Source organism: Lithobates pipiens, unplaced genomic scaffold, assembly GCF_037356315.1.
Source record: "Lithobates pipiens isolate NorthernLeopardFrog02 unplaced genomic scaffold, aLitPip1_a1.2 Scaffold_18, whole genome shotgun sequence".
NCBI classification, from domain to species: Eukaryota; Metazoa; Chordata; class Amphibia; order Anura; family Ranidae; genus Lithobates; species Lithobates pipiens.
Window position 1 is genome coordinate 581,448,357 of NW_027507758.1, and position 235,622 is coordinate 581,683,978.

General features: G+C 45.4%; 1 protein-coding gene and 1 non-coding gene across 2 annotated transcripts; both read right to left on the reverse strand.

Annotated features, from left to right (window-relative positions):
* Window positions 1-3,147: 3,147 nt before the first annotated feature.
* On the reverse strand, window positions 3,148-179,118 carry DPYSL5 (dihydropyrimidinase like 5). Its single transcript, XM_077489106.1, has 13 exons — window positions 179,001-179,118; window positions 123,846-124,110; window positions 61,959-62,117; window positions 59,447-59,626; window positions 58,153-58,221; window positions 43,275-43,319; window positions 37,673-37,748; window positions 35,468-35,624; window positions 33,328-33,469; window positions 18,583-18,725; window positions 17,546-17,753; window positions 11,640-11,808; window positions 3,148-4,445 (listed from the first exon to the last, which is right to left on the reverse strand). Exons 2-13 carry the CDS (start codon window positions 124,104-124,106, stop codon window positions 4,360-4,362), a joined length of 1,695 nt encoding a protein of 564 aa, XP_077345232.1. The 5' UTR covers window positions 124,107-124,110; window positions 179,001-179,118; the 3' UTR covers window positions 3,148-4,359.
* Window positions 179,119-203,870: 24,752 nt separating this feature from the next.
* Window positions 203,871-204,342, reverse strand: LOC143990733 (small nucleolar RNA snR86). Its single transcript, XR_013277445.1, has one exon. It is a non-coding gene; the product is annotated as a small nucleolar RNA snR86 (small nucleolar RNA).
* Window positions 204,343-235,622: the final 31,280 nt, after the last annotated feature.

Genomic DNA, 235,622 nt, shown 5'->3' on the forward strand with positions numbered 1-235,622 from the left:
AATCACAAATCTTCAGAATGTGTCCCTATTATACTACTTCAATTGAGTTCTACCCAATAAGGGCCCAGTCATGAACCCTCAGACTGAACCCCCAAATGGTTCCTTCAATGCAGTTTTCCCCAGCAGGGGCCCAGTCATGAACCTTTACGACTGGGTCCCTATTTGAAAGAGCATCAAAGGAATGAAAGGGGTCTAGAGGCGAGCGATGTGCTACATTCTGACTTTGCACTACTTGCAATGAAGTTTGTTGGACGTTAGGGGAAAAAAAACAGAAGTACAGCCTGCTTGTTTGCATCAAACCTTAATGAACTGGGGAAAAAAAATTGTCAGCAAACAGGAAAACTGTGCTAATCTATTTGGCAATCTTCATAAATAGGTCTCTGTGGGGCATATAAACTATTGGCTTTAGTTAATATATTAGGTACACAGGGTGCAAAGGGTGCCATGCTCTAGTGGGGGTTTAGGTCCTAAATCTTTATTTATGTGTGTAGGAAAAAGGCTTGATCATGGCAGATCTTCCATATGAATCAAGGCAAATGTAATGACAATCGTGCTATATAAACAGCAATATTTATTAAGGTCTGGATTGAAAACGGGTGGTAATTTGGTTTGAGCAAATCCCATTTGAGGAAAGTGTAGGAAATCTTCTGATGAGCATACAGGTAAAAGAAGACAATGGTCTGTGATTCAGTTGATTTGCTTTAAAAATATATTTAAAGGGACCCCTTTCCCATAAAACCTGACCATGTAATATGGTTTCCTGATCCATTTCTTCCAGTTCAAATGAGAATTTATTTTATAGCTCATGGATCCTAGTCTAAACATCTGCTAATCCACTTCTCCAGATTTACTTAGAATCACAGCTTTATTGTACCTTACTGAATTAAGTGGGAGTCCTTTCTATAGCATCCAGCATTCAAAACTCTCTACCCGTTGTCTAAAAAATATCCTTTCTTCACATCTTGGTTTTACTTAGCACGATAGAGCTCTTGGATTTACTCAGCAAAATGGAGCTCTTGGTTTTACTTAGCACGATAGAGCCTTTGGCTTTACTGAGCAAAATTAAGTCCTTGGCTTTACGTAACCCCAGTGGAGCTTTAGGCTTTGCCGAATGCGATGGAGCTTTTGGCTAACGCTTGGCTTTACGTAGCTCAATTGAGCTTTTGGCTTACTTAGCATGACAGAGCTCTTGTCTTGCCTTGTGCAGTGGAGCTTTTGGCTTACTTAGCACAATGGTGCTATTGGCATTACCCAAAACGATGAAGCTCTTCATTTTATGTCGTGTGAGATTATGGTTTAATGAAATCTTGGCTTATGTGATGCAAATGATCTCTTGGCTTTACTTAGAATGCTGGAGCTCTTCGCCTAAAAGGACCACTAATGATCCACGCTGGACAGTTTTATTTAAGTTTTCACTTCTTCACTTTCTTGTTTAGAGCGGAAAGTCTATACAAAGGGCAAGCATAACAGCTGCTCAGTATACTTTAGGCTTAATATTGGGGTAACAGCATAAAGCATGGGTTAAAATGACTCCCAAAACCATTCAGTATCCACTAGTTAATGGTCAGAAATGGTAAACCTTCTCATCAGACATGGTCTTCATAGAATGGCCGTAGAGCTGCCTGTATAACTGAAGGTCAGGATCTTGTTTGGACATAAACATCAAAGTCTGTCACAGGTATATCAATTACTTGGTAATCTGATAACACCAAAGTCAAACTGAGTTTTGCCTGAACCTTACCATTTTTAGTATTCCAAAAGTTTTGTCTTGTTTGATTACTTAAATGCGCCTATAGACAGTTTCTATAATTGTTTTGATCCAGTAACCAGTTGCAATGGGATTCTTATTAGAGTTTTATAGCACATCATGTGAATATACACAAATACAAAATGGGCAGGCCTGATGACATCACCAACAGATTGGTGCAGTTTTTAGCAAATCCATAATATGACAGTCGTGTGGATAAAATAACATAATAAGCTAGAGAGGAGATTTTATACCAGGAACTTTGGTCAGTCTCTTTAAATAACATGTAATGAATGCACATGCCATGGCTCCTGTATACACTATATGGCCAATGGTATGTGGACACCCCTTCAAATGATTGAGTTGAGGTGTTTCCAGTGAAGGGTACTGTTAATGCTACAGCATAAAAACACATTTAAGACAATTGTGCTCTTCCAGCCACTATGGGTAAGACCCTTTTCTGTTCCAGCATGTATGCTCCCCTGTGCACAAAGCCAGCTCCATAAAGACATAGTTTGATGAGTTTGGTGTGGCGGAACTCAAGTGGATTGACCTCTACTGAACACAATTGGGATGAATTGGAACGTTGATTGTGAGCCAGATCTTCTCATTTGACATCAGTATCTGACCTCACAAATGCTCTTTCGGCTGTATGACCAAAAATTCCCACAGATACGCTTTAAATCCCATATTAATATTCATGGTTACAGAATAAAATATCCAACAAGAAACATCTGGCCCTATAGTATACACACTGTTCACTATCATCATCATCATGTAGTATAATGTTCCTAGAACATTGGGGATTTGCATCTTTTTACTGAATGCCTCCACAGGGTCCCAAACAAGTTGCTCTCTCAAATAACTTAAAGTGGTTGTAAATCTCAGACATGAAATATGAACAAAGCATATCCCTCTATAACGTGTACGTGTCTCAATCCAGAGCACTAAGTGTCATTTTTGTCTGTTGCCTTTTTCCTTCAGTATCAGTATGAATCACATCTGACAAGTTTTCCTGACACCAAGAGAAAATGGTGACAGGAGAGAGACCTCCAGCAGATTGACAGCCTCATCTCTGTTCTTGTGTGCTGTGTGTGTGTGTGTGTGTGTGTGGGGGGGGGGGGGGTCTCTTCCTTCCAATCAGCTCTCAGAGCTCTCCTCACTTGAGTGTAACTTCAGCTCTCCGCCCCCTGTTTTCTGAAAATCTCAGACAAGCTGTGTAAATTCTGGACTTTGAATGGATGTTGAGAAGAAAAGACAGCAGATAAAAAGGTACAACTTGTGTAGGATTTGTTTCATCTCTGTGTATCACATGAAGCCAGTGATTGGGTATATGTAAGGGTTTACAACCACTTTAGGTCTATGGATGGAATATAAAACAATCCAATTATGACACTGACTCCTGAATGACATTTAATGTGCACACAGTTCTACATTGAAACTCTACAGCAGGTCACCATACAGAGTATTTTTTTATACACAGAAAAAATAGAGGCGTAGTGTGAATTCCCAGCATTCCCCCAGGCTCTGCATACATTATTGCTGTGAGGGGTGACTGGATATAGCCCAGTAGTGAAAGAGCCCTTGAATATTAATGATATATGAGTGACAAAGCAGAAGTCACCGTACTTCACGCCAAGATTACTCAGTCTGATTTAATTTCATCTACCCGACCAAGAAACAGAATGTATCCTGTTGTAAGCTGTGAGATGTCCAGAATTACCACTTGCAGCCACTGTGTGGTGTTAGAGAGTTCTGAATTGACTACATTATTAATTTACAATGTGTGTGTATAGGGCAGCGCTGGCTCTCCATATTTGTTGCAGACAATAAGTTCACACCAACAAGGTGCACACATTTTGAGTCAAACCAGTGATAAGCAATGAGTGGGGGAAAATAAACAGATACTCAAAAAAGACACCCCTCAATGAAGTTACCTCTTCAACTTCTCTACACTGAATATAACAGGCTACATCATGTTTAGGGTCCACTGGACAATTTATACGAGAAAAAAATTTGCTTTGACCTACAAAATAGAAATTTTGGAAGTTTTTGTCCCTTGTGACAATGTAGGATGACTATGCATGGAGGAACTGGGCAGTTATAGGAGATGTGAGCTTGTCTCGCTGTTATTACTGCACTATGAAAGAATAATGGATCTGTTTCAGATAATAGTTCTGCCAGCCATAGCTTGGCATATGGGAAGGCTGCAGGTCACCATTCGTACCTCTACTCCTGCAACATGACACAGATGAAGCACAAAGACAGCAACATTCACACTGTTCGCACCTCGCACACACTCACGGCACAGAACATAACATTGGTTATCACTACAACAGATGGGAAATTAAGACGTCGGTGGTGGAGGAATTCACAAGTAAATTCTGGGTAAATTCAGGTACGTTTCTGGTCGGCCTGATGGTTCATCACCGTCCATCGCTAAGAGGGGGCGCTGTAGTCTGGTGTAGGCAGATGTAGAGTCACAGTGGATTCCTCTCTCTTGACATATTACAGGTGTTTGCGATTTGTGAAGTGGGGAAGGAAGTTGTGTGGATCTCCTGCAGGAGTGGGGTGTAGTGGACCAGGGAATCGGTGGGTGTCGGTCAGTGCTTTTACCAGATCCCACTGGATCTGCCTCCAGGGGGTGCCAGGATCCTGGCTGAGGCTCGTTTTGGGACATGGTCATCAATCTGAGCACCTAAAGAGAGACAGATATATCATGAAAACAACATGACTGGGATCTGTGATCTTATACAGGAGATGAGGTGCATCTAAATCCAAAACTTGTTTTTTGTTTTAGAATGTGGAAGGGTTAGACCCCCTGCCAGGTTTTATTGGGGTCTGTGTACCCACTGATGAGATTCACCCTGTTTTTCTGTCCTAGAGAGTTGTCGCCAATTCAGAAAGTGATGGGAAATCCAAATGTTGAGCTGTCACTGGAACAGGAATAATTTAATTTTTTCTTCATAATTTTTTATTTATTTTTTGTTTCAAAAAGTTTATTGAAGTTTTGTATTTTTCTTCATACTTACCTGTAAAATTAATTTTCTTTGGGTACATCAGCCATATACATTACTACCTGGGTTATGCGCCAACTATAGGTGAATGGACACTGGTAGAATAACCAAAAACAGGAAGTGATCCCCTATATAACCCCCTCACATACAGGAAGTACTCCAGTTTTGTAGCAAGCAATGAACTCCCAAAAAGAGAGGGGAGGGTCCTCTGTGTCCCGTGATGTACTCAAAGAAATGAATTTTACAGGTAAGTATGAAGAAAAAAAATCCTATTTTCTGTCTCTTACATCATGGGACACAGAGCAGCCATATACATTACTACCTGGGATGTCCCAGAGCAATAGCCTTAAGGGGAGGGAGACACACTGTATGAAAACACCATCAGATTTATACAGCAGTCCGCAAGACACTACAGCCAAAAGCCAGGCCAAGTCCTCTGCTGCCTTATCATTCATCTGATAAAATCTTGTGAACGAATGTACCAAAGACCAAGTAGCAGCCTTGCAAATCTGCGCCACTGACGCCTGATGGCAAAAAGCCAAGGAGGTGCCAACACCCCTGGTAGGGTCTGAGTGATTAACTGGCGAATCCAAAGTGAAATCCGTTTGACCCTTCTTGGGACCTTCCGGCAGAACAAAAAATGCATCAGAACTGCTGATGCTTGCAGACCTTTCCAGGTAGACTTTGACCACCCGCACCACATCCAAAAGGTGCAACTGCTTCTCTTCTGGTGAGCCAGGCTGAGAGAAAAAAGGTAGGAACAATGTCCTGATTTAAATGAAATTAAAGAGGAAGTAAACCCTGATGGGTTTACTTCCTCTTTTTTTCCCTGCAAAGGTAAAGCATAATGGACTACTATGCATCGCATAGTAGCTCATTATGTGTCACTTACCTGACACAGGAGCCAGCGAAGTCGCCGCTGTCCCCTGTAGTCCGCCGCATCCATGTTGCTGGTGGCGTCTCGCAGCTCCGACGAATCACAGCGGCGCAGCCGCGATGACGCCACTCCCGCGCATGCGCACGGGAGTCGCGTCTCGCAGCTCCGCCGCTGCCATACGGCGAAGCCGCGATGACGTCACTCCCGCGCATGCGCACGGGAGTCGACAAATTAGGCAAATCCATTCTTGGATTTGCCGCATTTAGTGCGCATGCGCGCCGCTGTCTACGGCGCATGCGCCGTAGACAGCGGTGCCCATTTTCGGGCAAATATCTCCTAAACCATATAGGTTTAGGAGATATTGCTTGGACCTACAGGTAAGCCTTAATCTAGGCTTACCTATAGGTCCAAGTTGTTTGGAAGGGTTTACTTCCTCTTTAAGAAACTACCTAAAAAAAGGACGAAACAGGACGTAGCACCACTTTATAATGTATCGTGGTGCAAAATCAAATATGGCTCCTTATAGGAAAGGGCCGCCAATTTGGAGACCATTCTAGCTGAAGTAATTGCAAAAAAAGCCAACTTCCATGTCAAAAGAACTCATGGAGCTTCGTTGATTGTTTCAAAACGCTGCTCCTGTAGCACCGACAAAACCAATTTTAAATCCCAAGGGCAAAGGGGTGATTTAATGGGATGCAATAAGTGAGTCACTCCCTGAAGAAAAGTCCGGACCAGGGAATGTGAAGCCAAAGGCTTCTGGAAGTACTTTGATAAGGCTGAAACCTGCCCTTTAATTGTTGTCAAGGCTAATCTTTTATCTAACCCTGACTGAAGAAAAGAGAGAATTCTCTCTACCAAACATCTGCGAGGATGCCAACTTCTGGTCTCACACCACGCAATGTAAGCCTTCCAAACCCTGTGATAAACCTTCCTGGTGTTCTGCCTTTCTGGCATTCACCAATGTAGTTACCACTGGTGCTAATCTCACTACCTGGTCCAGACTGGAGCTACCAGAATGACTGATGTCATCTCCTCTCGAATCCTGCCCAAAAGATGTGGCAAAAGAGTAATTGGGGGGAATGTATAAATCTAGAGAATTTAATCCAGGGAACTACCAGAGCATCTATCCCGATCACAATTGGATCTCTTGCTCTGAATACATGCTGAATCTTGCAGTTGGACCTGGCATGCCAGCAGGTCTACATCCAGTGTACCCCACCGCTGGCAAAACTTCTCCTGGAAGTATCTGTTGGCGGCTGAGATAGTCCGTAGTCCAGTTCTCTACCCTCGGAATTAGGACGGCAGACAGCACTGGCACATGCCTTTCTGCCAAGGATAACACATGACTGACCTTCATGTGGGACTCTTGGTGCCACCCTGATGGTTGACATAGGCCACAGTTGTGGCATTGTCGGTTTGCACCCTTACCGGATGACCCTGTAACTTTGACATCCAGTAATTCAGCAGTCCCTGTTCCTTCAGATTCCATTTCCCCATGACTGTGGAACTTTCCATTACTGTGCCCCAGCTGGAAAGACTAGCATTTTTGGTCACATCCTTCCACGACAGTGGAAGAAAAGACCTTCCCTGTACCAGATGCTGGGCTACTAACCACCAGGTGAAACTTCCTTGAGCCTTGGGGGTTATAATCATGCATGAATCCAAAGCCGGCATCTTCCTGCTCCATGCAGACAGAATTTTCTGCTGCAATGCCCTGGAATGGAACTGGGCATATGAAATTGCCTCGAATGAGGAAACCATCCTTCCCAGACTCATACAGAGTAGGACAGACGGGTGTCTCTTTTGGCTTACCTGCCGAACTTAATCCTTTAGGGCCTCGACCCTTCTTGGAGATAAGAACACTCTTGCCTGGACTGTGTCCATAACAAGGCCTAAGTATTCCAGTCTTTGAACTGGTTTTAGGGCCGATTTCTCAGAAATTATGATCCATCCGAGATGTTCCAGGAATTGGACCGTAAAGGTCACGTTTCTTATCAAAACCCACAGCGATTGATCCCCGAGTAGGAGATCGTCTAAGTAGCCTGCAATCAAGATCCCTCAAGAAATTAGAAGACCCAGTACGGGTGCTAGGATCTTTGTGAAGACTGGAGGTGTGGTTGTGAGCCCAAAAAGCAGAGCCACAAACTAAAAATGTTGTTCCTCTATGACAAAGTGCAAAAGTCTTTAATGAGGTTGAAAAATTGGTACGTGCAGGTATGCATCCCTGATATCTATGGATGCCAGAAAATCTCCTTCTTTTGAGAGGTCACGACAGAGCAGACTGATTCCATCCAAAAGGGAGAGACTGTTCAGTGCTCTTAGATCCAGAATTGGTCTTATGTCACCATTTGGCTTTCGAACCAGATTCAAATAAAACCCTGTTCCCCTTTCGGGAACTGGGACCTCCATGTTCACCCCCTGTAGCACTAAATGGTCTAGTGCTTGGAGTAATAATCCCTTTCTTGAAAGGTCAGTGGGAACGCTGGACCTCACAAATCTTTGAGGAGGGTAAGAGCGTAATTCCAGCCTGTACCCCTGAGACACTGTGGACATGACCCACCTGTCCTGAATTAGCATCCCCCACAATCCCGCAAACTGCAGCAACCTTCCCCCTCAACCGCAGGAGTAGGGGCGTCCCTTCACAAGGATGGTTTGGTGCCAGTATTAGCGGACTTTTGGACCCACTGCCTCTTTTCGCCCTGGCCCTGCTTTTTACCTTTGGCAACAGATCCCTGGTGCCGTCGGAACTGCCTAGGGCCTGAAAAACCTGAGTAATTAGTATGTGGCACCTTAAAAAAGGGCCGGGTAGCTACCTTTTTCACAGGAAGGAGGGAACTCTTTCCTCCAGATATCTTTTGGATGTACTTATCAAGATCATCCCCAAACAAACATTCTCCATGAAAAGGAAAACCAGCTAGCATCCTCTTACAAGGGAGCTCTGCTGACCAGCTCTTTAGCCAGAAAAGTCTGCGCACGTGCACAGACAAAAGAGCCATGTGGGAGATCTGCTGTATGGAGTCTTTAAGGGCATCTATAGCAAAGCAAAGAGCCTAAGGCAGATCTGCTCTATCCTGAACAGAATCCTCAGGTCTATTGGGCCGTCTAGCCTGATCCTTCAAGGCTTGACAGACCCCAATTGTTGCTACTGTGGGCTGAATAGCGGAACCTGCCAGGGCGAAAAATGCCTTTAACAAGGCTTCCAGCTTCTTATCTGCAGGATCCTTAAAGCCCTTGTACACACGGTCGGAGATTCCGACGGAATGTGTCCTATCGGACCGTTTTGTCGGATATTCCAACTGTGTGTGGTCTGAATCGGACTGTTTCCGTCGGAATATCCGACGGACCATGTTTTCCAACTTGCCGGTAAAATTTTCCCACAAAATGCTGCTATCGCACATACTCCGATCATGTGTAGCCTACTCCGACGGACAAAGTGCCACGCATGCTCAGATCAAATTCCTAGACCAAAGCTATTGGCTACTAGCCTGAACGTAGTCCCGTCGTAACAAAATAACGTCATCATGTTATGTACAATCGGATTTTCCGACAACTTAGTCCGACGGTGTGTATGCAACATCACTTCCGGACCTCTTCCGGAATTAATCCGTCGGAGCTACTCAGACTGATTTGGTTGTCGGAATCTCCGACCATGTGTACAAGGGCAAAGACCTGGGTATTACCCACTGGACAAGTTAAGGTCTTGCTCAGGGAGGAAACCTGCTGCATCCACAACCGGTATGCTCCACTTCTTACTAAAGCTTTCCTCCAAGGGATATAACAGAGAAAACCTCCTTGGAGGCACACATATCCTGTCTGGGTGCTCCCAGTCGGAATATACCATCTGCTTCAAGACTGGGTGAAAGGAAAATAGCTGTGTACCCTGCTGTGGTTCCAAGGAACCCAGGGAGGAACAAGGTGTTTCAGGGACCTCTACTGGAGGTAACATAAAAGCTGTAAAAGAAAATGGATGGGAACCTTTTGTGCTTGGGAGGCTGATATAATCTGAGCCTCTTCAGGCTCTGATTGACCTGAGGAAGATTCCTCTGTTTGGATATCAATTGCCTGACCGGCCATTACCTCTTCTACCTTGTCAACCCAGTCTTGCTCCAATATGGGAGGAATAGGGGAAGGGGACCTGTCACACTTCCTGCCACTTTATGTCACAGAAGCGATCATTCCAGCAATTTTTCCCTGTAAACCAGCCAAAGCTGATGTCAGGTCTTCTTTAGTAATAAACGATGTAGTAGTACTGGTAGTAGCCACAATGCCGGATAGACACATCGGCTCACATTGCCCTGTGACATCCGGTCTTTAAGGAGAGAACATTGCAGCAGAGTTCCGTTTAGCCTCTACAGGGGCCACTGATGAAACACGTGCCCTTTTGCTGCAGCACTTCCCCCAGAACGCTTCTTTGGAAGACATAGCTTGCTGAAACAATAGTAACTGGCTTTGTGACACAATACACAAGTTCCTCAGTACCATAATTTCCCCTTGGAAGAATCTTATATAATTAACTGTTCTTCCAGCTACTGCAACATAATTAGGCTGTGTCTGTCATCACCCATAGGACATGTCACCCAGGACAGACTGCTCTGTGTCCCCTCCGCCAACCAGCAACATAGTTGCAGGGGAAAATAGATAATAATTGGACCCTGTTTTTTTACAGGTAACTTACCACCTCTAGTGGGCAAAAAAAAGCATTGCAAGTAAAACATTTTTTTAAAGCATCTCACAGCTTGTGCAGCTCTGGGAAGAGAAACACAGAGCAGCAAACCCATGCCCTCTAGTGAGCAAAACAAGCATAGCAAGGTAAACTTTTTTTTTTTAAAACATGTCAGCCTAAACATACATTGTTGCAGGGGAACATATAATAATTGGACCCTGGTTTTTCCCAGGGCCACTTACCATTCCCGCCGCAGGACAATAGCCTAAGCCAGAAGTCCAGCCTTCACCCATCGTGGCGGGTTCTGTCACCACGGACCTTCAAGGACTGGGTACCCTTTTAGTATGAGGGTCCACTACCTTGGACCTGTACAGCACCCTTAGCGCTGCGGTGTACAGGAATCCACTACGTGTGGTCCAGCACCCAAAGGTTGCAATACAGGCAAAACCTCGTTGTTGATCCTTGATCATCTTTACGAGGCTCGGGTACCATTTATCTTGGCATAGTAGCTTTTTTAAATGGATCCGATCTGGAAACGCTGTCTCTTGATTCTTAAGAACCTGTGCGGGATTACAGCATGGAGGCTCACAGAGAGCTCAACAGTGACCATCCACCATTTTAGACACTGGTGAAAAAAACTGGAGTACTTCTTGTATGTGAGGAGTTATATAGGGGATCAGTTCCTGTTTTCGGTTATTCTACCAGTGTCCATTCATCTATAGGTGGTGCATAACCCAGGTAGTAATGTATATGGCTGCTCTGTGTCCCGTGAAGTACAAGAAAGAAAGAGGGAATATTGTCCAATGTGGAAATTTGTTGCAGTGAATACTGATAGATGATTTCCCTCACTTTCGATTGATTTTCTCTTACTCTTACTCTTACTTTTCAGAACAGGATGTGAAGGGAAATCTCTCCAGTGGAACAGACAGAAGTAAAAAATAAATAAAAATACAACAAAGGTTTTAACCATTCCCTACACCATCCAAAATTAGATATTAGGTTTACTTTAAAGCTGAACTCCCCTTCAGGCTGGTTTCACACCAGTGTGAATTGGATGTGTCACCGGCTCTCTATGGAGCTGGTTCACACATCTCCGGAGCAGCTCCGGTGCGAATTTCACAGGAGCCCTGTGCGGTTTTAGGCCTGTTTCAGGTCCCAATTCAGTAAAAAATTCAGGCTGAAATCGTAACTGAAATGGTGAATGGAGATGCAGCGGACCTCTGCTGTGAGCGGCTTCGTTCCTCAATGTGAACCCAGCCTCAAAGTAAAATTTTAGAGATACCTGAATTTAAGCTTTAAAGTAGCTCTCCGCACAACACATCCCTCCCCACTTACCAGACAAGCTGAAGCCGGACTCGTGGAGGTCCCGCATGCCTCCGTGACGGGTGATTGGCCGAGTGGGAGTGTCTGCCAGCGGACTTCCTGTCTCTTTCTTCCCAGCATGCGCCACCACGGCTACATCTCCTTGATACGGGGTGCGGTCTACGCACTTCAGGCTCAGAATCTAAATGAAAGAGGAGAGAATATTTTTTGCAAGTCATGGAACACTGTGTACATTCCTTCTATGGATGACTATACTATATTATGGTTTACCTGTCATGCAGATCTTACAACTCAGAAATATGGGGGTGAGAGAGCTGAGGCCACTGTTGGAAATTTTGGTATCAGGAGAGATGAGGATATGATTCAGTGGTAAGGAAACACAGGACCACAAATTTGTGCACCATTATAAAAAAATGTGTAATCAGTGAGGTGAAACACGATGCCCATTTGCCTATCACAACTGCTAGCAGACAGGTATTTTTAGGGTCCAAAACTTTTATGTTATCTGTTACCTATTCAAACTTAGATTCTTATTGTAAAGATAGGTTTTGAATATATAATCATGCTTCAGAATCTGGAGCTCCAGGAAAACAGCCCTGATGAAGGTAACACTGCACCTGCACTGAAACGCGTAGGCTATTAAAGGGGAGTTCCAGGTTCTTTATGTTTATTAAAAGTCAGCAGCTACAAACAGTGTAGTTGCTGACTTTTAATAAACAGACACTTATCTGTTCCATGGTCTGGCAATGCGGCGGAACGGAGGGCCGCTCCTCTCCCTCTCCTCTCCGCCATTGCCTCCATTGCCACTCTAGGTACCCGGCCGTGATAGCTTTCGGCTTCACGGCCGGGCACGCACGGCGCATGCATGAGTCGCGCTGCACTCCCGGAGTGGACAAGCGATCTCCTGGGACCTGTCACGTGTCCCAGGAGATCGCCTAGAGCAGTGATGGCAAACCTTGGCACTCCAGATGTTTTGGAACTACATTTCCCATGATGCTCAACTACACTGCAGAGTGCATGAGCATCATGGGAAATGTAGTTCCAAAACATCTGGGGTGCCAAGGTTCGCCATCACTGGCCTAGAGGGAGGGGCCGCCTAAGGCGAAAGGAGGATTCGCTTTGGCGGTCCCTGGGCAGAAGGAGGAAGTGGGACAGGAAGTCCCCCTCCTAACAAAGGCCCCATTTACCCCCCCCAAAAAAATGACATGCCAAATGTGGCATGTAAGGGGGCGAGGAGTGCTTAAAGCAGAAGTTCAATTTTTGGGTGGAACTCCGCTTTAACATCTGCAAACAATAAATATATACTGTATATCTGTAATCATGACTGACCTGCCTGAATTTTGAAACTATGAGTTTGCCCCTCTGGCTCAGAGTTGAGAGATCGCCATTTAGAGTTTGCCCCCTCTGACTCGGAGTTGAGAGCTTACTATATAGAGTTTGCCCCCTCCTACTCGGAGTTGAGAGCTTACTATATAGAGTTTGCCCCCTCCGACTCGGATTTCAAAGCTTACTATATAGAGCTTGCTCCCTCCTACTCGGAGTTGAGAGCTTACTATATAGAGTTTGCCCCCTCCTACTCGGAGTTGAGAGCTTACTATATAGAGTTTGCCCCCTCCTACTCGGAGTTGAAAGCTCACTAGCGATATCCCATCCAACTTGGAGTTGAATTCCCTACACGCAAAAGGGATCTCCACATAGCCATAACAAAGGGCAGGAAACTTCCGCCACCTCCATTGCTATGGTAACCTGCAATCAACAAACTGCGCTGCGCAGTGTTATTACTGCGCAGGCGCAAGATTGGGAGGTGCTTGCTGGGTAGCCAGCTGCACCGAATCCCTGGAAGTAAACAGGAGCAGGCTTCAGATGCCCACATCCATTACAGCTGTAACAATAACAGGTATGAATACAGTTACAACAATAGCCAATTATTGCAGTACAAGTAATAATAACCATGGTGGTGCTTTTAAAACAAAATTGCTGTGGAGACTGGAGTTCCGCTTTAAGAGATTTCTTGACCCAACAGGTCTGGCAGTAATCAGGTCAGAGTGTGGAAAGTGAAATTTAACTCAGCTTTACAAAAAAATGTGGTTAATCTCAGTTCAATCATGATTTAGCAAGGGAGGAGGAGGAACCGCATTTTGTATTTACTCGTGTTATCCTTGTGTAATATTAAAATTTGCTTGATGATCTGAATCATTAGAGTGTGACAAATTTTAAAAAGAATATAAAAAATCAGGAAGGGGGCAATACTTTATCTCTTTGGTGTATAACCTTTCCTTTTTTAAAGTGTATCTAAACCCCAAAACAAAAATGTAATATATTGCAGCTTACCAGTCCTTAGATGTAGTGGCTGCATTTGTTTTCTTATTCAGGCTTTTTTTCTCTTTGCACAAGAAAGATATGGATGTTGGAGCTGTATTTTCAGCTCCCAGAAGTGACAAGGACACCCCGTTTTTGGCAGGATCATGGCAGCACATAATAGATTGTGGCTCCTCCTCACTGAATGCTGCCAGGATGTGCCACAAATATCTCTTATCAACTTTATTCTAACATGTAAATCACACAATGTTATCACATGGAGTTTCAGCTTTGATATAGCATGTTGTCCATGTTCCAAGCGGCATTGCAGATTGATGAAGGCGGCTTATAGAGGTGAAGTTTTATCTAAATGATTTTATTGTGTGCTCATTTAACATACAAAAACAGCATTTCATTTAGCTGCATTTCTCTGAGCAAAGATCTCCAGCTAGTGTTAATTCAATGGAATTGCACATAATATACACCAAAAAGACATAGCGTTACGGTGACCCACCTAATATTGAGTAGGTACCCCCTCTGCTAACAAAACAGCCCTTAACCCATCGAGGCCTGGATGCCACTAGACCCCTAAAGGGGTGCTGTGGTATATGGCACCAAGCCATCAGTAGCATATCCTTTAAGTCCTGTAAGATGCGAGACGGGGCCTCCATGGATTGTTTTTCCAGCACAGCCCACATATGATTGAGATCTGGAGAATTTGGAGGCCAAGTCAACACCCAAAGTTGTGTCCCTCAAACCATTTTTGAACCATTTTTGCAGTGTGGTGGGGCACATTATCCTGCTGAAAGGGGCCACTGCCAGCAGAGAATACCATTTCCATGAAGGGGTGTACTTAGTCAGCAACAATGTTTATGTATAGGGAAAGTGTCAAGTAACATCCACATGAATGACTTGAAAGTTGCTCAAATCCTTACGCTTGCCCATTTTTTCTGCTTTTCACACATCAACTTCAGGGACAACATGTTTACTTACTGCCTAATGCAGCCTTCTTAACCTTTTCAACACAGAGGAACCCTGGACATAATGTTCCGGTCTCAGGGAACCCCTTCTAAAAATGACCATATCTACAACTCAAGATACATTAGTGTGATGGTCAGTGGGAAGAATGCTCCTTACACTTGTGGTCATTGGGAAGAATTAACTCCTTATAGATAGCTAACGAGATCAATGGTGTAAGTGGAAACTTGTCTGAGTGATATAAATTGTTAGTTGCTCAAGGAACCCCCCTCAACCTCTGGAGGAACCCTAGGATTCCATAGAACCCTGGTTGAGAAACCCTGGCCTAGTGTATCCCACAGACTTTCAGATGCCATTGTAAAGAGATAATCAATGCCATTACCTTTATCGATCAGTGATCTTAATATTATGGCAAATTGATGTATACAGCACTTATTTGTTACAGATATACACACTACCAATAGGCCTCCTCCACGAAGACACACAGGGGTTGATTTACTAATGGCAAATAGTCTTTGCACTTTGCAAAGTGCAGTTACTTCAAGTAAATGAGCAGAAGCTCTGCTGACTACCATCAAGCAACCATGTGCATAGGGTTGCCACCTGTCCAGGATTCACCCAGACAGTCTGGGTTTTAAATCACATATCCAGGTTTCAGGCAAACTGAAACCCGGCACATTATTCAAACCGGCAGTGGCTCCTCACATAACCAAGATAGTCACACAAATCTGATGCCATCCAGGAGCTGCAGGCAGCTGTCTTGGGGCAAGTTTGGCATCATTGGGTGGCAGGGTGATGATGTTAGAAAGAGCAATTTGGCCACACCCACTGTTCACTATGGCACGCTATGCACACCACATTACTACTCTCCTTGGGGCACCCAAGGTTCCCCAGGCCGCTAAAGTGTTCGGGGTTGGCTTGAAGAAAAGGTGGTAACCCCACATGTGCAAGCAAAAATGCTGTTTTTTTATTTTCTTTGCATGTGATTGGATATTCTTTGCAAAGTGAAGATTTACCTTATTTACTAAGCTCTGGAGCAGCTGCACTTTGCAATGTGCACAGTCTATTTGCCTTTAGTAAATAATCCCCATAGTGAAAAATATGACATGGTAAGTCAGTGATTAGCTACAAAGCTAATGATGGATCCTTTGCCCTCTGCCTGCATTTTTGGGGAAACTTACTAGATTTCAGTTTCTCTTTCAGTAGAAGTTAATTTTGTCTCCTTTGGATCAAAAGTTCTGTGGTTTGTGAAGGGCTGATGCCAGTGGGCAAATACCTTTGTACAGCATGTAGTCTTTGTAAGATGGAATTCACTTTTAACCGCTTCCAGACCCCGACCGTGGCCCTTCAACGAAAAATCATGTACCTCTACGTCGATTACATTTCCAGGTTTGGGGTGAACATGGAACATGCATGCCGCTGGCGACCAGTTCCTGCTGTGATTGGACACACCAGGAGCCAATCAGCGGGTCCCCTGGACCCAATGTTCGCCAGCACCCGGTGATTGTTCCTGAGAGAGGCAGAACACCGGTCTGTCTATGTAAACACGGCAGATTGCCATTCTGTGAGAGGGGAAGATGAAGATCCTGTGTTTCTGCTAAGCAGGAACACAGATCTGTCTTCCCCCAGTGAAGGAACCTTCCCCACAGTTAGAAAGCACATCCAGGGAACACATTTAACCCTTTCATCGCCCTTGAGGTTAACCACTTCCCTACCAGTGTCATTAGTACAGTGGCAACGGATATTTTTTTACCACTGATGACTGTATTAGTGTCTCTGGTCCCCAAAAAGGGTCACTTAGTGTCCGATTTGTCCACCATAATTGTGCAGTCCCGATATAAGTCGCTAAACGCCGCCAATACTAGTGAAGTTTATAACTTTTGCGCAAACCAATCACTATACGCTTATTGGTATTTTTTTACTAAAAATATGTAGCAGAATACATATTGGCCAAAATTGATGAAGAAATTACATTTTTTAAATTTTTTATTGGATATGTTTTATAGCAGAAAGTAATATATATATATATATATATATATTTTTATTTTTTTAAATTGTCTGTCTTTTTTTGTTTACAGCGCAAGAAATAAAAATTGCAGAGGTGATCAAATACCACCAAAAAAAGCTCTATTTGTGGAAAAAAAAAGGACATCAATTGTATATGTGTACAATGTCGCATGACCGCGCAATTGTCAGTCAAAGTAACAGTGCAATATCGCAAAATGGTCATGAAGGGGGGTAAACCTTCTGGAGCTGGAGTGGATAAAGCAGAACTTGGAGCTATATGTTATTCCTCAATCTACATCATCCTACACCACTAAGGCTAAAAAAACAAAACCATTAACAAAACAAAAAAAAGAGGGGGAAACAACCTACCTACAGTACCTTGGCATCTTACTTCTTCACCTAAGAGCCAATGTTCTCAATTGGCCTTTCTGTGGAATCTGGGAAAGCTGGGGATACTAAATCTCTGTGTACTTTGCAGGAACACATTCTCATGGGATTTGGGATGCTCATTGGTTAGGGGGTACTCTACAGCTCCATATCTACTGTGGACTGCAAGGTCTGCTTTAATAACATTATTACCCTGTACCTACATTGGCATATTCCCTGTCTCCCTTCTCCATGATACCACTACTCACCTTTTCTTTCTGGATCATCTTCTTATACAGGTAATCTGGGTAGGTCCTCATCGGGAAGAAGGAGCCAGATCCCTCAGCACACATAAAGACGCCATTCTCGTACACCACGCGGCCATGGCTAATGGTGACCAGTGACACTCCATGGCATCGCATATTCTCGTAGGGGTTGAAATCTCCAGCCTGGACCTGGGTGCTGACAGAGATGGTCCTGCAGAGCAGATACAGACAGACAACCTGCAATAAACAGCCTACAAAACTGAAAGAAGCAATATATGTAAAGTCTTGGGTTGTACCAATACCGTTTTTTTTAATCGGTGAGTAAAAGTACCCATACTTTCAGTCAAGTTCAGTCTGACACTTTGCGGTGCAATTTGAGTCAATATATAAAAAAAAACTGTCGCAAGTCGAACTGCAAAGAATCACTTAGATTAGAACAGAAATGTGGTGCGATTCCTGTCCGAATTGTATGAAATTTCCCCCACTGCTCCTGTGTGTGTGTATAGAAATGTAAAAGAACCATCTAGTGGGCAGTTTATTAAAAGTGTTAGAACTCACAGTACATGTCTGGCCAAATGCGAAATCTGCATAGGTGTCCTGGTCCCGCCAATAATAGCAAATCATGGCCGCTGGAGGTGCTTACAGGGCTAGAGGAGAAGTTCCAGGACCCCGTAGATATACGGTGGAAGTGATGTCAGCTTGGGGGCAGACCACTTATACATCTCCTCCAGCCCTCGGAGCACCTTCACTGTGATTGGCGGGACCGGGACACCTATGCAGATTTTGCCAGATATGTAATGTGAGTGCTAACATTTTTAATAAACTGCCCACTAGATGGCGCTTTTCCCTTTCCATATACACACACACACACACACACGGGAACGGAGGGTAAAATAGCATGTGATTCGGACAGGAATCAAACCTCATTCCTGTTCAAATCGCATGCAATTCTTTGCAGTGCAATTTGCGCCAATTAATTTTATACTGACGCAAAACTGAACCACAAAGTATCTATTTCGGTATTGGGACACAGTACGTACCTGGCGGCTTCTGGATCCCACACCACAATGTCGGCATCGGCTCCGGGGATAATACGCCCTTTACGTGGGTACATGTTGTGAATCTTGGCTGCGTTGGAGCTCGTCACAGCTACAAATCTGTTCTCGTCCATCTTTCCTCCCACCTGCAACACAAACACATTATTCTGTAAAGACAGGGGCAGCATAAAGAGGGAGAGAAATATAAAGCCAATGAAATGAAATAGCTCGAAGGAGGAAATCTGCCTTAAACCTGAAGTGTAATGTATACTTATAATACCTTCTCTTATTCTCTCTGCCCCCATCCCTTACTATGCGATCACCATACAATTAATAATTTTCAATCAAACCATTTTATTTTTGAAGAAATACATTTTTTGGGACCCATTAGTGCCATCACTGGGTCTGCTCGCTGCTCTTTGTTCTGTGTTTGCTGGGAGGGGCTGGCAGGTTCCTTTAAAAGTCACAGCACCTTAGGTCAGATCTTCTTTCAAGAACGTTATATGAAAGAACACATCCCAAGAATCCCTTTAGAAGTGCATGCTCCTCTCGGCTGGCCAATCGGTGCTGCACTGCTGTGCTATCTGCTGGTGAGTTGTTTGAACATGTACATCTAGGGATGCTGGGAATGTGTTCTTTCAAATAATGCATTGGAACAAAATGATTAATAGGAGAGAAAGCTAAAAACTGTAAGAGGTGGGCAATGACCTAATAAGTCTAAAAAGACACGTGGACACTCATTAAAATTGGAAAAAAAGAGTCTTAACCTTACACTACGTAGAGGGTTCTTTACTGTAAGAGTGGCAAGGATGTGGAATTCCACAATATATATAAAACCTGTATAATAATTACCTTCCACAGGCGGTGGTCTCAGCGAGGATCATCGATCGATTCAAAAAACGATTAGATAAGCACCAGAAGGACCGCAACATACAGGGATATACAATGTAATACTGACGTATAATCACACACATAGGCTTTTTTCAACCTCACCTACTATGTAACTATATAACTATGACAGTAAGAATTAAGTGGAGAGGGGACTGATGACCGAAGCAATTCAGACAGGAAATTAAGGCGGGCTCAAGACAGCTGCCGCAGCTTTAAACGGTTTTATTGTTGAGATGCAGGCTTGCAGGAAATTCGGAGTAAACATTTTCAACACAGTTGAGGACTTGCTACCATTGTGGGAAAAATAAGGTAAGACCGGAGTTCCACTTTAGTTGTGATGGAACAGAAAGTTACAGAGATTCCAAATTGCTTCTTACCAAATGTATTTAAAGGAAATCTATACACTCACCGGCCACTTTATTAGGTACAGCTGTTCAATTGTTTGGTAACACAAATTGCTAATCAGCCAATCACATGGCAGAAACTCAATGCATTTAGCCATCTAGATGTGGTGAAGATGGCTTGCTGAAGTTTAAACCAGTAACAAATATGGCCAAAATAGAAGGAGAAATTAACTTTTTCAGAGCAAGCCTGCTGTGCCTGCAAGTACGTTTAGAACTGTGCGAGATCAATGTAAGCACTGTGCATGCGCAATCGGCTCTTGCACTCGTTCACATGAGTTTGTTCACTGTGCGCCCAAAATCTTAGTAAATGTTATGCAACGTAAATGCAATTGCGTGGGTTGAACGGGTGCACCTCTGAACATGACAATTTTTTTTTTAACGTTGGTTAACCTTTATGTATTTTTTACCGATTTTTTTCACACAGGACATGTTAGCAGGTTACGCAGTGGAGGCCCGTCCATAGGGGGCGCATGGGCGCCACCCCCCAAAACCAGTCTAATTAAAAAAAAATAATAATTAAAAAAAATGGTCCCTTTAAGAAAAAAAAAAAGTTCCTGTAAGTGCACTGTGTTCCGGCGGGCGCCGGTCACAGTGCACTATGGAAGCGTCATGCCAATGCAATCCCGTGATTGCAGGCAAATCGCTTAATTTGCGGTGGTTTTTGATGCCCTGTGGCGCTATGCAGTGCGCCTCTACATGCTCATTGGGTATTTCTCCTGCATCTCCTTCTGTCTGGGCGGAGCCATGGACGGGCGGCTTACTTTCATTTTGGCTCTGTGTGGATGGGAAGCCCAGGTAATATTACTAAGCCTGTAATGATCTGTCCACCCCGCACATCTACAGCAGCACCTTGTGCTGTATGTACAGTCTGTGGGGTGGAGGGAGCTGTTCTGTGCTTCACCTCTGCCCTGGATCCAACCTCTGCTCCAGCTTTTCACCCGACAATCTGCTGCAGCCTTCATTACACATCTCCTGTATGTGTATACAACAAGGGCTCCCAGCACTGCGTCCTACACTCATCCTCCACAGGTCAGTATTCTCTCTCTCCCTCTCACCCTCGCTCTCTCTCTATCTATCTATCTGTCTATCTATCTATCTATCTATCTATCTATCTATCTATCTATCTATCTATCTATCTATCTATCTATCTATATGTCTATCTATCTATATGTCTATCTATCTATCTATCTATCTATCTATCTATCTATCTATCTATATGTCTATCTATATGTCTATCTATCTATCTATCTATCTATCTATATGTATATCTATCTATCTATCTATATGTATATCTATCTATCTATCTATATGTATATCTATCTATCTATCTATCTATCTATATGTATATCTGTCTATCTGAATGTCTGTCGGTGTATCTATCTGTCCATCCGTCCGTCTGTCTGTATATCTATCTATGGATATCTATTTATCTGTTTAACTGCATATCTACTTGTCTGTATGTCTATCTTTTGTATATCTGTCTATTTGTCTATCTGTCTGTCCTATCCAATCTATCCCTCTGTCTTTCTGTCTATAGGCCCCATCACGGCAAGTGACCTGGGGGTGGGGGGGGGGGTGGTTGTGTTTTTTTTTGCGCCCCCCTAAAAAAATGGAGCACCAGCCGCCACTGACGTTACGTTACCAACATGTGACATGCACTTTGTTAAAATTATGTAAAAAGACTCTCGCTCCTCTAGCTCCTCTTAAAAGGGCATTTAACCTTTCCCCTCTAATGCATGTTATTTCCATGGGCTAGCTTTTGCTCTTAAAGGGGAACTCCACACTCCATTCCATTCTCCAAAGGCTGGGAGCACCTTCACTAATACAAGCCACGTCCTTTTTCAGAGCATACAACAGCACCAGCTAGGAAAGGGAGGAGAAGAGCGATCACCCCAACCCCTTCCTGAACCCTACAAGGCCACATCCACTCAACACAGGTGGCTGCCTTTGGGGCATGTTGGGCTCAGCCCAATACCAACCACAAAGCACCTTGTACCTACCAGTTTAAAGGGGCTTTCCATATTCCGTAAAGCCCCCTGTCTGCAGCCCCCCACAACCCCAGCTTAGGGTTGTGTGGAAGAGGCCCTTGTCCCCCTGAATATGGGAACAAGGTGGTTGACTTTTGGGGTGCCCGAGCCCCTCCTGCCCCCAAGCACCCACCCATGGGCTGGCTTGCTGTGTGTTTGGCTAGGGGTTTGTTTTCCCTGAAATATTTTTGATATTGTCAATGTGTGTCGTTTGTAGATTGTTAGTGTGCTGCATTATTTTGCAAAATCTTCCTCAAGATGTTGTGACTAATAAATGTTTAAATCCTTAAGAGACTGTCCGTTTGTGGGTCCCCAAAATGATTAGGTATTTGGGGACTTATTAAATGCAAATCCACTCTGCAATACAAGCTACAAATCTGTTCTTGTCCATCTTTCCTCCCACCTGCAACACAAACACATTATTGTGTAAAGACAGGGACAGCATAAAGCGGGAGAGAACCAAAGATGCTTTTTTTTTCCTTGCATGTCCCCCTCAGATCTCCAGCAACTGCACTTGCAAGTGCACTTGTAGTGCAAAGTGGATTTGCCTTTAGTAAATAAACCCCAAAGTCCAAGATACCTAATAATTTGGGGTGTACACTGTGCAAAATGCTAGAGCGCAATTTACCTCTCCAATTCCCCGGTGTTCGTGATACTGTGGATTTTCAAAACATATTGACTCTATTATTGTTGTTTTTTGTGGGGATCGCGAGCCCCCAGGCTATCTCTGGCGATCCTGAAGTTACCTATCACAAAGGGGGGAATGGCCCTTCTGGACTTGCGTTCCTATTTTTTTGCTTCACAATTATCTTTCTTACACTGGTGACTCTTTCCCCAGACTCCCAAAGCCACTACTAAGGTTGCCACCTTACAAGAAACCCTGCAAAACAGGAGGGGGGTCCCAGGAAGAAAAGTGGGATCAGTCATGGCACTACCAGGGAAAATATTTCACCTTTGTTCCCAGAGGAGAAAAGATGAGCCATTACGGCTATCTCCAAATAACCCCTTATGGTGTAACAGATCTTTGGGGGATTGGGCACGTGACCTGGGCTAAGTATGGCATAAAATATCTACACCATATATGTCAGGAAGAGGGTCTCTCCACCTTTTCCCAGCTGAAGGACCAGTTTAGTATACCTGGGACGTGGTTCTTCCGGTATGCGCAGTTGCGGCATGCGTCGATTGCACAGTTCGGAGGTGATAAACCTCAGGTACAAAACACGGGGCTGGAAAGGGTACTGATCGATCCGGATCCAACTAAACAAATTTCTAGATACTATAGGGCAGTTGGGCCGGAAGAAATAGGGTCCAAATCTAAAGCTCAATCAAGGTGGGGGCGGTCATCCCGGTGTTGTCAGAGGAAATATGGCAGGAGGTACTGGATACCTATCTGGGATCTGTTATCTCCTCCACGGATAAAATGATTCAATTTAGATACCTACACCAGGTATATTATACGCCAATGAGACTGTATCGAATGCACAGAAAGGATTCTGCACTCTGTCATAAATGCATGGGTGGGGAGGGCACCTTCCTCCACATGGTGTAGGAATGTACGAAGATTAGACCACTGTGGTCTCAGGTATCTGAATTTATTTCAGATCAATTTGACCTACCTAATATATGCTCTCCCCTGCATTGCCTTCTGGGGGTCTTTGACCAGGAAGAGATGACTGCCCACACAAAATTGTTTCTTAGGATTCTGTACTTTGCAGTAAGGAAATTTATTGCCAGGAGGTGGATTCACGTGGAACAGCTGACACTTGGAATATGACTAAAGATTGTTAATGCGGACGTAATGATGTATAAGATGACCTATGGAGCTAGAGGAGCTCCCAAAAAGTTTAGGAAGGTATGGTTCAGATGGGTGGACTCTAAGGCCTGTTTCACACCTATTCATTTTTAGTGCTTTTTGCATTTTGTAGGTTTGCACTACAGAACGTGTTCCATAGGAACCATGTTAAATGGACTGTATTGAAAATGTAATTTCAGTTAATTAGAATTTCATTGTTAAATAAAAAAAATAAAAATAAAAAAACTACTACGTGGAACTATGAGAGAATAGCAATACTTTGAATGGATATGTACTGGAAAATTGAGGTCTGTACAGGTATTTGTTATGATCCATTATCCATTGTGACTCATTGTAACATCTCTCAAATGTCTTGGATGTTTTAATTCATATGCATAATAAAAATTATAAAAAAAAGAGTGCAATTTACCTAATGGAAACTATTTAGATTGAACTGTGTGTCCCCAAGGAAAGACATTGGTATGGTTTTACCCTCACTTCCTGTTTGGCTATGTGACAGGAAGTGAATAAATTGGAGGAAAAAGTGGCAAAATTTGCGGGATGTCTTCACCCTATCAGGGGTGCAGACATGCCCAAAAACTGACAAGACTTCTAATCCCTCTGCACTCTATCCCCAAGCAAAAATAAGAAAGGATTTCATTTAGTTTAACTTTGCAAAGACACATTCCTAAGTTCAACTGTCATGCATGTCAATGGCCCATTTAAATCTTGTTTAATAGAAAACACCAGTTGCCTTTCACTAGAAACATTTGTTAGTCCAGTCCTGGAAATCTGCATCTGCTTTACTGAATGAATGAATTAAATACTTGTATAGCGCACAATGCGAACTGAATCGCCTCTAGGCGCTTTACTATTAATTAAAAAAAAATGGGTTCCTGCATCTAGATGTGTGACCGTTGTGTATGTGAAATGTGCAACTGCTGTGTGCGCGGAGGTAAGCACCCGTGGCGCATATCTGGTTCCTGGAAGCGGTGGCCAGCACACATGAATGACATCACACCCCTACAGGAAGTTGCATGTCCTGCTGCTAATTTCCTCCCACCACCATGCCCCGCTCACTGTTCTCTGAGGAAGAGATGATCCTTATTTGCAAATTAAGATCATTTTTTTTATTTATTTTTACATGGGGTGGTGTTTGTCTGGGTCATGTTTGTATGTCTAAACGATTTGGCCTCAAAACACACACACATACTTTGTACAGATTCACTTCCAGGCCAATGTATATTGCCTCTAGCTTCAGTGTGTGTGTATATATATAGATATACAGTCAGGTCCATAAATATTGAGACATCAACACAATTCTAATCTTTTTGGCTCTGCACACCACCACAATGGATTTGAGAATTTTCAGCTTTAATTTGAGGGTATTTGCATCCAAATCAGGTGAACGGTGTAGGAATTACAAAAGTTTGTATATGTGCCTCCCACTTTTTAAGGGACCAAAAGTAATGGGACATATTAACAATCATCCATCAAACTTTCACTTTTTAATACTTGGTTGCAAATCCTTTGCAGTCAATTACAGCCTGAAGCCTGCAATGCATAGACATCACCAGATGCTGGGTTTCATCCCTGGTGATGCTCTGCCAGGCCTCTACTGCAACTGTCTTCAGTTCCTGCTTGTTCTTGGGACATTTTCCCTTCAGTTTTGTCTTCAGCAAGTGAAATGCATGTTCAATTGGATTCAGGTCAGGTGATTGACTTGGCCATTGCATAACATTCCACTTCTTTCCCTTAAAAAACTCTTTGGTTGTATTTGCAGTATGCTTTGGGTCACTGTCCATCTGCACTGTGAAGCACTGTCCAATGAGTTCTGAAGCATTTAGCTGAATATGAGCAGATATTGCCCAAAACACTTCAGAATTCATCCTGCTGATTTTGTCAGCAGTCACATCATCAATAAATACAAGAGAACCAGTTCAATTGGCAGCCATACATGCCCACGCCATGACACTACCACCACCATGCTTCACTGATGAGGTGGTATGCTTTGGATTATGAGCAGTTCTTTTCCTTCTCCATACTCTTCTCTTCCCATCACTCTGGTACAAGTTGATCTTGGTCTCATCTGTCCATAGGATGTTGTTCCAGAACTGTGAAGGCTTTTTTAGATGTTGTTTGGCAAACTCTAATCTGGCCTTGCTGTTTTTGAGACTCACCAATGGTTTACATCTTGTGGTGAACCCTCTGTATTCACTCTGGTGAAGTCTTCTCTTGATTGTTGACTTTGACACACATACACCTACCTCCTGGAGAGTGTTCTTGATCTGGCCAACAGTTGTGAAGGGTGTTTTCTTCACCACAGAAAGAATTCTACGGTCATCCACCACAGTTGTTTTCTGTGGTCTTCCGAGTCTTTTGGTGTTGCTGAGCTCACCAGTGCGTTCTTTCTTTTTAAGGATGTTCCAAACAGTTGATTTGGCCACACCTAATGTTTCCTATCTCTCTGATGGGTTTGTTTTGTTTTTTTCAGCCTAATGATGGCTTGCTTCACTGATAGTGACAGCTCTTTGGATCTCATATTGAGAGTTGACAGCAACAGATTCCAAATGCAAATAGCACACTTGAAATGAACTCTGGACCTTTTATCTGCTCCTTGTGAATGGAAAAATGAGGGAATAACACACACCTTGCCATGGAACAGCTGAGCAGCCAATTGTCCCATTTCTTTTGGTCCCTTAAAAAGTGGAAGGCACATATGCAAACTGTTGTAATTCCTACACCGTTCACCTGATTTGGATGTAAATACCCTCAAATTAAAGCTGAAAGTCTGCAGTTAAAGCACATCTTCGTTTCATTTCAAATCCATTGTGGTGGTGTATAGAGCCAAAAAGATTAGAATTGTGTTGATGTCCCAATATTTATGGACTTGACTGTATGTATAGATGTATGGTCTTGTGTCCACCAGCAGAGAGAAGTTGGGTAGAATACTCCCAATTCTGGAGGCATAATAATGGTCTAGCACAGGGTTCTTCAAACTATGGCCCTCCAGTTGTTCAGGAACTACAATTCCCATCATGCCTAGTCATGTCTGTGAATGTCAGAGTTTTACAATGCCTCATGGGATGTGTAGTTCCGCAAAAGCTGGAGAGCCGTAGTTTGAAGATTCCTGATCACTCTAGCATGTCTTGAAAAAAGATGTGTTCTCGTGTACCTTGTATAATGCCCAAGAAATATCGTCTGGAAAATACAAATGGGTCATGGCACATCTACATTCCAAATTTGGCACTTAGGATGGTCATGCACTATGCAACCTGATTGTCAATCTCTGTATAACTCGATATTTAGGCAAAATAGTTAATAGGAAGACAAACTTGAACAATTAATTCAAATTATAGGAAATCAAACAGGCTCTTGCACTAAATATAATGTATTTAAGATCTGAGTGCAATGTATGGTCACCTTTAAAGATCAAGTTCTGAAAATATAAATTTATTGGGTTTATAAACACTTCTCTGTTCTTTGTAATGTATTAAAAGTTTTGGGTAAAAAAAAAAAAAAAAACATTTCAAAGATACATTAGAAGTGACTTCCGGCCAGATGTGAACAAGGCAGCAGCGGCGTCTCACAGCTCCGTTCCTCCTATAGCCACCCGACCGTGTGGAGCGACTCCCGCACCCGCCAGGCACCGTACCGAGTAGGGGATACTGCGTTGCGGCTGAGGATGCCTTCGTCCGCCGCAAGGAAAGCGGCTAAAGCCTGTAATACCCTGCGGAAAGCCACCGCCGCATAGAACATGGAGGCTGGCCCCGCCCCCGCCATCTTGTCTTCCCCGCCGAAGCCACGGAGCTCCGTGCTGCAGCAGGGAGGTATGTCACTGCTACAGGAGGCTGAAGAAATCCTCCCAAGCCAGGCACAGTCCACGGGCATTGAGGTGACTGACATCACTAAACCTATCCTGGAGGCGATTAATGCCAGCAAGGCAGAACTTATGGGGCGGATTGATCATCTGTCCTCTGAATGTACCCTGATCAGGCATGATCTGGACAAGATTAGGGGCCGCCTCAGTACAGTGGAGACGAGGGTGTCAGCAGTGGAGGACGAGTCCCATGGTTATGGAGCCCAGTTGGCAGAGCTCAGGGACCAGGTTAGGTCCCTGCAATATAAGGCTATTGATGCTGAGGACCGCCAGAGGCGCAATAATGTCCGAGTGGTGGGGCTCCCCGAGGGGGCGGAAGGGGATCAGCCAGCTCAATTTGCAGAACAATTTTACAAGCAGCTCCTGTCCTTGCAAGAGGTGTCCCCTGCGTATGTGGTGGAAAGGGCACACCGGGTCCCTACTGGCAGGCGCCCACCTGGAGAGTTCCCTCGCCCCTTCCTGGTTCGTTTTTTGAACTTTCGGGATCGGGACATGATCCTGTCCTGCGCCAGGAGACTGCCGGAATTGCGCCATGAAAACGCAAAAGTTATGCTGTTTCCAGACTTCTCCGCAGCCACGCAACAGAAACAAAGATCCTTTAATGACGTCAGGAGGCGGCTCAGAGAAAAGGAGATCAAGTACAGCATGCTGTACCCGAGCAAGCTCCGTGTTCAATACAAGTGCTCTGTACGTTTTTTTGATCACCCGGAGGAAGCAGTCGACTGGCTGGATAAGGAATTCGGCAGGTAGACCTCAACCTCTGGGTACGGGGGGACGGGGTACCATTTTGGGCTGATGGGGGGGGGGCTTTCCGCATCCGACCTGGGTCTATGGAACTGGACTGGAGCGCCCATGACTTTGCATGTCTCCCGGGGTGTAACTCCTGCAGACTGCCGCTGTTGATTGGATGACGGGGGGTTGGGGATCAGCGTGTTCTCCTGCTGCTTGGCCCACTTGTTTGTTTGGGGGGCCTGTGATGCGGGGGTGGGTATGGAGTGACGTTTCCTGAACATGGATGCCGGGGTGGTGTGTTTTACCATTCTGGAGGTTGCTCTACAGTTGGTGGTCTTTTTGGCTATCACGGCGCCCTGTCACCCACCCTCTACTCTTGTGCGGAAGTCTTACGTGACCCCCTCAGCTGATGCTGCAACGGTTAGTTATCCAATGACTGATTGCTATGTAGGGCCGCTTGCTAGCCTTGGCTGGCGGTGCTGTCGGGCCTAGCTCCTGTTCTGCTGTTCGGAGCTCGAAAAGACACTACGGAACAACTAAGGAACTGCCGGACTTTTGTTCAGTGCGGCGGGAGTGCGCAGTGACAGTTATGGTCACTTTTTTTGGTTCTGGGATTAAGCTTAGTGCTGGACTTGTTGGGGTTTTTTCTGGCATGCAAGCAAGGGAGGGTTTGTTTAGGGTCACAGCTCGATACAGGGGATTAAGTGATGTTACAGTTGTCTTAATGTTGTTGTTGCTAACCTCATGGGAGAGTCAGCTCCCGCCAGTCGGGACATGCTGGCGGGCCGCGGTAGCCACGTTTGACAATGGTGGATGAATTAAAAATTGTGTCTTGGAACGTTCGAGGCCTTAACCACAAACTTAAGCGGGCCTCAGTGTTCCAATTCCTTAAAGTGTATAAGCCGCACCTGGTTCTCCTGCAGGAGACACACTTGGACGGAAGTAGGGTCCTTGCCCTGCGCAGGCCGTGGATACAGAGGTCGTTTCATTCCACCTACTCCACGTTTGCGTGGGGGGTTTCCCTCCTGGTCAGCAAGAGTGTGCCCTGCGTGATTCATCAGGTTGTGTCAGATCCAGCTGGGAGGTATGTGGCGCTTGTCCTAGATGTGTTCCATAAACAACTAGTGGTGGTAAATGTATATGTGCCTCCCCCATTTCACTCAAAGGTGTTATATGAATTACTGACCAAGCTTGCGCCATATGGCCATCTTCCGACTATATGGCTTGGGGATTTCAATGCCGTTCTTGATGCGGCTTTGGACTCCTCCAATCCGGGCAGGGGGGACTCTGCCGGCCTGACTGGCTGGAGCACTGTGGCAGGGTTGACGGAGTTGTAGCGTTGGCGACACCCATCCGACAGATGCTACTCGCACATATCGACCACACACAGGTCTTCAGCCAGGATTGACCTGGCCTTTGGTAACAATGGGTTGTTGTCGTACATATCTGAGGCCTCATATCTGGCGGGAGGGTTGACTGATCACAATCCTCTGGCTGTTACCCTGACTTTTGGGAAGGGGAGGGGTAAGAGTGGTTGGCGGGTCTCTCCAGGGTGGATACAAAATGAAGGGGTTTCTGCTCAGGTGAGCACGGTTATTCAATCATACTGGACATCAAATGATGGCACAGCTGCTCCGGGGATAGTATGGGACGCCTTCAAAGCAGTGGCAAGGGGTGAGTTTGTATCTGCCATTAAAGTTGCGCGGAAGTCGGATAGCGAGGACGTTGCGGAGTTGGCGCTTCGGGAGAGGCGGGAGGCAGAGGCGCATGCGGATTCTCAGTCTGAGGAATCGTATGAGGCCTTGTTGACGGCTAGGAGAGCTGTGTCCTTACATTTTACGGGACAGGCTAGGGTGGAATTGACGAAGACTGCTCAGACGGTGTTCGCGGAAGGGGATAAAAACGGGAAGCTCTTGGCAATGCTGGTGGCGGATCGTCCTCCCCCTACATGTATACCGGCGATCCGGGACGGGACGGGGAACTTGATCAACGACCCTGAACAGATTCTGCGGGAGTTCGTGTCCTATTACTCCGGGCTATATTCCCCCATCCCTCCCTATGATCCTGTGGCCTTGGGAGCTCTGCTGGAGACCCTCCCGATTCCGCAACTGTCCACTGTAGACAAGGAATTTTTGGAAGCTAAGATAACTCTTAAGGAGATTCAAGGGGCAATCTTTACATTTCCCCCCAATAAAGCGCCGGGTCCGGATGGTTTTCCAGCGGAGTTCTACAGGGCCAATGTGGAATTATTAGCTCCCAGACTTAACTCCCTTTTAGACTACTGTCATGACAATGGTGCTCTCCCACAATCCATGATGGAGGCCTACATGGTCCTTCTACTGAAACCGGGCAAGGATCCTACAGAGTGTGCTTCATATAGGCCAATAGCACTTCTAAACATGGATCTCAAAATTCTGACCAAAGTACTGGCCATTAGGCTGGCTACGGTACTGCCCACGATTGTTAATATTGACCAAACGGGCTTTATGCCGGGAAAGTCTACGGACACAAATTTAAGAAGGTTGTTTACGCACTTGCAGATTCCCCCACGGGATACTGGGTCGAGGGTGGTGGTTTCGATTGATTTTGAAAAGGCTTTCGACTCTGTGGACTGGGTATACATGTCCGCGGTGTTGAAGGCCTTGGGTTTCGGCCCTCAATTTAGGAAATGGGTGTCTATGTTGTACCAGAGTCCGAAAGCGGCTGTCAGAGTGGGCTCCTCCCTCTCTTGGTTTTTCGAGGTGGGTAGGGGGACCAGACAAGGTTGTCCCTTATCCCCGTTTTTGTTCGCCCTGGCCCTGGAACCCCTGGCGATAGCCTTGCGCACCTCTCCCGAGGTTGTTCCTATCACTGTGGGCACGGTGAGGGAGACCTTAGCACTTTATGCAGACGATATGCTGCTTTTTCTTAATGACCCGGGAGCGTCGCTGAGGGCGGCATTACAACTTATTGACCGCTTCGCTGGCTTCTCAGGGCTCAGGGTGAACTGGAGTAAATCCTCTATCCTGCCAATAGATCAGGGGGCCCGGGGGAGGGCGGATCCCGCGTTACCGTTGCAATGGGTCGAGTCAATGAAATATTTAGGGGTTCGACTCTCAGCCAATGTCCGGGATTATATGTCTCTGAACTTACTCCCTCTGATCCCATTACTCACGAAAAAGGTTCAGGCCTGGGCTAAATTACCGTTGTCCCTTGCAGGGAGAATTAGTCTACTGAAGATGAAATTTCTTCCAATTATTTTGTACTTCCTTAGACATGCTCCTGTGTGGGTTCCGAAGTCGTATTTCCAAAAGATTAATAGCATTGTCACGTCTTACATTTGGGCCCCCGGGACCCCAAGGGTGGGCATTGGAACGTTGCAGGAACCGACTGACCAGGGGGGACTAGCGTTACCCGATTATCATAAATATTATTTAGCTGGACAGCTGGTGTTTGCACGTAGATGGCTGACAGCCGATGAGGGGGATGCTGCAAACGTGCTGGAGGCTGCTCAGCTGGGCTCCCTGGAGAGTCTCCGGTTCGCCCTGTTTAGGGGTCTCCGGTCTGAATTGCCCCTAACGGACACGATGAAGGCCACCATTAAGGCGTGGGGGGCGGCGGTCAGGTTGGCATGCCCGTCCTTCCGGGGGGGGGGGCCCCATCGACCCCTTTGTGGATGAACCCCACACTACCCCACTTTTATAATTTGCCGGATCCTATGCTTTGGGCGACGAAAGGTATTAAAACGGTACGGGACATAACCACGTTTGGAGAGTTGCTTACGTTCCCTCAATTGCAGGCAAGGCATGACCTCCCTAATAGGTACTTGTTCAGATATTTGCAGATCCGACACGCTTATCAAGTTCAGTTTCGAGTGATGAGAGTGGAGTCGATCCCTTCTTCGCTCGAGACTCTGATACGGAGCGAGAGTCTGATAAAGCCTCTATCGCTCACGTACAAGGCAATGTTTGCATCCACACCTCGGGCGATTGTTAAATGCAGGGATAAATGGGCGAATGGAGGTCCCGGAGGTGAGGGGGGAGGACTGGGACTCTCTGTGGATCCAACCGTTTAGACACTTGGTGTCTGCTCGGGATAGGTTAATCCAGTTCAAGTTCCTGCATAGGTGCTATTTTACTCCGGCCAGACTGCACAAGATTTACCCGACAGTGTCGGCGGAATGCTGGCGCTGCACCCACACACCTGCAGATGCGGGGGGATAGCTAGTTATATGATGTTAGTTAACGGCGGCCGGCCAGATGGATGCCTCCAGTTGAGGTGTTCACTGTTTGTATTGTACTGTTTTATGACAAAATAATAAACAGAATTTTATAAAAAAAAAAGATACATTAGAAGTAATAGGAATGAATGTGACATCAAAAGTGTTAATTAAGTGAGAACACTTACTAATTACCTTACAAGATACATCCAATGAGATGAAATTGAACAATTTTATTGCATGTGCGCTATTATCAATGAGAAAACCCCAGTTACCCTAGCACCAGTTGCAGTTTACATATGCAGGTGTTTATTATCGCTATTTGCGCTTCAATGTGAGCCAGTTCGCACGTTCGATTAATTACTTTTCAGCCGCACCGATTAATGTATGAATTGGTACAGCGCCTTCTTATTAGTAAATCACCCCCATAATTATCTAAATATGGAACAACAAGTGTGAACAGTGTCCTCAATGTCTATGTACTGACAGTACACTATAGCTCCTATATGAGCAGTGGCCCATAACAAACAATAACCAATCAATGTTTAATGAGTACAGCAGTGTGCCTTGTTCACTACCCCCCTCTTTTTTCTACATTGCGTTTAAATAAAGTTTCTTAGTTCAGGATTTAACAGGATCCTCAACCCAAGGTTATGGTTGTTTTTGGATTTTGTGATGTCATACACATGTGGCTAGAAGAGACAACCTTCCATCGGGGCCATTTACAGCCAGATGGGAAGACCAACTGGTAAACAAAAGGCTATTTCAAATATAAAGACACCCTCCCTCTGATGTGACCTGAGTACAGGCTGAGACACACTCACCACGCCTTTCTCCCATATGACGCTCATGCGGTCCTGAACTCCGCCCATCCCGTGTGGAATCTTGGTGAAGTCCTCTTTGCCCATGGCTTTCTGTTTGGTGGTGAATGTTCTGTGGTCTGAGGACACCACGTTCAGCGTGTCACTGGAGGGGGAGACACGAGCCATTAGATATCACAATTGACCATTTATAAAAAGTTTAGCAAAGCAAGGTCAGGCATACAAAATGGGAGCAAGCTGCTTTAAAGTGGTTAACGAATCAGTCCACCCCAATGAGATGTTTTTACTTATAGAGTCTAGAAGACCTTCTAACAATTCCAGGAGGTGAGATCTCCCTCCGCAGACACTGGCTACATTTCTGCCCACCTGGAAGTTTTGCGTGCTTCTGAATACTTTGGGGTTATTCACTCTACATAATATAAATAAGCGAAAAATTCAATAGGAACCAGCAATTGCTCCCCCCCCCCAGCCTCCTCTTTGGGGAGGGTACAAGGGAACATCCTATTCTTACTAATCGCCCCCACCCCACTTCTCCTTCCCATGTCTCTACTTCATTTAGGTATACCTCAGACAAGGAGTCTCCAAACGTTCTAAACAAAAGGCCAGTTTACTGTCCTTTAGACATTTGGGGGGCCAAACTGTGGCCAGTAGGAGTAGTAAATGTGCCAGCATCCGTGGGAGCAGACAATGCCTCAGGCTTGGCAGTCAGTGGGAGTACATACCACTAGTGGTCAGTAGGAGGAGAAATAGTGCCCTATCATTGATGTCAAAGGGGGGAATAGAGTCTCATTGTTGGTGTCAATTCGATGATTTGTGTCACATCATTGGTGTCATTGGGAGGATTAGTATCACAATGCTGGTGTCGGAGGAAGGAATAGAGCCCCATCATTGGTGTCAGTGGGGGAAATAATGCCCCAACATTGGTGACAGTGGGAGGAATAGTTTCCCATCATTGGTGTCATTGGGAGGCATTGCTGTGCAGATCACATGCAATGTCTATGTGATGCGGATTCAGCCATACAATTTGCATGGCTGAATTTGCATCACATTCAGACCAAAATGGTACAGGACCCTTTTTTTTGTCCGCAGTGGAATCAGATTGCATTGGACTTTCACACCCAATGCGATCCGATTGCTGTACCATTTTACAGTTCGCACTGTTATCTGCAAACTGATCTGGGGGTGTCATTAACTTTACATTGACACCCACAGCTGTTCACAGATGTCAGTGTGAACCGTCTGCGGTTTAGGTGCAATGCGGGAAGTGGCACAGGATTTGCAGGGTTTCTCGCATCGCACCAGTGTGAATCCAGCCTAAATCTCTGTTACCGCTTATTATGAAAAATAGTTTTATGTCCATAGTCTGTACAGGTGAACCTCAGTTCAATAAATTAACTGTCATACAAAGAACATTGATCACATGCCAATGTTGTAATTCCCAGTATGTTGGATATCTAGACAAGTAAAGGAAAGAACAGGAGATCCGTTTCAGGGATGTTAATTAAAAAACAGGAATCAATCAATGTGGGAAGGCATTTTGTAGAATGCCAGCATGCATTTTTTTGTCAATTATATGTGTAGAAAAGATTGGTCCACTGATATGAGGTAGGGATGTTTTCCGCAGACTATGCAGGAAAGAAAAATAATGTGGCGCTCAAAAATAGTGATAAAAAAAAATAAAAAATAAAAAAAAAATATATTATATAAATGAATATAACAAGCTATGTTAGGTGTGAACAAAATAACTCAAAGTGAATGTTCCAAAAGTGACTGAATCAAAAAACATTCAAAAGTCCTTGAATAAAGAAGATTGGTAAACGCTATGTGACCACACAATTTCAAGTAGGGTGTAACGTTTTTCTGTGATTAAATTATATATATCTGTTTGCACATAGAATGTGAATTAAGTTTTGCGATGAAAAACACTTTTTCCCCCCACCACTAGATGGCTCCAGTGCAGTGCACTGGAGTTAAGGATACAGGAACTTGATTGTGTTACAACAAATCGGTTACAAAGTCATAATAGACATTAATGTAAAACAGTTGTAACATAAGCTATAAAGAGATATTTTCTGGTTTTATATTTACAACCAAGAGAATATATATAGGGAAGGTAGGTTAGGACCACCGATCCCTCACTTACTTGGCTAGCAGGCTCATGAGGTAGTTGGGGGTGTTAGGATCCAGCCGGAGAGGAGGGACGGTGACATAGGCTGCAGCATGTGACCAATCCTGGTGATAGTAGTGGAGACCATTCAGGGTAGAGTGGGCAGTGGTCGTCTCCCCATAGACAATTTTCCCTGGAGATTACAATTGGTTTCTTAAATATTACCAAGCAAAGTCATTCAGGAAACACACACTATATCCATAATATTAATCACCCACCCGGATCACTGAAATTATATGGGATCCCTAAACGTGACCCAAAATAGTACCTATGATCAGGTGGGATCCTGTAAGAGCCTGGTGATCAGGTGTGATTCTATCTTATCCTGGCAATCAGGTGTGATTCTGTAGGACACTGGTGATCTGATAAACCCTTTGTATGATGCAAGTGATCAGAGGTGATATTATATGACATTGATGATGAGGTCAGGTAAAACCACCTCACAACTTTACGTGTGAATGAGCCCTATGGGTGCTGCTGCTGAATGCACCTAAGGGCTCATTCACAAGTGCAGCAGACACTGCTGCTTCTCTGAAACGATCCAAGTGTGTTTGATAGGTGGTGAGGAGAGGAAATGTTGCCTCCTCATCACCTGATTTAAACTCATGATTACCACCCCAATTGCACGCGATTGTGTCAGGGTAGCATGACAATTAGAGGTTTAAATCAGGTGTGAGGAGGCGACACTGTGCCCTGTGATCCCATGTTGTTCAGGTAGATCTTCAACTCTTTAAGGTTGCCTACTCTTGCTGTATAGCATTGAGGATCTAGTTTGACTCTTTATGGCACTGGTGTTAAGGTTGGATGATTTGGTGTGACCCTTCATAACAGAAATGTCCAGGTATGTGACACTTGTGAACAGTTCTAATCATGATGATCTGATTGTGATCTAGATAAGAGTCCAGCAATTGGTTGGGATCTAAATTTGAGTCTAGTGATTGGATTTGATCTGGATATGTATTTGGTGATTGGATGTGATCAGGTGATTTCTGTGATCTGAATATGAGTCTGGTAAGAGGCTGAGACAAATAATTGGCTGTGTTTTGGTGATTGGGTGTCATCTGAAAATAAGTCTGGTGACTGGGTGTAATCTGGATGGATAGAAGTCTGGTGATCAGATGTGATTTGGATATTAGTGATTGGATTTGATCTGGATGTGTGTCTGGTGATTGGATGTGATCAGGTGATTTCTGTGATCTGAATATGAGTCTGGTAAGAGACTGAGACAAATAATTGGCTGTGTTTTGGTGCTAGGGCGTGATCTGGATATAAGTCTGGTAACTGGGTGTAATCTGTATACAAGTTTGGTGACAGGATGTGATCTGATTGGGTGTGATCTGGATAGAAGTCTGATGATCATGTGATTTGGATACGAGACTGGTGATTGGCTGTGAAATGGATTATATTGTACAGTAAGTCTTGTGATTGTATGTGATCTGGATAGAAGTTGGGTGAGGAGGTGTGATTTGGATCATAGTCTGGTGATTGGTTGTGATATAGACAGAAGTCTGGAGATTGTATGTGATCTGGATAGAGGTCTAGTGATTGGGTGTGATCTGGATATAACCCTGGTTATAGGGAGAATTTGATCGTTTTTAGGAGCACATGGGGATATTTAGGTCTATATGCTAGCACATATTTTGAGCCTAATGCTAGTATGTAGTATATTTTTGTTTTATGTTTTTGAGTAGTTATTTCAAGACTACACCCCCTCCCTTATTTATAGGATGAATACATCTTATCATTAGTAGGATTCCCAATTTTCATATTTTTTTGTATATAACTCTGGTAACTAGGTGTAATCCACATATGAGTTTGGTGATTAGCTTTGATCCGATCATTGGGTGTGATCTGAATCTGGTGATTGTATGTGATATCAATTTAATGTAAGTCTGGTGATTGTATGTGATCTGGATAGAAGTCTGGTGATCAGAGGGGTGATGTGGAGTGATGGGGTGGTTGGGTGTGCTACAGATAGAAGTCTGGTGAGGAGATGTGATTTGGATCATAGTCTGGTGATTGTATGTGATCTGGATAGAATTCTAGTGATTGGATGTGATTAGTAATATTATATTGGATGTGATCTGGATATGTCTAGTGGTAGTCGGGTGAGATCCTAAACAGCCCTGGATCTGGAAACCAGTGATCGGGTAACACGCACACACAGCTGAGGGTGCTCACCTTGCATTTTGGCAGAGGCAATGACATCACCTGCTGACATACTGGAAATGTTCACCAAGTAGACAGGGCAGAAGGTCTGAGAAGCAGAGACAGAGAGGCGGCTACAAGATTAGTACAGCCAGACACACGCTGGTTAGACTGAGAAGGACCACAACACAAGAGGTTATATTAGCCGGTACAGACAAACCACAGGAAAAGTAATGAGTGAATCCACCCAAAAACCAAACTGGCCCATGGCAAATTTTTTCATTCACATGTCTCATCTGCAGACAACCAGACAGGTCAAAAGTCACAACTGGCCTATTCCTGAATTGTGTGATTCCGTGCAGATCAGACAGACCTACAGGTCCTCTTAGTAAGGAATTCTGATGTTTGATCACCACAGGTGAGCAGTTAGCAATATGAAAACAAGAGAAAAGAAGTTCATAACACAAGAAAAGCACCATGCACAACACATCTAGGGCCCGGTACACTAAAAGACTCTGTGCAGCTAACGGTTGTCGCTATTCACCATGCAGTGATGTCAGATGACTATACGGTGAACTGGGTGGTATCAGACTCAGTGGGGAACTGTTGAGCTGGAAATAAGCCAACATTGGGGAAAAGTCCCCTCTGACTGACTCTGTCAAACTAACAAAGACAAGATGTAGCTGGATAGCAGCACTCTGAATTATTCAACTTTATTTAAAAAATATAATTAAAATCATAGCATCTAGGCTGGTAAACAGACTAACTGCACAGCCGCTGACATGTTTCAGTGAGTCTGTTAGTCTGTTTACCAGCCTAGATGCTATGATTTTAATTATATTTTTTAAATAAAGTTGAATAATTCGGAGTGCGGCTATCCAGCTACATCTTTTCTACTCCAGTTACTGTGGCAAACAGAGCCAGCACCCTGTGGGATTGTGGAGACAGCTGTTTTGGGAGAAGTCATTACCTTAAAGCGGTAATTCTTTGTAAACTAACAAAGACATCAACAAAATGCTATCATTTTATTGTTACCAAGTGCATTTGCCCACTAACAAAAAATGATCAGTCTGTAATTTTAATGGTAGGTTTATTTAAACACTGAGAGACAGAATAACAAAAATATCCACAAAAAAGCATTTCCAAAAAGTAATAAATTGATTTGCATTTTAATGAGTGAAATAAGTATTTGACCCCTTTGCAAAACATGACTTAGTACTTGGTGGCAAAACCCTTGTTGGCAGTCACAGAGGTCAGACATATCTTTTAGTTGGCCACCAGGTTTGCACACATCTCAGGAGTGATTTTGTCCCAATCCTCTTTGCAGATCCTCTCCAAGTCATTAGGGTTTTGAGGCTGACGTTTGGTAACTCGTGCCTTCAGCTCCCTCCACATATTTTCTATGGGATTGAGGTCTGGAGACAGGCTAGGCCACTCCTGGACCTTAATGTGCTTCTTCTTAAACCACTCCTTTGGTGCCTTGACCGTGTATTTTGGGTCATTGTCATGCTGGAATACCCATCTACGACCAAATTTCAATGCCCTGGCTGAGGGAGATTTGACGGTACGTGGCTCCGTCCATTGTCCCTTTGATATGGTGAAATTGTCCTGTCCCCTTAGCAGAAAAAAACTCCAAAGCATAATGTTTCCATCTCCATGTTTGATGGTGTTCTTGGGGTCATAGGCAGCATTCCTCCTCCTCCAAACACGATGAGTTGATGCCAAAGAGCTTGATTTTGGTCTCATCTGACCACGAAACTTTCACCCAGTTCTCCTTTGAATCATTCAAATGTTTATTAGCAAACTTCAGATAGGCCTGTACATGTGCTTTCTTGAGCAGGGGGACCTTGCGGGCGCTGCAGGATTTCAGTCCTTCAAAGCGTAGTGTGTGACCAATTGTTTTCTTGGTGACTATGGTCCAAGCTGCCTTGAGATCATTGATAAGATTCTCCTGTGTAGTTCTGGGCTGATTCCTCACCGCTCTCATGATCATTGAAACTCCACGATGCGAGATCTTGCATGGAGCCTCAGACCAAGGGAGATTGACAGTTATTTTGTGTTTCTTCCATTTGCTAATCTCACCGTTGTCACCCTCTCACTAAGCTGCTTAGCGATGGTTTTGTAGCCCATTCCAGCCTTGTGTAGGTCTACAATCTTGTCCCTGACATTCTTGGACAGCTTTTTGGTCTTGGCCATGGTAGAAAGTTTGGAATCTTTGATTGATTGCTTCTGGGGACAGATGTCTTTTATACAGGTAACAAGCTAGGATTCGGAGCACTGTATAAAAGACACCCGGGAGACAGAAATCTTGCTGATTGATAGGGGATCAAATACTTATTTCACTCATTAAAATGCAAATCAATTTATACCTTTTTTGAAATGCGTTTTTCTGGATATTTATGTTGTTATTCTATCTCTCACTGTTAAAATAAACCGACCATTAAAACTATAGACTGATCATATCTTTGTCAGTAAACAAACAAAATCAGGAGGGGATCAAATACTTTTTTCCCTGTATGTACTTAAAGTCTAATGCCGCGTACACTCGGTCGCACTTTCCGACGGCAAATGTGCGATTGGAGCTTGTTGTCCATCGGACAGTTTCCATCGGAATTTCCTACACACAAAAATTTGAGATCTGAATCTCAAATTTTCCAACAAAATCCGTTGCTGGAAATTGCGATCGTGTGTACACAATTCTGATGCACAAAGTTCCACGCATGCTCAGAATCAAGCAGAAGAGCCGCACTGACTATTGAACATCAATTTTCTCGGCTTGTCGTACGTCACCGCGTTCTTGACGCTTGGAATTTTGCAACAACATTGTGCGACTGTGTGTATGCAAGACAAGTTTGAGCCAACATCCGTCGGAAAAAAAACCATGGGATTTTGTTGTCGGAATGTCTGATCGTGTGTACGCGGCATAAGTCAGCAGATGAACATGAACACAGCGCATTCTTCTCTATGGGCTGTCAGATGGAAACGGACCACCTGTCTGTTTCCATCCAACTGTCATCCGATTTGCCAGATGGATGGGGAACCAATCCCATCCATCTGTTTTTAGTGGACAGGATCAGAACACCTGTCTGTTTACATCCGACTGGCATCTGATCTGCCAGATGGACAGGATCTGATCAGAAGTTGGTGGGATGTTTTTAGCGGTCAGGATCAGATGTTGGTGGGTGTCAAAGAACATGTCTGTTGACAACCGCCGGTCCAAAGAGACCAATGGATGGTCCGATCGGGTCCGTCTGTGTAAAAGGGGCCTAACTCCAGGTTTTCTGTCACTTTAAAAAGTTTGTTTGGGCCAAGCTGGCCCAAGCATCAGCTACGTACAATGAGGCACTGTGCTTTGGTAGCATTTCGGGAGAATCCCCGTCTTCTGCTGAACAAAATTGAGTCGGGCTGTGTGCCCCTCAGTCATTAAAAGGAAGCCTTGTATTCTTATAAATGAATACAAGGCTTTCTAATTGGCTGAAGATCATGACATCCCCCACCTCTTCACCTCAGCCAATCAGATGAAACCTTTCATTCTTTGATAAAAACTCAAGACTTCCTCTGAGGAGCAATCAGCCCAACTCTCACTCCAATTCTGTTACAGTAAAAGACGGGAAGTCTCCCAAAACGCTATTGAAACACAGCACTGTATATTGATTGTAGCTGGTGCTACATACAGTTTATATAGCGCTCACAGCCACATTTCCTGATTACCAGATTGGCCAAAACAAACAAATGTGACAGAAAACCGGAAGTTAAGCTGCCCACAATTCCGCAACATCAGTAGGGACCAGCCAAGTTTCAATCCATCTATGACCGTTCTTGCTGGACAAAAGTCAATCTAAAAAAAGGAAAAACTGCCAGTGAATGTTTAAACAACTTTTGCATCCTGGGAGTAATGTTTGCAGTGCAACATGGGAAAACAAAAGGGTGAGTCTGAATGGTTGCAAAGAATGAGAACACTAATATGGCTCATTGTACTAGACAAAGCAGCAATGTACAGGATACAGAGAGAGAGAGAACACATCACATACAGAAATGAAAATGACACACTTATAAATAGCCTGAACACTTACTGGCACTATATAGCAGACATCTTAGATGCCACCTCGTCAGGTCAGTTGTCCTAGTCAGTAGCATAGGTGCCTTAAAGTGGCTGTAAACCCTTACAAACCACTTTTCCCTATAGGTACGCCTATAATAAGGCTTACCTGTAGGTACTGGAAATATTTACCATATACGCTTGTGCCAACATCATCGGCGCATGCACACTGAAGAAAGGACATGATCGTGCCATTTCTAAAGGGCTCGTGCATGCGTGGGAGTGATGTCACACAACTCTGGCCAGTGCATACTATGCATACTAGCCCATTATGCTTTTACTATGCAGGGGAAAAAAGAGGAAGCAAGGGTTTACTTCCTCTTTAAATGCCAATACCAACCTAGTTTCCCTTGTTCAGCGCCTGACCATGCCCCTTAAACCTCACTCTTGGCTAGAGGCTGACCATCACAGTGATGGGCCAAAAGAGGCTTGGATGGAAGGGGCCAGGCTCTTAACCACAGAAACGGGGTCAATATTTGCATATCAGAACACATAATCTGGGGGGGGGGGGGGGGGGGTGAAGTACACAACTGACCAGACACTAGAAACCCGGTAAAGATTGCTATGTGACATCAGCAGAGTTTTAAGCTATCTCACTTTAGGTTCTATGTAAAGGCCTATTTAGAAAGAGTCAGTGAATTCTTCTACAGTCACATATGGTATCTCACAAAAGTGAGTACACCCCTCACATTTTTGTAAATATTTTATTCTATCTTTTCATGTGACAACACCGAAGACGCTTTTCTACAATGTAAAGTAGTGAGTGTACAGCTTGTATAACAGTGTAAATTTGAAGTCACCTCAAAATAACTCAACACACAGCCATTAATGTCTAAGTTGCTGGCAACAAAAGTTAGTACACCCCTAAGTGAAAATGTCCAAATTGGACCCAAAGTGTCAATATTTTGTGTGGCCACTATTATTTTCCGGCACTGCCTTAACCCTTTTGGGCATGGAGTTCACCAGAGCTTCACAGGTTGCCACTGGTGAGATACTGTAACTGCCCTGGGCAAAGTGTACTGACTAATACTGATAAAAACTGTTAAGCAAAAACCCATCGACAGGTTTTTCCAGTTTTATAAGGCTTATAAGTAATTTATACTAATTATTTCAGGGGAAGGATTTTTTTGTAGCAACCAATTTTTAAGAGTTCAATTCCCCATTGAACTTTTTATAAACACAAGTATGATCAGGTGGAATAGAGTTAACAGAGGCAAAATGAAAAGCAGTTATATAGGCAATCTTTATAAATAGTCCCCTCATCAAATCTGGGTCACAGGCAAGCATGTGGGACACAAGCAACAGCATGCAGGACACCGGCCACAGCACATGGGCCACAGGTCATAACAAGTGGATCACAGGCCACGGCATATAGTTTACAGGATGCAGTAAATGGGTCATGGGCCACTAGACATGGGTCACGGGCCCCTACATATGGGTCACGGGCCATTGCAGACGGGTCACACACCACTGCACTCTGGTCACAGGCCACAGCATACAGGTCGCAGATCACAGCACGCAGGTCACAACTCTCACCCTATTAGCAATAGTTATCGCCCTGTGAACGGCCTCCGCTTCCAGCTGTATAGGGGAAAAAAAAAAAGAACACCAGTGTAATATCAAACAACTGTTTCACCCTTCTGTGAGGTCATCAAGCTTTTCATTAATTATTAAATCAACCTGCCCCCTTCAGTGGCAAAGTCCGCTTAATCAAGTTGCCCCCCCCCCCCTTCCTAAATTGCTGCATAAAAGTATATGTGTGGGATTAAATAATATACTTACCATTCCCCGACTTCCTGCCACGGTTCTTAGGTGATGGTGATGTCACCCTGCTTCCGGACAGATCTGGGAGAATGTTGAATATTCCAAATCTCATGAGAAGATGAGCCTGCACTGTGCTACGATGTCTTCCTGTAAGATTGGGCTACTTAACATTCCTCGTGATCTTGCCGGCAGAAGGATGACATGCCCTACAGAAGTCGCGAAAGCATATACATACATAATATGCATCGTTCTGGGGGTTGCACCTTGAATAGGTGGGCCTTGCCACTTTATAGCTAGTAGTAGGTAGTCACGTTGAACTGGCCTTATTCTGTGTTGCTGAAGAAATCCAAGCAGCACAGATGAGCAATTTGGAAACAATCTAGTTGAATGTGACTACCTACTAGTAGATATACCTGAAAACTACAACATAAACACACATGTAATAGCACAAAATAAAACATATTCAAGTGAAGCTCCAAGCAAACTGCTAAATAGCCAGTTATGGAAATATACGCAATGGTGTTCAGCCAGTGTATAGCTCACACACCCCTGACAAAAAGGAAGGTGACACCAGTATTTCCTTAAGTCATCTCTGCAACTTTGTGTGCCACTGGCCTGCTAGTTCAACGATAATCAGCATCATTATACTGTTGTTTCTTTGGCTGATTATAAGATAGGAGACACCAGAAGCAGCGGCATCACCATCCTGGCTGTGCAGTATGGCCGGGGTGTGTTTCAATTGTGTATTTAGATGTTTACAGCCAGTTTGTCTTGAAATTAAAAAGTGAGGAAATTCTGGTCGAGGAGCTGCAAACTCCTACCTTTGTTACATGACTAACTACTGATATAGGTCTGAGCATTACATGTGACTTTGGAGAGGAGGAAGTCATGTGACATACAGAATTATTTTTTAGGAGAGAGAAGTGACAGTGCGTTAACCATTCAATAAGTGACAATACTCTCACTGCTAATTCCACTTTATGGCTTTGATAATACAGGTATTCTGCTTTTCTGTCACTAGAGGGTGATATTGCAGCAGCACCACATCCAGAAAAAAAATTGCGCATTGGCTCCGTGCGCGCCCCCTAGTGGTCTTAAAGCAGCCGATGTACTACGATGCCGATTTGCCCAGGAGAGCCAACCTGCCACAGTATAACAGTGGCGGCTGGTCTTTAACCACTTGAGGACCGCCGTATTGCCATTGTACGTCAGCACAATGGCACAGGCAGGCACAATCACGTACATCTACGTGATTGCCTTCCAGCGGGTGGGGGGTCCGATCGGACCCCCTCCCGCTGTTTACGGCGGTCCGATTCGGTCCAGGAGCGCTCCGTGATGAGGGGATGGCCGTTGGTTTTCGGCCACCCCCTCTGGATCGCTCCTGGCCAATGAGAAGCTTCCTCCCCTGTGTATTGTTTACACAGGAAGGAGGAAGTGATGTCATTCTCCTCGGGGCGGTCTTTTTGACCGGACTACGAGGAGAAGAGTAAAAGTAAGTGTGCACCAACACTACACTGACATGTAGGTACACACAGGCACACAAACCCCCCCCCGATTGCCCCTAGAGTTAACCCTTTCACCCCCTTTTGCCAGTGTCACTAAGCGATCATTTTTCTGATCGCTGCATGTGTCGCTAGTGTCGCTAGGTAGCTAGTTATTTTTTTAGGTTCACCGCCAGGTTTTTATATCGCTAGGTACCCCGATATACTACCCAATAATGTTTTTAACCCCCTGATTGCCGCTAGTTAACCCTTTCACCCCCTTTTGCCAGTGTCACTAAGCGATCGTTTTTCTGATCGCTGCATTAGTGTCGCTACAGTCGCTAGGTAGCTAGTTATTTTTTTAGGTTCACCGCCAGGTTTTTATAGCGCTAGGTACCCCGATATACTACCCAATAATGTTTTTAACCCCCTGATTGCCGCTAGTTAACCCTTTCACCCCCTTTTGCCAGTGTCACTAAGCGATCATTTTTCTGATCGCTGCATGTGTCGCTAGGTAGCTAGTTATTTTTTTAGGTTCACCGCCAGGTTTTTATATCGCTAGGTACCCCGATATACTACCCAATAATGGTTTTAACCCCCTGATTGCCGCTAGTTAACCCTTTCACCCCCTTTTGCCAGTGTCACTAAGCGATCGTTTTTCTGATCGCTGCATTAGTGTCGCTACAGTCGCTAGGTAGCTAGTTATTTTTTTAGGTTCACCGCCAGGTTTTTATAGCGCTAGGTACCCCGATATACTACCCAATAATGGTTTTAACCCCCTGATTTCCGCTAGTTAACCCTTTCACCCCCTTTTGCCAGTGTCACTAAGCGATAATTTTTCTGAACGCTGCATCAGTGTCGCTAGTGTCGCTAGGTAGCTAGTTATTTTTTTAGGTTCACCGCCAGGTTTTTATAGCGCTAGGTACCCCGATATACTACCCAATAATGGTTTTAACCCCCTGATTGCTGCTAGTTAACCCTTTCACCCCCTTTCACCAGCGATCACAGTATAAGTCTCACTGGTGACGCTGGTTAGCCAGTTAGTTATTTAGGTTCCCCGTCAGGTTTTTATATAGCGCCAGGGACCCCCATATACTACCTAATAAAAATTTGAACCCCCTGATTGCCCCTAGTTAACCCTTTCACCACTGATCACCGTATAAGTGTTACGGGTGACTCTGGTTAGTTTGTTTTTTATAGCATTTTATATTCAAATCCGGAAGGCAGTGCTTGGTTTTCGGGGTCCCGTACGTGGCTAGGCTCCCAAAAAGTCCCCCACATGTGGTATCCCCGTACTCGGGAGAAGCAGCAGAATTTATTTTGGGGTGTAATTTGACTTCTGCCCATAGCATGTGTGAGCAATATATCATTTAGTGACAACTTTGTGCAAAAAAAAAAAAGTTTGTAATATTCCCGCAACTTTTGGCAAAATATAAAATATTCCATGGACTCAACATGCCTCTCAGTAAATAGCTTGGGGTGTCTACTTTCCAAAATGGGGTCATTTGGGGGGGTTTTGTGCTATTTTGGCATTTTATGGCCTTCGAAACTGTGATAGGTAGTGAGGAGTTAAATCAAAAATTTGCACCCTTAGAAATCCTGAAGGTGGTGATTGGTTTTCGGGGTGCCGTGCGCGACTAGACTCCCAAAAAGTCCCACACATGTGGTATCCCCGTACTCGGGAGAAGCAGCAGAATGTATTTTGGGGTGTCATTTCACATATGCCCATAGCATGTGTGAGCAATATATCATTTAGTGACAACTTGGTGCAAAAAAAAAAAAGTTTGTAATATTCCCGCAACTTGTGGCAAAATATAAAATATTCCATGGACTCAACATGCCTCTCAGTAAATAGCTTGGGGTGTCTACTTTCCAAAATGGGGTCATTTGGGGGGGGGTTTGTGCTATTTTGGCATTTTATGGCCTTCGAAACTGTGATAGGTAGTGAGGAGTTAAATCAAAAATTTGCACCCTTAGAAATCCTGAAGGTGGTGATTGGTTTTCGGGGTGCCGTGCGCGACTAGACTCCCAAAAAGTTCCACACACGTGGTATCGCCATACTCGGGAGAAGTAGCGGAATATATTTTGGGGTGCAATTCCACATATAACCATGGCATGTGTGAGCAATATATCATTTAGTGACAACTTTTTGTAAAAAAATTTTTTTTTTTTTTTTTTGTCATTGTTCAATCCCTTAGGACAAAAAAAATAAATATTCAATGGGCTCAACATACCCATCAGCAATTTCCTTGGGGTGTCTACTTTCCAAAATGGGGTCATTTGGGGGGGGATTTGTACTGCCCTGCCATTTTAGCACCTCAAGAAATGAGATCGGCAGTCATAAATTAAAAGCTGTGTAAATTCCAGAAAATGTACTCTAGTTTGTAGACGCTATAACTTTTGCGCAAACCAAAAAATATACGCTTATTGACATTTTTTTTACTAAAGACATGTGGCTGAATAAATTTTGCCCTCAATGTATGACTAAAATTTAGTTTATTCGATTTTTCTTATAACAAAAAGAAGAAAATATCTTTTTTTTTCAAAATTTTCGCTCTTTTTCCATTTATATCGCAAAAAAAAAAAAATCGCAGAGGCAATCAAATACCATCAAAAGAAAGCTCTATTTGTGGGAAGAAAAGGACGCAAATTTCGTTTGGGTGCAATATTGCATGACCGCGCAATTACCAGTTAAAGCAGCGCAGTGCGAAATTGCAAAAAGACCTCTGGTCCTTAAGGTGTTTATTGGTCCGGAGCTGAAGTGGTTAAACAAGCTTAAGTTAGTTAGAAGCTGATAGGCTACCATAAGCAACTGCACCAGATCTGAGTGCTCTGGTTGTAGTACCGTATATACTCGAGTATAAGCCGAGATTTTCAGCCTCTTTTTTGAGGCTGAAAGTGCCCCCCTCGGCTTATACTCGAGTCATCGCTGTCTGCCTGCTCGATCAGCGTGTCGAGCAGACAGACAGCGGCCATTCTATTCTAATTCAAAAGCCGCGCCTCCGGCTCCGCCTTCGCCTGTGATAGGCGGAACACTGAATTTCCCAGCAGCCTGTGTTCCGCCTATCACGGACATCCGCTCATCCTCGTACTACGGACGAGGATGAAAGGATGGCCGTGATAGGCGGAACACAGACTGCTGGGAAATTGTGTTCCGCCTATCACAGACAGGGAGGCGCGGCATTTGAACAGGAAAATGGGCGCCGACGAAGAGCGGTGATCCTGGGACGGGACCGGACGGAGGCTCGGCTCGGCTCGGGACGGGACGGGACCGGACGGAGTCTCGGGACGGGACGGGACCGGACCGGACGGAGGCTCGGCTCGGGACAGGACGGGACCGGACGGAGGCTCGGGACCGGACGGAGGCTGGGGACACAGGTAGGCTGGACACACAAGGCCACACACACACACACACACACACACACACACACACACACACACACACACACACACACACACACACACGGATGGACACACACACAGGGATGGACACACACACAGGGATGGATGGATGGATGGATGGACGGACACACACACAGGGATGGATGGATGGATGGATGGATGGACGGACACACACACAGGGATGGATGGATGGATGGACACACACACACACACAGGGATGGATGGATGGATGGACACACACACACACAGGGATGGATGGATGGATGGACACACACACAGGGATGGATGGATGGATGGACACACACACAGGGATGGACAGGCATATCTCACCCTCGGCTTATACACGAGTCAATAGGTTTCCCAGTTTTTTGGGGGTAAATTGGGGGCCTCGGCTTATACTCGGGTCGGCCTATACTCGAGTATATACGGTAAATCAACACCCCAAATAAATTATATTTTTAAAGTCTAATGATCTGAAAACTTCTTTTTAATATCTTCGTATGATTCGCAGCACACCTGAGAGTGGGCGTGACAGCAGAGTGAGCTAATTAAGTGCTATTGCACCACTCAGTTCTATTAACACAACAGTGTCTACTTGGAATGACTATTTGTAGGAATCTGAACTCCTCGGGCATAAGTGTGTGTGCTGTTATTCTGTTGCTTTCTCTCCTTGTTAGAGCGGGCATACCAGTCCCAATACAGGCTAATATGTCCCCTGCCTGAGCTCAGGACTGATAACTGACACCAAGTCTTTGCTGCTGGCCTTTCAGTCTTTGCTGCTGGTCTTTCAGCACTAGAGTCATTGATTCAAATAACAACCAAGACACATATCTGCATGGAATTTTCATATTCTCTGTAGATGTTGGTAGGTTAATCTGCTCCTGCCCGAATTGGCCCTATTTGTGTATGCATGTGAGGTAGGCACTTCAGATTGTAAGCTTCTTTGAGGGCAAGGACTAATGTGAATGTACAATATCTGTAAAACGCTGTGTATGTTGTTGGCACTATACCATGTGATTCAAAAAGGATAGTGCAAAAGTAAATCTGATTTATTCATAAAGGAGTTTTACCTCTGCACTACAAATGTTTGATGTGACCCCTGTTGGTGACATGACAGATGTCAAGACGGTAATCCAGTTCTGTCCAAACTCATGCCAGCATGTCCTCAGATACTGACTTCACTGCTTCTTTGATGCGTCATCTTAGGTTATTCAGGTCCTGTGGCGGGACGGGGAGGGGAGACATACACTAAGTTCTTGGTGTACCCCCATAGAAAGAAGTCTCAGGGTGTTAGGTCTGGCGATCGTCGAGGCCAGAGCAACATTGGTGAATGGTTCTTTCTGTGCGGCCGATCCAACATTCTGGAAGGTTGTCACTTAGGTATCAGCGAACATCCAAGTGGAAATGAGGAGCAGCTCCATCTTGCAGAGAGACTAGGTTGGGCAGATCTTCTTCCATCTGTGCTGTAAGCCATTCTGTAATTACCGTATTTATCGGTGTATAACACACACCCCAAGTTTAGGAGGGAATGTCAAGGAAAAAAACTTTTAGGAAGGAAGTTTAAGGAAAAAAAACCTACATTTAAATGCCCATCAATGCAGCCTTATCGGTGTCCATCTGAAGCCTTGTCAGTGTCATTTGAAGCCTTGTCCATCATTACACCCTTGTCAGTGTCATAAGCAGCTTTGTCATGCAGCCTTGTCCATCATTGCAGCCTTGTCCATCATTGCACCCTTGTCAGTGTCATATGCAGCTTTGTCATGCAGCCTTGTCCATCATTGCACCGTTGTCAGTGTCATATGCAGCTTTGTCATGCAGCCTTGTCCATCATTGCTCCCTTGTCAGTGTCATATGCAGCTTTGTCATGCAGCCTTGTCCATCATTGCACCCTTGTCAGTGTCATATGCAGCTTTGTCATGCAGCCTTGTCCATCAATGCAGCCTTGTCCATCATTGCACCGTTGTCAGTGTCATATGCAGCTTTGTCATGCAGCCTTGTCCATCATTGCTCCCTTGTCAGTGTCATATGCAGCTTTGTCATGCAGCCTTGTCCATCAATGCAGCCTTGTCCATCATTGCTCCCTTGTCAGTGTCATATGCAGCTTTGTCATGCAGCCTTGTCCATCATTGCACCCTTGTCAGTGTCATATGCAGCTTTGTCATGCAGCCTTGTCCATCATTGCACCCTTGTCAGTGTCATATGCAGCTTTGTCATGCAGCCTTGTCCATCGCTGCAGCCTTGTCCATCATTGCAGCCTTGTCCATCATTGCACCCTTGCCAGTGTCATATGCAGCTTTGTCATGCAGCCTTGTCCATCAATGCAGCCTTGTCCATCATTGTACCCTTGTCAGTGTCATATGCAGCTTTGTCATGCAGCCTTGTCCATCATTGCACCCTTGTCAGTGTCATATGCAGCTTTGTCATGCAGCCTTGTCCATCACTGCAGCCTTGTCCATCACTGCAGCCTTGTCTATCATTGCAGCGTTGACCATCAATGCAGCCTTGTCCATCAATGCAGCCTTGTCCATCATTGCAGCCTTGACCATCAATGCAGCCTTGTCCATCAATGCAGCCTTGTCCATCATTGCAGCCTTGTCCATCATTGCAGCCTTGACCATCAATGCAGCCTTTTCCATTGATGCAGCCTTGTCCATCATTGCAGCCTTGTCCATCATTGCAGCCTTGTCCATCATTGCAGCCTTGTCCATCAATGCAGCCTTGTCCATTAATGCAGCCTTGTCCATCATTGCAGCCTTGTCCATCATTGCAGCCTTGACCATTAATGCAGCCTTGTCCATCAATGCAGCCTTGTCCATCATTGCAGCCTTGTCCATCATTGTACCCTTGTCAGTGTCATATGCAGCTTTGTCATGCAGCCTTGTCCATCATTGCACCTTTGTCAGTGTCATATGCAGCTTTGTCATGCAGCCTTGTCCATCACTGCAGCCTTGTCCATCACTGCAGCCTTGTCCATCACTGCAGCCTTGACCATCAATGCAGCCTTGTCCATCAATGCAGCCTTGTCCATCAATGCAGCCTTGTCCATCAATGCAGCCTTGACCATCAATGCAGCCTTGTCCATCAATGCAGCCTTGTCCATCATTGCAGCCTTGTCCATCATTGCAGCCTTGTCCATCATTGCAGCCTTGACCATCAATGCAGCCTTTTCCATTAATGCAGCCTTGTCCATCATTGCAGCCTTGTCCATCATTGCAGCCTTGTCCATCAATGCAGCCTTGTCCATTAATGCAGCCTTGTCCATTAATGCAGCCTTGTCCATCATTGCAGCCTTGTCCATCATTGCAGCCTTGACCATTAATGCAGCCTTTTCCATCAATGCAGCCTTGTCCATCATTGCAGCCTTGTCCCCTTGCCAGTGTAATTTTCAGATTTTATTTTTAAAAATGGCGCCGCTGAGATGTCCTGTGTATCTCGGCGGCGCTCGGTAGTTCTCAGCCGCCTTCGGCGTTCTCGTCGGCTTTCGGCTGCCTTCGGCCCTTCTCGTCAGCTTTCGGCCGCTCTTGGCCGAAAGCCGACGAGAAGGGCTGAAGGCGGCTGAAAGCCGCCGAGAAGGGCCGAAGGCGGCTGAAAGACGCCGAGAAGGGCCGAAGGCGGCTGAAAGACGCCCAGAGGCTCCAAAATGGTGGAGGATCGGCATATAACACGCACCAGTGATTTTCCCCTGATTTTAAGGGGAAAAAGGTGCGTGTTATATGCCGATAAATAAGGTATGTCCAAAAACGTGTAGCAAGAGTGACAACAATGGTAAATGCCAATCATCTGTCGTGTCACCAACGGGGGGGGGCTCACATCAAACATTTGTTGTGCAGAGGAAAAACTTGGATAGTTACAGTGCCTTGAAAAATTATTCATACCCTTTGAAATTTTCCACATTTTGTCATGTTACAACCAAAAAAAATGCATTTTTTGGGAATTTTACAACGCAAAGTGCCATACAATTGTGAAGTGGAAGGAAAATGATGCATGGTTTTCAAAACTTTTTACAAATAAATATCTGAAAAGTGTGGCTTGCATTTGTATTCAGCCCCCTTTACTCTAATACCCCTAACTAAAATCTACTGGAACCAACTGCCTTCAGAAATCACCTAATTAGTAAATAGAGTCCACACTGTGTGTCATTTAATCTAAGCATAAATATAGCTGTTCTGTGAAGCCCTCAGAGGTTTGTTACAGAATCTTAGTGAACAAACAGAATTAAGCATCATGAAGGCCAAGAAACACACTAGCCAGGTCAGGGATAAAGTTGTGGAGAAGTTTAAAGCAGGGTTAGGTTATGAAAAAAATATCCCAAGCTTTGAACAACTCATGGAACGCTGTTCAATCTATCATCCAAAAATGGAAAGAGTATGGCACAACTGAAAACCTACCAATACATGGCCGTCCACCCAGGGGCGTACCTAGAGCATTTGGCACCCAGGGCCCATCCTATATCTGGCACCCCCCCCCCACTGTAAAAACACCCACAAAAAAACACCCTCCTCTGCCAAGATCAGCGTTTTTTAATTCTGCTTTCTTTTTTAAATGGCGCTGTTGGCTACCGAGTAAACCGGAAGTGACACTGTGCTGTCGCTTCCAGTTTTCTACATTGGAGACCTGATCAAAGGCAAATTCGGCTTTGTTCGGGTCTCTGGCCAGCTGGCTGGTGGCTCAGGTCTGCGGGTGGGATGGGAGACCTGGGCGGAGCTGTGGGGGGATGGGGACATCCCCTCCCGCTCCTTGTAATAACAGCCGATGCTGTTTATCCATGGTAGCCAGTGACAATAGACGGGAAAGGACAGAGGTGTCAGTCACTCAGGTGTGAGCAGATGCCACATTTTTGGACAGATTGTGCCGAGGTCAGGAAAGTGGAGAGCTGGACTGGAGCTGCTATGAGGGAGACATCAGAGTGAGAAGGGGAGACAGCTGACAATACAAAGTATGGCCCATACTTTGCATTATCTACTGTCCTCAGGGACAGATCTGATCCAGAGATCCCACTGTATGGATCTCTGGATCGGATCTGTCCCTGAGGACAGCATTGGCATTGATGATTTGATTCAGATTTGGGAACTGACCTGCTGACAAGGTGTGTTGCTTGCTGGACCGTGGATGGGATCTGATGGCCGCAGGGAAGATGGCAAGATGCTGCTGTGACCTGCTGCTTGCTGGACGGATCTGATGGCTGCAAGATGTGGGTGTAAGTCCCCCCTTTATCAGACCAGCTCATCTACTCTATACCTGGTTTGTGAACACAGCAACACCACGCCCCCCCCCTTACCAGGTAAGCTCACAGCTCAGCTACTATAGGTGGGTGGTAGTCACACAGCAATATACAGCACACACATGCATTCTGCAACCTGTATACAGCACACGCCTGCATCCTGCAACCTGTACACAGCACACGCCTGGATTCTGCAACCTGTACATAGCACACGCCTGGATTCTGCAACCTGTACATAGCACACGCCTGGATTCTGCAACCTGTATATAGCACACGCCTGGATTCTGCAACCTGTATACAGCACACGCCTGCATTCTGCAACCTGTATACAGCACACGCCTGCATTCTGCAACCTGTATACAGCACACGCCTGCATTCTGCAACCTGTATACAGCACATGCCTGCATTCTGCAACCTGTATACAGCACACGCCTGCATTCTGCAACCTGTATACAGCACACGCCTGCATTCTGCAACCTGTATACAGCACACGCCTGCATTCTGCAACCTGTACATAGCACACGCCTGCATTCTGCCACCTGTACATAGCACACGCCTGCATTCTGCAACCTGTTCATAGCACACGCCTGCATTCTGCAACCTGTTCATAGCACACGCCTGCATTCTGCAACCTGTACACAGCACACGCCTGCATTCTGCAACCTGTACACAGCACACGCCTGCATTCTGCAACCTGTACACAGCACACGCCTGCATTCTGCAACCTGTACACAGCACACGCCTGCATTCTGCAACCTGTACATAGCACACGCTTGCATTCTGCAACCTGTACATAGCACACGCCTGCATTCTGCAACCTGTATACAGCACACGCCTGGATTCTGCAACCTGTACACAGCACACGCCTGGATTCTGCAACCTGTACATAGCACACGCCTGGATTCTGCAACCTGTACATAGCACACGCCTGCATTCTGCAACCTGTACATAGCACACGCCTGCATTCTGCAACCTGTACATAGCACACACCTGCATTCTGCAACCTGTATACAGCACATGCCTGCATTCTGCAACCTGTATACAGCACATGCCTGCATTCTGCAACCTGTATACAGCACACACCTGGATTCTGCAACCTGTACATAGCACACGCTTGCATTCTGCAACCTGTACATAGCACACGCCTGCATTCTGCAACCTGTACATAGCACACGCCTGCATTCTGCAACCTGTACATAGCACACGCCTGCATTCTGCAACCTGTACATAGCACACGCCTGCATTCTGCTACCTGTATATAGCACAAATCTGGAGTCTACAACCTGTACATAGCACACGCCTGGATTCTGCTACCTGTATATAGCACAAATCTGGAGTCTACAACCTGTACATAGCACACGCCTGGATTCTGCAACCCCCCCCCCATCAGGTCAGCTACACTATACCTACTACACAGCAACCCCCCCCTTCCCCTTCTATGACAGACCAGCACAGTAAGGATGGCAGGACAGACACACTCCTCCAACATCTTCTCACAGCTCACACACACCCTATCACCAGCTCACCTCGGCTCTCAGGTTCAGCTAGGGAGGTTTAGACTCCAGAAGATGGTGTGGACAGAGTGTAACAGCAGCCACCCCCGCGCTGAATGATGACACACTCAGCTCGGCTGCTCAGCAGTGGTGGGTGGAGCTAGCAGGTGAAAACAGAAACTAGACCATACTATTTCGGCCGCAGTGCTGGGGGTGTTCCAGCTCACAAAAAACTCACAAAAAACAGAGCAGCCAGAGCCAGGGATTCCCTTCAGGATACTGTCAGACAGTGTCTGAGTGCAGAGTGAACCCCATAGCAATGCCACCCAGCCACTTACACCCCCATCAATGTGTGGTACCTGGGGCGGAACGCCCCCCCCCGCCCCCTGCTTGGTACGCCCCTGCGTCCACCTAAACTGACAGGCTGGGCAAGGAGAGCAGAGAATAATCAGAGAAGCAGCCAAGAGGCCCATGGTAATTCTGGAGGAGCTGCAGAGATCCACAGCTCAGGTGGGAGAATCTGTTTACAGGACAACTATTGTCGTGCACTCCACAAATCTGGTCTTTCTGGAAGAGAGGCAAGAAGAAAGCCAAAAGAAGTGCCATTTGCAGTTCGCGAGAAGCCATGTGGAGGACACAGCAAACATGTGGAAGAAGATTCGCTGTTTAGATGAGACCAAAATTGAACTCTTTGGTGTAAAAGCAAAACGCTATGTGTGGCAGAAAACTAACACTGTACATCACCCTGAACACACCATCCCCACCGCCACCGCCCCACATAGTGGTGGCAGTATCATGTTGTGTGGATGCTTTTCTTCAGCAGGGACAGGGAAGCTGGTATATTGATGGGAAGGTGGATGGAGCCAAATACAGGGCAATATTAGAATAAAACCTGTTAGAATCTGCAAAAGACTTGAGACTGGGACGGAGGTTTGCCTTCCAGCAGGACAATGATCCTAAACATACAATACTACAATAGAATGGTTTAGATCAAAGCATATTCATGTGTTAGCCCTTGTACACATGGTCGGAGAGTCCGACGGAATGTGTCCTATCGGACCGTTTTGTCGAATATTCCCACTGTGTGTGGTCTGCATTTCTGGAATATCCGATGGACCAACTTTTCCAACTTGCCGGTAAAATTTTCCGACAAAATGCTCCGATCGGACATACTCCGATCATGTGTAGCCTACTCCGACGGACAAAGTGCCACGCATGCTCAGATCAAATTTCTAGACCAAAGCTATTGGCTACTAGCCTGAACGTAGTCCCGTCGTAACGAAATAACGTCATCATGTTATGTACAATCGGATTTTCCGACAACTTTGTCTGACCGTGTGTATGCAACAGTTTCGGACAAAATCAGTCAGACAAAATCCAACGGATTTGGTTGTCAGAATGTCCGACCATGTGTACAAGGGCTTAGAATGGCCCAGTGAAAGTCCAGACCTAAATCCAATTGAGAATCTGTGGCAAGACTTGAAAACTGCTGTTCACACAGATGTTCTCCATCCAATCTGACAGAGCTTGAGCTGTTTTGCAAAGAAAAATGGGCAAAAATGTCACTCTCTAGATGTGCAAAGCTGGTAGAGACATCCCCAAAAAGACTTGCAGCTGTAATTGCAGCGAAAGATGGTTCTACGGAGTATTGACTCAGGGTGCACGCCACACTTTTCACATATTTATTTTGTAAAAAATTTTGAAAATCATTTATCATTATCCTCCACTTCACAATTATGTACCATTTTATGTTGGTCTATCACATAAAATCCCAATAAATTACATTTACGTTTTGGTTGTAACATCACAAAATGTGGAAAATTTCAAGGGGTATGAATACTTTTTCAAGGCAATGTAATACGGCTTTTCATGTTAATAAAATTGTGTTATAGTCATTCTGTTACGAATAAACCAGCTTCACTTTTACACCTTCTTTTTTACATCACACTGTATGAATAAATAAATAAGGTAAAACTGTCAATTAACAAACCAATAGTTTTTAAATTTTCTTTTCCTGACTTGTTGAAATTACAGTTTTAGAAGTGTAACAGGTGAATCAATGCTCCTATGTAACGTCTCATCCTTCTCAGGAGCATGGCACCCAGGCTAGGAAGTCTCTGTAAGTCTTCATACTCAGTCAATATTAAAAGTGAAAGCCTGGCCCCACGAAAATCAGCTAAAACATTATGCTTTATTGATATACGTGAAAAAAACAAATAAAAACCCAATGAGTTTCGGCCGTCAGGCCTTAATCATGGCTGATTATTACCATGATTAAGGCCTGATGGCGGAAACCCGTTTGATTTTTATGGTTGTTTCTCACCAGTATCAATAATTTTTTAGCAAATTTTTGTGTCGCCAGCCTTTCCCTTTTCATATTGACAGTCTTAAAACCATTTGTTTTCAGCGTTGAGATCAGACCTAGCAACCAACACCTAGCCTGACTATTCAGTTCTGATAAGGACAGGGAGGAAATATAAGTTAACAATTGACCATATTTTTGCAAATTTCAATTGCTGACCAGTTCTCTTTAAGGCCCAGGAGCAGCTTACCTGCAGAATGATGGCCACTCATACTCCAATGAGCAGCCAAGTTGTGACCAGGGAACTACAGAGCTGTAGGCAATTGATAGTAGTGCCACTCTCCAGATATATAGTGTGGCAGGGAGTAAAAACCACAAGGATGCTACAAAAGGAATACTTTTCCAGTCTTTTACATATGTGAATTTCAACTATGTATTACCGGGGGGTGGAATATTCCACTTTAAATTAAAGTAAAATGACACCTATGTGAAGCAGATGTTTAATATTATGAACATCAGCAGAGCAAAAGGACAGGGCATATTATACAAGCCCTGAGTACTTCAATAAAGTTGTTTAGGCTTGTATAGCATGCCCAATGTCCACAACTGGTTAAGTATGGTAAGTACAAGACTTCACAATGGTGATCTACTGGTAAGATGTTACCACTAAGTTCTGCTATATACACTGGCTTCAGATGTCATCCTGGCATCAAAGTGGAAGAGACCTGAAAGTGAAGGCATATTTATTTACCTCCTCAGGTCGGCTAATTTCGATGCCCTCTGGGCCACTGATTCCCAGATCCAGAGTCTCCTTGGCACCCTGTAAGAGAAGAGAGGAACTTGTTCAAAAAAGCAAAAGTCTAATAGGTAAATATTAAAACTTTATTTTTTGTCAGATAACATGAAATCTTAAATATACATATTTTGTACTCTCATTTTCAGCCAGCTCTGTTCATACGTTTTCCAGACTCCCCTTGTCTGCTTTACTGAAAAAAAGCCTGTTTTTATTTATCAAGGAGATATGTAGTGTTCAGTCCAAATCTTTTCTGCAGATCAAATCATTACGGAATGGAGGGAAACTTGGAAACACACTGCTCTACATGCTATTAAAGGACACTAAACATTCACCACACATCAAACAGTTACGGATACAGCTCCTTATGGACCTCAAAAATCTTTCATATGCATCATTGTTCCCAGCTGTGACCATTTTGAGGAGTTCCTACCATCCCTGTACCGAGTTATTGGGTCTGCACACCTGCTGTTCCCATTATGAGGTGCTCCCACCACCCCAGCACTGAATACCTGGAACTGCACACTTGCTAAGTTCACTATGAGGAGTTTCCACCATCCCTGTGCTGGGTTAAGCGGTCTGAACCTCTGCTCTGCCCATTATGAGGGGTTCCCACAATCCCTGCTCTGAATTTCTGGCTCTGCACACCTGCTGTGCCTATTAGGAGTGGTCCCCACTGTTCCTGTGCTGTTTCCAGGTCTGCACATCTGCCGTGCCCAATATGAGGGGTTCTCACCATCCCTGTGCTGAGTTCCTGCATCTGCACATCTTCTGTACCCATCATGGGCAGTTGACAACCATCCCTGTGCTTAGTTCCTGAGTCTGCCCATCTTCTGTACCCATTATGAGGAATCCCCACCATCCCTGGGCTGAGTTCTCAGGTCTGCACAACCGCTGTCCCAATTATGAGGGGTTCCCACAATCCCTGTGCTGATTTTCCAGGTCTGCACACGTGCTTTGCCCATTAGGGGGGGGCCTTATGTAGGACTAGAGAAGTACAGCAATGTCTGGGTGGAAATGTCCTGAGAGGGAAGGCTGTGCCCCATGTATACATGCCAGTACTCCATTATAAATAATGACTGGAGGGCGCTTTATCTAGTTAGACAACACAGCCTAGTTGCTAATACTCTAATAATATATTAGATATTATATTATTATTATATCATATATAATATTCTAATAATAATTTGGTTCTCTGACATGATCTGGATGATTGCTAATAACTTCAAATTGCCCAATGACAGATCCTCACCTCAGACACCAGGTCCCCGTTCTCTGCATGGACTCGAGTTACAGCCCCCAGGTCCTTACAGTGTCGGAACACCTGGTAGAGCTCATTGTCCCGAAGCATGTATAAATCCTTGTAAGTCATGAACATCTGGAAGGAGTTGACCCCCTTCTCTCGTACTAAGGTCTCCATCTCTGCCTTTACCTGCAGGAAAGAGACACCCAGAGGGAAAAGGTGACATAAACATGACATGGGTATAAGTGATGGGTATTAAACCAAACTCTACAAAATAATAACCTAACAACAGAAAATGAGATCATCATGGTAGCCTAGGCATTAGAAGGGAAGACTTCCCAGAGACTAACATGGTGGCTGCCATGCCGATCCACTAATTGGTCACTTTAACAAGGAAGTTTCTGCCTGGTCACTCCTGAGTTCTGTTTCCAGGAAAATTAACTTCCATTGTATAAACCTGGAGATGCACATTTTAAAGTTGAACTCTGGGCTAAACAAATATTGTCTAATTATAAGAGGCATGCAAATTCCTCCTTGAATATTTGTGTGCTTTGTGTATTTCTCACAGATCTGTGCCGTAATCCAGTGTGAGACTTTCCCTCTGTGCAGGAGCTTCCTGTAATAAAGACCGCTCACTGCTGTTCCCTCTCCTTGTGCCAAGTGACTGGTCTTGTTTACGCCCCCTCCTTTACCTTTCTTAAGGCAACCTGCTGGGCCCCACCCACAGCTCTGCTCCCTGTATAGGCACAGTAATGATGTAACTGCTACTTTTACATGGTAATATCTGGGTCAATAAAGTAATTTGGTGAACACAAAGCAGATTTATATCCTTTATGACTATTCATGAATATATTTAAATACATGTTTTAGTGCAAGGAGTTCATCTTTAAGTCCTGCCATGGATCATTTGTACACATGACTTAGATGGAAATTCAACAGTATTGTATAAATCTAAGTGAGAAGACATGGGTCTGTAAACACCCCTGTAATAATCATCCAATACATACGTTTGCAGTTTCTGCTTTAAGAGTTTTCAACTACAACAAGGGGTCTGTTTGGAAAATGTGCATAGATTTTCAGTCGGTGAAACTGTTATGTATATTTGTTCTCTGTGAATAGGAGAAAATGTTATGTTCTCAGGCTATTTCCTTTATGGGTCAAATGTTCATCGTTCAGGAAAATACCATATTTTGCAATTTTGCTAACAGCAATGAAAGTGACATTAAAGGGTTACTAAACCTTTTTTTTTTTTTATAACACACATATCATAATTACCTCCTCTGTGGAGTTGGTTTTGCACAGTGGCCCCGATCCTGCTCTTCTGGGGTCCCTCAGCTGCACTCGTGGCTCCTCGAGTGTCCCATCGGAGAAGCATTCTCCTTCGAGACACTCGTGCGGGCGCGCTCCCATGTCCTGCTGCTGCTTCTATTGACAGAGACAGACTCGCCCCCCGCCCCCCACATCATTGGATTTGATTGAAAGCAGCGGGAGCCAATGGCTGCGCTGCTATCAATCTATCCAATCAAGACACGAGACACCGGCTAGAGCTGGTGTGCTCATCCCCGGGGCGAGAAAGAACAGGTTCAGGTAAGTAAAATGGGGGGTCTGGGGGGCTGCTGCATGGCAGAAGGTTTTTCACCTTAAAGCATAAGATGCATTAACGTGAAAAAACACGAGGTGAAAAGGTTAAAGGTTAATTCGAAAAATATAGATAAATAACAAAAATGTTATACTTAGCTGCTCCGTGCAGTGGTTTTGCACAGAGCAGCCCCGATCCTCCTTTTTTGGGTCCCCCGCCAGCTCTCCTGGCTCCTTTTATTTCAGCCAGTGTCCCCAATGGCAAGCCACTTGCTCTGGGGACATTGGTGCGTGTTCGCTCCCGAGCCCCACTCTATACGTTCATAAGACACACAAAGCCATGGATCGGCCTTGCCCCCCCCCCAGTCTCTCCTCATTGACCTACTGGCTGTGGCCAATGGCTCCCACTGCTGTCTCAACCAATGAGGAATGAGAGACCCGGGAGAAGCTCAGCTCTCATGCACATCGCTGGATTGAGAGGAAGCTCAGGTGAGTATTAGGGGGCTGGGAGGGCACATAGAAGATAGAATGCATGAAGGTAAAAAAACCTTAAACCTTTAAAACCACTTGTCTTGAAGTATTTGTTTCCTATGATTATCAGTGCCATGTAGTGGCCCTAATGCAGTATTTTCCCAAATAACTACATTTTCATAAATGCAGAACATTCAACCTGTATAGGAAATAGCCTATTATGCTCCATTCACACAGAACAAAAATACACGCCAGTTTAACCAGACAAATAGCTATGTAATTTTTTTTTAAATATAAATACACCTCCAAGTTTAAGTTGGCAAATACTATATGCCAGCATTCTTTAATATTGAGTGCTTTAAAATTTGCAAGCCTTGGTAATACATAGCACAGCTCATTTTTCTAAAGTTTTGTGATATATTTTCACTCAAACGCCACTGAATGGCTACTTAACTGTGTGTGTGTATCTTACCTTGGGTCCCCACCAGGTGACACCCATGTGCAGAGCGTAGTCACAGCACACTTTGGGGTCGGCAAGGCTCCTGCACTTCTCATACGCATCCAGCAAGGAGATGTCTTTATCTGGCAGAACATGGCCGATGATCATGGTGGTGCCTCCCATCAGTGCTGCCTGTAGGGGTCAGAGGTCAGGAGTGGTTAGTGATCCATGATTGCAACATTATAACATACAGAAAATGGCTATTTGTTTTGCAATCTATCATTTTTCATACAACACTTTAAGAGACCTACAACATGTTAGAGGAGCTCAGGGAGTATCACCAGCTCTATTTTTGGATAGAGTGGGGGGGCCAGTTGGAATTACTGCTTCTTTATTCCAGGACAGAACAAGCCTCAGATGCGCATCTGACTAGTCAGCACAGTCGTGTGGCTGTGCTGACCAATGAGCACATGCCATTGCGAGCATTATGATGGATACCCATTCCGGGGCTGTGTAATACATTGTACAGTCTGCTACACTGGCAGCACAGGCATCATGCCCACTATGTGCAGCATGGACCAGGGGGTGGCCAGTAAATATGGAGTTAGTTCACCACTTAATTTTTTCGTGAAAAGTTGAAGTTATCCTTTAAGGAGAAATCTCCCTGCACAATGCAATAGATCCTAACTGGTCATCCAAACTTTCATCACTCTATACATAACGAAAACAAAATTATGGCTTTGACTGTAGTTGGACATGGATAGTACTCACCTCTCCGACATCCCTGTCTCTCCTACCACCATCTTTTCCACCACTGCAGCCTCTATAAAGCCTGATGCTCTGCCACACTATCAGTGAGCTCAAGAGGAGCATGCTGTACTAACTATCCGATGTTGGTACAGCAATCTTCCTGCTGAGCTATTGTGTACTACACCCCCCAATAGAGCGCACCGGTCAGCACTCGCAGTCATTGGCTGAGAGCGTTGAACGGATACCGATTGGCAGATGTTTTTCTGACATGCCCCTTCAGCTCAACAGAAACTGGCTGACATTTGGCCCATGTGTGCGACAGCCTATCTGAGAGAAGCCAGATGGATGTCTGGCTTCTGTCGAAGGGGCATGCCAGAAAAACATCTGCCGATCAGCATCCGATCAGCGTTCTCAGGCAATGGCTGTGAGCACTGACCGGTGTGCTCTGGTGGGGGGAAGTATACAAGATCTCAGCGGGAAGATCGCTGTACCAACATCAGATAGTACAGCAAGCTCCTCCCGAGCACACCGATAGTGTGACAGTGTACCAATCATTTGGAGAATTTTTTCATTTCCATGGAAAAAATAATGCACCTAGGCCAAATTTTACAACAGTTATGGGTGGAAGAACATACTATCTAAGAATATGGCTTATTTAACTGGTTTTGCATACACACAGTCGGACAAAGTTGTCGGAAAATCCGATTGTTCGGAACGTGATGACGTTAGTTTGTTACGACGGGACTACGTTCAGCCTAGTAGCCAATAGCTTTGCTCTTGTACTTTGATCTGAGCATGCATGGCACTTGTCCGATCGGAATTCTCTACAAACGATCGGAAAAAGTCTGATCGGATTTTGTTGTCGGAAAATTTGAGATCCTGCTTTCAAATTTTTTCCGTCTGAATTTCCGACGGAAAAAGTGAGATAGAGCCCACACACGATCAGATTTTCCAACAATATAATCCGATCGGACCGCTTCCGTCGGGATTTCCGACCGTGTGTACAAGGGCTTAGAAGCCACCACTAGCTACACCATAACCTGGATATATGAGAACCTTCACACACAGTAGATCATTATTAGAATCCACTACTACATGATCTGGATATATGAGAACCTTCATACACAGTACACAAGAATTACTATATAGCTATAGCTATACCGTGACCTGGATAGATGAGAACCTTCACACACATTAGACAAGCATTAGAAGCCACTACTAGCTATATCATGACCTGGATAAATGAGTGCCTTTGCACAGTAGACAAGCTTTAGAAGCCACTACTAGCTATACCATGACCTAGATCAGTAATGGCGAACCTTGGCACCCCAGATGTTTTGGAACTACATTTCCCATGATGCTCATGCACTCTGCAGTGTAGATGAGTATCCTGGGAATCGTAGTTCCAAAACATCTGGAGTGCCAAGGTTCACCATCACTGACCTAGATAAACGAGAGCCTTCACACACAGCAGACAAGCATTAGAATCTATAGCAGCCACAACCCTTTGTAGGGTGGCCTTGACTTATTGGGCTTACTGGTTACCTCCGCTTGGCTTGTTCTTCCACATCTAGTGGTTCCCAGGGTTGATACCCAACAACTTGGATGTTGACACTGTGGCAGCACGCAGGTAAAATCACCTGGTTGTATTCAGGATGGGAAATATGTGTGTCCTAGATTCAGGCTTTATGCAGACTTTTACAATTAGAGGGGAAGAGTTAATGAGCCCAGCTGTAGTAAGTGGGCTCATTAAGGCCTCTACAAAAAACCCCAGCATGCATAGGGAGATGCTCCATCCTGGAACCAGTTTTGTGTTGTATAGACTGGGGAGTGTGTCACCTGTACTGTGCGGTGAGTTAACGCCTGTGTGGCAAAACCTTTACAACAAAGGCAGGGACTGGTACAGCACAAGGCTGTACCCAGTTGTTAGACAGGGAGTCTATGTGTGTAGTTAGAGGTCAAGCTGACCAGGATTTATTTTCTTGTTTTATTTTGTTTGGCTGTTATATGTATCACTGCATGGAGCATAAATAAACCGGATCTTTTTGTTTTTTGAACCTACACTGCTGTCTGCTGTGCCTGACTTTGTGTTGTGAACCCATCCAGGGGGCCACACACACCCGCTGCCGAGCTAACCCCCTCACAGTTGGTGGAGAATTTTGGCACTTTTTTTTTTTGTTAAGGCCAGCATGGAGGAGATACTGAGACAGCTGGCTCTAGCAAATGCAAACCAGCAACAAGCAAATGCAAATCAGCAGCAAACAAATGCAGCTTTACAAAAGAGCCTTGCAGCTCAACAACAGAGCCTTGCAGCCCAGCAGCAGACAAATGCAACTTTGCAGCAGAGTTTGGAAAATCAGCAGAAGGCTCACCAGCAGAGTTTGGAAGCTCAGCAACAAGCCCAGCAGCGATCTGAAGCCCGCTTCATAGACCTGTTGCAGAAGCAAGAGCAGAATTTTCAACAGAAAATAGAGACATTAATACAGCAACGTCCGCAGACCAATGAAGCAAGTGGTTACAATAATACCGCATCCTTTGGTGTGAGCCGTTTACTGACAAAAATGACTGGAGAGGATGATCCGGAGGTGTTTTTGACCACATTTGAAAGGACTGCTGAAAGGGAAAAGTGGCCTAAGGAGCAATGGGCTGGACTGGTGGCCCCTCTGTTAACTGGGGAATCGCAGAAAGCTTATTATGATCCAGACCATGACCAAGCAAAAGACTATGTGGTGCTAAAAGCAGAAATATTGGCACGGCTGGGTGTCACCCTGGCCGTCCGGGCTCAGCGTGTGCATAACTGGATTTTTCAGGTTGGAAAACCTCCCAGGTCTCAAATGTATGATCTCATTCACCTGAGCAGGAAGTGGCTGCAGCCAGAGACTTTGACTGCACCAAACATTGTGGAACGTGTGGTTATGGATCGTTTCCTGAGAGCTCTTCCTACTGCCATCCAAAAATGGGTAAGCCATGGAGACCCAGAAAATGCAGATAAACTTGTGGATCTGGTTGAGAGGTACTTGGCTACAGAGAACCTGACCACCTCTTCCAGGAACTCACGGACTTTTCCCCCTAAGACCAGATCATCCCCAGTGGCGGGTAAGATGACTCCAAGGGGTGAGGGTGGAGAGAGTGAGAGGGTGGGAGTTCTACCTAAGGTCTGGCGGGAGCAGCCCAGGAAGCCCATGCTGCAAGAGGCAGCGAAAAAGATTATTTGCTACCGCTGCCGGCAAGAGGGACATATTGCAGCCAATTGCCCAGTTGTGGATGAGCCTATGCAATGTGACTTTATAAGGGAGAGACGTCAGTCGCTGTTTGCGACAGTTGCATGCACTGCCATTCGGGGACCTGAGAAACATTTATGTAAAATGTGTATTAATGGTAGACATGTTGATGTGTTGCTAGATTCAGGTAGCCTGGTAACATTGATAAAAGCTGAATTAGTTACTACAGAGGTCTCTGGGAAGAACAGGGTGGCTGTTATTTGTGTGCATGGGGACACCCGAGAGTATCCTGTAACTTCAGTGTTTTTTGAGACCCCCAAAGGTAACCTCTCTCATCAGGTGGGGTTAGTGGCTCACTTACCACATGATGCTATTGTGGGAAGGGATTTTCCAAAATTCTGGGAACTCTGGGATTGTCCTGAGGCCCCCATTGGTGCCCCTATAAACCAGGAAGATGACCAGAATTCCTCTGGGAGTGGTGAGGACTCTCCTGAATTTCCCTTGTCGGTATTGGCGGGGGAAACTCGAGAAACTGGGGAGGAGCCAACATCCTCAGATGAAAACATGCCGTCTGTGGAGTTTTCGGATCTTGAGGTTCACAGGGAAAATTTTGCCACAGAACAGTTAAAAGACCCCACCCTAATAAAGGCACGGGAAAATGTGGTGAAAATAGATGGCGAGTTAGTGAACCCAGATAAGACTTGCCCTTATCCTTACTTCACTATGGAAAGGGACCTGCTATATCGAGTGGCTCAAAGGGCAGAAGAAACCATTGAGCAACTTGTAGTGCCCAAACCTTACAGGAAGTTGGTGTTAGAATTGGCTCATGGACACATTCTGGGAGGTCATCTGGGGACAGAGAAAACCAGAGAGAGGGTACTGCAGAGATTCTATTGGCCTGGGGTCATGAAGGAAATAGAAAAGTATTGTTCCTCCTGCCCTGTGTGTCAGAAGTCGGCACCTATGCCACATTTCCGTAACCCACTGGTACCTCTTCCTATCATTGAGGTCCCCTTTGAGAGGATCGCAATGGATTTGGTAGGTCCGATAATGAAGTCTGCTAGGGGGTATCAGTACATTTTGGTTATTTTGGACTATGCCACCCGTTATCCGGAAGCAATTCCTCTTCGAAATACCTCGGCCAAAACCATAGCCAAAGAGCTATCTCTTGTTTTTAGCCGCGTGGGTATTTGTAAGGAACTGCTTACGGACCAAGGTACACCCTTTATGTCCCGGGTTATGAAAGAATTATGCAAGTTGTACAAAGTGAAGCAATTGCGTACATCTGTGTATCACCCCCAAACAGATGGGTTGGTTGAAAGATTCAACAAAACCCTAAAACAAATGTTAAAGAAGGTGGTGGATAGAGATGGAAAGAATTGGGATTGTCTAATACCCTATCTGATGTTTGCCATTAGGGAGGTACCCCAATCCTCTACGGGTTTCTCACCCTTCGAGTTGCTCTATGGGAGACACCCAAGAGGGCTGCTGGATATCGCCAAGGAAACTTGGGAAAATGAGAGTTCTCCTCACAGGAGTGTGATTGAGCATGTCGCCCTGATGCAAGATAGAATTGAACAGGTAATGCCAATTGTAAAGGAACATTTAACCCAAGCGCAGTTAGCACAGCAGAGAGTGTACAACCGTGGGGCCAAGACCCGTACTTTTTCCCCGGGGGATAGGGTCTTGGTGCTAGTCCCTACGGTTGAAAGCAAATTTCTGGCCAAATGGCAAGGTCCATATGAAGTAATTGAAAAAATGAGTGAGGTGAACTACAGGGTTAGACAGCCAGGAAGGCGAAAGCCGGAGCAGATCTATCACGTCAATCTGCTGAAAGCCTGGAGGGATAGGGAATCCCTAGTCGCAGAGACTTTGTCACAAGTACAGCCTGATTGCTTAGTTCCTGAGGTTGGAATAGCAGACACCTTATCGAAACCCCAACAACAGGAGGTTAAAGAGTTTGTACTTCGTAACAAAGAGATTTTCTCTGAGCTTCCGGGACAAACATCTGGCGTAGAGCATGACATTATCACCCCGCCAGGAGAAAGGGTAAAACTAAAACCTTATAGAATACCAGAGGCCCGACGGGAGGCAATACGTGGGGAGGTTCAAAGGATGCTGGAATTGGGTGTGATAGAGGAGTCCCAGAGTGACTGGTCCAGTCCTATCGTACTAGTGCCCAAACCTGATGGGAGCTGGCGGTTTTGTAACGATTTTAGACAATTAAATAAAGTTACAAAATTTGACACCTACCCCATGCCACGTATAGATGAGTTGATTGACCGGCTGGGAACAGCCCGATATATGACAACTCTTGATCTCACCAAAGGGTATTGGCAAATTCCCCTGGCCGAGTCGGCCAAGGAGAAAACTGCGTTTGTAACCCCAGATGGGGCATTCCAATATAAGAGAATGCCGTTTGGGTTACAGAATGCACCGGCAACATTCCAGCGGAAAATGGATAAGATTCTGAGGCCCCATCAGAAATATGCTGCAGCTTACCTGGATGATGTGATTATCCATAGCACAGACTGGGTCTCACATTTGCCAAAAGTACAAGCAGTCCTAGACTCTATCCGGGAAGCTGGGTTTACGGCCAATCCAAAGAAGTGTACCATTGGACAGGAGGAGGCCAAATATCTTGGGTACACTATTGGGAGGGGGGTGATAAAACCCCAAGTCAATAAAGTCGAGGCCATACAGAGTTGGCCACGTCCCAACAGCAAGAAACAGGTACGAGCCTTTCTGGGAATCGCTGGCTATTATCGACGATTCATTCCCCATTTTGATTCTCAGGCTGTGCCCCTCACCAACCTGACAAAAGGGAAAGAGTCGGTTATGGTTAAATGGTCCCCAGAGGCTGAGGAAGCATTTCAGTCCTTAAAAACAGCCTTATGTAGCCAGCCAGTGTTGTACTCACCAGACTTCTCTAAGGACTTCGTGGTACAAACTGATGCATCAGACGTTGGGTTAGGAGCAGTGTTATCCCAGGTCTGGAACGGGGAAGAGCACCCAGTCATTTACCTCAGCAGGAAGTTAAAGTCCCATGAGGTAAATTACTCCACGATTGAGAAGGAATGTTTAGCAGTGAAGTGGGCTCTAGATTCCCTTCGGTACTATCTGCTAGGTAGGCACTTTGACCTGGTGACTGATCACGCTCCTTTAAAGTGGATGGCTCAAAACAAGGAGACCAATAGAAGGGTAAATAGGTGGTTCCTGGCCCTACAAGAATTTAACTTTACAGTTAAGCATCGCCCTGGTGTTAAAATGGGGAATGTGGATGCTTTGTCTCGGATACATGCGTGTCTGGCTGCTTGTGTTACAACCCCGAGGTTGAAACAAGAGGGGGGGGTATGTGGCAGCACGCAGGTAAAATCACCTGGTTGTATTCAGGATGGGAAATATGTGTGTCCTATATTCAGGCTTTATGCAAACTTTTACAATTAGAGGGGAAGAGTTAATGAGCCCAGCTGTAGTAAGTGGGCTCATTAAGGCCTCTACAAAAAACCCCAGCATGCATAGGGAGATGCTCCATCCTGGAACCAGTTTTGTGTTGTATAGACTGGGGAGTGTGTCACCTGTACTGTGCGGTGAGTTAACGCCTGTGTGGCAAAACCTTTACAACAAAGGCAGGGACTGGTACAGCACAAGGCTGTACCCAGTTGTTAGACAGGGAGTCTATGTGTGTAGTTAGAGGTCAAGCTGACCAGGATTTATTTTCTTGTTTTATTTTGTTTGGCTGTTATATGTATCACTGCATGGAGCATAAATAAACCGGATCTTTTTGTTTTTTGAACCTACACCGCTGTCTGCTGTGCCTGACTTTGTGTTGTGAACCCATCCAGGGGGCCACACACACCCGCTGCCGAGCTAACCCCTCACAACACCAATAAAGTCCTTTTGAAAGGTTTTATTTTGCAGGGGTAACATCCAATAACACAGTCTCATATAGGAACAGAGGGCAAGGGTGAAGAGCTCAGGCACCTTGAACTGCAGACATAACAAAGTCTCTTATACCACCCAGAGAGTAGCCACTCGCAGCTGGGTACCTCACGGCTGAACAGATCTCTAGCCAGAGACCACGGCAATCAGCACATTGAACTTGTCAAAATCTCTGAACGTGTACAAATTATAACTGACAGTGGACAGGAACCTTTTTCTTCAGTACCTGGAACGTTCTCTGTCTCCTTGATAGTACTGTAAAAAGTGTGGCTTCGTCAATGTCCTTCCCAACTCAGTAACCAGGCACTTCTCAGGATGCCACTTGCTGGCCCTCCTCCCGAAGAATCCTCCCCCGGTCACTTTTCACGAGCTGTGGTGCCCCTCCAAGGTGAGAGCACACTCGGACACCTTGAATCCTCCCTCAGTTACTGCGCCTTGGACCAGCCAGTTCCGAGACTTGGTAACAGACGGATCCCTACCCCCGACCAAATGGGTCTATTGAGGGTAACCAACAGAAGCATGTTGCGGGATATCGAACACCCCGTGATCGGGACCCCTCGTGGGGCTACCCCGGTCCTGGAACCAGTACAGACCACACAAACTCCTCTCCTCAACACGTGACCTCCACATCTTAAGTACCCCTTCCCAGACTCCTCAGCAGGGCCCGGCACACCCACTGATTGGTTCCGAGAAGGCTCATACCCAAAACGTTCAACCAGACCTGGTTCTGGCTTGTCATGTGCACCTCACTGTACACATGACCAAGCAGAACTTCTAACACAGCCCAGCCAAACTGATGTCAAGGTTAAGCTACATAATTAACCCTCAGAACCCCTATGGTTCTGAGGCAAAAACTACATTTACACATGAATGACATTTTGTCCAAAATTTCATCCACTACAAATCTATACAGTAGAACCCAGAACTGTCCATGACTTTGGTGCTGAAAGTAAAACAGTCTGATTTTTATAGTACAATGTAGTAGTAGTCACATTAGCAGGACTGGTTTTTAAAACTGTATTGAAGACAAGTTCATTACCGAAAAGTTCATCCGAACTGAAGATTGCTTGGAAACGCTGCGAAACATCTTCAAAATTACAGAACAAGTCCAGCTGAATGTCACTAATTAGATATACCATGACTTGGAGAGTGGAGAAAAAAGAAGCTTCAGATTCGTTCACACTTGTTCCAATTTAAAGAACAGGTGTTTGTCTCCAAAACCCTGTTTAACCCACTCACAGGGCAGATGCTCAATAGTGTCTAGGTCAGAAGACATGCGTGGCCAGTTCATCACCTTTACCGTCAGCTTCTTTAGCAAGGCAGTGGTCATCTTGGAGGTGTGTTTGGGTTCGGTATCATGTTGGAATACTGCCCTGTGGCCCAGTCTCCAAAGAGAGGGGATCATGCTCTGCTCTGGGATGACAGCCATACAGACCAATTTGATGCAGTGTGTGGCAAATGGTCTGACAGGCTGACCCCCCACCCCTTCAACCTATGCATTAATGCTGGCGGCACTTATACATCTATTTCTCAAAGACAACCTCTGAATATGACGCTGAGCATGAACACTCAACTTCTTTGGTCGACCATGGCAACAGCTGTTCTAAGTGGAACCTGTCCTGTTAAACCGCTGTATGGTCTTGGCCACCGTGCTGCAGCTCAGTTTCAGGGTCATGGCAATCTTATAGCCTAGGCCATCATTATGTAGAGCAACAATTCTTTTTTTCAGATCCTCAGAGAGTTCTTTGCCATAAGGTGCCATGTTGAACTTCCAGTGACCAGTATGAGAGAGTGAGAGCGATAACACCAAATGTAACACACCTGAGACCTTATAACACCAACAAGTCACATGACACCGGGGAGGGAAAATGGCTAATTGTGCCAAATTTGGACATTTTCACTTAGGGGTGTACTCACTTTTGTTGCCAGAGGTTTAGACATTAATGGCTGTGTGTTGAGTTATCTTGAGGGGACAGCAAATTTACACTGTTATACAAGCTGTACACTCACTACTTTACATTGTAGCAAAGTATCATTTCTTCAGTGTTATCACATGAAAAGATAGAATAAAATATTTACAAAATTGTGAGGGGTGTACTCACTTTTGTGAAATACTGTATAGGTTAAAATACTGCAGGGGATCTGAACAGCTGGGAACTAGTGTGCACAGAGGTGATGTGGTGCAAATTTTGCTTCCACAGTTGCTAATCTTCATTCTGTCCTCTGGAACTATTTGCTGGAATTGCAGGCAATTTCATAGATCGGGCGAATATACTGCCAAAACAGCACTGCATTGTTTGATGGTTTTCATGGGCTAGTTATGGACAATTTATTACCCTATTAGGGTGATTTATTATCCTAATAGTGACAGAAGGTGAAAAGTAACTTTGACACACATAAACATGTAAATAATTTTTGAAAAAAAAAAACATATTTGCACAGAAACTTTGGTAGAGAAGGGGGAAAGTTTTCTTAATCCTTAAAGCCCATCTCCGGGCAAAAAAAGGTTTCCCTTGCAGTAGGGCTGTGCCCGCAGTGCGCGGGTTAAATGCTAATTTTTCTCTAGTGGAGAAGAGAAAAAATAGACATACTTATCTAATCCTCCTAGCACAAAATCGGTCTGGCACCCCCATTTTCCAGGGATATTGAGTTGTGGACTGTTTCTGACGTCATCAAGCCCAGAGCAGGCTCCATGACCAGGAACAGTACACTGCTGGGCCATGGCGGAGCACCATTTTCTGATGGAGCGAAGGATTGCTTGAGTATAGGCTTTCTCCTTACCTCTAGAAAAAATTAGCAGTTGACTCGTGCAGTGCAGGCACAACCCCACTGCATGGAAAAAAACAGTGCCTGGAGTTGGGCTTTAGAACCTCATTTACACTTGCAGCCAGGGTGTAGTAAAAACATATAGTAAAACCTTTCCCTGACTGCCCTACCTTAACTTTACAAGGTAGCCAGAGAGTTTGGTACACTTGCCAGGGCCATGGCAGAATTTATACAACAGGTCACATACGGCGGGCAGTACTGCTGCCAAACACAACCCATTAGAGTGAATAGGACCACACCACCACCACCCTACAATCGTGTGTACTGCATTCAGTTGCCTCACAGTGCTGCAGCCTTTCAAGGATTAAATGCCCTCAGAATAGTGACAGCCAGAAAGCGTAAACGAGACCTAAATGAGTTATGTAACTCTGCGGTAGAGGTGGAAATTCAAATTCACTATTACAATTCTGAGCAAAGACAAAATCAGGATTACACATGTTGGTGCTTCTACAACCATGACCCTGGGAGCCTTACTCCTCAGCTAGAGGAACCTCTACTAGGACTTAAACATCCCACTGACACTTTAAGGCAGTGATTCTCAACCAGGGTTCCTCCAGAGGTTGCCAGGGGTTCCTTCAGCATTGGGCAATTTCTGCCTCTCAGATAAGTTCCCACCAACACCATTGATCTTTTTAGCTCTCTGTAAGGAGGTAATTCTTCCCAATGACCACAAGTGTAAGGACCATTCTTCCCATTGACCATCATACTAATGTATCATGAGTTGTAGATCTCTAAAATTTAGCAGGGGTTCCCCGAAACCAGAGAACTATTTCAAGGGTTCCTCTGTGTTGAAAAGGTTGAGAAAGGCTGCTTTAAGGTGTCTGATGCTATGGCTCTACAGATGGCTACAACAGAATTTTCCATTAAACACAGGACTGGGGAAAGAATGTGATCTCTCAATGATACTGACTGTGGAATCATTGTTGGTATAAATTAAACAGGCTGGTTTGAGTATTTTTTATCTGCTGATCTCCTGGGATTTTCACATACAGTTCTCTAGAGTTTACTGAGAACATTGCACATAGCATAAAACTCTCAGTGACTCACTTCTATAGAGACTATCATTTCTATAGAGACCCTATCACACCTACAGAGTTGGTATCACTTCTATAGAGACTATCATTTCTATAGAGACCCTATCACACCTACAGAGTTGGTATCACTTCTATAGAGACTATCATTTCTATAGAGACCCTATCACACCTACAGAGTTGGTATCACTTCTATAGAGACTATCATTTCTATAGAGACCCTATCACACCTACAGAGTTGGTATCACTTCTATACAGACTCTATCACTTGTACAAAGACCCTATTACTTCAATAGAGGCCCTATCGCTTCTACAGAGACCCTATAAATTCTATGGAGACCCTATCACTTCTATAGAGGCTCTATAACTTCTGGACTTTATCATTTCTATAGAGACCCTATACCTCCTACAGAGAACCTTTCACTTCGATATAGAGTCTATCACCTCTATAGAGACTAAGGGGGTTATTTACAAAAGGCAAATCCACTTTGCACTGGAAGTGCACTTGAAAGCACAGTCGCTCTAAATCTAAGGGGTAGATCTGAAATGAGTGGAAGCTCTGCTGATTTTATCATCCAATCATGGGCAAGCTAAAATGCTGTTTTTTATTTTCCTTGCATGTCCCCCTTGGATCTAAAGCGACTTTACTTCCAAGAGCACTTGCAGTGCAAAGTAGATTTTCCTTTAGTAAATAACCCCCTTTAGAATAAGGAAGTTCATAGCCAGTAGCTTCCCTAGCGTCGATTTTAGTTCGTCGGACTAGCACACAGACGAACGGATTGTCCGCTAAAAGCCGAGTCCGGCGGACAAATTTGAAGCCAGTCTTATTTCTAGGTCCGTCGGACTTTTGGGAAGAAAAAGTCCGCTGGAGCCCACAAACAATCGAATTGTCCAACGGACTCTGGTCCACCGGAAAGTTTGATCGTGTGTACGTGGCATAAAGAAGAGTGGCCAAAATCCCTCCCAAGATGTGTGCAAACCTGGTAACCATCTATAGGAAACGTGTTACCTCTGTGCTTGCCAACAAGGGTTTCTCCACCAAGTACTAAGTCATGTTTTGCTTGGGGATCAAATACTTATTTTACTCCCTGAACTTCAATTTAATTTATAACATTTGTTGTGTGTGTTTTTTCTGGATTTTTGGTTGATATTCTGTCTCTATCATTTAAAATGACACCTATGTTAAAAAAAAATTATAGACCCTTCATTTCTTTGTAAGTGGGCAAACTTACAAAATTTGCAGGGGATCAAATAATTATTTTCCTCACTGTATACTGTACGTAGATATATTTATATATATATATATATATATTGTGGTAGTATATATTTTACAGAGGGCCCAGTCTCTTACCCCTAGCAGTGACAGTGCTGGGCCATTGTTGGCAGAGTCAGTGATGTAGTGTACTGGTACCATTGTGTGAAGAGAAAGGAGTGTTTTGTCATATTCGGATAACAGGCACTTTGTTTGCCTGCACACTATTATTCCTCATTGACTGATTCCTTCGCTGACCCGAGAAATGATTCCTTTGTGACGAGCCCTTCCTCTGGGCAATCCCTGTCATAAACCGTATGTGTTCTCCTTGAGATATGGAGGATGAGGTAACTGGCCCAGCGGGTGCCCCATACAGCAATAACCCTTTTAATTTAATTTACCACAAGCAGGTTTTCCATCTATCTGATAACAGTCACTACAGGGGGGCCCATGATGGAGTCACCTATGACAGGAGGCCACGATTGTCAAACAATAGATCTCACACTTGTCCATTTTGCTGTAGTGAAACATAGTCTGGGCATCTATGCATTAAAAGAGCAAGCTGGAAGGATGGCAAATGCACAAACAGGAAATATACAGTATATACATTGGGGAAAATAATTATTTGATCCCCTGCAGATTTTATAAGTTTGCCCACTTACAAAGAAATGAAGGGTCTATAATTGTTATCATAGGTGTATAATAAATGATAGAGACAGAATATCAACCAAAAATCCATAAAAACACAGGATACAGTTCAGTGAGTAAAATAAGTATTTGATCCTCTACCCACCAACAATAACTTTGGCTCCCATAGACTGGCTACAGTAGGTGCTCATGTGATACACCGATTAATCCTGTCAATTTAAGAAGATGCTCCTAACAACCCATTATGTGTATAAAAGTCACCTGTCTACAGAATCGCTTTCTTCCATTCAAACCTCCCCATCATGGACAAGACCAAAGAGCTGTCAATTTGGTCCTATCCTTTTAAACATGACAAAAATTATAGACCTCTCATTTCTTTGTAATTGGGCAAACTTACAAAATCTACAGGGGATCGAATCAATATTTTTTCCACTGTACAATTATATATATATATATATATATATATATATATATATATATACATATATATATATATATATATATATATATATATACACACACGCACACATTGTGTATATACAGTATACATTATATAATATATATGCATAAATACACATTAAAATGGAACAGAAAATGAAGTTCTGCTAGATCACTTCAGGCTGGTCCCTTTTGCAGGTATAGTTATGTAAAACATTAAAAATGAGTGCCTATACTGTTTAAAATCCAGTGATACGCCGTCTCACCCTGCTCTGGACATGCTCGGTTGCACGCTATTTTTTGGTAAATGTACCAAAAATGTAGAGGCTGTTCTGCAGACAGCCTAAAGATTTACTGCTGCTCTGGGGCTCTGGGCTTCAGCAAAATGGCAGCCCCCAGGAAGAAGAATCAGAAGCCATGCTGGAGGCAATTTACAGCATACACAATTTTGGTAGCATAATTATTCATGTGGAATGTATGTTTTTTTTATCAAGTTGTTATGGGTAAAGTTCCACTTTAAAATGCAAACAGTAATGTAAAGTAAAAGTGCAGCATGCAAGTTGGTAGGAAAAGTCCATTGTGATGTCATGCTAGAATTGCACACTATATGGCCAAATAATTTGAGGATAGCTGACCATCTCATCTATATAAGATTGCTGGACATCTCATTGCATAAAACTGACCATTAAATATGGACTTTGCTCCCCTGTGGCTACAACAACCTAGTTTATTCTGGGAGGGCTTTCCACAAAAGTTTGCAGTGTGTCTGTAAGGATTTGGGCTGATTCAACCTAAAGAACATTGATGAGGTCAGGTATTGATGTTGGATGAGAAGACCTAGATGACACTCGGTGTTCCAAATCATCTCAAAGGTGTTCAGTAAGATTGAGGTCAGGGCTCTGTACAGGCTACTTGAGTTCCTCCACATAAAACTCATATCTTTATGGAGCTGGCTTTGTGCACAGGGGCAGTCATGGAGCAAAAAAGGGCTTTCGCCAAACTGTGGTCACAAGGCTGGAAGTGGACAAGTGTCTAAAACGTCTATTTATGACATAGTAAGTTTACCTTCACTGGAAATACCTGGAGTAAATCATTTACACATACTTTTGGCCACATAACTCAAAATTACTTTCAATATTGGATAGTGTCTGCTGTCTGGGTCCCTAATGAGCAGATTTCCAACCACTTCCTGTTTTCTGTTATCAGGACAGGAAGTTCTGAAAAATCCTTCCAATGGAGACACAAACTGCAATAAAAACCACCTTTTTATCAGAGCATTTAAGGGTTAGAAAGTATGTTATTTTACTGAGTGGTAAGGCCAATGGTTTCGTTTTTGCCGTTAAAAGCGAAACAAGCTGGTAGAACTTTGTGGGCTACCAAAAAGCTGAGGGAGGCCACATTTATCTGACAGTACAGTTGAGCCCTTGAGGTTTTATTTAACAGATTTTTTTTATGAAATCACCTTTACAGTATTTATTATAAATAATAAAAAATAAATGTAAGTGACTTGTACATTTTTGGCCATGTAAATTGAGACTCACGGAATCACTAGATGACATCAAAGCAGTGTAGTCATTTATGGTTTATATGCAAATTTTATATGGCATTAGGGTGACATCATAATGGGATTGCAAGGGTCCATATGTCTGAACAGGGTTTATAAAAGAGCCACAGATGTTACAAGTGTCAATGTGTTTGTGTGTGAGTGTGTGCATATACCCTGTCTTCATCCCACCAAGTAGGGTGTCTTCCATCTTCTTCCCACCCATTAAGATGTTCTGTGTCTTCACAACCAGGAGGATGTCCACCACCTTCATCCCATCTAGGAGGGTGTCCTATTGTCTTCATCCTATCCCACAGCAGGATATTCTCTGTTTTCATTCCACCAGGAAGCTGCCCTTCATCCCACCCAGGAGAATGTCTTTCTTCATCTTCGTCTAACCCAGAAGAATATCTTACGCCTTCATCCCACCAAGGAGCATATCCAAGATCTTCATTCTACCCAGAAGAATATACACTCTACTCATTCCTCCCAGGAAGACGTCCTTTTCTATCATTCCAACTGGGATGTCTTCTGTATTTATTCCACTAAAGAGAATGCATCTGTCTTCCTCCAACCCAGGAGGATGTCCTCTGTCTTTATCCTACCCCTGAGGATGTCCTCTCTCTCTCCATACCCCTGAGACAAATAAATGTGACACCTCAACTACAATGGTAGAACTGTGACACTGCTAAGCTTTACCCCGTCATTCAACAATCCAATACCAGAACCTAAGTGGCCATCTCAGGCTTTCTCACTGGAATGTTGCTTGGAGGTAGGATGTGACTTAGCAACAAAAAGGGGCAAGGGTAGGCTTAATGCCAAAGCCTGTGCTAGTTATTCAGGTGTTGGGATAGAACTGCTGAATAGTAGGGTTGGAGCTTAAAGTAAAACTCCGTAATCTTTTAATTATTTTTTAGATCCCCACTAATCTCTACTTACCTTTTCCATGCTCCAGCACTGTGCCTGACTTCCTCCTTGGTCCATCGCTGGTGGTCCTTTTTGGGCAGCCTGGTACCTGGGTTTTTCTGCTCATTTCATGTGAGTCCATTCTATTGATTAAATGGCTTCCTCTACTCTATCACAAGTGAGGTCACAATGCTCTCTCATACACGGAAGCCTTGATCTATTAAAGCAATTAAGGCCTTCAACTAATCACAGACATGGCGAAAGAGTGTGGAAGGGTAAATATACCTTTGTGGGGGTGTCAGGAAGGATTAAGACATGATGGCTCTTCTCGACGGCGTCCTGTGCATTGGCACAGGCTAATTCATGTTCCTTTACATGCATGTAGGAAATGTGTTACCGACTCGGCCTGTATCTTGCCTACACATCTACACCTGATCCATCTGCTTGTGTATGACCTAGTTTGTCTGACTCTGCCTCCATCGCTGCTGGACTGCCTGCTGTGAGCCTCTGCTGCTTGCTCACCGATTGTCTGCTGTCGCCAATGCCAGCCTGCCCCTGTCTCCGGCTTACTGGCATCCATCCAACACTCCTGCTCAGCTGTGGTCTACTGGCGGTCTTCCCCTGCTTGATCCAGAGAGTCTGTCCAGCCCTGCTGCTAGCAAGACCAATAGCCACTTGTGCTGCTCTGTATTCCTGCACCTCATGTCTGCTCTATCAGGGCCCTGAGTCAGAGGTTTAAGAGAGGCAATCATCATTGTGTCAGGCTCTTCTATCAGGTACGTGACAGGGGAACTATCAGGAGGCACTGGCATTCTGCATTGAATGGGCAAAGTTTCAGTGTCTCTTGAAAGAACTGTCCATCAACTCAAATCCAGATGGGTTGAAACTCTACACCAAAAACTAGCACTAAACCAGTGGTCTCTAAACTGCGGCTTGTGGGGCAGATGAGGCCCTTTGCTTGCTTTTATCTGGCCCTTGGGGCACTTTTTAATCCACTGATACATACAATGGGGCATTCCCCCCACACTGGGACCAGTAGAAGTGCCCAATTCTTCCCCTTTGACCCTAACGATGGGGCACAATTCCTCCCAATGATACCAACAATTAGGCCTAATGGTGCCAATGGTGGGGTGCAAATCCTCCCTCTTGACATCAAAGAAGATGGGGCATAGATTTTTCCCCACTGACTTCTGGACCTTTTCTGCTCCCAATGACCAGAGTCCATCCCCCCAAAGTCTGAAGTCCAATAAACTGGCTCCCTGTTTTGAAAGTTTGGAGACCCCTGCACTAAACCATAAGCAATTTACAACAACTACAACGACACAACAATGATTATACAGCAAGTTGAAAAAATCTCCCCTATAATCCAATAATTTGGTCTTTAGTTTATTAAAAAACAATACATAAGACCATGAGATTTATCAACTGCCATTCAAGTGAGGAAGGAACAATATCTTTCGCTAACCTGACTTCAATCAGCTGGATCTTGGTTGGTGGCTATTTGTGATTAACCACCTCTTTCTGTGTTGCTGTAAATGAAATAATCCCAAATTTATTACATTGTTGTATAAGGGAACCTTTCCGTTTTCTCTATAATTAAATCGCTGTCATCGTGTGCCTGTCTATGGGGAGATAGTGTCTTGTGATATCCATCTATATACAGGAACACAGAGGTGTGGATGCTGCATGAGGATGAAAAGAGACAAGATCAGAATATTTAATCTCCCTAGCTCATGGCTGATGCTGAGCGATTATCTCTGCAGAATAGACCTGAATTTCCATTCCTCCTCCTCAGGACAAAGCCCTGGACTGGCTCCCTGGAGGACCGCTGTTGCCACGGAAACTAGGCAGGCCCGCTCACGTGAGGAGCCCCAGATTTCAGTACAGAGGGGCTGATGGGTCACTGAGAGTTTACTGAGGACACGAGAGGGGAACACACAGAAATGGTAATTCATTGTCTATCAACGTAGACGCAAACCCTCAATGAAGGACATTTTGTTTGCTCTGAGCACGGGGTATCATAAACAATCCTCATTTTTAAAATTAAAATATTGTTTTTCTTGTTCGATCATTTTTATTGCAGGTATATCAAAAAACATGCGGTAATATGATCACACCTAGTCCACCCGCGCCAAATGGCGCCATAGAGAACATAAATGTACATACACAACATAGACGAACAGGAGAAGGCCTCTTTCTTGAACAGGCACATCTAACCTAAACAAAAAATATGTGTATTTTAGGGGGGAAAAAAACATATTTGCCAAATTAGCCAGGACATGTATGTCAATGACCCCTTAAGGTAGACTTGGACACCAATAGACAGATAAAGATGGCTGAAGAACCCATCAAAAGAAAGAGAGCAGAAAGCAAGAAGAGACAGAAAGGTAAAAGTAAAGTGAGGGAGAGAGAAGGGAAGGGACCAGAGGTCGCCTGAGACATCAATTAGAGAGTTCCACGCTGGTCAGGGAAAGATCGGAGAAGCCATACGTCAGCCATGGTTCCCAGATCTTAAGGAACTTAGCATGCGTGTTGTGAAGAATACTAAACATTTGTTCATTAAGCATCATGGCTGTTAAACGGTCCTTCACTCCCTAGAAAGAGGCTGTAGGTTTCTTCCAGGCCTGGGCAATCATCTTTTTGGCTTCTATGAATAAATAAGATGCCAATTTTTGTTGACGAGCAAATAAGCCTGGAATAGGGCAATGCAGCAAAGCAAATTTTGCCTTCTTTTGGATATTTAAATGGAACAGGAAATACAGCGGACCAAACACTCAGGACCAAAAGCCCACCAGTCGAGGACAGGTCCACCAGGTATGCAGAACATTCCCATTATGGCCAAACCCCTGAAAACAGTGATCACTATAAGTCAGATTAGCATGGGCAATACAGGCCGGAAACCCAATACCACCAAAACAACACTTTATACGCTGCCTCTAATGTGACAGTACAAAATGAACATCTCTTTCTCACAATTAAGCACCCTGCTTGATTGTGATACGTCATCGCCGCTGTTTTTGAAGCACAGCTGGAACACACCACAGCGTTTCCATGCACATGGATTTCTAAGCTGCAAGAATTTGCTGTTTTTACCTGTTTTTTTGGAAAAAACTATGATAGAATACAATGATCCCTGCTGGCGGCTATAGCAGCCAGCAGCGATTGAGCAGAAATAAACCCAACAAGCTGGTTGTACCGAAGTTAATCGAAATTTGTCTGGTTCCTGCTGATCTGTCTATGGCCGACTTTAGTAACAACTAATGTAAGATTGAACAGCAGGGTGGTCTTCTTTTTTTTTGGTCATTGTTTTATGGAAGCCCTGAAGTAAGATTATGTTTCAAGTGTGAAAATGAAGGTGGTAACCATGAGACAATGCTCCTTGACCCAATTCTGGTGTAATCTCTGTGTCACTTTACTAGAATAAGTATGCAGATCTGGGTCTCTAAACTCTTCATTATTTATTTTAGTTACTTATATAGTGCCATTAAATTTTTGCAGCGCTTTACATATACATTGTACATTCACATCAGTCCCTGCCCTCAAGGAGCTTACAATCTAAGTTACAATCTAACTTACATTCATACATACACATAATAGGGACAATTTAGACAGGATCCAATTAACCTACCAGCATGTCTGTGGAGTGTGGGAGGAAACCGGAGTACCCAGAGAAAAACCACGCAGGCACAGGGAGAACATGCAAACTCCAGGCAGGTAGTGTCATGGTTGGGATTCAAACCAGCGACGCTTCTTACTGCTAGGCGAAGGTGCTACCCACTACACCAGTGTGCCACCCATCGCTTCTGGTCTATAGGTTTCTCAGTAAATGATCTGATGGCAGAGACAACTAACCCCTTACTAGTTATCAACGGCCGGCCCCATATTCCTTTAAAGAGGTCACTATGGAAAAAAATAAAATAAAAAGTCAGCAGCTACAAATCCTATAGCTGCTGACATTTAATAAAAGGACACTTACCTGTTGAGGAATCCAGCGCTGTCCTCACCAGGGCTAGTTCTTCACTAGCCTTCGGGGTCCCAGTGCCAGCATCATCCAATATATATTCGGTTTTGAGAAATTCACTCCTCATAGGCGGGACAAAAGCTGACCAGCTGTAAGACTATGGTTGTAGGATATGAAAAATCTCTCCAGGTTACACTGATCTGCTAATATTTGAGCCAAGAAATATATATATCAGTTTGATTTATAAATGTAGGAGCATTCTTTCTAAAGCCTGCAAAGAAAAGTATTGTACCTGGCTTTAAAGAAAATGGCTGCTCTCGTCTTCTTAAAATGTTTTTAATATTGGACCCTTTATTATTTGACAGTGTCCTGAACATCAAGGTTTTATTTTTTATTTTTTACATATTTTATATCCTAAATAATTGTAGCAATTAAATATTTAACAGAATGTACAGAACATATAATACTCTGTACCAGAGATGCTTCCACTCTTCCACTCTTTTTTGCACAATACAGAGAAGGTTGTCTATTGATATACATTAAAAATACATTAAAAATACTAACATCATAAAAAGCCATTTACAACTGTACCCCCGACTACATCACCCTTTTCTTCTCAAAATATTACTCAAACCATCATTCCAAGACCCCCTGCTCACATCCATGACTTCTCCAGAGTCTCTCCCATCCTCTGGCACTCCCTACCTCAATCTGTCCTACCTTGTCCCTGTCTCTTCAGAAAGGCATATTGCACCTCCACCTAGGAATAGAACTCATCTTTCACAGTTATTGCCATTTGTATCACTTGTCCTTCCCTACTAGCTCTCCAAATCATTTGGTGGAGGGGGGATTATGGTGTGAGGTTGTTTTTCAGGAGTTGGGCTTGGCTCCTTAGTTCCAGTGAAGAGAAATCTTAAGGTGTTGGCATACCGAGAGATTTTGGGCAATTTCATCCTGCCAATTTTGTGGGAACAGTTTGGGGATGGCCCCTTCCTGTTTCAACATGACATCCATGGAGTCCTAGCCTCACCTCCATAGAACACCTTTGGGATGAATTAGAGTGGAGACTGCAGCCAGGCCTTCTCGTCTATCATCAGTGCATGACCTCACAAATGCGCTTCTGGAAGTATGGTCAAACATTCCCATAGAAACTCCTAAGCCTTCCCAGAAGGGTTGAAACTGTTATAGCTGCAAAGGGTGGGCCAACTCAATTTTGAACCCTACGGACTAAGACTGGGATGCTATTAAAGTTCATGTGCGTGTAAAGGCAGGCATCCCAATACTTTTGGTAATATAGTGTATATTTATTATACATTCACATCAGTCCCTGCCTTCAAGGAGCTCACAACCTAAAGTCCCTAACTCACATTCATACATACACATACTAGGGCCAATTTAGACAGAAGCCAATTAATCACTTCAATACAGGGCACTTAAACACCTTCCTGCCCAGACCAATTTTGAGCTTTCAGCGCTGTCGCACTTTGAATGACAATTGCGCGGTCATGCTACACTGTACCCAAATGAAATTTTTTTCATTTTTTTGCCACAAATAGAGCTTTCTTTTGGTGGTATTTGATCACCTCTGCGGTTTTTATTTTTTGTGCTACAAATAAAAAAATACCGAAAATTTTGAAAAAAAAAATGTTTTTTTTTGTTTCAGTTTCAAAACTTTGTAAATAAGTACGTTTTCTCCTTCACGGATGGGCACTGATGGGGCTACACTGATGGGCACTGATAAGGCGGCACTGATGGGCACCAATGAAGTGGCACTGATGAGGTGGCATTGATGGACACTGATAGGCGGCACTGATAGGCGACACTGATAGGCGACACTGATAGGCGACACTGACAGGCGACACGGATGGGCGACACGGATGGACACTGATAGGTGGCACAAATTGGCACTGATAGCTGGCACGGATTGGCATGGATGGGCGGCACAGATGGGCATGGGTAGGCGGCACAGATGGGCATGGGTAGGCGGCACAGATGGGCATGGGTGGGCACTGATAGGCGGCACAGGTGGGCACTGATAGGCGGCACAGGTGGGCACTCATTAGCGGCACAGGTGGGCACTCATTAGCAGCAAAGGTGGGCACTCATTAGCAACACAGGTGTTATACTGTACTAATGGATGCCAATCAGTGCCAAACAATAATGCATGCCAATCAGTGATGCCCATTGTGGGCACTGATTGCCATCCATTATGGGCACTGATTGGCATCCATTGTGCCTGACTGGCATCCCTGGAGGATTACCTCTGCTGGGCATCCCTGGTGGTCTGGTGGCGTCCCTGGTGGTCCAGTGTGGGCATCCTCGGGGGGGCTGTGCTGATAATCGATCAGCACAGACCCCCCCTGTCAGAGGAGCAGCCGATCGGTTCTCCTCTACTCGCGTCTGACAGACGCGAGTGAGGAAAAGCCGATCACCGGCTCTTCCCATTTACACTGTGATCAGCCGTGATTGGAGACTCTTTACCGAGATCGTAGTTGCCAGGTGTCAGACTGACACCCCGCAACAACGATCGCCGCGATGCGCGCCCCCGGGGGCGCGCAGCGGCTCATAATCCTGATCACATCATATGACGTCCGGTTAGGATTATGAAACCACTTTGCCGCCGTGTATTTGTAATAGGGCGGGCGGCAAGTGGTTAACCTACCAGCATGTCTTTGGAGTGAGGAAGGAAACCCATGCAGGCACAGAGAGAACATGCAAACTCCAGACAGGTAGTACTGTGGTTGGGATTCAAACCAACAACCCCATTCCTTCCAACATTTTGAGATGGGAATGAGGGACACCTACTAGCAAACATATGAGGGCATAGGACACGCCCCATCTTAAGGAAGAACTAACCCCAAAAAAAGGTTAATTAAATCCTCAACGGATTTTTTTTACCACTACTATTCATTTATGTTGGCTGTTAAAATTGACAAATGCAGCAATTTAGAATTTGTAAAGGTTTAGCACTGGGAAACACTCTTTGAAAGATAAAAAGTGCATCTTATATACAACCATATAGGTGAGACCAAAATGAGGGACAAATGAGGCGGAAAAAGGGACAGAGGGACATTGCTCCAAATCAAGGACAGTCCCTCAAAATTAGGGACAGTTGGGAGCTATGAACAACCCTAGTGCTGCTAGATGGAAGTGCCAACCACTTAGCCACTGTGCTTTATCAAACTAAATATTATTCAGTTGGGGATCACATTCTAACACCGATACAAAACATAAATATAAGGATTCCCTTTAAACGCATGTTTTTACTGTGTACACGGGGCCCCAGATTGGTATCGCAAGAAGAGAGAATTCCTCATTTAGGTGAAGTGGTTTCTATATGTTGCTGACCATATGTGCTGTTCTGTAACATCAGAGAACTTGTAAATGTCACCATTTTCAGTATAATATCCCATCAGGTCTCAGCCCGGTGTACCCTGTCTATGATCCCTCCGACTCTCACTGGAGTATTGGTGTGTAGAGGAAAATGAATGGTCCCCGGACAGCTGGACTCCCAGCATGCCACATCTGACCTGCTGATAGTCTAGACTAATCCTCCCATTCTAATTGATTAACTAATGAGAGATTATCACCCCATACGCTGGTCAGAGGAGTGACCGCCTGATAGGATGGCTAATAAGGAATCAGCAATATAACTGCTTTGTGTCTCGCTGCACTACAAACAATTATCTGGATGTCTAATAGCTTAGGAGTTTGTATATTAGACTGTATGGATATTTGAATGTCCATATAATCATACTGTAGCATGCACTGGTTCTTGGGTTGACCATGTGGACTCTTTCACCTCTATTCTCCTCTTTCTCCCTTCTTATGCCCCGTACACACATTCAGAAATTCCGTCAGAAAAAAATGTTTTTTCCTACGGAATTCCGCTCAAGCTTGCCTTGCATACACACGGTCACACAAAAGTTCTCTGAACTTTCGACCGCCAAGAATGCGGTACAACACTACGACAAGCCGAGATAATGAAGTTCAATGCTGCCGAGCATGCATCGAATTGTTTCCAAGCATGCGTGATTTTTTTGCGCATCCAAATTGCATACCGACAAACGCATTTTCGGATAGGAACTTTTTTTCGACCTGAAAAAAACCTGCTCTCAAACTTTTGCTGGCTGGAATTCTGCCAGCAAAAGTCCGATGGAGCATACACATGGTAGCATTTTCCGACCAAAAGCTCTCATCTGTCTTTTGCTGGCCAAATTTCTGATCGTGTGTATGGGGCATAACTCCGTACTTTACCTTATTATTAAAACTCATTATTTTATTATATAAGATCTGCACCTCTTACTTTATCGCAAAATTTTTAAGGGCTCTGATTCAATTACATGATATCATTTTTTCTGTTACATAACCCATACCAAACCCTCAGGTTTAATGAAATCATTAACTGTTTGTAAGATACTACATATATACCTTTCATATACAATTTGTATACGGATAAGCTTCTTTATTTTGTCAATATATTTCCTCTTGTATACTACTGAAATATTTGGTATTGATTATATAATTGATAAAAACTTTTGACAAGGAAGATTACTTAAAACCCCCAAAAGAATGACATATTTTCTGAAGGCAGACACCCTTTTATGTCACACGATATTTAGCGCAAAATTTCAGTCAAAAATACACTAAAGCTAATTTTAGTGCACACAAACACAATACATTATCCAAATTTCTGGCAAAATACAAAAGATGAGGTTGTGCCAAGTAAATAGATACCCAACATGACAAGCCTTAAAACTGCATAGTCCGGTGAAAGGCAACAGATTTCAGTACCCTACATTTTCCATAAGAGACATTTTAAAATTCCCTAAAGGTCATCAGTTTAGAGCAGTGGTCTCCAAACTGCCCTTTGCTTGCCTTTATCTGGCCCTTGAGGCATTATTCCTTCCACTGACACCAACGATGGGGCATAATTCCTTCCACTGACAACAAAAATGGGGCATTATTCCTCTCACTGTAACCAACTATTTCCCACCCTAATACCAAAGATCAGGCGTTGTTTACTTCCACTGGCCACAGTCTGGCCCCCCTAAAGTCTGAAGGACAATTAACCGGCCCTTTAATTAGAACATTTGGAGACCCCTTGTTTAGAGTTAACTGTGACTAATAGCCTGAGAATTATTGCTCTCACTCCGGCATGCGTGGCGATATGTATTGTGTAGCACAATCAACATTTTCTTATGTAGGTACCCTTAATGCATGGGTTTACATTCGTATATGTGTGTATTTGGATCCCTGATTTTTCACCTGTCCTCCACTGAAGCTAAAAGGGTGCAGACCACAGCACAGGAAAGCAATAGTCAATCCCAGAAGTGATGTACACCTAGTTTCTGGGTTCATACTAGGTGAGAAAAATCAGAACATGGGCGTCCGCTGATCCCCCTCCCTGCCATTCTCAGGTCTGCAGATGGGACAGCGGAGCTCGGGAAACTTGAAGGGGGCCTGCACTACTGCATTAGTTAAAAAGGTTGTAAACTCTCCCGCACAACTTTGTCCCATGTGAATCAGCACAAAAAAACCTTAATGAACACTGCATGTAGATATCTCCTTACTTACATAGTATTGTTGTAATCCTTTTATGTTCTTTAGAATGACGTCACTGAGCATGCCCAGATCTCCCCTGATTTACGGCACACTCTGTGTGCTTGTCTATCTATTATCAGGATTCCTACGGCACAACACTGAAATCCTACAAGACTGCATAATCACTCAGAGCTTCCTCTCCCCATATGACCATGTGACATCACATGGAGTGGAAAAAAAAGCATCAGACAGCATTACTGCAGTCTTATCAGCTGAAGCTGATAAGACTGACATAGGCAAACACCAGATAATCGGCAGTAAATACTATGAAATAAAACAAGTCAGCTATGAACAGGAAAGCGGGGTTGCCATAGAAACGTTGGATTGAGAAGGAGGCTTGGTCAACAGTACAGGAAGTGCTCAATGTAAGGGCGGAAATACACTCCACTGCGGACTCAGAAAACAATACTTAAGATGGTGCTGCCTAACCCCTGGAAACAATTTTTTTAAAGTTACTTTAAACAGTGAGGATATGCGATTTGGGCTGGATTACAGTGGCTATAGTTTGATAATTACTTATTATAATGGACTAAATAATAAGAAGAATCATAGTGGCAGAGTTTACTTCCTCTTAAAAAAAAACAAATATTAGATATTTCTGAAAGTAAATCAAATTTAGTTCCAAAATGTTATGTTATACCATATTGCCACAACAGTTTATCAAGCATAAATTTATAGTAAAAAATTCATGTAAATCAGATGATTTTGTATTCCCTAGATGTCATAGAGATTACGGTGATCTAATTTGCCTTTTGTGAGGATGGCCTAAACTGCCCATTTACTGGATAGGGGTCATTAAGACCAGTAAGTTATTCCAGGTTGTGAACCTGAGACAAACTATTGCCCGGGTGCTTTTTCAAGCATGTAAGATAATTTGAATACACTGGAAGTTAGCCGATCCTCACACACTTAACCACTTCAGCCCAGAAGGATTTGCCCCCTTAATGACCAGGCCATTTGTTGCAATACGTCACTGAGTCGCTTTAACTGACCATTGCACGGTCATGCGACACTGTACTCAAACAAAATTGATGTCCTTTTTTTTCCTACAAATAATGCTTTCTTTTGGTGGTATTTGATCACCTTTGTGGTTTTTATTTTTTGCGCTATAAACCAAAAAAGAGCGTAAATTTTGAAAAAAAAAAAAACTCAATATTTTTTACTTTTTGCTATAATAAATATACCCCCCAAAAATATAAAAAGACAAATTTCTTCATCAGTTTAGGCCAATATGTATTCTTAGTAAAAAAAAATTGCAATAAGTGTATATTGATTGGTTTGCGCAAAAGTTAAAGCGTCTACAAAATAGGGAATACATTTATGTTTTTTTTTTTTTTTTACTAACAATGGCGGTGATGTGATTTTTAGCGGGATTCCGAAATTGCGGCGGACAGATTGGACACGTTTGACACATTTTTGGGACCACTGACATTTATGCAGCGATCAGTGCTACAAAAATGCACAGATTACTGTGTAAATGTCACTGCCAGGAAAGGGGTTAACACTAGGGGCGATCAAGGGGTTAAATATGTCCCCTCATGTGTGTTTCTAACTGTGGGGGGATGGGACTGACTGGAGGAGGAGAGAGATTGCTGTTCCTAATCACTAGGAACAGCAGATCTGTCTCTCCTCCCCGTCAGAACGGGGATCTGTTTGTTTACATTGACAGATCCTCATTCTGGCTCTCTTTCCTGCATTCGTGGGTGGCCAGCCGACATCGTGGCCACTGGCAACGTGCATCGGGTCCTCTACCGCGCTGACGTACAGGTACAGCGATTCGTGGGAACGTGCCAACCTACCACTGTATAATGATGGCGACTGGTGGGCAAGTGATTAATGAATGGGTAAAACATATGGGGGGCACGCTTAGTTTAGAGTAGGGCTGCAACGATTAATCGATATTATCGATAAAAAATGTCAACAAAATAAATCCTCTCCTCCTATGTCATCCGTCCTGTGTCCTCGGCGCCGCTCTGTGACCAGGCACGCACTCGCCGATGCACGTCCGCGGCGCGCCTCTCCTCCTCGCTGATGTCACATGATCATTCACACAGATCTCAGCCCCGCCCACTGCTGCCTCGATGGAACATAGAGGCGAGGGCGAGAATCTGTGAGGAGGACACTGAGCCGAGACTGAGCCGAGCTGCACACATAGATAGTGTGAAAAAAGGTATCTATCGGCTAAAAGTACCCAGTAAAACCACACACACACAACATTCAGTGCCCCATCATCATTTGCTTTCCTGGGAGGGAGAGGGGGGAAATAGAGCCACATTGGTGTTTCTGCAGGGGGGGGGGATAATAGTGCCCCATTGGTGTTTCTGGGGGGGGGGGGGGGGATAGTGCCCCATCATTGGTGCCCCCGGGAGGAGTAGCACCCCGTCATAGGTATACCCTATGACGGGGCACTATTCCTCCCGGGGACACCAATGATGGGGCACTATCCCCCCCCAGAAACACCAATGGAGCACTATTATTTCCCCCCTCCGGAAAACCAATGTGGGAGGAATAACACCCCATCATTGGTGTCCGTGGGAGGAATAGTGCCCCATCATTGGTGTCAGTGGGAGGAATAGTGCCCCATCAATCATTGGTGTCAGTGGGAGGAATACCGCCCCATCATTGGTGTCTCCGGGAGGAATAGCGTCCCGTCATTGGTGTCCCCGGGAGGAATAGCGCCCCGTCATTGGTGTCCCCGGGAGGAATAGCGCCCCGTCATTGGTGTCAGTGGGAGGAATAGCGCCCCGTCATTGGTGTCAGTGGGAGGAATAGCACCCCATCATTGGTGTCGGTGGGAGGAATAGCGCCCAGTCATTGGTGTCAGTGGGAGGAATAGTGCCCCATCATTGATGTCAGTGGGAGGAATAGTGCCCCATCATTGGTGTCAGTGGGAGGAATAGCGCCCCGTCATTGGTGTCAGTGGGAGGAATAGCGCCCCATCATTGGTGTCGGTGGGAGGAATAGCGCCCAGTCATTGGTGTCAGTGGGAGGAATAGTGCCCCATCATTGATGTCAGTGGGAGGAATAGTGCCCCATCATTGGTGTCAGTGGGAGGAATAGTGCCCCATCATTGGTGTCAGTGGGAGGAATAGTGCCCCATCATTGGTGTCAGTGGGAGGAATACCGCCCCATCATTGGTGTCAGTGGGAGGAATACCGCCCCATCATTGGTGTCTCCGAGAGGAATAGCGCCCCGTCATTGGTGTCCCCGGGAGGAATAGCGCCCCATCATTGGTGACAGTGGGAGGAATAACACCCCATCATTGGTGACAGTGGGAGGAATAACGCCCCATCATTGGTGTCCGTGAGAGGAATAGCGCCCTGTCATTGGTGTCAGTGGGAGGAATAGTTTAGAGCGTTTTATCTATCAGCATAGAGGGTGTCAGGACAAGTTGGAAAGAATATGGGCTCAATGGTTGTTTACTCCTAGGTTAAGTTAATGTTAGGTCACACAAATACAAGATATTACCTAATTTTCTGCTATAACTTAAAGAAAGAGGTAAATAAGAAATAATACCTTTGCGCTTCCTCTGTGTAGAACAAATCCACAGTGTATGAACTAATGTGTATAATAAGAAATTAAAACCATATATATTTGCTGTACTGTGTTCCCACCACTAATGAAATAATAAATATGAATGAGTGTTGCGCATACCAGAAAAAATAAAAAAATGCAGTAATAAATAACCTCAAATGATCCATGATGAAAATATATCAAATCATCAAATTAAATCAATTCACACTCAGCGCATTAGAATAGTTCAATAAAAGTAAAGTACACGTGTGCTAAAAAAAAAAAAAAAAAAAGTGCATCATAGTCCATATCAAATGATAAATAAGGTGTCTAGTTTTCTTTCTTCAGTACATGCAGCTTCATTGTGACAACATAGACAAATGGTGTACTTCCACCTGATCCTGGCACCTCAGTGCTCCCAGTATTCTAACCTCAATGAGTAATCAAATACACATTTGATTACAGATACAGTGCCTTGAAAAACTATTCATACCCCTTGACATTTTCCACATTTTGTCATATTACAACTAAAAATGTAAATGTATTTTATTGGGATTTTATGTAATAAACCAACACAAAGTGGCACATCATTGTGAAGTGGAAGAAAAATGATAAATTGCTTTCAATTTTTTTTTACAAATAAATACCTGAAAAGTATGGTGTGCGTTTGTATTCAGTCAATACTTTGTAGAACCCCCTTTCGTTGCAATTACAGCTTCAAGTCTTTTTGGGTATGTCTCTACCAGCTTTGCACATCTAGAGAGTGACATTTTTGCCCATTCTTTGCAAAATATCTCAAACTCTATCAGATTGGATGGAGAGCGCCTGTGAACAGCAATTTTCAAGTCTTGCCACAGATTCTCAATTGGATTTAGGTTTGGACTTTGACTGGGCCATTCTAACATATGGCTGTATGTTTAGGGTTGTTGGGCTGCTGAAAGGCGAACCTCTGCCCCAGTCTCAAGTTTTTCCCAGACTCTAAGGCCGCTTACACACGCGCGGACTGTTGGCCCAACCTTGTCCGCTGAACAGTGTTTGGGCGGACAGTCCGCTCGTGTGTGGGCTTTCAGCGGACAGTTTCAGCGGACAGTTGGACGGACAAGGTTTTACGGAAATTCCGAAAAACTGTCCGCTGAAACCTTGTTTCAACGAACAGTCCGCCCGTGTGTAGGCTTGTTCGTCAAACAAAGTTCTGCGCATGCTCAGAAAGGATTTTCAAGCCGAAAGTTATAATGCAGTGTATAGGACGTCGTATTTTGCGTCCCGTCGTACGTGCCGTTCACGTCATCGCGCACGGTTTCAGCAAACTGTTCGTTCGTCGTGTGTGGCCATGTCCGTCCATGCTAAGTTTGAGCGGACTGTTCGCTCAAACTGTTGGACGGACAAAGTTGGGCCAACAGTCCGCGCGTGTGTACGCGGCCTAACAAGTTTTCTTCTAAGATTGCCCTGTATTTGCCTCCATCCATCTTCCCATCAACTCTGACCAGCTTCCCTGTCCCTGCTGAAGAAAAGGATGGTGTGTTCAGGGTGATGTGCAGTGTTAGTTTTTCACCACGCACAGCATTTTTCTTTTAGCCCAAAAAGATCAATTTTAGTCTCATCTGACCAGAGCACCTTCTTCCACATGCTTGCTGTGTCCCCCACATGGCTTCTCACAAATTGCAAACGGGACTTCTTATGGTTTTCTTTCAACAATGGCTTTCTTTTTGCCACTCTTTCATAAAGGGCAGATTTGTGGAGTGCACAACTAATAGTTGTCCTGGGGACAGATTCTCCCACCTGAGCTGTGGATCTCTGCAGCTCCTCCAGAGTTACCATGGGCCTCTTGGCTGCTTCTCTGAATAATGCTCTCCTTGCCTGGACTGTCAGTTTAGGTGGACGGCCATATCTTGGTAGGTTTCCAGTTGTGCCATACTCTTTACATTTTCAGATGATGGATTATTGAACAGAGCTATGTGAGATGTTCAAAGCTTGGGATATTTTTTTATAACCTAACACATGATGCTGTTTGTCCACTAAGGTTCTCTAACAAACCTCTGAGGGCTTCAGAGAACAGCTGTATTTATACTGAGATTAAATTACACACTATTTAGTAATTAGGTGACTTCTGAAGGCAATTGGTTCCACTAAATTTTAGTTAGCAGTATCAGAGTAAAGGGAGCTGAATAAAACTGTATATAGAAATCCTCCTCCATCGATGTTCACCACTTGTAATCCTTTTCAGTTGATTTGGATATCCTCTGGTGTTGGTCCCTTTAAGACTCCCTCACATACTCCCATCCACATGTTAGGGTAAAAACAAAGTGACCTCTCATAGTGTAATATTGTCAGTAAATATCATTTTATTAAAGAAGAAGTAAAATCCTCTTTGTCTCCCTGCAAAGGTAAAGCATAATGGACTACTATGCATCGCATAGTAGTCCATTATGTGTCACTTACCTGACACAGGAGCCAGCGATGTCACCGCTGTCCCCTGTAGTCCGGAGCATCCATCTTCTTCTGGGTATCGCTGCTCCAGCCACTCACAGCGCCGGAGCAGCAATGACGTCACTCCCGTGCATATGCGCATGGGAGCCACCACTAACGGCATATCGCCGTTAGCAGCGGCATGCCGCTAACGCCGATAGTGCGCCTGTGTGTCCCGCTGTCTACGGCGCATGCACCGTAGACAGCGGTGCCTGTCTTTTCGTAAATATCTCCTAAACCTACACGGTATATTTCTTGGAAATACAGGTAAGCCTTAATCTAGGCTTACCTGTAGGTCAAAGTGGTTTGTAAGGGTTTACAACCACTTTAAAGAAGTAACTCTAATGCTGCATACACACGATCGGAATTCTGACCAGAAAAAGACCGATGAGAGCTTTTCATCGGAAAATGCGACCGTGTGTATGCTCCATCGGAATTTAGCTGTCTGAATTTCCGCCAGCCAAAAATTGATAGCATGTTCTCAATTTTCCCGACGGAAAAACTTTCTATCGGTAATTCCGATCGTGTGTATGCAATTCCAACACGCCAAAAATCACGCATGCTAAGATTCAACTACGAGACAGAAGCTATTGGCTACTGGCTATTGAAATTCCTTTTTCTAGTCGTGTCATACGTGTTGTACATCACCACGTTATAAACGATCGGAATTTGGTGTGACCGTGTGTAGCCAAGACAGCTTAAGACGAATTCTGTCGGAATTCCTTCGGGAAAACCATCAGAGCTTTTTCCGACGAGAATTCTGATCGTGTGTACACGGCATTACATCAGTAAAGCAGTAAAAACTCCTTCGGTATCATATATTAGAATAAAAAGATCTCCAACACATCACTTCCGGTCTGGTATGCCCTACGCGCTACATCACACCCATGTGACTTCATCAGGGAATGGGCTCAACATCTTTTGGGGAGCGTTTCAGGCCGGACTCACATTGTGACCCACTGTGGATCACAGGAGCGCTGTGCGTCCCTGTTCCCTGTTTCAGGGACGAATCAGGGCTGATTCTAAGCCTGAATTCGGCCCTGATATGGAGCCAAAGACGCACAGCATTTCTGTGCAGTGCATTCCGCAGCCGAAACGGAGATACGTGAATCGGCTCCATAGGGAGCCAGTCACATTCTCCTGCTATCCGAATTGGATCCGGGGACCCTGCATCTAATTCACATAGGTGTGAACCTGGGTGTAACTTTCACTGTCTACACTTTTTTTAACTTAAAGTGGTTCTAAAGCATTAAGGTGAAAAACCTTCTCTGCTGCAGCTGACCCCCAGACCCCCCCCCCCTTTCCTTACCCGAACCCGATCAGATCCAGCGATGTGAACAAACGCAGTGGCTCCCGCTGCTGTCTCTCACCTAATTGGACAAATTGATAGCAGTGGGAGCGATTGGCTCCCACTGCTGTCAATCAAATATGGTGACATGGAAGCAGGGGGCGCTGTGTCAATTGTCTGTGTCAATGGATGCAGCAGCGGGACTCAGTAGCAAGCACGAATGGGTGCCCCCAGACAAAGCCGGTTTGCCTGGGGGCACCTGATGAAGAGGAGGGGCCTGGAGTGTCATCGGGGGACCCAAAAAGAAGAGGATTGGGGCTGCTCTGTGCAAAACCAATGCACAGAGCAGGTAAGTATAGGCATGTTTGTTATTTTTAGTTAAAAAAACACAGCGAAGCTTTAGTATCACTTTAACCGTATTTTTATCAAACACAGGGCCAATAGTCCCTTACGTGATAGCATTTTGGATAGACAGGTTCTCTTTAATGAGACATCGGGGGTCTATTAGACTCCTGATTGTCTCACCTACCTTCCATTAAAGCTAATGGAGCACAACTCACGACCAATTAACTTCTTCCCTGGAAGCTGAAAGCTTAACCCAGAAGTGATATAAATCGATGATAATGCTTCATGTTCATTCTAGATTGAGGACATCAGTGACACCGGCCATAAGGGTCCTGAGACTGCAGGTGGGGCAGAGGAGCCTGGGAAACATGACGGGAGGAAAGTGGTTCATAGGAAGGTTTGTAGGGGGGGGAGCGTGTAGTACAACACTTCCATCTGACAGTCAACACTCGGCTTGTCAGATTTACATGCACTGTGTATATAACCCTCCCCTCCCCCCAGCTACCAATGCTTGGCATAGGCCGGTGGCAGCGGATGGGTTAAAACCTTTCTACATTGTCCCCCAGTGTGTAGATGTGTAATATGCACAAGATGCTGCATGACCTTTATAAATGGGCCGCAAAGGGTGGTATATGTATGTACAGTTCCAGTGTAAATGCCAATACTGTATTTGCTTTCTCTGCTTAGAAAAAGTCTCTGTTTTTAAACTGAACCAATTTTCCTTTGTTCAACTCCCTGCTTTGTCCATGTATATTTAAAGTGTTAGCCCTTGTACACACGGTCGGACATTGCGACGGAAAATGTCTGATCGGACCGTGTTGTCGGATAATTCGACTGTGTGTGGGCTCCATCGGACTGTTTCCGTCGGAGTATCCGACGGACAAAGTTTTAGAGCTGGGCTATAAAACTTTCCGACAACATGATCCGATCGGACTTTGTCCGATTGTGTGTAGAGAATTCCGATCGGACAAAGTGCCACGCATGCTCAGATAAAATTCCTTGACCAAAGCTATTGGCTACTGGCCTGAACGTAGTCCCGTCGTAACGAAATTACGTCATCACGTTACATACGATCGGATTTTCCCACAACTTTGTCCGATCGTGTGTATGCAACACAAGTTTCGGACAAAATCCGTCGGACAAAATCCGACAGATTTTGTTGTCGGAATGTCCAACTGTGTGTACAAGGGCTAAGTTCACCTTTACAGAAAAATAAAATTAAAAAAAAGTGAACAGCTTACACCCTGCCCACCTCCCCTGATCCCTGCTGTACTTCCCTCCATGGATGATGAGCTGTCAGTGCCCATGCAGCCAGGGATTTGAAATCTCCACTCTGCTCCCCTTTCTCTCTGCAGCACTTCCAGGACAGATCAGAGCGGTGCTCTGTCACAGCGCTTACCAGTCGGCATGGTTCTGATCTTTCCTGGAAGCTCTGCACAGAGAAGAGGGAGAAGAGTAGAGATTTTAAATAGTGAACTATGACTTTAAAGAAACATTCCAAAGTTAACCCCCCACACAAGAATTCTTAGCTTTGTAAAGCTCTGTAGGTGACACAGAATTGGCTTGTAGTAATTTGTCCCATTCGATAACACTGATATGGACTTGATCTGTAATGTTGAAGATGTTTCATAGTTTACAGTGTTGCACGATCGTGCAAATGTCAGTTAAAGCGACACAGTGCCATATCGCAAAAAATGGCCTGGTCAGGAAGTGGGTAAAACCTTCTGGAGCCGAAGTGGTTAAAGGAAAAGGATCCGTTTTATTTTATTTTTTTAGGGTTATAAGCACTTTAATGCATGACCTCAGTCTGTAGTCCAAGACCTAATACTTCCTGTGAAGAAACTACATGTCCCACAGTCCCTGGGTCTCTCAGTCTAGTGTTCTGCAGGTGGGAGCTACACAGTAATTGGATCAGACATAGCGGCAAACAAGGAGAGTATTCACAGACACACACATAGAGCTCACTTGCAGTTTGGAGATGTGTTTCATCATATTAGCACTCCCACATTTGTGATGCAACACAGAGGGGATGGCAAGGCATGCCATGGATGCCGTGTGACCTGAAACAGAAAGTTGCCTTGTCTCTTTGGAAGACAACCTCACTAGGGCAATACATGGACGTAGGGGAGCCAGCTATAATACTACAAACTGCATCCACAACATGTGAGCTCATCAGTACAAGGTAAGGCAAACACACACTACTATCTAACTAAATCAATTAAAATGTTTGAATGTGTACAATGCCTTTATGTTAAAAAAACTACAGTTTTTCCCATTACTTTGGTGATGTTTTCTCTCTCTACAATGAGCTCATTCTGTGGACTCGAGATGGACATCCCAGTTTTACTGCAGTGACTACTGCAGACTATGCCAGAGCAGTGTAAAATCATTGTAAATAGGATGGCAACCCTGTAGCCAAGCCTAAAAGTGGAACTTCCGCTTTAAGAGCTCCTCCCTGTCTCCTGTTTGTGAAACTGTGCTTTTGGGGGGGGGGGGGGGGGGAGCAGGTACCCAAATTTGACAGGAACCTGCTCCCACTTCCATTCTGGACGCTTAGGTGACCGCAAGAAGAAGCTCTCCCTCCCATAACAGGTCCTAGAAGACTTCGGGACCAGTCACTGAGATCAGCGCTGCCCGCGCATGCGTAGTGGGCACCCGGCTTTGAAGCCACAAGCTGTCACAGCCAGGTGCCCATAGTAGAAATGCCAGTGCCATCGAGGGAGGACACAGGAAGATCACAGCGTCGGTGAGTGAACAGCTGGATCATGGGACAGCTGAGTGGCTGCTTATTAAAAGTCAGCAGCTATACTTTTTGTAGCTGCTGACTTTTAATAAACAGGAAATACAGAAAAAAAAGATGACGACACGCAACTTTATTTCCGGATCAATGGAAAAAAAGATCACCAACAACAACTTGAAAACTGCCTCAAATCAATAGAGGACTGGATGACCACTAACTCCCTCCAGCTGAACGAATCAAAGACAGAGCCTCTTATCTTACACCCAAATCATAAGCCCGCAACCAAAACCTCCTGGTCTCCACCAACCGTCTTTGGGCAGACTATCTCCCCAAAGACCAAAGCAAAGAGTCTCTGGGTTATTTTAGACGCACAAATGTCAATGGATGCGCAAATAGGATCTGTAGTCAGTGGATCTCACCATCTGCTGCGCATGCTTCGCAGACTCATCCCTTTTATCCCAAAGAATGACAAAGCAGTGGTAGTTGGAACAATCATTAATTCACGTCTGGACTACGCAAAATCGCTTTACAGGATTATCACAATATCAACTTGCACGATTACAACTGATCCAAAACACGGCGGCAAGGCTGATAACAGGGAAAAAACCCTGGGAATCCATCTCTCCTTCGCTGAGGAGCTTACATTGGCTAACCGTAAAAAATCGGATCACGTTCAAGACCCTTTGCCTCACCCACAAATGCGTGCATAGAGAAGCTCCGCAATACCTAATGGAGAAAATAAATCATTACACACCAAACCGCAGTCTTCGATCAGCCAACAAAAACCTCCTCCTCGTGCCCAAAGCCCGGTATAAATCCAAGGGTGATCGGAGATTCGTTGTCCAAGGGCCTCGGCTATGGAATGCTCTACCAATCAACATCCGCCTGGAAGAAAATCACCTGGCTTTTAGGAAAAAACTCAAGACCTTCCTCTTTTAGCAGATGATCAAAGCTCGCCACAGCGCCTAGAGGCGATTCAGTTCGCATTGTGCGCTATACAAGTATTTCATTCATTCATTCATGACATTTTTTAGTTGTTTTGTCTTTTTGCAACAACATATTTGTTTTAAAGAGGAGTTTCCCTTAAAAAAAAAAATTTGAAAGTCAGCAGCTACAAATACTGCAGCTGCTGACTTTTAATAATCGGACACTTACCTGTCCCAGGGTCCAGTGATGCGGGGAACGAAGCCCCACTCGCCCCCCCCCCTCCTCTTGGTGGCGCCGGCATTGCAACTGTGTGCACCCGGCTGTGGCTTCACAGCCGGGCACCCACTGCGCATGCGCGAGTGGCACCGCGCAGTCATTTGGGACCTGTCACGTGTCCCAGGTGACTGACAGGAGGGAGGGGCGGAGCTGAGCCCTTCCTGTGCCGAGGGGAAGTGATGTCAAGAGCCCAGGCACTGAAGGAGGCAGACTACGAGGGATCCCCTAGCAACAGCCATTTAGAGGTGAGTTATTTTTTATTTTTTCCAAATGTTTTATTTTTTATTTTTTTTAGGAATTTTAAGCATTTTGTTTTGTGTGTGGAACACCACTTTAAGTTCAGATACAGTTTTTTCATCAAAAACCATATCGCTGTTGATAAATGTGTCTGGAATGGGTGCTATAAAAGAGGTTGAAGGGGCAAGGCAGGAGTTAATGAGAGATATCTTGAACAGTGGTCTCCAAACTACAGCCCCCCGGCCGGATGTGGCCCTTTGCTTGCATTTAGAACCCTTTCAATCTGGGGCGGTGCGGCTCTTTACAGGTGCTATTTTTAGCGCTGCAGTGCCTGTAAAGCGCCTCAGTGTGAAAGGTGTCTTATGTGGCCCTTGAGGCACCATCCCATCCACTGACACCAATGATTCCACCAAAGAAGCCAATGATAGGCCAATATTGAACCCCTAAATGGCAACATTTGTGTACCGTTCCCCCCACAGATTCCAACAATGGAGCACCATTCCTCCCACTGACTCCAACAATGGAGCACCATTCCTCCCACTGATTCCAACAATGGAGCACCATTCCTCCCACTGATTCCAAAAATGGAGCACCATTCCTCCCACAGATTCCAACAATGGACCACCATTCCTCCTACTGATTCCAACAATGGAGCACCTATCCTCCCACTGACTCCAACAATGGAGCACCATTCCTCCCACTGATTCCAACAATGGAGCACCATTCCTCCCACTGATTCCAACAATGGACCACCATTCCTCCCACTGATTCCAACAATGGAGCACCATTCCTCCTACTAATTCCAACAATGGAGCACCATTCCTCCCACTAATTCCAACAATGGACCACCATTCCTCCCACTGATTACAACAATGGACCACCATCCCTCCCACTGATTCCAACAATGGACCACCATTCCTCCCACTGATTCCAACAATGGATCACCATTCCTCCCACTAATTCCAACAATGGACCACCATTCCTCCCACTGATTCCAACAATGAACCACCATCCTTCCCACTGATTCCAACAATGAACCACCATCCTTCCCACTGATTCCAACAATGGACCACCATTCCTCCCACTGATTCCAACAATGGGCCACTATTCCTCCCACTGATTCCAACAATGGAGCACCAAGGCATTTTCCAATCTCACTGGCCACAGTCTGGCCCCCTAACGCATGAAGGACAGTTAACTAGCCCTTTGTTAGACTGTTTGGAAACCCCTGGTTTATAAATAGTGCCATGTTTCTGACATGTCAGCTGGGTTAGAGGGCATTAAGTCAGGAAATTACATTTAGACTGTATATAAAACTATGAATAAACAATGAAAACTGAAAAGCGAGCCAAATATATACGTGGACCAAGGCTGCCTGTCTACGGTGTCTAGTTTTCATCTAGACAAATCTGTAGGCACAGCACCAGACCACCAATGCAAGCAATATATCAAAGTTCTGAGAACACTGCTAATTAATTTGCGATGAAAGTGCACCAGGGTGTTCCTGAGTTTGCTCGTGTCTCTCATTAGATTAAGCACATCACAGAGATGTAATTCTTGATGTTATCACACTACTGGCCAATGTGGTTAAAGTTACACTTACGGTCCACCAAAAAATGTAATAACAAGGAGGTTGATTTGGGAGAGGAGAGGGTATGATATGTCTTAAAGCAAAACAAAACCCTCCTATCATTTTCAGCCTGGGAAGCGGCCATCTTAGCCTCTGTTTGATCTTCTGCTGCCATGATGCTGCACATGTGATCAGTTATGACACCACCATTTGATGGTTTGACAGCTTGGTTGTGAGCACAAGCAAATGTGACCCTTTTTATTATATATATATTCTTTAGGATGAATACATGATATATTCGGGATTATATATTTACATACATACATGTAAGGAGTTTTATTTGTAGGTAGCGCCAATTGCCCCGGTTACCATATTGTTCTAAATGTGACTATTACTTTCTAGGCCCGTGTCGGGAATGTAATTGTTTTTTTAAATTGATGGGTTTAGTTTCGCTTTAAGGGTCATTAAAAAGTGGAACTTTACCCATAACAACTTGATAAAAAATAATGTTCTTTAGCAAGGATTCCAGATTAATAATTATGCTACCAAAATTAGTGTGTGCTGTAAATTGCCTCCAGCATTGCTTCTCTTTCTTCTTGCTAGAGGCTTCCATTTTGCTAAAGCCCAGAGCCCCTGAACAGCAGTAAATCATAAAGTGGAATTAAACCCTCAATTTAACGGTTTAAAAAAAACAGATACATTCCTGGAATGCCAGGATTGCTAACTGTCACATTTGCTTATGTCCTCAACCAAACTGTCAAACCATCAAATGGCTGGTGTCATCATAACTGATCATATGTGCAGCACCATGGCAGTTGCAGATCAAACAGAAGCTGCTTACTTGGCTGTAACGGATATCAGGGTTTAATTCCACTTTAGGGCTGTCAGCAGATTAGCCTCTACAAACTCAGCAGTGCCTAAATATTTAGAGCAACTGAGCATGTGCAGGACAGGATATTACTGAGTTTTAAATAATATAGGCACTTATTTTTATCATTTTCCATATCTATACCTGCAAAGGGGCCAGTCTGAAGTGATCAAGCAGGACTTAATTTTCTGACTAAAGGTCCACTTTAATACTGTCTCAATGCATTCCACATGTCCTCACCTGTAAACTTACCAACCACTTTCACACTGGGGCGATGCGGGCGCGGGGGGTAAAATGGCGCTATTTGTAGCGCTGCTTTACTGTCATTTTAGCGGCGGTATTCGCCCGCTAGCAGGGTGGTTTTACCAGCCTGCTAGCGGCCGAGAAAGGGTTAAAATCACTGCAATGCACTGCTGCAGCAGCACTTTACGGGCCGTATAGCCACGCTGCCCCATTCATTTTAATGGGCAGGAACGGTATACACGCCGTATCTTCACCGCTCTAAAGATGGTGCTAGCAGGACTTTTTTTACTGTCCTGCCAGCGCACCGCTCCAGTGTGAAAGCCCTCGGGCTTTCTCACTGGAGTGTGAGGAGTGGCCCTTTCAGGGCGCTTTGCAGGTGCTATTTTTAGCGATGCGGCGCCTGCAAAGCACCCCAGTGTGAAAGGGGTCTTAGTGATCTCGTCTGCAAGGTCACCTATGCATTAACCACATGCAAAATAAGCCTACAGGATGACATTTAGGCAGAGCTGACCATTCAGTGCCTAGGCACTGGTCATATGATAGTCCTCTATAGTGAGCCTAGCCACTGCTTCTTTCCAAAAAGGCATATGGCTACTTGGTTTGTGCGGTGCAGCTTAAGTGTGAATGAAGGGCGGATTTAACTAAAAGTCCTCTTTATTTCATTAATCCTAAGGATTTACCTCCGAGATCAGAGGATCAGAATGACTTAAGAAAGAAAGTAGCAGCACTCCAGAACTATAAACCCAAGTCTGTTTTTTATTTCACCCGGTGTAAACCAGACTCACCTGAACTCGTTTTATTTACAATGAGCTACAACTAATTTTTAGCAATAGGCTTCCAAAATGTCCTCATGTTATCACCATAAATGGTAAGATATAAGTAATGTAAGGGCATCCAGGAAGCCTAATGCTAAAAATGTGTTTTATGCAAATTGCTGTCACACTTAACATATTATCAGGGTTATTCCTAGGATTAGCAATATATTATATTTAGGAGAAATTTTTCAAACATAGCTACTTTTGTGACTGAATCTAGAGATCTGATCCATAGATTCGAAGTAGACAGAAGTCATGAAGTCATGAAGACCAAGTTAGCCCAAATAGTTGGATTTCTGTGCATAGTTCTGCTAACTTGGACTGGAAATTTTCCCTCCCTGGTGTCATGTGACTCGTTAGTGTTACAAGGTCTCGGTTGTGAATGGGGAGCAGGTGTGTTAAATTTGGTGTTATCGCTCTCACTCTCTTATACTGGTTACTGGAAGTTCAAAATGGTACCTCATGGCAGAACTCTGTGGAATCTGAAAAAAAAAATTGTTGCTCTACATAAAGATGGCCTAGGCTATAAGATAACTGGCAAGACCCTGAAACTGAGTTGCAGCACAGTGGCCATGACCATACAGTGGTTTAACAGGACAGGTTCCACTCACAACAGGCCTCGCCATGGTCGACCAAAGAAGTTGAGTGCACATGCTTAGCGTCATATCCAGAGGTTGTCTTGGGGAAATAGACATACGAGTCTTGACAGCATTGCTGAAGAGGTTGAAGGGGTGGTGGGTCAGCCTGTCAGTGCTCAGACCATACGCGGCACACTGCATCAAATTGGTCTGCATGCCTGTCGTCCAAGAAGGAAGCCTCTTCTAAAAATGATGCACAAGAAAGACAAGCAGACTAAGGCCGCGTACACACGGGCGGACTGTTCGCCCAACTTTGTTTGTCAAAGGCCGCGTACACACGCGCGGACTGTTCGCCCAACTTTGTCCGCTGAACAGTGTTTGGGCGGACAGTCCGCTCGTGTGTGGGCTTTCAGCGGACAGTTTCAGCGGACAGTTGGACGGACAAGGTTTTTCGGAAATTCCGAAAAACTGTCCGCTGAAACCTTGTTTGAGCGAACAGTCCGCCCGTGTGTAGGCTTGTTCGTCAAACAAAGTTGCGCGCATGCTCAGAAAGGATTTTCACGCCGAAAGCTATAATGCAGTGTATAGGACGTCGTATTTTTCGTCCCGTCGTACGTGCCGTTCACGTCATCGCGCACGGTTTCAGCAAACTGTTCGTTCGTCGTGTGTGGGCATGTCCGTCCATGCTAATTTTGAGCGGACTGTTTGCCGAAACTGTTGGACGGACAAAGTTGGGCGAACAGTCCGCGCGTGTGTACGCGGCCAAACAGTTTCGGCAAACAGTCCGCTCAAAATTAGCATGGACGGACATGGCCACACACGGCACTTTTTGAGCGGACTGTTTCAGCGAACTGTTTGCCAAACAGTTCGCTCAACTTTTGAAATGAACGGACTCGCCCACGTAAGGCGGAGGCAAATCCGCCCATTTCGAGCGCGTGTACAGGTAGGCGGGGCCCGCGAAGGAGACGTCGCGGGCTCCGCCGCCTGGAATGGACTTAAAGGGGAACCCCAACGCCGAAAAAAATCGGCGTGGGGTCCCCCCAAGGTCCACAACAGACCCTTGTCCGAGCACGCTACCCGGCCGGCCAGGAAAGGGGGGCGAGCGAGCGCGCCCCGCCTCCTGAGCCGTACCAGGCCGCGTGCCCTCAACATGGGGGGGTGCCTTGGGGAAGGGGGGGCCGCGCGGCCCCCCCACCCCAAAGCACCTTGTCCCCATGTTGATGAGGACAAGGGCCTCTTCCCGACAACCCTGGCCGTTGGTTGTCGGGGTCTGCGGGCGGGGGGCTTATCGGAATCCGGGAGCCCCCTTTAAGAAGGGGGCCCCCGGATACCGGCCCCCCACCCTATGTGAATGAGTATGGGGTACAATGTACCCCTACCCATTCACCTGTGAAATAAAGTACAAAAAAAAACACAACACAGAGAAAAAATATTTTATTGCACAGCTCCGGGGGTCTTCCGTCTTCGGGGGTCTTCTCGCCGGACTCCTCCGCTATCTTCGTGTAGCTCTTTTACTAGCGGAGGAGCCCGGCTTTCTTCCTCCCCGCCGCCGGCCTCTTCTCCCGACTTCGGGGGTCTTGTCCCCCTCTTCGGTTCTTCTGCCGGGCCACCGCGCCTTCTTATAGCTCTTTTACAGGCGGTGGCCCGGTCTTCTGTCGCCGCTGCCTTCCGTTCTTCTGTCGCCGCCTTCGGTTCTTCTGCCGGGCCACCGCGCCTTCTTGTAGCTCTTTTACAGGCGGTGGCCCGGTCTTCTGTCGCCGCTGTCGCTGTCGCCGTCGCCGCCTTCCGTTCTTCTTCTTCTTCTTGTTCTTCTTCCCCAGGAGATGTTGACACGTCGCTCTCTCCGGCCGGAATGCCAGAGCCGCGCTGTGCGGTCACTTATATAGTGACAATGGGGCGGTGTCACATGGTATATGTCACATGGGTTGGTCACATGGGTTGATGTCACATGGGGACTATGACATCGTAAGGGGGCGGGGTCACCATGTGACCAACCCGTGTGACATATACCATGTGACACCGCCCCATTGTCACTATATAAGTGACCGCACAGCGCGGCTCTGGCATTCCGGCCGGAGAGAGCGACGTGTCAACATCTCCTGGGGAAGAAGAAGAAGAACAAGAAGAAGAAGAAGAACGGAAGGCGGCGACGGCGACAGCGGCGACAGAAGACCGGGCCACCGCCTGTAAAAGAGCTACAAGAAGGCGCGGTGGCCCGGCAGAAGAACCGAAGGCGGCGACAGAAGAACGGAAGGCAGCGGCGACAGAAGACCGGGCCACCGCCTGTAAAAGAGCTATAAGAAGGCGCGGTGGCCCGGCAGAAGAACCGAAGAGGGGGACAAGACCCCCGAAGTCGGGAGAAGAGGCCGGCGGCGGGGAGGAAGAAAGCCGGGCTCCTCCGCTAGTAAAAGAGCTACACGAAGATAGCGGAGGAGTCCGGCGAGAAGACCCCCGAAGACGGAAGACCCCCGGAGCTGTGCAATAAAATATTTTTTCTCTGTGTTGTGTTTTTTTTTGTACTTTATTTCACAGGTGAATGGGTAGGGGTACATTGTACCCCATACTCATTCACATAGGGTGGGGGGCCGGTATCCGGGGGCCCCCTTCTTAAAGGGGGCTCCCGGATTCCGATAAGCCCCCCGCCCGCAGACCCCGACAACCAACGGCCAGGGTTGTCGGGAAGAGGCCCTTGTCCTCATCAACATGGGGACAAGGTGCTTTGGGGTGGGGGGGCCGCGCGGCCCCCCCTTCCCCAAGGCACCCCCCATGTTGAGGGCACGCGGCCTGGTACGGCTCAGGAGGGGGGGCGCGCTCGCTCGCCCCCCTTTCCTGGCCGGCCGGGTAGCGTGCTCGGACAAGGGTCTGTTGTGGACTTTGGGGGAACCCCCACGCCGTTTTTTTTCGGCGTTGGGGTTCCCCTTTAAGCCCATTCCAGGCGGCGGAGCCTGCGACGTCTCCGTCGCGGGCCCCGCCTACCTTCACACGCGCTCGAAATGAGCAGACCTTCCTCCGAGCGGGAACACTTTGCTCATTTCGAAAGTAGCCTACACACGGGCGGACTGTTCGCTCAAACACAGTTTCAGCGGACAGTTTTTCGGAATTTCCGAAAGACTTTGTCCGTCAAACTGTCCGCTGAAACTGTCCGCTGAAAGCCCACACACGAGCAGACTGTCCGCCCAAACACTGTTCAGCGGACAAGGTTGGGCGAACAGTCCGCCCGTGTGTACGCGGCCTAAGGACATGGATTATTGGAATCATGTTCTTTGGTCTGATGAGACCAAGATAAACGTATTTGGTTCAGATGGTGTCAAGCGTGTGTGGTGGCAACCAGGTCAGGAGTAGAAAGACAAGTGTGGTCTGGGGCTGCATGAGTGTTGCCGGCACTGAGGAGCTACAGTTAATTGAGGAAACTATGAATGTCAACATGTACTATGAGATACTGAAGCAGAGCATGATCCCTTACCTTTTGAGGCTGGGCCGCAGGGCAGTATTTCAACATGATCCTGACCCCAAACACACCTCCAAGACGACCACTGCCTTGCTAAAGAAGCTGAGGGTAAAGGTGGTGGACAGATCAAGCATGTCTCCAGACCTAAACCCTATTGAGCATCTGTGGGGCATCTTGAAATGGAAGGTGGAGGAGCGCAATGTCTCTAACATCCACCAGCTCAGTGATGTCATCATGGAGGAGTAGAAGAGGACTCCAGTGGCAACCTGTGAAGCTCTGGTGAACTCCATGCCCAAGAGCGTTAAGGCAGTGCTGGAAAATAATGGGGGCCACACAAAATATTGACACTTTGGGCCCATTTCGGACAACAAATTTACACCGTTATACAAGCTGTACACTCATTACTTTACATTGTAGCAAAGTGTAATTTCTTCAGTGTTGTCACATGAAAATATATAATAAAATATTCACAAAAAATGTGAGGGGTGTACTCACTTTTGTGCGATACTGTATATCTGTACATGTCAGAACCGTTGCTGCTCAGAATTACTTTGATTCTTTTTAATCCAAGACCAATTTACCATAATTGTCTATTGAGCGGTTCCGCTGTCTCTCGCTGCTATAAACGGGTAGGGGACAAAGCAACAAATGTATTTTATAATCAGCTGTGAAGATGACATCTGTGTTAATTATGGCAAGCACGCCAAATGAGTCTTCTACCCCGACATAAATAACAATTGTGTCAAAACATGATTTTTCAGCATAGGAAGAGTAATGTGTTGCCATAGTAACATTTTGTGTGTTAGAGGCTGCAGGCCTTCTGTGGGAAAAGCAGAGAGTATGGTGTGTTCCACCATTAAGTGGTTAGCAATGATGTCTTAGTAGTACTGAATTTCTGGATTACACTAACACATTACTGTTCCCTTTGTGGTCAGCTTTTCAGCTGTACAGTGCCATCAGACCCCTACCTTTCAATTATTGTTACTGATGTCAGCATCATTAGTTGTTAGGATGCAGGGAGATGGGCAGCACAGTGTAACTGGTTGCTAGGACACGGGCTGGGCTGCACAGTGTTATTGGTTGCTAGGATGCAGGTGACCAGACTTCACAAGGTCATTGATTGCTGGGATGCAGGCAGGTAGGCTTCACAGTGTCGCTACTTGTTAGGATTCAGGCAGCCAGGTCATACAGCATCCCTGGTTGCTAGGATTCAAGCAGCCAAGCCACACGGCATCATTGGTTGGTATGGTGCAGGCAGCCAGGCCACAAAGCATTATTATTTGCTAGGATGCAAGTGGCTGGGCTTCACGGTGTCATTGTTTGCTAAGATACAGGTAGCTGGGCCACACAGCATTGCTGGTTGCTAGGTTACAAGCAGCCAAGCCACACACAGTCTCACTGGTTGGTATGGTGCAGGCATTCATCGACGATGCTTTGGCAAGGGTGACGTCTTCATTGTTCCAGCGTGGTCCCTCATCAAAGAAACACCAAAGAGATATATTTACTACCTTTTTATCCCCACAGGCTTTAAAAGTTGCTCAACCATCTATAAATAAATTGGACCTTGCATTTTTTTTAGTGCAACGTCTACTCTAGAAATCTTTCTTGCACTCCTGTCAGCAGGGCTGGACTGGGACAAAAATTTGGCCCTGGACTTCATCATGACCGGTCCACTTTAATTTTGAGTGTCCCCACCAACAGCCCCCTTCATATCAGAGTCCCCTCCAGAAACCCCCTTCACATCAGAGTCCCCTCCAGAAGCCCCCTTCACATCAGAGTCCCCTCCAGAAGCCCCCTTCACATCAGTCCCCATCAGCAGCCCCCTTCACATCAGAGCCCCCATCAGTAGCCCCTTTCACATCAGTCCCCATCAGAAGCCCCCTTCGCATCAGAGTCCCTTACAGAAGCCCCCTTCACATCAGTCCCCATCAGAAGCCCCTTCACATCAGAGTCCCCATCAGAAGCCCCCTTCACATCAGAGTCCCCATCAGAAGCCCCCTTCACATGAGAGTCCCTATCAGAAGCCCCCTTCACATCAGTCCCCACCAGCAGCCCCCTTCACATCAGAGTCCCCACCAGCAGCCCCCTTCACATCAGAGTCCCCATCAGCAGCCCCCTTCACATCAGAGTCCCCATCAGCAGCCCCCTTCACATCAGATTCCCCACCAGCAGCTCCCTTCACATCAGTCCCCATCAGAAGCCCCCTTCACATCAGAGTCCCCATCAGAAGCCCCCTTCACATCAGAGTCCCTTACAGAAGCCTCCTTCACCTCAGTCCCCATCAGAAGCCCCGTTCACATCAGAGTCCCCATCAGAAGCCCCCTTCACATCAGAGTCCCCATCAGAAGCCCCCTTCACATCAGAGTCCCCACCAGCAGCATCCTTCATATCAGAGTCCCCATCAGAAGCCCCATTCACATCAGAGTCCCCATCAGAAGCCACCTTCACATCAGAGTCCCCATCAGAAGCCACCTTCACATCAGAGTCCCCACCAGCAGCATCCATCACATCTGAGTCCCCATCAGAAGCCCCCTTCACATGAGAGTCCCTTACAGAAGCCCCCTTCACATCAGTCCCCACCAGAAGCCCCCTTCAAATCAGAGTCCCCTACAGAAGCCCCCTTCACATCAGAGTGTCCTCCCTCTACCCCCTCCCACATCTACTCACGGTTTTGAAGGCAGCTTTTCTTCCTCTCTCCAGTCATGTAATAACAAGTGATAAGGGGAGAGAGCAAGGAAAGTCTGCCGCTGTCTATCTCCCCCTGCAGGCTGGAGGGAGAACAATGCCTAATGCTCTCTCCAGCAAGTGACGGAGCTGCTCCTCCTGACAGGAGTGAGCCATTGGCCCACTGGGAATCTCCCGATGGCCAGTCCATGACTGCCAGTCAGTAACTTTTCCCAAGCTCAGAAGAAGTGATTAGTCTTATGCTGGCAGGAAAAAGCTTTTCCCAGCCTCCTTTTGCCTAGTGATACATTGTCACTTTGTCACAAGGTAAGAGGCTGCAGCAGTTGCTGAGGAACCTCAGTCCAAGATGTAGGTGGTGACCCTGACTGATGCTTTAACAAAGATGGCTCTGTCCTTTTAGAGTTTACAAAAGCAGATGAAGAAATTTTTAGGGGGAGTAGTAAGATATCCGCACTGAATAATAATTACCTGGAAGCGTCATGCTGCGTACACATGTTCGTAATTTCGGCCAGCAAAAGACCGATGAGAGCATGTTCTCAATTTTTCCGACTGAAAAACTTTCTATCGGAAATTCCGATTCTGTGTATGCAATTCCGACGTGCAAATCTTCACGCATGCTCAGATTCAATTACAAGATGGAAGCTATAGGCTACTGGGTATTGAACTTCCTTTTTCTAGTCCCATCGTACGTGTTGAACGTCATCGCGTTCTTGATGCTTGGAATTTGTTGTGACCGAGTGTATGCAAGACAGCTTGAGCGAAATCCCGTCGGAATTCCATTGGGAAAACCATCAAAGCCTTTTCCGACCAAAATTCCGATCGTGTGTACGCGGCATGACACTGCTCTTAACATGACAGGTCCACTTTATGTGGATTCAGGTTGCTGTTTCCTGAACAGCTGTACTCATAACACATACAAAAAAAAAAACAACAAAAAACATATAACATATAAATAATTATTATGAAAAATAGATAGGAACTTATAAGTTGAAATGCTTCAGGTCCTCTTGGCATCTAAGCTTCCTGCACATTGCCCAATATCTATGTATTGGTGTGCTGGACGTTGCGTCATCCCAGGCAGTGAGAGCACCCTCCAGGAATACGGGGCACCTAAGCACAGGGGAAATTAATACAGACCAGGCTGCTCCCAACATACATTATCTCATTAGTGGACTTGTTGTCCCTCAGTAAACATGTGCCGTGGCCTGTCAGGATGTGTGTCAGGGAATGCGTGTGTTGTGAATTATTCATAGCGGAGTGTCTGGAGTCACCGTCTGCTGTGTCTGTGTTCAGTCTGAGTCTTCGCTCTGCGTTCCTTTGATCTTCCTCCTGGCTTGTGTTGTCCTCTTTCTTTCTATCCCACCGCCCCACAACGTCACCAGCCGTATCCTTCCCATTTGAAGGTGAGGGGCCTTAAATTTATCTCCAGCCATACTGTAGAAATAGAACCCTAATATGCCAACTTTCAGAGAAAGAAAAGCCCAACAACAAAAATGTCATATATTGCAAATTACCAATCCTTATGCCCCATACACACGAATGAATGAATGAATGAATGAATGAATGAAATACTTGTATAGCGCACAATGCAAACTGAATCGCCTCTAGTACGAGAGGAAATTCTGCCAGCAAAAGTATGATGAAAGCTTTTGGTCCAAAAATGCGACCGTGTGTATGCTCCATTGGACTTTTGCTGGCAGAATTCCAGCCAGCAAAAGATTGGGAGCATGCACTCAATTTTTCGGTCAGAAAAAGTTCCAACCGCAAATTCCGTACGTCTGTACCAATTCCGACGCGCAAAATTCCTACGCATGCTCGGAAACAATTTGACACATGCGCGGAAGCTTTGAACTTCATTTTCTCGGCTCGTCATAGTGTTGTACGTCACCGTGTTCTTGAAGGTTGAAAGTTCACCGAACTTTTGTGTAACCGTTTATATGCAAGGCAAGCTTGAGCGGAATTCCATTGGAAAAACCATCCAAGATTTTTCCGACAGAAAATCCGCTCGTGTGTACGCGGCATCAGATCCGATGCATTAGCTTTCTTTATTTTGGGATTATTTTCCTTTAATTACATCTGCCGATCCTGCCAGTAACACACATCCTCTATAAAAGTGACAACGTCCAATCAGTATACTGTACTGATGGTGAAGCAGGTTGTCACCCTAGGCTGCTCTCTTGATTTGGACTAAAAACAGCTCCCCTCTCTAATCCTCCTCTTCTGCATTACATACAGCTCCCTCCTCTTCATCCTCCTCTTTGGCATTACATAAAAGAGTTGTTCTTTAGTTCAGAAAAGACTGCTGGGGAAAACTAACATTGTTTGTTATATCACTTCGGTGCACAGGAAATTATAAGGACACTGGCATTCTGGATGGACCAACAAGTATTAGATGTACTTGCAAAAACTGCATACTCCTGACACCTGTATTTTGCACATTACACTGCCTTGTAAAAGTATTCATACCCCTTGAAATTTTCCAAATTTTGTGATGTTACAACCAAAAACTTAAATGTATTTTATTGGGATTTTATGTGATAGACCAACACTAAGCCCCTGTACACACGGTGGGAGATTTTGCCAACCAAATCCGTCGGATTTTGCCCGTCGGATTTAGTCCGACGGATTGTGTCCGAAACTGTTGCATACACACGGTCGGGCCAAGTTGGCGAAAAATCAGATCTTTCAGAACGTGATGACGTAATTTAGTTACGATGGGACTACATTCAGGCTAGTAGCCAATAGCTTTGATGTAGGAATTTGATCTGAGCATGCGTGGCACTTGGTCCGATCAAAATGCTATACACATGATCGGATTAGGTCCGACCGGCCCAGTTGGTCGGGAAATATTTCCAACATGTTGGAAAATTGGGTCGGATGGAGATTCGGATGGAATCAGTCCGATGCATACCACACACAGTCGGATTATCTGACGACACGGTCCGATAAGACGCATTCTGACAGATTCTCCGACCGTGTGTACAGGGGCTAAGTGGCACATAAGTGTGAAGTGGAAGGAAAATGATAAATGGTTTTCAATTTTTTTTACAACTAAATATGTGAAAAGTGTGGTGTGCATTTGTATTCAGCCCCCCTGAGGCAATAATTTGTAGAACCGCCTTTCACTGCAATTACAGCTGCAAGTCTTTTTGGAGATATCTCTACCAGCTTTTCACATCTAGAGAGAAATTGTTGCCCATTTTTATTTGCAAAATAGCTCAAGCTCTGTCAGATTGGATGGAGAGCGTCTGTGAACAGCAATTTTCAAGTCTTGCCACAGATTCTCAATTGGATTTAGGCCTGGACTTAGACCTGACTTCTGTACATTACTTACTCCTGACACCTGTACTATGTACATTACATATTCCTGACATCTGTACTATGTACATTACATACTCCTGACACCTGTACATTACATACTCCTGACACCTGTACTATGTACATTACATATTCCTGACATCTGTACTATGTACATTACATATTCCTGACATCTGTACTATGTACATTACATACTCCTGACACCTGTACATTACATACTCCTGACACCTGTACTCTGTACATTACATACTCCTGACACCTGTACTATGTACATTACATATTCCTGACATCTGTACTATGTACATTACATACTCCTGACACCTGTACATTACATACTCCTGACACCTGTACTATGTACATTACATATTCCTGACATCTGTACTATGTACATTACATACTCCTGACACCTGTACATTACATACTCCTGACACCTGTACTCTGTACATTACATACTCCTGACACCTGTACTATGTACATTACATATTCCTGACATCTGTACTATGTACATTACATACTCCTGACACCTGTACATTACATACTCCTGACACCTGTACTCTGTACATTACATACTCCTGACACCTGTACTATGTACATTACATATTCCTGACATCTGTACTATGTACATTACATACTCCTGACACCTGTACATTACATACTCCTGACACCTGTACTCTGTACATTACATACTCCTGACACCTGTACATTACATACTCCTGTCACCTGTACTCCGTACATTACATACTCCTGACATCTGTACTATGTACATTACATACTCCTGACATCTTTAGTATGTACATTACATACTCCTGACACCTGTACTATGTACATTGCATACTCCTGAGTCCTGACACCTGTACTATGTACATTACATATTCCTTTCACCTGTACTCCGTACATTACATACTCCTGACACCTGTACTATGTACATTACATACTCCTGACATCTGTACTATGTACATTACATACTCCTGACACCTGTACTATGTACATTACATACTCCTGACATCTGTATTGTGTACATTACATACTCCTGACACCTGTACTTTGTACGCTCCTGAAACCTGTACTTTGCACATTACATACTTCTGTCACCTGTACTCTGTATGTAGGCTTATGGTTTAAGCCCTTTCCATAAAACTGGCACACCCACAATTCACCTCTGCATTCTTCTCTGAGTGCCCAAGACAGAACCCTATCAAGCAGGCTGTACAGGACCCTAAGATTTTAAATGGTGGCCCTGCCCAGGAGGATGAGAATAGGTCCCGGCTGCCAAATTTTAAAGAGCCATGCACTGTTTGGAAGCACCCTCACTCCAGTACAACCTGGCCACCTCTTTAAGGGCACTGGACCAAGGATTCCAAACTACGACACATTTTTATAACTCATACAATTTTTTGTTTATCATAAACTGAGTTTCTTTATTTAATAGTGTTTTATATATCTTATTTACCTGTCTTCTCCAATACAAGTATACTGACAAGTGAAAGGAAAAGAGTGTCAGCTCCTGTCATACAGCAAAGGCTTCCTACTCAGTGCAGGTAATTAGCACAAGATGGCCCTGACACAGCACACGGAGACTAGCAGAGTGATCCGAGGACAATCAGAATGCTAATCACATGGCTGGGAAACTTCAAAAAAAGCTAATAATAAAGTAAACTGGGGCTTTCAGAATAGAGACGCACCAGCTGCAGACAAAGACACATATACTCTAATATGAAAAGATCAGAAGGAGCCAGATGTCAATCAAAGTTTCTGAATGAGGTGTTTGTCAACAAACAACTGTCATATGTAAGCAGAACTACAATCCCTAATTAACATATTATTACTAGCTAAAGATGATAAGGATATATATATATATATATATATGAGCAAATTAGCTTTTTGGTTAATGTTTCATAGTTTCATAGTTTGAATAGGTTGAATAAAGACACCAGTCCATCCAGTTCAACCTGAGTGTCTACAATTGTCCCTATCCCTGTACATTGTACACTCACATCGGTCCCTACCCTCAAGGAGCCCACAATCCAAGGTCCCCATGCATCTTTAACCACTTTCAGACCGGACCATTTTGCTGGTAAATGACCAGAGGTCTTTTTACAATTTGGCACTGCGCTGCTTTAACTGGTAATTGCGCGGTCATGCAATGTTGTACCCAAACAAAATTTGCGTCCTTTTCTTCCCACAAATAGAGCTTTCTTTTGATGGTATTTGATTGCCTCTGCGATTTTTATTTTTTGCGATATAAATGGAAAAAGACCGCAAATTTTGAAAAAAAATGATATTTTCTACTTTTTGTTATTAGAAAAATCCAATAAACTCAATTTTAGTCATACATTTAGGCCAAAATGTATTCAGCCACATGTCTTTGGTAAAAAAAAGTCAATAACTGTATATTTATTGGTTTGCGCAAAAGTTGTCACATCTACAAACTAAGGTACGTTTTCTGGAATTTACGCAGCTTTTAGTTTACGACTGCCTATCTCAGTTCTTGAGGTGCTAAAATGGCAGGGCAGTACAAAACCCCCCCAAATGACCCCATTTTGGAAAGTAGACCCCCTAAGGAAATTGATAAGTGGCATGTTGAGCCCATCGAATATTTTATTTTTTTGCCTCAAGCGATTGAATAATGACAAAAAAATATATATTTTTTTTTTTTTACACAAAGTTGTCACTAAATGATATATTGCTCACACATGCTATGGGCATATGTGAAATGACACCCCAAAATAAATTCTGCTGCTTCTCCTGAGTACGGGGATACCACATATGTGGGACTTTTTGGGAGCCTAGCCACGTACGGGGCCCCGAAAACCAAGAACCACCTTCAGGTTTTCTAAGGGCGTAAATATTTGACTTCACTCCTCACTACCTATTACAGTTTTGAAGGCCATAAAATGCCAAGATGGCACAAAACCCCCACAAATGACCCCATTTTAGAAAGTAGACACCCCAAGCTATTTGCTGAGCGGCATTTTGAGTCCATGGAATATTTTATATTTTGCCACAAGTTGCGGGAAAATTACAAACTTTTTTTTTTTTTTTTTTTTTTCACAAAGTTGTCACTAAATGATATATTGCTCACGCATGCCATGGGCATATGTGAAATGACACCCCAAAATAAATTCTGCTGCTTCTCCTGAGTACGGGGATACCACATATGTGGGACTTTTTGGGAGCCTAGCCGCGTACGGGGCCCCGAAAACCAAGCACCGCCTTCAGGCTTTCTAAGGGCGTTACAGTTTTGAAGGCCATAAAATGCCAAGATGGCACAAACCCCCCCCAAATGACCCCATTTTGGAAAGTAGACACCCCTAAATTTAGGGGTACACTAGTGAGACTAGGTAATAAATGGCGGGTGCCCTGAAACTATAAAAAAAATAACTAACCAACCAGCGTCACCTGTAACAGTTATATGGTGATCACTGGTGAAAGGGTTAACTAGGGGGCAATCAGGGGGCTTTATGCGGTAGTATATGGGGGTCCCTGGCGCTATAAAAAGCTGCGGCGAACCTAAATACCTACCTGCCTAACTAGCGTCACCTGTGACACTAATACAGTGATCAGAAAAACGATCGCTTATTAGGCTGGGTTCACACTGGAGCGATGTGGGAACGCCACGAATGCGCGGCGGGTTCCCGCATCACATTCCTCCCGGCGGCAGTTCACACTGCCCTATGCGAACTGCTGGGAGTGTCAGTGAAATGTTAATGACACCCCCAGATCAGTTCGCATATCGCAGTGCGATCTGCAAACTCGGATTGCATGGTGTGAACACCCATGCGATCCGATTCTGCTGCGGACCAAAAAAAGGGTCCCGTGCGAGTTTGCGGCGGGTGCGGTGGGTGCGACACGAATTCAGCCATACTATCTGTATGGCTGAACTCGAATCGCACAGAGATCGGATGTGATTTGCACTGCAGTGCGGTGAGAATCACATCCGTTCTCATAAACCGCTGCAATGTGAACCCAGCCTTAGTGACACTGGCGACGGGGGGTGATCACGGGGTTAAACCTTTATTGGGGGGGTTAGGGGGGTACCTTAGAACTAAAGGAGGCTAACCCTAACTGCCCTAACAGTTATTACAGTCACAAATGACACCCGCCGGGTGATCAGGGGGTTAAACCTTTATTAGGTAATAAATGGCGGGTGCCCTGAAACTATAAAAAAATAACTAACCAACCAGCGTCACCTGTAACAGTTATATGGTGATCACTGGTGAAAGGGTTAACTAGGGGGCAATCAGGGGGCTTTATGCGGTAGTATATGGGGGTCCCTGGCGCTATAAAAAGTTGCGGCGAACCTAAATACCTACCTGCCTAACTAGCGTCACCTGTGACACTAATACAGCGATCAGAAAAATGATCGCTTATTAGGCTGGGTTCACACTGGAGCGATGCGGGAACGCCACGAATCCGCGGCGGGTTCCCGCATCGCATGCCTCCCGGCGGCAGTTCACACTGCCCTATGCGAACTGCTGGGAGTGTCAGTGAAATAATGACACCCCCAGATCAGTTCGCATATCGCAGTGCGATCTGCAAACTCGGATCGCATGGTGTGAACACCCATGCGATCCGATTCTGCTGCGGACCAAAAAAAGGGTCCCGTGCGAGTTTGCGGCGGGTGCGGCGGGTGCGACACGAATTCAGCCATACTATCTGTATGGCTGAACTCGAATCGCACAGAGATCGGATGTGATTTGCACTGCAGTGCGGTGCGAATCACATCCGTTCTCAATCCGCTGCAATGTGAACCCAGCCTTAGTGACACTGGCGACGGGGGGTGATCACGGGGTTAAACCTTTATTGGGGGGGTTAGGGGGGTACATTAGAACTAAAGGGGGCTAACCCTAACTGCCCTAACAGTTATTACAGTCACAAATGACACCAATGCAAAAAAAAAAAAAAAAAAAAAAAAAAAGCAATTGGTGTCACTGTGACTGGGGGGGCAGGGGTAATTGGGGGGGTGATCGGGGGGTAAAGGGGGGGTGTGAGTGTGCCTGGCATGTTCTACTGTATGTGTGGTGTGTTGGTGCAACTCACCGAACCTCTCTCCTCGGTGCCGGAACGAAAAATACCGACACGGAGGAGAGAATACATCACTTCCTCTCCTGTGTTTACATTACAGGAGAGGAAGTGATGTCACGGAGGATTTCCATTCGTCGAGAGCGATCACGAGGGGGTGGCCATGAATGAATGGCCGCCCCCTCATCCCGGATCGCTCTCGAAGGAATGCCGACCGCCGCAGGCACCGGGGGGGGGCCCGATCGGGCCCCCCACCCGCGGGCAGGCAGGGACTAATATATACGCCCATATGCCTGCCCGTGCCATTCTGCCGACGTACATCGTCGTGTGGCGGTCGGCAAGTGGTTAATTACCGTATTTATCAGCGTATAACATGCACTTTTTTCCCCTTAAAATCAGGGTGCGTGTTATACGCCGATCCTCCGCGATTTCTGAGCGATTTTTTGGGCTCTGGGCGGCTTTCAGCTGCCTTCGGCCCTTCTCACGGCTTTCGGGCCACCTTCGGCCGTTCTCGCCGGCTTTCGCCCGCCTTCGGGCCTTCTCGGCGGCCGAAAGCCGCCGAGTACAGCCAAAGGCGGCCGAAAGCCGCCCAGTACAGCCGAAGTCGGGCCGAAAGCCGCAGAGAACGGTCGAAGGCAGACGAGAACTACCGGGTGCAGCCGAGATACACAGGACATCTCGGCGGCGCCATTTTTAAAAATAAAAGCTGACAACGATGCACAAGGCTGCAATGATGGACAGGCTGCATGACGGACAGGCTGCATGACAAGACTGCAATGAGGACAGGCTGCATGACAAGGCTGCATGACGGACAGGCTGCATGACAAGGCTGCAAGGGATGGATAGGCTGCATGACAAGGCTGCAATGATGGACAGGCTGCATGACAAGATTGCAATGAGGACAGGCTGCATGACAAGGCTGCAAATGACACTGACAAGGCTTCAGATGGACACTGATAAGGCTGCATTGATGGGCATTGAAATGTAAGTTTTTTTTCCTTAAATTTCCCCCCTAAACTTGGGGTGCGTGTTATACGCCGATAAATACGGTATATAGAATACAACTGTATGCCATACCCCCAAAAAATCTATTTATTGTTCGTAAAATAATACATATAAGTGCAAAACTGCACTTACCAAATCATTTTTTTCCTTTGAAAAAATATCAGCCTGTTCTCCGGCCTTCCTCCAGGAGGGTGTCAATGTTGCAGGACCCGCAAGGAATTCATTGCAGCGCAGTCACCCTCAACAGCTACACAGGGATATGTTATCAGGTATACTGAATAGAGGGGTTATCATTGCTGTCACTGCTGCTAACCCTCCCTGGCAGTCAGCAAGTATGCCTGATTCAAGAGGGCATCCTGAAACTGGACGAAGTGACTCAGGGTGCCATCTTAGATGCTGTCTCTGGTGGAGCAAAGACCTCGGCAGCTACAGAGACAAAGAAGAGGACCTCCCTCCCTATGAGTTGGCAAGTAAAAAAAAAAACCTTACTTATCCAGGGATAGGAGAATTATGTAAAATAGAATGTTGCAAGATAAACAGATAAAAGACCATCCAGTGCCCAGTCCAATGATACAGCCCTCAGACTGGGCAATTTTCATAAACATACACAAGAGGGCACAAACGCCTAACGTATTACCACCAAAACCATTTATTAAAACCACACAACAGTGTTATACTCATAAAGTTTAGCTAAGATCAAGCTTATCAACTGCACAGCTACAGCAGGTGTGATGGGTATTCTATCCGATACCACATGGTGGAAAAGCTTATGAGTTTCGGGGGACAGACCCCCTTCTTCAGAGCTAGCCCAACCAAGCAGTGAACCACCATTTACAGTTGTGCTCAAAAGTTTACATAACCTGGCTGAATTTATGATTTCTTATTTTTCAGAGAATATGAATGATAACATAAAAACATTTCTTTCACTCATGGTTAGTGTTTGGCTGAAGCCATTTATTACCAATCAATTGTGTTTACTCTTTTTAAATCATAATGACAACAGAAACTACCCAAATTACCTTGATCAAAAGTTTACATACCCTGGTAATTTTGGCCTGCTAACATGCACACAAGTTCACACAAAGGGGTTTGAATGGCTACTAAAGATAAACATCCTCACCTGTGATCTGTTTGCTTATAATTAGTGTTTGTGTGTATAAAAGGTCAAAGAGTTTCTGGACTCCTAACAGACCCTTGCATCTTTCATCCATTGCTGCACTGACCTTTCTGGATTCTGAGTCATGGGGAAAGCAAAAGACTTGTCAAAGCATCTGTGGGAAAAGGTAGTTGAACTGTATAAAACAGGAAAGGGATATAAAAAGATATCCGAGGAATTGAGAATGCCAATCATGTTCAAACTCTAATCAAAAAATGGAAAATGAGGGGTTCTATTGAAACCAAACCAAGGTCAGGTAGACCAACTAAAATTTCAGCCACAACTGTTCAGGATGCAAAGAAAAACCCACAAATAACTTCAGGTGAAATACAGGACTCTCTGAAAACATGTGGTTTGGCTGTTTCAAGATGCACAATAAGGAGGCACTTGAAGAAAGATGGGCTGCGTGGTCGAGTCACCAGAAGAAAGCCTACGCAAATGCCAAAAAAATGTATCCCGCTTACAATACACCAAACAGCACAAAAGACAAGCCTCAAACCTTCTGGCACAAAGTAATTTGGAGTGATTGGACCAAAATTGAGCTTTTTGGCCACAACCATAAACACTACATTTGGAGAGGAGTCAACAAGGCCTACGATGAAGGATACACCATTCCTACTGTAAAACACTGAGGTGGATCGCTGATGTTTGGGGGATGTGTGAGCTAAAAAGGCACAGGAAATTTGGTCAAAATTGATGCCAAGATGAATGCAGTATGTTATCAAAAAATACTGGAGGAACATTTGCATTCATCAGCCAGGAAGTTGCGTATTGGACAGTCTTAGACATTCCAACATGACAATGATTCAAAACACAAGGCCAAGTTGACCTGTCATTGAATACAGTAGAATAAAGTGAAGGTTCTGGAGTGGCCATCTCAGTCTCCTGACCTCAATATCATTGAGCCACTCTGGGGAGATCTCAAACATGCAGTTCATGCAAGACAGCCCAACAATTTAAAGGAACTGGAGGCTTTTTGCCAAGAGTAATGGGCAGCTTTACCATCTGAGAAGATAAAGAGCCTCATCCACAAATACCACAAAAGACTTCAAGCTGCCATTGATGTTAAAGGGGGCAATACACGGTATTAAGAACTGGGGTAAACTTTTGATCAGGGTAATTTTGGTAGTTTCTGTTGTCATTATGACTTAAAAAGGGTAAACACAGTTGATTTATACTAAATGGCTTCAGCCCAAACACTAACCATAAGTGAAAGAAACGTTTTTGTGTTATCATTCATATTCCCCAAAAAATGGTCAAGAAATCATAAATGTATGTAAACTTATGAGCACAACTGTATATGTTCGCACATTGAGGATACGCCCCCCTCACTGAGAAAATGGGTGGAGGCACCTTTAACCCCCTCACCGGTTAAACACCAGTCCCCTCAAAAAAAAAAAAAACACCTTTCAAAATCAGAGTAAATATTAGTCTAAGGCCGCGTACACACGGGCGGACTGTCTGCCCAACTTAGTCCGCTGAACAGTGTTTCAGCGGACAATCCGCTTGTGTGTGGGCTTCAGCGGACTTTTTCAGCGGACAGTCTGACGAACAAAGTCTTACGGAATTTCCGTAAGACAGTCCATTCAAACTTGGTTTTGTCCGTCCAAACTTGGTTTCAGCGGACAGTCCGCTCGTGTGTAGGCAAGTTGGACGGACTAAGTATGGCGCATGCTCAGAAAGGGTTTACACGGCCGAAGGTTGCATTGCAGTGTATAGGACGTCGTTTTTCTAGTCCCGTCGTACGTGCTGTACACGTCATCACGCACGCTTTCAGCGGACTGTCTGCTCATCGTGTGTGGTCAAGTCCGTTCATGCAAATTTTGAACGGACTGTCTGTCGGATTGTCTGCCGAACTTAGTTGGGCAGACAATCCGCCCGTGTGTACGCGGCCTTAGGCCGCGTACACACGGGCGGACTGTTCGCCCAACTAAGTTCGTCAGACAATCCGACAAACAGTCCGTTCAAAATTTGCATGAACGGACTTGACCACACACGATGAGCAGACAGTCCGCTGAAAGCGTGCGCAATGACGTGAACGGCACGTACAACGGGACGAGAAATTCGACGTCCAATACACTGCAATGCAACCTTCACCGTGTAAATCCTTTCTGAGCATATGCCAAACTTAGTCTGTCGAACTAGCCTACACACGAGCGGACTGTCCGCTGAAACCAAGTTTGGACGGACTGTCTTACGGAAATTCCGTAAGACTTTGTTCGTCAGACTGTCCGCTGAAACAGTCCACTGAAGCCCACACACGAGCGGATTGTCCGCTGAAACACTGTTCAGCGGACTAAGTTGGGCGAACAGTCCGCCCGTGTGTACGCGGCCTAAGTCTCAATGAGTGCTAAGATATATTATCCGTCAGAGTGTCAATGTGCCGAAAATCCTGGCAACCCACAGAGAATCACCCTCCCATTTGCCTCACATGCAGTCACTAGATATCCTGTCGTACGGTGAGTGATGAGCGGCTGGAACGTACCCCTGGAGCTGTGGAACTTCCAGTTCCGTGGTTCCACCCTTGTGTTCCACATCTTGGAGCACGCGTTCCAGCCACTCATGACTCACCGTGAGACAGGATCTCCAGTGATTCCATGTGAGGCAAATGGCGGGTGAGTCTGGTGCCAGGATTGGGGTGCCAGGATTTTTCTGCACATTGACACATTGTCCCCATTGGAAGATTTCCCCTCTATTCCCTAAATTTGGGATTTTCTTTCATTCACTTTTCACTCTCTGTGATAATAGAAAACAGGACAAATGCTGAGAATGAACCTCCCTAATGGAGGCACGGACAGCAATAAAAACTGACAGGTGTTGTAATTCCTCTCCACTCTATCCAAAACAAAAAAAAAAAAAAAAGGTTTTGCCTTTAGCAATACTTTAAAATGTATGTAAATTCAAAACCTTTTATTCGTTTTTAATAAGGTTGGGTATGGTTAAGACAGGATTCTTTTTATTTTGATGCTGTGTCTCATTGGGGAGATTTTCCTTCACTTCCTGTTCCTGCGACAACAGAAAGTAAGTGTAAATCCCTCTCCTATCCAAGTCAGTTGTGACCTGAACAAGTGTCCCCATTAAAAGATTTTTCCCTCATCTGTTCTGGTGACGACATAGCCAGCGATGAAACCCAGACAGGGGTTGTAACCCTTCCATAATCCAATGCTAAAACAGAGAAGGAAAGTAAGAGACATTAGGTTTGGGATCCATATTATTTTACACATTTTTTGTAAAATGGACCCTATCGCCATCCTGAGATTGCCTGTAAAGAAGAAAGTGATCCCCCAGTGGTCCTTACCTTGGTGCCATTGTAGAAGTCGTCCATGCACGTAGCATTCATGAAAGTCTGGTGGAAGTGGGTGCTGGTATCTATCCCTCCAGGGATCACTAGCTTTCCCGTGGCATCGATGACCTTCGCCCCTCCTGGTATCATCAGCTCCCGGCCCACCTGCTGGATGATGCCGTTCTCTATGTATACATCGGCTTCCTGCGTGCAGTCATCGTTCACCACCTTCCCCCCTTTGATGAGGATACGGGCACTGGCGGTGTTGGCGGTCATGGCTCTGGAAGAGGAGAAGACATTAAATCAGAGGTCATCAGTGAACGCTCTACGGTCTTAAAAGGCAAACACAGTAATGATCTAACAAGACATGGTCAGCCGTGGGCTTGTTGACTGCAGGAGACTTCATTGACCCGAAACAAGCATGGGCAAATCATATGCCGGGACACTTTTTAAGCACAATCTAATTCAGTGATTTACTAGTTGGTGAAGCAAGGCTCAGGATGACAGCCTCATAGAATGCAGAAAGGTGCAGGGACCAGGGCTTTTTTTCTCAGAGAATTGGTGAAGAAACTCCTCTCTTCTGGGTCACCCTTCGTCTCTGCCCCCTGCCCACCTCTGAGCACCCTTCCTTGGTGCCACCCCCTACCCACTTCCCTGTACCACCCATTTTAGAGAGAACAGAACAAAGTATCATTTTGTGCTAGAAAGTAATTTGTAGGTAACTTGACAGACTCCAACCCAGCAACATTAGACCCCAACACAAGAGATGCCCACAACAAATAAACACCCCAGCAACAATACTCCCCCAGCAAAAAGAGATCTCCCAGCAGCCATCATCAATAGACCCTCCAGCAGCAATTGCCCCTCCTCTCCCTCAACAGCAGATTTCTACCAGCAACATAAGACCCCCCACCCTACAAGAAAAATAGATCCTCGCCAGCAACAATAGATCCCCCATCAGGCAGCATCAATAGACCCTCCAGCACACTCCCTGTCCCCATCACCCACCCTGCATCTAAGGCCCCTTTCACACGGGGTGGATCCGATGGATGGACCCCGCTAGCTCAACGGTGGGATCACTCCATTGATCCCCGCTGAGCAGGCAGATGAGAGGTTCATCTCTGCTCACTATGCAGGGACAGACCTGTCAGTTCTCTATGGGAAGATCTGATGAAAACGGACAGCATGTCTGCTTTCATCCGATCTCATCCGCTGGACGGGTGGCGAACATAACGTCTTCCGTCTGTTTTCAGTGGATCTTGTTGGTTCGGATGGCAGGCAGGCGTCAGTGGACACATCTCGGCTGACATACACCTGCCCATACAAGTCAATGGGAGGCCTGCTCAGATCCTCCCAAAAAATGGATAGGGAGATCTTTGTGGGCCGATTGTGTGAAAGGGGCCTAATAGTAAATGAATCCCAAAAGCTGCAGTCTTCTTCCTTCTCCTTCCTTCCAGAGGCAAATAACAGTGCTTTTCTTTTCTGTTCAATCTGAACTTTTATTTAACCACTTCAGCCCCGAAAGGCGTATATTGATTGGTTTGAGCAAAATTTATAGCATTTACAAAATAGGGGATAGATTTATGGCATTTTTATTATTATTCTTTTTTACTAGTAATGGCGGCGATCTGTGATTTCTAGCAGGACTGCGACATTGCGGTGCACAGAATGGACACTTTTTCAGGACCATTGACATTTATACAGCGATCAGTGCTATAAATAGCCACTGATTACTGTGTAAATGTCACTGGCAGGGAAGGGGTAAACACTAGGGGACGATCAAGGGGTTCACTGTGTTTCCTAGGTGTGTTCTAACTGTAGGGGGTGGGGGGGGTGGGCTGTCAGGGACATGACAAAGATCACTATTCCTGGGAACAGTAGATCCCTGAGCAAACAAGCAGGACAAAACTGGATAGCCGCACACTGGAAAAAGACTTGAAATCCCATCTTTAATTGAAACAACGTGGGTCACATCAAAACAAAATCAAAAAATCCACAGCAAAAGAATAACAGGGTACAGGAAAATCTGACGAGTTTCGCACCGTAATCAGTGCTTACTCATAGCTGCATAACAGTAGATCCCTGTCATGTCACCTGTCAGAATGGGGAATCACCTTGTTTACAAAGGCAGTTCCCTGTTCTGCCTCTGTAACAGGCAATCGCGAGTCACTGGCGGACATCGAATCCGCCCGACCCGCGGGCTTGCTTCCGCAGCGTGTACCGCCCATTAATGGGCCTACGAGAGCCGTCATACAGCTACGCCGGATTGCGCAGGAGAGCCGGCCTGCCGCTTTATATATATGGCTGGTCGGCAAGTGGTTGAAGAACAACTTTATTCTCTCAGTCAACATAGATTGTGTTTAATCCTTATGCAGCTAGCATTAATAAATAGATAGGAAGGTATATTATATTTACTTGTTTTATCTTTTTTTTTTTTTACATTTCTTCAGTTACTTCCTGGTTTCTGGCTCTGCCAAAATGATGTTATACATCCCAGGAGTCTTCAGGAGAGGTTTTCTCAGGTAAGCACACCCTCCTGCCTGTGTTTTGTCAGATTAGGCAACCCGTCAGAATGTGTAACGGAAGTGACGTTTTGTCGCCGCCATTTTGCTACACCCTACACCCGGTACTCCTCCACAATAAGGATACAGTGAGAAGAGGGAAAGCCGCCATATTGTTACACCCACCGGAGTTTTGCTGAGGGCTCTAGAGAGGAGTATTAAGGCAGGGTGCTGTGATGATTTCAGGAAGCTATCTACAGATCACTGCCAGCCACTTCGACAAGCCATGATCTGTCTGCAATGCATAGAGAAGCACAATGACCCAGTGAGGATGACACTGGGTCAAAAATAAGGTATCTCATGAAAATGGAAAGGTTTACTTTAAAAATGTTCTTAGCGTGTTGATAAGGGGGAAGAGAGAAACCTGGGAAGGCAAGATATATGGAGACTATTGTAATGCAAAGCATTAATAGCATCACTTCAAACGTATAAAAACACACAACTAATAGTGGAGGGCTTTAGAGAAGAACTGAGACTCCTTAGACATGATACCGTATATACTCGAGTATAAGCCGAGATTTTCAGCCTCTTTTTTGAGGCTGAAAGTGCCCCCCTCGGCTTATACTCGAGTCATCGCCGTCTGCCTGCTCGATCAGCGTGTCGAGCAGACAGACGGCGGCCATTCTAACTTTCAAAAGCTGCGCCTCCGCCTCCGCCTGTGATAGGCGGAACACTCAATTTCCCAGCAGTCAGTGTTCCGCCTATCACGGACATCCGCTCATCCTCGTACTACGGACGAGGATGAGAGGATGTCCGTGATAGGCGGAACACAGACTGCTGGGAAATTGAGTGTTCCGCCTATCACAGGCGGAGGTGGAGGCGCGGCTTTTGAAAGGTAGAATGGCTGGAAGGACGGAGGCTCGGCTCGGCACGGGACGGAGGAGGCACGGGACGGAGGAGGCACGGGACGACGGAGGCACGGGACGACGGAGGCTCGGGACGACGGAGGCACGGGACGACGGAGGCACGGGACGACGGAGGCACGGGACGACGGAGGCTCGGGACGACGGAGGCACGGGACGACGGAGGCACGGGACGGAGGAGGCACGGGACGATGGAGGCACGGGACGGAGGCTCGGGACACAGGTAGGCTGGACACACAAGGCTGCACGGACACACACACAAGGCTGCACGGACACACACACAAGGCTGCACGGACACACACACAGGGATAGATGGACACACACACAGGGATGGATGGATGGACACACACACAGGGATGGACGGGACACAGGGATGTCTCACCCTCGGCTTATACACGAGTCAATAAGTTTTCCAGTTTTTTTGGGGTAAATTGGGGGCCTCGGCTTATATTCGGGTCGGCCTATACTCGAGTATATACGGTATACAGAGAACATGTAAGCTTGCCTCTGTACTAGAGGGAAAAAATTGACTCTGCCCCCGGAAAAAGATGTTAGTTTACTGTTATAAAGGTCCATTGACAATACAGTAAAACCTTGGCTTGAGAGCGTTTTGCAAGACAAGCAATATTTTTTTAATAAATTTTGACTTGATATACAAGCGATGTCTTGATACAAGAGTAGCGTTATGTCACAACTGAGTATAAAAGCGAAGAGAGGCGCCTCTAAGTGTAGCAATATGGTTATAGTTAATGAAGGAACAACATTTAGCAACATATTTCTACACTTATGAACCATACACACGAGCAGAATTACCGTTGGAAAAATCTTGGGTGGTTTTTCCGAAGGAATGCCGCTCAAGCTTGGCTTGCATACACACGGTCACACAAAAGTTTGCTGAACTTTTGACTGTCAAGAACATGCTCTCAATCTTTTGCTGGCGGGAATTCGGCCAGCAAAAGTCCAATGGAGCATACAAGCGGTCGCATTTTCCGACCAAAAGTTCTCATCGGTCTTTTGCTGGCCGAATTTCCGATCATGTGTACGGGGCTTTAGTTACATAGTAGATGAGGTTGAAAAAAGACAAGTCCATCAAGTCCAACCTATGTGTGTGATTATATGTTAGTATTACATTGTATATCCCTGTATGTTGTGGTCGTTCAGGTGCTTATCTAATAGTTTTTTTAAACTATCGATGATCCCCGCTAAGACCACCGCCTGTGGAAGGGAATTCCACATCCTTGCCGCTCTTACAGTAAAGAACCCTATAAGTAGTTTATGGTTAAACCTCTTTTCTTCTAATTTTGAGTGGTCATGAGTCTTGCTAAACTCCCTCCCTTGAAAAGTTTGAGAAGCGCCTCTCTTCTCTTTTATACTCTGTAGCTCCTGCTGGATTTTGCTTCTAATCCCCTTGTGGAAGCTGCCGATCGTGGATGGACATTTATGGTTAAACAACCTGGTCACATTGCTATAATCTTTTTATATGGACTATAAACTGAAGAACCTATGAATAAATGGTTGCTGAACGGATCATCTGAGTTTCCATTATTTCTTATGGGGAAATTTGCTTTGATATACAAGTGCTTTGGATTACAAGGATGTTTCTGGAACTAATTATGCACACAATCCAAGGTTTTACTGTAATGAGAAATCAGATGATACTGGAACCAGACTGTGCCATAAAGTATCAGAATTATTGGTCTTCTGGAGTAATTGATGGGAAATACGCTGAATACATTTATGGAGATTACAGAGACAAACTGGGACTATTATTAACCAATCAGCCGGAGAGCTGTACGGTTCTATTTGATCCGCCGACTGCTGATTAGCGGAATGAAATCATTTATTAGTGGGAATGCTTTAGCAGTCCCACTATTGTTATTCGTTTTTATTTATTTTTAATGTTATCATTCCGTAATTTTTTTGGCTCTGCATAACTTCTGCATACTTTCAGCTATTAAGACCATTCACATTTTAAAATGTTCAACTCTTTCAGATAATGATGGGACTTTTTTTCTACTATTTATACTTTTTAAAATATTAAGCTTTTTAAGACTTTTTTTTAACATTGAAGTCAATGAGAGCATGCTTCAAATCCTTAAAATCTTCTTCCGCTACCAAACGTTTCAGCTCTTTCATACTTTCACCTACAGATGCCAAACAAACTTTAAAATAAAATATGCAGCTATCTGGCTATATCTTTTCAGTTTGATATCTTTTACAGTTTTTGTGAAAAAGCTGTTTAAGTTTAGTGATCATTTCAGAAAATTTAATTAAATTTAGGACATCCAGGCTTTTGTTTTGTTTTTGTCACTGTTGTCTGTTTTGTTTCCATGGTTACCAAAGCTTCTTATACACAGTAATGGGCAGTGGGGGAGAGCACAGACACACCATGTACTGATTTATAATACAGGAATATGATGGACAGTTTTCATGGGGCAATTCTGATGGGGCACTTTTAATGCTATTCAGCATTCCCATGCATTTTCTCCAGGAAATGCATTTTCTAGTTTATTTTTAATTTTATTATGCCGTACGTTTTTTGGCTCTGCATAACTTCTGCATACTTTCAGCTATTAAAACCATTCAACTTTTAAAATGTTCAGCTCTTTCAGCTAATGGTGGGACTTCTTCAACTTTTTTTTCTACTATTTATACTTTTTAAAATATTAAGCTTTGTAAGACTTTTTTTTTAACATTGAAGTGAATGAGAGCATGCTTCAAATCCTTAAAATCTTCTTCCGCTCCCAAAAGTTTCAGCTCCTTCATACTTTCACCTACAGATACCAAACTTTAAAATGTCAACAAAATATTCAGCTATCTGGCTATAACTTCATTTTGAAGGCTTTTATTGCCATGGTTAACAAAGCTTCTTATACACAGTGATGGGCGGTGGGGTAGAGCACAGACACACCATGTACTGATTTATAATAGAGGAATATGATGAGGCTGTTTTGATGGGGCAAATCTGATGGGGCAGTTTTGATGGTGGCAATATGATGGGGCAGTTTTGATGGGGAAATTCTGATGGGACAGATTTGATGGTGGCAATATGATGGGGCAGTTTTGATGGGGCAATTCTGATGGGACAGTTTTGATGGTGGCAATATGATGTGGCAGATTTGATGGGGGCAGTTTTAATGGGGCAATTCTGATGGAGCAATTTTGATGGGGGCAAAATGATGGGTCAGTTTTGATGGTGGCAATATGATGGGGCAGTTTTTATGGGGGCAATATGATGGGGCTCTTTTGATGCTATTCAGCATTCCCACACATTTTCTCCAGGAAATGCATTTTCTAGTATGGAATTGTTGTTTTTTCTGGTGCTGGGTGATTCTGCCCTCCACCGTCTCAATAACTGAGAAACTGAGAATTTGGACAGTCATAAACCAAGAATGTTTTATTCAGTAATCTGGAATACTGTCTGTGTAATTTGTAGATGCCGCACAAACACTTATTACAGATAAAACATCAAATAAACATTTAACAAGCGTTCATAACAGGGCAGGTGGCGATGCCAAGCAGTACAAGGAGATCTGAAAGAACTGAAACAGAAAGCGCTGCCACTCATCAAAAAACTCAATTGAAGAGGACCTGTTGTAACAAATGTGAATGTGGACTAAAGCCAAAAAATCATTTAACACACAGAGGCTTTTAACATCAGCTTTCTGGTACACTTCCAATCCTTTTCTATTTAGAATCTGGAGGAAAATTGTCTCACAGCATAGGTCATCTTTTGTTGGCCTGTCCCCGGGGACCTTAGCATTGCATTGTCTTTCTTGTTTAAATAATATGCATACAAGAGTTCTTTTTTTCCCTGCTAGTATTTTATTTTTACATTTTAGGCAAGCAGGTGAAATATCCAAATTCAATTTATATTTATTTTTTTAATCCGCCTGTAACCTGTCTTTTTGCCTTTTAGTTTTGTGCAGCAAACAGTTACAAAGAGCTGAAAACAGAAAGAATGAATGAATGCAATGCAAGCACCCCCCCCCCCCACACCAGAATACACAGATCAGCGCTGTAGCCATTGGCTGCAAGCACTGATCGAATGCTGGTTTTCCAGTATGGCCCTTCAGCAGAAGCAAGTCGTTACAGAGGTACTGCAGTCTGCTCACATAATCTGTAATAAAAACATCTTTGACATTCTGAAGCTTCCCTCCAAGATTTAATCAATGTAAAGATTAAAAAAATATTGAAGTTCTGCTTTAGGACAAGATTCTGTTGAACAGACAGCGGCACACAAGTACTGAAGGTTCCTGCTGAACCGGCCAAGATTCAAACCATTAATGGGCAGGCTGAATGTTCCAAGTTGATCTTTCGATCAACTTGGGTACAACCAGCCTGCCAGGTTCACTTGTGATTATCGCAAGCGGTTGCTATAGCCACTAGGAATAATCACTGTCTTCTCCCGGTGGGAACGGATTCCCCCACTGGGAGAAGACAATTACTCGGCAGGAGGGATTCCTGTCTGTATTGATAAGGGAATCGTGTGAACTTCTTTCTGGCAACCCGTGGTTGCATGAAATAAATTTGCACCATCTATGGGCTGCCTTAGTTTGCCTTTTCATTTTTTGTAAAAAGGTGAACTTACCCTTTAAAGCATATGTAAATCCAACTACTGAAATCCTTGCATGGCAATTCCTGGGCCTGCTGATAGTGTTCAAGCACCAGGCCCTACATTGTATGAGGAGGGAGCATCAGACCCTACATTGCATGAGGAGGGAGCAACAGGCCCTACACTGTATGAGGAGGGAGCATCAGACCCCACATTGTATGAGGAGGGAGCACCAGGCCCTACACTGTATAAGGAGGGTGCACCAGGTCCTACACTGTATGAGGAGGGAGCACCAGGCCCTACATTGTATGAGGAGGGAGCACCAGGCCCTACATTCTATGAGGTGGGAGCACCAGGCCCTACATTGTATGAGGAGGCAGCACCAGGCCCTACATCGTATGAAGAGAAAGCACCAGGCCCTACATTATATGAGGAGGGAGGTCCTATTGTTCTTCCTAAAACAGGAAGTCTCTACACCCTAACGGGCCCTATTGACACCAATAGCTGCAAGGGCCCATTCACATTTGACAGCACGTCAAGTTGTGTGCCCATTTATTTTCAATATACCTTCATGCAGTTCACAGACCAAATACACACTTGACATTTTTTTCCAGTGCCCTACAAGGCAACAATTTCTCTGTCAGCGTGGGGCGATGAGAGTCGATCACTGGCACTTCCGTGTTTACATGCGTCCCAACTGTGATTGGACACAGCCGAACACATGGTTAAAGAACTGAGTGATCGGCTATTTAAAGAGATCGGGGTCACGCCATGTCCTAGCAACATGGCGTGGCTGTGAGCGCCATGCTGCGCCCATTGTGGGTGCCATCTTATGACATCCATCCAGAACGAGAGCTGCATCGTCCCTCCGTCATTAGACGGTGGGCGGGCGGTAAGTGAATGAGCACAAATTACAGGCAGCCCCTAAGTTACACACATCCAACTTACATATGACCCATACTGACAAACGGAGGCAGACAATCGGAAGTGAGAGGAAATCTACCCCTAAGAAGGGAAATTCACTCCTGTAAGAGTTATTATGGGAAAAAGGTGTCTCCACTGAAACTTTATCACCAATCCTCATTTCCACGGACAACCCAAAATTGTTAAAATCCAATTGTCATAGGGATAGAAAGTGAGGTGAAATCTTCTGAACAGTGGCACAGACGGGAAAACAAAAGTTACAGGGGTGTTAACCCTTCCCTATGCTATCCAAAAAATTAAAAAATATTTTTTTTTCTGGAGTTAAACACTTAAAAAATGTACCTGTTCCAACTTACATAAGAGGGGAGTTCAAGTCAAACCAGGACTTTCTGCTAGCATGGTGGTACTACACAAAGTAGTAAGTGGCCAGTGTGTTCTATTACTGATAGGCGGAGCACATGTTGCAGGCCAATCCAGAGACCGTTAATCAAGATGGCAGACAACAGTGTTAGTGCATGCATGGAACAGTGTGTGGTGATGAAGTTTCTTGTGAAGGAAGGCGTAAAATCCGCTGATATCTATAGAAGACTTCAAGGACAGTATGGTGATGAGATTCTCAGCCGTAGTAAGACATTTGATTGGAGCAAACGTTTCAAAGATGACCGTACGTCCCTCAGTGATGATCCTGGCCATGGTGGTTTCCAGCCCATAGCAGTCATTCCTGTGAACATTTAGCATGTAGAACGCCTGATCCTAGATAATTGTCGCATAACCTGATGTGAAATTGCACTAGAGAAAAATATTTTTGTGGGAACAGTGAACACAATCATTCAAAAACATTCACATTCTAGAAAAGTTAGACACTGGGTACCAAGACAGCTTTCCGCTTTTGACCGGCACAGAAGATTTGAAGAGTTGAAGGAGCATTTTGAGAGGGAAAGCCAGGATTTTTTGTAGATCATTATATGTGATGAAAGTTGGGCACATAATTTCACTCCAGGATCAAAATGAGCATCAAAGCAGTGGAAGCATGCAGACTCACCACCACTCAAAAAATTTGGAACAACTGCGTCTGCAGGTCAAGTGATGGCAAGTGTTTTCTGGGACAAACATGGCGTTATTCATGTGGTTTTTCTACCCTGTGGTGCCACGATCAACAGTGAACATTACCATCATGTTCTGAGTGATGTGTACAAATTCAACTTAAAGCGATTGTATACCCACAGAAAAAAAAAAATGTAAGGCAAAGGCATAATGAGCTAGTGTGCATCACATACTAGCTCATTATGAAATACTTACTTTAGATCAAAGCGTCGGCATCGCATACGGTCACCAACGAAGGAGCTGATATTTTCCCCTCAGCGTGCCTTCTGGGTTCATGGCTCTGGCGCTGTGAGTGGCATGCGCATGGGAGTCCTTTGTTCCAGGAAGGTCCGGACCTTTAAAGCACAGGCGCCGCTGAAGTCAGAAGATATTCATTTTTCCTACAGGTAAGCCTACCTGTAGGTAAAAATTATAAAAAGCGGTATACAACCACTTTAAGAACAAACCTACAGAACCTATCTTGTCTGTTACTTGGGGACTGTCACATTATATCAAATGATAATTTGTAGAATACACCATAATCTTCCTTTGAATCATGACACAGCAGCTCCTCTACACCAAGATGACACAGATAACAAGACCCTCGAGTGGTGGTTATCACCTGGTATTTCCCACATCTCGCCCTCCTCCGACTCCTACTGTCGCTGTGAGGTGTTTAATAATACATGCCGGTGCTCATCCACAATTATGTTTTATTTAGCTCGTTCACCAGAGCGTGAAAGTAGATCAGATCCCCATCCATTCATGGCTGACGGTCATCAGGACTTACAAGTGGGATCTCAGGAGAACATCAGGTGCAAGGCCTAGGTCTGCTACAGTATAATGGGGGCATGAAAGCTTTATTTAAGATTGGAATATACATTTATTATGTTCATTATGTTTATTAATGCCTGACTAAATCTGAATAGAGTACAAGGTGAAAAAGGAGGAGCGGGGCCTTCAAAAGTTCTTGATTCACATTTTGTGATTGTATCCAACTTGCTTTAGGATATTAGTAGATCTTCTTCAACATGGCCCTGATAAAGGGGATTCTAACACACTCAAAATGCATTGGATTAGATTACAACAATCAATCAAAATAACTTTGAATTAAAAATGATTCGCCTACCTTAAACCTTTCGTTCACATAAGACACCAAACTTTCTAAACAACGGGGCAGTTTACTGTCCTTCAGACTTTAGGGGGACCGGTATGTGGCCATTGGGAGTAGAAAATGTACCGACAGCAGTGGGGGTAAACAATGTCCCATCTTAGTTATTACAAAGAAGTTTAGTAGCCATCGTTGGTATCAGTGGGAGGAATAGTACTCCATCTGTAGACCTCCCATGGCTATGCATTCTTGGGGAGGGAGTGAAAAGACTAAAAAGGATTTCTCCAATCTAACTGCTAGTCATAGAATGCCAAATGTGTACATGTGTTTTTGTACAGAGCCCACTGAAGTATTGATTTACCGACTGCTAGATCATGCACAATCAGGACCAGGCAAGGATTTCTGACACCCTAGGCAAAACCTCATTTTGCAGCCCCCATTGGCTCGACCTCCAAATCCACCCCCTTTGTCCTGCCCATGTATACGGCAGGGTGGAGAGTACACAGACATACTTGATTCCTACACTGACCTACCTGACCACTACACTAACCTACATGACCACTACACTGACCTACCTGACCACTACACTAACCTACATGACCAATACACTGACCTATCTGACCAATACACTGAGTTACCTGACCACTGAATTAACCTACCTGACCCCTACACTGACCTACCTGACCCCTACACTGACCTACCTGACCCCTACACTAACTTACCTGACCACTGCACTAACCTACCTGACCAATACACTGACCTGCCTGACCACTACACTGACCTACCTGACCACTGCACTAACCGATCTGACCAATACACTGACCTACCCGAACACTACAGTGACCTACCTGACCAATACACTGACCTATCTGACCAATACACTGACCTGCCTGACCAATACACTGACCTGTCTGACCAATACAATGACCCACCTGACCACTACACTGACCTACCTGACCAATACACTGACCTACCTGACTCCTACTAACTCTGGCTGGAAAGTCCTGTACATACCCAGCCCTTGGTACAGCCCTACACCGCTCACAAAACACCCCCGCCCCCTTCCCCCAGTACAATGTATATCGATGGATCCTCCTCATCTCTCCATGGTCTTCAAGCTCCATTGTCAGGCTCTCCCCAGCACCAGACAAAGTACTATTTTTGGGGTCCTGCCACCCAGCCGTCCCTCGGAATCCTCCGCTGGTTCAGCAACAACCACTGTTTCTCTGCGCTCCGCCATATGCACCATGGTCCACCCTTCCCACTCTGCCATTCTCATACAACAAGCCAGAGGATTCCTTAGGCAGGGGGAGGGGCAACAGGCTGCTGCGAAGGAGGGGACCTCACCGGAGGGGGAGCAAATGGGCACAGCACAGCACACTCAGGTCGGCGCAGAGAGTCCGGTGAGAGGCGCAGGCCCAAGGAGCAGCCCAGCTGCCTTGGGCGGCGGGCCCCACAAATTCATGCAGCCCCGGCCCAGTCCACCCCTGCTGGTGCCCACCTCAACCTATAGGTAGCTCCGGCCCTGATCAGGACTATTAATGTGTGTAGGAACCAAAGTTAACTAAAAAGCCAATGGGACCATCAAGTTAATTCCATGTTAGCCCATGAGTACAAAATGAGCATTGCTGGTGCAGGGACAAAAGGAGGCTCCTTCAAAGTCAATGAACCTGCAGCAGAAGCAGTAACACTGCAGCATCTATTGCTACTCCAATAGACTGCAATGTGCTGAGTGCAGTTGTATGAAGTTATACAGACAATAGAGAAGTGTGGTGGAGCTGTGTAATGCAGTGTGAAGCCCTCAGCTGTGACTCAGGCCATGTGCTATGAATTCTGCTTATCTTTCAGCTGCGTTATCTTATAAGCAGGCTAAAGCGCACTCATCTTCCCGTCACTGAGCTGATCTGACAGTCTTCGAATCACTCCAGAGAGAGAGTTATGTCAACGCAACAGCCTGCAGCATCTCACGGGAACTGCACAAACAGGAACAACTAAAACACTACAGTCTGGTAATCCTGGAGCACCTGGGAAGGATGCAGGTTTAGAGCCAAAGAGTCGTCATTTTATTAAAGCCAAAGAGCTGTCATTTTATTAAAGCCAAATGGCTGTCATTTTATCACAGCCAAAGTGCCATCATTTTATTAAAGCCAAAGGGTCATTATTTTATTAGAACCAGAGTGCCATCATTTTATTACAGCCAAAGTGCTGTCATTTTATTACAGCCAAAGTGTCATCACTTTATTACAGTTATAGTGCTGTCATTTTATTACAGCCAAAATGCCGTCATTTTCCTCGAGCCAAAGTGCCATCATTTTCCTAGAGCCAAAGTGCCATCATTTTCCTAGAGCCAAAGTGCCGTAATTTTCCTAGAGCCAAAGTGCCATCATTTTCCTAGAGCCAAAGTGCCGTAATTTTCCTAGAGCCAAAGTGCTGTCATTTTATTACAGCCAAAGTGTCATCATTTTATTACAGCCAAAGTGTCATCACTTTATTACAGTTAAAGTGCTGTCATTTTATTACAGCCAAAGTGCCGTCATTTTCCTAGAGCCAAAGTGCCGTCATTTTCCTAGAGCCAAAGTGCCATCATTTTCCTAGAGCCAAAGTGCCGTCATTTTATTACAGCCAAAGTGTCATCACTTTATTACAGTCAAAGTGCTGTCATTTTATTAAAACCAAAGTGCCCTTATTTTATTACAGCCAAAGTGTCGTCATTTTATTACAGCCAAAGTGCCATAATTTTATTACAGCCAAAGTGGCATCATCTTTTTTTTTACAGCCAAAGTGCCATTATTTTCTAAAGCCAAAGTGCCATCATTTTCTAGAGCTAAAGTGCTGTATTTTTTTATTACAGCCACACTGCCAGAATTTTATTACAACCAAAGTGCCTTCATTTTTCTAGAGCCAAAGTGCCATCATTTTATTAGAGCCAAAGTGCCATCATTTTATACTAGAGTAAAAGTGCTGTCATTTTTAATAGAGCCCAAGTGCCATCATTTTCCTAGCGCTCCTAGAATCAAAGTGCCATCATTTTCCTAGAGCTAAAGTGCCGTCATTTTCTTGGAGCTTAAGTGCTGTCATTTTTAGTAGAGCCAAATTGCCATTATTTTCCTGGAGCTAAAGTGCCATTATTTTCCTAGAGCCAAATTGCTATTTTCCTTTGGTAAATCAACCCCAAAGTGTCATCATTTTTCTAGAGTCAGAGTGCCATAATTTTTCTACAGCCAAAGTGCTGTCATTCTTCTAGAGCCAAAGGGGTTGATTTACTAAAGGCAAATAGACTGTGCACTTTGCAAAGTGTAGTTGCACTTTGCAAGTGCAGTTGCTCCAGAGCTTAGTAATTGAGGTAATGCTTCAATTTGCAAAGAGTACCCAATCACATGCGAGGAAAATAAAAAAATAAAATTATTTTTGCTTGCACATGATTGGATGTCAGCAGGGCTCACCCTCATTTATTAAGCTGTGGAGCAACTGCTCTTTCAGCGTGCAAATGCACTTTGCAAAGTGCACAGTGTATTCTCCATTTGTCTAGAGTCAGAGGGGGTTATTTACTAAAGGAAAATCCAATTTGCACTGCAAGTGCACTTGGAAGTAAAGTTGCTGTAAATCCAAGGGGGACATGCAAGGAAAATAAAAAACAGCATTTTAGCTTGCACATGATTGGATGATAAAATCAGCAGAGCTTCCTCTCATTTCAGATCTACCCCTTAGCCCTTGTACACACGGTCGGACATTCTGACGGAAAATGTCCGATCGGACCGTGTTGTCGGATAATCCGACTGTGTGTGGGTTCCATCGGACTGTTTCCGTCGGAATATCCGACGGACAAAGTTTTAGAGCTGGGCTATAAAACTTTCTGACAACATGATCCGATCGGACTTTGTCCGATTGTGTGTAGAGAATTCGGACAAAGTGCCACGCATGCTCAGATCAAATTCCTAGACCAAAGCTATTGGCTACTAGCCTGAACGTAGTCCCGTCGTAACGAAATAACGTCGTCACGTTCCGTACGATCGGATTTTCCGACAACTTTGTCCGACCGTGTGTATGCAACACAAGTTTCGGACAAAATCCGACGGATTTTGTTGTTTGAATGTCCGACCGTGTGTACAAGGGCTTAGATTTAGAGCGACTGCACTTCCAAGTGCACTTTCAGTGCAAAGTGGAGTTGCCTTTCGTAAATAACCCCCAGAGCGCCGTCATTTTTCTAGAGTCAGTGCCGTCGTTTTTCTAGAGTCAGAGTGCCATCATTTTTCTACAGCCAAAGTGACGTTATTTTTATTTTTTTAAGCCAAAGTGTCATCATTTTATTAGAGCCAAAATGTCATCATTTTATTAGACCCAAAGTGCCATCATTTTTCTAGAGCCAGAGTGCCGTCATTTTATTAATTATTATTTTATTATTGTCTCCCATGAGACAATGCAAGACCCTGGCAATCTCAGGCATGACTCCTAGAGGCAGAGGCGTGATGGAATTTGTAGTTTCACCACAGCTGGAGTGCCGAGGTTGCCTACCCCTGCCTTAAGAGTTCCCTTCACTGGAACTAAGGGGCCAGGTCCAACCCCTAAAAAACAACTTCACACCATAATCCCCCCTCCACCAAATGATTTGCACCAGTGCACATAGCAAGGTCCATAGAGACATGAGCGATGGGGTCAAGGAATTTGACTGGGCTGCACAACGTTCTGACTTCAACCCGTTAGAACACCTTTGGGATGAATTAGAGAGGAGACTGTGAGCCAGGCCTTCTTTCCAACATCAGTGCCTGACCTCACAAATGCACTTCTGGAAGAATGGTCAAACATTCCCATAGACACACTCCTAAACCTTGTGGACAGCCTTCCCAGAAGAGTTGAAGCTATTATAGCTGCAAAGGGTGGGCCAACTCAATATTGAACCCTACAGACTAAGACTGGGATACCATTAAAGTTCATGTGTGTGTGTAAAGGAAGGTGTATCAATACTTTTGACAATATAGTATACCTTCCTCATTGGGGCATACAATATGCAAGGGAAGAACTCCTATATTAATAGGTAGGAGAGTGCTCTCTAAATGGGTGATGCATCAATGCATCAATGCCCATCCATTCAAGGATGCCCGGGAGCTGTGCCAAATGGGAAGAAACCCTGGCAACAGCCTAGAACTTGTGCATTAGTTATTATAATTTGTTTTAGATATGGTGGATTTGGCACAACTAACATATCGAAGTCCAAAAGACTAATATAACATAAACAAAATCTCAAAGACATTTTCTATTCTTAAAGTGTATGGCTTGGCAAAATAAAAGAAATATTTAGTACATCTTCCCATTTTTTTTTTGCAGTACCGAAGTACGGGTATGGGTATATACAGTAGCTGTTGATCTGCCAGAAATACGCAGAGCACCTCATTTCCTATAGTGTGTTGACATCGCTGCCAGTCCAAACAGCCAGCAGTGTTGTCAGCCCTGCCAAGTTCTCCCCTGATGGACTGTGGTACACTCCCTCACCCATCTCCATAACACAAGAGGGAGCAGTTTTGTGGACCAAGGTTAAGGTTAGAGATCTTTGCGGACCATTAGGGTTCCTCTACACCAGTGGTCCCCAAACTGTGGCCCGGGGCCAGATGTGTTCCCTAGCTTGCATTTATTTAGCCATTGAAGCACTATTTCATCCACTGATACCAGCAATGGGGCACAATTCCTCCCATTGACACCAACAATGGAGCCCAATGACATCAATGATGGGGTTCAATTCCTCCCACTGACACCAATAAAGGGGAGCAAATACTTCCAATGAAACAAACTATGGGGCAATATTTTTTCCCACTGACGTCAGGACCTTTTCTACCTCCAATGGCCACAGTCCAACCCCCCTAAAGTCTTCAGGACAGTAAAGTGGCCCTTTGTTTAGAAAGTTTGGAGACCCCTGCTCTACACCAAGCTTATCAAACCATGTCTGTATGGAGCTGGCTTTGTGTACAGGAGCACAGTCTTGCTGGAACAGAAAAAGGCCTTCACCATACCGTTACCACAAGGTTGAAAAAGCACAATTGTACTCTTTATTCCTAATGAATCCAAAGTGTTCTAGGATTGGATGAGGTGGAGAAGGGGAGGTGGTGACATCACAATCTCCGCCTTGTCCAATCAGAGAACACTGAATGGTGCCTGTGCCAAGCAAGTGGCCTCCTGTGTTCAGTAAGCAGCTGTGTAGCCACTCCAAACAGGACCAAGAAGCTGGTGGCTATCCCTGTTGTAGCAGTACCTACTACAGTGGTTTCTAGCTTTCAGAGATCCAACAGGTTTGGCACATACATAGTTATCACTGGACCAATGCAACTGTGTCTAAATTGCCATACCCGGAATTCAGCTTTAAAGGTATGTTAAATGGCTTGGTAGCAGCCTCTTGCAATACTTGTACAGCAGAGCTTACAGTGAACGAGAAGCAGCAGAAGGAGCCAATCAGTCTGCATGGTGGTGAGGGGGGGATCATGTGTGGAATGGTGCAGTGGTAAAAGCAGAGGAAAGACATAAAGGTGTGCTGATGAAAGCATGAGGAGGAGCCTGCAGGCATGGTGGTAATGGGGAAGCAGGAGCAGTTGGGAGAGTAAAGAGAGAGTATGGAGGTCAGGGAATTAGTAAGAGAAGGGAGTAGAGATGGGAGTCAGGTGATGGTGAGAGCAAGGAGGGGGGTCAGTTGTGTAGGTGCAATGTTAAGAGCAGGGGGTCAGGGGAAATGCAGTGGTGAGAGCAAAAAGTGGGGGGTGGGGGGCTGCCATACTTATATTCTCAGAGGTCATCTTAAAATGCACATCATGTATGTCATGTAGAAGAGGAGTAGGGAGGTACACAGGAAAAAAACGTCACACTGGGGTATTGACTAAGCTTGGACACAATCCTGCACACTCGGCATTACCGTGTAGGTTTAGGAGATATTTCTTGGACCTACAGGTAAGACTTAATCTAGCCTTACCTGTAGGTCAAAGTAGTTTGTAAGGGTTTACAACCACTTTAAGTTTTGCATAAAATATAGCACATAGCCATTCAATCTCTATTGACCAACAATGGCAGTAGAAAAGGTTGAACTGAAGAGCTCAGTGACTTTAAAGTGGAACTTTAGCCAGAAAATGAAGTCCTGCTAGATCACTTCAAGCTGGCCCCTTATGCAGGTATAGCTATGTAAAACATTAAAAATAAGTGTCTACGCTGTTTAAAAAGCCAGTAATACATTGTCTGACCCTGCTCTGCACATGCCCAGTTGCCGAAATTGTAGAGGCCAATCTGCTGACAACCTAAAGATTTACTGCTACTCAGGGGCTCTGGGGTTCAGCAAAATGGCAGCCTCCAGCAAGAAGAAACAGGAACAATGCTGAAGGCAATTTACAACACACATTACTTTTGGTAGCATAATTATTAATGTGGAATGTATGTTTCTTGTTAAAGAACATCATTTTATCAAGTTGTTGTGGGGAAAGTTCCACTTTAAATTTGTCACAATCATAGGATCTCAATGCACATCAGTGCAAGGAATTCTGCTATGCCAGATTTGACCCCATCAACAGTAAGTGCTAATATTGTGTTCGTTGAAAGGTAACAAAATGAGTAAGGGAGATGTAGCAGCTCAGCTATGAGGATCAATCACGATGATTACAGTTATTCGCTCTGGAGAAGAGGTGCTTAAGAGGGGATATGATTACAATATACAGTCTGATGGACGAATCTGGGTTTTGCTGAGATCAGCAGAATGTTACCTTTGGAATTTCATACCTACTGAAATGTTTCATGTAGGAGGGATCAGGGTGGATAAAAATCAATGATTTAAAAACTTAAAAAAATCGGATTTTTTTAAAATTTAAATCAGATTTTTTTGATTTTTATCAAATAAAATGTAATAAAATGCTTTTGGTGTAAAAATCTATCTACAGATAGTTTTCTATTCAAGATACATTAATTTTTTGTTTATTTAGCATGAAATGGAGCTTAGTTAGGTAGCATGAGGCTGTATATTCTGCAATATTCTACAATATTTATTTTTTTGGTAAACTTATTCAATGAACCCAAGCTCTACCAACTGCAATAACATGCACTGCATTGATGCATTCACACAAATTCACAGTAACCATGAGATAAAACCAAAGCTCAGGAATATTCCTTTATCCCATTGTATTGCAGGTCGATGTACACTATAAACTGTGATTGAATCAATTCAGCTTATTAAACCTTAATTTTGTTTGCGAATATTAAAGATTCTAACTGCCAGCAAAAAAAAAAGCCCTTACATTTAAAGAGCACCTGTAATTTCAGATGCATCATGGCAGCGCCTGTTAGCGGCCATCCTCTCACCTGCTGGCGCCACATCCCTCACCTTCTGTCAGTGGCATTAACCACTTACAGACTGCCGCACGTCGATATACGTCCTAACTTTGAAGAGGAATATCATTGTTATGGCATCCTCTTCTTTGGCTGGCTGGCCGCTTTTAGATAAAAGTGGTCTCTGCAGCGGATTCGCCGCAAGATCACTTTTATCGGCGGCGGGAGAGGGGCCCACCCCCACCTGCCACGCCCCAGAGCCCTCCGCCGCTTACCGGAGACATCGGCAGTGGTGGAGGCGATCAGATCTTCTCCCTTGCTGGGTATGGAGACGAGTGAGGGGGAAGATGGCCCCACCCATCTCCATATCAGTACAGGGTGGAAGCGACGTCAAAACATCACTTCCACCCATAGGGACTTTTTTTTTTGAAATGAAAGACATTTTTTTTTTTATTATTGCATTTTAGTGTAGATATGAGAACTGAGGTCTTTTTGAGAGGTCCTGTCATGTTTTTTTTCTATTACAAGGGATGTTTACATTTTTAAAAAGAACAGTGTAAAAATAAAAAATAAAAGGTAGATAAATAAGAAAAAAAATGGGACTAACTTTACTGTTGTCTTATTTTTTAATTTAAAAAAGTGCGCTTTTAAGACCGCTGAGCAAATACGATGTGACAGAAAGTATTGCAACGACCGCCATTTTATTCTCTAGGGTGTTAGAAAAAAATGTATAGTGTTTGGGGGTTCTACATAATTTTCTAGCAAAAAAAAAGTGTTAACTTGCAAACAACAGATCTGAAAAAGAGGCCCGGTCCTAAAGTGGTTAAAGTGAATGGGACTGTCGGTGAATCAACTTAAATTGGTTCCTTTCAACACGGTCCCCAGGTTAGCTCCACAGATGGTGTCCTAATCTGCAGATAAAGGGTTCTCTTCATGCACAGGACATAAAGGGGTCACTGCGACATACCTTATGGCCTGGTCCTTAGGTAGCTCCACAAATGATGCCCTTATCTGCAGATAAAGAGTTCTTTTCATACACAGGACATAAAGGGGACACTGCGACATACCTTATGGCCTGGTCCTTAGGTAGCTCCACAAATGATGCCCTTATCTGCAGATAAAAGGTTCTTTTCATACACAGGACATAAAGGGGACACTGCGACATTACTTCCAGCATGGTCCTAGGCTAGCTCCACAGATGATGCCCTTATCTGCAGATACAGGGTTCCCTTCATACAAAGGACATAAGGATTATGATGTACCTTCCAGCATGGTCCCTAGGCTAGCTCACAATCTAATGACAAAGGATCCCCGGGTGGCTTCTTTCATATAGCAGAGATCAACACCATCCTCTTTCTTCTTCTTCCACCCACCACACTAGAAGGACAAGCTGAGTAGAGAAGATATGCATTGGGGCTGCTAACACTGGCTTGACCAAGTCCGAAGAGCGATCTTAACAGTTCAATTTTATTTTTATCACAAAGATCATCATCTGCTTATTCTTTGAATCCAGCTCGTCTAGACTGGGAAATAATTCACAGCCCATTTTGCCGAGTGAAATGCACACCTAGAGCAGTGACCTAGATACCTTTAGATACAGAGAACACACAAGGGAAGGGAAGAAGAAAAATGCATACACTAAATACATATATCACTTTAACAAGCCGAGAGCTCCCCTCTCACAATGCAAACAGATCCTCCAAGCCTGTCATCAATCATGATGTACTCACTTCGCCAATATGGCTTCAGGCACGTTCCTTAATTGGTATTTTAGGGAGCCAAATTAAGCTTTATACATAAATATATATAACTCATCCTAGAGTGAAAGCCCTGCTTTTCCATATCTAAAGTGTACCTTTAGCTAATTAAAAAAATCACAGGAACGCACTAGTTTATTACACGAGTGTGTGGCATGCTGCTACCTGTGTCATAGCAGTCCTGTATACTAGAAAATACCAAGTGAAACTGGCTTCTGGGTAAATCCTTGCCAAGCAAAGAAGCAGATCTATGGTGGCATGGTCAGTTTTCAGGCCTGATCCTGCTGACTGGAGCTAAAAGGAGCCATGCTGACGCACGGCGTGCCTGTACTCCTGTAATCGACTTTGCCAACCACCCCCCCCCCCCCCACCACTCCTTGACTGACAGCGGTAAAACACATTGACAGGGAACGTATTTCCCCAATGTATCTGACCTCAAAGTATCTGACATGGAAAAGAAGAAAAGTAACAGCGCTCTCTGCTGGGACAACTCAATCCATACACCAGGTCCACTCACAGGTGCCAAGGCTCAATGTGTCCCAACACGCTCCAATGCAACAGTAGTAAGAAGAGGCGGCAACACTGTAATCCTTGAAGTGTCGTTTATTGGTACATCAGAGTGACAGTAAAACAATAAAGCTGACGCGTTTCAGCAAAAGCCTTAGTCGTAGCTGACTTAGCTACGACTAAGGCTTTTGCCGAAACGCGTCAGCTTTATTGTTTTACTGTCACTCTGATGTACCAATAAATGACACTTCAAGCATTACAGTGTTGCCGGCTCTTCTTACTACTGTCTCAAAGTATCTGACCTCATTAGGCAGCCCACCCTATGGCACCCTATGGCAATACAAATACAACCCTGCACAATTGAAAATTATAAATGCTTTAAATACGTTCCTAGAAATTTAGAAAATAATTTGGATCAATATATTATGCTTTTGTTCGTTGACTTGACAAATACTTTGAAGTCCAACAGCTGGCAAATAAGGGCCCTTTCACATTGGTTTTGCATTAAAAAAGCACCTGAAAGGCTCAAGAAGAATGCTTCCTTTTAAAATCAATGAATGTGTTCATAGTGGGGCAATGCGCTTCTGTTGAGGTGAAAAGAATCCTGCTTTCAGCATCGCTGTTGAGCTAAAAAAAACACACAAAAAAACGTACCCTCCCATTAAAAAGTGTCAGAGCTGGGCTTTTAGCAGCTCTCTTCTCAGTGCTCAGGCTGCTCAGCTGTCAGACAATCACCAGCCACTCATTGTTTCCACAATGATTCACCTGGTTACCATTACCTGCCTTATTAGTCCAGCCTACAGCCAGCCCCTTTTGGATATTTAAACTGCCTGGGTCATTCTTTCGTGCCTTCGCCTGGTCAACATATCCAGTGTGTCTCTCTGCTGTGTGCAGGTGTCCTATCATATAGAGTCGCCCATCGGATAGTGTCCGCTGTGTACTGCGCATGCGCATCCTGTAATCTGTGCTCTCTCTGCTTCCATCATCCTCAATCAAACAGAAACTTCTAGAGCAGGTTTAATTAGTGACTATGAGAAACTTCTGGCATTTTTTTTTTTTTTACCTCAGGCTCTGTGCATGAAAAGGAGCTTACCCTGGACTCCACCATCACCAGCAGATGTGTTCCAGGATCACAGATTATAGACAGACCTGTGGAGTGGACTAGTGAGGTAGGGATAAAATAAATAAAGTAAACTACTTAGCAGGAAGGTTTGCTCCCTGTATGCAAGCTCATTTTTTTAGTTTTGCCATGGAGTACCTTTAAAACTGAACTTCAGGAAATATAATCTGAAATAATATTAAAACCCATATACACAAATTGTTTAACTTACTAAAGGATTAGTAAAGTGAACAATTTGTGTTAAACAGCTAGCAAGCCCTAACTAGATATTGGGCGGAAGTCATACGGGGTATCTCCCTAGTTGCTCTACAGCAGGGGTGCCCAACCTTTTTAAGAGCGAGGGCCACTTAAGCAACTTGGTAACCAGTCACGGGCTACAATGAGCGGAGCGGGCGGATGACAGGTCACGGCTACTCTATTGGCCCTCCGATCCGATCCACCCAGATGGAAGGGGGCGAACTCCCTTTCATTTTTTTATCAGATTTTTAGGACCGGATTGGAGGCAGACGGGTAGAGGTGAATTGAGGGTCCGATTGGGTAGGGCCGATCTTACAGGCGATCTTGTGATAAGGGCCTAAACTGCTTTCGCACTGATGATTACCCACACCGCGGGTGCAGGGTAGTGCTGTGGGTTAACTGAACTTTGCCATAGACTCTGCCTGTGGCAAAATCCAGCGCTGTACAGGAAGCATCGGCTTATGGGCTCTGCTCTGCAGCCGTTTTCTTCCTCTACCACCAGCTTCATTCACAACACCGATGCTGTGGTATGACGGGTCGGCAGCCTGCAATCTGGGCTTGCTAACCCGCCATTCCAGAGCAGGAGGTTGCGGGCCACATCAAAGGGCTCCGCGGGCCACATGCGGCCCCCGGGCCACTGGTTGGCCACCCCTGCTCTACAGTATATCCCATCTGATCCAGTGGTGTGATTACTGGGGCATTGGACCCCAAATTATACCGTCCAGGGGTTTATGTTATAGTTTCCAGATCATTGTAGATTTCACAAGACTTTGCTAGTCGCATTGACTACTTCTGGTGGATATTTGGCTATGTGCTTGTGTACCATCTTGATTTGGACATTGTATGTGTATAACTGTTATGCCTTGTACACACAGTCAGACATTTCAACAACAAAATCCATCAGATTTTTTCAGACGGATTTTGTGCCAAACTTGTCTTGTATACACACGGCCGGACAAAGTTGTCGGAAAATCCGATTGTTCCGAATGAGGTGATGTTCGTTGCGCACAACGGGACTGCGTAGAGGCTAGTAGCCAATAGCTTTGGTCTCGTAATTTAATCTGAGCATGCGTGGAACTTTGTCTGTCAGAATTCTCTACAAACGATCGCAAAAAGTCTGATCGGATTTTGTTGTTGGAAAATTTTAAATCCAGCTCTCAAACTTTTTCCGTTGTGATTGTCGACGGAAAAAGTCTGATAGAGCCCACACACGATCGGATTTTCCGACAACAAGATCCGATGGGACCTTTTCCATCGCAAAATCCGACCGTGTGTACAGGGCATTACTTTGTAACTTGCTCTTTTCAATAAAAGGAGTTTGAATTGAAAAAAAAAAAACATGTAGGCATGTTCACACTATTTACCAAAACCCATTGTGGTAAGTAATGAAGTTTTGATTGGCTACAGTTCCCTCAATGTGCATTCTGTTGTGCAGGGAATTACAGGAGCCTGATATCAGGCCACATTTAGGCAGTTAGGCTTGTTTGCTGTAAAAGTAAAACATGTTCATCAATACAGTGATTCAAAGTGGTTCTAAAGGCTAGACATGTTGTACCTTTCCATTCCCTGCAGGTAACAAATGTCCCGCTAGTTGTATTATCCCTTCACCTGAATTTATACTTACCTATCTCGATCCAGCGCTTTGTCCATCTGCAGGTACTGGTCTCTCTCTCTCCTCACAGACTCAGAGACAGCAGAGGGAGCCATTGGCTCCCGCTGCTGTCAATAAAATACTGTGAGCAGGGAGTGGTGGGCGGGGCCGAGCCAACGCTGTGTGTGTCAGTAGACAGACACAGACCACCTCAGGTGTGAGCCTGCAGTTGTGCCACTATAGGAAGCAGGTTCCTGTGGTGGCACACAGAGAAGAGAAGGGCCCAAGAGCGTCGGCGATACCATTACACAGAGCTGGTAAGTAAAACAGGTTTATTATTTTAATTTTTAAAAAAAAATACCCTTTACAACCAATTTAAAATGCATATAAACATAGAAGAGTTATCACCCAATCCACCAAATGATAGTTGGCAGGGGGATCTATGAGTCTAAAGCCTCGTACACATGATCGGATTTTCCGCAGACAAAACCTCAGTCTTTTGCCTGAAGGTGTGTGCCTGGATTTTGTCTTGTGTGCAAACGGCAAGGAATTGTCAGCCAACAAACACGAACGTAGTGACATACTACATGGTTTTTCAGCTCTTTAGCACCACCCTTTGGGCTCCTTCCACTAATTTGGTGTTAGTAGAAGTTTGGTGAGTGTTGATTTGCGCTTTTCATTTCGCGCTTTTCATTTAGCGCTTTTCATTTCATGCTTTTCAGTTAGTTTCTGGACGGCCGTTTGTCAACCAGACATGTTGCAGAATCGGAGGAGATAACATGTTATTTATTATTGGCCTTGGAGTTATTGCTTTGATCAGTCCAGTCCAGGAACAGGAGGAGGAGGATTTTTTGGGCCAAAAATTGGTTGCTTTATTAATCGTGATCAATTATGTCATATGCCTTTGCTACAGGAGCTCCAGGAGAATAATCCAGATGTTTTTCGGAATTATCTCCAGAGAATGGACCCCTGCTTTCACCAACTCTTGACATTGTTGACCCCCTATATTAAGAAGCAGGACACATGCATGAGGCTTTTATTTTATTTTTTGGTTGAATAATAATAATGATTTGATTTGTTATATTTTCTATATTTTTGGATGCATAGAATGCACTTTTTGGTCAAGTTCTTTTGGCAGATAGCATGTCTAATTTTATTTGTTTTCTTTTTTTAATGCACAGTAAATAAATTGTGTAGAATAATACTTGGCTATGTGTTTTACAATAAATGACAGTTTGGGAGTAGGCAGGTACATTTAAAAAAATACAATGTAAAATTAACATGGGACACCAACATAGTTGTATCTTTGATCTTAAAAACTACAGGATAATGGTGTTAAAAAAAAAAAAAAAAAAAGCATAATAATATTATTCTTGATATAACTAGGAAAAAAAAGCCTTTGAAAATTAGTTTGGAATAACTCCATCAGTATCACCAGCAAAGCAGCTTCATCATTATCCCATTAAAGAAGAAGAGAATATGCGCTGCATTTCCAGATTTCATAATTTGTCGCATCACAAATATTAATTCTCCATTGCGAGCGCTAGTTTATAAGACCGACCGCTTCTGCTTCCGAGCATGCGTGTTTGTACTTTGGACTTTTGTCCGACGGACGCTCGGATAATCCAACAACAGACATTTGTCCACGGAAAATTTTAAAGCCTGCTATCCAAAATTTGTCTGCGGAAAATCCGACAATTGTCCGATGGAAAATAAAAACGGTCGGATTTTCTGCCAACAGCCTGTCATCACATAATTTCCGTCGGAAAATCTGATCGTTTGTACGAGGCTTAAGACCTAGAAACATAGACCTGATCATCCAGGCTGGATTCTCCCATATACTTGCTATAAATTCCTAAAACCACTGCTAGGGTTGTCTGAACAGGTCTGACTGTTGGGATAATAAAGGATAAGAGAGTCAAACTGTATACATCACCAACCTCATTTCCAATATCACCAAAATGATCCTCTTTACTCCTCTCAAGGCCTCCTGCTCTTTAGCTCCCTTGTCACCTCCTCCCATGCTCCCCTCCAGTACTTCTCCAGAGCCTCTCCCTTTTCTGGAACTCCCTACCCCAATCTGGCTGACTACCTCCTACTATGTCCACCTTTAGGTGATCCCCGACAACTCATTTCTTTAGGGAGGCCGATCCCACCTAACAACTGAGCTTTTACTTTCTCCATCAGATACATTTTGTATCACTTGCCCCTCGATTTCATATGGTAAGCTCTCACAAGCAGGCCCCTCCTGTATTGAAGATTGAAGTGTATTGTAACTGTACTGTCTCCCTTCTGCTCAAACTGTTGGCGATATAAAGAGCCTGTATAAAAAATAAGAACAATAATAATATTGGACTCTGAATGCTATTTTTACTGCGCTATTAATGCTTTTCATACATATTCATGTCAAACAACAGCTGTAGTGGCTCTGGTACAGACTGGTAATTTAAGCATTTGTGAACTAATTAATACATTAAGCCTTGGTGCTCAAAAATGAATTAATCTCCTCTCCTGTTTAATGCGTTCATTCAGTAAAGACAATTGGGGGGAAACCTGCTGTATTGTTATCCATACATGTTCAGGGAATTGTTCAAATAAGGGCAGACGTCAAATGGTGAAACTCCACTATTTTTCCTTATGCCAACCGATTGCTCCCCATACAGCTGGATATGGTGGGTGGGTGGGGGGGGGGGGGGGGGGGCAGACTGTGGCCAGTGGGAAAATGCCTTGGCATTAAAGAAAGTAAACAGTGCCTCCTCATTGGGTTTAGTGGGAGGAATAGTGTCCCATCAGTGTTGTCTGAGGGAGGAATAGTGCCCCATCATTGGGTTTAATGGGAGGAATAGTGTCCAATCATTGGGTTTAATGGGAGGAATAGTGTCCCATCATTGGGTTTAATGGGAGGAATAGTGTCCCATCATTGGGTTTAATGGGAGGAATAGTGTCCCATCATTGGGTTTAATGGGAGGAATAGTGTCCCATCATTGAGTTTAATGGGAGGAATAGTGTCCCATCAGTGTTGTCTGAGGGAGGAATAGTGCCCCATCATTGGGTTTAATGGGAGGAATAGTGTCCCATCATTGGGTTTAATGGGAGGAATAGTGTCCCATCATTGGGTTTAATGGGAGGAATAGTGTCCCATCATTGGGTTTAATGGGAGGAATAGTGTCCCATCATTGGGTTTAATGGGAGGAATAGTGTCCCATCATTGAGTTTAATGGGAGGAATAGTGCCCCATCATTGGTGTCAGTGGGAGGAATAGTGCCCCATCAGTGTTACCGGTGGGAGGAATAGTGCCCCATCAGTGTTACCGGTGGGAGGAATAGTGCACCATTATTGGTATCAATGGAAGGAATAGTGCCCCACCAATGGTGTCTGTGGGAGGAATAGTACCCCATCATTGGTATCAGTGGAAGGAATAGTGCCTTCTCATTGGGTTTAGTCGGAGGACTAGTGCCCCATCATTGGTATCAGTGAGAGTATCCTCTCCCTGAACTGAGTGGACTGAGAACTGAGCGATCAATGTGTAGACAGGTGCAGCTAGCCACCTTGCCACTAGGTGGCTCTGTACCAGAATAGCGGTACAGCAGACAGTGACACTGGGTGTTAGGCCCCTTTTAGGTAGAGCCCTCCCACAGTGAGTCAGCACCCATATACAGCAGGTAAAATAAGTATTAAACACGTCACCATTTTTCTAAGTAAGTAGATTTCTTAGGCTACTTTTACACCGAGGTGCTTTTCAGGTGTTTTAGCGCTAAAAACAGTGCCTGTAAAGTGCCTGAAAAGCGCCTCTCAAGCCTCCCCAGTGTGAAAGTCCGAGTGCTTTCACACTGGGGTGCTTGCAGGACGGGAAAAAAAGTCCTCAAGCAGCATCTTTGGGGAGGTGCAGGAGCACTCCTAAACCGCCCCTGCCATTGAAAACAATGGGCAGTACTGCCGAAGCGCCTGCAAAGCGATTTGGCAGCGCCGCTTTTCGGGCGCTTTTAACCCTTTTGCTCGGCTGCTAGCGGGGGTTAAATGTACCCCTCTAGTAGGCGAAAAGTGCTGCTATAACAGCTGTATGGCACTAGTTTTAGCGGCCCCAGTGTGAAAGTAGTCTAAAGGTGCTATTGACATGAAATTATTATCACGTGTCGGTAACAACCCAAGCAATCGATACATACAAAGAAACGAAAACAAGTAAGTTCAGAAATTAAGTTATGTGTAATAAAATGGAATGACACAGGAAAAAAGTATTGAACGCATGAAGAAAAGGAGGTGCAAAATGGCATGAAAAGCCAAGACACCAGTTGAAATGTATCAGTAATTAGAAAGCAATCCTGCCCCTTGTCAGTGCAAATTTATATCAGCTGGTTCAGTCTCAACTGATGGCCTATAAAAAGGTGTCTCATTACCAAGGTGTCACACAAGAAACATCTCATCATGGGTAAAAGCAAAGAGCTCTCCCAATACCTTTACAACCTTATAGTTGTAGAACATACTGATTGCATTGGTTACAGAAGTATTTCTAAACTTCTGAATCTTCCAGTGAGCACTGTTGGGGCCATATACAGGAATTTGAAAGCACGTCATTTCATCATAAACCGGCCACGACCAGGTGCTCCTGACAAGATTTCGGACAAAGGAGTGAAAAGAATTATCAGAAGCGTTGTCCAAGAACTAAGGAACACTTGTGGAGAGCTTCAGAAAGACCTGAAATTAGCAGGTACAACTGTTTCAAAGAAAACAATAAATAATGCACTCAACTGCCATGGCCTGTATGCACGCTCACCATGCAAGACTCGATTGCTGAAGAAAAAGCATGTTGAAGCTCATTTAAAGTTTGCTACACAACATTTAGACAAGCCTGTGGAATACTGGGAGAATACAGTCTGGTCATATGAGACCAAAATTGAACTTTTTGGATGCCATAATACAGGCGCTTTACAGGCGCTAATTTTAGCGATAAAGCGCCTGAAAAATACCTCCCGTGTGAAAGGGGTCTTATTTTACCCGCTGTATAACCTAGGTGGGGAGGAACACACACAGACTTAGGGCACCCCACACCTGTGGGCATTTAACCAACATATGCAGGCCCTGAATAGGGCAGGAGCAGGGCCGCTGATAGGCCAGTACGACTGGCCCTGTTGTACTGGGCCCGGCCAGCAGGGGGGCCCAGGAAAGCTGAGCAGATAAATAAGATTAAAAAAAAATCCTCCAGCCATGGCCGATCCGGCTCAACCACCACCCCCTGGTTATTTTTACGTTTTTTTTTGTGTGCAGATAGCTATCTGCAGACTAGGTGGCGGCAGGGGAGGGACTATTTCCTCTATTTCGGGTGCGGAAGAATACCTCTTCTGACCCCGCTCTTCATGCTGGCTGTGGCTCAAGTCCCAGCCAGTGCGTCCTCTATCGTGCCGTCCCCCTTGGCGCCGTGGAGTGATTCCTCCCCCTCCTCTTGCGAGAAGTGCCAGTGAGGCGAGCGGCGGTGGCAGAACACAAAAAATAAGTAGCTGGCATCATTGACATGATCGCATCTGAATGGAATCATTTGTGGACAGTTGGACACTCCAGTCCAGGCAGCAGCAGGATCAGGGAAGAAGTGCCTCATGGAGCCCAGCTAAAAATGACACAGGTGTGTGCTTGCTTGGGGGGGAATTCAAGATCTACTACTGATGCAGCAGCATATATACATTATGGTATTAGCAGCATGGGTGGCATTGTCTGCAGCAGAATATGGCATTGGTGGCACTGTCTGCGGGTAGCACATGCGTTATGGCCCATAAGACATGTACTGCCTGCAGACAGTGCCACCTATGCTGCCAATGCCATATTGTGCTGCAGACAGTGCCACCCATGACGCTAATGTCATAACGCATTTGATGCCTGCAGAGACAGTGCCATCCATGCTGCCAATGGCATTATGCCATTGGCGGCATGGGTGGCACTGTCTGCAGCACAATATGTCATTGGCGGCATGGGTGCACTGTCAGCAAGTAGCACATGCGTTATGCCATTAGTGTCACGGCTGGCACTGTTTGCAGCACGTTACAGCATCGGCGGCACTGTCTGCCGGTAGCACATGCTTTATGGCCCATAACACATGTGCTGCCTGCAGAGACAGTGCCGCCAATGCCGTAATGTGCTACAGACAGTGTCACCCATGCCGCCAATGCCGTAATGTGCTACAGACAGTGCCGCCAATGCCGTAATGTGCTGCAGACAGTGCCAGCCATGCCTATCACTTGTAGACAAACCTGCACTTTGTTTCAAGGCGGGGTCTGGGGAGGGGCGGGCTGAAGGAGGGACCATGGGCGGGGCCAGGGGTGGAGCTGAAGGGGGCCCTGTCAGGTAGGCTGTACGGGGCCCCATGATTTCTATCAGCGGCCCTGGGCAGGAGGCCAGGTGGATTGGACTTGTATATGCAGGAGGAGCTGGCTGTAGTTATTTTGTTCCCTCAAGGAGGTGGGGGTTAGGGCAGATGGCAAAAGGCCTTGTAGTCCAGGTTAGAGATCCCTGTATGAGGCTGCATCCCTGGAGGGTTTCCGGGAGAGGCACATCCAGCTAGAAGGTGTCACAGAGAACACAGTCCTATGAGTACTTATGACCCCAGGCAGAGGAGAGGCTGTAGGGAGAGTGCTGTGAGGTGCATGTGTTTTCGCTTGTGACTACTTTAGACCATTCACTCTATGTGATTGATCATGTATGTCAAGTGAAGTGACTGTCTTGCCATTCCCTGAACAACACCAGTAAAGTGCGGTGAATCTAACTATTGTGTGGGCATTCCTTCTTTGTATTTAATGGTCTATGGCCAGGAATGTTGTGAGGAGGCCTACGGCAAGGAGCATGGCGCAAGGTGGCGAAGTGGTCGGCATCAGCATGTAGGATCCTGTTATAGCAGGGCTGGAAAGGGGGTAGGGCCTTGTGCTTGGGTGCCAAAATTAGCCTACCATGAAGTCCCTCTTACAATTGGTCATGTGATCGCTGAGTTCTTGGACTAAGAACCAGTGGTGGACAGCTGCAGTATCAGACCAACGCTACAGCACGAAAGTGAGTATGTATGTTTGTTTTTTAACCACTTGCCGACTGCGCTATAGCCAAAAGATGGCTACAGTCGTATAATTCCCCACCCATTGACTTGTGTTCTGTGACCTTTGGGCATAGCTGGTCACAGATTGGGGTAAAGGACCAATCACAGAGGCCTTTTATCATGTGATCAGCTGTATCCAATCACGGCTGATCACATGTAAACAGACTTGGCAGTTATCGGCAGTCTTTTCCTCACACGCTGTGTCTGTGTAATGCCGCGTACACACGATCAAACTATCCGGCGGACTCGAGTCCACCGGACAATCCGCCCGTGTGTGGGCTCCGGTGGACTTTTTTACCCAAAAGTCCGGCGGACTTAGAAAGTAGTTTTGACTCAAAAACAATCTGGCCGTGTGTGTGCTAGTCCGCCGTACTTTTGAAATGAATGGACTTTCCCGCACGGAGAAAAGTCCGTTCATTTTGAGCGCGGCTCCAGGTAGCCGGGACTAGCAAAGGAAGTCAATGTCGCCGCCTACGGCGGCGAGATTGACACATCACTGGCCCCATCACCTGGTATGGACTTAAAGGGGAAGCCCTATGCTGAAAAAACGGCGTGGGGGTCCCCCCCTAGGTCCATATCAGACCCTTATCCAAGCACACTACCCGGCTAGTCAGGAAAGGGGGCGAGGACGAGCGAGCGCCCCCTCCCCCCCCTGAGCCGTACCAGGCCGCGTGCCCTTAACATGGGGGGGTGCTTTGGGGAAGGGAGGCCGCGCAGCCCCCCCCCACCCCAAAGCACCTTGTCCCCATGCTGATGAGGACAAGGGCCTCTTCCCGACAACCCTGGCCATTGTTTGTCGGGGTCTGCAGGAGGGGGCTTATCGGAATCCGGGAGCCCCCTTTAATAAGGGGGCCCCCAGATCCCAGCCGCCCACCCTATGTGAATGAGTATGGGGTACAATGTACCCCTACCCATTCACCTGTGAATAAAACACAACACACAAGGGTTTAAAATCATTTATTGCATCGCTCTTCCATCTTGGGGGGGTCTTCTCGCTGGACTCCTCCGCTATCTTCTGCTCTTTTGCTAGCTCTTTTACTAGCGGAGGAGCCCGGCTTCTTCTTTGTCGCCGCTGCCCGGGGGTCTTCTTCCGACTTGGGGGATCTTGTCCTCCTCTTCAGGGGTCTTGTCCCCCTCTTCGGTTCTTCTTGCCGGGCCTCCGCACCTTCATCCAGCTCTTTTACAAGCAGTGGCCCAGTCTTCTATCACTGCCGCCTTCTCTTCTTCTTGTTCTTCTTCCTTGAGATGTTGACTCAACGCGCTCTCTGGCCGCAATGACAGGGACGCGGCATGCGGCGACTTATATAGGGACATCGCGGGGTGATGTCCCCGCCCATTATGATGTCCCAGTCCCAGAGGATGCTGGGACTGTGACATCATAATGGACGGGGACATCACCTGGTGACCCCGCCCATTGTCCCTATATAAGTCTCCGCGCAACATGTCCCTGTCATTACGGCCAGAGACAGCGACAAGTCAACATCTCAAGAAGAGAAGAAAAGGACAGAAGGCGGCGAAGACAGCGGCAACAGAAGACCGGGCCACCGCCAGTAAAAGAGCTGGAAGGAGGAGCGGAGGCCCGGCAAGAAGAACCGAAGAGGTGGACGAGACCCCTGAAGTCGAAAGAAGACCCGGGGCGGTGGCAAAGAAAAAAACCGGGCTCCTCCGCTAGTAAAGGAGCTAGCAGAAGATAGCAAAGGAGTCCGGTGAGAAGACCCCCCAAGATGGAAGAAGACCCCCGGAGCTGTGCAATAAATTATTTTTAACCCTTGTGCGTTGTTTTATTTACATTTTTTTCACAGGTGAATGGGTAGGGGCACATTGTACCCCATACTCATTCACATAGGGTTAGGGGCCGGTATCCGGGGGCCCCTTTATTAAAAGGGGGCTCCCAGATTCCGATAAGCCCCCCGCCCGCAGACCACAACAGCCAACGGCCAGGGTTGTCGGGAAGAGGCCCTTGTCCTCATCAATGGTCAACCCATGTTGACGGCACGCGGCCTGGTACGGCTCGCTCGTCCCCACCCCTTTCCTGACTGGCCGGGTTGCATGCTCGGATAAGGGTCTTATATGGACCTTGGGGGGACCCCCCACCGTTTTTTCGGTGTAGGGCTTCCCCTTTAAGTCCATACCAGGTGACGGGGCGAGCAACGTGTCAATCTCGCCCCCGAAGGCGGCGACATTGACTTCTTTCGCTAGTCCCGGCTACCTGGAGGCGCGTTCAAAATGAACGGATTTTCCTCCGTGTGTGGGCAAGTCCGTTCATTTCAAAAGTACGGCGGATAGTCCGCCGGAAAAGTCCCGTGTGTGGGCAGGTCCGCTCGTTCGGAAATTTGGCGGACTTTCCGACGGTTTGTCCGCCAGACTAAGTCCACCGGATAGTCTGATCGTGTGTATGCGGCATAAGGTATCCAAACAAGAAAACTCACTGCTCCGGGTGAGAATAAATACCTGATGATCTGGACAGGTGCCCGTCTTGGCTCGCCTCCGCATGCAGTCAATAATAGAAGAAATGGCCGCACTCCGTACTCAATCAAAATTCTTATTTTTTTAGAACATCCCAAGTGTTGACAAAAGACAGAAAGCTGGTAGATGCATTTCACACACTCCAAGTGTGCTTAATCATTCCATTAGAAAAGAGTGCTGCTAACTGGCAAATCTCTCTGTTTACACTGATTGTCAGTGCCCTGATTATCAGTGCAGCCTCATCAGTGCCCATGAGTGTAGCCTCATCAGTGCAACCTATCAGTGCCCATCAGTGCAACCTCATCAATGCAACCCATCAGTGCAACCCATCAGTGCAGCCTCATCAGTGCAGCCTCAGTGCCCACCAGAGCAGCCTTATCAGTGCAACCACGCAATTGTCATTCAAAGTGTGACAGCACTGAAAGCTGAAAATTGGCCTGGACTGGAAGGGGGTGAAAGTGACCGGTATTGAAGTGCTTAAATACCCCATACATCTCCCTTAATTCAGCTGTGATGGAGTGACAACGGTACTACTGCACTGCTTTTGATATCAGAGCAGAGTTGTCACTCTCACATAGGCGGTGCCTTCTTGCGCTACAGTGGGCATTGTCACTCATTCACAAGCTTGTCGATCAGCACGTAGCCATACCTAGTCCTGCCCACTGCTTTCTGAACAGACAGTACTGCCTCTGTTGCTTGTGTATCACATTGTAACTGTATTTGGTTCTTGCTTAAACAGAAATACACCTTTGTGACTATATTTCATATAACACCCACATAGGTTGAAACATGGTCACAGTCTGCCTTCCCCTATCCCTTCACTGCCCTCCCCTTATAGAATCTGGGGATTCTTCTTCCTGCAGGCTACTGTCATTTTTTACATTTGGCATGGCTGTGTGTGGTTCCAACTACACACAGCTACATCATTAATTCACGAGAATCTGTGAATGAAAAAACGACAAGTCCCATCTGCCATCGCAGCAGAGGGACTCAGTTCTCAATGCTGTGATGCCAATGCATTTTAGTCTATTGATACTTCCTCTGGCCCTTGAAGGTCTTTTCCTCACTCGGTACAAAATAAATATCTGCAGAAACCTGAGCATGGCACTACGCATTCCACTGATTGCTGCTACAATGCTTCATAGGCTCCAATACAAAACAAAAAAAGAGAATAGATGCCCATTTTGTATGAATTGTTATGTTATCATTTATTCTTTTTTTTTGGGGGTTTTGTTTTTTTGCACAAGGTGTAATTAGCCTTTGAGTGTCATGCAGTCTTTCATGCAGGACTTTCCGGCAGACTAGGTCCGACGGGATCAGTCCGTCAGACAATCCAATCCTGTGTGGGCTATTCCGATAGTTTTTCGAAAAAAAAAAATCAGACGGACTTAGAAATAGAACATGCTTCAAATCTATCCTACTGACTCAATTCCGACGGACTAAAAATCAGGAAAAACGTTTGTCTGTGTGCTAGTCCGACGGACCAAATACAAAGCAAGGGCAGCTATTGGCTACTGGCTATAGAACTTCCTTGTTTAGTCCCGTTTACGTCATCACGTTCAAAACGAATGGACTTTCGAACGGACTTAGTCCGTTCATGTGTGGCCAAGTCCGTTAGTTCGGAATGTCCATCAGAACTCCGCTGAAAGTCCAGCTGGAAGACCGTCGGACCTAGTCTGCCGGAAAGTCCAGTCGTGTGTACGCGGCATTAGTTGTACTTTAAGCTGCTTTAGCCAATAATCTCAACTATGCTGCAAGCTTATCCGCATCTTCAGTATCCCGTGATACTATGTGTGCAGCCCTCAGGTCACTGAGATACCTGAATTGTGTACGATGCGGAAGGCATGCTTAATCCTCAGAATTAGGATAAGCATGCTATATGCATCATATGTCCAGGTTCCCAGAGACAACTATATGTTAAAGTACCTTATGGCACTTTCCATCATCCCCCAATACCAGCTTGTAGGGACAGTGCAAGTGGCAGGTTCCCTCTAATACACATTGTCAATGGTACTGCTGTGCCGGTTACGTGCAGTAATAAGTAAGAAGCGCTCAATTCTGTTATAATAAAGAGTGATGAACCCACACTGAATGCCTCAGCTGTAACCCAATGATCAGAGCTTTCTAGCAGCTTCAGGGCCACTTGTCATGTTCATTACGGGGCCTGTGAGAGCAGCTGGGACCACCGCTCATCCCTCAACAAAGAATGCAAGCACCCCGCCCTTCACCATGCAGAGGCCCCTCTTGTCATTCATCATCACAGGCCCCACACCCTGCACATGGCCAGAAGCAGGTGTCATGCAGAGCAAACCAGGGCTGTGTCTGTACAATGCCGGGGAATACGCCGTGCTGTGTCATCGGCCTCTGTTATCTGTAAATGTTCAGACACAAGCACTGATGCTTGAAGAATATAATACCAGTCACCGGTGTCACCAAAGACATAAGGCTAACAACATCCATCCATCCATACATAACACAAACCCCTGCCATGATAAATACAATATATGGCACTGTAATTATAATAACAGATTAAGTGCATTAGTAAGTACAGTATATAGGGGGAGATTTACAAAACTGGAGCGCTCAGAATCTGATGCTGCTGTGCAGAGTAACCAATCAGCTTCTAACTTCAGCTCATTCAATTAAGCCTTGACAATAAAACCCGGAAGCTGATTGATTACTATGAAGAGCTGCATCAGTTTTAGTAAATCTCCCACATAGTGTATATTACAGTGTATATAACAGGCCTCTGGTATAAATAATAATATACAATAATTCTCTGGTAGTATATATTAATCTCTGGTTTTAGTAATAATATACAATAAGCTTGTTGTGTCAACAATAAGCCTCAATAAGAGTATACAATAAGCCTCTGATAGTAACCGTATACAATAGACCTGGTAACAATAATAATATCCAATAAGCCTTTATCACTAATTGTATACAATAAGCCTCTGGTATCAATAATAGTATACAATAGGTCTTGGGTATCAATAATAGTATACAATAGGTCTCTGGTATCAATCATAGTATACAATAGTTCTCAGGTATCAATAATATTATAAAATGGGTCTCTGGCATCAATAATAGTATACAATAGGTCTCAGGTATCAATAATAGTATACAATAGGTCTCAGGTATCAATAATATTATAAAATGGGTCTCTGGCATCAATAATAGTATACAATAGGTCTCAGGTATCAATAATAGTATATAATAGGTCTCTGGTATCAATAATAGTATACAATAGGTCTCTAGTATCAATAATAGTATACAATAGGTCTCTGGTATCAATAATAGTATACAATAGGTCTCTGGTATCAATAATAGTATACTGTAGGTCTCTGGTATCAATAATAGTATATAATAGGTCTCTGGTATCAATAATAGTATATAATAGGTCTCTGGTATCAATAATAGTATACAATAGGTCTCTGGTATCAATAATAGTATACAATAGGTCTCTGGTATCAATAATAGTATACAATAGGTCTCTGGTATCAATAATAGTATACAATAGGTCTTTGGTATCAATACTAGTATACAATAGGTCTCTGGTATCAATAATAGTATACAATAGGTCTCTGGTATCAATAATAGTATATAATAGGTCTCTGGTATCAATAATAGTATACAATAGGTCTCTGGTATCAATAATAGTATATAATAGGTCTCTGGTATCAATAATAGTATACTATAGGTCTATGGTATCAATAATAGTATATAATAGGTCACTGGTACCAATAATAGTATACAATAGGTCTCAAGTATCAATAATAGTATACAATAGGTCTCTGGTATCAATCATAGTATACAATAGTTCTCAGGTATCAATAATACTATAAAATAGTTCTCAGGTATCAATAATAGTATATAATAGGTCTCGGGTATCAATAATAGTATACTATAGGTCTCTGGTATCAATAATAGTATATAATAGGTCTCTGGTATCAATAATAGTATATAATAGGTCTCGGGTATCAATAATAGTATACAATAGGTCTCTGGTATCAATAATAGTATATAATAGGTCTCTGGTATCAATAATAGTATATAATAGGTCTCGGGTATCAATAATAGTATACAATAGGTCTCTGGTATCAATAATAGTATATAATAGGTCTCGGGTATCAATAATAGTATACAATAGGTCTCTGGTATCAATAATAGTATATAATAGGTCTCTGGTATCAATAATAGTATATTATAGGTCTCTGGTATCAATAATAGTATACAATAGGTCTCTGGTATCAATAATAGTATATTATAGGTCTCTGGTATCAATAATAGTATATTATAGGTCTCTGGTATCAATAATAGTATATTATAGGTCTATTCCTTACTCCTCCACAAGCAGGCGCTCTTCTCCACTTTTCAATGCTCCTGGTATATGGATGGGCCCTTGCTATGCTGGGGTGCTGGACCTGTGTTGTAAAGTGCCTTGAAAAAGTATTCATACCCCTTGACATTTTACAAATTTTGTCACATTACACCAAATGTATTTTATTGGGATTTTATGTTCTAGACCAGTGATGGTGAATCTTGGAACCCCAGATGTTTTGGAACTACATTTCCCGTGATGCTCTGGCACTCTGCAACATTAACATCAAACATCTGGGGTGCCAAGGTTCTCCATCACTGTGATAGACCGACACAAAGTGGCACATAATTTTGAAGTGGAAGGAAAATGATAAATGGTTTTCCAGATAAACATGTGAAAAGTATGACATTCATTTGTATAGCGCCCCCCTGAGTCAATACTTTGTAGAACCACCTTTCTCTGCGATTACAGCTGCAAGTCTTTTTGGGGATGTCTCTACCAGCTTTTCTAGAAAGTGACATTTTGCCCATTCTGCTTTTTAAAATAGCTCAAGTTCTGTCAGATTGTATGAAGAGCATCTGTGAACAGCAATTTTCAAGTCTTGCCACAGATTCTCAACTGGATTTAGGTCTGGACTTTGACAGGGCCATCCTAACACATGAATATGCTTTGATCTAAACCATTCCATTGTAGCTCTGGCTGTATGTTTAGGGTCGTTGTCCTGATGGAAGGTGAACCTCCACCCCAGTCTCAAGTTTTTTGCAGACTCTAATGCCGTGTACACACGATCAGAAATTTGGCCAGGAAAATACCGATGAGAGCTTATCGCTGGAAAATGTGACCGTATGTATGCTCCATCAGAATTTTGCTGGCTGAATTTCCGCCAGCAAAAGTTTGAGAGCATGTTCTCAATTTTTCAAAAAGTTTCGATCAGAAATTCCTAATCGTCTGTAGCAATTCCAACACGCAAAATGCCTACGCATGCTCGGAAACAATTAGACGCATGCTCGGAAGCATTGAACTTCATTTTCTCGGCTCGTTGTAGTGTTGCACATCACCACGTTCTTGACAGTCAAAAGTCCAGCTAACTTTTGTGTGACCATGTATAAGCCAAGTTAGAGCGAGAATTCCGATCGTGTGTACACGGAATAACAGGTTTTCTTCTAAGATTGCTCTGTATTTAGCTCCATCCATCTTCCCATCAACTCTGACCAGCTTCCCTGTCTCTCCTGAAGAAAATGGTGTGTTCACGGTGATGTGCAGTGTTATTCTTCCCCCAAACATAGCACTTTGCTTTTAGACCAAAAAGTTCAATTTTGGTCTCTTATGGCTTTCTTTCAACAATGGCTTTCTTCTTGCCACTCTTCCATAAAGGCCAGATTTGTGAAGTGCACAACTAATAGTTGTCCTGTGGACAGATTCTCCCACCTGAGCTGTGGATCTCTGCAGCTCCTCCAGAGTTACCATGGGCCTCTTGGCTGCTTCTCTGATTAATGTTCTCCTTGCCCGGCCTGTCAGTTTAGGTGGACGGCCATATCTTGGTAGGTTTGCAGTTGTGCCATACTCTTTCCATTTTCAGATGGTGGATTCAACAGTACTCCGTAAGATGTTCAAAGCTTGGAATATTTTTTTATAACCTAACCCTGATTGTTGTGTTCCTTTGCCTTCATGATGCTGTTTGTTCACTAAGGTTCTCTAACAAAATTCTGAGGGCTTCACAGAACAGCTATATTTATACTGAGATTAAAGCAGAGTTCCACCCAAAAGTGGAACTTCCACTTTAAAGACTCCTCATCTGCATACCTGCCATATTTGGCATGTCATTTTTTTGGAGGGGGAGTGTGTACCTAGTTTTGACAGGTACTCAGCTCCCACTATTGCTCTGCCCGCATAGGAGACTCCAGCAGAAGTTCTCCTCTCCCCCTCCCTCCCTGCAATTTTCTGGGACACTTCACAGGTCCCAGAGGATTGCCCAGTCATTGAGCAGACACAGTGTGACTCGGGCATGGGCAAGCTGTCACAGCTGGGTGCCCACACTTGTGATGCCGGTGCTGAAGAGAACCAAGGGTTCGGACGGCCGCATCGCTGGACTGTAGGACAGGTGATTGTGTGTCTTTTTACACTTTTTGTAGCTGCTGACTTTAAGACCCCTTTCACACCACACCGCCCATTGCGTCGGTGGTAAAACGCCGCTATTTTTATAGGTGTTTTACCGCCGGATTTGCGGCGGATTTGCAGCGGATTTGCAGCGCATTTCGGCCCCTAGCGGGGCGCTTTTACCCCCCCCACTAGCGGCCGCAAAAGGGTTAAAACTGCCGGCAATACGCCGCAATAGCGGCGTTTTGCCGGCGGTATTACAGAGCTGTACCCATTGATTTCAATGGGGAGCAGCGGTGGAGGAGCAGTAAACACACCGCTCCTTCACCGCTCCAAAGAAGCTGCTGGCAGGACTTTTTTTCTGACGTCCTGCCAGCGCACCGCTGTAGCGTGAAAGCCCTCGGGGCTTTCACGCTACACACAATGGTGCAGCTTCTTTAGGGCGGATTGCAGGCGCTATTTCTAATGCTATAGCGCCTGCAAAACGCCCTGGTGTGAAAGGGGTGTTAATAAACACAAAACCGAGTGGAACTCCGCTTTAAATTACACACAGGTGGACTCTATTTGCTAATTAGGTGACTTCTGAAGGCAACTGGTTTCACTAGACTTTAGTTAGGGGTATCAGAGTAAAAGGGGCCAAATACAAATGCACACCACACTTGTCATATATTTATTTGTAAAAAAATTGGAAAACCATTTATCATTTTCCTTCCACTTCACAATTATGTGCCACTTTGTGTTGATCTAGCACATAAAATCCCAATAAAATTAATTCATGTTTTTGGTTGTAACATGAGAAAATGTGGAAAATGTCAAGGGGTATGAATACTTTTTCAAGGCACTGTATGGTTATATACATACGTATCCATCAGTCCATTTGCTAAAATTCTGCTCTGTAGCTGGGCTCCTGGCATAAATACTGTTTGATGCCTGTGTCTGACAACTGTAGTTCCTCCTGCTGACCCCTAGTCAGTTCAGGACACAATTAGACATAGGGGTCAGCAGGAGGAACCACAGCGGCCAGTGGTGGGACCCCCTATTTGACCAGCCAGAGAAGTTGAATCAGATTGGTGCCGGAAGCTCAGCTGCAGAGTGTAGTTTTCGCTAATGGGCCAACACGTAGGTACTGTTTGTATAAAGCGGCTTTCTGCTTCATTTTGTTGACCCAGAATCACATGAAATATCAGTTTTGTGTGGACTGACCCTTTAAGCCAGTCCAATGTAGAGATCAGTACTAATACTTCTCATGTCCTTGATCTAAAGGAATTTAAATCCCACCTACCCTCTAAAAACATAATAAAGAGGCAACACAAGTTCAATAATGGAGCCTAAGGTCTATCAAACCTCTACGAATACTGTACAGTGTGCTCCTGGGAGTCGTAATTACAGGAAGGCCAAATTACACAGTGCCAGTTCACAGGATATGGTGCAATCCAATAATCAATTACCTGTTTCATGGCAGAGATTCATTGATGGGTTCTCTAAGCTATATCATCACGAGTTCATTATGAGAAAGACATAAAACCAATGGCACGCTCGCACTGTACACTGGGTCATCGCCAATGGATAAAGCAGCAGTCGATGAGTTAATTTTGTGCCTGGAAATAACTGGAATGACAAGCATGAAACTAGCTCTTCTGGCACCACCGAGCCATGATAGTGCCATCAAAGAACCAAGGCAGCTAAGTACACACTTTGGCCAGATATGCCAGTTTTTCGAACTGTTAAAAATGTTGCCAAGTAGCGCGCACAATTGGATGTTCCCTTTGGGGAGGGTGACAACCGCTGTCAGGTCCTGAAGCCTCAGGACACTCCCCGGAATCCTTTAACTTTGGGATACTAGTGAGCATCAATGTGCTAATAACCCCACCCTGAGCCCCCCGTCTAAAAATATGTGAATTGTTTCCGAACATACCAGATTTGTGTTTGTTAACTTGCCCCAAAACGGTTGTGTTACCCCAAAGACAAGCGATCAATAAATCAGCTTCAAAGTCAAAGTCAGCCATGGTCACACCATGCCCACAAAGTAACATCTTACGCCAACTTTTATTTGAACCTCTTTATGATTTATAATGCTTTTTTTTGTTTTTGTTTTTACAATATTTGCTTTTACAAATAATTTCTTTTTGTTTGTTTTTTTACTTAAAGTGGATGTAAACCCACTTTCATCCTTTCTAAACGACTGCAATATTGGTTATCTAGAAGGATATACATGCCTCCTGCATGTATACTTATCTGTCAAATGTTTTCCAGGACTCAGTGGGTGGAGTCGTGGTGTCAGTAGACTCCCCGCCCACCTCTACACTTCCCTTACCAACATGCATTTTCTCTTGTGTATTTCTTACACTGAACTTCTGCTATGATCACTAACATCCAATCAAAACCCAGAAAAGTCCCCACATGACTTCAGCATGCCAAATCATGCTGAGGTGGGGATCAGCCAATCCCTGCAGAGCTGCTGAAGAAAGGCGTTGGAGGGAATTAAAAAATAATGCATGTCTCTTAGGCTAGTGCACGACATATGTAAATCACCTGTCAATCACAGCAAGGGGGAGGATTTGACAAAGTTGTTCTCTGTTTGTCAAGATTTATCTCACTGAACAATAAAAGAGGATTGCTCAGACCTGGATTAACTCTTTGTGGAAAGACTGGGCTCAAATGATAGGAAATCTTATACTCTACATTATGACATCAAAAAAAAAATAATAATTCGAGTTTACATCCACTTTAATACATGGACTTGCGCACAGCTAGATTAGCTAAGGCACAACAACTACAAGAGCAGTTTCCTTTCACACACTCAGCGGATGATTTACTAAAGGCAAATAGACTGTGCACTTTGCAAGTGAAGTTGCTTCAGAGCTTGGTAAATGAGGGGAAGCTCTGCTGACTTCCATCATCCAATCATGTGCAAGCAAAAATGTTTTTTTGTTTTTTTTCTTTGCATGTGATTGGGTATTTGTTGCAAAGTGAATCTTTACCTCATTTACTAAGCTCTGGAGCAACTGCACTTTGAAAAGCATCGTATGAAGCATGTCTCCCAAAAGAAGCTCCGTAATTTTTTGGGCGACAAGCTTTCCGCAATGCAATTGCAGCCAATCGCAGCAGAACTGCACTGCGATTTTAGGTGCCATTCAAATTAATGCAATCTCAAATGTGCGTTCTGTGATTTGTCATTCACACCTGGGTGTTTTGAAATCGTAGGCAGAATCGCTGCAAATCTGTCCGCAATTCAAAACATAGAGGTGTGAATGCAGCCTAAGATGTGCTGTAGACCAAGCGTAGGCAACTTGAGGCCCTCCAGCTGTTGGGGAACTACACTTCCCATGAGGCATTGCAAGGCTGGCAGTTACAATTACTCCCAGAAGCAGAGGGCCCCAGGTTGCTTACCCCTGCTGTAGACTGATGGAGTGGGTTCTGTGCAATGCCAATTACTGCCCATAGGTATTAAAAATAAAGCAGTTTTGGCTGTAGTACTCACCCCTTTTTTGGAACTGTCTACTGCAGTACTTTGAAATCGTGGGCAGACTCGCAGCAAATCTGCCCGTGATTCAAAACGCAGAGGTGTGAATGCAGCCTTAGGTATGATGCGTCATTACTTTTTAACACACAGTGTCAATCTTTTTAGCCCTGAAGAGCTCTCACGCTAAATTTCAGATGTTTGGGGAACCCTTGTATAACCAATATGTTGGGGGTTAGTGGGAAATTACATTGGCGATCAGAGAAAAATGCCCCCCCCCCCCCTTACATTAGAGGTTAGAATTCACCCTTACAGATCATCAGTCATTGGTGTCATGCTGCTGGCTCTGCCAAGTGGCACTAACATTTGGTGCTTCTACCAAAACCATGAAACATTCAATGCGTTTGGTGCTTCTACCAAAACCATGAAACGATCAATGTGTCTGATGCTTCTATCGAAACAATGAAATGATCAACATGTTTGGTGCTTCTACCAAAACCATGATCAATGCATTTGTAGAAGCAACAAACGCATTGATCTTTTCATGGTTTTGGTAGAAGCACCAAACGCATTGATCGCCTCATGCTTTCGATGAGAGCACCAAACGCATTGATAGTTTCATGGTTTTGGTAGAAGCAACAATGCGTTTGGTGCTTCCATCGAAACCATGAGGCGATCAATGCGCTTGGTGCTTCTACCAAAACCATGAAACAATGCATTTGGCTACCAAAATCATGAAATAATCAAAGCGTTTGATGCTCCTACCAAATGCATGAAACGATCAATACGTTTGGTGCTTCTACCAAAACTATGAAATGATCAATGTGTTTGGTGCTTCCATTGAAAGCATGAAGTGATCAATGCGCTTGTTGCTCCTACCAAAACCATGATGCGATCAATGCGTTTATTGCTCCTACCAAAACCATGAATTTATCAATGCGTTTGGTGCTTCTACCAAAACCATGAAATAATCAATGTGTTTGTTGTTTCTACCAAAACCATGAAATGATCAATGTGTTTGTTGTTTCTACCAAAACCCATGAAATGATCAATGCATTTGGCTCTGATACTGAGCCGATAAAATGATCAATGCGTTTGGTGCTCCTACTGATCCCTTGAAATGATCAATGCATTTGATTCTGATACTGAGCCGATAAAATGATCAATGCGTTTGGTGCTCCTACTGATCCCTTGAAATGATCAATGCGTTTGGTTCTCATTCTGAACCCATGAAATAATGAATGTGCTTTGTGCTCCCATAACTATTCGATTTTTGCTTTTGAAAGCTGGCTGTAAATCTCCATGTGTGTGGTCAGGATAAGGCTGTCCATAACTGAACATCACAATGTACAGTATGAACACAGTCCTCACATTTGGTGAGCTGAAAGGGTTATTACAGGCAAGCACAATGTAGGCTGAGTAAACCAGCCTGACTCTGGCAGCGCATCCAGCAGGATATTGTATTCCCAGCATGCATTGCTCTGAATGCACACAACAATGACCAGAGAATGGGCAGCCCCCCTGTGTAAGATGCTAGTAGTGAGGGGGTTAATGCTCAAATGAAAACGGACACATACAGGAAAAATCAAAGACGGCACTAAGAGCTCTAATGGTGGGCAACACACCAGGCAAAAAATTGCGATATCAGAGCCAAGTATAAAGAAATTGTGAAAAGTACCAAAAAAATAAAAAAATAAAAATAAAGGAAAAGCAGCAAAAATGAATTCAAAAGGTTTAAAAGCAATTCTAGGAAAAAAAAAACACCACTTAGTAACCATACAGAGTAGCAATGGTCAAGGTAGGTCCGGGCATCAGGGGGCGCCATGCAAAGGGGAGGTTGGGGGATTTTTTTCACCTACAGATCCCAAATCCAGCAGTTCCTAAAAACAAAAACACGTATGCTTGCTTCAGACCTTTGTGGCCTGTTACTGTATGGGGTCAATTGCGTTCATTTCGAATGGGCTGCCAACGTATGGCGACGCTCAAAAATGAGTCCCTAGTCTTTTTTTTTTTTTATAACGCAGAGCACCCTAATACACAGCATGAGTGTTCCATATGCACTTGCTGCAGCTGTGCATAACGGCTTGGTTCACACTGCTGTGACTCCAAACTTGTGCGACTTTACATTGCTGCTTGATGAGACTTCAGTGACACCTTCATGCGACTTTTATGTTTTGTGACTTTGGCAAATCATAACAATGCAGACTGTGATACATATTACGGAGCTTACAAAACCCTCTGAAGTCACAGCCAAAGGCGCAAAGATAAGACAAAGAATCAACTTCCTTGCAACTTTTGTGATTTTAATATTGCAGTCTATGACGCGCATGTCGCCAGGAAAATGCAGAAAAGCAGTGATGGAACTATTTGGGATTTTTTTTAGCTGCAATGTTGCAGCAATTAAAAGGAGAAGTCCAGCCAAAGCTTGTTTGGCTGGACTTCTCCTGTGGATCACAGGAGTGCAGTTCATTCTGCATTCCTATGACCCGTTTTTTAGCCTATAACAGGCTGAAGCCCGCTGTCGGCTGACACCACAGTGTCCTGACTGTGGAAAGATTGCGACCATATGGTTGAGATCCATCCAGGAGCCTGGTCTGGCACCTCTCTCAGCATCTCAGTGTGTCACTCCCTCCACAGCCCAGCACTCCAGTGAGTATGGGGGGGGGGGGGGGGCAGAGCAGAGAGTCAGTGACTGACAGTCACGGCTCTCTGTTTAGAGCGGTGGGGACAACTGAGCGATCAGCAGTGTTTGATCGCTCAGTTCTCACCTTTAGAGATGGCAGTGGACAGAAGCTGCATCTAGCTAGGTAAGTATGATTAAAAAAGAACAAAAAAAAACATACTTCTCTTTTAACTCGTCCACATCTGCACTATAGCCGAATGATGGCTACAGCGCGGACCTACTTTGCCAGGTAGGTCCGCCCCTTGTCATATGACGTCCGCCCCTTTGCACGCTCCTGGCGTGCTGCGCTGTGATCACCCAATCAATGAGAATCGGCTGCTCACAGATCTGAGTAAGAGGCCGATGCCAGCCCCTCACCACGTGATCAGCTGTCAGCAGATGACAACTGATCACGTGATGTAAGCAGAAGATCGGTAATGTTTTTTTTTTTTTTTTCTATGCTGACTGCATAAGCAGAAAAAAAAGGTGATCACCGGCTTCTGGGAAAGGGACATTGGTCCCGAAGAGGCACAGCCACATCATCTGTGCCCACCAGTGCCGCCTGCCAGGGCCCACCAGTGCATATCAGTGTCACCAATCAGTGGCACCAATCAATGCCCGCCATGCCACCTATCAATGTCCACCAGTGGTGCCCATCAGTGCCACATCATCAGTGCCACCTAGCAGTGCTGCCTATCAGTGTCACCCATCAGTGCCCATTGCTGCCACCTATTAGTGCCACCTATCTGTTCCACCTATCAATGTCCTTCAGTGCCACTGCCGCCCATCAGTGTCACCTCTCAGTGCCACCCATCAGTGCCACCTCTCAGTGCCCACCAGTGATGCCTATCAGTGTCCAACAGTGCCCCTCAGTGCAGCCTCATCAGCGTCCATCAATGAAGGAGAAAAAGTACCTGTTTGCTAAATTTTATAACAAAATAGGAAACTGATTTGTTTTTTCAAAATTTTCTGTCTCTTTGTTTTTTTAACAAAAAAAAATAAAAAACCCAGCAAGTGATTAAATACCACCAAAAGAAAGCTCTATTTGTAGGGAAAAAATTCTAAAAATGTCATTTGGGTACACATTTGTATGACCGCGCAATTGTCATTCAAAGAGTGACAGTGCTGAAAATTGGACTGGGCAGGAAGGGGGTTAAAGTGCCCAGTAAGCAACTGGTTAAGACAGCACCCATTAAAATGAATGTGTTTTGACTTGCCATGCGACTTTCTGTGTCGCATGTTGCAGCTAGCCGCATGAGAAGCCGCAGCAATGTGAATCAGGGCTAAGAGCATTATAAAGGAACGGTGCTGCAACACACTGTACAAAGTGACATGAGCTGTGCTGACCTGCGGGAAATCACGCCTTTACTGCACATTAGCGTAATGCATTAAACTGAAGCCGGCCTAAAATATGATTTGAATCCAACGCTAGTACCTGCATCGGTCATTGTATCAGTCTCCTGTACAGCAGCACTCAGACCAGGAGAGGGGGGAGCCAGTCAGGGCTCCCTTGGTTTGTGACTGTCACTCAAACACAGGGAACATAATTGCAGGAGGGAAAAGCACAGAGATTAACTCAACCATGAACTTCATTGTCCAAACACAGGCTGGGGGAGGAGACGTGACTCAAGAACATCAGCAGCCATTGTCTCCTATTGTCACCCATCAGATGGGAGAGTACCACCACTGTGATTTCTGGTCAATTCAGCTGTACACATGGAGGATGTCTATAGTTATAAATGTGGGGTATGACAGGAGGGGTACACACAACAAGATCCTGAGATTATTATTTTATGGCAGAGTTTAGGGTCACTATACATACTACAATCTGATTGTGCAATCAACCTTAAATTTACCAAAAACGTGGGGACCTTCCTAATCTATCCAATCACTCTGTATCCAAACAGGCAGGCCCTAAGGCTCGGTTCACACAGGGGCGACCCGTCAGGCGACTTAGCCGCCTGACAAGTCGCGTCCTGCTCTATGCAATGGAACCGTTCTAATCGGAGCGACTCAAGTCGCTCCGACTTAGAAAAAGGTTCCTGTACGACTTTTGGGGCGACTTGCATTGACTTCTATACAGAAGTCATTTCACAAGCCGCCGCTAAAGTCGGATCCCGGTTGCCTGAGGCAGTCACGCTGCAAGTCGTGCTGCCTCAGTGTGAACCCGCTCTTATACTACATAGTTGTTGGTTGATCTAACTGTGGTCACACATTTTGTATTCTATCGATGTGCAATTCAATCAATACAATCAAATCTGCAAACAAACAAACAGCCTTCCCTTCTGATCGATTCATTTACGATCTGATCCATTCATAGTGAGTCAATCAGCCAGGGCGGAAAATTATTGATCGTTTTGCAGGCACTGCCAGCACTGGGATACTTTGTCCGTGAATACGATCCTATTTTGAGTGATCAGATTATGAGATCACATTGTGGAAGCAGAGGTGCGACTGAACGTTACAATCGTAAATACACTATATTGTCAGCAGTATTGGGACGCCTGCCTTTACACGCGCATGAACATTTAATGGCATCTCAGTCTAAGTCCGTAGGGTTCAATATTGAGTTGGCCCACCCTTTGTAGTTATAACAGCCTCAGCTCATCGGGGAAGGCTGTCCACAAGGTTCAGCAGTGTGTCTATGGGAATGTGTGACCATTCTTCCAGAAGGGCATTTGAAAAAAAAATACTGACATAACCCATGCCTTATCAGTGCTGCATAATAGTGCCTCCTCATCAGTGCTGCATCATTAGTGTCCATCAGTGCTGCATATTAGTGCCTCCTAATCAGTGCCCTTCAGTGCCGCCTCATTAATGCCTCATCAGTGCCGCATCATTAGTGCCCATCAGTGCTGCAAATAAGTGCCTCCCCAGCAGTGCCCTTCAGTGCTTCAACAAATCTGGGAAGGCTGTCCACAAGGTTCAGCAGTGTGTCTATGGGATTGTTTGACCATTCTTCCAGAAGGGCATTTAAAAAAAAAAAAACTACTGACATTAGCCCATGCCTCATCAGTGCTGCATATTAGTGCCTCCTCATCAGTGCCCATCAGTGCTGCATATTAATGCCCCCTCATCAGTGCCCTTCTGTGCCGCCTCATTAATGCCTCATCAGTGCTGCATATTAGTGCCTCCTCATCAGTGCACTTCAGTGCCGCTTCATTAGTGCCCATCAGTTCTACAAATAAGTGCCTTCCCAGTAGTGTCCTTCAGTGTTTCAACTCTTCTAGGAAGGCTGTCCACAAGGTTCAGCAGTGTGTCTATGGGAATGTTTGACCATTCTTCCAGAAGTGCATTTGAAAAAATAAAAAATAAATACTGACATTAGCCCATGCCTCATCAGTGCTGCATATTAGTGCCCCTTCATCAGTGGCCATCAGTGCTCCATATTAAAGCCCCCTCATCAGTGCCGCCTCATTAGTGTCCTTCAGTGCTGTATATTAGTGCCTCCTCATCAGTGCCCTTCAAGGCCGCCTCATTAGTGCCCATCAGTGCTGCACGTTAGTGCCTCCTCAGCAGTGCCCTTCAGTGCCGCCTCATTAGTGCTGCATATTAGTGCCTCCTTGGCAGTGCCCTTCAGTGCTTCAACTCTTCTGGGAAGGCTGTCCACAAGGTTCAGGAGTGTGTCTATGGGAATGTTTGACAATTCTTCCAGAAGTGCATTTGTGAGGTCAGGCACTGATGTGGATGAGAAGGCCTGGCTCACACTCTCCACTAATTCATCCCAAAGTTGTTCTATCGGGTTGGGGTCAGGACTCTGTGCAGACCAGTCAAGTTCCTCCACCCCAAGCTCACTCATCCAAGTCTTTATGTAGTTCACTTCCCCCATGTGTGGCATATCAATAAAATCGGTTGTCAACTATAGACTGATTATTCCTATCGGGTGAAATTGATCGGAAAATAAACTGATCATGCATCGAAGCTTGTGTAGCAACCATTAAGAAGATCATACAATCAGATTGAGAAATACAGGACAGAGTGAGAATTATAGTGTGCGCAGGCACCACACACAGGCCGAGGAGCCTGGCACAGCACTTGGAGAAAGCCAACATCCACCCCACTGAAATCACATCACTGAATTACAGTTCTAATCACAGCACTGATCAATGCTTCATTCTCATAGATGGAGCTATTCAATAAAGGGGTTAGGCAGTGCAATACTATATATACAATATACAATAATATATTCCAGAATACAGAAGCCTGGCACTTACAGTCAGCACTGTGATGGGAAGCAGCCAGCATACATCACCCTGACTTTACAGAGATCTGATCCCTCCTTGGATCCCACTGATGGTCATACCTCCCAACTTTTTGAAATGGGAAATGGGAATGGGGGACACCTATCAGCAAAAGTATGCAGGCATAGGACACACCCCTTGCCACGCCCCCTTAAAGGAGAATTGTACAAAAACACAAGATTGATTAAACCCACAAGTGATTTTTACCACCACTATTATTTTATATTTGCTTTTGGAATTTACAGAAATATGCAGCAATTTCAAAATCAGATGAAAGGTTTAGCACCGGGAAACACTTTTTGATAGATAAAAAGTGCATTTTTTTTATACAACTATATAGATCAGACCAAAATGAGGGACAGGTGAGGAGGAATGAGGGACAGAGGGACATTGCTCCAAATCAGGGACAGTCCCTTGAAATCAGGGACAGTTGGGAGGTATGAATGGTGTCACTCCATAGGGATGCGAGTCTGATGTGTATGAATGGGCCAGACTCCAGGTAGCAGCAGAGAGGGTGATGCTGGGAGCACACAGGTAGCATGCATCACTAGGAATACACAATAGAACTACATCTCAATGTATAATCTTATCTCCACTAGGCCCTACATTCCCCTTAATCAAGGGTATTCAACTAAAGAGCAGAGCACCTAATGGGTTCAAGGCACAACACTGCCAGCATGCAGCAGCCTGGCACATTGCATTTAGGACAGTGATGGGAAGCAGCCAGCACACATTGTCATGACTATACATGGGGCTAATGGGTCAGACTACAGGGGGATACTGGGAACACACGGGCAGCACGCATCACCCTCAATACACAATTGGCTAAATCTACATGTACAATTATAATACCAAATAGACAAATAAACCCATAATAGAGAAATGAATACCAGCACTGCATGGGGTTTATTTGTCTATGTCAGTGATGGCGAACCTTGGCACCCTAAATGTTTCATTTCCCATGATGCTCCACTACATTGCAGTGTGCCAGAGCATCATGGGAAATGTAGTTCCAAAACATCTAGGGTGCCAAGGTTCGCCATCACTGGTCTATGTGGTCATATCATTGTACATGTAGATTTAGTTCATTGTGTATTGAGGGTGATGCATGATGCCTGTGTGCATACTGCCATAATGCAGCAGCCTGGCACTTACAGTCAGGATAGTGATGGGAAGCAGTCAGCATACGTCACCCTGACTTTACAGAGATCTGATCCCTCCCTGGATCACACTGACGGTGTCACCTCCTAGTGATGAGTATGAATGGGCCAGACTCCAGGCAGCAGGGATCAGGAGGTTCCTGGGAGCATACATCCAGAATGCATCACCCTCAGTACATGGGAAAGCAAATTTACTGCGCACTGCAAGTACATTCACTCTATGTCTGAGGGGAAGCTCTGCTGATTTCTAGCATCCAATCATGTCTAAGCAAAAATGCTGATTTTTATTTTACTTGCATGTGATTGGATAAGTGAAGTGAAAACTTACCTCATTTACTAAGCTCTGGAGCAAGTGCATTTACAGTGCACAGGGTAGTTTCCTTTAGTAAATCAACCCCAATGCTATCACCACTAGACTTTATTGGGTTGATTTACTAAAGGCAAATAGACTGTACACTTTGCAAAGTTGCGCCAGAGCTTAGTAAATGAGGTAAAGCTTCACCTTGCAAAGAATATCCAATCACGCGCAAGGAAAATTTAAAATGCTGTCCTTTTGCTTGCATATGATTGGATGATGGAAATCAGCAGAACTTTTTCTCATTTACTAAGCTCTGGATTAACTGCTCTTGCAGAGTGCAACTGCGCTTTGCAAAGTGCACAGTCTATTTTCCTTTAGTAAATCAACCCCTATATTCACATAGACAAAGTTATCCAATAGCAGAGCACTGGCAATGCATGGGTTAGGCAGCACTATACTGCCAGCTTGCAGCAGCCTGGCATATACAGTCAGGATAGTGATGGGAAGAAGCCAGCATACATCACCCTGACTTTGCTGAGATCTGATCACTGCCTGTCTGGATCTCACTGATGGTGTCACTCCATAACAGGGGCCCCTAAACATTCTAAACAAAGGGCCAGTTTACTGTCCTTTAGATATATTAGGGGGGCCGCATTGTGTCCAGTGGGAGTAGAAAATGTCCTAGTGTCAGTGGGAGGAGTAGTGCTCCGTCATTGGGGTCAGTGGGAGGAATAATGCCCCGTCATTGGTGTCAGCAGGAGCAATAGTGCCCCTATTGTTGGTGTCAGTGGGAGGAATCGTGCCCCTATTGTTGGTGTCAGTGGGAGGAATAGTGCCCCTATTGTTGGTGTCAGTGGGAGGAATCGTGCCCCTATTGTTGGTGTCAGTAATTATGTCCCTACTGTTAATGTTAGTGGGAGGAATACTGCCCCATCATTGATGTGAGTGGGTGGAAGGGAGCCCATCATTGGTACCAGTGGGAGGAATAGAGTGTCATGGGAAGGAATATTGCCTCATCATTGGTGTCAGTGGGAGGAATAGTGCCCCATCATTAGTGCAAGTGGGAGGAATGGTGCCCCATCATTAGTGTCAGTGGAAGGAATAGTTACCCATCATTGGTGTCAGTAGGAGGACTAGTGCCCCATCATTGGTATCAGTGGCAGAAATAGCGCCCCTATTGTTGGTGTCAGTGGGAGTAATTATGTCCCTACTGTTAATGTTAGTGGGAGGAATAGTGCCCCATCATTGATGTGAGTGGGTGGAAGGGAGCCCATCATTGGTACCAGTGGGAGGAATAGTGCCCCATCATTTGTGTCAGTGGGAAGAATAGTGCCCATCATTGGTGTCAGTGGGAGCAATAGTGCCCAGCATTGGTGTCAGTGGGAGCAATAGTGCCCCCCATCATTGGTATCAGTGGCAGAAATAGTGCCCCTATTGTTGGGTAATTATGTCCGTATTGTTAATGTTAGTGGGAAGAATAGTGCCCCATAATTGATGTGAGTAGTCCATCATTGGTACCAGTGGGAGGAATAGAGTTTCAGGGGAAGGAATAGTGCCCCATCATTGGTGTCAGTGGGAGCAATAGTGCCCATCATTAGTGCAAGTGGGAGGAATAATGCCCCATCATTAGTGTCAGTGGAAGGAATAGTTACCCCATCATTGGTGTCAGTAGGAGGAATACTGCCCATCATTGATGTGAGTGGGTGGAAGGGAGCCCATCATTGGTACCAGTGGGAGGAATAGAGTGTCAGGGGAAAGAATAGTGCCCTATTATTGTTGTCAGAGGGAGGAATAGTGCCCCATCATTGGTATCAGTGGCAGAAATAGTGCCCCTATTGCTGGTGTCAGTGGGAGTAATTATGTCCCTATTGTTAATGTTAGTGGAGGGAATACTGCCCCATCATTGATTTGAGTGGGTGGAAGGGAGCTCATCATTGGTACCAGTGGGAAGAATAGAGCGTGAGGGGAAGGAATAGTGCCCCATCATTGGTGTCAGTGGAAGGAATAGTTACCCATCACTGGTGTCAGTAGGAGGCATACTGTCCTATCGCTGGTGTCGGTGGGTGGAATAGTGCCCCAAGGGCTGGGGGAAAAAAGGCACGCAACGGGCTGAATCTGGCCCCTGGGCCACAGTTTGGAGACCACAGCTCCATAGGGATATGTGGAGCAATGAATGGGGGGATACTGGGAAAACACAGTCAGCATACATCACCCTCAACACACAATGAATAAATCTAAATATATAATGATATCATCACATAGATAAAGTTACCCCATAATAGAGCAATGGGTACCAGCACTGCTTGGGTTAGGCAGCACTATGGTGGCAGCATGCAGCAGGCTGGCATATACAGTCAGCATAGTGATGGGAAGCACCCTGAGATCTGATGACTGCCTGGATGTCCCTGATGGGGTGACTCCATAGGGGTGATGAAAAGACACATCCAGCATGCATGGCCCTCAGTACACAATGATCTCCTCACTACACACTGCATTCACATAGACAAAGTTACCCCATAATAGAGTGTGGGCACTGCATGGGTTAGGGCACTATGGTGGCAGCATGCAGCAGCCTGGCATATGTAGATATGAGGAGTGCAGTGATCAGGGGGTTCCTGGGAGCTCCCATCTCTATGAATACACAGCAATCCTCACACAGCCGGTGATTGGCTCGCTGACATGGACCGATACAGAAGGCAGTTCAGTAGGGACTGCAATGAATGGGGGAGACAGGCGGTACACATAGAAGAACGGGCACCCCACCATCCCGGCTGGCATTGTGTGCGGTGGGTACCACTCACCTGCTGTGTCTGGGCTCGGTGCAGCTCCGCAGCTCTGGCACTGACTGGCTGGGCTGGGCTCTGCGTGCGCCTCTCACAGAACCCTGAAACGGGAGAGACACAGGGGGGCGGGCATTCTCGGCTGACTGACATTTGCTTCTCCCAATAGCCCGACGGGAAGATGACAAGCAAGCTAGAGTGAGCGCAAACCGGAGACGCTGATAGGCCAGGAGAGGCAGTAGTTCTTTGGTTCTATACATCCAATGATATCGTCATCCCCCGGGACTACGTGTCCCGGCATGCACCGCGTCGAACGTCTGGCGAGACTGGGAGGAGTCCGCGCATCCCTGGGATGGGGGGAATCGCCTTACCGGTTGCCATGGAGACCCCTGAGGTACCTGACAATGAGGGAGAGGCCCAGCCATGTGTTACACCCCGGGGAGGGGAGACATGGTTCCTGCTGGGGCCACCACACACCCTGACACCAGCTGTGCCCATATATATGTGCCCACACTGCTACTGTATACCACACATAGTCTACAAGGGCAAGGCCAGAGGATATAATAAGACATTCCTGTGTATACATCTCAGCCTGTGTATGTGGAAATACCACAAGAGCTTACACTCTAATGTCTCTTCACAGACATAGACTAATGTTATATAATACACTTCTATAGCTCTGACATATACCACAGTGCTGTATAGAGAACACTGAGCCAGTCACTTCAGTCTCTGGACCAGAGGAGCTTACACTCTACAGTCTCTTCACAGACATCAATTATTATTATTATTATTATTATTATTATTATTATTAATAACCACTTGCCTACCGGGCACTTAAAAACCCTCCTCCTGCCCAGACCAATTTTTAGCTTTCGGTGCTCTCACTCTTTGAATGACAATTACTCAGTCATGCAACACTGTACCTATATGAAATGTTTGTCCTTTTTTTTCCCACAAATAGAGCTTTCTTTTGGTGGTATTTGATCACCTCTGGGTTTTTTATTTTTTGCGCTATAAATGAAAAAATAAAGGAAAATTTTGAAAAAAAACACATTTTTCTTTGTTTCTGTGATAACATTTTGCAAATTAGTAATTTTTCTTCATAAATTTTGGCCACATTTTATACTGCTACATATCTTTGGTAAAAATAACCCAAATTAGTGGATATTATTTGGTCTTTGTGAAGGTTAGAGAGTCTACAAGCTGTGGTGCGAATCGCACAAAATTGATCACATCTGATGTACTGGTGGCCTATCTCGCTTCTTGTGACCCGAACAAGTCAGGAAAGTACAAATACCCTCCAAATGACCCCTTTTTTGAAAGTAGACATTCCAAGGTATTTAGTAAGAGGCATGGTGAGCTTTTTGATGTTGTCATTTTTTCCCACAATTCTCTGCAAAATGAAGATTTTTTATTTTATTTAAATTTTTTCCACAAAATTGTAATTTTAATAGGTTATTTCTTTCACGTGGCATGTGTATACCACAAATAATGCCCCAAAACAAATTTTGCTACTCCTCCTGAGTATTACAATACCACATGTGTGGGACTTTTTCACAGCCTGGCCACATAGAGAGGCCCAACATGCAGGGAGCGCCATCACTTGTTCTAGGAGCATAAATTACACATCTAACTTGTTGACTACCTATTACACTTTTGAAGGCCCTGGAGCACCAGGGCAATGACACGTGACACCGACGTGGCACTGATGACAGATGGCACTGATACGTGGCACTGATGACAGATGCCACTAATACGTGGCACTGATGACACGTGACACTGACAGATGGCACTAATATGTGGCACTGATGACAGATGGCACTTATACGTGACACTGATGACACGTGGCACTGATGACACATGGCACTAATACGTGGCACTGATGACAGATGGAACTAATACGTGGCACTGATGACACGTGACACTGATGACAGATGGCACTGATACCTGGCATTGATGACACGTGACACTGATAACAGATGGCACGTGACACTGACAGGTGGCACTGATGACAGATGGCACTGATACATGGCACTGATGGCACTAATATGTGGCACTGATGACACGTGACACTGATATGGCACTGATGACAGATGGCACGTGACACTGACAGGTGGCACCGATGACAGATGGCACTGATACGTGGCACTGATGACTGATGGCACTAATATGTGGCACTGATGACATGTAACACTGATATGGCACTGATGACAGATGGCACGATGTGGCACTGATGACACGTGGCACTGATGACAGATGGCCCTATGTGGCACTGATGACACGTGACACTGATGTGGCACTGATGACAGGTGGCACTGATGACAGATGGCACTTATATGTGGCACTGGGGACAGGTGGCACTGATGACAGATGGCACTGATGACTAGTGATGGACGAACTTCCGACGGGACGTTTCGCGAACGCGAAATGCGAACGGACCCAAACGTTCGCGAAACCGACCGTTCGCCGCGGGCCCCATTGACTTCAATGGGAGGCGAACTTTGCAAACCTTCATGTCGAATTTGCGGCCACGTGGTAATTATTAGGGGGTAAAACGTAGTCCCACCATCTGGACAATGACATAATACATGTATGAGGTGAATTTGGGATCGATAACTACAAGCATTTTTATTTTATTTGGGAAATTGTTCTAACAATTCAGGACTATGGAGCTAATGAAGGCAATGGAGGAGAGGGAAGGTCAGGGACCAGGGTAGGCAAAGAAGAGGGTGCAGGAGATGATCACCAGCAGCGTGACATACCGGAATGACACATGCACCGTGATAGAGGCATCTGACAGCAGCACCGTAATACAGAGCACTGACAGCAGCACCGTGACATACAGCGCTGACAGCAGCACCGTGACATACAGCGCTGACAGCAGCACCGTGACATACAGCGCTGACAGCAGCACCGTGACATACAGCGCTGACAGCAGCACCGTGACATACAGCGCTGACAGCAGCACCGTGACATACAGCGCTGACAGCAGCACCGTGACATACAGCGCTGACAGCAGCACCGTGACATACAGCGCTGACAGCAGCACCGTGACATACAGCGCTGACAGCAGCACCGTGACATACAGCGCTGACAGCAGCACCGTGACATACAGCGCTGACAGCAGCACCGTGACATACAGCGCTGACAGCAGCACCGTGACATACAGCGCTGACAGCAGCACCGTGACATACAGCACTGACAGCAGCACCGTGACATACAGCACTGACAGCAGCACCGTAAGCAGCCCCAGGAGGAAGTCAGCACAGCACAGGGATGGTGTGATCCCCTCATAATAAGAACCCCCAGGAGGAAGTCAGCACAGCACAGGGATAGTGTGATCCCTTCATAATAAGAACCCCCAGGAGGAAGTCAGCACAGCACAGGGATATCATAAGCAGCCCCAGTAGAAATATGACACCGCTCAACCTCTTCAAAGAGGAGGGTAGGGGCATATAGTACGGTGTGCTTTTTTGGGTCAAGGAAGTGAGCCAAATGAATTAAGAAGGTCTGTGTGCTTGATTAAAAAAATAGTTTATAGACATATACATGGTCTACTGGTCACATGTGTTGAATTCCTCCGAGATCCATGCCTCATTCATTTTTAGAAATGTGAGGTAGTTAACACTGTGGTGAGCTAGGCGAGTACGCTTATCGGTCACAATCCCCCCTGCTGCGCTGAACGTCCTTTCGGACAGGACACTGGATGAGGGGCAAGCCAACAGTTCGATTGCAAATTGGGCAAGCTCTGGCCAGAGGTCAAGCCTGCCCACCCAGTAGTCTAGGGGTTCATCACTCCTCAGAGCGTCCACATCGGCCGTTAACCCAATGTAGTCGGACACCTGACGGTCTAGGCGTTCCCTGATGCTGGATCCGGATGACACCTGTCGATGGGTCGGCTGAAAGAATGACCTCATATCCGAAGTCACCAACACATCTTCAAACCGGCCTCTTCTTGCAGGCGCTGTTGGATTGGTACCCGCAAATCCTTCTCTGGGAGTGGGAATTGCTCCTCTGCCAGCGCACGCAAAAGCAGAATGCAGCATTTCTCGAAGCAAGGCCTGGAAGTGCTGCATTCTGACAGCCCTCTGCGACGGCGGTAACATTTCCGCCATTTTGTGTTTGTACCGGGGGTCTAAGTACGTTGCCACCCAGTACTGGTCCTTGACCCTCATGCTTTTTATACGGGGGTCCCTATTAAAACACTGGAGCATGAAGGCCCCCATTTGCACTAAAGTGGAAGCGGTGTGGTGGCCTGGCTCCTGCTCATCATCCAGGATAATGTCGTCCTCTTCATTCTCCTCTCCCCATCCTCGCACAACAGGGATCCCAGAAAGGTTTAAAGCATGCTCTTCTTGCTCCTGCTCATCCGCCCCGGCACCATCCTCCTCTGACTCCTCATCAGACTCCTGTTGTTGACTTGTCTCAGATAGAGTAGCCCCCCCTGGGAATTCATCCAGCATTGCGACTTCCTCATCTTCCCGCTCCTGCTCCTCCACAGCCTGATCAATGACACGACGCAATGCACGCTCCAGAAAGAAGGCATAAGGTACCATGTCACTGATGGCGCCATGGCTGCGACTGACCAGTTTGGTGATCTCCTCAAATGGCCGCAGAAGTCTGCATGTGTCGCGCATGAGCAGCCACTGGCGCGGTGAAAAAAAACCCAGCTCCCCAGAACCGTTTCTTTCGCAGAGTTCATACAGGTAGACGTTAACTGCACGTTTCTGCTGGAGCAGCCTATCAAGCATATAGAAGGTTGAGTTCCATCGCGTCGGGCAATCGCAAATAAGACGTCTGACCGGCAGATGGTGTCGCCGCTGAATGTCAGCAAGGCGAGCCATGGCCGTGTAAGATCTTCTGAAATGGGCCGAGATTTTCCTTGCCTGCCGCAAGATGTCCTGGACCCCAGGGTATTTGACAAGGAATCGCTGCACGACCAAGTTTAAGACGTGTGCCATGCACGGCACGTGCGTGATTTTGCCCTGTTTCAATGCGCTAAGCAGATTGGCACCGTTGTCACACACCACTTTACCAACTGTCAAATTGAGCGGTGTTAGCCACTCATCTGCCTGTGAACGCAAAGCTGAAAGGAGTGCCGGGCCAGTGTGGCTCTTTGCTTCCAGGCACAACAGACGCAGCACGGCATGGCAACGTCTCACCTGGCATGTGGAATAGGTTCTGGGGAGCTTGGGCGGTGCAGTGGAAGAGACGCTAGCAGCGGAAAAGGAGGAGGCAGCTGAGGAGGAGAGGGAGGAGGATGGAGTAGGAGGAGGAGAAGAAGAGTCAGGCCTGCATGCAATCCGTGGCGGTAAAACCAAATCTACACGGGTGCCACGGGTTACATGCTTGACGGCCGTCAGAAGGTTCACCCAGTGGGCAGTAAAACTGATATACCTTCCCTGCCCGTGTTTGCTAGACCACGTGTCTGTGGTCAGATGTATCTTGGCACCGACACTGTGTGCCAGAGATACATTCACTTGCCGCTGAACATGGCCATATAGCTCTGGGATGCCCTTCTCTGAGAAATACTTCCTTCCTGGGACCTTCCATTGTGGTGTTCCAATGGCCACAAATTTGCGAAAGGCCTCCGAGTCCACCAGTTTATATGGCAGTAGTTGGCGGGCTATGAGTTCTGACAAGCCAGCCGCCAACCGTTGGGCAAGAGGGTTATCCGGCATCATCATTTTTTTACGCTCAAACATTAGGCCCACGGAAGCCTGCCTTTTTGCAGAAAAATGTGAGCTTGGCGTGATGGAAGGTGGAGTGGAGGACAATTGTGAGGAGAGAGGAGAAGGAGAAGTAGAAGACGAGGCTGGACGGTGAGAGCCTGCAGTGTGGCTTTGTGTGTTCCGTTGCTCCCACTGGGCTCGGTGATGGCTGCTCATGTGCCTTCTTAAGGCGGTCGTCCCTAGGTGAGTATTGGGCTTACCGCGACTAACGCGTTGACTGCAAAGATTGCAGATGGCAACGCTATTGTCAGCAGCGGACACGTTAAAAAAAGCCCACACTGCGGAGCCATGTGCCGGTGTCCTGGGAGCGCCAGATGTGACCGTACATGGTCGATGACTCGCTCCTGATACATTTGCAGTCTGCTTTGTCCCTGCTGTGCAATGTAAGTCATTGCTGCTTCTCCTCCCTATCTGCTGGTCCATATCTCCCTCTGAACTCCCCTCCTCTTCCTCTCTTGTGGGCACCCACGTGACATCACTAGACACGTCATCATCAACGTCACCTTCCCCACCGCTATAAGTAGAGATCTCGGAGTAGGCAGCAACACCGGAGACCAACCTCCTCCTTGGGCTGATCTGGGTACTGGCGTCAGACTGCTGAGTAGCGCTTGTTGCTACCTCCTCTTCCTGATCCAATACCAAGAGTGGCTGCGCATCAGAAATGTCCTCTTGATATGGATCGGAAAATAATTCCAGTGACTCAAGCGGAAGGTATGTGGTGGTGGTGGTGGTGGTCGTGTTGTTGGTGGTAGTGTCTTTGGGGGTGCACATAGCAGAGAGTGAAGAAGAGGGTGCAGATCGAGAGGATGAGGAGGGTGCAGAAGAGTAAGGCTGAGCGAGCCACTCAACCAAGTCTGGTGCATCCTTTAAAGTAATTGAACGCACCTTCTGCAACTTCCCACTTTGGCTCAAGCCTGTTGCTCCTGCCCTACCCCTACCACCCCTGCGGAAGGGCCTGCCTCTTCCTCTGCATGTCATTTTTTAAATGACCCTGTGACAAAACTCTTAGTCCCTATACCGCTGAAGGACTGCTGCAGTATAGGTGAGCGGTCAGCAGTGGTGCACGTCAACCCTATCTATTGTGGACCGATAGCGGTCCTTACAGAACAGCAGACTGTATCGCACTCAAGCCTATGTACCGTAGCACCCTATACCAAGTTACCAGTCCTTATAAGAACTTTTGTGGACCAAGCAGGTTGTGTATTAGTGTTTAGCAGACTGTACGTCAGTCCCTATACCGCTGAAGGACTGCTGCAGTATAGGGCAGCGGTCAGCAGTGGTGCACGTCAACCCTATCTATTGTGGACCGATAGCGGTCCTTACAGAACAGCAGACTGTATCGCACTCAAGCCTATGTACCGTAGCACCCTATACCAAGTTACCAGTCCTTATAAGAACTTTTGTGGACCAAGCAGGTTGTGTATTAGTGTTTAGCAGACTGTACGTCAGTCCCTATACCGCTGAAGGACTGCTGCAGTATAGGGCAGCGGTCAGCAGTGGTGCACGTCAACCCTATCTATTGTGGACCGATAGCGGTCCTTACAGAACAGCAGACTGTATCGCACTCAAGCCTATGTACCGTAGCACCCTATACCAAGTTACCAGTCCTTATAAGAACTTTTGTGGACCAAGCAGGTTGTGTATTAGTGTTTAGCAGACTGTACGTCAGTCCCTATACCGCTGAAGGACTGCTGCAGTATAGGGCAGCGGTCAGCAGTGGTGCACGTCAACCCTATCTATTGTGGACCGATAGCGGTCCTTACAGAACAGCAGACTGTATCGCACTCAAGCCTATGTACCGTAGCACCCTATACCAAGTTACCAGTCCTTATAAGAACTTTTGTGGACCAAGCAGGTTGTGTATTAGTGTTTAGCAGACTGTACGTCAGTCCCTATACCGCTGAAGGACTGCTGCAGTATAGGGCAGCGGTCAGCAGTGGTGCACGTCAACCCTATCTATTGTGGACCGATAGCGGTCCTTACAGAACAGCAGACTGTATCGCACTCAAGCCTATGTACCGTAGCACCCTATACCAAGTTACCAGTCCTTATAAGAACTTTTGTGGAACAAGCAGGTTGTGTGTTAGTGATTAGCAGACTGTACGTCAGTCCCTATACCGCTGAAGGACTGCTGCAGTATAGGTGAGCGGTCAGCAGTGGTGCACGCCAACCCTATCTATTGTGGACCGATAGCGGTCCTTACAGAACAGCAGACTGTACCGCACTCAAGCCTATGTACCGTAGCACCCTATACCAAGTTACCAGTCCTTATAAGAACTTTTGTGGAACAAGCAGGTTGTGTGTTAGTGATTAGCAGACTGTACGTCAGTCCCTATACCGCTGAAGGACTGCTGCAGTATAGGTGAGCGGTCAGCAGTGGTGCACGTCAACCCTATCTATTGTGGACCGATAGCGGTCCTTACAGAACAGCAGACTGTACCGCACTCAAGCCTATGTACCGTAGCACCCTATACCAAGTTACCAGTCCTTATAAGAACTTTTGTGGAACAAGCAGGTTGTGTGTTAGTGATTAGCAGACTGTACGTCAGTCCCTATACCGCTGAAGGACTGCTGCAGTATAGGTGAGCGGTCAGCAGTGGTGCACGTCAACCCTATCTATTGTGGACCGATAGCGGTCCTTACAGAACAGCAGACTGTACCGCACTCAAGCCTATGTACCGTAGCACCCTATACCAAGTTACCAGTCCTTATAAGAACTTTTGTGGACCAAGCAGGTTGTGTATTAGTGTTTAGCAGACTGTACGTCAGTCCCTATACCGCTGAAGGACTGCTGCAGTATAGGGCAGCGGTCAGCAGTGGTGCACGTCAACCCTATCTATTGTGGACCGATAGCGGTCCTTACAGAACAGCAGACTGTACCGCACTCAAGCCTATGTACCGTAGCACCCTATACCAAGTTACCAGTCCTTATAAGAACTTTTGTGGACCAAGCAGGTTGTGTATTAGTGTTTAGCAGACTGTACGTCAGTCCCTATACCGCTGAAGGACTGCTGCAGTATAGGGCAGCGGTCAGCAGTGGTGCACGTCAACCCTATCTATTGTGGACCGATAGCGGTCCTTACAGAACAGCAGACTGTACCGCACTCAAGCCTATGTACCGTAGCACCCTATACCAAGTTACCAGTCCTTATAAGAACTTTTGTGGAACAAGCAGGTTGTGTGTTAGTGATTAGCAGACTGTACGTCAGTCCCTATACCGCTGAAGGACTGCTGCAGTATAGGGCAGCGGTCAGCAGTGGTGCACGTCAACCCTATCTATTGTGGACCGATAGCGGTCCTTACAGAACAGCAGACTGTACCGCACTCAAGCCTATGTACCGTAGCACCCTATACCAAGTTACCAGTCCTTATAAGAACTTTTGTGGAACAAGCAGGTTGTGTATTAGTGTTTAGCAGACTGTACGTCAGTCCCTATACCGCTGAAGGACTGCTGCAGTATAGGGCAGCGGTCAGCAGTGGTGCACGTCAACCCTATCTATTGTGGACCGATAGCGGTCCTTACAGAACAGCAGACTGTACCGCACTCAAGCCTATGTACCGTAGCACCCTATACCAAGTTACCAGTCCTTATAAGAACTTTTGTGGACCAAGCAGGTTGTGTATTAGTGTTTAGCAGACTGTACGTCAGTCCCTATACCGCTGAAGGACTGCTGCAGTATAGGGCAGCGGTCAGCAGTGGTGCACGTCAACCCTATCTATTGTGGACCGATAGCGGTCCTTACAGAACAGCAGACTGTACCGCACTCAAGCCTATGTACCGTAGCACCCTATACCAAGTTACCAGTCCTTATAAGAACTTTTGTGGAACAAGCAGGTTGTGTGTTAGTGATTAGCAGACTGTACGTCAGTCCCTATACCGCTGAAGGACTGCTGCAGTATAGGGCAGCGGTCAGCAGTGGTGCACGTCAACCCTATCTATTGTGGACCGATAGCGGTCCTTACAGAACAGCAGACTGTACCGCACTCAAGCCTATGTACCGTAGCACCCTATACCAAGTTACCAGTCCTTATAAGAACTTTTGTGGAACAAGTGAGTTGTGAATGTTTAGCAGACTGCAGCAGAAGGGCAGCAGTCAAGTATAATATCCTTTCTATATTTGGAAGAAAGAATATTATACATGTACAAGCCTATTACTGTACCACTGATACCAGTCCTGAAAAGAACCTTTGTGGAACTAATAATAACAGCAAGTCTTTAAAATTACCCTCACTGCCTGACAACACTGCTTCCTTCCTGTCCCTATACAAATTGGCAAAAAAAGAGAACGATTAGTGGTTACTGGAACAGCTCTTTTGTGGACCTTGATAGTAACAGCTAATGATGATGATGATGATGATGATGATGAAAGACTAATCTGGCTGTCCCTGTAGCATACACCGTCCTTTCCCTTTCTCTAAACTAACAAAAGACACTCAGGCTGCTGCAAGAATCAGCAGCACAGCAAACCTATCAACACCTAACACCTATACCAGTCCTGAAAAGAACTTTTGTGTACCAAATAGCTAGTGGTTTATCTCTCCCTACTCCACACAGGAACCTGTCCCTATCTTAACAGAAGAAAGAATGTAAAATGGCCACCGGATCGGGTGTATTTATAGGTTAGGGGGAATGTACAAGTGTCCATGTGCTGTCATGTCTCAATTGGCTGTCCTGTATCACATGATAAACGTGTCACCAAAGGTTAAAGTTCTTGTATACATTAAACACGTAAGTCCGCCGCGGCGAACGACGGAAAAAGGCGTTCGAACGTGCGGACCGCGAATGTCGGAAATTCGCCGCGAAACGACCGCCGGGCGAACCGTTCGGCCATCACTACTGATGACAGGTGGCAGTGGGGGCGGATTACACTGACAGGTGGCAGTGGGGGCAGATGGCAGTGGGGGTAGTGGGGAAAGGTGGCAGTGGGGACAGATGGGCACTGTATTTTTATTTTATTTTTATTTTTTTTACACTGACCGCTGCTGGTTCATCTCTCCCTCCTCACACGCTGCCTGTGTGAGGAAGGAAAGCCGGCGATGAGAGATGATCTCATATGTTTACATATGAGGTCATCTCCCATTGGGCACGCCGATCACGCTGTAAGCGGCCGCTGTGATTGGCCGTGAAAGGCGCCCCTTTCCGCAGAGAGCTATCCCGGAAGTGGGTGCAGATACCTGTACTGTACAGGTATCTGCACCCCCCTCCCCCCTGAAAGGTGCCAATTGTGGCGCCGGAGGGGGGGAGGGTTCCGATGAGCGGAGATCCACTTTAGGGTGGACCTCCGCTTTAAACTCTAATGTACCCTCCACACACACACTAACACTATTAATATTGTACATTTATGTAGCTTTGACATATACTGTAGGGTTGTACAGAGAACACTGAGCCAGTCACATCAGTCTCTGTACCAGAGGAGCTTCTCCACCAGTTAGTGCTGTTCTGCAGGGTGCTGTTGGCTCACTGCACTGTTATCTAGAACAGTGATCATCAACCCTGTCCTCAGGGCCCACTAACAGGCCAGGTTTTATGTATTACCTTGGGGAGATGCAGATTAGAATACTGCAATCACTGAACAGACTATGATATCACCTGTGATGTCTTTCAGTTATCTTGCAAACCTGGCCTGTTAGTGGGCCCTAGGGTTGCCACCCTTTCTTCAATTCAAACCCGGACACTTTAGCGGTGCACAGCAATTTTTTTTATAGTATAAACTATATATATATTTTGCTACTAAAAAACATTTCTAATCATTTGAAGTTAATAACAAGAGTTCCCTTTTACATCAGAGTCCACAGAGTTCCTCTTTACATCTGAATTAGCAGAGTTCCCTTTCACTGTAAGGGGGGGGGGGGCTTTTCAGACTCTGATGTAAGGGAGAACTCTGGGGACTCTGACATAAGGGATGCGCTGGGAACCCTGATCTAAGGGGGAACACTGAGAACTCTGATGTACGGAGAGGACTCTGATGTAAGGGGAAAGACTGTGGCCTCTGGTGTAAAGGGAAACTCTGATATAAGGGGTGCTCTGAGAACCCTGATTTGCCTTAGTGTACTTACTCAGAGGCAAGAGAGTGAAGGGGGGAGACTTCAATCACAGATGGATGGATGGTGAGATGGATGGTGAGCTCACTCACCTCTTGAAAGTCAGCACCTCTCATCCAGTTGGATCTGAGGCTGCTGCACTTCAAATTTCTGGCCCAAATTTCCCTTTTCTGAGGCACAGTGCCAGGGATTGGAGTGTGGGCAGACAAAGAGGGGTAGGGGTGGGGGGGAAGAGGTTCAGATCGAGCCCTCTCTCCTCTCCTGTCTGTATGTGTTTGGGGGGGGGGGGTTGTTAATGTTGGCTTTGGGGAGTGTGAAAGAGAGTAACAGACACTCTCAGCTTAGACAACTGCAGCTAGCAAACCTGCTGGGAAGCCATAGGCCAGTCTAAATAATGTGTCCGGGTTGCAGACAGTCTGAAACCCGGACACATGATTCCAAACCCGAACTGTCCGGGTGAATCCTGGACAGGTGGCAACCCTAGTGGGCCCTGAGGACAGGATTGATGATCACTGATCTAGAACACCTAGATGTGTACCGTCTAAGACAGGGGTGCCCAACCTTTTGAAGAGTGAGGGCCACTTTACAGATGACAGGTTTGTGTCTACTCCGAATATGCACAGCGGGCACGGACACAGCCCGCTTTACTCGATGGGCCCTCTTAATCGATCTGCCAAGATGGAAGGGCACGGTTGCCCTTCTGTTTTTTTTTAGGGGATCGGGTTGGAGGTAGGTGGGTGTAAACAGACACAAGTCCCTTTACATCTGCCTCTCCATAGAGGTGAATGGAGGGTCTGATCGTGTGAAAGGGGCCTGAGGCTGCTTTCACACTGATGCACTAAGGTTCACCTACCTTGCAGGTGCAGCGCAGTGCACCTGTAGCTTTCCTGCAGATAAGCTGCACTTTGCCATAAACTTCTATTATATCCTGCAGGTGTGATGCACTTTCTGAAAGTGCACCAAACTCGCAGGTAATAACAGAAGTCTATGACTGTGCTGGTAACAGTGCTGGATCAGTTTGAAAGCAGCCCAGTAACCATTGCAGAACAGATATTCCCATATATACAATGTGATTTTAGTAATGTACCTTCAATAACAGTCTTCCATTTAGGTATTGCCGGCTGTTGCTGTCCCAGGCAGAGTGCATTTGGTATCACTTCGCCTGTGACAGAAGCCGGCGCAATACAGGAAGCATCGACTTATGCAACTCCGCTCTCTCTCCACAGCTGTGCTTCCTCTACTGCCCGGCTTAATTCACATCACTGATGTTCTGGGATGGTGGGTTGGAGTGATCTAGGCTTGCCAACCCGCCATCCCAGAACAGGAGGTCACGGGCCACATCAGAGGGCTCCGCAGGCCACATGTGGCCTCCGGGCCACTGGTTGGGCACCCCTGGTCTAAAAGATGTACATACAGCAAACATAACAAAACACAAAAACCAAACTAAAGCATAGAATATAAAATGACACTGAGACTCTCCGGTGGGTGATGTACCCTAATACCCAACACGTTTCCAGTTTTTTACACCTTCATCAGGGTTACATAGTGGAGTATAGTCAAATATATTTTTTATATTTCCTAAAATCAGAGAGGGCAGCAGATAAACCATGAACAGTGTGTAAACATTACTAAGAGTAACATTCGTCAACAAAATAATTATGTGTCCCACATACCAATTGGAGTGACCCCATATCAAGAGCAAGAAGAATCAACTGTCAGGAAAGGGAGTGGACGCCAGCCCAAAGTACACTGTTAGCTTGAGAGAAAATCAGTTCCCACATCGGTATAATAACAGGTGTGTGACAGCGACTGGATTTCGGCTGTGGACTGATAAAAAAAAAGGGGGGAACAGATGATAGGTACCATATAGATATATAAGACCCCCAAGCAGTAATGAACCGAAACACTATGAGACCCCAGATGAGAAAAATAGGACCAAGGGCAGCATCAAAGCGGGAAGGGAGAAGAGGGTGATTAATAACAGCCCCCTCCCCCACACACACACACACACACACCAAATAAGGGTATAAATGCAACTCAGAGGATTTAAGAACATAGGAACATAAGGAATAGATGTTTAAGTAGAAAAAATATATATTTACCCATAAGTGCTTTAAAGGGCAATAGGGACGGGAGCTAGCCAGAGCCTCAAATAGAGCTCCTAAGTTAGCGGGTAAATATCAATATGCCCTGACTCCATGTGCCGTATAACACAAAGGTAAGGAAATAAATGCCTCATAGTTGCCAACAGGGAGTCAGTAGAATCATAATATGAAGAGGATTAACTTGCCTGAAAAAGCGCTATCCATATGTGGAGCATCTCCCCTGTATCTCTGTGCCTGCATCTGTAAAGCTCCCAGTGTCTATTTATATATGGCGCTGAATGCCAGCGCATGCGCCGTGCAGTACAACCCAGTGCGCGTGCGCATTAGGAGGTCTGTAACAATGGGCGCACATGCAAATGATACCAATAGTGTCAGTGTGAGTGGAACACAGCTGAGAAAAGCAGCAAGCCTGGGGCCTCTCATGCAGGCTTTTCCCACACAAGCATGGACTATATTAGGGAAGATGAAGATGGAGGCCCCCCCCCCCCCGGGGCACTTAGGGCCACTCCATGTGCTCAAGCTACAATGGATCCTGGGCTTGTCCCTATGCAAGAGGAATCCTTACCAGTCCTCCAGGATAGAGTCGTGAACAGACTTTGCCGCATTGCTAAAGAGGAACAGAAACTTTCTGTCATGAACGAGGATCTCAGGGGAAAAAAATCCATGCGTGGAACTTTGTGCGTTGGAATTGTGTACACACGATCGTAATTTACGACAACGGATTTTGTTGTCGGAAAATTTGAGATCCAGATCTCAAAGATTGTGTGATGGAAATTCCAATGAAAAATGTCCGATGGAGCCTACACATGATCAGAATTTCCGACAACAAGCTCCAATCGAACATTTTCCGTCGGAAAATCCGACCGTGTGTACGGGGCATTAACAGTGCAGAGCAGGAATGTCGCATTAACACTGAAACTGCAGAGCAGGAGAGCCACATGAACGCTGAAACAGCTGGTGTTTTTCTAAACAAAAGACTTTACTTGATGATGGGACTGCTGGTATCTGTGGGACTATGGTGAGCGGGACTGTTGTGCTGGAGGGGAGGTGGGAAGATCAAGTGGTGGGTAATTTACCAAACCAGATTTCAGGGGTTCCTATGCAGCCAGTTAATCTGTCCTAGTTAGGAATTATGCTAAGGCTATGTCGGGACAAAGTCCTGCTGCTGTGGGGGAAGGGAGCCAGTTGCACGACTTTCACCTAATGCACCTTCCATTAAACGCAGGAATGTGGTACAGCTCAGGTGGGAAGGAGTAGGTATTCCACCTATCAGGAGGGAAGTTGTGGATAAAATCCTAGCCATGGGATTTAAGGAGGAGGATATTTATGCTCTTATCAGTCCGGCTGGTTCCTTTGAATATGATTTGTTATCTGTGCATCCAAAATCGCTGGATCGGTTTGAGCATGTATTTTGGGGGCCAGCAGGGCTGGAAGGGGCTTGTCCCCAAAGTTGTCTCACGACGGCCCTTGATTAAGAATGTGACTATTCTGACTAGGAATGAGTCTCTACCCCCCGAGGATTTATGGGTCTGGTTGAGTTTTGGTGAAACGTGTCCCCTAAAAAAAGATTGTGGATGATAAAGGAATCTGGACGGGTGGTCGGTGTCAATGAGGTTGAGTGTGTGCAGGAATGTGGTCCAACATTTCCCCTCCTCTGCCTTTATTGGTAGAGATAGGATTACTGTGTTCTACCCTGGTCAACCTAAGCTGTGCCATAAATGTGGAGTCAAGGGACACTTCTCCTCTAAATGTCCAGAACAGAAGTGCTCTTTGTGCCAGGAACTGGGGCATCTGGCAAGAGACTGTAACATCATTAACCTCCCTGGCGGTACGATTATTATAGATTTTAGGTGCTGAAAGAGGTACAATTATTTTGCATGAAAATTTGGCGTTTTATATTGTAGGCCTGTAATTCTTAGGAATAACTCACTTAAATCTGTCCAAACCAGAGTCTAGTAGACATCCCAGGTATGATAAAGTTTGAAAAATTAAATCATAAATTGTAATATAATAAATAACTATGAATAATTATACCAAATAATAATCTAACAATAATAAAAAATATTCAATAATGTAATCAAATCAAAAACACTGAAATTTGCTCAGTTGCAGAATTGTCACTGTCATTACTTTTCAGTATTTGATGACGGATCTCCCCACAAATCATTATCGCTCAATTCTGCGAGTGATTCCAATTTATTATCGCTGTTTTCTAGCTGGTCTAAAACCATTTTTGATGTAAAGGGACAGTTTTGGTTGCTATGGACAATCTCCAGTTTCCAGGCAGAAAGAACAGTTTTTATAATATAAAACTGCATGCAGAGCACTGGAGAAACCACTAGAGACAAAAGGGATGTGAAATAATTACATACAGCAATGTAATCTGTAAGATTACATTATACTGTATGTAATGTGTGTGTTTTACTTTTTGAATTTGGCACCGTTCTCCATCCTCGTGCGTCGCAACGCTTGCAGGGAACGGAGCTGGGCGATGTGATAGATCGAGCGGAGGACGACTCGCTCGTACAGCAGGGGGACATCGCTGGATCCAGGGGAAAAGGTAAGTAAGCTCTTCCTAGATCCAGCGATGCGGTCCTGAGTCTGGCTCGGGGTTACCGCTAATGGTACTAATTTTTCACCCCGAGCCAGACTCGGAAATACCGCCAGGGGGGTTAAATGTAACCTATGTGATAAGGTTGGTCCCCCTTTTAGCCGGTGCCCTGAGGCTTTGCACAATAAGCCAGAGCTTGTGGAGGAATTCTTCCATCCGGATAGAGAAGAGTCTGGGTTGGTGGAGGTTGTACCAGGGAATCCTAGTGTCTCTGTCCCATCAGAATCTGTGTCTGTGAGGCCCTCTGTGGTGTCAGTGTCCCCCCAGTCTGTGGTCTCCCAGTCAGTGTCAGAAAGTGTGGTTGTCAAGTCTGTGTCTGCACCTATTGTTTCTCCTAGTGCCTCCTTGGGCACTGCTTGGATTTACCTGCTCTTATGCATTGCCATGACCCTGTGAACATTCCATAACCACCTGAAACTCTGGGTTCAGACATCATTGCAACACCTTTGAGTAATAAGACAGCACTCAATGGGGGTTATTTACAAAAGGCAAATCCACTTTGCACTGCAAGTGCAAACTACAAGTGCAAAGTGCAATTGAAATTGCACTGAAAGTCCACTTGGAAGTGCAGTCACTGTAAATCTGAGTGGTAGATCTGAAATGAGGGGAAGCTCTGCTGGTTGTATTATGCAATCATGTGCAAGCTAAAATTCAGTTTTTTTTGTTTTCCTTGCATCTCCCCCTCAGATCTAAATCGACTGCACTTCCAAGTGCACTTTCAGTGCAATTTTAAGTGCACTTTGCACTTGTAGTTTGCACTTGTAGTGCAAAGTGGAGTTTCCTTTAGTAAATAACCCCCAATATGTTTTATATTCTGTTAACATTTACTGGAATGCATTAAGCCGCGTACACACGTAGCCGTCTGTCCGACGTACTTAGTCTGGCGGACGTCCGCCAGACTGTCCGTCGGAATTTTCGAACGGGCTACTTGCCCACACACGGCACTTTTTCAGTGGACTAATACGGCGTACTAAGTCCGCCGTACTAAGTCCGCCGTACTTTCGAAATGAACGGACTCGCCCACACACGCGGAGGAAAGTCGGCTCATTTTGAGCGCGTCTCCAGGTAGGCGGGGCCCGCGAAGGAGACGTCGCTGGCCCCGCCGCCTGGTATGGACTTAAAGGGGAACCCCCAACGCCGAAAAAAATCGGCGCGGGGGTCCCCCCCAAGTCCACAACAGACCCTTGTCCGAGCACGCTACCCGGCCGGCCAGGAAAGGGGGGCGAGCGAGCGCCCCCCCCCTCCTGAGCCGTACCAGGCCGCGTGCCCTCAACATGGGGGGTGCCTTAGGGAAGGGGGGGCCGCGCGGCCCCCCCACCCCAAAGCACCTTGTCCCCATGTTGATGAGGACAAGGGCCTCTTCCCGACAACCCTGGCCGTTGGTTGTCGGGGTCTGCGGGCGGGGGGCTTATCGGAATCCGGGAGCCCCCTTTAATAAGGAGGCCCCCGGATACCGGCCCCCCACCCTATGTGAATGAGTATGGGGTAAAATGTACCCCTACCCATTCACCTGTAAAATAAAAGTACAAAAAAAACACAACACACAAGATAAAATACTTTATTGCACAGCTCCGGGGGTCTTCTCGCCGGACTCCTCCGCTATCTTCTTGTAGCTCTTTTGCTAGCGGAGGAGTCCGGCTTTCTTCCTCGCCGCCGGCCTCTTCTCCCGACTTCGGGGGTCTTGTCCCCCTCTTCAGTTCTTCTGCCGGGCCACCGCGCCTTCTTATAGCTCTTTTACAGGCGGTGGCCCGGTCTTCTGTCTAATCTCGCTATCCCTGCACGGAGAGATACAACACACAAGCCCCAGGAAGAAGAGACCCTGGGGCGGGTCTCTGGTTTCTTTTATAGACCTTCCCAGCAATCTCCCTGATGGTAGCAAAGATCCCTGGGATATGTGGTCTGGGCGTATAGACATGCAGGGGAATAGCCATCTGGTGGAACTATTAATCCCACAATCCCTTTGGTTGGACAGTAGATGGTGTCAGTCAGTAGAGCAGTGGACATATCAGTAGGGCAGAGGCTGGGGTCAGTAGGACAGTGGATGGTGTCAGTCAGTAGAGCAGTGGACATGTCAGTAGGGCAGAGGCTGGCGTCAGTAGGACAGTGGATGGTGTCAGTCAGTGTAGCAGTGGACATGTCAGTAGGGCAGAGGTTGGTGACATTGGGACAGTGTGTGCCTGGTGTCAGTCAGTAGAGCTGTGGACATGTGAGTAGGGCAGAGGCTGGCGTCAGTAGGACAGTAGATGGTGTCAGTCAGTAGAGCAGTGGACATTGTCAGCAGGGCAGAGGATGGTGTAAGAAGATTAGTGGACAGTGTCAGTAGAGCAGTGAACGGTGTCAGAGGAGCAGTAGACGGTGTCAACAGGGCAGATGCTGGCCTCAGTAGGACAGTGGATGGTGTCATTCAGTAGAGCAGTGGATGGTGTCAGTAGGGCAATAAACTGTGTCAGCAGGGCAGAGGGCAGTGTCAGTAGTTTTTTCTTTTTATTACTTTTTAAATAATTTTTTATAATTTTATTTTTTAATCATTTTTTACAATATTATTTTTTTTACAATATTATTTTACGGATGTTTTAGGAGCCCCATTGGGGAAGCTTTGGCGAAATATCAGTCTAGACAGACCCCTGATATCTCACTTGAAACAGAGAAAGTTACTGAGGACACTCCTAATCATCCTGTGTGGTGCAGATTCCCCCTGTTGCCTGGTCCCCCCCCCCTGCCCTGCAGCACTGCCGGCTTGCACAGAGTCCTGACCTCAACCTGATAGAACACCTTTGGAATGAATTAGAGCAGAGACTGTGTGCCAAGCCTTCTCTCAACATCAGTGACTGACTTCACAAATGCGCTTCTGGCAGAATGGTTAAACATTCACATAGACACACCCCAAAACCTTGTGGACAGCCTTTCCAGAAGTGTTGAAGCTGTTATAGCTACAAAGGGTGGGCAAACTCAATATTGAACCCTACGGACTAAGCCATTGTACACACGGTCGGAGAATACGTCGGAATGTGTCCTATCGGACCGTGTCGTCGGATAATCCGACTGTGTGTGGTATGCATCGGACTGATTCAGTCGGAATATCCGTCGGACCCAATTTTCCAACATGTTGGAAATATTTCCCGACCAACTGGGCCGATCGGACCGATCATGTGTAGAGAATTTTGATCGGACCAAGTGCCACGCATGCTCAGATCAAATTCCTACATCAAAGCTATTGGCTACTAGCCTGAATGTAGTCCCATCGTAACGAAATTACGTCATCACGTTCTGAAAGATCGGATTTTTCGCCAACTTTGTCCGACCGTATGTATGCAACAGTTTCGGACAAGATCCGACGGACAAAATCCGACGGGCAAAATCCGACGGATTTGGTTGTGGAAATCTCCGACCGTGTGTACAGGGGCTTAGACTGGGATACCATCAAAGTGTGTGTTTGAAGGCAAGCATCCCAATACTTTTGACAAAAGTCATAGAGTATAGTGTACTTCCCCCTATATTATTTAAATGAGGACAGGGGGAGGAGTGACAATACTTCTCCATAGATAAAGCACAGTAAGTGAGTGTTGTTACCCTAGGAGAGGAAGTGTATTACTGGCAGGATCATCAGCTGAAAATAAAATGAGAGAAGCCTGAAAAAGAAGACTAATGCAGCCACCATGGCTAAGGACTGGTAAGCTGCAATATATTAAATTTTTGTTTTTTATTTTAGATGCCCTTTAAGTGTTGTACATATACAGTCATACCAGCAGCTGCAAAGAGCACACACGTCCTACATATATACTGTATAATGTACCAGTTAAAGTATATGATACAATAGAATACACTCCTCCCCGCTGTACCCCATCAGCACCGTTCATCCCATATATCAGTCATCGGAGAGCCAAGTGCACATACTATGTCATTATTTTCAGTGGTTGCTCTATATTGTACAGTACGTATGGTGTGTGCTTATCATAACAATAAAAGCCACTCAGCCTCCAGCACATGCCCCAACAGCTGCACCTCCATCACTGCATACTGGAGCTGCCAGACATGTTTTATATGTTTATTCTTTTTTTAACCTTTAGGCTGGGTTCACACTGCTGCGGGGGGGGGGGAGATCCGGATGTGATTCGCACCGCAAATCACATCCGATCTCCGTAGTGATGCGAGTTCAGCCATACAGATAGTATGGCTGAATTCGCATCGCTCCCGCAGCAAACTCGCACGGGACCCTTTTTTTGGTCCGCAACAGAATCGGATCGCATGGGGGTTCACACCATGCGATCGGATTCCTGTGCGAGTCGGCAGTTCGCACTGCGATATGCGGACGGATCTGGGGGTGTCATTAACATATCATTGACACTCCCAGCCGTCCGCATAGGGCAGTGTGAACTGCCGGCGGGAGTAATGCGATGCGGGAAAACGGTGCGAATCCGCGGCGTTCCCGCATCGCAGCGGTGTGAACCCAGCCTTATGGAAAAAAGGAAAAGCACATATGAGTTAAATGTATTAAATGCAGTATTACTTGTATTGCTACTGTGCAAACTTTCTCCATTTTGTAAAGCGCTGTGCAGACTGTTGGCTCTATGTAAATCCTATATAATAATAATAGTGAATTGAACCAAACATATTTCTCTCCACATAATCTTTAACGCTTTACCATTAAAAAAAAGGAGTACTTTTGTAAAAATTACAACTTGGAAAGAAGAAAACATTGTGCTTGGAGTGCCACGCCATAATGTGGTTGTGGCTAAATTGCTCTGGATATTGGGCGTGACAACACAGGGAATCAGTGGCGTTCTCACTTATCAGCGGTTCTTGCTTGGAAGCAGGGCTGTTACAACTGTGGGTGACCGGCTTCCGGTCGGTAGTCATCCCTTGCCCAGTATGACCTGTCAGACTGTACATACCGCAGGTCACACCAAGGGCTGTGGGCTCACTGCTGCAGTCACTGACCAATGACTGGGGGCATGGATGGCTCGTTGCTCTGAATCAGTATTAATGTCTTAAAGCCTACACACAGTTTTTTTTTAATCAACCCAGCAGGGCTAAATGAAAAAAAAAACTGACAGCCCAGGAGGAGCTGCTGTACTAACTGTCTGATGTTAGTACAGTGATCTCCCCTGTTGTTCTATTCTCTTCTGACAGGGGAAGGGCCCCCCCACCAGAACACTCTAGTCAGCGCTCTCATTGTCTGAAAGCGCTGATCGGGAGCCATACAACAGACCTGTTTCGGGTCATGCCCCATTGGCTTCTGAAGGACCGACTTCAGTACACATGGGCTGGATGTCGGCCGGTTTCTATTGAATCGGCCTATGCCGCCTGACATTCAGCCGTGTGTACTAGGCTTTACCTGCAGTACCTGCAACCACCCAGGTTCTTGGGTTGCCAGGATTTTTCAACTCTCAGAACAGTCCTGCAGAATCCTTCTATAAAAGTTCTTTACCATTCCCTCAAACACCTTACATACTATTTATGTTAGGCTGACTGGCCTGTAGCTTCTTGGTATATATCTTGATCCTTTTTTGTAAACTGGTACCATATTTACTCTAAGCTCATCAGTTTGTACCATTCCAGTCAGTAAGGTGTACTTTAAAAATTAGAAATGATAGTTTGGCTATAAGTTCTTTACATTGACTAAGGACATGCAGGTGTAAGCCATCTGGACCTGGTGATTTGTTTACATTAAGTTCTATCGTGCGTCTTTTAAAAGCCAATTTTTTTGTTCTTTTACACTAGAATTTAGCCATATAGGTTTTAATTTTGCTCTTTTATGCTTGCTACCCAATGGAGTACAATGACTAATACACTTGTTTAATTCATCTTTAAATACTCACACTTACCTTGTGTGTTCTTGTTTCTTAGTTTTGCATTCTTTTTTGCATTGAATTTACCTTGTTTGAAATTCTGAGTTCTTGTCATAGCACCATGATGATCACTAGTATCCAAGTTATCTCAAATGCCCCGTACACACGATCGGACAATTCGACTGTGTGTGGGCTCCGGCTGACTTTTTCTTCCCAAAAACCCCGGCGGACTTTGAAAGAAGACTTGACTCAAAATTGTCTGCCGGACTCGGCTTTCCAGAGGACAATCCCCTCGTCTGTGTGCTGTGTGCCTTTCCCAAAGCACCCACCCCCCCATGTGGAGGGCACGCGGCCTGGTACAGTTCAGGAGGGAGGGCGCCCGCTTGTCCCCACCCCCTTTCCTGACCGGCCGGGCTGCCTGCTCAGATAAGGGCGTGCCTGGTACAGTTCAGGAGGGAGGGCGCCTGCTCGTCCCCACCCCCTTTCCTGACCGGCCGGGCTGCGTGCTCAGATAAGGGTCTGGTATGGACTTTGGGGGGACCCCCATGCCATTTTTCAGAGTAGGGGTAACCCTTAAAACCCATACCAGGCAACGGGGCTCGCAAGGTATCAATCTCACCAATGGAGGCGGCGAGATTGACTTCCTTCTCTAGTGCCATCGTACCTGAAGTCACGTTCTAAATGAATGGACTTTAGTCCGTGTGTGGTCGTGTGTGGGCAAATCCGCTCATTTGGTAAGTCCGGCGGACCTCCGCTGGAAAGTCCGGCGGATTGTCCGCTGGACTAAGTCCGCCTGATAGTCCGATCGTGTGTACGGGGCAATACTTGCACATCTGTAATACGCTTTGTGCTGTTTGAAATTAGTAGTTGTCCTCCAATACCTTAAAGCGGAGCTCCAACACCTCCCCCCACCCCACCTCCAGAATTTAAAAGTCAGCTGCTACAAATACTGTATATTAGGCACCCCAGTAGATTTTCTGATCGGCACTCGGGTTCTGCCACCACCATTCGTGGTAAGGGAAACCAGCCAGCTGGTTCACTTCATGGCCGTTTCCCTACCGCGCATGTGCGAAGCATGCTGCACTTTCTAACTGACCTGGTTGTGGAGGAAGGAGGAGAGGGACTGAACTTTCAGGGGACCTTGCCACATCTTGCCCCAGCCAGGTCTCCCGGAAGTGGTGACGGCCCGGTGCCTGTTAAAAACAGGTACCTGTTTACCCCACCCACCGAAAGATGACAAATGTGACACCGGAGGTGGGGGGGGGGGGGGAATCAAACAAGCAGAGCTTCCACTTTTGACGGTACATGTAGAGATATTAATAACCAGTTATTTAAACCAGAATAAAATACATATAAAGTTTATTCAAGTAATAAAATCATTTGACAATATACAGAGTGGTACAGGTGGTGACCTTTTCAACTAGTTTCGCTCTGACTGAGCTTCTTCAGGAAATACATACGTCTGTGAAAAACACAAGTACAGTAAATAAAACATAAAAAGACAATAATCATCTGGAATCCATTGTAAGAGATGTAAAGGGGAACTATTATACAAAACAAGATGTGGCTCTTACCACCGTCGGTGTGCCACCGAAGCACCTAAGGGCCCGGGAGTGTCTCCCCCGGCGACTGGGGGAGGTATTAGAAACGGACAGGCCAATATCTAGGAAAAATATATGATATTGAATTATATTAGTTTATATTAAATTAAGTAAAGAGGTGGCTGGTTTCAGCCAAGTTAATATATTATTGTTAGGTGGTACAGTCAAACCACTTATACAACCACGGAATTCTCACTAATATATGTGCCAGTGAAGGTGATATATGGTGCCCGTGAAAAATAAATATAGACAAGATCATGGATTCATGCTTGGTGAAAATATGTAGGAGGGGAGAAAAGGGAAAGGGAAAACAAAAGGGGGGAAAGGAAGAAAGGGGGGCAAAAAAGAAAAGAAAGGGAAAGAAGGGAAAAGGAGAAAGGGGAGAGGAAAGAAAAGCAAGAGGGGGAGGGGGAGGAGGGGAAAAATAAAGGGGAGAGAAAAGGAAAAAAGGGGGATAACAAAAAAAAGGGGAGGAAGGAAGAAGAAGAAGGAAAGGAGGAGAAAAAAAAAGGGGGAGGGGGAAAGAAGAGAGGAGAAAGGTGGTCAGGGAACGGGAAGGGGAGCTGCTGCGGTTAGGTGAGCTTCAACCTCCCTCTCCTGAACGCGGAAGAATCACATTCAACATAGGAATGTTTTGATTGGCAGCCGTGGTAAAACACAAAACTGCAGCAAAATCGTGGTGCGATTTTACAGCGGTTTTGCATTTTTCTGCGGCCTCAGTAAATGTAGGCAGGATGTACCTGAAGCTTAGAAAGTTTATTTTCTACAGTCATTCTCTTACTTCTAGGTTGAAACTCCTTTTGTAATTAAATATTTTCCATGCTAGGCAACTTCATATAAGAAAGGCATAGTTGCCAACATTGTAAAAAAATTTATAGGGACACTTTTTTGTCTGTAGGCGGAGTCTTATTAAAATGAGGGGGCAGGGCGTTCTTTGGTAGACGTGATGCAGCGGGGAAAGAAAGATGCTTCGCGAGACACGCTGCAGCAAAATATGGGAGGTATTTGGAGTATCTTCATCTGCTGATTGTTAAACTTTCTGGAATACACGTATTTGTATTGTGGTGTAGGATCTGGGCCTGCTGTCCCTCCATCCCTCTTTCTTTCCTTTCTTTTCTCTCCTTCCCTTGCCTTTCTCTTTCTTTCTCTCTCTCTCCCTCTCTCTTTCTCCCTCCATCCCTCGTTCAACTCAGACTTTAACCACACCCCTTTAAGCCATGCCCACTTTAAGCCACGCCCAATATTTAGTTTAAATATTGGGCGTGGCTTAAAGTGGGCATGGCTTAAAGGGGTGTGGTTAAAGTCTGAGTTGAACGAGGGATGGAGGGAGAAAGAGAGAGGGAGAAAGAGAGAGGGAGAGAGAGAGAAAGAAAGAGAAAGGCAAGGGAAGGAGAGAAAAGAAAGGAAAGAAAGAGGGATGGAGGGACAGCAGGCCCAGATCCTACACCACAATACAAATACGTGTATTCCAGAAAGTTTAACAATCAGCAGATGAAGATACTCCAAATACCTGGTGTTAGCGCTTCAATCATCATGGCACCATGGTTGATATGGTGTCAAGATCATTGAAGCGTTAACACCAGGTGTTAGCGTGTCACTTGCCACAAAATGCCATCAGGTGTCCCCAGCAGAGTCCCTTTTCACACCAGACATTCCCAGTATAGTCCCTCCTTACATCAGGCATTCCCAGTAGAGTCCCTCCTTACATCAGATGCCCCCACTAGAGTCACTTCTTACATCAAGCATTCCCAGCAGAGTCCCTCCTTACATCAGATGCCCCCAGTAGAGTCATTCCTTACATCAGGCATTCCCAGTAGAGTCCCTCCTTACATCAGATGCTCCCAGTAGAGTCACTCCTTACATCAGGTGTCCACCGCAGAGTCCCTCCTTACATCAGGTGCCCCCTGTAGAGTCCCTCCTTACATTAGGTGTCCACTGCAGAGTCCCTGCTTACATCAGATGCCCCCAGTAGAGTCCCGCCTTTCATCAGGTGCCCCCAGTAGAGTCCCTCCTTACATAAGGTACGCCCAACGTAGACCCTCCTTACATCAGGTGTCCCCGGTAGAGTCCTTCCTTACATCAGGTGCCCCCAGTAGAGTCCCTCCTTACATCAGCTGTCCCCAGTGGAGTCTCTCCTTAAATCAGGTGCCACCAGTAGAGTCCCTCCCTACATCAGGTGGCCCCAGCGGGGTCCCTCCTTACATCAGCATACCTTCCAACTTTTGAACTTGAGAATGAGGGACACTTGAGGGAGGCAGTGACCTGTGGAGCACAATGTGCCCTGCTGCAAAAAGTGGGTGCGACCAAACTGTTTACAGTGGGAGGGGCTTAAGGGGCATTGGTAAACAAAACCTGGGCTTCCTTGTACCCATAAAATATGTGTATATTGCTGTGCCACAAGCAAGAGTCTCACAAACACATATAAACTCCAGAATCTCCCCAGCACAAATCCTCCTTCCCCCAAGTCCCCCCCTCATAGCACAAATCCTCTCCTCACTTCTAGCACAAATCTTACCACCTCTCATCCCGCCACAAACCTTTCTTCCCCTCTTCAAATCTCCCCAGCACAAATCCTTCCCCTAGTCCCTCCTCCCAGCATAAATTCTCTCTGCACTTCTAGCATAGCCCCAACCATCCTGGATTTGGTGGCACCTTCCTGAAATTTTAACAAAATCCGATTATCTCACAAATCTGGTCCAGAGCCAGATACCAGAACAATTTCCAGCACTTGACTCCACTAACCTGCCTGGCAGGGGTGCGCTAGTGAAAACACCCAAGGCACATGCTCAGCATCTCTTGTGGGGTGCTCTGGGTCCCAGATGCCATGATAACCCCCTCTATGGCAGCTGGCATCTCTTGCGTGTGTTAGAAGGATATGCGCTGATGGGGCGCTCTGGGAGCAGAGAGGAATCGTGCTTGAAGGAGGTAGGCGTTGGGGGAGGTCAGACTTCTTGCACAAGTCCTCTCTGCTCTCGAATCATCCCAACAGCATATATCCTACCCTCAAATCACTCTTGGCATGAAACTTTCTTACCTTGGACCTATCTCCCTTTCCCAGCCACCGTGTCCTCCCCTTCCCAGTCACTGTCTTCTTCCCCTTCCCAGTCCCTGTTTTCTCCTATTTACTTCGCCTTTCAAATTACTGTTTTCTCCCCTTCCCAATCACTGGTTTCTCCCTTTCCCATCACTCTGTTCTCCCCTCTTGCAGAGACCTCAGATCAACGTGGCTTCATATACATCGATGTCCTTCCTCCCCTGATCCTCCTGACTTGTCTGCATGAAATCATCAGAGCCGGGGAGGAGGTGGCTTCAGTCAGCTCTGCAGTGAGTGATTATACAGGCAGTTGGTGGGAAGAGATGCTGTCTGCCATAGAGGAGGTGGGCATGTGGGGCTGGCGTGCCAGGTCCCCACACTAGTATGCCCATGTTAGAAGAGATAGTGGAGCCGAGTGCCGCAACTAGTTTAAGCCAGACTCACGGGACCCCGGGATTTAAATCAAATTCCGGGATGGTCCCGGCGAATCCGGGATGGTTGGGAGGTATGACATAATGTTCTACTGAGAGTGATGTGTTGAGCACAGCCGAGGTTTGCAAACCTGGTTGGCTCAGGAGTGGGTGGTGATAGAGAAAAAGGAGTCCCTCGCCTGGTAGTGAGAGAAACCCCCTCATGTAGCAAGCATCATGTGGCCCAGGGATCTCCGTGTCTCATGGACCCTGGGTGGCTGGTTGGACTTTTGGAGCTCCTATTTGGATCACAGATAACTATGTTAGAGTACTCTGCATCTGTACATATGAACAGTGAGTGGGTTTTGGTGGAGAGTATGTAAGTAGGGCCCAGCTTCATGTGTCAGACATGTGGAAAGAAGCACGGGTACCCTGACTTCACTGCCCCTGTGGGGATTTGTGGACAAGGGAGAGCACACTGCGCATGTGCAGATTTGTGAATGAGAAATACAGCAACTCCACACTTGTTCATGTTTTCATGGGGGCACTCTAACTGTACTATCTGGCCTAGCTCATATGTAGGATGCCAACGATCACATGTTTTTTTCAGGCAAGGATTTGAGGAAGCCACAGTTGGCCTTCAGGTATGAAATTTAAAGATGTAATTCTCTGCAATGCGCCATACATTCTAACCGACTGGGGCCCCTTGACTGTACTTCAAAATGCACTAAAAGGTGAACTAACCTTCAAACCACCTGACAATTACAGCCAGCGAGCAGGGATTGGGGAGGGGGGGGGGGGTAGGACCGAGCCCTGCTCTGTGTGTCAATAAACACAGAACAGGGATTGAGAGGGAGCACACACAAGTGCCCCCATAGCAAGCGGCTTTCTATGGAGGCACACATTGAAGGGGAGGAGCTTGGAAGGCCGGCGGGGGACCCCGGAAGAGGAGGATCCGGGCTGCTCTGTGCAAAACCATTACATAAAACAGGTAAGTATAGCATGTTTGTTAATTTAAAAAACAGCATTTACAATCACTTTAAGGCTTTGATCACACGAACAGCCGGGACAGTAAAACTAGGTGGTTGAGACACTATGTTATCACCCCCTGACTGTCCAGCCAGAAGTTAGCCAGTGGCCATGATAGTACACAGTGCAACGATCACAGTGCAACAAATGTTATATCACAGCTTGCGTTTGGCGGGCAGTACCTCTCCTAATAAAGGGTATAAGGCAGGGGTCTCAAACTGGCGGCCCTCCAGCTTTTGCAAAACTACAAGTCCCATGAGGCATTGCAAGGCTGACAGTTACAAGCATGACTCCAACAGGTAGAGGCATGATGGGACTTGTAGTCGGCCGCCAGTTTGAGACCCCTGGTATAAGGTCTTTCCGCAACCGCCCTGCAACCATGTATAATGCAGGCAGTCCAGCATGGTGCTGTGGATTTTCAAGGATTAAAACAGGTGGTAAGGAGGCGACACCTCCAAGCCATTTGCCAGATGCTTCTGAACAGCAATCCACTGTGGATTGCTTTTCAGAGGGGTGGTGAACACAGCTGAAGTTTTACTTACCTTGCTTCTTCCTCTCCATGCACCTGATCCCCCAAAGCCATTAGTCACATATCACGTATAAAGCAGTCCTGGAAATTAGAATGTTGAGGACCCACCCACAACCTGGGGCATCAGAGAGAAGAGAACGCCAGATGTCGGAGGACTGAGGGATAAGGTAAGTAAAACGTCTTTTTAATGGTACCCTAGATAAACACAAGCATTTAACCCTTGCAGTGCAGGGGGAACTTCACTGCAAGGGTCGTTTCGGAATTTCCCCAGGTTTCAGCTTTACCTGCCTGTTCCATCATGCCAGGGCTGTGTTCTTATTGTGTTGGGAAACCAATGATGGAAACTTGTTCTTACTGGTATGACTGGACTTGTAGACTTGTAGATTTCAGAGAAACCAAGAGTCTAGAACAGGGGTGGCCAACCCGCGGCTCTCGAGCCGCATGCGGCTCTTTGGTCGGTTTCCTGCGGCTCTTCGGGCTGGTTCGGGCTGTGTCGATCGGTTTCCTTCGGCTCTTCGGGCTGTGTCGATCGGTTTCCTTCGGCTCTTCGGGCTGGTTCGGGCTGTGTCGATCGGTTTCCTTCGGCTCTTCGGGCTGGTTCGGGCTGTTTCATTGCGGTGACAGGCAGCCCGAGTCTCTGCACTCCTCCGCTCCTCCCACACATCAACAGCCAATCAGCGTGTAGTGTCCCCAGCCCGCCACATTTGAATACATAGGCGCTGGAGTGAGGCTGAAGGGGGGGCAGAGGAAGGAGAAACACGCTGTATCTGAAGCCGATGAGATACAAAAAGGTATGGCCACAAGTGTGCAGGTTACTGATCTGTCCTCCCTTCTCCCTCTGTCTTGCTCTGTACTTTTTTTTTTTCAATAAAGTTTCACCTGAACACTGATAAGATCTGCTCAGCACATTCTCGGTCTGTTGATAGTGTGACACACTGCTGGCTGTTAACCATTTCAGCTTCTTTTCACTTATTTATCCAGCATGCGTATGATGTGGCTCTTTGCGGTAACTCAGTAAAAAATGTGGCTTTTGGTCTTCATCTGGTTGGCCACCCCTGGTCTAGAATATTCACAGTATAAGTGATTAACGAAACAGCAATGCCACAAATAATACAACAAGCAAGTAAAACAAAAACAACAACATAACAGTGTAATACAGCAAGACACACAAGTAGATACATTAAAATTGCATCTCAGCAGCCGGGATCAGGTTGTAGCTGATGGCAAAATCCTTTTGCTGTGGGTAGACACCTGCTGGTGGCTAGTAGAATGACGTTCTGTCAGCCACATGGCTGTACTGCCCCCAGCAGGTAAAATAAGGAAATTACTGATCCTTGAACCCTTTCTGTTTCTTTCACTCTTTCATTCTCTCTTTTCTTTTTTCTCTCTCTTATATTTATATGCTTTGCCTTCAAGTATTTGCTATTTTTTTAAATATCTGAAGCATGTTACTTTGATCCTTTTTTTTGTTATGTAAAGTCTGAGTAGAAAAGCCTGCTCCCTGCCAGCATTAAGCAAAGACCCTCAGGGGATGATTTAGACTGTGCACTTTGCAAAGTGTAGTTGCTCCAGAGATTAGTAACTGCACAGAAGCTCTGCTGACTTCTATCATTCAATCATGGGCAAGCAATAATGCATTTTTTTTTGTTTTCCTTACGCTTGATTGGGTATTCTTTGCAAAGTGAAGCTTTACCTTTGCAAAGTGCAAATGCACTTTGCAAAGTGCACAGTCTGTTTAGCATTTAGTAAATCATCCCCTGAGGGTCTTTGCTTAATGCTGGCAGGGAGCAGACTTTTCTACTCAGACTGTGGCTTCTTTCTAAAGAAAACAAATTGTAAGACTTTACATAACATTACTCTCTTTGTGGAAGCAGTGGTCTCTATGCAGAGGTCTGATAGCATTAGCTTTGCTGATTGCAGACCTCTGGCTCTGACTCAGCCGGTGGTGTGTCAAACCTCTACAGAGGAACTACTGCTCCAGAAAAAAAAACAAAAACAAGGGTCCCTCTTTGCATTATACTTGCAGGGGACAGGACAAGTTGTAGCTGATTTCTAAAAAAGCAAGCTGTAAAACATTTAACACTTTTTAACGCAGGGATGCCCAACCAGTGGCCCGGGGGCCACATGTGGCCCGCGGAGCCCTCTGATGTGGCCCGCGACCTCCTGCTCTGGGAGATAATAGAAAGAAAAAGAATACTGTTATTAAAGGTCAGTTTATTACTAAAATCACAGTGTATATATGGGCATATCTTTTCTGCAGTGGTTACTGGGTTGCTTTCAAACTGATCCGCAGGTGCAGAGCAATTTACCTGCGGGTTAGCCATAGACTTCTATTATTACCTGCGAGTTTGGTGAGCTTTCTGAAAGTGCACCAAACCTGCAGAATATAATAGAAGTCTGTTGCAAACTGAAGGAAAGCCAAAGGTACACTGCATTGCACACATGGTGAGGGTAAACCACAGCGCATGAGTGTGAAAGCAGCCTTGGACCCCTTTCACATGGTCAGTCCGACCAATTGTACCCTCCATTCATTTCTAAGTAGCGGCAGACATAAACTGACTTGTGTTCTACCTCCAATACGATCCCCAAAAAGTATTGTGGGCTGCATCCGTGTCCACTCTCAAAATGCAGAGTGGAAACAGACATACCATCCACCCACTCTGCTCATTGTGGCCCATGACCGGTTACCAAGTCGCTTAAGTGGCCCTTGCTCTTCAAAAGGTTGGGAACCCCTGTTTTAATGCATATGGAATCTGTTTAGCTGATTTAACCCCTTCATGGCAGTGTAACATATATCTGCAATGGCAGACAGGGTGGAGCTTAATACCCAGCTGCTTTAGCCATATTTTTGAACCTTTATATACAGTGCATCCAGAAAATATTCACAGCACTTCTTTCACATTTTGTTATGTTACATCCTTATTCCAAAATAGATTGAATTAATTATTTTCCTCAAAATTCTACAAGCAATACCCCATAATGACAACATTGAAGATGTTTGTTTGTTCCTTTTCAAATGTATTAAAAATAAAAAACAAAACAAAAAATCCCATGTACATAAGAATTCACAGTCTTTGCTCAATACTTTATTGAAGCACCTTTGGCACCAATTACAGCCTCAAGTCTTTTTGAGTATGATGCGGCAAGCTTGGCACACCTATTTATGGGCAGTTTCTCCCATTCTTCTTTGCAGGGCCTCTCAAGCTCCATCAGGTTGGATGGGAAGCGTCGTTGCACAGCCATTTTCAGATCTCTCCAGAGATGTTCAACCAGGTTCAAGTCTGGGCTCTGGCCAGGCCACTCAAGGACATTCACATAGTTCTCCAGACATGGCCTTGGCATTTAGGTCAAAGAGTTCAATCTTTGTTTCATCAGATCAGAGAATTTTGTTTCTCATGGTCTTAGCCCTTGTACACACGGTCGGAGAATCCGTCGGAATGTGTCTTATCGGACCGTGTTGTCAGATAATCCGACTGTGTGTGGTATGCATCGGACTGATTCCGTCGGAATATCCGTCAGACCCAATTTTCCAACTTGTTGGAAATATTTTCCGACAAACTGATCCGATCGGACATACTCCCATCATGTGTAGAGAATTTTGATCGGACAAAGTGCCACGCATGCTCAGATCAAATTCCTACATCAAAGCTATTGGCTACTAGCCTGAATGTAGTCCCATCGTAACAAAATTACGTCATCACGTTCTGAAAGATCGGATTTTTCGACAACTTTGTCCGACCGTGTGTATGCAACAGTTTCGGACAAGGTCCGACGCACAAAATCCGACGGATTTGGTTGTCGAAATCTCCGACTGTGTGTACAGGGGCTTAGAGTACTTCAGTTGCCTTTTGGCAAACTCCAGATGGGCTGTCATGTGCCTTTTTACTGAGGAGTGGCTTCCGTCTGGCCACTCTACCATACAGGCCTGATTGGTGGAGTGTGACAGAGATGGTTGTTCTTTTGGAAGGTTCTCCTCTCTCCACAGAGAAACGCTGAAGTTCTGTCAGAGTGACCAATCGGGTTCTTGGTCACCTCCCTGACTAAGGCCCTTCTCCCCCAATAGCTCAGTTTGGTGGGCGGTCAAGAATCGTCTGGTTCCAGGAGGGTTTTACAGATAGAGATTAAGAGCCAATCACAGCAGCCCCTTTATCTCGTGTTCAGCTGTGTCCAAATACAGTTCACAGTGTAAACAGACCTGCTAGATATCGGCAGTCTTCTCCCCATGTGCTGTGACAGGATGAGGAGAAGAGAGCCGGTAACCTGCGATTCTCACAGGGGACATCTACACTGATAATCAGTGCACGGATCATCAGTGCAGCCCCATGAGTGGCAATCAATGCTGCCTATCAGTGCCCATCAGTGCTGCCTATCAGTACTGCCTATCAGTGCCTATCAGAGCCACCTATCAGTAACCATCAGTACTGCCCATTAGTGACAATCAGTACTGCCTCACCAGTGCACATCAGTGCTGCCTCATCAGCGCACATCAGTGAAAGAGAAAAAATACTTATTTACAAAATTTTATAACAGAAATTAAGAAAACCTTTTTTGTTTTCAAAATTTTATGACTTTTTTAATTTGTTTAGCAAAAAAAAACACCCAGTGGTGATTAAATACCACACAAAAAATCTGTCTCAAAAAAGTGATAAAAATTGGGTATAGTGCTGCATGACTGCGCAATTGTTATTCAAACTGCGACAGCGCTGAAAATTGGCCTGGACAAGAAGGAGGTGAATATGCCCAGTAGGCAAGTGGTTAAGCCATACACAACCACTACTTAACCACTTGCTTACTGGGCACTTAAACCCCCCTCAGTCCCAGACCAATTTTCAGCTTTCAGCGCTGATGCACTTTGAATGACAATTGCGCGGGCATACAACACTGTACCCCAATGAAATTTTTATCATTTTTTTCCCACAAATAGAGCTTTCTTTTGGTGGTATTTAGTTACAGCTCGGAGTTTTATTTTTTGCTAAACAAACAAAAAAAGATGCAAAAAAAAAAATAAAAACATGTTTTAATAGTTTGTTATAAAATTTTGCAAACGGGTAATTTTTCTCCTTCAATGAAGTGCGCTGATTAGGCGGCACTGATAGGCTGCATTGGTGGGCACTGATAGGCTGCATTGGTGGGCACTGATGGGCTGCATTGGTGGGCACTGATGGGCTGCATTGGTGGGCACTGATGGGCTGCATTGGTGGGCACTGATGGGCTGCATTGGTGGGCACTGATAGGCTGCACTGGTGGGCACTGATAGGCATAGTTAAGGCGGCACTAATAGGCACAGATAAGGCGGCACCGATGGGCACAGATAAGGCGGCACTGATGGGCAAAGATGGGCACAGATAAGATGGCACGGATGGGTGGCACGGATAAGTGGCACGGATGGGTGGCACGGATGGGCACTGATAGGTACCACAGATAGATGGGACTGATGGGCACTGATAGGTGGCACTGATAGGTGGCTCTGATAGGTGGCACTGCTGGGCACTGATGGGCGGCACTGCTGGGCACTGATGGGCGGCACTGGGGTGCAGCACCTTTGAGGCAGATTGGGTGGCACTGTGGGTGGCACTGTGGGTGGCACTGTGGGGTGGCACTGTGGGGTGGCACTGTAGGTGGCACTGTGGGCACTATGGGCACTGACGGGGGGCACTTACTTTTGCTTTTACTTTTACTTTAGGATGGCACTGCGGGAGGCAGGTGGGCACTGGCAGGTGGCAGGTGGTCCCTTGTATTGATGGCCGTGATCGGGACTGATGTCCCGATCACGGCCGCCGGTGATCGGCTTTTTTTTTTTCTCCTCGCGCTGACAGGAATAATAGCCGATTACCGGCTCCGTTCTATCACATGATCAGCTGTCATTGGCTGACAGCTGATCACGTGATAAGGGGTCGGGATCGACCCCTTGCACGGATCGGTGATCAGGCGAGTCTCATGGACTCGCCGATCACAGAGCGCGCCGCGCGCGCCCCTCAGGGGGCGCGCAGGCCGCTCATACACGGGACGACGTCAATAGACGTAGTCCCGGAAATGTAGGTCCGCGCTAATGCCGTCATTTGGCAATAGCGCGGATCCCAAGTGGTTAATGGATATGTAATCAATTTTTTAATTAAATTGTTTCATACTGTGTATTTTTTCCTCTTTGTAACAACCTCCATGTGCGCTGAAACCTCTCATTTCCTCCTTTCACTTCCATTTATTAGGAATGAGCAGCAACATTAGTTGCGGTAACTACAAATCCTGTCATAGTCTACAGTCCATCACAGTAGTAAGCAAGAGAGGGTAGCTACATTCTCACATACAGCGGGACCATGGAGGATGAATATAGCCACCCTCCAACAGAAAGTCAAATCACAGGGGGAAAAAAATGGAGATTTGAAGGAGGCTAAGAGCAATAGAAGGGATTTTTGGCCTAAGAATACATACTCCTTTTTTCTTTAACCAAAGTTTAGTGTCGTTTTAAGTGAGGATGCGTTTATCGATTTACTATATGGTAGCCATTTCCCATGCTCCCCAATGCTGAGCCTTTTTCTTAGACCAGAGGCTGCCGCTTCCTTGCCATGTTCTTGTGTCTCGTTGCCTAGTCTTCTGTAAATCCTGCTTAATTGCCTCCTGCAGTATTTGTAGATTGCCCCTTTTATTTTACATTCCTTGTCATTTGCTTATCAAATGATTTACTGTTCTTGAGAACTGTTAGAAGGACTTGGTATTTAGAGACAATAAGCATTGCTTGATGTATCTGCAGCAGAGGAGGACTTTGTGAAGAGTCATGAACCAGAACTAATAAGGAGGATCATGTTGGTGGACCCAGTCCTGGATGATCTCCTGGAACAGAAACTCCTGTATCAAGGACAACACCACACTATCTGTAAATCACCATTGGCTGTGGATAAGATGAAGGAGCTCCTTCACACAGTGAGATGCTGGGATAGACATCCTAAGAAGAAGGCTTATATGGCTTTGTGCGGATAAAATTACTGGGTCTATAAGTGATTTAGAATTAGAAGATCAGGATGAGGCCAAGATGCATTTCTTTACACCCTCCATTAAGTCCTACTGATCAGGTTTCAACTATGGGCAGTTTCACAGTGCCATGGTGAGGTGTGGCAGTGTGTGTGCAGCGCAGTGTACCCGTAGTTTCCTGTCAGCTTATATTAAACCTAATGTTTTTGGTGCATTTTCTGAAAGCACACCAAAAGTCCTGCATGCTGCAACTTTGGTGCATTTTTCGAAAAATGCATCAAAAATGCAAGAGCTAATAGAAGTCTTTTGAAATATACAGGTAACCCACAAGTACAATGTGCTGCACCTAAACCACAGAGCAGCAGTGCAAAACTGCCATAAAAGTTGTGAGGAAAAGTCAAAAAGACAATATGTATTTATGAAGACATTGGGTAAAGCTGAACTTCAGATAGATACAGAACAAATATTGCACGGGTTAGGCCATTTCAAGACCTTAAAGAGGAGGGCCAGTTTTAAACATTTTTTTTTAAAAGTCAGCAGCCGCAAACACTGTAGCTGCTGACTTTTAATAAGCAGACTTACCTGTCCAGGGCGCCCGCGATGTCGGCCGCCCGAGACTGACCAGTCCCTCGGCTCTCGGGTCCCGGCGCCGCCATTTTAACTAAGGGAAACAGGCAATGGAGCCTTGCGGCTTCACTGCCCGTTTCCTACTGCGCATGCACGAGCCGTGCAGCGCTTTGTGAATGGGGCGCGCTGTGTTCTGAGACACACAGTTCCCAGAACACACAGTGCCCCATTACCCAGAAGACGCCGCACGGAGGAGAGAAGACAGAAGATCACCGCGGAGGAGGAAGAGGTAGATTAGGGCGATGTGCCTAGCAACAGGCATTTCTGGTAAGTTAAAAAAAAAATTTTTTTTCATTTTTTTTCTTCTGATTTTTTTCAAAATTTTAATGTATTTTTATTTTTCAAGGTGGCCCTCCACTTTAATGTGCTTCTTGAGACACTCCTTTGTTGCCTTGGCCATGTGTTTTGAGTCCTTGTCATACTGGAATGCTCATCCATGACCCATTTTCAATGCCCTGGCTGAGGGAAGGAGGTTCTCACCCAAGATTTGACAGTACATGGCCCCATCCATCGTCCCTTTCATTCAATGAAGTTGTCATCTCCCCTTAGCAGAAAAACACCCCCAAAGCATAATGTTTCCACCTCCATGTTTGACGGTGGGGATGGTGTTCTTAGGCAGCATTCCTTCTCCTCCAAACACGGTGAGTTGAGTTGATGCCAAAGAGCTAGATTTTGGTCTCAACTGACCATGGCACTTTCACTCAGTTCTCCTCTGAATCATTTAGATGTTCATAAGCAAACTTTACACAAACCTGTACATGTGCTTTCTTGAGCAGGAGGACCTAGCGGGTGCTGCAGGGTTTCAGTCCTCCACGGCGTAGTGTGTTACCAATTGTTTTTTTGGTGACTATGGTCCCAGCTGCCTTGAGTAGTTCTGGGCTGATTGCTCACCATTCTCATGATCATTGAAACTCCATGAGATGAGATCTTGCATGGTGCCCCAGACCGAGGGAGATTGACAGTTATTTTGTGTTTTTTCCATTCAACTGTTGTCACTCTCTTACCAAGATGCTTGGCAGTGGTCCTGTAGCCCACTCCAGCCTTGTGTGGGTCTACAATTTTGTCCCTGAGATCCTTGGACAGCTCTTTGGTCTTGGGGGAGAGATTAGAATCTGATTGCTTGATTGCTTCTGTGGACAGGTGTCTTTTATGCAGGTAACAAGCTGAGATTGGGAGCACTCCCTTTAAGAGAGTACTCCTAATCTCAGCTCGTTACCTGTATAGAAGACACCTGGGAGCCAGAAATCTTGCAGATTGATAGGGGATCAAATACTTATTTCATTTATTAAAATGCAAAATAATTTATAACTTTTTTGAAATGCGTTTTCTGGATATTGTTGTTATTCTGTCTCCAACTGTTAAGATAAACCTACTGAGTGGGCAAACGTACAAAATCAGCAGGGGATCAAATACTTTTTTCCCTCACTGTAGTACACAGCTCAAGGGGGTTACATAGTTAGTCAGGTTGAAAAAAGACACAAGTCCATCCAGTTCAACCTTAAAAACAATAAATAAATAAAAAATAAAAAATATCGTACAATCCAATATACCCAATTTTATGCCCACAGTTGATCCAGAGGAAGGCAAAAAAAAACCCCCAGCAGAGCATGCTCCAGTTTGCTACAGCAGGGGAAAAAAATTCCTTCCTGATCCCCCAAAAGGCAATTGGATTTTCCCTGCATCAATTTTACCTATAGATGTTAGTACCCAGTTATATTATGTACATTCAGGAAAGTATCCAGGCCTTTCTTAAAGCAATCTACTAAGCAGGCCATAACCACCTCTGGCGGGAGTCTATTCCACATTTTCACAGCTCTTAGCCCTTGTACACACGGTCGGAGATTCCGACAACCAAATCCGTCGGACAAAGTTGTCGGAAAATCCGACGTGATGGCGTCATTTCGTTATTTCGTTACGACGGGACTATGTTCACGCTAGTAGCCAATAGCTTTGGTGTAGGAATTTGATCTGAGCATGCGTGGCACTTTGTCCGATCGGAATTCTCTACACATGATCGGAGTATGTCCGATCGGAGCATTTTGTCGGAAAATATTTCCGGCAAGTTGGAAAAGTTGGTCCGACGGATATTCCGACAGAAACAGTCCGATGCAGACCACACACAGTCGGAATATCCGACAAACCGCTCCGATCGGACACATTCCGACGGAATCTCCGACCGCGTGTACAAGGGCTTACTGTGAAGAAACCTTTCCACTAGATGTAAGGAATGCCCCCGTGTCCTCTGGGTTGACCGTACAGAGAATAACTCAACACCAAGTTCACTATATGGACCCCTTATATATTTGAACATGTTGATCATATTCCCCCTTATTCTCCTCTTCTCAAGAGTGAATAAATTCAGTTCCTTTAATCTTTCCTCATAGCTGAGCTCCTCCATGCCTCTTATCAGTTTGGTTGCCCTTCTCTGCACTTTCTCCAGTTCCCCGATATCCTTTTTGAGAACTGGTGTCCAAAACTGAAATGCATATTCCAAGTGAGGTCTTACAAATGATTTGAAACAGGAACAAAATTATATCTCTCTCTCTGGAGTCCATACCTCTGTTAATACAAGAAAGGACTTTGCTCGCTTTCGAAACAGCAGCTTGGCATTGCATGTTATTATTGAGCTTATGATCTACCAAAACTCCCAGATCCTTCTTCACCACGGATTCCCACGGATTCCCCTAGTTGTGCTCCCTCTAGCATGTTTGATGCATGCATGTTCTTAGCCCCCAAGTGCATAACTTTACATTTTTCATCATTAAACCTCATCTGCCACATAGTCACCCAATTAGACAGTGTATTGAGGTTGGCTTGTAAATTGGAGACATCCTGTAAGGACGTTATTCCACTGCATATCTTGGTGTCATCTGCAAAGACAGAAATGTTACTTTTGATCCCAGACCCAATATCATTTATAAAGATGTTAAAAATTAAGGGTCCCAGCACTGAACTTTGGGGTACACCACTGATAACCTTAGACCATTCAGAGTAAAGCAGACTATCCGCGGGCTTAGTCTGGCGGACTTTCTGCCGGACTGTCTGCCGGACTTTCCGAACGAGCTACTTGCCCACAAACAGCACTTTTTCTGTGGACTAATATGGCGTACTAAGTCCGCTGGATTATCCACCGTACTTTTGAAATGAACAGACTCGCTCACACACGCGGAGGAAAGTCCGCTAATTTTGAGCGCGTCTCCAGGCGTCGCTGGCCCCGTCACCTGGTATGGAGTTAAAGGGGAATCCCTACGCCGAAAAATCGGCGTGGGGGTCCCCCCCCCCAGGTCCGTATCAGACCCTTATGCGAGCACGCTACCCGGCCGGCCAGGAAAGGGGGTGGGGACGAGCGAGCGCCCCGCCCCATCCCAAAGCACCTTGTCCCCATGTTGATGAGGACAAGGGCCTCTTCCCGACAACCCTGGCCGTTGGTTGTCGGGGTCTTCAGGCGGGGGGCTTATCGGAATCCAGGAGCCCCCGGATACCGGCCCCCCCCACCCTATGTGAATGAGTATGGGGTACAATGTACCCCTACCCATTCACCTGTGAAAAAAAGTAAAAAAAAACACAACACACAAGGGTTAAAATAGTTTATTGCACAGCTCCGGGGGTCTTCTTCCGTCTTCGGGGGTCTTCTCGCTGGACTTTTTTCTTCGCCGCCGCCCTCTTCTTCCGACTTCGAGGGTCTTGTCCCCCTCTTCGGTTCTTCTTGCCGGGCCACCGCACCTTCTTCTAACTCTTTTACAAGCGGTGGCCCGGTCTTCTGTCGCCGCTGTCTTCTAGCCTTCTGTTCTTCTCTTCTGGAGATGTTGCCTCATCGCTCTCTCCGGTCACAATGACAGGGACGCGGCGTGCGGCGACTTATATCGGATGATGTCCCTGCCAATTATGATGTCACAGCCCCAGCATCCTCCCGCGCAGCCCCCCCTTCCCCAAGGCACCCCCCATGTTGAGGGCATGCAGCCTGGTATGGCTCAGGAGGGGGGGCGCTCACTCGTCCCCACCCCCTTTCCTGGCCGGCCGGGTAGCATGCTCGGATAAGGGTCTGATATGGACCTGGGGGGGCACCCCCACGCCGATTTTTCGGCGTAGGGATTCCCCTTTAACTCCATACCAGGTGACGGGGCCAGCGATGCCTCCTTTGCTGGCCCCGGATACCTGGAGACGCGCTCAAAATGAGAGGACTTTTCTCTGGGTGGGAAAAGTTCGTTCATTTCAAAAGTGCGGCGGACTGGCACACACACACACGGCCGAATTGTCCGCCAAAATGCGAGTCCGGCAGACAGATTGGAGTCTGAATTCTGTCTTTTAGCCAGTTTTCTATCCGATTACAAACTGATATTTCTAAACCTGTAGACTTTACCTTACACATGAGCCGTGTGTGGGGAACTGTGTCGAACACTTTTGCAAAATCCAAGTATACCACGTCCACCACCACACCCCTCTGTCCAAGGTTTTACTTACCTCTTCATAAAAAGAAATCAGGTTTGTCTGACAACGTTTGTCTTTCATGAATCCATGCTGTCTGTTGCTTAACCACTTGACCACTGGGCACTTAAACACCCTTAATAACCAGACCAATTTTCAGCTTTCGGTGCTCTCACATTTTGAATGACAATTACTCAGTCATGCAACACTGGACCTATATGACATTTTTGTCCTTTTTTTCACACAAATGGAGCTTTCTTTTGGTGGTATTTAACCACTTCAATACCGGGCACTTAAACACCTTCCTGCCCAGACCAATTTTGAGCTTTCAGCGATGTCGCACTTTGAATGACAATTGCGCGGTCATGCTACACTGTACCCAAATGAAATTTTTATCATTTTTTTCCCACAAATATAGCTTTCTTTTGGTGGTATTTGATCACCTCTGCGGTTTTTATTTTTTGCTAAACAAATAAAAAAAATACCGAAAATTTTGAAAAAAAAATGTTTTTTTTTTGTTTCAGTTTCAAAACTTTGCAAATAAGTAAGTTTTCTCCTTCACTGATGGGCACTGATGGGGTTACACTGATGGGCAATGATAAGGCGGCACTGATGGGCACTGATGAGGTGGCACCAATGAAGTGGCACTGATGAGGTGGCATTGATGGACACCGATATGTGGCACTGATAGGCGGCACTGATGGGTGGCACTGATGGGCGACACGGATGGGCACTGATAGGTGGCACAAATTGGCACAGATTGGCATGGATGGGCATGGATAGGTGGCACAGGTGGGCATGGGTAGGCGGCACAGGTGGGCATGGGTAGGCGGCACAGGTGGGCATGGGTAGGCACTGATAGGCAGCACAGATGGGAACTGATAGGTGGCATTTTATTATAATATATTATACTAATGGATGCCAATCAGTGCCAATCAATAATGCATGCCAATCAGTGATGCCCATTGTGGGCACTGATTGGCATCCATTATGGGCGCTGATTGGCATCCATTGTGGCACTGATTGCAATCCCTGGTGGTCTAGGGTGGCATACCTTGTCCTTGGCATCCCTGGTGGTCTAGTGGCGTCCCTGGTGGTCCAGTGTGGGCATCCTCGGGGGGGCTGTGCTGATAATCGATCAGCACAGACCCCCCCTGTCAGAGGAGCAGCCGATCGGCTCTCCTCTACTCGCGTCTGACAGACGCGAGTGAGGAAAAGCCGATCACCGGCTTTTCCTATTTACACTGTGATCAGCCGTGATTGGACACGGCTGATCACGTGGTAAAGAGTCTCCGTCGGAGACTCTTTAACGAGATCGTAGTTGCCGGGTGTCAGACTGACACCCCGCAACAACGATCGCCGCGATGCGCGCCCCCGGGGGCGCGCAGCGGCTCATAATCCTGATCACATAATATGACGTCCGGTCAGGATTATGAAACCACTTTGCCGCCGCCTATTTGCTATAGGGCGGGCGGCAAGTGGTTAATCACCGCTGGGTTTTTTATTTTTTGTGCTATAAAAGAAAAAATACAGAAAATTCTGTAAAAAAATGAATTTTTCTTCGTCTCTGTTATAAAATTTAGCAGATTAGTAATTTTTTCTTCATAAATTTTGGCCAAAATTTATACCACTACATATCTTTGGTAAAAATAAGTACAAATTGGTGGATATTATTTGGTCTTTGTGAAAGTTATAGAGTCCACAAGCTATGGTGCCAATATCTGAAAATTGATCACACCTCAAGTACTGACGGCCTATTTCAATTCTTGAGACCCTAACATGCCAGAAAAGTACAAATACCCCCCAAATGACCCCTTTTTGGAAAGAAGACATTCCAAGGTATTTAGTAAGAGGCATGATGAGTTTTTTGAAGTTGTCATTTTTTCCCACAATTCTTTGCAAAATCAAGATTTTTTTGACTTTTTTTTTTTTTTTCACAAAATTGGCATATTATCAGTTTATTTCTCACACAGCATATGCATACCACAAATTACACCCCAAAACACATTCTGCTATTACTCCCGAGTACGGTGATACCACATGTGTGAGACTTTTACACAGTGTGGCCACATACAGAGGCCCAACATGCATGGAGCGCCATCAGGCATTCTGGAGCACCCAGGACAATTCTGACATTTCTCTCCTACATGTAAAAATCATTTATTTGCTAGAAAATTACATAGAATCCCAAAACATTATATATGTTTTTTTAGCAAACACCCTGGAGAATACAATGGTGGTCATTGCAACTTTTTATCTCGCACGGTATTTGCGCAACAATTTTTCAAATGCTTTTTTTTGGAAAAAAAACTGTTTTGTGCTTAAAAAAAAAAAAACACTGTAAAGTTAGCCCAATTTTTGCATAATGTGAAAGATGAAGTTACACCGAGTAAATCGATACCTAACATGTCACTCTTCAAAATTGCACAGGCTCGTGGAATGGCGCCAAACGTCGCTACTTAAAAATCCCTATAGGCGACGATTACATTTTTTTTTTACTGGTTATATGTTTTGAGTTACAGAGGAGGTCTAGGGCTAGAATTATTGCTCTCGCTCTAACGTTCGCAGCGATACCTCACATGTGTGGTTTGAACACCGTTTTCATATGTGGGTGGGACTTACGTATGCGTTCGCTTCTGCATGCGAGCACATGGGGACAGGGGCGCTTTAAAAATATATATATATTTTATTGTTCATTTTACTTTATTCATTTTAGTTTGACATTTTTTTCCCCAAAAATAAATTTTTTGATCACTTTTATTCCTATTACAAGGAATGTAAACATCCCTTGTAATAGGAATATGGCATGACAGGTCCTCTTTACAGTGAGATATGGGGTCAATAAGACCCCGCATCTCATCTCTAAGCTGGGAAGCCTGAAAAAAAAAAAGATTCTGGATTTGATCGTATTGGCGAGTCGGTAGAAGCACCGGAGGGCGGCAGGAGGGGGGGTGTCTATGGCTGGGTATTGCAGGGTATCACCGACTATGGCTGGGTATCTCAGAGTATGGCTGGGTATCTCAGAGTATGGCGTTGCAGAGCATTGCAGGATATTGGAGGGTGTTGCAGAGCATTGCAGAGTGTTGCACGGTATTGACGGGTGTTGCAGAGCATTGCAGAGTGTTGCAGGGTATTGGTGGGTGTTGCAGAGCATTGCAGAGTGTTGCAGGGTATTGGCGGGTGTTGCAGAGCGTTGCAGGGTATTGCAGAGTGTTGCAGAGTATTGCAGGGTATTGCAGAGTATTGCAGAGTATTGCAGAGTAATGCAGAGTAATGCAGAGTATTGCAGTGTAATGCAGAGTATTGCAGAGTATTGCAGAGTAATGCAGAGTAATGCAGAGTATTGCAGAGTAATGCAGAGTAATGGCAGGGTATTGCAGAGTATTTGCAGGGAATTCAGGGGTTAATTTTCGATGAGCAGCGATGTGGGCACTGCAGATGCAGCCCACATCGCTGCTGACACCGATCTCTTCCCCCTCCGCTGTTCCGATCGGTACAGAGAGGGGGAGGGAGGAACCGGCGTCATAACATGACGGCGGTTTGTTTACAAGTGATCACTCCGTCATTTGACGAAGCGATCACGTGGTAAACGGCCGCTATGATTACTGTGATCCGTGATGCGCCGGGTCCTGTGGACCCGGCGGTCACGGATGCTCTCGAGTGCGCGCCCCAGGGGGCGCGCGAGAGCGGAATTCTGGGAGGACATCATATGACGGCCTCCCAGAGTTAAGAAACCGCCCTGTAGCCGTCATTTGGCTATAGGGCGGTTATTAAGTGGTTAAAGTGTTTTTTTTCCAGCAAGAACTCATCGATGTGGTCTTTTATTAATCTCTCCAGTATCTTCCCGGCTATAGAAGTTAAACTAACAGGTCTATAGTTACTTGGTAAAGACTTTGATCCCTTTTTAAATATAGGCACCACGTTCGCCCTGCGCCAATCCAGTGGTACTATTCCCGTCATTAATGAGTCCCTAAAAATTAGATACAATAGCTCTGAAATTACAGAGCTCAATTCTTTTAGGATCCGTGGGTGAATGCCATCAGGGCCAGGTGCTTTATCCACCTTTATTCTGTCTAAATATTTCTGGACCATATCACTTTTGAGCCATTGTTGATCATTTGGGGCTGTGTCACTACCACCCCATTATGGACATGAGCTCCCCCATGCACTTTTGTATACACAGAGCTGAAGAAAGTATTTAATAAATTAGCCTTCTCTTTGTCCCCAGTTACCCACTCTAGATTATTTTGTAAAGGGCCTACATGCTCAGACTTGACCTTTTTACTATTAATATATTTGAAGAATTTGTTGGGATTTGTCCTACTATCTTTTGCAATAATTCGTTTTGAATTTTTGCATCCTTGGTTTCCTTTTTACATATTCTGTTAAATTATTTGTAACATTTAAATGACACTAGTGTTCCTTCATTTTTATATTTTTTAAAATCTTGTCTCTTATAGTTTATAGCTTTTTTAACTTTGGCCGTAAGCCACATAGGTTTTGTTTTTAGCCTTTTAAACTTATTGCCCATGGGAACTGTGGCCTTTTTGCCTTAGATACTTAAATACTAAAAATCAAAACAACTCTTTTTCTCAATTATCGTTGAGAAGTCTACATTGTAGGCTTTATACTGCTGAGCTTTTAGAAAAGCTGCAAGAAATGGATTTTAAACCCCCATAACTGAAATGATTTTATACCTGTAGCCAGTAGAAAGAGCTAGGATGGACTGTGGCCACATTTAATAAGAGAAATAGTCATGGAGGACCCCATTCTGGATGATCTTCTGGAGAAGAGGTTTCTGATGCTGGAACAGTATCAGGATATAAACAAACACTCGATATAAGAGGAAAAGATGAGGGACCTCTCTGTCATAGTCACACAATGGGGAGCTACTGACAAGGAAAAGTTCTGGAAGGTTCTCTTTAAATACAACAAAGTCATCCTTACCAAGTTAGAGGAGGCATATGGCTGTGGATCCTTAAAGAAGGTATTAATGGCAAACGTAGTTGGAGATGATGGCGGGCATATACTATATGACCATACCTTGGTGAACATCTGACCGTCACACCTACTATATATTTACTTATTACTTATTTTAAAACCATGTAATATAGAATTGGCTCTTCTTTGTAGATATAACAGCCTTCGCACTTCTGGAAAGGTTTTCCACAAGATTTTGATATGTCTGTGGGAATTTTTGCCCATTCACCCAAAATAACATTTCTGAGGTTAGGTACTTATGTTGGAAAAGAAAACCTGACCAATTAATTCTAAAGGTGCAGGGCTCGGGGGCGTGACGGGATGTCTTCTCGGAGCTCCGGCTATCCTCCTGAACATTACATTAGTCTCCCCTACAAGTCCCAGAAAGCAGAGGAGGCTGCAGGGAGAGAGAGGGACAAGGAGCAACTGATAAAGACTCCCACTCATGGGTCAGGACACACCCTGGACCTCATTTTCAAACAGAACATTTATGTCAACATACTCGACAACATAACATTGCCATGGACGGATCACTACGCCATCAAATTCAAAATCGCTACCAACATCACCAACGAAAAACGGAATCCTGTAACAACAATGCACTGGACCAGATCGCATAAAAAACTGTACTCCGAATCCTTCAAATCCACTCTGTCCAACAAGATAACTACAATAACCTTAAACCACTCAACGGAGGAAACACTCAACTCCCTGAACAGGGCATTGCTGCAATCAGCAGACTCGGTAGCACAAAAACACAGGGCTCTCATCAGTAAGAAAAACTCTGGATGGTTTAATAGCTCCCTCGCCGTACTAAAGCAAGAACGCAGAAGAGCGGAAAGAACATGGAGAAGAAATACCACGAGGAAAACCACTTTAACTACAAAGGTCTCACAGAGAATTATCGGAAAGCAATCTTCAAAGCCAAAAAGGACCACTTCTCATATACAATCTCAATGGGCGCAAACCAACCACGGGAACTGTTTAAACTGGTTAATCAATCAATGAATCCGGTGTGCCTAGAACCCCCAGAAAGTGAATCCCAGGATTACTGTGACAAACTGTCGGATTTTTTCATCGATAAAGTCAAAACCATCAGGGAAACAATCTGTCAGAAGAAAACATCCGACCTCAGCCAGCAAATACATAAAGAGGATGTCTGCACCAACATACCACAACTGCCAAAATTTTCACTATCCCCAGTTACCGTAGACACCGCAAAAAACATCATTAATAAACTGCGTGACAGTACCTCACCTATTGACATCATCCCCACAAAACTACTGAAAGAATGCTCCGACATCGTGGCTCCAACCATAACCCACCTCATAAACCGATCATTCCACGAAGGGATTGTTCCCAGCATCCTCAAACAAGGCATTGTCAAACCTCTACTCAAGAAACCAAACCTGGACCCTCAGGATACAAACAACCGTAGGCCAATTACAAGCCTCAACACCATTTCTAAGATCATAGAGAAAGCTGTAGTACATCAGCTACAACTCCACCTGGATACTCACAAACTCCTGGACCCGCTGCAATCAGGCTTCCGCCCGGGTCATGGAACAGAAACAGCTCTCCTCAAGATTTGGGACGACACCCTCGAAGCAGCAGATGATGGAGAGCCGTGTCTCCTCATACTGCTAGACCTAAGTGCAGGGTTTGATACAGTAGATCACAATACTCTACTCGTCTGCCTCACAGAAGTAGCCGGAGTCCGAGACATAGATCTCCAATGGTTCGCGTCCTTCCTAGGAAATCGGTCACAGACAGTGAAACTAGGAAAATTCCTCTCCGAAACTCAGGCAGTCACCTGCGGAGTCCCTCAAGGCTCTCTTTGTCACCCGTTCTCTTCAACATTTACATTCGCCCACTCCTTCAAATCATCAGATGTTCAGATCTCTGCTTCCACTCTTACGCTGACGACACGCAACTTTATTTCCGGATCAATGGAAAAAAAGATCACCAACAACAACTTGAAAACTGCCTCAAATCAATAGAGGATTGGACGACCACTAACTCCCTCCAGCTGAACGAATCAAAGACAGAGCCTCTTATCTTACAACCAAAACCTCCTGGTCTCCACCAACCGTCTTTGGGCAGACTATCTCCCCAAAGACCAAAGCGAAGAGTCTCGGGGTTATTTTAGACGCACAAATGTCAATGGATGCGCAAATAGGAGCAGTAGTCAGTGGATCGCACCATCTGCTGCGCATGCTTCGCAGACTCATCCCTTTTATCCCAAAGAATGACAAAGCAGTGGTAGTTGGAACAATCATTAATTCACGACTGGACTACGCAAATTCGCTTTACATAGGATTACCACAATATCAACTTGCGCGATTACAACTGATCCAAAACACGGCGCCAAGGCTGATAACAGAAAAAAAAACGTGGGAATCCATCTCTCCTTCGCTGAGGAGCTTACATTGGCTAACCGTAAAAAATCGGATCACGTTCAAGACCCTTTGCCTCACCCACAAATGCGTGCATAGAGAAGCTCCGCAATACCTAATGGAGAAAATAAATCATTACACACCAAACCGCAGTCTTCGATCAGCCAACAAAAACCTCCTCCTCGTGCCCAAAGCCCGGTATAAATCCAAGGGGGATCGGAGAATCGCTGTCCAAGGGCCTCGGCTATGGAATGCTCTACCAATCAACATCCGTCTGGAAGAAAATCACCTGGCTTTTAGGAAAAAACTCAAGACCTTCCTCTTTTAGCAGATGATCAAAGCTCGCCACAGCGCCCAGAGGCGATTCAGTTCGCATTGTGCGCTATACAAGTATTTAATTCATTCATTCATTCATTCAGGAGGAACACCACAGTCTTCTATCGGTGAATCTTTGATTCCACCAAAAGTGCTATTTGACCCCCCTGAGTAAGGGAGGTCACATGCTTTCTGGTAAGCCCTTTGTCTTAATGAGGTGACGGGAAACACAGTGATGAGCACCCAATTTTTGTTATATGCTGCACTTTGAAGTCACTATATTGGATTCCAGCAATATTTGAACATTTTTTAATTTACATAGTTTTGTACTTTTTTGCGTTTTGTATGCGACTTGGTTTCCACCGTGCATTGTCACATATAACTGCACTGAAAACAATTATTTGGTTGCATATAGCACAATTTGTTACATTGCACTGCACAGTTGCACTTTATTTGAATTTATGCTACTTATATTTAGTTATATTACACATTTATAATATTGTGTTGTACCTATTCTATATACGTTTCATGCACAGGGTTATTTTATGCTTAAACCTAGCACTGCACTTTATTATCTGCAACTCTTTTTTGTGCCCAATATCTGGGTTATAGTGTTCAACTGTAGGTCACTAATTGATAAATTTCATTTCACTTAAATTACTTAATCTCTCAGCGCAGATAAATATTTTTATTTTACTATATATATGCTATATATTCTTGCTGGTAAACATATATTTACCCCCTCCTTTTCCAACAAAAATTACTGTATGACTTGATGGTTACACTTATATCCACCTCCCTATACTACTCATGGGGGATTTCAATGCCATTTTAGACCCTGTATTGGACTCACCCAATGTCACTAGGCCAGCCTCGGTAGACCTTTGCTCCTTGGCATCTATGGTAGGCCTAACTGAATTGTGGCGTTGGAAGCACCCAAATGTCACGTCTTATTCTCATGTATCCTCCATGCATAAATAATCAGCTAGAATTGATTTGACGTTTGGCAATGCTCCCATGTTAATGTACTTACAGGATTCAGAATATATGGCTGGGGGAACCTCGGACCACAACCCACTCTCTGTTACCTTAACCTTCCCATCCGGGGGGAGCAAGGGAGGTTGGAAACTGTCACCGGGGTGGTTGTTGGAGGATCAGGTGGTCTCCCAAATACAATACTCTATTGAAACGTACTGGTCAACCAATAAGGACTTGGCCGAGCCGCCACTGGTGTGGGATGCATTTAAGGCAGTGGCAAGGGGTGAGTGTATCACTGCAATAAAGGCAGCCAGGAAAGATCACACTGATCAAAGAAAGAGAGAGTGTGAGAATGCACGCCGACTCTCCATCAGAGGCTAATTATGTGTCCCTGCTGGAGACATGGTGCTCTGTGTCACTGCTAGGGATGAGCCGAACACCCCCCGGTTCAGTTCGCACCAGAACCTTCGAACAGACTGAAAATTCGTACGAACTTTTGAATCCTATTTAAGTCTATGGGACTCAAACATTCAAAATCAAAAGTGCTAATTTTAAAGGATACGCAACAGACAACACCAACAATAAGGGTTATCTTCAGGTGTATACTGTGCTGGAGGCACACAACACCCACTTTAACTCCTGCAGATGCCTGTATTAGAGAACACCCGCAATAAAGGGTAGATACAGGTGTATACTGTGCTGTGCTGGAGGCACACAACACCCACTACCTCCTGCAGATGCCTGTATTAGAGAACATCAGCATAAAAGGGTAGATACAGGTGTATACTGTGCTGGAGGCACACAACACCCACTAACTCCTGCAGATGCCTGTATTAGAGAACACCATGAAAAAAGGGTAGATACAGGTGTATACTGTGCTGGAGGCACACAACACCCACTAACTCCTGCAGATGCCTGTATTAGAGAACACCATCAAAAAAGGGTAGATACAGGTGTATACTGTGCTGGAGGCACACAACACCCACTAACTCCTGCAGATGCCTGTATTAGAGAATACCAGAAAAAAATGGTAGCTACAGGTGTATACTGTGCTGGAGACACACAACACTCACTTTAACTCCTGCAGATGCCTGAGAAAAGAACACTGTCCCTGCCTATCTTGCTCTTTCCCTGCATGCCGGAACACACTACACATGGCTGCCACGCTGGTGGCCTTATATAGTGTGGGGCGTGTACTAAACCCCTGAGCTATAATTGGCCACAGGCATCCTGCGTCGAACATGTGTTCAAGTCGAACACCGAGCTCATCCCTACTCACTGCATTATACAAATCTTGCACATACTGAGTCTAGTCGGAGGGCAGAGTCTATCTTTGCTGAAGGAGACAAGAATGACAAACTATTGGCCAACCTGGTAGCCGACCAAAAAACTCTGGTTAGCATACCTGTCATTAAAAACGCAGGTGGGACTCTGGTTACTGATCTGGCTAGAATCTTGGAGGAATTTGTACATTATTACTCCTCATTCTATTCTCCTATTGCCTCCTATGACTCACACAAATTTGATGAGTTGCTACTCCCTCCCTAGACTATCAGATTCTGATGTCGCTCTCCTAGATGAAAATATCTTGATGTTGGATATCAAAATGGCCATACTCACTTTTCCACCCCAGAAGGCTCCAGGTCCGGATTGATTCCTGGTAGACTTCTATAAATTATACATGACACAGTTAGCACCCAGACTGAACATGCTTTTCGCTCATTGCTGGGATCAAGGGGCCTTACCGGCTTCAATGATGGAGGCCTATATGGTACTACTTTTGAAACCGGGCAAGGCATTACTCAACATTGATATGAAGATCCTCACTAAAGTTTTGGCATCCCGTTTGGCTAAGGTAATCTTGACTTTGGTGGACATTGACCAGATGGGGTTCATGCGCCAGATGTTGACAGACACATATTTGAGGAGGTTGTTGACACATCTGCAACTAGATACCTCGGACTTCCCTACCAAAGTAATTGTCTCTATAGACATCGAAAAAGCTTTTGATTCCATTGATTGACAATACATGCATAAAGTTCTGGAAAATATGGGCTTTGGCCCTGGTTTCCGCCCTTGGATCACTCTGCTGTACAGTGACCTGCGGACGGCAATTCAGCTGGGGTTTCCTGTCTCTGATTTATTTACCATAGGTAGGGGCACAAGGCAGGGCTGCCCTCTCTCCCCATTTCTTTTCACTTTAATGATGAAGCCCATTAATATCTGCATAATATACGCATCTCTCCAGGGTGGACGAGGACGGTCCAGAGGTGGTGGCCTCCTTAGATGCCGAGAAGGCTTTCGACACGGTGGAATGGCACTACCTCTGGGCCATCCTACATAAATTCAGATTTGGCCCTCGGTTTATTAGATGGGTTCAAATGCTGTATCATAGCCCCACTGCCTGTATACGCACCAATAATTCACTATCATCTCCTTTCCCCCTGACCAGAGGTACTAGACAGGGATGTCCGCTTGTTTGCATTAGCCATGGAACCTCAGGTGGCCACATTAGATCTGCCCCCTCAGTCGAAGGAATTCGGGTAAGAGTGGTTATAGACAAAATATCCTTATATGCCGACGACACCCTCCTATTCCTCAAAGACCTTTCCTCCCTCCCACCGGCTCTCCACATAGTGGATGTGTTCGGCTCATTCTCAGGCATTAGGGTCAACTAGGCTAAGTCACTCCTCTTCTCGCTCCATGCATCGGGACATCACCCTCCAACAGGCACCCCCTTGAATTAGACATCCGAGTTTAAATATCTAGAGGTGCTGATTAGAGCTCCTCTTTCCTCATACTTAGAACTGAACCTTATGCCGCTACTAAAGACCTTCTCGCAGAAATGCACGGCCTGGAGATCTCTTCCTCCTTCACCAGTGGGTAGGGTGAACCTGGTTAAGATGATATACTTGCTTAAATTCCTATACTTCTTCCGTAACTCCCCACTAGTGCCCCCAGCCTCATTTTTTGCTAAACTGAAAGGTATCATATCCTCCTTTGTATGGAACATCAGCCCCCCACGCTTAGCCATCTCCACCTTGCAGCTTCCCATTACTCAGGGAGGCCTATATCCCTACCTGACTTTCAGGTATATTTCTGGGCGGCGGTACTGGCAACAGTCAGGTGGTGGTTCTCTCAGCCCAAAGATAACCCAGCGGTAACCCTGCAAGCGGCCATTATGGGGTCATACTCTACCCCAGTGTTCAGGGGACCAAGATCCCACCCCGCCATCACAGAACTAATGTGCACCACAAGTTCGGTGTGGCACAGGGCTAGAGCTCAATCCAGCTCCCCCGGGACGTTCTCCCCTCACACCCCCTATGGGGCAAACCCAACCTCCCACACCTGACCAAGGTTCCTGATCCTCAGATTTGGGCAGGGAGGGGGATAGTGAACCTTAAGCGCATTGCCACTGGCAGAAAATTGCAATCGTTCCCTGACCTCAAAGATCCTTATCCATGGCCAAGTTGGATGTTGTTTCACTACTACCAACTCCGCCACGCATATAAAAAGCAGTTCCCACCTTCACTTACCCTGTAATGAGACTATGTGGAAGGTCTACTCATTGCCAAAATTAGAGATAAACCTTTATCTTCCCTGTACTTCCGTCTCTACATGGCCCCCACAGAAAAGCTGGAAAAAAAACCTTAGACAAATGGAGGGCAGACATCCCTGAACTGACAGAGGAGCACTGGGATGCTTGTCTATCCTTCTTTCTAACCAACATGATCTCAGCCAGGGACTTTTCATGCAAGTCAAGTTCCTCCATAGGGCCTACTACACACCAAAACGAGTGACACTCATGAATCCTGAGACCCCAGTGACTTGCCCTAGATGTGACCTGCAGGCTGCCTCTTTCTTCCACATCCTGCCCACGCCTCGTGGCTTATTGGTCGGGGTTTGTGGACAGCCTCAGCCGGATCACTTCCCTGACTTTGGGATCAGACCCTAGGTTGATGCTGCTCTTAATATATTTGATGCCAATGTTCAGGGCAGGCACACTAGACTCTTCTTAAGCTATGCCACATTCTATGCTCGCAAAGAGATATTCCTCCACTGGAAGGTCGCTGCACCCCCCCCTGAAAAAAGGTGAGACTTAAATTAACCACTTGCCGCCCGCCCTATAGGCAATTGACGGTGGCAAAGTGGTTGCATAATCCTGATCGGACGTCATATGACGTGATCAGGATTATGAGCCGCTGCGCGCCCCCGGGGGCGAGCATCGCGCCGATCGTTGTTGCGGGGTGTCAGTCTGACACCCGGCAACTACGATCTCGGTAAAGAGTCTCCGACGGAGACTCTTTACCACGTAATCATCCGTGTCCAATCACGGCTGATCACAGTGTAAATAGGAAGAGCCGGTGATCAGCTTTTCCTCACTCGCGTCTCTCAGACGCGAATAGAGGAGAGCCGATCGGCTGCTCCTCTGACAGGGGGGGTCTGTGCTGATCGATTATCAGTGCAGCCCCCCCGAGGATGCCCACACTGGACCACCAGGGACGCCACCAGAACACCAGGGATGCCCAGCAAAAGGTAATCCTCCCTAGACCCCCAGGGATGCCAGTCAGTGCCGCAATGGATGCCAATCAGTGCCCATAATGGATGCCAATCAGTGCCCACAATGGGCATCACTGATTGGCATGCATTATTGTTTGGCACTGATTGGCATCCATTAGTGCAGTATAACATAATACAATGCCGCCTATGAGTGCCCACCCGTGCCGCCTATCAGTGCCCACCTGTGCCACCTATCAGTGCCCACCTGTGCTGCCAGTCAGTGCCCATCCATGCCGCCTATCTGCCCACCCATGCCCATCTGTGCCACCTATCCATGCCCATCTGTGCCGCCTATCCATGCCCATCTGTGCCGCCCATCCATGCTAATCCGTGCCAGCTATCAGTGCCAATTTGTGCCACCTATCAGTGCCCATCTGTGTCGCCCATCAGTGCCACCCATCAGTGCCACCTATCAGTGCCACATATCAGTGTCCATCAATGCCACCTCATCAGTGCCACTTCATTGGTGCCACATCAGTGCCGCCTTATCAGTGCCCATCAGTGTAGCCCCATCAGTGCCCATCAGTGAAGGAGAAAACTTACTTATTTACAAAGTTTTGAAACTGAAACAAAAAAAAACTATTTATTTTCAAAATTTTCTGTATTTTTTTATTTGTAGCGCAAAAAATAAAAACCGTAGAGGTGATCAAATACCACCAAAACAAAGCTCTATTTGTGGGAAAAAAATGATAAAAATTTCATTTGGGTACAGTGTAGCATGACCGCGCAATTGTCATTCAAAGTGCGACAGCGCTGAAAGCTCAAAATTGGTCTGGGCAGGAAGGTGTTTAAGTGCTCGGTATTGAAGTGGTTAAATAGCAGGTGTGGCTTAAAGGGTGTGGTTCAAAGGGGGTGTGGTTCGAGTCTGAGATGAATGAGGGATAGAGGAAGGAAGGACGGAAGGAAAGAAAGAAAGAAAGAAAGAAAGAAAGAAAGGGAAGGAGAGAAAAGGAAAGAGAGGGATGGAGGGACAACAGGCCCAGATCCCACACCGCAATAGCATGTGTATTACAGAAAGTTTAACAACCAACAGATAAAGATACTCCAAACACCTCATGTTAGCGCTTCAGTCATCATGGCACCATGGTTGTTATGGTGTCAGGATGATTAAAGCGCATTATTTCTATTATAACATTGTAATATAAAAGGAAATAGTCCAACTCACCATAATGCAGAATCAGCGGGAGCCCCGAGTGTGTGAGTTACCATGTTGCCTGCCACCACATGCCATCAGGTGTCCCCAGCAGAGTCCATCCTTACATCAGGTGCCCCCTGTAGAGTCCCTCCTTACATCAGGCATTCCCAGTAGAGTCCCTCCTTACATCAGGTAGCCCCAGTAGAGTCCCCATCGGGCCTCGACGCAACTCAGGACTCACTGTGCTCATCTCCGCTCGGCTGTGGGTCCCATAGCACCCGTGTGGGTCGCTATGGTGGCACTTCCGCCACTGGTTGGGATGGATAGATGCTAGGGGAGCAGAGATCTTGCACGATGCTCAGGGCATTGATGTTGAAGCTGTGCCACAATAATGAATCACTGGTTTGTTCTCCTGAATGCTATTAACTACCTACAGTATGCAACCTACCCATTCAAGCGAGGTCTCTCCACCCTCCCTCTCACCCCCCCAACCTCCTTGCGTAATTATGCTGGAATGTATAGCTACTAAGCCACTATCCACTATGATATAAGTGTTTTGCTCCCATTTTTCCTATGGATATCAACAAAACTGTTTTCTGTGTCAATCTATACAAAAATGCTAACATGACTCACTGTGTATAGACGAAACGGACGTAGGGGGGTCTCGACGTGTTGACGCTATCACGTGACTATTGGGCGCTCGTTTTGCCGGCCGGCATTTAACGCTGTTTTAATTGGTTTGTTTGTGAGTATGTTTCTTATGATCTAATAAAACGTTTTGTATGCAGATTTACGCTATGGGAGTTTCTTTTATCTACATTCTATGAGCGATCCTGCTATTGGAGGTCGTTTGGAAGGGTTTGATGCTGTCCTGATTTGATGGTCCCTTGGGAATCTTAATGATATACGCTCAGATTTCTTTATGGTTTGCTAAGCGCGCATTCAGATTGTTAACCAGCACAGTGGTGAAGAAGGAAGCCTATACTCTATACAGAGTTTAACTGGAGGAATATCTTCAATCCAATGGACTGTTGCACCTATTTTTCTTTTTTCTGAGAGCACTTTATTGGGCACGTGTGTTTATTTTTTAAATTTATCGTTTGCACATTTCTATCCCTAAGCACTTTACAAGTTTATTAATTATATTAATTTATTTATGTTTACATTTAATCTATTTTGTTATTTCAATAAATTTTTAATATTTATATATCTGAGTGAAACTGTTTATATATTGTATATGCACTCATTTTATATATGTATCACGATTGATTTTTATTTGCTTATTATTACTTATTATTACTTTTCTTCTTAATTTTTGGCAGTCATAATAGATGATGGCTGAATTCCATTAGGGTTTATTATATGGGAGAGCGCGG

What these genes read in the sequence shown, in the direction of transcription:
- DPYSL5 (XM_077489106.1), bottom strand. Translation starts at nt 124,106, where the DNA reads ATGACCGCCAACACCGCCAGTGCCCGTATCCTCATCAAAGGGGGGAAG. An exon ending in CGATAACTATTGCTAATAGG is followed by an intron (nt 37,749 to 43,274) that starts GTGAGAGTTGTG and finishes TCTGCTTCTCAG; the next exon opens with ACCTTCTGCCCTGTCTACTT. An exon ending in GTCCGGCTTCAGCTTGTCTG is followed by an intron (nt 4,446 to 11,639) that starts GTAAGTGGGGAG and finishes GTCTCTCTTTAG; the next exon opens with GTGCTCAGATTGATGACCAT.